This window comes from Pezoporus flaviventris, unplaced genomic scaffold, assembly GCF_033815535.1.
Source record: "Pezoporus flaviventris isolate CSIRO_AGI_PZ_B2104156 unplaced genomic scaffold, CSIRO_AGI_Pfla_v1 ptg000213l, whole genome shotgun sequence".
Taxonomy (NCBI): Eukaryota; Metazoa; Chordata; class Aves; order Psittaciformes; family Psittacidae; genus Pezoporus; species Pezoporus flaviventris.
This window is the reverse complement of record NW_026892761.1, coordinates 2,909,451-3,195,296: the sequence shown is the minus strand read 5'-3', so window position 1 is coordinate 3,195,296 and position 285,846 is coordinate 2,909,451. Positions and strand designations below refer to the sequence as shown.

The window sequence follows — 285,846 nt, the reverse complement described above, 5'->3', positions numbered from 1 at the left end:
AAGAATGAAGAGGGCAAAGTAATACCATCACTGCCCTGTTATAGCCACAGAGTTTCTACCAGACCTACACTGTGTAAAGGAGGATGAAGTCCTGTGTCACCTGTGGTTTGTTTGAGGGGTGATTCATGCTGTTAAAGAATATGAGCAAACAGTCATTGGTATTGAGGAAAAGCCCCAGGGAAGTAAAACAAATGAGCACCCAGAAGGGAGTCCAAGCAGGAAGAGCTGAACCTTATTTATTTGTAGACAAAAACCCAGGCAGTCAATGAGCTGTTTTTTTTTCTGGTGAAGGATTTGTTTGGAAGCTTCCTGGAGATTTTAAAATGACAGCAAATAGAAGCTTTGATTGTGATGCACAGATGGTTTTTTGCAGTGTTTCCTACCCTTTTGCTGTTGCTGTGGCCTCTTTTCTATGTCTGGGTGTGCAGAAGAGCCTCTGTGCTTTCCCATCCCCATAGCTGTACCCCCCAGCTTCCCTCCACAGCAGCCCAGCTGCCTTCTTGTCAGGGGTGGGAACAGGAGCAAGTACTGGTAATTCATGTTTTATACTTTAATATAATTCAGGAAGGGAAAAAAAGGGGACAAAGAAAGGAGCCAAAAAAAAAGGACAAAAAAACATTGTCATCTTTTGATTGCATCAAAAGAAAGACACCCCCTCTTTTTATTTATCGGGGTGACCAAGTTCCTTTTCCTGACCATCACCGTGGGCCAGGATATTGCGGGAGGGAAGGGACCGTGGCCCCGGTGCCACTAGATGGCAATGGAGACAGTAGCAAGGCTGAGCAGGGTTTACTTCAGCATCGATATCCCAGCATCTCTGTGCACTGGTTAAAACCAGGCTCTTGCTGCTTTATGGAGAGGACAAGAGCAGAGCAGCGCACTGAATGCCAGGTTTGACCAGCAAAACAGCAAATACGTTTTATAAGACCCGAATGATGTCCGAGGTGAACTTTTAGCATGTAGAAACAAATCCAGGGAAAATAGATGCAATCTGTCATCAGAAAGCGATGCAGCAAGTGAGATTCACAGACCAAGCTGTATTAGTTTACTAGAGTGGATAAATTCTTATTCAAAGCTTTCCCTTCCCAAGCAGCTCTGAACTGTCACCCAAAAAGCCGTTTTTTCTCTATATATTTCCCCTTTTATACCTTCTTTCCTGTGACTGTCATTAGCCTGAGCCTTTCACCTTATCTGAGCAAGGTGACAATACCCCCAGCTCCACTTCCCAGAACAGCACTGTCCCTTCTCTGCAGTGCCCCCTGGACTCCTCTTTGTGTTTAACCTCTGTTTGGAGGATAACCTGTGCTGATCCCCCTTCGCCTTCGTGCGCAGTGGTTACTGTGGTTGTCACTAAGCTGGAGATGGAATGCAAGCATGGGTTTGGGTGGAAAGGAGAGGTGTGGGGATGCCATCCCCACCTGGGTCAGAGGCTGGAGCTCTGCAGCTCCTTCCCCTTCCCTGGCAAAGCCTTGGGCAGTGGGGCTGCTGGGCTTTTTGGGAAACATGACTTGCAAAGACCTAATAACTGACTGAAGGGGAGTAAAGGCTGTGAGAGTGAAGCTCCCACAGCCTGGCAGAGGGGTACATGGTAGCACCAGGGGCAACCTGAGTGATGTAAGAGGGATTCAAAGCTATTTCCTAGCTGCTTCTCCCCATGGCAAAATCTTCCCTTGGTTAGGCAAGGCCAAGGAGCGTTGTTCTGCCCATGCAGTATTAGACTTTTCAGGTCTGAGTTTCCTCTTGCTTAGGATAGGAATTGCATCGACTGAAGTCGACCAAGCAACACAGAGTGAGGAGCAGAAGTGACAAAATAATTAAACTGCAGGAGACTGAAATCTTTACATCCCCACAGGAGATCTTTGTTTTGCTTTTATTGTGCAGAAAAGCCTACCTGTGGTTCTGAAGGAGGCTTGTTTTGGAGCTCAGCAACAACCCCAGGGTGCTCTGGTCCAGCTGAACTCGGTGAAAAACCTTTTATTAAGCCCAGTGGGCTCTGGGTCAGACTCATAATTAATCAGTTCTCTGTCCCAGCAAACGTGGTGGTGGCCCCCCCACGAGGTATGGAGGGTGGCTGAGGCTCTGCTATGGGAATGGTGCTGGATTTCCATCAGAGGGGATTGAGGGAGCAGAATGTGCTGGTGTTTTCTGTGGCTGAAATAACTTCCTCTGGAACAGAATAAATGCCAAAATGTTCTTGTCTGCCCTCAAGGTCTCATGTTGACCTGCAAGCAGTAATTTTAGAAGATGAAAGCAAGACCATCCTGCTCCTTCTGATGAGGTGCTGTTTCTTCTCCAGCCAGGGACCCTCTATTCAATTACATAGGAACACACAGAAGACTAAATTTCACACCGAAATCTTCAGCTGTTACATCTTGCCTGTTTCATTACCAAGTAACACAGTAAACAGGGACCTGAGAAACCTCTCTGAAGTATGTACAATGGGATGAAGCAACCAAAAACTCGTTACAAACCTACCCTTAGAGTAATGGGGAAGTAGAGCTACTATAAAATTAGTATTGCAGTAGTTCAGTGACACGCTAATGCACTAGTAACTATAGAAACTGTAGCTTTAGACATGAATGCTCAACATACTAATGTGCCCGGTTCAAACTAATATGAAAAATGAGATCTCTTACTCTTCTAGCTGCTTTGAAAGTACAGAATCTGTCCCAAGGGGAGCAACGCTTTGAAAGTTGATGAAATCACAGCTAAAAAACCTTCCACCTCAGCAGAGGGAAAAACTAAAAATCACAAGCTAGCTCTGCCTTTATGGGATTGCAGATACAGTCATCTAAGCAATATCTATGAAAACCATTTTAATAGGAAAAGTAGACTACCAGTCATCTTTGTATGTCTTCATTTCTAAAGGTGGATTGTCCATGGAGTTGGCTTGGGAGATGGAGATACTGATTTGTTTTACTCAAGGGAAGAAAAAGCAATAGGATTGAGCTCAATGCACCAAAAAGGGATGAATTTGTGCTGTCAGCTCTGATACAGAGCCTGAAAATATCTATTAATACTAATTAGCTTCCTTCATGGAGCAATGAGCTCATAGCAGCTCAAGTGCAGGTCATGGCACTTGCTGCGCTGCAGGCACAAGCAAACGCACTGGGTAAATTGTGCTGCTTTGCTGTTGCTGGCTGAGCGCTGGCATTGCATGGGAATACAGAGAGTTGTGCTGGGACATTCGGACTCACAGCAGAAGGTTCTTGGGTACTGTTCAGTTTGTGCTTTTTGACCTCAAGCAGGCTCAATTTTGGGTTGTCCATTTAACTCGCTTTATAAAGACGCGCTGCTCCCTGTGTGGGAGTATGGCTTCTCCTCAGAAACAGCCCAACCTGCTAAAGAAACCTAATGTGAGACTTTCTGCTTGTGGTTAATCAGAGAATCATGGAGTGGTTTGGGTCAGAAGAGACCTTAAAGATCATTTCATTCCAACTCCCTCCCCACAGGCAGGGACACCTTCTACTAGACCAGGTGCTCGAAGCCCCATCCAGCCTGGTCTTGAACACGTATATTAAACAGTATATTAAACAAGTTCCTCTCTTTTTTTTTTACATGCTGATCTGCAATTCCCAACCAGCAAACTGGGAAGATTATTTGGATTTGTACCATTCTTTTAACTGCATTTGGATGTGCTCTAGGGATATTTCCTCATTAAAACATTGCAGCATGTTTCTTTCCTTTCTGTGCGGGGGAGCTGGGCACTAAGCAGTGTGTTATCTGCATAACTCAGATAACCAGGAAGAAAAGTAATAAAGAAGTGGGACAGTTTATCAATGTTTTTCAGGGTTCTTACACTTTACAGGCGAGTATTATTCTGGACTCATGTTTCTGGCATCTTATCTCCTTCTTGTCTTGCTCTGAATCAAATGATGCTCTTCCCTTAGAGATAAGCCTCCTCTCATTTTTCCAAGCCCTGTTACTGTCATTATTGTGAGGATGGCAATAGCCTCAAGTAGGATGGCTCCTGGAATGTCCACTTGGATTTTACATCCCTTGTGAATGCTGGGAAGCTGGAGAGCATACGGTCCTTTCTGAGAATCACCTAAACATCATGCTCTGTAGGTACTGGGGTTTGGGGGGGTCCCTGCTGCATCCCAGAGCAGCCAGCTGAGCTGTTAAACCTCTGCCCTCAGCCTCCATAACATAAAAGCTATGGGGATAACTATAAATCTTCCTGCATCACTCCCTCAATGCTCTTCTACCCATCCCTGGGGTGGACGGGGGGGGTTGTAGGTACAGGCATAACCCAGCTGCTTTCACCCAGGGTGCCTGGGAAATACCTCCCTCTGAGCACCCCAGAGCCAGATGGGTGCTGCTCTGTGGGGGGGGCACAAGTTAGAAGGGAAAAAAAGTGGCTGTGCTCATGTTTTGCTAATCTAATTAGGCAAAAGAACATCATTAATGCGCTATGTGTCTAATTGATTAGCATTCCCACTAAGCACAGGGTTGCACTCATTAGCAGAGTTTTCTAGCTGCGAATGCCCTTTGCCTGAAGTTGCAAATATGTTGTGTATTTAGAAGGTGCATCTTGTTTCTGTCCTTGTAAAATGCTTTGCATTTTTAGATGACTGTTAGCGATGAGGGGAAAGGGAGGAGGTAAAAGGACAGAATGAGCAGGCAGAGAGTCTTGGAATCGGAGGGTTTGGTGGGTTTTGTGCCTCTTTAGCAGGGAAAGGGAGCAAGATGTTATTTTTTCCTATGCTGTAAAAACTATGAAGAGTTTCCACTTTATATGGGGGGGGAAAAAGTGTTAATCTTTGGGACTTCAGTGAGCTGAAACCCTGGAAGTGCACAATTAATTTTCATAATAATTAATCAAAGTTAATTAATATTAACCCTGGAGGGGGACTTTTACAAGGACGTGTTGTGACAGGCCAAGGGGGAATGGCTTTAAGCTGCCAGAGGGGAGACTGAGCTGAGCTCTGAGGCAGAAGCTCTTCCCTGTGAGGGTGCTGAGGCGCTGGCACAGGGTGCCCAGAGAAGCTGTGGCTGCCCCATCCCTGGCAGTGTTCAAGGCCAGGTTGGACACAGGGGCTTGGAGCAAGCTGCTCCAGTGGAAGGGGTCCCTGCCCGAGGCAGGGGTTGGAATGGACAGCACTGTTGTCATCCCATCCCATTTGGAATGTGCAATAAGCTTCCTGAGCACTCCTCGCTGCCTGGCCCAGGGCTGTGTTATCCCAGGAAGCCTTTACCACAGCCCTGCTTCCCCTTGCAGGGCCTGACATAGAATCATAGAATAGATAGGGTTGGAAAGGACCTTAAGATCATCCAGTTCCAACCCCCCTGCCATGGACAGGGATACCTCACACTAAACCATGCCACCCAAAATGCACAGATCAGAGCAATTCCCAGGCTTCAGCCCCTGCTTTTGGTATAGGAATACATTTAGATCATCAAGTTATTCCTATTGCAAGCAACAGAAAGTAAATTCTGTTTGCATTTTCCCTTTTCCTTGCCCTACCAGAGGGATGAAGGAGGTTATAGAAATATTAAGAGCCCCAGACTTTCTTAGTTATAGGTAAGTTCCTAAGCTCATTATGAGATGGGTCTGAACTTGCAGGTGGGCAGTGTGAGAGGCTCTTTTTAATGGCCACTTTGCCATGTTTCCCAGAGGACTTTAACCATATCTTATTTATCTTTATCAGAAAATGATTTACAAGTTACTGCCAATCTGAGCCTAGTCAGGGCAAATAAAAGCCCAGAATGGGGCCAGCAATACAAAACCCGCCCTAATGATGGAGCAGGCATTGCATTCCCTGGCTATGTTTGGTCTCATTCCTGGGAGCAGTGACAAATCCCATGTGAAGCTGGGTCATGCTGGGACACTGACAATTGAGCGGCACAGCCTTGGGTGTGCTTCAGCCTTTGCTGGCAGCCAGCCCCTCTTTGGGTTGTGAGAAAAGGGTTTATTCATCAGGAATGTACCTTAAAATCAAATCACAAAGCAGATGAATGCAACCAAGGGAGGCTCACGCTCACCTCCTACATAATCATTGTTGAGTTTTGTTTCTGTTTCTTTGAGAGAAAGGGGGAAAAAAGTTACTTCCAAGAAGCATTTGCAAGTAATTGTATTTACAGCGTTAGTTTTGCGCTCATGGGCTCTCAAGGGAAGCAGTGGGAAAGGCACCAGCACTGGGTACATTGTGATCTGACTCACAGATAAACTGCTCAATGGATCCACTTCCTCGACTGCTGCTATTTTAGTTCAGCAGTTGTTTATTTTGTCCCCTTTCTTTTAGTACATTTCCTCTTCAACACCCGCCTTCCATGCTTTGCATACCAGCAGGACAGGGAAACCAAAGGCTCAACAGGTTAAAGAAAGATCCTACTGCAAATGCTGACCCATGCCAGGAACGAGCTGCATGCTGTTGGACTTTAGTCTTAACTTTCTTCTGGTCCCTCATTCCCAAAGTGATGGAGCTCTCTGCAGCAAAACTCGGAGCTGGGAAAACAGTTTTCCAACCTGGATGAGGAGTGTCATCAGTGCATTAGGAGATAGGGACAGATGAGTTTCAAGCAGCAGCTTTGGGAGGTGCTTTATTATCCCTCCTTTTCCAAACAGCTGCCCTGGGCATCTCTCCCATCCCTATCCCCTCCTGCCATCTCTCCATAGCCACAAGGCTCAGCCTGCAACGGAATGATTCCCAGTGCTGTATTAAACCAGACAAATTCCCTCTGGAAAAGCACCTATCCCGTACCTGGAGTCACAGTGCTTTTGAAACACATCTCTTATTTTATGTGCTTCATCCTAAACCAGAACTCCTGTGGATCTGGGGAGGTCCTGTCTCTATCTATGCCAGCTTTGGTTTTCAGAGAACTAGCATCTTAGCTTATCTCACCCGGGATCATGCAAATCCTTTATCTCTTGAGAGCTTTAGTTACCAGCTTTCCTGGAATTCTTACACAAATCCTGTCAGTAGATTAAAATTGGTCTGAGCAGCTTATACCCACTGGGGTGTGGGGCCAGTGCCCCTGGTCCTTGGGTGTAGAGCATCCCCCTTGTAACCCAGGCTGGAGGATGACCCTCCTCAGGCATCTGCCCCTCTCACACCACAAAGGAGGCTACTAGCTCTTGCCTTCCCCTTCCTGAAAGCCCAGAAAGAAATCAGACAGACAGGAGGCTTTCATCGTCAGGAATAATTGCCATGACAACGTGATGTTCTGTGTGCTCTATTAAGCCAACCTCTGGGACCATGGGCCCTGTGAGGACTTGGGTGTCCCAAAGGCTTTCTGTCATGTCTTCCAGCCCTTCTGGGGATGTCTCAGACAATGTGGGGGATTCAGAGCACCACACGTTGTATAATCAGGGACCTGAATCCTGCCTCCAATCTCAGCCTCTTTCTGATATTTTACATTGCAAAAAACCACCTTGCTTTCCCTCTGGCATCAGGTTTTTATTTGATATTGTATGTTGCAAGAGCCGAGAGCAGGAATATGTGAACATGTGTCTAGAGGAAGAAAGAAACGTTGTAAATGAAAGATCAAGTTATGAATTAAAGGTAAAATTTAATCGCTAAAAAACAACTGAGAGCATGCAAATGCTTGAAATGGATGAAGGAGGAAGCGCTCACCGAGCGTTGCCGCATTTGTTTCTACAATATCCTGTTTGTAGAGATAAATCTAAACACAATATGTAGCTTTAAAAGAGCAACATTTAACCTCCCCATGCCAAGTGTTTTGATTTAGGCTTCTCTTAGTGTCCCAGATGTAATTAAAACTCCTAAACAGCTGTTAGAAGAGGTGAAAATGCATCCTTTTTTACCTGCAGGCAATCGAAGGGTATAATTGAACACAGGCAATTAATGAGACACCAGGGAGAGATCATGTTACCCTTTTGTGTGTGCACTGCTCTAACAACAGTGATGTTATGGGCTTTCCTTACCTTTCTTTCCTCTGCTGCGTTCTCCATCTCCCTGCCTGAAGCTTTCTCCCTTTGCACACGTGAAGGCATGAGGTTCAGGTGGGTCACTTGTGGGTAACTGGGGGGTTAAATGCATTTGGTGCAGTCTCATCAGAGCCACTGACAATAAGAAGAGCCTTAAACTGCATCTTCTTGCTTTCCTACAGGCTAACTAACCAGGTGTTAAAAACCTGGTTAATAGCATTAAAAGTTACCTTAGAAAAGATCCAAGTGTGATCAAAGCTAAATTTCGACCCAAGGTAACATGAAGACCAGGTAGATTAAGTTAAAGCTCCATATCAGATGCAAGCACTGCCAAACTTAACAGGTTCAGTTTTGAGTTTAGATCAGATAATGCGAAGATTTGTGCATTTGCTCAATTTTAGGAGCCTGAGGTCTGAATTAAAACACAAGGAGGGGTTGATCTTGCATCTCATTGCTCAGTGCCCGGTTGGGCTGAGTTCAAGCCCATCTGCACATATGGGCTCTGTGGTTCTGAGTGCTCAGGTCCATCTCTGACCCTCCTAAATTGCAGCATCTGCACAAATCTCCTGGGAACTGAAAAGTTTTACTTGTCTTTATTAAAGTTAACATGAGGGAGAGAACTTTAACACAAGTCATTCCTCCAGACACATAACAGGTATTTGGAAAATGGGCTTCATTCCACTCACTTGGGTTTTTTTTAGCACTATCTCTGCTGGAGAAGATGCCAGATGCCAGGAAACACATGCTGAAAGTAGTAGCTGAGAGAAAAATGCTCTTGTCTCATTCTTACTTATTCATACCCTTAAGTTCCTATTGATTCATTGTTCATCAGCTGCTTTTCTCCTAATCAATCCCCTTCACCTTCCTCCCATTGTCTTCCCTATGCATGGGCTCTTCAGAGATGCTCTGAGTTCTAAGCTGCTCTTAGATTGTGGTCTACAAAAAAATAACATTTCAGGGGTCTTGTAGCTGCAGGAAACAGAGACATTCCCAAATCCCATGTATTTTATTCTCCTGGCTGTGACAGCACCTTGCCGGTTCTCTGTGGCACTTGTCTCTGCCGTTGTACCTGGTCCCACAAAGGTTTTCTCACGTCTTTCCCTATGGTGTTACGAGCTGTGTTCTCAGCTGCTAATTCAGGTAATTTGATAACTGTAATTAGGAGGGGGAAAAATGCAGAAAGAAAAGAAGCCCTGGGATGTGCAGGGAAAATGGTGAGGCTTGTTTGTGATTTCTCATTGCTTTCTTGATCAGTAGTTGATGTAAATAAACATACATGTACGTAATGGATAGTCTAGCTTTGTCTAAAGCATACTTTCCACACACAGAATATGAAAAACATCATCATTTGATACCGAAGTGGCATAAAGACACTTGACATTTATCATTGTGAGCATCAAGATTGTTTTCTTGCCACTGCAGATCCCTGAGGATACATTTTGCCTGGTTATCTCCTTTCAACACATTTCGCAGGGGCACATGTTATAAGAGCGGTAAGATTGACAAAAATAAGAATTCAGTTGAATGTAGAAGGCAAATCTAGTTCTTGTTTGGCAGGCTCTGGCAACTGATACTTAAACAGCTCCTCATGCATATCAGATACACGCACGCCACTTCAACTGAGAAAATAGCTGCCTTCCCGTCTGGAGGAGCATTACCCGTCTCATCATGGATCATCAGAGCTAAAGTTGCACAAAAGCTGTGTAAGTGCATTAGTCTGGGGAATTCAGAGCTGCCTCTATGAACCTGTTATGCAGTTTGTATTGAAGTGGTTTAAACATCACCCCTGCCCAGGGTGTAAAGGGGAACAAGGTGTGTGGAGTTCCTGCTGACTTAAGCAGGCAAAGCCAATGGATGTTCTGGCACCGCTTCTGGGCAGAGGTTGCTGTCTTCCACCACCAGGCATAGGAGCTGGGATTGCTAAAACCCCAGGGACTCAAAATATTTCTAAATTGCCTTGCCCAGCTTTTCATTCTGGTGGAGATTTGCCTCAAGCAGAAAAGGAAAACCAAGTGAGAGGTGGTTAAGAAGAAATAGCTGGTGGAAAGGGCTGGATGCTCCCAAGGTGGGCTTTCAGTTTTGTATTCTCTCTGGGCATTTCAGCAGTCACCTCATCTCCTGAGCTGGCCACGATGCGAGCACAGGGTGATGGTTTGGGTCTGCTCACCTACAGTTTATGAATGGCAGCTACAAACACTAACTGGCATTTGAATTCACAGACAATGGGCAGCAGCCCTGGCTGACTCCCCCAGGTCTGGTGGGCAGTAATCCCAACGCTTTGCACCAAGTGAATCACAGGAACACAATGTGCTTCATTAGAAGTCCTCCTCATAACTTATTAATTATTATTTAGACTCAGTACCAGACAGCAAAATTAAATCAGCTAGCATTGTGAAATAGCAGTGAGGGAACGGTCTAATGAGCAGCTACAACTTACAAGAGGCATTATGAAACTGTCCCTGTGGCTTTAACTACTCGTATTGCCCTATTCTTTGGCATTTCTGCTCTGCCTGGTTTATTTTTGCTATGATGAGGATGTAAATATCGCTCCTCTCCATCATCCCCTTGTTGCAGCAGGAAAAGCTCCTTGCTAATGCCTCTGGCCAGGACTTTGGGGATGAGAAGTTGTGGTTGGTGGCATGTGGGGAGGAGAAGGGTAGCTGAGACTTTTTGATGGAGGCTGTATGGACTACGTTGTGTTCATCCACAAAGCCAGCTTTGAACATTTTGAAAGAGGGTGACTTTCAAAGCCACCTGCCCAAAACCACAATTACATGGATTATAATTCAAGAGCAACATTCCCAGTCCTTCCTCCTTTTGATGATGCCAGTTCAAACTGGCAGCAGACCCTGACTTCCATGAAGAAGATGTAGCTTTCCTCTCTTCCCCTTCTTTTTGCCTGTTTGTGTTTCAACCCTGCTAACTTGTTCTCGAGGTTTCATTGACTTCACAATAACGTTGTATTAAAATCATCATTCGGAGCTCTTCAGGTTTTTTTGTTTCCCCCACTGCTGCTGTCATGGGTGCACAAGAGACTCCTTTAAAGGGAAATGGTGATAAATTACCATCATTGCTGAAAGATGCTGAACTTCAAGGTCAATGACTTTATGGCTAACTTGTGGGAACAGCAGCAAAGACCACAGGGCTCCTCTCACTTGTGTTTGGAAGGTGACCTTTGAATTAAAGGCACCAAAAGAGGATTGCACCATCTGAAGGGTGAGTGCAGCAGAGAGCACCAAGGAGTCTGCAGGGAAGGAGACACCCAACCTGCCCAGCAAGGCAAAGCTTGGCAGCCGGACATTGCTTGCTGCAATCCTTACTCGAGTAAAACCAGGAGAACTCATGGGATGAACTCAGTTCTGGATCCCCTGAGGAGCTCATGGGGTTGAAACTGCTTGGGAAAAAGTTGTCCTTTCTGAGGTGTTCAACAAGCCCTAAGAACTGTGCTTGAACTTCTCGTGCTATTAGTGCAAATGGAATTCATCACTGGGAGTGCCAGGACCCGTCTGAATCCTCACCAAAAAGGAAAGGGAAGATGTTCTAGTAATTGCTTTTACTGGCTTGTGGCTATTCACAGCATTCTCTGAGGCAAAACAGGGTGTCTAAGAGCTTTGTGGTCCTTTATCTGGGCCCTCTCTTCACTTAAAATTGGGGGTATCCCTGTCTCATTTAGCCGATCTCCTGGGTAGGCAGCAAAGCCAGATACTTTTTAATACCTGTTGGTAATCTTGCTACCAGAAGTTCCAACCCTCCCAGAAATGTTATTTTATGTTATTTTCTTTTGTCTTTTTAAAACATAGGGACACATCAACTACCCCCAGGACTCAGGAGAAGCTTCTTGCACACAGTCTCAGGTTTGGTTCTCGATATCCATGTCAAACCACATTGCATGTCTGCGATATAAGGAAAAGGAGGGGGTGTAAATCCCCCTGAGCTTGAAAGGCTAATGCATTAGCTTATTGCCTCTCCTACCCTCACTAACACCAGAATCTGATGGAATTAGGAGAGATGGCCTAAAAACCAGGAGAGTGGATTTTTTTCCTCCAAAGCCATAGATACCCATGAACTGCTACTGCACATCTCCATCTTTGCTGAGGATCTTGTGTGAGAACTGATGCTACCATACCCAAGCAGATGTATAGGAGAAGAGCCATGTGTTTTAATGGTTTATGGTTGCAGGGGCGGGGGGAGCGGTTACTGCAATCACTGTCCTGTGGACAGCAGCCTTTGTTAGGAAAGATAACACAGAGGCTGAGGCAAAGTGTGTGCCTTGACAGGAGGTGGTTTCACAGTTGTAAGAAAGAAGTGCTTGAGGTCTCTGTGACTGCCTGGAAGAGGTGCCAGGGTTTTCTCGCTGGCTTGGCCCTTCTTGCTTTCTCCTATCAGCACTTGGAGGGGCTCCATCCCGCAGCTTCGGCTGCTTGGCTGCTTTCAGCGAGCGCTCCGCTGTGTTAGTGCTCATTCACAGACAGCCTTCTGCTCTGCTCGCTGCTAATCAAGTAATACAGCTTCTCTGCCAGCCACCTGGTGCCTTTGTTAAAGGAGGAGTAAACCTCAAACCCTTCTCATTTCATTCCTAAGGGTGAAAGCTGACAACTTTTCCCATGTGTAGAGGGATGAATATGTAGGAAATTCAGAGGTCTCATCCGATGCCTGATCCCAACCTTTAAAAAAGACCCCAAAAGAAAGACACATCTGCTCAGAAAACACCTATCCTGGAACTTAAATAGTGTGCAGTTCCTGCCCTCTCTTGTGATTTTACTGTATAAGGTTCTCACTTGAGTTCTCACTAATGAATGAAATCATACCTGTTAATGCAAGCTGGCTAAGGCACCCTGTGCCAAATGGAGGAGAGATTGTGTGAATATTTCATCCCATCCTGGCCGAGATCAATTGAAGGAATGATGAAAAGTCACAGTGTATATAGTGTTTCAAGCAGGAGGTGATGGAAAACAGCGTGAGAAGCTCTGCTGGTGGCTGGATTTGGGTTGCAGTACAGCAGCGCTGCAGCTCTGGATACCACATTGCTTCTGTGATGCAACAGCCCTGAGGGAAAGAAGTGGTGGAGAACAGAGCTGAATCACCCCATCCATCAGGATGCAGAGGCAGTTTATATGTGCCATGAGTCTCTGCATGCTCGAATTTGTATCCCACACATCTTGTATTATTCATGGCTTGCAGCTATAGGTATTTACTCAATGAAAAGACTGTGGATGGACCCTGATTTGGTTCACACCCTACAGAGAGTGGTGTGACTCTGCTGACTTCACTGGGGTAGAAGAAATCTCAATGTGGCCAATGTGTTTTGCATGCTGGAATAACAATATATGCATGCTTATGGAGACTGTCAAAGGACACATAGCGATGGAACTGGGAAATTATAAAGGCACTGGAGAAACATTAGGTGATATCATGTCTATAGGGCCACGAGGCTCTTAAAGCTTTACCCCAGGCCATGACAGTATTGATTGTGCTGTATGATTCATTGGCTTTGAGGAGAAATACTGTGCCTGCAGGACATAAGGACATCCCTGAACCACAAGGACTTTCATTAAAGCACGAAGGGGCTCCAACATTATCACAGCCTTCCTTCTTCTCCATTTCAAGAGCTTCTTCAGAGTCTAAGATGATATTTGTAGGTCTAGTTGACACTTGGAAACAAATGAATAAAGACAAAGAAATCAAAGAAAATGAGCTCTTAACTGCATTACCTACACAGACATAGCCAGGCGAGCCCTTGATGCAAGCCATGTGGAGAAAGCAAGCGTGTGCAGATTAATTAGACTTGATCTTCTGGTTGCCAAAGAAATATAAATTTGCTGTGCCATAAATTTGCCTTTTTTCCTCTCTTAGTTTTCATTTTCATTTGCCTCTAACAGGGTTTTAAATACTGCTTCCAATGTAATATGCTTCCTAAGCAGCATTAGTGCTGAGTCTAAACCAAACATTATCTGATTAAATCTTGACCCAAATGAGTTTGTCTACTTTCAGTGCTTCTAAATACATATTTACCATATGTTGCCTCATATGCTGCTTTTCTTTTTTACTGATGCTTTGGTCCAAATGTTGTAGTGATCATATGTTGCATTTAGTCATGAGTCAAACAAAGTTTCAAGTTTATAACCACTTTTACAAGTCTGAAAATTAAATAGCATCAACATCCTGGTCAATCCTAATGTTTTCACATCTTCCCATCTCCAGAAACGGTGGATAAAGCCCTGGTGGACACACGTCTTTCCCTCCTCTAAGCCTGCCCAAGCACTCAGCACCATGCAGCTGCTCCAGGACCCATTTTAGGGTGCAGTGTCATGTACGGGTTACATTAATCTATTTCTCAAATGAGCAACCCATAGCTCCAAGCAGTCTCTGCTGCCCTGCACCGGGTTTAGCTGAGCTGCTCATCCTTTGGGCAAGACAAGCGTTCATGGACCGGGTCCTTGAGCTGTGTGACAGCGTTGCCACCACGGCCAGAGACACTGAAATCAGAGCACAGAAACTGGCTGTTCCCTCCTTCTCTACGTGCAAGAGGCGATGCTCAGCAGCAAGGACCAGCTTAGACAGCAGTGAAGAGACAGGAAAGCCTGGTGAGATCCTGGAACAGAGCTAGAGAGATCCCAGACACAAAGCTGCAGTAGCTGCATTTCCGCCTGTGCTTGACCCCAGCATTCCCAGCTCCCCTGGCTGCCGTGCAGATGGGACAAAGCATCCCAGGCACTCTGTCAGCCACCAGGAGCTGCAGAGGCAAGAAGATATCTCAGTGCCATATTCCTGGGTGCTGGATCTGGCCCTAGGTGCACATTGGGTCCAGACCGTGGTAGAAACAAGCCCAGGGAGGTGTTTGCAGGTATTTGTCATATGTCAAGTCAACCCCTCTGCTTGCTCAGCCATTCTCTCTGTTCTCCTTAAGGCTGGTTATAAAATCTGTATGCTAGCTTCACATAAGTGTCAGTCATCAGACAGCAACAAAGCAGGAGATTTTGTGAGCCTGGGGGTATTTTTATTCATTTATGAATGGCAAGCAGAGGGACACCATCTGTCATGCAGATATTTCCCCCCTCCCCTTTGTACCAATTGTTTCTGTATCTGCAGCATGGACAGTCCCATGTTTTGTCTTGCTACTGTTCATCAGTTTTATGAGGACTAATAACATTAAAAGCACCTAAGCAGGGCCCTTCAGTGCATTATCTGCATCTTCCTGAGGTGTTAGCAGTAAGTTTCAGTGATGTATGGGTCTGGCCATGGCATGTTTCTTCCCTACTTTGTGGTTACGTATTTGAGATGCACAAAGAGAGAGTTTCTTTCAATAGTTCAATTTACTGGAGAGGCAGCAAGAGTAAATCAATAGGTGCAAGAGCCATGGAGAAGGGGTGATGTTAAAGATCATGTTTCCAAGTTAAAGAAAAGTACTTTGGGTTTCCATCTGTGTTTTAATTTACAGCAAGTCTCTAGCTGTATCCCATTGTAAGTCTTCTTCCTCTTATCTGAAGATTTGCAGGCTGGTTTTTATTCCCAAAGCAAAGCCCCTATCCCACAGGCACATTCCTCACATGGACATGGAGTCGCTCCAGCCTCGGTCAGATGCATCAGTCAGGTCAAATCCTTCCTGAGGTCCCTGGGAACTTCTTTGGTTTAGTTCATATTTCCAAAGCAAATAGAACACCGTCTGAATCACAGTCTGCTGCTGAAAAGCATCTTGCTTTTCAGGTTGGACACAAGGCTTCCTAAGATGCATAACATTCAAACTTGTTTATTGACTTCAATCAAAGTTGGCAGTTCCTGCAAAACCTTTGAGCATCTAAAAAATCTAAGTCTTTTTTAATGTACTTGAGTATTTGCACTGTCAAAGTGAGTAGAAATTCAAGTTTAATATTCATCCCGGTTTGTTCATGGATTTTATTGTCAGGATTCTCCATCTGTGTGAAGGTGACATAAATGTAAGTTAATGGTGATAAATATTCACCCTTAATTCCTCTCTCCCAACCCTCTTTATGCTCACCTAGTTGCTTTTGCTTAAGTTCTTTCTTCTTTCCCCCTGTTTCTTAGCAAACTGCAGTCATAGGTGAAATATTTTCTAGTTCAAGCCAATTCCTGGAATTATTCAGGAATTTGATTTAAAAAGAAGGATGTAATTATAGCAAAGTAGCTCAGAAAATTTTAATCCCTATACCACAATGCTGCCTTGTGGGAATTGATACCCATCACCTCACCCCAGGCTGAACTGGGACCCCGGAACAAACCTCGGAGCTAACATGCTTCAGCTCCAGCTCCACAGTCGTGTTGTAGCTGTGCCAGAGATGGTCCCATGAAACACACCTACGGAAGAGCATCGCAAGGGGGTGGGTTTCTGTCTGAATAGCAGAAGTTACTGTGTTTAATTTAAACATTTTAAATCCTCTCACCCCACGCTCAGAATTGATTATAAATGTAGGGATTTATGTCTTCTTTCTGCAGAATAAAGCCTTCAGTGGGGAAGGAAAGTAAAGGCTACTGTTCCTCTCAGGGACCCAAACTCACACATGTTGCCCATGCCATATTATCTATAGTATTGACATACATTATTCATGCCTTCCATAATTATATGCCTTGTTGCACTGGTGCTGCTGAGCCTGACACCAGTAACAGCAGCTCTGAGCAGTAATAGCAGGTTACCTGCAGGTTTATTGCAGATTAAGCTGCTCTCTCCTTGCCTTATTCCAAAGCAAGAGCATTTCTTTGCATATTATCAAATGAGATTTACTTCACTTGTCTGTGCCAGGGTAGGAATTGCCCTCCAGAATGGGAGTTGCTGTTGGAGCCATGCGAAAGCCATCATAAAAATCACTTAAATCCATTTAAGTCATATAGGTCCAAACATCACTGCCAGGATGTCAGCAAAGCCAAGGCCTGCAGGAACTGTTTCAAGGGAGGTTGCATGTGAGGTGTTTGCTCAAAGCCAAAACCAAGCGTGAGCATTTGCTGCTATTTTCTAGGTTGGCAAAAACCACACAAACACAAGCTGTAATAATTAGCTCAAGATAGCAATCTACATATACACTGAGTAGAGGAAACGGGATGGAATTTGGCCTTTCTATTTCTCCGCTCAGTTTAGGTGGTGGCATGGGAAGGTTGAAACACATGGGTGGTGACATCCAAACCCAGCCTGTTAGTCAGCTCCCAGTTACCTGGGATGCGTGGAAAAGAAAATGTTCCTGATTTCTGGAGCAAGTCTGGGCAGTCCAAGAGGCAGCACAGGATTGACCTGCGGAGCCCCACCACCGATCCCAAATACAGTGGAAACAAGACTGGGGCAAAAGGACAAGGCATTGCAGCAGGCCTGGATCTGCTCCTCCTTTCTCCTCCTGATGAGGCACAATACAGGTGAAACACTGCACATTGATTCTGCATTGTCGTGCATTGATTCTGGTACAGAATGGAGGACAGGGTTGCTGGAGTCACCAGACACTACTGGGTAGTCCTCATTTTGGGGGAATGCCCTCCTGACCCAGCTGGAACTGGCTAAGGCAAGGGGAAAACTTCATCTTCGTAACCCAGAATTACCTGCATGTCTTGGATAGTGGGTCTCCAGGAATTTGGGGGCACATTTCTTTGTTTCCAGTTTTATCAGCTGCTTGGAGCTAGCAGGACTTTCCCCATGGCTTTCTGAGCAGTTGAAGCTCCATCCATGAGGATACCATGAGGATACCCTGGCTGCGCCAATATCTGGCAGAGACATCTCCATCAGCGGCTGCTGTTTGCCATGGAACTGAGCAGAGCAGCTCTCTACCAGATGGGAGAGGCAGAAAAGGATTCTCTCTGTGAAGTAAGTGGTCCCTGGAGGAGTTATAATAGTAGGCTATCATATGGTAGAAGCTGGTGGGCAGAGGCTTGTCAGTGAAGAGTGATTCACTGGATAACTGTTTTGCAGAAGAACTCGCAGCGCTAATCACAACTTCTCAGTTGCTAATGGCTTAGAAGAGTTAAATAAAGAGTGAAAATAGCTTCTTTCCTTCTGAGTCCTCTATAAGTATCGCACTTGGAAGGAAGTCAGCAATCAGGCAAATTAGTAATCTATAGAGAAATCTTCCTTCAACCTCTCTAGCTGACTTTTAGCAGTAGAAGAAACTCAACCCACCAGGAGCTGAACATGAGACTATTGCACCTATCCTGGAGTAGGAGCATCGCTTTCTCCCAAATCCTCTGGGATTAAATTCAGAAGCCAGAACAGGATTAGAATTCATCCCTCCAGTAAATGTACCCACTTGGACTCCTTGTCTTCAGCTCTTTTCTTCTACCACTCTTCAAGGCTGGACAAAGATAAAGCTGTGAGCCACCAGTGAGGAAGCTAAAGCAGAGTTAGGTGCTAAGTGTCCTGGGTCAGTTCAGTGTGGGCAGCAGGAGGGAAGGGACCAGTTGTGAGAGGACCCTGCAGTTGGGTTTTGTGGTGGTCTGATTGGTTGGTGAGGGTGGGATTTGCACACCCACTGTGCCTATCTGCTGTCCAAAATTTGCTCTAAAACAGTTTTGCTTAAATAGGCAAAAATGCCTCATAATATAATCCCTTTTAAATCTTGAAGTAAGCATTCATTTGGTCAGAATGCTTCTTTTCATACTACTTATAGCTCAGGCCGAGATATGTCATTCAGTTAACTCAATACCTACAAATGCCCTTTTATTCCAATAAAAGATGAATAGATAGAGTGGTCTCATGATGCAAAAGGATGTGCATTTTATTTCTCATAAGTCTGCCCTTTTTCAAGCATATTCTTCAATCTGTTTATATAGCAAACTAGCAATTTCTTATTCTATCTGCTATATTAAGCTTGTAATAAAGTGGTTTTACATTCTCATCCAGGAAAGCAGACAGTCTAGCAGAGGGCAGGGGCATATTGCTCCTTGAAGAAGGCATATTAAGCTCCTTGAAGGGGATTCTGGGAAGTGAAGATCTTCATTAACTTACAGACACAAGCAAGTGGGAGCTACATAACTTCCTAATGCATCCAAATGTAAGTCCTCACAAAGATGTGTTTAGGACTTGCTGCTTGCTCAGCTCATTTCCCAATAGTTTCAGAGGCTCTTAAGCACCAAACACTCTTAGTTTGTTATCCTCCTGGCTGTGATCCACCATTGAAATACCTCGGGTGCCTCTGTTTCTCGAGCCAGACACCCACGTGAGACATCCCTTGAGACAAGCTGCGTGGAGACAACGCATGAAGAACTCCTAATAGTCCTTAAAAACAGCTCCTGATATTTATGGTCAGACACATGCATACCATTTTGTTATATGTGTAACATATATATAACACATACAGCATATGCCCCAAACACTGGAGAAACATTTCCAAGTGTTGCCTTTGCTTTACAAGTTAAAGTGTAGAGGTGAAAGAAGACGTTGCATGTGTACTTCTGCCCTCTAAAATGGAATATTAATAATGGAAATTCCTCACTTGTGGAAACAAAATGGAGACAGATTCTGCCAATCTGACTTGAGCACGGCTTTTGGATCTTAGTTCTTGAACTTCATAGGTTTGGTTTTGACTTGTTCCTCACTGGCAGAGGAACATCTATCCTTGCACTGAGGTGAAGCCACTCATCTTGGTGCTGGATCTCTAGGGAAGGCAAGGACTGTGTGTGTCTCACTGCATCATCACCTTAGACAACATCGGTGCCAGGCTGACCAGGGGCTGCAAATCTTCCCGAAGGATTGGCTGAAGAATCCAGGTGAATTTTGGAGAATCAAACCGTTTAAAGGAATCTTTTTTGCTGATTGAACTCTCTTCAGCTGTTCTGACAGCTCACCTCACAGCTCCTTCTGTGGCACTCATTGTCACTATTACTTTTGCGTTTATCACGTAGCACAGTGTGACTTTCTTTGATGGAATTATCACCACCTAGGGAGAAGGATTCCATCTAATTTTTCCTTCCCATTTCACATCCTTGTCATCAGCGGGGCTTTGCTGATGTGTATCAATACCTTCTATGAACGCACCCTTCTACCCAAATGATCTTCTAGACCTTTCCCTCCAGCATTCAGACCTGGACTGCTGTTGCAGAGGCAGCTTTTCCTGTTTCGCTGTAAAGCCATGCACTGCACTAAAAGAGAATTGATTTGGCTTCAACATCCATACATGGGCTTTGTGAGCTGCAGCCTCTGCTCTTGCATAGATACATGAGCTGGGAATATGCCTTGTGTACACATCTGTTGGGTGTTTCAATGTGATGCCCACCCAGGATTTTCTCAGTTATAGCCCTATTGCTCTGCTGTGCTCCAGTTTAAAACCTGTGCCAGTGTGCATGAGCTCTCTGTATTCCCATATGTTTGGGGAAATAGAAACAGAGCAATTAATTAATGTTAATGGAGTACATTTTGAGATGAAACACGTTTATGCATTTCCCTTCCTCCCCAAGTAAGCCTGTGCACTGCACTAAGCCTAATCCACCCCGGTGCTTTTCCCTGGTATTAAACTATGCAAAACCACAGGTTGGATAAGGCTCCTCATGAAGACTCTTTAAATGCTGCGAAGTCTGAGCTAGAACAAGCTGTGATTTAAACCATCCTTTGCACTGGTGAAAGACTATTTCAACACAAGAGGTGGATTGTCTTCTTTAGAAGGTCTTTTAGATTGGTCTAGATCGGTCATTAGAAGGTCTTTAGATAGGTCTAGATTGGTCTAGAAGGTCTTTAGATTGTCTTCTTAGGAGAGCCTGAGAAAGAGCTTGTACCATTTTCTTTGCACCACAGTCCACCCTCATCTCACAGCTCCAACAGCAGATTACCAGTTCCAGCAAGGATACCATAGCATCACCCCTTGCTTTGGTGTTAGGTTTTGAGAAGTTATTCTCAGCTTAGACAGGACAAGAAGCAGAGAGGGGAACTCTCTAAGAGCAAAAAGGAGAACGTGCTGCAAGAGCAGACATTGTTTTCTATGCGAGGCACAAAACTCCCTTATTTTTAGCAATGAAGCAGTTGGAAATAGTTATCCTTGGAGTCAGAACAGTTCGGGGTTTATGATAGAGAGAAAGCCATTGTCCAGGGAGCTTTCCTTCCCAGCAAACATCTTTCTGCTGAATCAACCACAGGTTTATTTCACACAGGCTGGGTTTGTATTTCTTTGGTTGTTTGTTTGAATTCTTCAGCACCTGCAGTTCCCCAGACTGCTCTGATCAGGTTTACCAAACACTCTGATGTACTAAAAGCAACTACAAACAAGCCCCAGTATCATGTGGACCGGCACTGAATGAGCTCCCTCTCTAGCACAGGCTGAACTGAATGGTCCCTGACTGTATTTTATAGGTATGTTTCACGTCCTGCCTCCTTTGGCTGTTTTCTTACAGCATAATTCAGAGTAGTTCCAGGGCTGCTCTACATTAAAGCCTGGGGCTATTACCTGAGCGTGGCAGCTCTTTCCCTTTGGGGTGGCTGCAACCACTACTGAGCCATAACAGAAGAAGGCAAAGAAAATCCTTCTCCAAGGACTCCCTGCTCAGTCTCACAGGGTCAAAGCTATTTTTCTTGTCTGGGTTGAGATGCTTGAACTGAGAAATCATCCAAGTGAGTCTGGTCAAGAAGGGGGAGAAAATCAGTAAAGCCTTAGGTGTGGGATTGCAAATCAGGGATGTGAGGCTGGGCCAGCATGCACAGGGCTGTGAGGCAGTGCCTCTGCAGGTCTGCTAGTGAGTGCCTTGGGACAGAAATATAACCAGGACAGCCCATGGAGAAGAGTTCCCAATAATCCCTGGCCACAGGGGTGCAAATAACCCTTCCTTAGGAAGGAATTTTAGGAGAATTTTAGGAATTTTAGGAGAATTTTAGGCAGAAGCTCTTCCCTGTGAGGGTGCTGAGGCGCTGGCACAGGGTGCCCAGAGAAGCTGTGGCTGCCCCATCCCTGGCAGTGTTCAAGCCTCTCATTTTCCTCCTGGGAATAACCAGGAAGGACCTTCTCATCACTCTCACAGGCTGCAGACCAGCGTTAGCATCCTCTCCTCGCACAGTGAGAGGGATGCCAGCACAGGCTTCGGAGCAGCCCAGGCTCAGGCAAATCCAGTGTGCCAGTGCTGTGGAAAAATGGGAGGATGTGAGCTCTTAAATGGGAAGAATAGCAGGAACAAACCAGGCTGCAGAGTACAAGTTACATGCATTTGCAGCAGGTCATGGTGTGCTTTGGAAGACACAAAGCACCAAGTTTTCAAGTCTGCTGAAGGGGTACAGCGAGACTTGAACCCAGTGTAGGGTGTCCCAGGAAAATTTCCACTGGGAATCTCCCTGGTGCTGCGTCATGAAGCCCTGGTCTCCCTGGTGTGAGGAAAGGGCCTTTATGGGTGTAAGGGATGAAGGCAGAGAGGGGTGTCTGAACAAATGTTATCTTGTTTGGTTCCATACGGCCAAGGAGAAAGCCCTACCAGCCCATGGCATTTCCAGCATTTAATAAAGGAGACTCACCCTAGGAAAGAGCACAAAGCATGCCTGGTGCTTTGTGTATTTCCTGAAATCCAAGGCATTTAACAAGGATTTGGGCGCATTTCAAACGTATGAGAGGGTCACTGGAAAAGGCAGTAAAGGGTGCGTGGCCAGTTTCCTGCGCTGCTTTCCCATTTACATTTTAAAATTGCTCAGAAATTTTGAAAACCAATGGGATTTTGGGGATGGGGAAGTGAGAAAATGAGGATAATCTGTGCCCCTGACACTTCCGGAGGGATGCTGGAGGGGTGTGCGGGGAGAAGCGACGGTGCTGAGCCGGAGCTGGAGCGGTCCCAGCAGGCAGGGCTGTGCTCCGAGCTGGCACCGCTGAGCGGAGCTGTTGGAAGCATCGCTGCTGGAGCTGCTGCAGCTCCGGGGAGCCAGGGCGGCACAAGCGCTGCCCGTCTGCATGAGCACCGAGGGTGCCAGCGCCGTGCTTGGGGTTGCGGGAGAGCATCCCGGCTGCAGCGAGCTCAGGCGCTCCCTTTGGAGTCCTCTGTGCCTGATCTTTCTTTTGTGTTCCTGGAATAAAGCAGGATTTCTGAAGGGAAACCCTGTGCGCAGTGTGAGTATGACTGCCTCTGTGCTGAACACTTGTATTCCTATATGAAGATAAAATGCATTGATTGCCATGAGGAATCTCATTTGGGCTTGTTGCAATAGCTGCTCAGGGGACCCAAAACCTGCTTTATATCTAAACTAAAGTGGGCGATGTCTCCTCTGCGTGTCCACTTAATGCATCAGTCTCTTTGAGACAAATATTAGTGTCTATCACCATTAACTTTAATGGAGTTTTGCTCCACTAAGGACTGACCACGCAGCACACAGAAAATAGGACCTGTAAAAGGTGTCTGCACACCTCATTTCCCACCTGTCCCTTCCCAGAGATCGATCCTTCTTCAGGGTAATTCTCTTACCAATGTCATCAAACACATTGGGGTATGTTCTGCTTTTTAGGTTGCCCATTTTTGCGTTGAAACCTGCCCCAGAGACACAAATGCTGTGGGCTTGTGAACATTGCTCTGCTCTGGGTATGGTCCAGCCCACACACGGATGCGCTCTCCATGCACAATCTCAGCAGGTTCCCCTGCTATGAAAATCAGAGGCAATAAACATGTATCAGCTGGTTTTATTTAAAACACTCTCCTGAAATCAGTTCAGCCAAAGGCAGTAAATAACATGGAGCCATTGGGAATCTTTTATTGCTCATCCAAACTAGCAATACTTCATTCTGCAATATGTTGAGTGGAGGAAGGGATGTACTTCTGTGCCTGTAAGTAATGATAAAGTCGATACTGTCATCAACAAAGCTGATGTATGTCCCTTTTTCTATCATCCCTTTCTCCCTCACATCCTTGTTTTTCAAGCACAGCATCCTCAAAAAAGCCCTATACCCCCCTGGATTTTACCTTCTTAACCCATCTTAGGAACTCCTGACTTTTAGGGAGAGCTTGTCTATAGTGAGTCCACAGGGACCACCTTTTAAAGACATGCAGTGACAGGACAAGGGGTAACAGGTTAAAACTGAAACTGGGGAAGTTTAGATTGGATATAAGGAAGAAATTCTTTACTGTTAGGGTGATGAGGCACTGGAATGGGTTGCCCAGGGAGGTTGTGAATGCTCCATCCCTGGCAGTGTTCAAGGCCAGGTTGGACAGAGCCTTGGGTGAGATGGTTTAGTGTGAGGTGTCCCTGCCCATGACAGAGGGGTTGGAACTGGATGATCTTAAGGTCCTTTCCAACCCTGACTATTCTATGATTCTATGATTTTAAATGCTTGATTCAGCGGGACCCTGTTCTAACAGGTAACTGGGGCTGTGTGTTGGGACTGCAATGGGAAAAGGTTGATGCAGTCTCTTAGCATCTGCTCTTGCAGAGCTTTCTCTCTGCTGCTTTCGATGGCCTTAAGAAAAATCCCACCTGGTGAAATCAGATGGGAACAGGATTAATATGAAAAATTCCTAGTAGTTCCCAACTGCATCTGGAAAAAGCAAAGATGAAAAGCACTTGGGTCAATATACCAGGGAGTGAAGCAACCTGTTGGCCTCGCATCTTGGGCACTGTGGGACCCTCAGCTCAAAGTCCAGGCAGTTTTAATAGACGAGGTCTTTGGGTGACATTTTCCGGCAAGATTTTAAGTAAATGCCTTTTGGTAACATTTGAGATCAGGTATCTCTTGGTTTCCAGGATTCTTTTCCTTTTTAAGCCACAGACACACACATACAAAATACATTAAAACGAGCTCAGCTTAGCTGAAAGGTCGGCTAGTTCAGAAGCAAACAGCGGGGATTTAGGTTGGAGGCTTTGGTGCACAAGAAGAAAGCAATGAATCTCCAGCTCTGTTTTTGCTTGAAGGGGAATATGGATTAAAACCTTCCAAGAAGAAGTAAAAGAAAGAAGAGATCCTTTTGTCATTCATTTCATTATCCCACACCAGGAAAGGGGCTTCACACCCTAGCAGCAGTGGGGTAAAGAGACGCTGGATAGAGGTGCTACGTGGTGAGGCAGGACTGGGGTTGATGTTGTCCTTTGGCAGGATAAACCTCTACCTGCTCTCAAGCCAGAGTTTGCAAGGGGTGGACCAGTGGTAAGTGTCCAGCTCTGTAAATGTGATGTGAGAACAGAAGGTAGAAGCTGCTCTCCAAAAAGAGAGGAGAGGTTGACCCCTTTCCTCATGGAGAGAGACAAGACTTCCTTTTCCTTTCTTCTTTACAAGCAGTGACCCACACTTCTGCATGTGGCTGCATCCTTCTGTGGGGCTGCATCCCAGGTGAACTCTTTGCTCAACTCTGTTCTATGAGGAATAGAACAGAGCAGAGCTATCTGCCTGTGACAGTGAGGATGCTCCACGTGTGGCTGAGACAGGCTTGCCAAGGAATTACTGGAATTCATTAGTTAGCTCCTAGAAACATGCTGCTGAGGCCTTTACAGATGGGAGCACCCAGCCCACTTGCTGGGTGGTGGTACCCTTCCAATGCACTTCTAGGAAAGGAGAGGTTTGGTCGGTACAAACTGCACCAGCCTGTTGAAATGTTGATTGCAAATCAACAGCCACTTTATTTCCAGGTACGTGGTATTTCAGTATGTAATTAGAATTACACTATATCTGTTGATATTCCTTCCAGCACTTGGCATAGAAGGAAAGTGGAGGAGGCAGCACGTGGTGCACTTGGGAAGAGCTGCTGGGACAGAGCAGAGATGAGGAACACTCTCCTTGTTAGCAGCGTGTTTGTGCATTGCCTTCATTGTGCAGAAATAAGAGGCAACAGAATCCAAAACAGAGCATGTCTAGAGACAGCTATTGATATGAATGTGCACATCCACACTGTAAAATTAGACCAGCAGGTGGGTATCTTGCTCGTGGGGATACCAATTGCTTTCTACAAGGCCAAAATTAAGTTCTAGGACCACAAAGGGATGATAACTCTTCATTATAAACAAAGATCCCAAAGGAAATAACTTGCTGTGGGAAAAGTGCTTTAGTCCAGGAGCATGGGCTTGTGCTTGGAACATGTAGCTACCAGCTCCCCCCAGTTTGGAGGTTAGGAATAGGGACACTGGGCTTTGCCTCCCAGCTGAGTACCTCCTTCAGACATCACTTATTTCACCTTCCACTTTCCTTCCTCAGGATAAATATTCTTGATCCATCCCTAGAACCCATCCAAGGACCAGGAACAATGGGTGAGACCAGCTGGGAACACCAACCCTGGTAAACTTCTCTCAGCTAATAGAAAATTCATAACAGAAGCTTTTAAATGAAAGGAACACTGGTGTTAAGGGATTATTAGTCATTCTTGAAACCAGTGTGGGATGAGTACCGGAAAACATTAATCTTCAAACTTGTAAGAATAACATGACAAAATAAATCAGATTTTGGATAGTTTTTCATGGTGATCCTATCGGGTGGATTTAAGAGGAGGAAAGTTTGGGGGAATACTGGCTCTTGGTGGAAAGCTCACTATTTGCACACAGACGTGATTTGATTGACTGCAGGATTAGACATCTTGTATCAAATAGGCAGTCAGCAGGACCGCAGTGAACATAGAGCCTACTGACTACTGGGGACCAGGTAGTCAACATCTGCTGATGAATGGGATAAATTATGGCTGTCTTTGGTTAAATCAGTGATTCTCGGAATGGGATTTTCCTACATCTCCTCTGTGTGTTCGTAAAGATTTTATCAGGAAGATAACTGAGTGGACAAACAGCTCATTGGAACCGCACAGGGTGCTGGCTCCATGCCCCAGGCCTGAAAGGGCAACCTCACCACAAAGGGCTCATCCTTCAAGGGTAGATATTTGTAGGTGTTTTTTTCCCTCCTTTAAATGCATTTCTCCTAGCAGCAGCTGCAGGTGTGAGCGCCTATTTAGGGACTAGGGGGATACACGGATGTCCAAGTGTGATGGAGCATCCCTAGTGCCTCTCCTCTCCCCGGTGGAGGGGGTGTCTGTGCTGGGACCCCCCACCAGCCCCTTCACCAACCCTCACCATGCCCCTGGGTCTGCCTGTGCAAGGGATGGACACCCCGATCCCCAAAGTGGAGAAGGAGCTGGGGCTGCAAAAGCCACCTCGGCGGCGAGGAAGGGGACCGAGCCGAGGGACCCCCGGGGCCGAGGGCTGCCACTGCCCGCGGCGGCAGCAGCGCGGTCAGCAGCGGTGCGGCGACTCCCGGTACGGCTGTGCGAGGCATGGGGAGGGGGATGCGATTGGGTGTGAGTCCGTGTGTGTGTTTCAGGGTGGCAGGGGGAGTGTTTGTGTGTGGGTGTGTGCAGGGAGGCTCCTGCGCTTCCAGGGCACATCAGCGCGCCGGGAGCTGCAGGGAGGATTGAGCCGGAGCTGCTCACATCCGAGGCTGGCTGCAGGCGGGGAAGGGAAGGGGAGGGGAGGGGGCTGTTGGTGGTGGTGGTGGTGCTGCGGGGTGTGTGTCTCGCACACGCACACGCGCGGCAGCCCGGGACCGCAGGCGCCTCCTCCCCGCCGCATTAAAACGAGCCAAGTTTCCACGCCGCGGGCAGCCGCACGTCGGAGAGCGGCGCCGGGTCGGGTCCGGTGCTGCAGCCCCGCTGGGACCGGCCCGGCCCCAGGATGCACCTGAACGCCACGGCTCCTCCGGCCGTGAGCGGCGGCCCCCTCCACCTGCACCCCATCGGTTACGCCAATGCCTCCAACCGCTCCGACCTGCTCCCCAAAGTGCCCGACGAGGAGGACCTGGACGTTAACACCGATATCTACTCCAAAGTGATGGTGACCGTCATCTACTTGGCTCTTTTCCTGGTGGGCACGGTGGGTAACTCCATCACGGCGTACACGCTGGTGCGCAAGAAGTCGCTGCAGAACCTGCAGAGCACCGTGCACTACCACCTGGCCAGCCTCGCCTTCTCCGACCTCCTCATCTTCCTCCTCTGCATGCCCATCGAGCTCTACAACTTCATCTGGGTCCATCACCCCTGGGCTTTTGGGGGGGCCGTCTGCAAGGGCTACTACTTCCTCCGGGACGCCTGCACTTATGCCACGGCGCTCAACATCGCCAGCCTCAGCGTGGAGCGCTACATGGCCATCTGCCACCCTTTCAAAGCCAAGAGCATCATGTCCCGTAGCCGCACCAAGAAGTTCATCAGCTGCATCTGGATCGCTTCTTTTCTCCTCGCCATTCCCATGATCTTTACCATGGGGGAGATCTACGGCAAGGACCAGAATCCCGACTCCCTCATCTGCACCACCATCGTGGACGCCTCCACGCTGAAGACGGTCATCCAGGTGAGGGGCCGGGGTCCCCCTCGAGCAGCGGGGCCGGGCAGTCACCTCCTTCCCTGGCTCGGGTGGCCAAACTTTGTGGAGACGGGCGGGCCAGGAGGGGGAGGCCTGGAAGGGGGAACCGGGTCGGGAATGAGGGTGTCCCGGGCAGCCCCGGTGGGATGGACCGGCGCGGGGTACGGGCAGGCGGGATCTGGGGGAAGAGGGGGGACCATTTCGGCTGCTCCTCCTCCCACATCCCCTCCGGCACCACAGCGCTGAGCTGAGATCCTGCACCGGGGTCAGTCCTGCCCTGAGGTTAATCCGGACCCGGGCCGGTGCAGCCCCACCGGAGCAGCCGGGCCCCTCTCTGCCGCGCGGCCGCTGTTTCGGAGTGGGGATGCTCGGGTCTTCCCCAAACGTGGCAGTTCAGAGCCAGAAAAACCCATAAATCTCCACCCTTTCTCTGCATCTCCTTTCCTTAAGCTGGAAAGTGGCCAGCAGGATCGAGGACAATAAAACCATCTCCCCCCTTATCCCAGTTTCTTGTGTTGAGCCTATTTCCCCTGTCTAGTGGGAGATCCCCACTTCAGAAAGTTTTGGAAGCAAGATGTAGAGTAAGCATCCGAAAAGGAACTGCATCTTCAAAGCCAGAGGCTGGTATTTTTGCTGGTTTAACTCACAGATCCCTCCTGAGTTCAGAAAGGCTTTTCTGGTCTCCACACACTGCTGCACCTAACACACCCATGCATGGGAAGGGTTTCAGCATCAACACTTGCTGTGCTTCAGTGCTCTGAGGGGTTGAGGCATTTGTTCAGTGGAGCATTAGGCTTGAAAAATGCAAGAGACATGGAATGAGAGAGGCAGAAAGAGCAAAGACATCAACATCCACAGTCCCTTTGCTGCCAGGCTGGCATGTGATAGCTTCTCAATCTTTTATCTTGTACATGAATTTCAGCTGGGTTTAAACAGCAGCCAGTTAGAATTTAAAGCTGCAGGTGCACTAAAGCCTTTAAAGTGTTCCCACAGTTTACTAGGTGGTCTTTAAGGTCCCTTCCAACCTTAAGGATTCTATGATTAAAGGGAGGGAACTTAAAAGGAAACTAATCAGAGCAACTTTTCCCACTAAAAAGCAGTTGAGAGCACACATGGTTAGATTTAAGCCCAGAGCCTGGGGATGTTTAGAGACGTCTCTGCAAGTTTCTCCCTGTACTGCTTCCATAACCCAAAATCCAGCCCGTAGAGAAGCCCTGGGTTCCCTCTGTGCCTTGTCTTGATACCAAACTTTCATCTTTACATGCTGGGGGCTACATTTCTCCTGTAGGTGCTTTGTAGATGTTGCCAGTGGCAGCCCAGTATACTTAACCCAAATCATCTGCTCTCTGAGGAGGTATGAGCCATCTGATTTGAGAGCAATGTGGCTGAAATGCATTCTTCCCAGTCATCTTCCCCTCAGTTTAAATTGATGTTCATTGTTACCATGGTAGGGCTAAAACCAGAGGATTATTTCCTAGCCATGTCCTTGGAGATTACATCTTAAGAAATTCTTGACATATTTTACAGTCTGGCTATTATTCAGGCTATACCTTATCCTGTTAGCCAAGTAGGCAGCTATGAATGCACAGTAAGTGAAGCTCACCTGTGGGCTTTTCCTCATCCATTTTACTTCTTGATTATTATTGCTCTTATGAATAAATTCAGAAGTAAAAAGGAAGAGGCAGCTGCTGGGGGAGAAAGCAAGCCAAACCCTTGCATACTGTTCCTTCTCAGGGGATCTGGCTACAGAAGTAGATTTGCTAAGATAGGAAGGTTGTTTAATGGCTTCGCTCCATTCCTCTGCGTGCAGGGAAGCAGCACACAATGCGATGCAGGGCCCTGGGCTGGGGAAAGCTCAGGGTGAATAAGCAAAGCAGCTGCAAGTCAGGTTTGAAGCGCGTTAATGGAAAGCACTGCGCAGCGTGCGAGCGGGCATTCGCACATTGGAAGCTGTGCAGGGGGTTAGAAAAAGGCAAATAATGGAAGATCTGTGAAGGAAAGGGCAGTGGTAGCGTGGAGGGGGCAAGCAGAGGGCTCGCTGGTTGGAAACCTGGAGCCCTGGTCTCTCACAGTGGACTCAAGCTGCTCGAGGTGTCTTTGCATCTCTTCGCGTTCATTTTCTGCCTTTAGATTAAGCAGAGCAATGATGCACTTGCTCGAGCTGGCAAATCACTGGTAATAAATCACTCAACGTATTTCACTCCTCTTCCTGTTTGGCAAACTGTCTAAAGCAAATCGGGGTTGTTTTGTTGTGGTTTTTTTTTTGGAAGCCATTAGTCCTCTAAGAGGTTTTATTTGTTGGCTGATTGAGAGCCAGTCCCAGAACAGAGCAATTGTAACCATTTATAGCCCCAGAGCCCAGTGTGAGCTATGGTTCTGGTGGGATCATCGCAGGAAAGCACTCCTCCCTGGACTGGAACAAGCTTTCTGGGATGAACGTTTGAGTGTATTCATTGAACGTTTCTGATTTTGAAACATTTCCTCTGTATTTGCTTTGAATATTGAAGTTTTAATGGGCATTCCTGAGTGAAACTAGACTGCTGAACAGCCAGCTTTCCCTATGAGAAAATAAGTAACTCTTCAAACAACACTTCATGCTTTGATTCTTGCCCATATTCCTTAACTTGCACCACTTAACCTTCACAACACCTCTAAGAAGTAATTACTGATATTGAAGCAATTGCAGATTGCTCAGAGCAGCACGTAGTGATAAGCAATAGGTGGGATGCTCTGTTGGGTGTCACTGTGTGTCACTGAGGTCGGTACATCCAGGCATGGCACATCTCACCTCATGCCATCAAGCTCTGCGTGACCTCTGATGCTTTAGAGAAGTACCATTTCCCAGCTTTATTGTTATCCTTGAAGCTGCTTAAAGCAGCCTGTGAGTCTGGTTTATTATATATTCCTCATCGCCAACTCGCCTGTTACTTCTGTCAGTCGGGGATGTCTGGTTTGAATATCGGCATCAGCGTGGGATCTGGTAGCAGGAATAAGTCCATTATAGCCACATTATTTAGGTCTAGTTAACACTTTGACTGTCAGGCATTCTCTAGAACACTCTGCAGCCAATTTTAGGTTGGGTTTTTTTTTTCCACACAAATTGAACACCTCTTCAAGCCATCCCCATACAAGTAAATTCATGTTTTCATGCCACTTCAGCTGGAGGAGGTTTTAAAGCTGCTCATTGTGGCAGCAAGAGATAAGAGAGCTCCAAGGCAGCATGAAATGCTTCCTCTGTTCACTTGCAGGTCAGTAGCTGTGGGTTTGGTTACATCCCAGCCTTGCTGTTGGCTATAGGGCCAGGTCCCCTGACCCTGGAGCCTGCCAAGTGTTCCACTCCACCACATGCAGCATCACACACTCAACACCGCTTCCCAAAAGCTCTGCATTTTAATGGCCAGATGGCTCTGCAAGTCAGTTTTCCTTTGTTGCTTCTTTCTTACCTTCATACCCTCTTTTCCGGATTGGTCCTTCGTGGACCTGGGGAAAGAGGGGAAGTTGAAAGAAATACCTGGTGCGCCATCAGTCCCAGGGCAGTCAGGCAACATCTTGACCTAAAATCCCAGGATTTTAGCTGAGCTTGGATTTGGCACATAGATGAGGGGAGCCTGGGTACGGGCAGTTCTCTGGCACCCCATAATTCACAGGACAGAGGGGGATGTCTTTTCCCACTGGCACGCTGCAAAATGTCCCCTACGTTATGGCAAGCGCTTGGGTAGGTAACGCTTCACACATGCTAATGTTTGATTTGCATGGACATCTGGTGTGAACCCATTTATTAAAACACATGGCCCTGAGCCTCCATAAACTGTCACAGCTCCATCATCTCCAAGCTGCTCATTTGCCAGGGAAAATTCTTGGGAAGTGCATTGGGAACTTCTCTATACCTCAAACGGGTTTGGGTGGGCAGCTCTTCTGCTGCAGTTCTGCTCTGCATCAGCCAGCCCATGTGTGGCTGCAGCCTCCCTTATCCCTCCACATATTTAATATGTCTTACGAAGCCTGCTCATAGTTCAGGAGATTTGTAGAGTAAATAACTCTGCACACGAAACAACTGCTTGGCCAAGGAGGTCCTCTGCTTTATTTCTTCCTATGTTCCTTCTTGTGATGCCTTTGAAGGAATGCGCCAAAGAGCCCCAGGAATGAAGGAGAAGAAAGGACCAGGAGTTGGAGCTGGTTCAGCTTGGCCTCTCAGCATCCATTAACTAAGCTTTTTACACTCTTCCAAGGACATATATTCAATTCCCATTTGCCTGAGAGGCCCACAAAGTTATTAATTCCATGCGTGATGTTGCAAATGCTCCCTTACACTGCCCTGCGGTGAGGAGCACCTTGGAAGGGTTGTGATGAGCTTTCTGCCACAATGCACATGGCCGGTGCTGTGGTTGGCAGGGCTCTGCCCACTGGCAGATCTGTGGTGCTGTGTAAATAAACACGACAAGCATCTCTCTGCAGTACATGTAAACAGCAACCCATAAAGCCAAATGGCTGAATTCTCTCCAGGTTTGTTGGCAACTCATATCCAGGATTAGTCAATGGCTTTAGTTCAGGAATCCTGTGTTTATACTGATGTTGACTAGAGGAATTGCTTTCTTTTCCTTAGGTCACAGCCAAATTCCTACTATGGCTTTTAGTGACGGTACTGTTTTAAATCAGTCACTACAGCTCCACGCAGTGATAATCCCACCCATGGCCCTGGCTGATAAAGCTATTTTGGCTACACACACACAGGACCTCTGGAGAGAGACTCCCAGCCCAGTGGGGATGCCCACCTGTGGTGGTGTGAGCATCCCTAAAAAGCTGCCTTTTTCCAATGGACACAGGGAACTCAGGGCTTTAGTTCAGTGCATGCACATCAGCCTAGGCTGTCTAATCCCAGCCCGTTTACACTGTGGTCTGTCTTGCAGCTAGATCTAAATTAAATAAACTCTTGTGTTCATTGCTTTACATAACCACTTGGCCTGCTGTGGTTTGCCAGTTCTTACATAATTTCTTCTCTTCTTTTTATTCCCCCCAATTGATTTCAATTTACTTGATTCCTTTTCCCTCCCCCTTCCCGAGATGTCAGCCAGAGGGATAATAAAGGAATGGGGAAATGTGGCTGATCAATTTAGCTCTTGGGTTTTCCTCTTAACAGCAGTTTGCAAAGGCAGAAGAAACCAAGGTAATCTAGTGGCTCCTCTTAAGAGTAAAACACAACCCACAAAACCTGCAGCTGCCTCTGATCTTCTTCCAGATCATTTAAAACAGCTATTTAATTGTCTTCTCCCCACTTCCCCCCCTCCTTTCCTTTACAGGCTTTTGCTGTCGTCTCTGTGCAGCATCTGCTTGAGACTCACAGATGGCACTTTTCCTTCCTGACGTTTAGAAACGCTTCTGTGTCCTGCCCAAGGCTCATGCGATGGGCAGCATCACACCATGGGACACGTGGGTACCTGGGCAAGGGACAGAGGCTTCCACAGTGTCACCACTGTGTTTTCCCTACTCTGAAGCTATCCGTCGCTGAGGGGCACAGGGCAGTGGGTGAGCAAAGGGATGTGGAGTGTGATGGGGTCCATGGTGGGAAAGTCTGAGCGTTGTGGCCATCTAGCCCTAAAGCAGGTAACATTAGACGATAAAACCAGCAGTCCCAGTGCTGACATCCATCCTTCTCCTTTCGTTAAGCAGATGAAGCTGGGTTATGACATTTCCAATCTGTCTGGTCGCTCTCCGGTTTAAGCCACTTGTGCTGTGTGAAACTGGAGATGCTTCCAATGCCCATCCTTGAGTATCTCCATACCCTATGTTCCTCTCACAGGGGTCAGCACTTTCAGTCTGGCATGGCAGAGAAAAGCAGACTTCAAATTCAGAGCTCTCCCAGCCTTTTCCCTAGTTCTGGAGACACACAAGCACCCTGCAGTCACTTGTGTGGTGTGATGATCTGAGAGCACCCAGTCTCAGCTGCTGGTACCCATCGCCCTCTGTACAGACACATCTGAGCAGGGACCTGGCTTCATGAAGAGCTGCCTTTCTCCAAGTGGTAGATTTTGCTGCCTTTATTATGGAATTTGAATGGATGCTCTTAAATTCCCTTACAAAACACAGCAAAGTGTCCTTGCTAGTCCCAGACTTCTTTGAAATGCAAGCAAGGAGCATTTTGCATCATAATTAATGCTGGTCTGGCACCGTGATAATTGGGGTTCAGCAGTTCCTCTCCCACAGTGGAGGGAGCATGGAGCTGCTCAAGCATGGCTGGGCATCGTTTCCACATCACTTCCCAGGGGGGGAGATAGCACCAAGGGCAGAGGCTGCTCTTCAGCAGTGAATTAAGAGTGGATCCTGCAAGGCTGGATGTGCTTTGGAGGACGAGGGACAGAATCACCACACTGGCATGAGCCCTGCTGAACAGTTCCCTTCTGTAATTTCATGTGAAGGTGTGATCGCATGGAAAGGTTTGGAGTTTTCCTCCCTTAAATACCAGTCTCAGGGGAGAGGGCCAGCTAACTCGTCATGCTCCAGTAACATCAGCCCCCACATTTTGCCTCCCATGGATGACATTTCTTCCATCCAATTTCAGTTTTATATCCCACACCTTAAAGCTGATGATAAATCAGTTGAGCTGATGAGTTATTCAGAAAACAAATGCTTGGGGCTGGTTTAGAAAAGGTGGTGGTGATGGAGTTCTGGGTAGCAGAAATTTCTAAGCTGCTTGTTCATTCCTGGTGTTTTCCCTGCATTCAAACTAGTAACTGTTAAGCTTTCCATGGATAGGAGGGAAACAGCAGTGAGACAATTTTATATCCTGATACCAAAGTGCCTTCCTGGTCCATCTGTCTACGAGGTCCATCCTCCTCCTGCCTCCCTGGGGTACCAGAACCCTGTCATCACCCCTCTCCCGGTGGGGCAGAGGATGCTGTGGGAGAGGGCTGTTCCTTACCAGGAAGTGCTGCTCTTGTCCTCATCCTTTGGAGAAGATATGTCTGGTGGGCAGGAGGAGCTGGTTACCCGCAGGTGGTTCGAGCATGTGAGATTTGCTTTTGGTCTCCTGTGGCTTTTCCATGTCAATAATGCTCAGTGCAGAGAGGGCACTGCCGGGCACGGCTTCACAGGGGCTCTTTTTCTCTCAAGGAACTAAAGATAATAGAACAAACAAGGTCTTTTTAACAGAACTTCTTTTCTTTAAGAGAAAGTTCACTGAGGTTTCTGTGCAGCTTTTAAGTTCTCAGGGACTAGAAACAATCGTCAGTTGAAGACAGATCCAAGAGGTGAGATTTTCCTAGTGGAAACAGGAAAAGAAAATACAAAGGAAAAAAGTAAACTCTCACAAAGTCTTCGCTATGTGAAAGGAGGGAAAAGGGCATCTCCTTTATTCAAATTGCTCACAAAAAAGCTGGGAGTACCTCTAAACTATAAAGCTACACACAGAGCACAAAGCAGATTTAGTATCAGTAAATCAGAGGCGTTGGAGTGACAGCCAAGCTGGAGGACGTGCCCTGGGGTTGGTGCCCGTGGTTGCTGGCTCCATTGGAGCAGCCACTTGCTGTCCTCATGGGCAGTCTCTGTGATTTACACCCAGCCCGTGATGTACATCTCCCCACATGCTGAACCATCTGCAGTAAATCTTTCCTTATAAAACCTTCCAGGTGTCCCTTTGCCAAGTGGATTCCTAAATACACAGAAGAGGAATATACAGCTTAGACAGGACTGGGTATAGAGCCTGATTTCAGTGTTTGCCCTTCCCTTTGAAAATACCTTCCTGCCAAATATTACTCCCTCTACATAATAAAGAATAAATTTAAGGCCACTGCTGCTGCAGCCAACTTGCACTCTTGAAGTGAATGGTTTACCTTGCTTCAAGAGATTTGTTCCTCCTCCAGAGCAAATGAAGGAGATTAGCAAACACTCCCTTAGCATGTGGTATGCCCATCAAGAGACTCTGGGGATCCTGGAAGCTGTCTGAGCATCTTCATTTCAGGGATTCAAGGTCAATCTGGTTTAATCTTTCTATGACTTCCCTTTTGCTGAATGACCCTGGGAGAGGTAATACTTCAGGGCAATGCTTTGGATGTGCCAATAAGCCTTTCCTGCTGCCAGCACCACGTGTTGGGAACTCTCGTACATTAAAGCATCACAAGTTGTCCACACAGTTTCTTTGTGGTCAATGAAAAACTGCTGTCCTTTTGCCTGGATCGCTTGCCTCACTTTTGGAGCCTGCAGGATGGTTTCCATTGCAAGAGAAAGGGCTAACACAAGGCTGTAATCTCTGATAGACACTGGTTTAGAGAGCCAATGCATGCACCTCTATTTTCTGAGGGACTTCAGGAGAATGTTACAGTCTGTTTGCTCAGGTTTCTGCCATGCAGTGGATGTGCTGGTTGTCTTCTTTTCCTGGGCAACTCAGCCCTGCTGATGGATCTTCTCCAGCCCTTGCAGGCACATCCTGATGGATGCTCAGACTTGGCTGCCTTGGCTCTACTGCCCCAGGCTTTTTGGAGTACCTAGAGTAGGAGAAGCAATCTCATCCCTTAACTGACTGATTTTCTTCCTCCTTTAACCCTGTAGAAAGGGGTCTACCAACTTACCAGCTTCACCCAGACCTGAGGAGCAAAGACCTGCTGCGTACCAGATATGAACTCTACGATGCAGCATGGCATTTAGCTCAGCAGACCTCTTTTTTGGATCAGAAATCCAAGGAGCTAATTAATGCAGTCACTGCAATGCCACATCCTATTAATTGTAACATAACCAAGAACAATGCAGGTCTGCAGTGCTGAACCAAATAAATGTGGTCTCGGTACTTGCTAGGACTGTTGTATCTTGTTCTCTCAGACAAGTTGTTTAAGAAGTCAATAACTATTCAAGTATGTTCAATACAAGATTAACCTTCTTTTCCCTCATATTCTGTGGGTTTTTTCAAAACCATCTTATAAATATGCAACTCACGCAGCCACTGGGAAAGTTTAGCTCCTTGCTTGCATCACTATTGATTGCTCCTGCAACAACCTTACGTTTTATCCTCATAGGCACAATTTATACATTTTAATATACTCATTTCATTCAAAAGAGAAACTCACAGGATTGACTTTCTCTCCCCAAAGCCCACATTTCATTTTTCATCCCTGACAGTCATGGGCTTATGACACTGTCATACTCGTTCCTGAACTCCAAGTGTGTGCAGTGTGATAAAGCACTGTAGGAGGGAGGGGAAATACAGGTTCAGACCAGTGCAAAAGAGCTGTGGGATGGAAATATCCTCTGGAAGGGGAAAAAAACATGCAGGAATATGGTCAGAAAGCATATCACAGTGCAACAGCCCAGGGCATGCATCCACCTGGCAGCCCTGCTCCAGCCAGGACCAAGTAATGTCAGGAAGCAAATCCTGTTACACTTTTTCCCTTGCTCCTGTCCTCAGCAGTGCAAGAGATGCAGGCAAAGCCTCAGACCTGCACGGTTGTCGTGGAGAAAATCCTTAAGTAGAGTGTGGCAGGGGGAAAGGAAAGCAAAGGGATGGGGGGTTGTGATTTTGTAGCAGGTAAGAATAAGCTAGCAGGGTCTGAAAGCTGCTAAGGGGTTAGAGAGGGATCAGTGGGCTGGGCAGCACCAGAAGCAGACAGAAATGCCGTGTGATGATTCATTGGTCATGTACCTTCCTCTGAATATCTGTGGTCTAATTTGTGTCCTGGGGTGGAGACATTTCATGTCCATGCTGCCAGAGAACACTGTTCTCTGCCAAGGGTACAACTATTGCTGGTGGCTCTTACTAGGTCTGAAGCAAACCAGAACAACTCCAAGCCCTTCTCTCCTGTGCTTGGCTCAAGACAGTCATTCCCACCTTCTCCTCCTTCAGCTAAGGGTCCAAATCAGGTGATGCCCTCCTGCACCGTGGAGCAAAGGGACCAGCAGCATTAATAGTTTCTCATTTCTCAATAGTTTTCCATTCCCCATTTCTTAACAATTTTCAAACTGTCTGGCTCTATTAAAATAACACTGCTGGCAGCAGTGCCAAAGGGCTTGTGCCGCTGGGGTCATGGTCCTGCTGCTGGAACAACCTGTGTTTATCCCTGGGATGTTAGTTTTCATCATCTAAAGCTTCAGTTCTTTCACTGCTATGCAGTTGGACCCATCTATCACTTCATGTACTCTGGGGCCAGGAGCAGTTTGCTTCACTTATTTGACTAACATATGTGATGAATTCATCTCTGTGAAGTTTAGTGCAAGCTTCTCTTTCCTTCCTGCCAGAAGAGCAAGGCTGACTGTGGTGCTATAATTAAGGTGTTTATATATGAAGTGAAAGAAATGATGCTCTGGAGGTATTTTGCTGAACATCTGCCCAAGCCAAAGTGCCCACAACACAGCCAGCACTACCAGAGGCTGGACTGATGCTACAAACCCTACTCAGGGTGTTAATTGTCCCCCAGATGAGTTTCTTAGGGCACTAATGATGGAACTTGCTGCTACCATTTCCTTCAGCAAGTCAGGCAGCCACCCAAATCTGTACAGTCAACTGTTAACAGCTCTCACACGTGAGCCTGCAGTCAACAGTGGGACAGTGTTGGACTTAAATATGGCCTTTAATTTATTTATGACTCCATATCCAGCACTCGGTATCATATTTAATGCAAGTAACATTCAAGTGAAATCCCCACTGAGAGGCACATTATGAAGATTAACAGCCTGTCTCTTCTATTACTCTGGTTTATATGGTGCTGATTTGTGCTTGGTGCTTTACAGGCAAGTGTTAAGAATATTTGAATCAAGAAATCTGTATCTAAAAATGCTATTTTGTAAGAATCAGTGTCTGAAAGCCTGCTTGTGGCTCCATAGGCAAAGGGAAGAGCTGGAGGCATAAAAACCACTGGGAAATGCTGGCATCCAGGTAGGCAAGAACCTTGGAAGACAATCTCTGCTCATGCAATAGGCCATCTGTTTTATTTCTTCTAATTATGTAGCCCACTTCCCTTTTGAACAAGCATTGAGAAAATTAATCTCACCAAGTTTAAGATGGCACCGAACATATTCCCATGCTCTGCGATTATCTGGAGCTATTTTATTCCCTTTTATCCTCACGTAATGACTTTGTCAGGTGTAATGCTGTGGGCTCAGCACTTCATTATGGACTTTATTGATGGCTTTGTGTCTTATCCTTTGTCTGGGCTCCTCTCTGTCCCACCTACCCTTTAAAGCACTGAACACCCTGCCCAGGTCACCGCCTGAGTTCACCTTTCATGGAGGAGAAATGTGGCCAAACCCAATAGCTGCCAGGGAAGAATCAGTTTTGGTTTGATTCTTACCATGGAGCAGGCTCATACTCCAGCTCTGCACACTGAAAACTGCAAAGGGCTTTTTGCAGGACATTGGCTCTGTGACTTCTGTTGAGATTCGTTTCGCCATCTGCTCTGCAGGCTGCCATAGAGGTGCAGTTCCGAGGTGCATAAGGGAAAGACACAAAACTCAGGGTCTAACCTGCTCCTTGGCTATTGCAGTGAGACAGCCACAGCTGTGTATATCGGGACACGGAGCCCCAGGCCTCATCTTGCATAAAGAACATTAAAGGATGATGCATGGAGGTGTTTAGAAGATGTGTAGATGTGGTGTTTAGTGGTGGACTTGGCAGTGTGAGGTTAATGGTTGGACTCGATGATCTTTAAGGTCTTTTCCAACCTAATTGATTCTATGATTCACTGCATCAAAGAGCTCGGAGTCTAAATCATCACCAGAGTGCTGCCTCTTATTCCCCGTGGCATTGTACAGATACCGGCTCTGTCACTGGAGTACTTGTTGCTCATTAAGAGATTTCCTCTTGTTGCAAAGGGGAAGGGAAACCTCTCCCCCTTTTTCTCTCGAGATAGAGTGATGCAGTGCTAAGACCTCCTAATAAGGGCAGCTACTGCTCGAGAGCAGCGTTGGGCTATCGGCAGGGAACAACCAGCACAGCTTTAATGGGAGACAGGTCAACACAACGGCAGCATAGCCAGAAAGGCTGCCTGATCTGATCTTGTTGTCCAAGAACGTCCTGGAGCCAAGCAGGTATCATTTACTCTTTAGTGTCTAGGGAGGTTTCATTTGAGGACAGAGCACTGGCAGCTACAATAGCTGTTTTTCTGTGAGTCAAAGAAAATGGCAGAAGCCCATTAGACGTTTGAGAACACATTCTGCTTGGGAGCAGCAAAAAGCTCGGAGGATTTCCAACAAGAGCTCCGTTATGGATGCATTTTCCCTCAGTTCGCTACCAAGGCAGAGCTGGGTCTCACTGACATGTCTTGGGGCAGTGAAAACAGCACCACTGTCATGCAAAGAAATGGACTTTTAAAGGTGAAAATGGCAATGAAACACGAAGTGCCTGTGGTTCCCAGCACCCAGCTGCCCAGGCTCAGCTCCCAACCACAAATCCACCCTATCCACCTGCACCTTCCCTGTTCCTCCTAAACCCCATTAGGTCCTATCAGTGCTTCCCACAGTCTTGCCTTGTTTCACCGAGATTTCAGCTTGGTGCAGTCCCTTAGCAGCCTACTCTTTAAATGCCCTGCATTAGGGGAAGGCTGGGGGCTAAAGAAGTTGGAAGCAAGAGGAGTATTTCAGGTTACAAGCACTCATAGGGCTTCAGGATAGAATAGCTGAGCAGTGTCAAAGGGAGCTACTCTGCTCCTTTACCAGATAGAACAGACATCTATCTCACTAGTGATATTAATGCTAGGGGTCCTCTAGGAAAAGAGAAGGAAGATGAAGCATGGCAGGAGCTATCTATTTTGAGAATGAGATGCCAATTGTATTGCTGCTTGCCAGCTCTGTCTCTTCCAGCAAATGAGGTCTCCCACCCCAGTCATTCCCTGCTTAGCCTGAGTTCCTCTAAGAAGTGTTAGAGATGCGATCTGCAGGGAAAGGCTGTATCACACAAGGTGATGCAGAAAGTCTTCCACTTTCATTAATGCTTCTCTTTTCCCTCTTCTCTCCCTTTTATCAATGGAGATGTTCCAGGGAAAACTACCACATATATAGTGATGCTACAGCCAGAAATAAAGCTGGCTTGTGTAGAAACAAGTGTGTTTGGGGAAGGGGAAGATTGCAGGGCATGCTCTAAAGAGGTTTTCTCATATCATGTAGTGCTATGCTAAATTGCATCCTTTAGATACTGCCTAGGCAGAAGTTGCTATTAACATCTCTCAGGGGCTGCCCCCCTCATTGTGAGGTTATGTCCCCTTGCTCTTGCACAAAACAAGTTCAGATAATGTTTCTGTTTTCTGCTCTGAAGATTGCTGATTCCTTCCCTGTGAAATAATGGAAAACTTTGTTAAACTCATCAGCTATTTAGGAAAAAAAAGTCGTTTACTCAGTTTCTATTAAAGCAAAAAACCTAAAGCAATAAAAAACCCCACACTGGCAGCCTGTTATAAGTGGAAGCAGAGAGACAAGGGCAGAAACAGGGCAAGAAATGACAGTTGGCTATACGTCCTGCTGCGCAGTGATAGAAGAGGCCTTTGTGCCTGTGAAACAAAACTGGTTTTCTGTGAAAGCAACTATTGACTCAGGCTCTACAACTGCAGCTGTAGCTCTGCACAGAAGCTGTATGCCTGCAAACAGACCGACTTCCTCGCATCTGCTCAGCCCGTGCTCCTGCCTCTGAGCTGTATGCAGCTCTTTACAGAACAGACAGGGGCTGCTCTCCCTTGGTGGTGTAAATCAGAGCTGTTCCTTCAAATTCAGACAGAAAGAACACAACCATCTCCAGTGATTTTCCAGGAGGAGTCGGTTTGGGTCGTTTGCATGACTTTGCCTATTCCCTGTTTTACTGGGCTGGACCAGTGTGGCTTTTGCAGGAGCTGGGTCCGGCAGGGTGCAATCCCTGATTTCCCATGTGGATTTGTACTATTGCCTTTCCTGAGCCGCCCTCATGACAACAGAGAGTAGCTTGGGTTTAAGGCCATGCGTATCGATCCAGCTGCAGAGATTATTTTGAATGGTGGTCATGATAATTGATATAAACCACTTGATATAAAAGTGAATCACAGATGAAAACCTTCTGGGCATTAATTACTTCTCAGCAATGGGCTTCTTTCTTCTCTGCGATGCTGGTCCACAACCCAGTGCTTACATTAAAGGAAAACCTTAATAGAATCATAGCATAGAATAGAAAGGACCTTAAGATCATCTAGTTTCCCTCCATTTCTACAAGAGGGAATAGTCCTACAAGCCTCACACAATCACATTTGCATAACCTGCTTGTGCTGCATGGAGCCATTGCATTGATCTCCTGGCTGCTCTTCTTCAGACACAACATCCCTTTAGCTGTGATGCTCTTCTGCCAAGAATTAACCTGTGTCTTGGGCCTTTCAGGTCAGTGTCTTGGCAGCAGGGAAACCACTCAGGTGGAGAATGAGTCTTTCTGCTTGGTTGCCTCCACTTATAAACACACACCAGTCCCGAACGCAGGGTTGGTGTTGCAGCAGCGCGAAGCTGGTTTCCTTCCTTGGAGCTGGCTGAGCACAATAATTCCAGCATAAGCCCTGTATCAGCTTGCTAAGCTGCTTTTCTTGTGCACATGTGTTACACCAACATATCTACTGGCATAAATCATGGACATAGACACGGAAATTCCTAGGAATCCCTCAGGGAGGGAGATGGCAAAGACCTCTTCAATGGCGGTGAAGAAGAGTGTCCAGTGTCCCATGAGGCTGATGGGGAGAAAATCACCTGTTGCCTTCTGGTAATGAAGCTGACGAAAATTACTATCAGCAAACACCAATGAAGAAGCCATGAAAAATTACTCTCCAGGCTGGGACAGTGGTTGTTTTGATAGAGGTTTCATCCCTTCATTCAATATTCCATTGAAGCTTTGCTGGAGATAAGAGATCTCATAGAAAACAGGGCTTTTGTGTCCAGTCACAAAGAATGAATTGCAAAGACTGCTGAGGAAAGCAGAGTTATTATCCAGGGAGAGGAGAAATTCAGCTGAAAATAAGCATGGCTTTTTTATTTGGAATTCTAGCAGCAACTTGTCAGAAACCTGACTCCAGGCAAGCAGATTGGGCTGCAAATGGGGGACATCAGCAATTAAATGAGCACTGGTCACCCCTAAGAAACCAGCTTGCTCCAAGACTCATAAAATGCTTCTGGCTTCTCCTTCTGCTCATATTCAGCTGTGTAGCATTCAACAAATATAGGATGGCTTTTAGGAGTATGTGGTTAAGGCAGTAATGTAGATATGGAGCAAGGCTGCTGCCCTGCCATCCTGTCCCAGCTGCTGGGTAAAGTTTTGGGTTTAAATTGGTTTAAGGTAAATGAGACAAGCTTGCCTGGAGCTCCAGCATCTATCCCAGAGCAAACCCAGACAGATTAAATAAACAGAGATTTCCCTGTTATTAGTGCTGTTTAGAGAACTTTGATATGCTTATTATTCAAAGTAAATGAATTACATAACCTTTCCCCCTTTTCTGGCTCAAAAAGGAGTCAGTGAGTTTCCTTTTTCAGAGCAGACCTTTTGTGCTTTTTACCATCATTCAGGATCAGTTTTCACTTCAAAACCGGTAAGCAGATGATTCACTGTGACATATTTTGTGTTGGCAAACAGGCCTCATCTCAAAAGCCTCCATACACCAAGCTGTGCCACTCTAAAAGTTGGGACTGCAGCTGCAGTGACCCTGGGGGAACCAGCTCCAAAGGGATTGATCCCTGGACCACACTAGTAGCAGTATTTCATTACCTTTTGCAGTTAGAGTACATCCTTATACTTGTGAAAAGTTTCATGGGTCACTTCCAGCTTTTCCTTTACTTTTTAAATTTATTTTTAATTTTTTTTAATTTATTTATCATTTTTATTCATTATTTAACCTCATTGCTTAGCCCCCATGTAGTGATGAGGATGATCCTCTCCAAGCTATGGGTACCTGCTGCTGCTTTCTCTCTTCCTCCCCATTCCCTGGCCAAGGACACAAACCACACTGGCAATATGACCCAGCTCTTCTTTTCATCACCGTAGCTCCATCATGGTTTATATGCTGTCCCCCTGTTTATCACTTTGTGGGCATCCTCCAGTTTGGAGCTGCAGGGCTTTTTATCTTTCCTGTTTAATACAAGGCAGGTAATGTGGCAGGAAGGGTTGGGGTGTGAGATGGTTTTGCTCCCTGAAGCATGTCTGTTGAACTTAAGGAAAGTCATTTCCCACCCTGGTTGTCCCTGGTTTCTATCACTTTTAAGTGAGAAGAGACAGAACGGTGCAAAAAGTGTTGTGGAAACTGCTGCTGAACTCTCCCTTTAGTGTGTTAGTGGCAACAATATCATTCTCCAGTAGCTTTTCTATTTCCATCTAATTAAAACATTATTGTTTCAGTTATGTTAGTTTGCATTTTAAACAAGCAGATAGGGACAGAGTAGCTGATTGATAACTTCTTTTCTGCATGGGTAAAGAAAAGCATTAATCACCCCCTTACATAGACATCAGGTTGCAAAAGAAAGGGAGAAAGAGTCTATGTCTTGATGACACTTAATTTGCTTCCTCTGCTGCGTGTCAGGGAGGGATGGGGACAGGTTCTTGCTGACTGCTGCCCACACATGTGCTGCGTTTTGAGGAATGAGGGAACTTTCATCCCAAAATGAAGCTCTCCTTTAGAATTAAACAGGCTTTCATCTCCCGTTGCCTTTCATTTTGATTATGTTTTGTCACTGCCATGTGCCTGCCCCTTTGGTGTGTGAAGGCAGGAGAGGGAAGAGAGCAAGACTGGGTGTGTATGCAAACATCCCTATTAGAAACATTATCTGAAAGGAGGTGATCCTGCCCCTCTACTCTGCTCTCATGAGACCTCACTTGGAGCATTGTGTGCAGTTCTGGTGTCCCCAACATAAAAAGGACATGGAACTGTTGGAACAAGTCCAGAGGAGGCCATGAGGATGATCAGGGGACTGGAGCACCTCCCGTATGAAGACAGGCTGAGAAAGTTGGGGCTGTTCAGGCTGGAGAAGAGAAGGCTGCGTGGAGACCTCAGAGAAGCTTCCAGTATCTGAAGGGGGCCTATAGGGATGCTGGGGAGGGACTCTTCATTAGGGACTGCAGTGACAGGACAAGGGGTAACGGGTTCAAACTTAAACAGGGGAAGTTTAGATTGGATATAAGGAAGAAATTCTTTCCTGTTAGGGTGGTGAGGCACTGGAATGGGTTGCCCAGGGAGGTTGTGAATGCTCCACCCCTGGTGGTGTTCAAGACCAGGTTGGACGAAGCCTTGGGTGAGATGGTTTAGTGTGAGGTGTCCCTGTCCATGGCAGGGGGGTTGGAACTGGATGATGTTAAGGTCCTTTCCAACCCTAACAATTCTATGATTCTATGAAATAGTCTTCACCATAAATAATGTGGTTCAGCAGCCCCTCAAAGCCATGATTTGCTCCCAGAATGGCTGGCTTGCAGCAAGCCCACATCCACACCACCCACAGAGCCTCAGCAGCCTCAGACCCCATCATACAATCATAGAATCACAGCGTACTTCACCCCTCCCTCGGCATGAAGCCGCAGCAGAGATGGTCAATGGAGATCCAGGCGTGTTAAATGGGAGCAGAGGTGCAATACTCAGCACAGCTGGGTTTCGAAGTGGGGAGCTGGAGCCTGATCGTTTAAAAGCTTCCCTGCCCCAAGTGTTTCTGTAGCCCTGAAGCATGTGTGCTTTTGTAGGGTATTTTTAGCAAGCTGCAGTTTACCGAGGGTCACAGGGAAGTAGAGCATCAGCATCTGGAAGAGCTGTCACTCCGCTTCCAGTCTAGCAGGACTAACACATTGACTTATTTATGAGAGCAGCCAGCTCCCTTCTCTCTGTGTGTAACAATCGGCTTTACCTTGCCCAGCAGAGAAATAATTTTATTGTCAACAATTCTGTGTCTTTAATAAAACCTTAAAGCGAGTTAAGCAAGAGGGAAATGGAAATGTTTGCAGATATTTATTTTTTCTCATTCTTTCCAAAATAACCCATCTTTCAACAAACAGTGATCACTGCTATGGCCAAATGGAGGGGGAGGACATCATAAAGCATGAAGACTGCTAGATAAACCCTTTATCCCAGCAATTCCCAGTTGCTGTGTGAGCCTTTGAGTGTTAGCGCCATGCTCACATCTGTTGATTTTCTCCTGTTGGATCTAGCTCCATCTCCTACCTAGGGAGAGGGACTGGCAGCATCTCGCCAACACCAGCAATTCGCAGTTAGTTTTCGTTCCATCACTTCTGAGCTGCACCAAAACCTCTTCCTTGCAGGAGTAAAGGAGCTTTAGTGCACAGCGAACTTCAAGCAATCCATTAAATCTTTCAAGGCAACATCCAAACACTTTGTGCCCAGTAGAAGCTTAAACTGCTGCTGGAAAATGCCCCCATTCAGTGGAGTTAATGTACAGGGCCATGAAGACTTCTAACATTCACCCACAAAGTTCAGTGAGGTTCTGAAGCCTGATAGCAAGGTTTGCTGCCTGAAGTGGGCACCCTATCTGTGTTTATGGGAATGCCAAACTGATTTCCTGGGTTAGATTTTGGTGGTACATCAAACAGTGCTTGCCATAGGAATGAGCAGTCCAGAGCTGGTTAGCCAGGGTACGGTAGTGAGGACTGTCAATCATCAAGATGGGCTTGGCTGAAAAGCCGGAGACTTGAAGATAAGATGTCCTTGTGCTTCATCAATATAATTATTTTCATGAGAAATGCCAGTTCTTATTAAACAATTGCCTGTCATAATTGTCTCCAAGACCATTATTACCAAGGAGTCAGCTGTCACTTGCATAGATGTGCTTCTGGAGAGGTTTCTGCCTAATTCAAATGAAATTGCCCAGCAGAGCATTGCTGTAGAAGACAGAGATAGCCCTGGGGCGCAGAGAAGGGTGATACAGCTCTGCCCTGCCTTTCCCCAGATGCTAGTGTGGTCTCTTCAAGCTGCAGCAGCAGCGGAAGCTGATCCTCCCTACTGTTCTTATTCATTCTTCAGTGCTGGTCATAGGAAAACTGGTGTTGAAGACAGGAGATGCCTCTGCTCATAGCAGGAGCTACACTGCTGCTTCCAGTGCTCGTGGGCTGGAGCCGCTCTTTGTCCTTCATCTTCTCTTTCTACTGGAAATGTTCCTCCTGCGCTTGGGAGAACAATGGGGTTTGTGGTTTTGTAGTGAAATAATTCATTTTCAAAGGAAAAAAGTACGTTTGGGTCAAACCAAGAAGAACGAGTGAAGAAATCTATCAGGGGTCAGATAAACAAAGCCATTGATTTGGGGCTGACCTGCAGCGCTCGGTTTGCAATTGAAACATCTAGTTCGAGCTGAGGTGAATTGCCTTGCTTCATTGTTGGCTTATAAACCATCTTCTTCTTTAGTTTTTAGCTGAGGACAATTGTGAAATAAAACAGAAGTTCAGCAGAGTTTTTTTCTTTAATATTTTGAAACGAAACGTGTTGGTGTTTCCAGAGGGAACACAAGTGTTTAAAAACACGGAAACAGCTCAACATTTGCCCCCTTTTCTTTGTCAATACTGTTTATTGAATTGTAACATGAATCCTCAAGTAGCTTTTGGTGTCCTTCCAAAAATAATTGTTTTCATCAAATTCACCATTCTCAGAAGATGAGCTGTCTCGAGCTGCTGTATGCTTAAGCAAGGGCAGAATCTTGGACCTCCAGGCTTGTAACTCCCCATCCTTTTGCGTCAGCATTCACCTGGGTGACCTATGTGGGTTGCTGAAGCTTGAACCAGCTACTCACAGGTGTAACAGGCTTCAAAGAGCACAAGGCTTGCTCTTTTGCTTAATCATGTTTCGATTATTAGAAACTCCTTATAGGACAAAGGCATTTCTCAGTTGTTATTTTAACTTGTATTCTTGCATCTGCTCAAGCCCCGTACTCTTCTTTAGCTCGCAAGAGCGTGTAATATATCCTTAAGTGCACAAAGCTTTTGAATTCTCCAAACAGATCTTTCTGCTTGTATTTTTCATACAGCTTGCACTCAGATGAGTCAAAACACGAGCCGGGTTTCATCAAACCCCAAGCCAGGTTCCACTTCTTTTAAGCCTTTTATTTGATGCATAACAAATAAATGAAAACTGTTCCTTAAAAGTTAGTTCTTGGCATTCTCTCTTGATTCATTTTGTTTAAAGTATCTGTCCTTTTATTTTAGTTTGCTCTTACTCCTTCAGTGCTAAAGATCAAATGTTTTCCCTTGTCTGTGCCAGGTATATGCCAGGGACATTGTGGAGTAAGAGTATTTCGTAAGGTCCCTAATGGGCTCTAAATATAATCAAATGCCACTCGACTGGTTGGTGCCTCTCCCTCTTTATGTTTGGTTCAGGCTCTTCATTTTTGTTCTCAGGTTGTGAGACTGACTGTATCATTAAAGATCAGACAAATCCCTTTTTTTCATCTATAGGATCCCTGCTTCACCAACAGCTGTGCAGCAGAGCAGAACATCTGAATGCCTTTTTGACAAGCCCCAGACAGGTCATTGCTTGTGAGACATTTTGACACAGTCTAATTGGGTTTGAACTCTACCTTCAGGATTAAAGCTGGTCCTGGTACCACATGCATGCATCTATGCAAAAAAAACATTTCTTCATGCAAAAGGAGAAAAGCTCAGAGAAAGTGGTTTTGCAATTACCTTGACAGAGCTTTTGCAGAGCCAACAGCCTCAGCTGCTTGTACTGACTGCAGCTATAGAGACCTGGATGTACCTGGATGCCCACGGGTTGGGGTGTATGAGGAGAGACCTACACTTCTGAGCTCTCTTGTATAAGCTGTAAACCTGATAAAGTGGTCAAATTTGGGAAAGCCTGTTGTTGTAGCTATGCTTTTCCAAGTGAAGCACTGCTGGAAATAGAAGGTAAAATGAGTATGAGCTGTAAGTAATGGGAAGAGAGGTGTTTTCAAAACCAAGCTGGGTACCCTAAGCGGGGGGATTGCAGTGTGATTTGGGCTGGGAATGGAAAGTTGCTATATGAACAAATTATAGAATCATAGAATAAAATCCCAGACTGGGTTGGGTTGGAAGAGACCTTAAAGCTCATCCAGTTCCAACCCCCTGCCATGGGCAGGGACACCTTCCACTAAAGCAGGTTGCTCCAAACCCCATCCAACTGGGCCTTGAACACTTCCAGGGATGGATATTATGACCCATTGCTTCATGAGAGTGATCATAATTCAGTGCAAAACAAGCACTCATTTTCCTTCTTGACATCCTGCTTTAATATTGCTCCTCCTCCTTCATCACTTCCACTGTCAGTGGAATAACTGAGGACATGGATGTTTTCATTTCCATGATTTGGTTTCAGAGTTAGCAACACATGGAAATTAGAAGAGCCGCTTCTCCAAGAGACACAAATCCCTTTAAACAACCATGGACATCACTACCCAGCCAAATCCCCCCTGCATTGGTGCAAAAAGCATGATTTCTTCCTGAAATCTACGTCTTGCAATATCTGAGTACTCAGTCTGTCAGCCTGGCATTTCAGCTCCCCTGTGGATGTTTTTATTGCCTTTAGTCAAAGCAGTATTACGCAGGAGTGAGACAGAGGTATGGAAAATCAGGCTTCCCAGGGCCTCTTGAAAGCTTCATTTAAAAATAAACCTTGCTGGAAAACAGAGGAAATAATTATGACAATGCTTGTGAAGAAGAGATTTAGATCAGATCTATTCATTTTCTGCCTCAGTTTATTAACCTGTAGAACAGCAATAATAAAAACACTTGTATCCTGAAGGAAGTGGAAAGTTTTACTCGATGAATCTCTTTGTCCATAAAATGCTGGATGAATCCAACGTACTTCTGCCATTTCAGTGCTATGTATGCTATTCTCTCTCCATGAAAATTCATTGCAGTACCCGAATACTGAGAGCTAATGAGAATTCTCTGCACTTAAAGGGCTGAAATTAAAATATCGCAATTACTGAAGTATCTTCCATTAGGTGGAATTATTTATGAGAACTTGTCACTTAAAAAACTCTCAGGTTTTACTGAAGCAGAAATCAAGAAGTTTTAAGATCTTGTCATATTTTTTTTTCCTACCAGAGTGAGTGGCACGGGAGCAGCTCTTCCTACACTGCAATGAGTTCTTTGGGAGAACCGAGCCCAAGGCTTTTTATGTCTCTTCTCTGATCACTGTGGTTCAAGTGGAGTCTCTCAAAACAGTTCAGAGCTGAAGAGCTTCATCTTCAGCAGTTTAGATGCTCATCCTTCTCATGACTGGTCCCTCATGGGAAGTGAATCTGAAAGGAATTCAGTTTATTGTCCTGGCAATATATATATACACACACACACACACACACATATACACATATATAATATATATGTAGTCCTTGGTGTTGACCATAAGGAACCCCACCAAATAATTACATTTTTCAGCTTTTTATGGCAGAGACCGACCTGAGCTTTGCTTCTCAGACCTTTTATGCCCCTCCTCACATCTTCAAAGCTTGGAGCATTCATTTCCTAAGGCCACACTTTCATCCCAACTGAATAGGTCACCCCTCTAACACTTTGAGGCTTTGATCCAAGCAGATTCCTTTCAACTGGAAGAAGTAAATCATGTCAGAAGTGCGTCTGTCATCCATTGTAAGGCATCATTTTGTATCTTTTATTAAAATAATGAACTGAACTGGAAAATAATCAAGGAAACAAAAGATCTTGGTGAGCTCCTGGGCAAGCAGGTCCGTCTTTGATACCAGGCAGGAGCAGACACCTCGGTTAGGTATCAGAAAATCAATTCTCTATTAGTTGAAACATTGGCAGTGGCTCATCTCAGGAGTAGGTGCTTATGCTTAAAATACATGCCTTGGTTTAAGGGTAGGAAGGGTCACTGTGAATCTTGGTGGTTTATTAGCCTTTTTCAAACAGAAAAGTTTTTGAGATGTGAATAGTAACACCGCTGGTTGTCTGTCCCTTCCCTACCTTTGAAGGGAGAAAAAAGACTGGAGAGATTAATTGCATTTGAAAGGGATCAGATATAAAAAAATTGGAGAAGCTCTCAGTCACTGCAAGGAGAAGAATGTCTCATTAGGAAGCCAATTTGCCCTTATTGGACTGATGTGTGCAGGTACTAGCCTGGCTGTATCCATCAGCATTCAGCTGTGAGGCTCTGAGCAGAGCCAGCCCTCTCCAATGTATGGGCTCATCCTGTGCCTCTCCTCCCACCCCCCATCAACCCATGTTCTAGTGAAAGCCTGAGGACAAATGTAGTATCTTTAAAACAGAGATCAGAAATCAGCCACCAGAGAGATCCACACCAGCAAGGGCAGGGGCTGGAGCATCTCATCTCTCCTGCTTCTCACCTGGGTTTCCGCCAGCATCTGAACCTCTGCAGAGGGAAGATGAATGGGGTTTGGTACATCGCCCTTGGGAAGCTGCCAGCCCCCACGTGAAGCAGCTCAGCTTTCTCCTTTGTCACTGAAATGGTGCCAAAGAGGCTGAATGAATGGGGTGGCTGAGAAGAGCTGCAGGAGCACACCTTGCCGTTCCTGCCAGAGGGTACCGGGATGCTTCCTTAGCCTGCAGCCTGCCGGCTTTAACTGGGATGTTTGTGGGCACTGTGCTTAGGCTAACGATGGGAAGGGAAGGGTCTGTACATATGGGAGAGCTCACAAGGTAAAAGCCAGGAAGCACAAAAAAGGTGCTTTTCCACAAATCCAGCAGGCAGCTCACCCAATCCAAGCTGGGGTTTGTGCTCACCGGGAGGCATTCAGGGCAAGCCAAGAACCTGGGTTTTGTATAACTATGAAAGCATAAATGCTCTGCCTACCTGAAAGGAGAGACCAGCCACAGAGATGCTGGCTATGGCACGTGGCAGAGGTTTGTGCCAGCAGCTGCCTGGGGAGTTGCTTTTGTGGTTTGCACTGACCTTTCCTTGTTTCATGCAGTAATGGATACGGCACATGCTAAAACAACGGCAGAGCTGCCCAATAGCTTCTGCATGAGAGTGTCCCCTTGCAAATAGGCATAATCAAAGGATGATTTTGCTGTCCAATTTTGTTCAGCAGCAGCATCAAACAGAAACATAATGTGTCAGTTCGCTGCTGGGGTAGCAAAGCCAGATGTTCCCCGTGCTCCAAATAAAAGGTGCTTCATTTCTCTGTGCTTGTTCTGAAACCAGTTTTGAGTGGTGAATTAGAAATTAAAAAAAATTAAAGACTAAATAGTCAAATCTTGGCTATGAATATTTATGACAATATTGGACTTGCAAATCTAAGGTAATTTAAATGTCAAAACTGGTGTAAAGTCTTTCCTTTGGAGGATAAGTCAGAGAAAATTAATCTTGATTACAAGTCATAACATTGGGAAATTAGCATCTTAGGGCATCAGTGATAAACACTTCTGTACATCCCCTGTTTAAGTCATGTATGTTACAGAGATAAGAATTAATTTTAATAAAAAAATAGCCCCTTAATTAAGCAGTTCGTTAATTAACAGGGAAACCCTGGCTGCATTCATGACACTGTGATTATTTCATCTTGGTAAATCAACCTCCTCTTCTGCAAGGACGCTGCCTCCATAGCTGGTTGGAGAGGAACAGTTTCTACCTGAGCCTGAGCCTTGCGGCCGGGAAGCCTGTCTTAGGAATAAAAGCAGCGCTTGCCTTAGGGATGAAAAGCAGCATTATAAATTCTTGTGCTTAGAAAACTCTTTCAGTTAATGCATAGCAAAGGGCAGTGTAAGCAAGAGCCAGCAGCATCAGCTGCAATGCCCCTGTGAGCAGAGGATGACGCTACCAGCGGCCACACTCAGATCCTTGAACAGGACCATGAGTTCCTGTGTACCTGTAGAGATTTAGCTCCCGATTCTTGCATTGCAGAAGGCAGGGTGCTGGAATCCGGCTCCTGCTCCAGCTTCCAGGTCAATGTTTCCAGCCATTCCTCCACGGACCCTTGTGGGTTTCCAGAAAGGTAAATCTGAAAAGCAGCCCTAGTGTTAACAGGCTGTAAATTGCTATACAGGAGTTCGGATGCCAGGGGGAAATAGAGATTTTTCTAAACTTGTAATAAAAATCTTAATATAAGGAATAGCAATTTCTATCTTTGCAGGCAGCCATGGCTCCATGTGGAATCTGAGAAATTAATTAACCTCGGGCTTGCCTCATCCATCAGATTTTTAGCCAATTTCAAATGCTGGTTGCAGCCGGATGCATTGGGGTAAGGTCCAAAGAAATTTATTACAGAAAAGAAGCCACCCCTCAAATGAAATGCCTTCCTTATAGCAGTCATCTGGTGGTGGATTATGCCTTAAAGCAAAGTAGGTTACATAAATACTGTATTCAGTAATGAACTCCTCAGCAGCTACACCAGAAACAAATCTGACATTTGGCCTACTAGTCTCATTAGCAGCCTTATCCTGCAGCATTAGGTTCCACGTGTTCATTTTGCACTTTAAATAAAACCCAAAGAAAATACATTTTGAGGAACGGAAATGCAATCAGGGCTTGTCTTTGTTATGGTTTGCACGAGAGAGCCATGACCTCTTGATAGGTTTTGCCTTGGAATCATTTTATGGAAGACCATGCAGGTTTGGGGTTACAGTGACCTTCCAGCTGACCAGTTAGGCTTTTGACATGTGGCTCACTTGGACTTCACCTATTCAATGTAGTGAGTTTTAAGTAGCCAACAGAGACATTGTCACCAGGGAGGTGTTGCTCTCATATCTGCTTCTCCCTTTATCTATGCTAGATTTAGGATTTCTCACTCTGCTCATCACTCAAGCCAACGTGTACTTCCATATGGTCCCTACTATATGTGTATTGACCTGTTGATTTACCTTCATGGTTTTGTGCAGCAGCAGGTCAGCAGCCTGAAACCAATGGATCCTGTGAGCTCCTTGGAGGTGCCAGGTCTCTCTGCACCCTCTCTGTTTGTCTCATCCTCCTGGCAAAATGGCTTTTCTCCAAAATCATGTCCCCACGCTCACACCTCCTCAGGCTGACACCTGTAATTCTGCAGTAAGAGCAGCAGAGTGCACAGTATTACTGTAAAAATATTAAATAGGTCTTTTTTAAGTAGTCTGGAAGTCTGCATGAATTATCACTCCGCTTTCTCTTTGGGAGCTCATGGTTTGCGATACAACAGTGGTTAAAGAACCAAGTTGATGTCTCCACAGCAACCATGAATGCCCATCACAGCCCCCATCTCAGCCAGCTTTAGTACCCCTACTTGTGGAAGGTGGTATTGGCTGTGGGTGGAGATGTCCAAGATGACTATATCCACCTCTTGCAGCAGTTGCTGTTTCCCCTGAAAGCCCCACAAGCAGTGTGGCAGCCAAGCCAGTGCTCGCTGATGGTCTCTGATGGCCCGCTGTAGCTCCAGCTCCCAGACGGGCTAACCCTTGTGTCCATCTTGCACTAAGAGTGACCTGTCTCAAAGCTTCAGGCATGGAATTGCTCACTCAAAAGTAAATGCATCATTGTGCCCAGTTTTCAAGCCTCCTTTGGAAAAAGAACCAGCTCTGAGCATCTCTAGCTATGGTGCTTTCGTTGTTGTCCCTTTCCACGTTTACCTGAGTCATTTGTATTTCATCCCTACAACACAGAAAAGGAAAAAGAAGTGGTACCCACATCCACTGAGAGTGAATGGGCTTTTTTTTTTCCACCTTCTGGACAGATCTGTTCCCTTCCCTCCTCCAGCTCTTCACATCCCTACCTCTCCATCTCTCTGATGCTGTAAATATCCTTCACAATGGATGGACTTAGCAAATGTACTAAGGAACATGCAGTGCTGTGGAGTAAACAGCAGCCACACTCAGATCACATAGGCTGGGCTAGGAAAGGCATGAGGAGCAGACCTGGAAAAACAGACTGTAATATAGCAACACAATGATACATCTGGCTATTAAAGCTGCCTGACAAGGGCAGAGCTGATGCACTCCCATTCATTCTGGGAACACAAGAGGACCAAGTCACTCCCAATTCATACTTTACTTTATTCCTATTTTTTTCCCACTGGCATTCAGCTTATGAACTGGGGAACAAAATGTAATTAATGCAGGACACACAGCAAGCGTGTGATAAAGGAAGAAAGACAAATCTGGTTTTGTGTTAGATTTATGTGCTGCCTACAGCGAGAGAGAAAAACCAAAATGATATGGCCAGCATCACCGAGGTGCTCCATGAAATACAAATGCATTTCCCTCCTTTGGAAATAGAAAACTGCAGGGAAGTGACTGAAATTTCTCAGCTTTGGTAAGGTCATAAAGAACCTGAGACCATTGTGAGTAGTCCCATGATGATAAACATGGGATAAACAAGTCTATAAGCAAAAGTGTGGTTGATTTGCCTTGGTCACATTGCTCAGGAGCAGCAGAGGGAGATAACCCTGGTCTCCCTCAAGGCACTACCTAGTCAACGCTTCTTTTTGGTAGCTCATCCAATCACTCTGATTAAATGATGTGTAGTTGGGTCCTTCAGAGCAGCAGGAGAGGGATTCGGGACAGATGAATGCACAATCAGCGCCACTTGACCTTGCTTGTTTTCGAGGGGTCACCTACATTTCCAAACAGAGCATCTCAGAGGAGAGATGGAGATGTCTGGAAATAGGGACCTCAGGAGGGTCTTACGGCATTAACATTAAGCTAAAACCTCACATTGCTTAATGTCACTGCTGTCCCGAGGTTCTCATGTTGATCAGATGTTAGACCAGCGTAGGTGCCGGTTGCTGCCCCTGGCTGTGGGGCACTGCTTTGGGCTGCAATATGTTTGTGTAAACTGGAAAACTATAAAGACAGAAGATCTGCATGGCCACAGCTTAATAATGCAACTCGGGTGGGGAGGAAGCTGAGCATTTTCTCTGTAAATTGAGGAGTGTTCAAAACTTCAGCTTTAAAGTTCAGACCCCCAGAGAGATTGTTAGATTTTAATTGCTACCTTAATCAACGTTTATTAGCGCTAACCAAAGCTCCTCATGGGTTTAAAATTCAACCCAATTGTCAACTACTAATTATTTTAAGCAGACAAGCTGTTATTTTACCAGCTATAATAATGTGACTTCTCAGCATCTGTGAAATAGCTTCAGAAGATTTCATCCTGAAACATAATTCAACAGATAAATCATTCTTTGCCATGATCCCACTTGTCTTTCAGGCACCAATATCACCTCTTACCCTCATCTACCTCCACCTCACCTGCAGAACGTGCAAAACCAGAATGAGATCCAATGTGGGTTTCAATAGAAGAATAATTTGTTCTATTTGTTGCTTTCTTTCTTTTTTAAACTAATTCTCCTCTGAATTTCCCTGTGGTGTGTGTGCCTCATGCATCAGGCTGAAGGTTTAGTGGCTGGGTTGGTTTATAGCGAAGTCTTCACCTTAAATCTCCAGTATCATCCTGGGGGATGGAGCTGGTTTATTAATTACCCTGCACTCTTGTTCCAATGAGTGTGTGCTTTCCTGCCATACATCTCCACAAAGAACAGCAGTAGGGGGGGTCACTGCATCTTTGCACACCAGTGTTCCAGCCCTGCTGTAGGACTGTGACTCCACATGCCTGGACCCAGCTCGGAGCCCAGCACCCAGCTTCTGCTTGGCTGCAGCATTGCATATGCTGGGTGTAAAACTGAAGTTTGATAGGCACCACGTGAAAAGATCAGACTCACATTCCTCTCTGTCAAGATCCATCTACCAGGAGTGTGGGAAGAAAGCAAGCAAACACCACTTGCTTTAACTGTTTGGAGCTCTTTACAGTTAGAAATCTTTGCTTATTATACTCCCATGCTTGTGGCTTTTGCTTCATTTTACTCCTAAACACTGACTAGAAATCCCCACGCTGGCTTGCTCCCTGTAAATGACTTCATACCCATGTAGGCAAAAGCCATCTATTTCAATTAGCAGGGATGAAATGACTCAGAAAAGTTGGGGGATAATTGACTGTCACCATGGTTTGTTTCTTTATTTGACATCATCTGTGCAATAATATCCAAGTAAAAATCTCCTTCATTGCAACAACTATCCCAAGCATCAACAGAAGAAATATGGAATGACAAGAGAAGCAAGGATCCAGGCATCAGCGCACAAAATCAGCTGCTGTGATTTATTTACATGGGGATACACTCCTAAGACACACGTGTACTCCATGCTCACTAAGGCTGTGGTGTCTGCCATCCCTGCGCCCGTCCCAGGCTGCAAAACCTGCACAGCAGGAGCATTGGGTGTGCTGAGCACTTGCACTCACAGCTAACAGCATAGGAAAGAGTATGAGCTTCTTAGTTTTAACAAGGACATCATTACCTACCCTCAACAGAGAGTATCAGCTGCGCCAGGGGAAACACCAGCCATGGAAGCACTTTCTTTGGATTGAGCCCCCATAGCCTGTGTGATGCCCGGTGGGTGGGAAAAAAGGCAAGAGGACAGGCATAAAATCACTGCAAAAGATGGATTAGGATTACTCAAGTGCCAGGAGCATGAGGCACTGTATGAATATTCATTAAACATTTAGAGGGCTGACAAGCAGCTAGAGAAAACTCAATATATTGTGATAGGTGAGGGGGATATCCCTTTGGTGAAAAGAAGGAAGAGCCAAAATACCAACAGACAGTGAGACCTGAAATCCAACTGCACTGGTAAATTATTTAGAGCGTATTTCCAACCTGTCGTTTGAAGATGAAGTATTATTTCCCCTTCAGTAGCATATAGCTGCTGGGGAAAGCGAGGGGGAAGTAGTAACATAGACCTGCATGTTCAAAGGGAAAATTGAGGCCAATATCCACTGAGTTTTTGTTCAACCAAAAATATTGCTCTAAATAGGGCTATGGATAACTAGAGCTGAGGAGCAAAACTGAGGTCAGTGAACTGGCAGTGAACAGATTGACTGTATTCTTGTTTGCAAGCAAAATTGGGTAAATTTAATTAATTTGCCTTGTAGCTCAAGGTACCAAATCACAGGAAACTAAGAAGGAAGGTTTCCTGAAGGAGGAAGAGAGGAAGGTTTGAAGCTTTTGATTTAATGATGATGTGATGGAAGATCATCACTGGTGCTGTCACTTCTTTCTCCTCTCACCAGATACAGAGAGGCAGCAACCATCCTGGGCAAAACCCTTTCCATTTTAGCTTCTGCATATCCCTCTTAAATCAGTAGCAGGATGCTCTAGATTAACTGAAGTGAGATGTACAAGACCCCCAAATCCCGCATCTTCATCAAGCATAATCCTAGCGAGGATAGCTGCTTTACTCTTCATCTTTCTAAATAAACATTCTTTTGTCCTTCAGTTTTATCAAGTGATAAAGCTGAATATCCATCATGTACAACAAGGCATTCAGGAGCACACAGTGGTAAACCTCAAAACCTTCCTTTTTGCCCATTCTCCGGTCCATTATTTCCAGTATTTCCTCAATTTCACAGCTTTTATCTCCCCTTGGAAGCTTGAATCAGAAGAACCATTCAGGTCTGAGACTGGTGTCCGAAGATCAGGAAAGAAAGAAATTTTCTCTCGTAAATAGTTACAATGAAGAAAGTTCTCTGGCATTTAGCAAGGAAGGGAAGAGCCCTGGGGTCCCTAGGGAGTTACTTAGGTATTACCCTTGCGTGCTATTAGCTGTAATAAGCTTTGTATCAAGCACTTATGAATGAATCATACCTTTTTGCTATTACTTATGATAAATCTGAAAACACTTTAGGCCACAGGATTGTAATTATGCATAGAAATGGGGCTAAATGATCTCTTTGGGTATCCAGTCAAGCTCAGGAACGCCACCCTTATCCATCTTTGCCAACCCATCATGAGCAAGAGACCCATTTAAGTTGTTCTGCATCAGATGTTGTTTTTTATGAACAAAAGCTTTCTGCATGGAGGGAGATTTATGAATGGGAAAGCTGGTGGAATGCTTTTGCCATAGAGATATGATGGATTTTTTTTTGTCAGTGTGCAGTTTATTTCCATCTGCTCTGAATCTGATTAACTCCTGCAGAGTATGTGATTAACTTTACTTCTCGAGATCATTAGCTTCTCTGCATTCCCGTTATAGTTCTTCAGTCTGGGACCACACACAGGCTTGAGAATGCTACGTGTTGGCTATTCTTAATATCTCAATCCACGCTAACTGGTTATTCTCTCACGATAGCCATGGATGTAAAGAGAAAAGGCTTGTTACCAGGAGAACATCACTGCTCTGAAGCAAACACAAAATGCTAATGAAAAGAGAGTTTAAGCAGATCCCCTTGATCTCAGTGCTAGAGCTAAATTAAGCCCTTTGGAAGAGCTCATGCCTGGTGTTAGCCAGTTGGAGACAGCACTGGAGGCTTCCAGCCAGCACAGAGAGAGGGAGGACCACTAGAATCTGTGAGTGGTTCCCCTGCATCACCATGTTGTACTGAACAAGTCCCGTTTTGCAGTAGGTTGCAGGTACTTGTACCTTGTAGATCTCAAAGTGCAGCACAGACCACAAACAGTGCTGCCACTGTAAGCCCTGCAGTAACTTGCATTTTCTTCTGATGCATCTACCAATACAAACCCTGAAACATCTAAATAGAAGCAAGAAGCCAGAACTCATGCACAAGCTTTTTTGCATTGTCCCTTCAGTTGTCTTCTGAGGGGTTTTCCTTAAGTGAAAAAGGCCAGCAAATGGATGTGTCAGCAGCAGATGCTCGCCATGCAATTAATAACCAGTCTCATCAATATTAATGGCTGCAGGGCAGGAGTATCATGAGGACAGGACCTCACCTGGTCACTTGGGAGCATCCATCATCTCCGTCTGATCGTTTATCTTCAGACCTGTCTGCTCTATTTCTCCTCATCAGTACCTGCAGTTCCGTACTCCCAGACCCCATCCAAAACAACAGGAAAACTGGGGCTCCTGCAGAGGTCTGAAATGCACAGGTTTGCCCAGCTCAAGCTCTGCGGTCGATTCTGGCTGAGATCAGCAGAACTTGCTGTGTTATTTCATCAGATTGAACAGGATGCGCCTGCCTCTGAGGCTTTTCTTGTCCCTTGAATGGCACGTTTGATGTCCTGCTCATCTCCGTATTTAGATCATGCCCACATCACTGCCCCAGCTCCCAGAGGTTTAGCTGCTTGTGCCTGCCATCCATCCCCCTGTCCCTGTGCAGCTGTGTCCTAGCTTCAAGGTTTGCCTCTGTAATTTGTAGCTGATCAAAACGTTTTGACATCAGATACCTGTGCCTGTGAGGAATGTTTCACATCACAGTAACCTTCACTTGAAACGTCTGGGTTTGGTATTTAACACCTCTGAAAAGGCCTCGCAGGGGCAGAACAAAGGTGCTTCTCAACCTCTCTGCTTAACAGCTCCCAGAGATGAACAGGGGAGCTCTCTGGGGTGAGATTAGAGCAATTCACATGATCTCATTCTGTGAGAGGTGAGATGCTCCAGCCCCTGCTGCTGCTGGAGTGGGTGTCTCTGGTGGCCAATTTGTGTTTCAAAGTGTTTTACAGATACTCCATTGTTCTCCAGGATTTCACACATGGATTGGTGTGGGATGGGAAGAGTCAGGATCAGCCCATACATTGAGGAGAGGGCTGACTGTACAGAGCCTCACAGCTTCTAGCAGCTTCTCCTGTATCTCCCCCACTGTCACACAGACCCAATGCGGTATTTGTTGGGGTTTGGCATCTTATCTTTGATTACCCATTAAGCTAAAGATGAGCTATAATGTCCCACCACCTGGATCTGTGTCAGATATATGCATTCTGTTCCTGGTTTTGAGGCATGGGGAGGGTTATTTCACACAACTGATGAAGGCCTTCTGGGCACGGGCACCTAGTACAACCCATCCACATCACTGCCAGCCTCCATCCGAGGGTGATGGCTGTGTCACATCGTATCACGCTGTCAGGGCTGCTTGAGATAGCAGCCACCAGATATAAAACGTGACAGGCAAACATGCCTGACTTAAAACTGGCAGTGTGCAAAGACCGAGCTCCTGCTCGAGTGTGCTGTTAGAGCTCCGGATTTACACAGGTTTCAGCACTGGACCCTATTCCTATTTATCCAGGATTTGTGCTCCCACAGCAGGCTGCACTTATCCAAGATAAGACTTTCAAATTCCTTAGTTTATTCTCTCACATCCATACTCTTTTAAGCTCCCTCCTTGAATCTTCATTATTTATTATACGAATGACCAGAGAAATGAAACATTGGAAAGATTTTCTACTAAAATCTAGTGCTAATACTCTCTGAAATTAATAAAATTCCTCAAAAATATTCCAGAAGAGCAGAATTCCTTCCCTAGGCTATGGTTTTTAGCTTCCACATTCTTCCCTGTAACAGGCACTGGCTGCAGAAGCAGTTCTTATTTGCTTCCATCACTCACAAATGCAGATCTCTCCTGCCCTGTTGTATCTAAGGAATGGCATTTACCTGATAACTGTAAGATACTTGGCATGGAAATCTGGCAAGCTATGCAGAGACGAGGTTTAATTAGATGGTGATTCATTTACTGAAGGGGATAAAAAAAACCTTTGCATTTTTCACCAGATACATCCTGTGAACATTAAACACGAGTGCCACAACCAAATGCTCCTTTTGGCATGCCAACGCCGTGTGCCTTTCCCCTTCCTGCTTTGTCTTGCGCAGATTGATGTATCCAGGAATGTGGTACTGTGCTTATTAAAGGCTGAAATTATCCACTGGGTGGTTAAAAAACTGCTAATTCTGGCCAATGAGTGAAATAGCTGGTAATTTTGTAAAGTACTCTTAGACAAATAAGAGTTTTTGGCAGCCGAATGTTGATGTAGCAGAATGTGCTTTTCTGATTGACATATGCTAACAATACTGCCTCCACAATCAGGGGGAGGATAATTTACTTTTCATTTCCATTGGAAATGAGGTGAACCAGAACGTGGTAGCTTGTTAAATCCCAGCTATGTGGGATTTGCTCAAAACCACAACTCAAACGATGCTCTGCATCCTCGGTCCTCTCCAGCATCACTTCCAGGAAACCAGCAAAGGCAGATTTCCTCCTGAGATAGTTTTCAGATCCTTTTTGGGTTTCTCAATCATTTCTCAACCATTTCCCAAGGCTTGTGCTCAAGGGGTGGCTGGACCGGAGGAGAGCTCTGCACTGAGAATCCTCCTCAGTGGAAAGCAGAAAGGCTGACAGCCAGTTCATACCATTTCCCAGCCGGAAAGCAGGTGTGCAGCAGGGAAATGAAGTATGAGAGAAGCTTAATCATCCTGGTGAGGTTTTACAGTCTCACCATCATCCACACTTCTCTCCATTTTAGTTGTCCTTCTCACATCCCTGAAGATGAAGGGGTCAAAACTGCTCTGAGCATCCCAGCTCCCTGCTGGAAGGGGCCGTGTCTCCAGAGATGTGGCACTGACAGAGAGCAAGAACTTGGCTCTGCTGTCACCTCATTTATCAGGCAACAAGGGAACATCTCTGGTCTCTGCCACAAAACCACTGTCATAACCCAGGGCTAAAATTAGCCCTAAATATTAGTTGTTCCCCACATCCGCTCCTGCCGGCAGGGGATCCCAGCTGCTGCTTCATGGGATGCTCCACGCCGCGCTGCTGCTGCGACCAGCATTTCACTCTTCATTTGCTTTGTGGGACTTTATTTACTTATTTAGGAAAGAAAAAGCCTGAGGGAGGACACAAGACACATATTCAAGAATATTTTACGCTCTCAGTAATGGAACATTTTCTCAGCAAAACCCTTTCAAAGAAAATATTATGAGTAGCTCTGATTCGCGGCTGTTTGTCGGTATAAATACTTGCAGTGGAAGTGTTTAAGTTGCTGCTGTAACTCCAGGAAAAACCTTTAGCCTAATTTTTTTACTTTCAACCACTCAAGTGCTCCAAGACCTTGTAGACCCTCCTCAAACACTCACTAACAGTTCCATACCCTTTCACAGCCACGTGCTGACGGAGCAAGGGAACAATCAGCTGAAGCAATTGAGTTTTGCTGTAAGTGCCTGTAACTGATGTAGTATTTCTCCTCCTTTCCTTCAGATACATATATAACAAAAGCCTGGGCTTGTAGGAGGGGTGGAAAAAACATCTTCTTGTAGTGGTCTTTAAGTTTCTATTCCTACAGAAGCTGCCTTGGAGCACAAAAGAATAAGCCTTCATAAAACTTCTGGTTTAGAGGACTCATAAACCCTGCCAGGGAATCCCTGAGTGAAGTTATAAGCTCATCTTCTCCATCACCATTATAAGTGGATGTCTGCTTTTAGTGGTAACCCAGGGAAACCACAGCAACCAGATAATTTGAGGGACAACTTGGCAAAAGCAAATCACGTCAACGTGAACGTCAGCGGAGCCAGGGAGCAGTTTTCTATACAAAAGATATAGGAAGAGTCACAAAGCCAAGAGCTGGCTTCTGCTTTTGTATCACTTGATGTTTCTGGTCCACCCCCTCCATGTCTCTCCCATGTTTCTGTTTCAAAGGAAGAGGAGAGTGATTCAGGTCTCTGAGTGTTACTGTTCAGCTGGTGCTGGAAGTTGTTTTGTATGAGACAGAACACTATATGGTCCTGAGGACTAATCCTACCCTACAGATGCTACCAGACTTTAAGGATTGAACTGATTACCGGAGTGACAGCAGCGTGGAAGTGGGTTAGTGTTTCATTCTCTCCTGCCAGTGACAAACATTGCAGTATTGGATTTTCTCTCTTTTTTTTTAGGAGGATTTAGCACAGTTACAGAGTTTGAGGTGCTGGATTTTTTTACACCTGAGAGCAGTCAATGCTAAGCCTTTCCATGCACAGCTTTGTGCTTCTGCACTGTGCTTATTCTGCATGCCACTGTCCATCATGGTGCTGAGCAGAAACCTCAGATCTGGTGGGTTTACACTGATGCAAACACATGAATTTTAATGGCGAGGAGAATCAGACTGAACCATGCTTTGTGAACAGCAGACATCACAGAATCAGACCACTTTTAGTGCATGCAAGCAGCCCTGAGTACAGAATTAGTTTAGATGCAGCACTGCACAAGCTGTCCTTTCCATGATGAGCCAACATAACACCTGAGACTTTCAGAGTCAAAAATGAACCTGGACACGGTCTAAATCCTCCTTCCCAGTGATCTGTAAAGGTATATAAGGACCCAAAGGCTCCCACAGCTGCTCACTGACACTTTAGTCCCATTGATGTCACGAGTGTCAGTACTGGGCTCCAAACTCGCACAACCCAGCAAGCAGCTTCCTAGAAAAAGCACTGAGTATGGAGGGTTTGCAGGAGGGGGATCAGCTTTTCCAGCCTTCCTAGTCCTCAAGAGTTTGTGTTTGCAGATAATTCCTTCCATAAATTAAAACCTTCTGCTTCTGGGGAAAACACTGATTATTTTTTTTTTTAACTATATGAAAGTTTTGGTACAAATCAAGCCATGGGGAAAAAATCTTTCATACAGCAGAAAGCTTTCACTTTTACCATAACGATTCATAAAAAGGAAAGTCAGTGCTATTCTGGACAATTGGCCAAGCTCTTTAGAGATTTCACAATAGAATTATGGAACGAATCAAGGCTTTAAAGAAAGGTCGGAAAAGACTTTTTGAGTTCTGTGTGATTACATTAGGCAAGGCTAATTTATAGCTAGGGCAAAGGTTTTGAATGAAAGCAAAGAAACTCTGAAGCACAAGTGGCAGAGTGAAGCTTTTTGAGACTTGTTTCCTTTTACTGATGTGCAAATATCGTTCTGCTGTAGGAAAGGAGGAAATTCAGGTGCTAAACACAGAAATAGGAATGGGGACCTACAGGGCTCCTTTCTTAGTCTGACCCAGTAAGTCTGAGCAGATCATTCCACCCCAGGGTGCGCCAGCTCAGCCCAGCTACATCTTGAATAGATGAAATAGGTCCTTTACAAGCACAAATTACTTTCTCAGTTAAACCATGTCATTTTGTACCAGCTGAGAACTTGATCCTTACTGCTTAATGATCTTCCTTAGCCTCTCAAGGTGACTCCAAAAGATAACTCCTCTTTATATGGAGGAGGCCTCTGAGATATCTTAAAAGCTTAGAAAACCACTATATATATAACAAAAGAAGCCATTAACAGTGCGTGATGGTGAGGTGTGTCTAGGAACTTTCTCAGTCCAAAGAGGAGCTCTATTATTATCGCCAGCGTAAATGAGAGATGATGTTCTTCTCACGGTGTGGGTTGCGCGAGACGAAACCCAGCTGGTACTTTTGCTAAACACATTGAGTTCTGGGCACAAAACTGTATAGAGACAGCTCACCATCCCACCACAGCAGCTCACCATCCCACCATGGCCGCCTCACCACAGACATACAGGCAAATCCCACACATGCCTCTATTTCCCTGGCCTGCCATTTGTTAAGCTCAGCTCCAGCAGGGTTTCTAGACAGCCCATAAGGCCTGACTCACAAAGTCTTATTTGAAATGAACAGCGACTTGCACTTGATTCAATCACTGCTTAATTTGATCCTCCATTTAATTTTATCAAAACTGTAGTAATCAAATAATTCGTACTAAAACCATTGCAACTTCCACTTGTTTATTCTGGTCAATTTTAATCCTTTAAGGCACAAGGTTTACTGGGTAATTTGGTTATGAGATAACAAAACGCTGTCATTAAGTACACAAGGAAAAGAGAGACCATAAAAAAAAAGGAAGTAAAAAACATCCCAAGGAGTGCTCGTAATAAAGAAAAAATACAGTAACATGCTGTTATTTAGGAGTCACACTAAGCACAATGAATGCTAAGAAGCATCCTGCTGTTCCTGAGATGAAAAGATCAATGGCATGTTTCAGCTGAGACATTTCTGGCAATGAACTGCACTGAAAGAGGGAAGCAACATAAATGAATGTGACTGAATTAGGGGGTTTTGAGTGTTAACCCATGTTAATGAACGTATATCAGTAGCGTATGAGTTTTCTCTCTGTGCAATACATCTTCAAAAGTCAAACCCAACAGAGTAAAAGGAGCGAAAACATTTCCGCTGCAGGCTGTTTCTCTGTTGCTTAGAGAAATAAAACCCAATCTCCTGCTCCATTGATCCTGCTCATGCCTTAACCGTGCCACTTCTCTGCTCTGCAGGTCAACACTTTCATCTCCTTCGTGTTCCCAATGGTCGTCATTTCTGTGCTCAACACCATCATTGCCAACCAGCTCATGGTCATGTTCAAGCAGGCTGCCCAGGAAAACCAGGTCTGCACCATCGGTGGGCAGCAGACGATGCTCAGCATGTCCATGGAGCCCAACCGTGTGCAAGCCTTGAAGCACGGCGTGAGGGTCCTGCGTAAGTACTGTCATATTTTGGCATGGAACTGGCTATAGTGTCGAAGTAAACACAATTTGAAGAGTAATAGATTGAAACTGATAAACACTTCCTTCCTAAACCTATTTTAAATGAAAATTAGCTCTTTTTGGAAATCCAAATTGCCCACAAATGCTTTGATATTTTCAAACACTGTCCTATTCTTGTACCATAGACACAAACTTTGGAAATTTAATTTGTCCCCTTGCTCTCTTTCCTTCTCCATCTTTTTCTTTCTAAGTCACCGAGAGTTTTCTAGGGAATTTTATCCTCTATTTCCCATTATTTTCTTTTCCTCCTAGTGTCACTTTTCTGAGTTCTAACCTCCCTTTAAAGGACTTAAAAAAAATCATAGAGCAAAAGGAAGAGGTCTAAGTATTATTTAGTTGATTGTGCTCAGACAAAAACCCCAACATTTACGTGGATTTCATGTTCTGTGAAACAGAAACAACCTGATAACATCAAGCTTTCCTCTTCCTTCTTCTGTTTCTGGCCAGCTCTACCCTGAACCCTCTGCCTCTTTCAGCTGGTGCTGGATTTAGGCTTTGAGTGTGACCAGGGGACTGATGTTGTTTTAGACCCAAACTCACTTTGTTTGAAGAGTTGCACTTTACCTTCTCCCACCAGCTATTGGGCACCCAGTGTTTTGCAGACTATTTGCAGCCATAATATCTAAAAAGACATATTTTCCCCAAGCCTAATCAGTCTGGCTGTGTTCAAGATTAATCAAAACCCTTATGTATTTATATTAAAAAAAATGCTGCTTCTTATATGATTTTTAACTAAATCTTGCAGCCCTTTGAGGGCTATTGAAACATCTTTCAGCCAAATTCCCAAGCCTTGTTGTGGAAAATAGCTTTACTTCTATTTATTTCACATACAATAGAGAGCTCACATTTGCACATGTGATGTCTCAAACAACATTTATAACTGGGAACATAAGTGGCCATTTGTGACCTGCTTAGGTTGGTATTCATAACTTCACGGAGAAGCTAGACAGAACTGTGAACAGAAAGAGATTCAGTTTAGGGTTTTTTAGTCTTCCAAACAGCCACATTTAAGGTAATCACAAAGAAACTTCTTCTTTTGCCTTTGTCTGGTGATATGTAGAGGTAAAGAACAGACCTGACCACAGAGACTCTCTGAAAAAGCAAAACTAGCCCAGCATTTTAATGATTTAGTCAGCAGCAACTTGAGCCTTGCCTATTACCTCTTCTTTTACTGCAGGGCTTTGGTCCAGACAAAGGTTAAATAAAAGATCCTGCACCGAGGAACTGAGCTGTGCTGCAAAATGCTGGATGGCTTAATTAAATAAGCTGAGGAAAAGACCAAAGTGTCGGGTAGCTTAAACAGACACATAATGCAGCAAAAGTTGTTCAAAAGCAGTACCCAAAAATAACTGACAAACTGTGATTGTTTGTTATTAACAAACTTTAAGCTGTGAGAGTCGCATAAGATGGGGAGGGTTAGCTAGCAGGGAGCTTTTTGGCTGGTGCTTTTCATGGCAAAGGTCTTGGTAGCTGAAGTGCTGTGGCCAAGGCCACACTTCCAGCAAGGAAATAAATCCCTCAAGAAGGCACTAAGAATCTCCACAAGATTTTTCCAGCTGTTTTTCACACAGGATGTGTCCTATGCAGCGCACTATTCCCACATCATGTGCATCACAGCTCCTAATAGCATGCTGGGAAATGCCTACTGAGAAAAAGAAGAAAGAACACCAGAAGACATGGAATTCCCCATAAGTATCTTGTTGGACTGGGATATTTACTGTTTCTGCATCCTTTATCCACAGGGGGATAAAGCGTGAGCCTTGCTTCAGGGCTGAGCCTGCAAGGATGGGGATGTGCATGTCACTTGGTTCCCTGCTTACTTTTTCTGTTTCCTAGCGCTTCCTCCTGCTGCCATTAAGTGAGAAGTTGCCTTTTCTCACTTGTGCTACAAACATCTCACACCTTTCTCTCTCTTTTTAGTATTGTGTACTCTTTAAACATCAAGAAGAGAGAGCTTTTCATGAATAATAAGTGCGAGACCTGAATTTACACCTGCCATTCTCTGGCATTGCTTGGTGGTGGTGGAAGACCATCACTCACCAGCAGGTCCAATAAGTTTAATTTCCTTCTCCTTCCCCAGGCAAACTTTTGCTTATGTACTGCAAAAGCTGAGAAAAGTTAGCAAAAGTGAAGGTTTTCCAGTATGTAGCCTGAAATGGTGCAGAAGTGGGTCAGATGTGGCACCGTGGGGCCTTATGGCAGTGATGCACAGATGTTAAAGCATCACTGTAGTGCCACCCCAGCAACAGGACTGAACTCCCTTCCCTACTGGGAAAGCAATGAAAGAGCGGCTGCTTCCTCCTTCTCTGCACTGAGGAAGACCCAGCAAATAAGAAATTCATCATCAGTTTTGTCTGTGATTCACCACATGATGCAGAGAGGCTTTTTTTATCTACCAAGCGTGAGTGAAATCCTGCTGCATTTCATTTTGCAGATGCACTTGATTACTGGATGTGATTGGCTCACATTTCCTTTTGTCACCTATTCCTTATAACTCCTTTTTCTTTCAATAAATCAGGCCTGTGAGCTGTCTGAAAAGCAGCAAAATACACAAGGACACAAAGGATTTAACCTGGGACCCATGGCAGCCAAAACCACGTACGCAGTCTAGGCTCATATATGGAAGAGGATGGGAATAGAAAAACGGCACTTGTCTACACTAATAGAACTGTTGGCACAAAATCAGAGCTTCACAGGGGTCAAGTTATTTCCCATTTCCAAAAGTGAACTTTGGCTTGAAGTACAAAGAGCTTGATACACTTTTTTAAGGTTGAAATGTTTCAGAACTAGTGCCCAAAAAAGACCTTTTTTTTGCAGTTCACGGTGTGCAGAGCTGTTGGATGAGATCAGAGCAGCAAACACCTTCCTCTTTCCTCCAGGTCTGCTGAGATGATGTATTTATTGACAATGAAGTAGGAGCTAAATCTATCAGGTTAACAGCTTCGTTCAAAACATGCACAGCATCATTTGGTAGCGTTTGAGCATTCCTTGGCTCTGTCTGACTTTGGTCATGTACAAAATAATTACGGAGATTGGGATCAAGGAACGCATCAGCCCAGCTGCCAGGGAGCCACCTTGTTAATTCAGTCACCATGTGATTCCTGATTGTAATTCCCTCTCTGCTGTCAGCATTCACCAGGTGTGAGGATCCAAATTCAGGCAGCTCAATGCACTGGCAGCTTCCCAGCCCTTTAGTGAGGGTAACAGGGAAAGTCTGCATCAGCGCTGCTGCTAAATGCCTCCCACCACCAGATTTTGTGCCTTCCTTCATCCATCCAATATTCCATCTTTCCAATTGCAAACCACGTCCAATCTTTGTTATTACTCCTTGGCTAAACTGCAGTGATGAGAGCTGATTGCTTGGGCGATGTGTGTTGCTTCATGGAAGGGTGAGTGTTCTCTGATTGCCTGATGAGTTGGTAACATCCTAAATGAATCTTAGAGCCGTGCACACACGTACCCTTCAAATAAGCAGCCTTCAGTAGGTAAAACCTCGTGTATGCTGTGCACACTATTGCATGCTGTATCCAGACATAGAAAGACAACATAAATCTTCCCTATCTGTCTTGCATTTCCAAGCAGCACTGAAAAATCAGGTGATATTTGAGCTTGGTTCGGGCTGAAAGCACAGTTTGGGCAAAATGTCTTCTCAAAAAGGGGCAGTTTTGTGACAAGGATTAAATGCCCCATCAATACACCAGCCTGCAGCCCATTTTTCACTGAGCAGCCCTCAATGCCTCCCTCACTGCCTGTCAGATAGGTTCTGGCTGTGGATGGAAGGAAGGAAGGAGGTACTGGGTGGCACAGCTCAGCTCTGAGAACGTTGAGACAAAGTGATGGGCATCAAGAGGAGGCTTTGCATGTCCCTGGGTGGACATTGGCTAAGCCTATTAAAATGCAATCAGTTCCAGGTACCATTTGCTCCATTAGAGAAGCTGCTTAGTGAAAGCAATTCTAAAGGACTTGGAAAGATTTAACCAATTAAAAGAATATCCTTTGGTCTCCCACAGCTGGCTGGGTGATGCCTCCTTAAGGGGTTTCTTAGGAGCCGAAGTCAGACTGCATTCTTTTTACTGAAAATCCAAGAATTTGTAAATTATGATTTTTGGGGTCTGTATTTCTTCAAGTAACACTAGACAAAGGCCAAGCATTAATGAAGCATCCATGCAGCCTGCATTTCATTAACTTGTGCATTAATAGTTCTCTTTCTGCAGGAATGTCTCGAAGAGTTCATTCATTTCTCCTCTCTGATGTTCCAAGTCTGAGCTATCTGTTTCAGGAGAATATTGCTGTGAGATTTAGTGTAATCATCTCACAAACAGGAATTACAAATAGCTAATACTTGGCAGCTGCAATACACAGAAGAGCACCAGTCTGCAAATGTGCTCCTTAGGCAGATATAGTTCGTAATTCCTATATACTAAGGGAATCAGATTTGCCCATGAACCATTTCTTTTGGAAGAAAGGAACTAAATTCATGGCAGTTTGTCTCCCTAATAAAAAGCCTGAGCAGCTCCAAGTGGAGCTCAGCAAAAGCGCTGTGATATTAAGGGTGAGTGGAAGCTGGGTTTAACAGCTCAAGTGTCACACTGAAATCCGGGAGGATAAATTAGCTATAGGACAGTTGTATATATTTCCCTGAGATGTTTGTACGTGTAGGTTTACTTTAGAGCCTGCCAAGTGACATCAAGAAAGCAGTATCAGAGCGCTCTATAAACACCCTCTGAGGAGCAGGAAGGGGTGATGGCTGTACCTCTCAGGACAGGGGTACTCTTTGTTCTCCTCTCCTAAGCCATGTCCTTTCTCTGGCACTGCAGCTCTGGCTGCAGCGGATGCAGCTGGGATTCAGGCTCCCGTGGCTGCATCTCTGAAGACAACTCTAAGGCTTGTCTTGTCCAGCAAGTGGATTTTCCAGGTGTAAAACCCTGTCAATGTGAGCATTTAAAAAGCTGACTGATGTGGTTTTAAATATAAAGTCTGTCCAAGGCCTTAGTCATTGCAGAAGCATGCAGTAAATACAGCTCCAGGGTCCCTCTGGAAAACTTCCTTCTTGGAGGAAAACTTCTTGGAGGACCAAAGGACACTTGAAACCCAGAACTGGAGAGAAAAGGAGAAAGGAGCTGCAGAGGATGCTAATTCAGGTTATACCTGATCTTACCAAATAGAAAGAGCCTTGAAGCTGGTGAGGAGAAGGCAGGAGCACTTATCTATCCTTCAGAGGGGAAATTTTCTTTCTTTCTTCTTCCTTCTCCTCCAAACACCTGGATATCCCCAGGAGAAACGGCAGGAATAAAGTTTAAATGGGATCGAGCAACTTCTTGTTTAATTTCCAAAATAAATAATTGCTTTAGAAGGTAACAGAGGATGAGACCCCAGTTTGCAGTGGGTCAGCAGTGATGCTCTGCTAGTCAGATCCTGTTCCTGAGCTTAGCTTTAACCTTCGTTTTCTGCCTTGCTCCTTATGGATGAAACCAGTGGATGTTCTAATCCCCTGCAGCAGCAGGAATTCACATCCACTTTCAAAGCTGTCAGCTAAAGCCATTGGAAATCAGGGCTGGAGAATATAGTCTAAGTAAAATGTGCTGGTTTTGCATGCCAGAAGGTTTGTCTAGTCACTCTGCTGTCTCACTGCCATTAACAAAGAGTTTAGGGGAGCACGGCTCCTTTCAGGAGAGGCAGCATCTTCTACCTCTTCAACCAAGAAAGAGGCAATCCTCCCGCAATAGGAATAAAAAAGAAGGAAAATGAAACAGAAAGATAAAAAGCAGATCTCCAGCTGCTGGGAATGGAAAATAAGGAGTCAAATCTGATGTTTACACTGCTCGGTAATACATGCAAGAGCAAAGGGGGATTATATCCAGCAAATGCTCTGTGTTTTCAGGGGTGTCTGAAGGAGCCAAGGGTTCCCCAGGCCCATTGTTATTCCATTTCTCCTTCTTTGCTCTCCTGAGTACTACTGGTGTGTAAAGCTCCTCAATCTGGTTATTATTGACTTTTATGGAAATCCTTTCTTCTGCAGCCTTGTGACCCAAATAGCAGCATAAGCAGTTTTAATTTTACTAGGCTCATACCCACCCTTGCAGCTCCCATAATCCCTACTTTGGGGCCCGCTGGAATAAACATTGCCTATGACCTGTCAGGTAGTGCATCATGTTAATATAAACAGCGCCTCGAGGTTTAACTTGGCAGTGCCAGCTACATCTACACTTGGCCCAGCTTTTGCCATCTCTCATATCAAATGGCACAGTGACTCTTGCTCCACTTTGGAAGAGATTCTCTTGTAATAGCATCAACTAAATAAGCATGTTAAACCCAGGAGCTTTGAATACACAAGAACTGCTTCTCCCAAAATCAACATTAATGCAGATCCCTGATATGAACCCCATAACACTGTCATATATGTTAGCAGTACCAGCTGGAGCATGCATTCCTTGGGCAGCATTGGAGACACATGGCTGCTGATGAGCTGAAATGCAGGAAAGGCTGAGAGATGTTGTTCAGATGGGTCTGTATGTACCCAAATGCAGCTCCTGCTTCTGCTCAGAGACTACAACGCGCTGTTCCCCAGCTGCATGTGTTACAGCTGCCCTCGAAATGCACAGAAAAAGAAACAAATTGGCCAAAATAATTTGAATTAAGCTATCAAGGAAGGATAGATCTGAGCTTCTCTGAATGCCCCATCAACAGCTGAGGTGGTTTAAAGAGGGAGCAGCATCTCTCTTCTTCTTCTGCTGGACAGAAAGAAGGAGAGATGGAGGGATGTCCTTGCCAAGGGCCACCCTAAACCATGGGGTTGTGACTCAGCATGACCCTAGAGGGGATAGAAGAGCTAAAGTGAGGAGGAAAACACCAGCCAAGTGCTTTGTACTGCAGCGGATCCCTGGGGTCCTGCATGACTCAGCAGCAGTGGCGCATTACCCATCACTGTCCCGGTGCTTTGAGTCACACCAAGCCTCAGATGGCCCCAGAAGAGGGACCAGGGCTGAAAATCCCTCCCAGGCGTGGCTCCTGTGCTCAGTCAAACCAGCCTCTGAGCACTTAGCATGGTATTTTTACACATGATATATTGCTCTGTGCTCATGTTAACCAAACATGAATTTTCTGAGATGCTGGCCCTGGAGAAGGGCTGTCTGCCAGCTTCAGCTACAGGATACACACAAGGTAAAATGAAATACTCTGTGCAATCTAATACAATTTAACTTCCAGAATTGCTTCCACATCCAGTTTAGTCTGAAAATCAAGACTGGCATGGTTTAAATCTTCTTTTGCACAATGAAAAGGATGTCACACAAAATGTATGTTTCCTTCTGCAGGACTTCCTGAGCAATAAACAAGAGCTCATCCACCGCTGCTCCTCCTTCCCCCTCTCCCCATCTTCCTTGGGATGTGGTTCAAGCGGGCAGAGAATAAGGCCATTATAGGACAAAATAGAAGGCCACAGGATGCAATAATTCAGGTTTTAATACACATTTACAGTAGGAGTTTGATTTAGAAGGGGAACGAAGATACAGCTCATTTTAGACTAAAGCTCACACGTTCCTGTGTTTCATATCCATCCCTGGGGAGGGGAAAAAAAACAGGACAAGATTGCCACCTTAAATCTTCTTGATCTCTTGTATGATAAAATTGAAACATACAGATTAAGGGTGACAAATACAGGTCAGGGTCTCCTAATCTGTGCAGCAGAGGCTGGCAGCACAGAACCGCACAGCGTGCTACCCAGCTGGGATTGCCAAATCAGACTGTAAGTGTCTCTGATGCACTTAGCAATGTGTTTAATAGAGTTTTAATTGCAGAGTGATTGCATGTGATATTACAGAATTACCACAGATTACTTAATTGACTATTTGTTTGCTGAGGTTAAGAAGATATTTCTCCCAGTATGTGTTGTTTCTGCTATAGATCCTTGCCTCCATATTATTTAGCACAGTATTGTCTGAGCCACAGAAGCAGAGATCCTTTACCAGGAGAAAACCACTTTCATTTGATGCCTTGGTAAATTTAACAGGCAGATGTGTGAGACTTAATATTGGCTGTAGAAAGAATCCAAATCCTGCTGCTCCTAAAGAGCTACATGCAGGGGAAGCAGCTGGGAAGTGCTAGTGGATGTAGGTCTCTGCAAAAACTATGATGTGCACAAATGAACCTGTGTTGGGAGCCCGTTGGGAAGCTGCTTTCACAGCCTGAAAACCCAGCTAATCCTGTACAGCTTCTGGGAAAGCAGGTGGACTGGAGCTGTGATGCTGGCTTGTTCCTGTTGGCCTAAGGCTGATGGGTGGAGGGGAAGAGGCTGGACAGCATCACTTCTCCTGTGGCCCCTGGCAGGGTGCTCCTGGGGGGTCATGGGTGGACTGCTCCATCCTGGGCAAACCAAAGGACCATCCAACAAAGAACTTAGTTCCTGGAGATGCTCAAAAGCAGATGATCAGAAACATGGAAGAGCAGGGCAGGCATCCAGCGCTCCCTCTGAGCTTCCCAGTGGACATCCCCACTTCTCCCGCATAATGTGTCATCCAGGGGCTGTCCCCATCAATGTTCCATCAACGTTCCTCAGGGCAGGATCAGATGCAGGTCAACTTCATTCTCCTGACAGCGTCTGAAAAGCTGCAGGCTGTCTAGTGATGAATTGCATCTGTGATCACAGTGACCATATAGCAGCCAGAAATATTCAGATTGAAATAATGAATTCACTTGGAAAAGAGAATAAAACCAGACCCTCTAGCCTTCCTTCCAAAACATGTCTCTTCAGTTGCCTGAAACTTTATTGAATAAATGGCTTTTGCAGCATTCCTGGAAGATGCTCATATATCATGCAGGCTGATACTAAAAGAATATAACCATCTCCTTTGTTAGTTAGGAGAGACAGCACACGGGGTTGAAATGAGGCTGTAAGTACTGAGGAATTACTTAATTTCTGTACAAATTAGGCAGTGGCTCTGTTAGTGATGACACCCACAGAAACAGGGCACAGACCCTTCCCTCCCCACTCCACTACTGAAGCCTCCCCCGTGCCTCTTGTCTGAGTAATGGTGATGGGGAGATGCAACCACAGCCAGACTTGCTCCTCCTGGACTGTGTTTTTAAAGGGAAACACATCTTTCTGCCTGTCTCCTCTATGAGCTGTGGCATAGTCCCTGTGGGATGGCAGTGTCTGGGTCTGAGACACATCCACATAAATATTTTCAATCCCAAGGCAGAAGGAAAAGCAGCCTTTGCCTCCACGTGCCAAACCCGCATTGCACTGGTGATGCGTAGCTCTCAAAGAGAGCTCTGCTGCTTCCTAGCCCCTTACAGGTCACATAAAGGACAAGAGTGATGTGGCCTCTATTCTCCATACAGCAAATTTGGGATGAAGAATTAGCATAATTATTCCATTTAGCCTTCATTCTCTTCTTATCTTTTATTGTGTTACGTTTTAACTGAGATTTCTCGATTTCCTGCTAGGATTCTGCCAGAATCCTGTCATCTCATGCAGAGGTTGAAATGCATATTACAAAAGGAAACAAATCTTTCCCTTGATTGCCTGATCTGTCTGGTCTTTAATCTAGATTGACAAACGCACTCTATCCAACAGCACTTTCATCCTTCAGAGCTGTTGCATTTTATTTTCCATCATTTGATGTCCCTTGGCTAGAACCGGAAAGGAAAAAAACATATCATCTTTCTCTGGTTACCCTTTAATTTATCATTTTTATTATGGCAATGTCTAGAGCCAAACATCTTGTAATCAGTGTCTCAGGAATTGCAAAAACGTGGAACAAAAGGACGAGCCCTGACACCAGAAACCAGCTCCTGAGGCTGTTTAATGATCCCTAGCACCACAGGGACTGAGACCAGTGGCTCCACATAGCAAACTAATGGGATTACAGCGTCCCTGACTCCCTGTCTACCTGGATGAAAAACATACACTAACATCCCTCAAGTAGCTTGGACAAAATACGCAGTGCCACAAGGGCATGAAACACAAGGACAGATGCAAACACAGTTTCATAATCCAAAGTCTGAACTAGGCATCAGCAGTTCTTTACCTTAACTTCTATCATAATGTCATTTCCCCTGTGCTTATTGTTATTTTCTGTTATCTCTGTTATGCTTGTTTTTACAGACATTTGCAAGCTGGCTGTCCCTCAGGGTTATTAATTCTTTGCAGTAGGGGGGGGTTTAGATAAAACAGTTTACAGCAATAAGCACCGCACATACAGGTCTCTTTTTCACCCCGACAGAGAATTGCTAGCAAAAAGTAATGGTTTTTTTTCATACCTTGCAGGTGCTGTGGTGATTGCCTTCGTGGTCTGTTGGCTCCCTTATCACATACGGCGTCTCATGTTTTGCTATGTCCCCTCCAGTCACTGGACAGAGTGAGTAACAACACAGGGGACCAGCTCCCACCATGCTGGGATGTGGTCTGGGGATGGGGCTGCCACGATACCAGCAGACTTGGGGATGGAGATGGGGATTTGAGCATTCTGCATATGAGGGGTTAAAGCCTCAACCTCCTAATTGTGGTTTGGTTTATTCTTTTGGGTTTCTTACCATTTTTACCAGCCAAATTAAGAGTTTTATCGTCTAAATCCCCATATGTGGGTGAAGGAAGCATTAGTTCGAACCAAGATGCATTGTCAGCCCTCCCTTCTTCTGTGGCTGCGACCACAGGCTTGCCACTGTTAACAACAGCAATGGACAGCCACCTCTGACAGGCCTTGATGAAATGACATTTGGAAAGGGGGTTTTAGACATCCAAAGTGAATTGCTATCTCTGTGGCAGAGTTATTGATCATCAGCCCTGAAACGGAGCAGCTCCTGTCAACGCACGATTTAGCTCCATGATGCCACATTTCCTTAGTGACAGGAGAGATTATCACATAGGTGGGGAAATAACTGAGTGTGGGGCATGTTACTCACTGGGTCTTGCAGGGAGTGGATCAAAATTAAATACTAGCAGTTGCACTGATTAGAAAATGTGCAGATTCTCAGAGAATTTAGGGATAAGTGCATGCTTATGCTGAATGCACGTGCACCGGTCACAGATGTGCAAGGGCACACAAGCAGCTCCGTGCAGCCTTTCTGCTGTGTCAGGCCAAGTTCCTCAGCAAAGCAACCATAGAACTGATTATTCACTTTAAATCTGCAATTAAGTGCTAATGCTGTCTGGGGATACATACCCAGGTAGCCTGAGACAGGGTGAGACGCACTGTCCTCCCCTGGTGTTACATCCCTGTTCTCCCTGGGACCAGGTCTGTTTCCTGCAATGAGCAGGGAACAGGAAAAGAAAAGAATCCACAATACCAAAAGGCAGAGGAACTCTGAGACATTAAAATTTCATTAACTGCAAACATAAAAAGGAGTAATTTACAATACAGAAGTCTATTGAATGGAATTGTACATCCATCCGTAGTGAAAACCACAAACCTATCTTCAATCACAGAAACAGAGCTCTAGGCACACACTGGGACAAACTGCTTTTTCTTGGTTGCTTTCCTATAGGAAAAGCACTTAAAGCAGCAATCAATTATGTGATGACTGCCTTTGATTTATGCATTGTGGTTGCACTCCCATATTATTTGTTTCTCCTTTTAAAAGCCATGAGGGATCCTAGGGAAACATTGAATTTACAGGCATATTAGGAATGGTGAAGTATCAGTATGGTACCTAATCAAGAGCTGGCAGCATCTGGATGTGTTCATTTATAAATGCATTCTGCCCATGAAGTTGATAGACTTTTGCTATATTAATTCTTCCTATCTTCATATAAAAACTGCTTGGAAGAACTGGATGGGTCATGCAGTACTTGGCAGTGCTGAAGGGGTGTGGAGGGATTGGTGATATACTCCAGCACACATCTATTTATCTTTTGTTAGGCAGCGCTCAGCTAACAAAAAGGTCTGCAATTTCCACTGAGGTGAATGATCCTGGGCAACATCTTCTTGCAAATGAGACCCATGCTGTTTATAACTGTTTCAGCTCCGAGCTGTTGATCTCAGTTGGCCCAAGGAGAGGTATTTCCAAAAGAAAAGAAAAATAGCGACACATTTTCAACCAATTCTAGTTGAAAACATTATACTGCTATGGTCAGGGTATGTTTCAAGAGCACATTATCATCAGCTTGTCCCCAGAATAGAAAATGCTATCCCAGATTGCATGCAGATCCCAACCCAGGGGCCCATTGAATGAGCTGATGCAGCTCTCACTGCTGGGAGAGACAGCTGCATCTGGATCTTGGCTCTTCTGTAGGCTCTGTACACTAAAACTGCAGCCAGAAAAGTCAAGCTGATGTATATGCATGACACAGAAACAGATTTCCATCCGGCTTCTCAGTTTCCAGAATCTATCTTTGATTTCAAAATGAATGCACAAGGTAAATACCACGTCCAGACCCAGCGCATAAATAAGTTTCTAACTGCTAGTGATTGGGGTAAGACTCCCATAGAGACATTTGACCTACGTTTGGCCAGTCCAAGTGGAAAACATAGATGTTTTCCTGGTGGCTCATGCACCATTGGTAAGTTCATGTCCCCAGCCAAGACGGATTAACTGAAAAAACAGCTCATGCTTTTCTCACCCTTGTGGCTTTGACTTGAGTTCTCCACACTCTACTTAGATTTTTCTCTTTCATCTGTTCTTCCAGCTCCCTTTTCAACTTCTACCACTACTTCTACATGCTGACAAACGTCCTCTTCTACATCAGTTCGGCGATCAACCCCATCCTCTACAACCTGGTGTCTGCAAACTTCCGACAGATCTTCCTGTCTACGCTCACGCTCCTGTGCCTGCCATGGAGGAAGAAGAAGAAACGACTGGCCTTCACCAGGAAATCCAACAGCATCTCCAGCAACCACACATTTTCCAGCCAGGTCACAAGGGAAACTACATACTGAAGCCAAAGGATGAAGGGAAACGCATTTCATCGCGGAGTCAAAACTTGAGAGAGGCCTCTGTGACTTTCATGCATGGTCTCCAAATTCACGTGTAACACAAATGTGTTTAGCAAAGTCATTTTTGTTGGAAGAATAGGCTTCGTTCTGCCAGTAACTTTGAGGTTATTTTAAAGCATTGGCCTTGCCTCTTGTGAGTAATGTCTACACGTTTTGTAACTTCAGTCTGGCATAAATCAAGATGCAGTGTTAACTGGGAAGCCAAAATATGTTATACTTAGGCAAAAATCATACTGCGTTCATCCTTGTCTCAATGCAGAGATGCCATGTTCACATCCAAGGGTTTGAGATCCCGTCTCTTGGTGGCACCGAGCAGAGAGTCTGATGAGGAGAAAGCAGTTTTGAACAGAAAAGGATGTTTTTGGAGAATGGACATGCTGTTCTATGGGATGTTCAATGGATGAGGAGTGAAAACTCAGGGAGCCAGGTGGTTACTTTAGGAATATGTCTACTTTATGAGTAATATGACCTAGGTGCTCAGAAGAGCCAGTCTGGCTCCTTGGAATGAAATAACAACATATGATGCCTTACCTAGGTTGGGGTGGCTGTGGCTTGGGGGAATGAGGGTCACCTTTCACTTTAGGGCATCTATAGTGCCTGGCACAGTGAATCCCCTCTCCTGCTGGTATTGGTACTGCAACATCAACAAATAGCAAAGTCTCTGGCAAAGTCAAGAATGCAGAAACTCTGCCCAGCTGGAGCACTGAGAATGAACAGAAATGGAAAATCTTCCTTTTTCCATATAGCTAAATCCTGTTTTAAACCTGGGAGAACAGTTAGCTGGCCTGCATTAAGAGATGAAAAAGTGTCAAGCTCTGTGGACCTTCAGATTTTTCCCATTCTTATTCCAATTTTACTTGCTTCCTTACCATTTTCACAAACTGATAGCTCAGAGGTCACATCAGTTGTAAGCAGCAGGGCCTCTTGTTCTGCCTATTATTTCTTTTTGCTGCCAGACCTGCTGTCACCCTGATCTGCACAGAAGAATCTTCAGGTATTGCAAATGGAGGACTCAAGAAGGTCTAAACTGGGGAGTCTTAGCTCTAAAATAACTTTCTTTTAACAGGCAAAAGGAACAGAAACAAGACCTGAAAATTCTCCTTGACATTTCTCAGATGGTCAGGATAGGTAGCATGAGCTTTTCCCCCATATGGTTCCACTTCTAACAGCCCGCTGTGCAGTGTACCAACTGCTCCAGAGTCTTTGGCAAAGGAAATCGCACACTTCTGGGACAAGCTAAAGGGCTTTCCCTGCTGTCACATCACCACATGGTGACCTGCATGAACCTGGAACCAATCCATCATCCTCTGCAACCTCTGCTGTGATTTATTGGCGGTGACCTTGCATCCCCTTTCACACCACATTTTGTTAGGAGAGCAGGGCTTGCCCCTTTATGATGACAAATGAGAAGAGTCACTTGGCTCAATTCTGCTTTCTGATCCCATGTCACTCTTCAGCTAACAAGCATCCTTGGTACTTAGCAGAAGTCTCAATGATGGAGATGTGGATCTAGTCCCAGTGATGAACTCACACAGTGATGGAGACGACTTACTGATCCACTGGGTACCGGTGAATTCTCCTGATATAGATGTGCTATCATGGAATATCTCAGGTTGAAAGGGACTTATAAGGATCATTGAGCCTGACTCCCTGGGCTAGTGATTTAAGTCCTATTGGGCTTAGGACATAGAGAAAACAATTGCAGAGCATTTGCTGTGAGTCATTAGAGAAAGCCATCTGCTTCTGAGGAATATATAACCTGAAGTTGTAAAGACTTAACTACCATCATAGACCTGGCGACCATCAGCCATGGCCCCCAGCCACACCAGGGATTGGAGATTATTTTAACCCTTAGTACAGAACCACTCCAAAAGAAAGGGCTCAAAATAGAAGTCAGTGAGGCTTTAGTTTCAGTTTCTTCTGATTCAGCCAAACTGCAAGCTCTCTTCTGTCATGCCTTCTAATTCCTTGCCCTGGTTGTACCAAACAGGGGGCAGAGATTACAGCTGACAAAGCACTTTAGTTGCTCGTGCACAGCTGACTCCTCTTTGGCAAGAAAAACAGGTAATGGCACACACAAGAGAATAAAGAAAGAAAAAAGCAAAAAGGAGACTGGTCTCTTTGGAAGGAAATCTGAGAAATCAGTAAATGTCATCTGTCTGCCTGTTAGAAATAGCTTAGGCAGGCTGGAGAAAGCTCTAGAATACCGATACGTACTGCCCTGTACAATGAGCAAAGGAAGAGGAGTCTTAATGTCACACACTTAACATTGGCACTTCCAGTGTTTCTGGAGAGGATCCGCATATTTTAACTTCACCTCTAAAATGAGCCAGCAGCTGGGAGGTGGTTTTGGAAACCTCCCACAGAAGCTGTAACTGTTGCTTTGACTTCCCTTGGGATTTAACATCCTGCGTGTCTCAGTTGCTTTTGAAAGGTTAAACATTATTAATATACTCCTTCCACACCAACCAACCTGCTGAAATGTGCTGGGTTATCTTAGAAAACACTGTTCAAAACCTTGTTGTTTCACATAAGATGCTTGTATCAGATTTTCATTACTGAGATACATAGGCAGAATACAGAATATTCGATCACAGCTCAGAGAAACTGGTGGGTTTATTTCTGGTTTGACATGAAAATGGGAACAAGCTGGAGTAAAAATGAAGTTATCATAAACTCTTCCCACAGTATTTGTTGGGCCACTCAAGTCCTAAAGGGATGACTATTCAGGGGGATGTATCCAAGCAGTTTGAGGGGTTCTACAGCTCCGTTCCTGCAATTTAACATGGGAGCAGACCTAAATCTATGGCCTTAATCTGAGATTGAGGCTCAAAGCTACCTCTTTCACTGGCCAAATCTGACTACCTTGAGCTGAGAAGTGTAAATTACAGCTGATTTCATCCTCTCCCCCCTCCTCACCTATTTTTGCTATGGTCAATAGAGATATTTAGTGCCCTTGAGCTCAAAGAAGTGAGGATAACTCACTGCAGGACGCCATGGTTTTGTAAAGGAAAGCATGACACCATAGAGAAGGAAATAGTACAAACTGCCCAGTATATGCTAGAAAACTAGCTCTTTCCATGTCTTCTAACAACAGTTGAACTATGAACCCAACAAGGTTTAGCTTTAAACCTAAGTGAGTACAAGTGGCTTTTGCCATTAGACAACATGCATCCTCCCATCCTTTGCATTCCTGTCTTGTCTGGGGCAGAGGTGAGTGTTGGAGCAGCACGATGTTAATCTATGCAAATTTCCTGTAAGTGTTTTGAAATGTTTGTTCCCACTTCATAAAGTATCTGTTGAACCCACAGATGTGAAGTGCTGCCAGATGGATCCCGAGAAATTCCCATCTGAAGAGAGTCTACCAAACGACCTCTTTCAAATGCTATTTTGAGGCTTTGTTTCTCTTCACAGCATCCTTGCTAGGGCCATCCGTTTGGCAGCGTGTGAAATCAGGTTTACAAAGTCATGATGCGATTTGGAAACCTCCCCCAGACAGGACTTTCTCACCAAAGGCCCAGCACACATCAGTGTTTGAGTGCTCTGCTGAGCTCGTCTATTTTGTAAAGTGCATGAGACCTCGCTCCAATGACTGCGCCCCTAAAGGAGAACACTAAATGGAAAAGCCAAAGGAGGGTTAGGAGGACACAGGCTGTAAACATGGTAATAGCAGGACCTTTGCACTTATAGCATCAAACATTCAGTGAAATAAAACCCAAGGTGCGCTCTTGCTGCAGACAGCTTGTGTTGCAGGTTTGAACCCTTCATCGTGGGGCTGCCATCCCTACCGTGCCCCTGGACAGACATCCACATGGCATGAGAGAGCTAGAGCTTACCTGTACAACACCTTGAGTGTCAGTCTGATACCTTCCTGGCTGTGTTGTTTGGTAGCTGTTTAAACTAAGGTGTATCTGCTTGAGCTCAGGCTGGTTCTTAACATTACAGTTCTCCTGTTCTCGGTCTGGATTCGGTTAGTACGACAACAGGAATTGCCAATCCAAAATCTCATGGTGCCCTGTCCTGGCTTTGTGATCAAGAGTCCTTCCCCAGCCGTGCCACCTGATAGTCCTGCACATATTGTATTTAAATGGCGAATACTTTTTGAAGTGCACCTTTTATTTTCTGAGATACAAAACGTTGATGTGCTTTATTTTCTGTGGCCTGTTGTGCAATGGGGAAAAAAGATGAATGTTGCAAGTGAGTCAGCGTCTCCTTTGTAGTATTTTCTGTGACAAAGGGAAGGAAGAGGGTGTAAAATCCTTTTGTGTAGCAATGGGAACCACTCTTTTGATGTAACATGCTGTTATTGATACTGTATTTACTGATCGAACTGCAATGAAATGGTTACTTCTTGATATAGCCTTTGTACTGTATGGTATCTTATTTTATTTTGTCATTTATTGATCCTAAGAAATAAACATCCAAATTTAAGGCTTGGGCTGGAAGTGTTTGAAATGGCAGCTGTGCCTTTAGCATACAGCCTGCTTACCAGTGTGGGCTGTCTGGTTGTGGTCTAAACTGGTGAATTCCCATCAAACTTGAACTGACCTTTGCATCTCCTCTGCAGGAGGGCCCCTGAGTCCTCTCCTACAGTATGTAGGCTGGCTTCAATGCACTGGGAGCTGTAGGTACAGAGCAAAGGAGACGGACCTTATCCCAAAGAATTTGTTGCTTGAAACCAAAGCAGGTTTACTGTTCCCCAGCAGTAAGATTTCCCTTCCTACCTTCCTCTCTTTTCCATGATGCACTTCCTCCCCGGCATCTGTTTTTGTAATAGAGATATAATTTTGTGGGAACAAAATACTTGGGTGTCACCCACTATATTAAAGTGTCCTAACACTTAATGAGCAAAAATCAGACCCCTGCACTCCCCCTGCAGCTCCCAGTTAACATCCTGTTGTGAAATAGCCCAGCTGAACACCAGGAAAATCCACAAAATATTCATAGTTTTTAGGCATTCAACCCTACTGCATTGATTTCTACTAGAGGGAAGTTTGCTCGGGAGGAGCAACAAAATAAACATTAAATATTTGGAATCATTCATGCCTGGAAAATCTTCTGAAAGACAGCTAAAATCACTGCCTCTCCAAAAGCATTTTGGTGCTGCTTCTAGATGAGAAGAGCAGGAGCTTCTATTGTCCTTACACCATCAATCATTAAAGAATCGTACCATTTATTTTATGCATCATTTTATTTGGTCTCCAGCCCTGCTCTGTTAAAGGGTGTATCTTTAGTCTGATGCCTACGTTGCTGCTTTCGTGCCTTCAGCAGTGAAAACCCACAACAAGTGGCAATCATCTCCTTGTTTTCCAGCTGCAGGAGACCTTTGTGCAGGGCACGATGCTCCCAGTGGATCCTCCATGTCTTAAGCAGAAATCCAGACCACATGGAGTGAAATATGCTGCCCTTTGCTTATGACTTCTCTAGCTCAGGGCTGACTCCTTGACAGAGCAAAGCCCTCGGGAACCAGAGATCCTCATTCCTCCCATGCAACCCTCCCACTCAATGTCACGCGATAGAGCATCCCATCACACCGCAGTGACGTGAGGCAAAACAAAATGCTGCAGACAGTCCATTCATTTCTGCCTTTTCCTGTTAGAAAGGCACAAGGACTGTGCCCCAGGCAATGAGGAATGCCCGTATTTCTCATTTCAATTGGAAAAGTAACTTCCATCGTCCACAAGAGGAAAATTTCAGGCGCTTTCTGAAACAATTGTTATGTTTTAGTAAATGGCTTCATGAAATGTAATAAAACATCCACCCAGAAGTTAATTTATTTAAAATGTCTTTAAACCCTCCTCTGCCTTATTGGATTTGTTTGAACTGTAGATCAAGCCAGAGTATATTCATGAGGGTATTTAAGCAATAAGGCAGTGCATCCTGGTTATTATAAGTCTCCTGTGGGCTATGAACTATGAAGCAGAGCATGAAGTGACTTTGGGCACTTAAGTGCAAAGCCCCCTCAGAAGTACACGAGCACAGGCACAGCCCCACGTGCTGTGGGGCGGCCAAACCAAAGTGATGGGGTTGTTTCCCAGGAGTAAATCCAGGGAGGGTGAACACAGAGGACCCAGACCTGCCTCTGCCAGCCCAGCACTGGGCTCACACAGCCAAATGATGGAGGAAAGGGTCATAAATATCACAGCCTGGTTTGGGTCGAAGGGACCTTAAAGCTCATCCAGCTCCAGCCCCTGCCATGGGCAGGGACCCCTTCCACTGGAGCAGCTTGTTCCAACCCCCTGTGTCCAACCTGCCCTTGAACACTGCCAGGGATGGAGCAGCCACAGCTTCTCTGGGCACCCTGTGTCAGCGCCTCAGCACCCTCACAGGGAAGAGCTTCTGCCTAAGAGCTCATCTCAGTCTAAGACAGTTCAACTGACCCACCAGGGACCGTAGCTACCAAAGAGAAAGAAAACACAATGTTTGTTCCTGAAGAAAGTCTTGCTGAAAGCAAAATAAGTGGGAAGAGTCAGAAAAAACTTAAATTAAACTAAAACATCTCAGAGATGGCCAGAATATCATCACAGCGGTGAATATGCAGCCACACACTCACGTGTGCATACACTCACTGTAAGCTGTTGTCCTTCCAGTGGTGAGCTCTTCCTCTTGGCTGGCTTGGCTACTTTGCATCACCAGTGACATGATCTTTCATTACACTTGGCTGCTTCTCTATGAAATACTGAAGAAAGGGGAAACAAAATCCTTCACCCTTTTAACACAAAAATGTACAACCATCTTGTAAAGCAGGAGCAGTCCACTCTGTGCTTTCACACTGCTGCTGTTCCACTGTGCACTGCTGAGTTGTCCGGCTTTGTTGTGAACTGAACTTACATAAAGGAGTGATTATGAACACATGGAAGACCTGCTTCAAGATCTGCAAAGGTACAGAGAGAATAAAGAACTCCTCTCCTGCAGGTAACATGGGTATCTTGGATGGATCATTTCACCTTGATGAAATGCAGCATGAAGATGAAAGGACAGACACAGCATGTTTTGCCATCACATTAGTTTCAGTTGCATTAAGAGCTGACCTAGTTAAATTGAGATTTCTTTGTTCCTTTCTTCTGCTTCTCCATTCTCCTGACACTGGAAGCTGCTCTATAGGTACGTTCAAGACTTCTGCAATACAGCTTTCAGCCTCGGGCACTGCTATAACACATTGTAATTATTCAGCTCTTATTGATCTGTACCTCATCGCTGCTCCAGAACTATGCAATCTCCAATGAAAACATTCACATAGCATTTTCATCAGTGCTGAGCAGGTATCAGCACAGGTCACACAGCCCTGGGGTTCATCTCCCTGCCAAAACCAAGCATGCAAGGGAAGATTCCCAGCACCAGAGCTACAAGGGATGTTTGTAAAACCCTGGTGTTCCCAGAAATGCATGAAGGGAAAGCTGCTTTCCCAGCCAAGCTGGCGCAGATGTAGAAGATACTCTGAATAACTGGAGTGTGGGTTGCACAACGCCATACTCACTCCTCTGAAATCACATTTACTGTAGAATAGCCTCCCCCCGGCTCAGCTGGAGAGCAAACAGCCACTTCTGCATCCTGCATGCTGTACAGTCACTTGGGGACTCGCCAGCACCTCAGCATCTCATGAACATCATTGAGATGTAATAGCCGTCGTTATTCAGATTTAACAGTGTTAGCCCACTGCTAACAACCCAGCAAGCTCTGTACCTTCATTGCTGCAAGGCTGCTTTTGCCTTATGGTACAGATTTCAGGCACAGAGAACTTAAGGGATTGACTCAATGACTGTAATGAAATCCTCTTGTAGACCAGAGAGTCAAACCCCAGCACAGTCAACTCTGATTCATTGTTCCCTTCATTCAGCATAAGCAGGTAGTCTATGAGCTATTTTAAACCTCCGTTCCAAGACATAAATTAGCAAAACATGCCAACATTCAACCATTTGAAAGCAACTTCTCGCTGGCTGTCAGCAACAGCAACCACCTTGGCATAACACTTGGCAGGTCTGAGTGTTCCTGAGGGTGCTGTTATCCGTGCTGTCTTAGTACAGGCTGCAGGAGCAGCTGAAACGCTGTGCTCTGAATTTAAACAATATCCATTGAGTGGGAATGACCTCAGCAGTGCTATGGGGAGCTGTAACAAACTCTGTGACACCTGACATTTTCAACGCCCTAGTTCTTTTGTCCACTTGAAAAGCAGCTACTGCTACCTACAGCATATCCAGTACGGCTCCACACATGGCATGCATTCTTACAGCTTCACATTCCTGCAAGAAATCATTTGTTTGTCTTCCTTCAGGCTGGCAGTTGGGTTAAGATCAATTTCTCTTTACCATCACTGCAAGCATGAAATGACATTTTCTATGACCATCCCAACAAAACACCTCATGTAGCCAGTGGTGTTCCCTGACTCAGAACTTGAGGTTTACCCTTCTCCTTTCTCTGGCCTTCATCTGGATTGAGGAAAGCAAAAGGTACAGGGATTTTAAAGCTGGTCACCAATGAGCCCCAGCAAGGCAGCCAGACTTGCCTAGAGAAGCAAGCATCCTTCCAGAGGAGGCTGATCTAGCAAAACATGTAAGCACAAGCCTATAGGATTTAGAAATGAAACCTTCTGTATCTGCAGACAAACCCAGTTTGTGTTTCAATGACCGAGTCTACCTTTGTTTTAGAGGCTTTTTCTTTCAAACATCATTTAGCAGGGGCAGACTGAAGCAGTTCATTATGCTCACAGCTCCAGAGCCAATCTTAGATGCCAGAGGCACTGATCAGATTAAAACAGAAATCACAGTTTGTAGCTTGTGTCTTGAAGGAACAAAGACTCCCTTCCTGATTTTAACTGAATACAGAATGATATCTCTTGCTTATTGTATATATTACGACTGCAAGGAGGGAAAGCATTTGTCACAGCACGCCTCAGTGCTTCTTAATATACTGTTTATCATATGGAACTCACTGACATTCACAAAACACCCTTGCAGATTTCACTTTGTATCTTAATAAGTTTCATAGACTTTGGGAGATGATGGAGAAAAAGAGGTGCTCCCATGCTGCCAGCCTCACTCCATTCACACACCATTAAAACCAGCTCCTCATCGAAGAGCGCTGTGCTTGGCTTAGTACAGCTCACTGGTAGAAATCCCTCTCCCCCTTGCCCTAGGGATATGATCTTTGTGAGATCAGCCACTTTGTTATAGCCTGATTCCTGGGGAAGAAGGGCTGTCCTCTTCAGTAAACTGAGGAAGAATGCATGTGTGAATGGCAGCTTTATACCTGTGGTGAACAGGAAAGCTAAAGCTACCCATAGATGAACACAAAGACTGAATGTGTGGAGGGCTATTTCTGCCCAACTGATCAGTCCAGAAGGCAAATGCAAAATTAATGAAGCTTTGTACAGGGAGATAGAGGCAAGAAAGGTTTCTGCAGGAGAAGGCCTCACTTTATTTGGCCCCCTGCTGAAATGCACGCCAACCCAAATGCTACTGACTTTTCAGTGCCCAGCTTTGAGACAGATTGGGCCGTATCAGCTTAATAGGTAGGAAAAATGGTACAAAGGCCTCCAGATGTCTTCAGAAAACGTGGGTGAAATAAGTGCACAATAATTCTCTTTGCTTTCTGTGTTTCTATGTACATCATGTCATCAAAACGATTTGCAGACTTTTTCCAACTGAAGACAGTTGTGTTAGCAACACCAGCATGCAACAAAAATACATGGAAAATGGAAAAGGAGAGGGGGGGGGGAAGAAAACATTCTGCTCCTGTCTGATTTTCACATCTTCACAAATCAGTCAAAGCTTTTTTCTTCAACCAAAATCTCACTTCCACTTGTTTACGACAATTCATCCCCCTGTGCTATTCGTTTTCCTTGCAGATTGCCTCCAGGGTTCAGGGTCTGCCTATTTTTTATCTCCATCTCTCCAGGAGGCACCATAGGGTTTGAAGACCCGTTGTCTTAATCAACACAAAAGGGCTGGTTTATGTCAGAAGGGGCTGCGAGTCACAGCAAGACTTTGATGAGCCCAATAGACTTCCTTAGTGGTTGGCACCAGAGTACTGGAGATTTAGGAGGTGTAGGGCTGAAATGAAATACTGAATCAGATGATAGGATGGGAAAGATGTTTTGCTGGGGAGACAATTGATAAAGCTGAGGATATTGCATTTTTATTTGAAATGGAGCCTACTTAATTGAGGCACAAAATGGAGCTTCTCAGGAAACTGCTCAATTGTACACAGAAAGAGAAATACAGAATAGGACCATAATCAAAATGAGCTAGAGGGGAGAGAGGGTTGCTCAGACAATGCACCCAATGCAGTGGAATGGAGGAAGCGCATGCGGACAACCCCAATAACCTGCTCAGTAAAGCATCCCTTCACCGGGCACCAGCATAAAGCAGAGAAGCCAAGAGTTAAGTTTGTTCATATCTCCCAGCAAATGCTGTTCCTACAATTTCTCTCTTTTTTTTTGGCCAGAGTTCTGTATTTTTTAACTGTTCTCGACTCGCTCTCAGAGCGATTATTGCAAAGTGCAGCTGAGGACATTTTCCCTTCTGCTCAGATGCAATTCGTTTCTATTCAGTTTGGTAGCAGCTCCTTGGACCACCTTACAGCATCTCCTTTCTTTGGTTTCTAATCTGCACGTACCAAGCTATAGGGAGAGCTGCCAAGACACTTGGAAAGTCAGTGGGAGAAGTGAAAGGGAGAAAGAGGATCTGAGCTGATGCTACGGAGGCTGAGGAATGGGACACTCACCTGGCTCACAGGAGAAAGAGAGAAGTGGGATAGCAAGGAAGGAGCTAATCATTCGAACCTGGGGAGGTCTGCAGAATTATCTGCTGTCAAATACAGCCCCAGAGCATGTCAAGCTGCATCTTTACCAGCATCCATCTTTTCATCACAGCTTTTTTTTCCAGTCATCCTTATTCTCCAAATGTTAAATGTGGGAAAAAATGGTCAGACCCAGACCTTTACAATAAGTGCGTGTTTGGTTTGATTCATTTCATCTCCATAGCAAATATGTTTCATATCTTTCCAACCAGCTCTTTTTATTTAGGATTAACAAGCAGAAGTTTCACTCGAGCAGCTGTGGTTACAGCCCATGAATGTTTAAATTGAGGATAATTTCTGTTTCTGTTCATATCAAAACATCTACTCTATAAAATGGCTTAAGTCAATTCTACATTTTGACTGTTTGTGAGCAGAAATACTTCTGGCTTATGGGCACTGCGGACAGATTTATTCCTCGCTTTGTTTTCTTTAATAAGGCTGAAACTTTAGCAAGATTTAAATACTGAGATTTACAGGATTCAGATTTCAGATAAATTGTGCCTGGTCAAGCACAAAAGAGAAAATACGTCAATTAAATTGACTGCTGCCTTCTAACTACTATTCTACCAACAATAATGAGTTGCAATCTAAAACACAGTTCAACTGGAGCCATAAATATTCATAGATAAAAGTCCTCATTTTCCCTTAAACTGTTCAGGGCTACTAGAAAATATAATGTTTCAAAAGTCAAGCACCGAGGCCTCATCATAACCAGATGTACCCAGAAAATCTGTGATGCAGAAAAGTGGATTTCATCTCAAATAAATCACAAACTGTGGTGGGAGCAATGCTACATACTGAGTTAATGCATGAAATTTGCATAGATACATAGAAAGTAAATCTGAGACAGGCAAATCTGGGATTACACAGCCAGGATTAGGTGAAGATACTGAGGTATCACAGACAGATGTTCTAGCCCCATCACAGGGATTGTGAGTGGTCATGTATGGCTGTATCTCACTTTTTGCAGCTCACCTGAGGGACAGCACTGCTGTAAGCAGAGATCAGCTTCTTTTTAAGCATTCTTCTGAAAGAGCAGCTCACTTTCCAGGTGAAGAAGTTGCCTTTTCTAACATCTCCAACAGCTTCTAATTGTGGTTTCCCATCCAAGAGCTGACTCTGTTGGACCTCGCTTAGTTTCACAAGAGTCACAACCCCTTTTATTTATAAGGGACTGTAACAGAGAACATACCAGCCAGGGAAAGCAGAGAAAATGCACCAGAGATTTCTTATAAGCAAAAAAAAGAATTGGAAAGTTAATGTTTTTTGCAGAAAAAGGGATCAAGCTGAAACGGCCAGGTTTTCACCCCAAAAAAAACTCCTCTGCCACTGGAAACCATGAGCTGTTAGTGCCTGTGTTGAACACCTGTGGCCAAGGGCACAAGCTCACATTCCCTGTGGCATCCTGGAGCCATCCCTGCTTGCTCACTTAGTGTTGCCTGATGGTTGGAGGTGTAGTGCCAAGCAGGAGTGCCAACCCTGTCTGGGTGCAGCCCAAGTGATGGAAAAATAACTAGGAAAGGCCAAACCTAACTCTGCATCTCAGTGCTGTCAAACTTCAAGAGGTGTTGCGGGATCCTGGTGCATGAATCCCATGTTTTCCCTACACTGCTCCCATCCCCTTGGCTGGCAGCTCCCCATCCCTTTTAAACCACACCAGGAGTTTGTAGTTTAACACTCCCTGGAAGCAGGTAGGGGACCAGATCATTTTGGTCCAATGGTCCCATCCTTGGATGCAGACACTGAGGCACATCAAACTATTTGCTGTATGGGGAGGGGGGGAAAGAAAGAAAGGGTGTCTTGTAAACCCTATGACAAATGGGAACTCAAAGGTAATTCAGTTACTCTGCACAATGATGTTACCAAAAAGGATGAAGAACTTAAGTAGATAATTGTTTGTCCTTTGTTTCCATTGTTGATTCAAAACTAATACAATTATTTGTGCAGGTGATGTCTCAGTCCTGATTCACGTGGGGGAACAGTACCTCTTGTGTGTGCCCATGAACTGTTAATTCAACATGACAGGTTTGACCTGAGAATACTAACAAGGTTGTCATCTCAGTTGTCTGTTGGCACAAAGCTGGACTGATACATTCTGTCTCAGGAATTGAGGTAATCTGGTGGAAGCAGAGATCTCTTGGGTGACAACTGTGTACAAGGGGGATTTCTTTCCACTTTCCTTTTCATTAAATAAAATAATTTTCCCTATAACTGAAAGTTTTGGTCCTTTTTTTCCTTTGGTTTCACCACCTAAGTTTTTCCTATATTAAAGCTCCATTAAGGGAAGACATATAAGCAGGGAAGTCATCTGCAGGGTGGACTTTGGAGTACAGACAGCATGGCTGTGGGTGGGTTGCTCACTCCTCTGTCTCCTACTGCCAGCAGAAGAGAATTGTTTCCTTTCTCCTTTAATTATCCCTGAAACTCAAATGGCAAAATCCTCACTCACACAATTTTCCTTTCTTAAATACATATTCCTTTAAATGAAGGAAAAGAGGCGAGGAAGAGAGAATCCTCTTTACTTGCAGCCTTCTGTCTTGAAAGCTTTGCTTGGTGATGCTGCTCACCAGTAGAGATGAGCATACACTTGCTTCTGGAGTAGTGAGGAGAGGAAAAAAGCTCTGTGTGCACACAGAGCTACAGCTGTTGCTTCATGATCTTCCCTGCTGGAAACAGCTTCGGTTATTACATCAGAGTTCCCCTTTCCCCTCATTGGCCCTAGCTGAAGTCATTATTGTGTCACTGGATGAAATGGATGAAAAGCAAAGAATGTACCTGCACACCGTGGGTATTCGTTACAGTTTCTCCTTCCTAGCTGATTACTGCCCCTCACAGACCAATATTGTGGTACCTGGGACATTCTGAAGATGGACAGCTCATCCCCATCATCTCACCCCACCTGCACAGACCTGCAAAGCTGTTGTTAAAGCACCAGCGCATCTCAGAAGCTGCTCGAGCCTAAATGGCAGGGCGTGAATCACAAGAGGTTCCCGACACCATCCAAAGGAAATGATTCCCAAACACAGATCAGACACAAAATATCCGCTAGGAACCAGAGCCGTGGGATGCCTCTTTGCACAAACTCCTCCACTCCTGCTGACAGCAGATGCTGAAATAAACTTGCTCAGATGTCACATTGGAGCCTGGAGACAGGCCGGTGGGAAGGGAGGAGGGCTGGGGGTGGATGAGGGGGAAGGATGTTTTCCTCTTTGCAAACATCCATTTTCAGCACTGACAAGTCTGACAGGTGGAAAGCAGTTAATGAAAACCCTACCCACTGATGCTCGCTTCCATGGAGAAGTTCCTCAGCTCTCCCCACTCCCTTGTAATAACTTCTGGCTGGTCGCAGGGCAAGTGAGATAATGCAGCCTTGAGCCCCCGGTTTCACAGCCCCCTTGCTTAAACAGGGATTGTGCTGAGGTTTTTGTCATTGTCAGCTAATGGGGTAACATGACCACAGTGCCTCCATTTGCACACTTTGTGGGATGACACAGCAACCCCTCTGCTGCCCACACTGCTCGGAGCAACACTGCAGAAAGGTTGATTGCTCCCATTTTCCCAGGAGATGCTAACAAAGTGTCTCTGAAAGACATAAGCTATTTCAGCGTGACGCTTGGCAAAGCAAGGACAAGGACAAGCCTATTAAGATGGGTCAATTGGCTTCGAAATTTAATATTCGAGAAAATTTAATATCCACATATTAGAAAGGATCTAAGTGGAAATGTCCATGTCAGAAAGTCAGGTCCTGTCAATTCATTATCAGACAGGCCTGACACAAGAGCAGAAGATGGGTTCTTCCCCTCCGAGGGTCACGTTTGAATTGAAACGCATGTATTCTTGGGAATCCACAACAAAGATCCTAAAGAGCTCATAACAGAAAGGGCAAGATGGGGAAACAATGGTGTTATTGAGCTGCGTGTACAAAACCCCCATGCAAAACAAATGTGCACTAAATTACTGCTGCGGCTTCTATGAATCACAGGCACCTTCATGCTTTCAAATGGCCTTGGGTGGTATGGTTTAGGGTGAGGTGTCCCTGCCCATGGCAGGGGGGTTGGAACTGGATGATCTTAAGGTCCTTTCCAACCTGAACTATTCTATGATTCTATGAGCTTTGCTCTGCTAGAATCCAAGCAAGTTTCCCCCTGTCCCCTGAAGTCAGTAAAGGTAAAGAGCTGCCAGCGCTTCGTAGGATGAAGTTTTCCTGAGAGACAAAAGCATTTCCAGAAACACAATTTGGTTTTTGTCACTTGCACGTCAGACAAAAGCCCTGTGAGATGTGGACCCTGCAGACCCAAGGGGAAGCAGTCCGGGTTTAGTGCTCCATGTACAGATGGGACACATATCATCGCTGGCTCTCTGGTTGTGGTGCATTTCCAAGCTGCTCCCAAGACAGGCTGCACACTGAAATACAACAACGGTTCACTCCTTTCCCTTTGAGTCTTCTCACAGACAAGGTGGAGCTTGATAACAAACAGGAGGGTAACATCAGCAAACATAGAATCATGGAATGGGGTGGAAGGGACCCTAAAGGTCACCTAATCCCAACCCCCCCGCCATGGGCAGGGACATGGTCAACTGGCCACAGTAGTGCCAAAGGGTTTGGTTTCTCAGTGCAGTTTATAAGATGGCTAAAAAAGCAATCATAGAATCATAGACCTCAGTACCTAAAATGATGGACTCAAATCCTTTGCTGTCAGGAGAAATCAAGTCACCATTTTAATTGCTATTAATGTTAGGACAGGAAGGATGATAGCACTTACGGCTGTGACAGCAGCCACAGCACTGTGAGTTGCTTCTCCTTAGGGAAGTGTTCATATCAGCTGTGGAGACCCTGCTAATCCCAACCACAGGAAGAAGTCACCAGCTTCAGCAAAGCAATATCAACTCAAGCAAAGGAAGCCCTTTCTCTCCCTCCAACGGCCTTGTCAGAAGCTCTATTTTATTTAGTGTTTGATCAGGGATCCCCACCTCTAAGGATGCCGTTCGCATGTGAATCCATGAGAGACCTCCTGTTGTGAGGCATTTCCCCCTTAATGAGAGCCACTTCCTGCAAGGAGCCACCGTGGTGACCAGTCAACATCCATCATCAGACACAGCTCCATAGCGGTTATAACCCAACTCGCTGCAGTGCAAAGCTCAGCATCGCAACCTGCATTCATCACTGGTCACCACACGTGGGGCAAATCACGCAGCACGATCCCCTAATCCCAGTTTACTCATTCCTTCCCTAAAAAACAGGATCTGCAGAGTAATGACTGACAGAAGGTCTTATTCGCCAGTGTCTCTGAGTCTGCACTCATGAATTTTCACCCTGATTCCTTCCTCATAGGACCTTCAGAAAGCCAAGCTGATTTTATTGAATGTGACAGGAGATAACAGTGCCTTGTAATAATTGTGCTTTTTTTCCATCAGGAAAGCTATGTAACATAGCAACCTCCAGCTCTTTGATGAGCAAAGGGATACCTTCCTATGTCACAAGCTATAATGTAAGCAGCTAGAGCTCTGCTTAACCTCATTACACCCCATGTAGAGAGGATGACCCAGGAGGTTAGCTCTGACATCCAACGCATCTTATGAGTCCCCTTATGGACAAGAAAGAAGAAATTAGGATAGGAGAAGAAGCACACTGAAATGCACCTCCCTTCCGAGGGACATCTTGCTAACATGGAGAATGAACAGAACGGCTTGCTCTGCCTGGTTGTCCTGATTTATCCTTGGAACAGGCAGTTAATTATTGGATAATGCCAACAAAGGAATCTCCTCCTATGGCCAAGAAAAAGCCTGCCTTCGTTTGTGAGACTCAGAGGAATCAGTTGCTGAGAAGGTAGCCAAAGCCAAAGGTAGCCAAAGCCAAACTTCTGCCAACAATATCTGCCTCTCTGAGACGGACATCACTCACCATGTATCAAAAGGACAGGAGATGGAGCAGTTTGGAACATGGAAGGCTTGAGAACAGAGCTGTTGGATCCACATATGCTTGACTTGCGTGTCCAGTTGCATGTGTTGATCAGGCACTTGGCTGCACAGCAGCTCCCAGGAGTGTTTGCAGTGCATGCTATAAGCACAGAAAACAACGGCTGTACATATTGTTAGAAGAAACTCGGGCAGTTTGGTGAAGACCAGAGCAAGAGCAGGAAGCAACATTGCTCCCAAGCTCTGGTTTTTATACAAAACCACTGGTGTGGAGATATCAGTACCCTAAAAGAATGCTCTCATACCTCATTTCTCCCTTTCAGCCCCATCATTCTGCAGTGATTCTCAGTTTACGTTACTCCTAACATCTTTCCCCCAACAATAATGAATTTTCTTCTATTTTCATTACCCTTCAGTTTGCTGCACATACAAAACAGCACTCCTGGCAACTCATGTAGGGTGTGTGCTGCTGTCATTTGAAGGCAAGAAATGATTAAGGGGTCTACAGCCAGCCCTCACATCTACTCCTTGGCTTAGCACAGCCAAAAGGTGACAATGGAAGGATTACATCTGGAAAAGGGAACAGAATCACTTCCACAACCTATAGCATTAAGTTCCAAATGGACCATGGCTGATTCTAGGTGCGTTCATCCAGCAAAACATTTTCTGATGCTGCATGCGAAGGACACTGTGTGAAACTAATTCTACTACATTTAATTAGGTCTGTCATTTTTTCAGAGCTGCTACACGCATGTTTCCTTTCTTCCTGTTCAATTACTCTACGTTACTCTTTCAACTCCTTTTCTCATTTGCACTGTAGCTAGTCCCGTAGCTGGTTTTTTACTTAGGAAAGTGGAACTGAAGCAATTTGTATGGGATAAAAAAAAACCCTTCTGTGCTACAATATGCATTTCTAGCAGCACTCACCAGACACAGACTCTTTCTCCCTCCTTCGAAGCTCAGGGTAGCTAAAATCACCCCTGGCTGTACTGTACGAAGCAGGGCTGCAGCCTAGCTTAGCTCTATGCAATCCTGTCTCCTTGGCAGTGTTTTAGGAGGAGCCAGTGTCGGTGGCCTTCTATCAAAGCAAAAGAAGTACATCTATTCATCTTTGGCTAGAGAATATGTGCAATTAATTTTCAGCTAAATACCATTCACAGTGGAGCTGTGTTAATCTGACTGTTTGGACACTGGGACCTTGTTTGGATCAGCAGAAATTCATATTCCTGTGCTGGAGTGATTCTCAATACTCATTTTTCAGCTGCAACGTGTCTTTCACCAGGCAGAAAGTTCCCTTGGCAGGAGCAGCGATAGCATTAGCACAAATACACCACATTCACAGACTGATGCAGGAACTATTGGCAGCAGAAAGACCAGAGGAGGAACAATCCTATGAGCATTCACTAATTGAAGGGTTTGGATGAGCAAGCTCCATGAAGGTGGTTGATGAGATGATGTGTGCTATGTAATCAAGCACAATAATACATTACCTTCTACAATCATGAGCAAATACTGGTTAGCAAGCATAACCCAGTGTCTATTATTATACCCCTAGAAGCATCCCAACCTGCAACCATCACTGTTGGATGACATTGCCTCATGAGCCAATGACAAGAAAACCTGTGCAGCTTTGTTTTGCACCCACAGTGAAACAGCTCCGCTGTCTTCCCAGCTCTCACTCTTTGAAAACATAACTTTGATGGGACCAAACTCATTCCTCCCTTCTCTCAGTTTTGTTCGAATTTCCTGGAGATGTAGATATTGCCACAACAACCAGCTAGAGTGACGCTCAGTGAGCTCAGATGTAAATCCAGCATTCCAAAACATGAATTTACGTAGAAAAGAAACAGCATTTTGAGTTACTTTTGCTGGAATCTTAGGTTTGAGGTGCACAAATGTATTTGTTGGTGAAGAAGAAAAGTGAGAGAGGGTAGCAGTAGATGAAATAGCACTAATGCTCTCTTTTCTTTGCCAGTAAGAATTAAAGCTCCAGGGCAAAAGGTCTATTCTTCACCTGATTGTATTATGTGGCTTGGATTTAATTGTGAGCATCCTTTATCAGCTCTGTTCATTCTCTTCATCAGACTCCAGATGCACTAAGAACACACATTAGCCTCCCCCCACTATTTCAGCTGTCTCTGAAACGCTGAAGCATCAGTTTTCAGGGCAGCTCCTGGGATGCCAGAGGGCATCTTAAATGAAGCTGGACCAAACATCTAGCCAGTTAAAAAACTGCCACCTTATAGCCACGTTAAATCAACATGGATATGGTTGGAAGAAGAGCATTTCCTAACATCAGGGTGTAGTCCAGTGAGGATTTAAAAACACGAGGAAAGGATCTGTTACTGAAAAGCCAGTCTGGGGAAATGATCACCTATTTTATTTACCCAGTTTTGTAACAAATCTGCTTTTTCTCTGCTTATTTCTCAGCTCCGTTACGTACTTCCTTGATGCTTACACACAATCCAATCGGTTTGGGCTTCTCTCTGAAGTCCCCATCACAGGCTGGGATGAAATGATAGCGACAACATGATTTTGTAGCACCAAATTTCACGAGCTCCTTTTCCTGCACTGCTCCAAGCATATTAATTTAGAAGTGGAAGCCTCAAAATAGCACCATTGCCACAAGTTCATACTGAAAACTGAGGCCAAATACACAAGGAGTATTTATTTATGAGCTCCAGTAAGTGTTAGTAAGCACAGCCTAAACTTCAAATCCAGAATGTAAGGAGAGCATTTGTAATACATAAATACTCTTGGTCAGTGACACTGAATGTGGTATAAATGTACTGTAAGAGACCAGCTTGTCATTTTGGGTCAGAGCCAGCTGAATTCAAAGGATGATTTCTTATCATCTCTGATAGCCTTTGGGACCAGGCCCAATTTGCTTTAAATCAGGCATCTGGCACTTAAATAAACTAAAAGGTTTCTTCGTTTGTGGGTTTCCAGCCAGGCTAGCAGCAATATGTTCTGCAAAGAGAAAGCTCTCATGTAATACTCCTTCCTGGCTATAGTTTTGTCCCAAGATGACAAATGTTTTCACATAGATTCACATGATATAATTCTATTACAGATGCTCTGTGCATGTTTCATGATGGGTCTTTCCACTTCTTTAAACTCCTTCAGAAATCATATTTTCCATTAAGTGTATTGATTTATGTATGTCGAAATCCGTGCGTTTAAAGGAAAAGGATGAAATAATGTCAGTTATTTTTTGTTGCTTAAAAAAGGAAAAAGAAGCAGGATATAACAGAAAATGGCATCATTTGTAGCATGATAGAACAATTAACTGCTGCAGGAAGAGACAAGACCTGTTCCAAAGCAAGCTCGGGTAGATGGGAACAGATCATCCCATCATGAAATTAGCCCTTGTTTCGTTTGCAGAAGTGCCCTGTCAGGGATTTGTTTGTTCAGTTGAAACCTGGTTTCTGCTCAGCCCTTGGAAAACTGACCAAGCATTTGCACAACCTGATTGGCACAGATGACATCTTCATCTTGCCCATGCAAGAGAAGGTTGTCAGCTGTGCTCCAATATATACGGCCTTGCCTGACTTGATAATTAAAGACTCCTACACATTGAGAGGATCTTGACAAGACCCTCCTGACACTGCTCTTCCATCATGTCCTGCCAACTTCAGGGGGTGGTTATTTCAGTTCTACACATTGGGCATTCAAAGAGTTCCTCAGCTGCTGCTGTTTTATTGGGAACAAAACGGCACAGCTTTGGTACAGGATCAAGCCCATGACTGCCAAGAGGCTCTCGTCTTCATTTGTGTACCACTAATCTGCACTTACCCTTTTTCATGCTGGGATGATCACACACAGGAATAAATGCATGTATAAAACCCTTGGCACTCAAATACCTAAAGGATCTGGTTTTGGCCAAGAATATTGTGCAAGGAATTTCATTTGTTAAATTCTCTGGATCCTAATTAGAAAAGTCAATCCCTAATATATATCTTTGGTTTTCACAGTCTCTTCATTCCCAGTGAACCAAATACTTTCTGTCATGTCTCGCTGATAATGTGGCTGTGATAAAAACCTCTCTTAGTGTTATTAATCTCTTATGTGGAACCACGTGAGTAGAGCCTTACCAAAGCCTGTTTCAAGCACTTTGAAAGCAATTCTCTTGCTGCATCTGTCCCATAGGTCGGGCTTCAAATATGAGAGCAAAATGTCAAGTTATGTTAATATGCATAAGGCTGCTACTGAAAATTATATACACTAAGGTTAGCTATGTGATTACCAACTATCATTATATCAAAGGCACTCATAATTACTTCAGCTTTAATTACATTGATTAAGCAACACAGGCACAAAGCAAAAGGAGTTGAGTGTTCAAGGCCAGGTTGGATGGAGTCTTGGGTGGCATGGTTTAGTGTGAGGTGTCCCTGCCCATGGGGGAGGTTGGAACTGGATGATCTTAAGGTCCTTTCCAACCCTGACTAGTCTAAGAGTCTATGATTCCTGAGCTCAGTGAAAAACTCCTCCTTCATCTCAAGAAGATCCCTGAGAAGATGCAGGTTAACCCACAGTGCCCAGACAGTGTTAGGGCAATGGGCTGCCTTTTGCAGTGTCTATCATCCGTCAGGTTTGTCTTCTCTTGTTCTTGCCTCTACCAGATTTGTGGTGACAACCGCAGCAGGAGCTGCTGAACCTTTGAGCTTTCTGCCAGTCACTTGCTTCTTCCGATGTGAATTGGGTAGGGAAGAACTTGGAAATCAGCAATCACCTGCTGCAAGGATAAAACCATCTCATCTCAAGCAGCTGTGTGTGGGTAGTTAGAAGGAGTGGTTTCTTGGATGAGGATTCTTATTGTGCTCTAGAAAGGGGTACTGAATTGGGATTTATCTGTTGGGGTTTTTTGTTCTTCTTTTTCTTCAGCTTCTCTTTTCAACAATGACCGGATATAAGATGTATGGTGAGGGCAGAAGTTGGGACGGAGGTCAACCCAAAGCATTCTTTGGAAGGAAATGAAATCTCTCTGAGTTATATGTTTTTTCAGTGTCTTCTTTTGCTTGAGGATGTAAAGAGAAGAAATTGCTTTCTTCACCTTTTGGCTAAATGGCCAGGTCTCCTGGTGCTGCTGCTTCTTCACTGCTCCTGGACAGGGAACTTCTTCTGGTAGTGGGCTGTCTTCTGGGGTTTGTATTGGCTCTGCTCAGTGTAAAACTGGTGTCTGCCTTTGGGGTGGAAGCATTACATTTGCCTTTGGGAAGCAGGGCTATGAAATGTGTATTAGCCATGGGAATATGGTGTCTCCATCTTAGCACAGCTGGTTAATAAGAAAAGCTGGAAAGTTGTTGATGCTAAGGATGTCAACCTGCTGGTAGAAGCTATTCCTCACAAGGGTTATTCGGGTTATTCAGTTTATTCAGTTATTCAGTTTATTCAGTTATTCAGACACCAGCAAAGCCAGGGTGTCTTCGGTTTTCTGTTGCTTTAACTGGGCCAGTCCCTTGCCTACATTTAGTTTAAGTTGCCTTTAAGATCTAGAGGTCCAGGAGCATCAGATCAAAAGTTCTATTTTCGGCTCATCACTGTGACAGGAAGGGGAGGTTTTTTCCTTCGATGGTTTGAAGATGACATTTTCTGTCTCGAGTATCAGCATAACTTTTATTGAGTCTTCACAATAAAGGTTCTATTGTTTAGTCAGTGTTATTGTTTCCGGAACAAGAATGACTGTCAGTGCTGCTGCGGACTGGTATTTTCTCTGGATTGGAATTGAATGAGAAGTCTAAATTAACAGTCTGCTATAAAAATGAAGAGATGGCAGCAGCTGTCATAAATCTGTCTCTCTGCGGAAAGAAAAGGGGAGCTTGCCGCTGATTTGCAGATGGTAGATCTGGGGCTCAGACCAATGTACAGTATGCTACATGGAGTTACACTGAGGTCCAATGAATTAAACAGCTGTAACTGCATTGGTGAGAGGATGCAAACTCTCTATTTTATTCACTATTTCATAATAATAAAATACTTTATTATAATAATAAAATAACCAGCCAAATTATTTCCACCTTACTGTTTGTTCTGGCTCATGGTATGGCCTTAATTCTTAGGAGAAATAATACCATGGAAGATAGCAGTCTGCATGACTCTAGAAACGATTGGATCAGTTTCCCAGACATGGTGTATCATTTTGCATTGATTTCTCTCTTAGCAGAACCAATGGGAAATTCTCTCATTATAGGGGCATGTAATGGTGCCTCAAGTAATGACTTGCAATGACCTGTAAGATAGGGAGTAGAAAGTTGCCAGAATCTAAGGATCTTTGGCTGCGAGCACCCTGGGGAGGTGGGGGTTAATGCGGAGTCTGTCCCAGAGAGAGATGTGCTGTGGGGTCTGTGCACTGATGAGCAATGCACACTCTGTGTTCTAAATTCAGGGGGACGTGGGGTGGATGACAGGGGCAGAGGCAAGGCACTCAAATTTTCCACACAGAGTTGTCTCTCCACAGAAACTTTAGAGAGAAAAAGGGGAATATGGGATTGAAAGAGCTATTGACAGAGCTTGGGACCCAGAAGAGTCATGGGATGTGTCAGTGGTTTTTACCACAACATAACAGCTTCATCTTCCTCTCCTTGCCTGCAGTGTGAGTTTGTTGTGCCCACTGCTGAGGAAAGAAAAACACCCCAGACAGATAGAAATCCTGCTCTGCTGTTGTAGCCCATCTTAGAAAACATCACATCTGATGTGATAGCTGGGAGCAAAAGTGAGTCACTCTGCCACAGCAAGTGACTTTAATTCAAACTTCTTGCCAGGATCCCTGAAGGCGCTGTCTTCACACCTCTCATTTGATCTTTTTTGGGATGGCTGCATATGGCTACAGGGTCTTCCTTCCTCCCCATCCTTTGCTGGCATCCTCCATGCCCCCTACTCCCTCTACCCAACCCATTTTCATATAACAGCTGTGAAGGGTAAAGCTTACTGAGCTCACTGGCAGTGGTTTAGCTTGGTGGCATCCTGAGGATTCCTCTCTGACAGCCCTTCTTCCCTTCTTAAGGGTGGTCAAGAGAGGACAGGGTGGCAGAGAAACAAGCAGCCATCCATCTGATACCAGCAGGTGCCTGTATCAGCCCTGCAGGAATAGACAGCTTCTTTACATTGACAGGAGATGCTGGTGGAGAAAGAGAGCTTTTAAGTAAGGCCTTAGCAATTTTTGCAAGATAATGCATCCTGGTAGACAATAGCGAGTCGTGTCATGGTGCATCTGACATCACATTGCATTAGCCAAAGCTCAGCAGCAGGACAGTGTATTACACAGCATCCTGGTGTATTAACCTGAATCTGCACTCAGTGTATGTGCATCATATGGTAATGGTTTGCTGTCAGCAAAGGTTGTTGGGAAAAGGAAGGCTATTACTACAGACATAATGAAAACAGAGAGAGTGGGAATAATTACATTTCCTAGCTCTTGTTAGAGGCCTGCTGGAGCTCTGGGAGGAGAAGGCACAACCTAAACGGGGCAAGAAAGGAGCAATCAAGGGAATTCAGAATGTGGGATAAATGGAAGTGTTGTCACTGAAGTTGAGACCAGATGGACAACTCTTCTTTTTCAATTAGAAAGGATCTTACTTCTTCTACAGCTACATACCACCAAGTAAGTAACTACTCATGGAGATGCTCTTTGGAAGTAGGCTTATTTAGAAGCTGTCCCTGGTAACAGACAAGCATTTATCGGGTTTGTAGGAAGAACAAGGTGTTTCTTGGGTAAGATCTAAAGTTTCAGCCATGTTATTTCTGTCTTCAAGGGTTCTCATCAAAGGAATGAAACTCGATTTAGCACCGAATCACTGTCTATGTAATTCACCTGTAATTCAGCCATCATTGATTCAGAGAGACATCAAGAATAAGTGGACATGGAGTAAAAGCCAATGTGCAATTGATATTTTTCCATCAACGATAAAAAATTACAATACTGAAAACAGGACACGGCTGATTTTAAAGTGATCTCACTCTTGCAGAAGCAGTAAAAAGCTTTTTAAACGGTATCTCCTGCAGATATATCTTCAACATGTAGCTATTCAGAAAAACCGAGAGGAACACATTAAATAGATCAGGTTTTTAGGATGCCACCTGACAAGTGAATCTTGTGGTCAAGACACAAGACTGCAAGCTGGAAGAATATGCTTTAGTTCCTGCTTCTGCAAGGAATGCTCCCTGTCACCTTTAACATCTCATTTATTCTCCTGCTGTCTCCAAAATAAATAACATACAAATCTGAATATCATTGCCCAACCTCCAAAGGGCACTACAGGGATAAATACATTCATGCCTTTAAGGCATCCAAGTATTGCCATGGCTACAGCCTTATTACAGTCAAGACAGATGCTTCGTGCTTTGGCCCATCAATCACCTATGGGTCACCAAGTCAATCCCTTGGCTATAAATGGCAGTGACAGTCACACAACAAATTACAGGGCTGTGGGAGAAATGGATCTGTCGTGTGCTTCTGACCCCGTCACCTGCCCTCTGCCCACAGATGCATTGATTCCATCCTTCCCATCTTTGCAATCTCCAACCTGATGGCATTTGACAACTGAATCTTAGCTATAATGAGGAATAGTCAGGGAACTGCTTTGTGAGAGCTGCAAGATGAGCACTCCTCTACTTTAACAGTGCTCAGATATCAGTGTAGCAGGGTGGGAATCATGTCCCACCTTCTCCTTACCAATAAATTATTGCTTTGCATTTAAAGAACATACAAATGAAAACCCTGCAATCACCAACAACCAATTTCATTTCCAGTGCCATGGAATAAGTTACCACACATTATCAATAAGTAGAGGGAGGATGTAATAATTCTAGTGAGAAATGTTGTTTGGAAGGAACTCAAGCGGACTCGAATGGAATAATACAGCACAAAAAGTTCACTGCCTCTACCCTCATCACCAGCTATTTGTAGCAAGCATAGCACCAGCCCATATTACCCCAAGGCATTCCTGTCAGGATCAATGACACCTTTAATTAATCCAGCCAACATAAAAACAAAGGAAAAATCTCTGCATTCAATATTTTCTTTGTGCTTTTTATATTCCATAGAAGTGAACTTTGGGGAGAACAGTGCAATGAGGCGTTTTGGTACCCAGACATCCGTCAGCACTCCCTGCGCTTCTCTTCTAACGGCCTTTTAGGTGCTAAGTCTTTTAAAAGCTGGTTTAATCACAAAGATTTTACCAACCCTTTGATAAGGGCTGACCTCCATCACTTTTGGGGCTCATCCCTTTCTTATGAGGATATTTGCTTGTGTGCATTCGGTATCCTGCCTCTGCTTCAGTTTCTCTGAAGCAATCTAATGAAATCCATTCATCTCCCAATCTCTAGCCGTTGGCTTTTCTCTTTAATTATCTCCTTTGCTTTGCACATGGAAGGTTTGAGAAGTGAAGCCACCAGAGGCCAAGATTTAATTTGGGCGGATCACACACCTAAGCAGACCTGATAAACCAGGCTATTGGCAACACTACCGGCCCCAAGACGATGCTGCGGATTGCTGCATGAGCTCAGGTAGACCAGGTTGTTATTAAACATGATCTCATTGCAGCCAGCGCTTTAGAAACTAGAAGTTTACTAAGCTCTATATTGACATTCCAATGTCCAGCAGCTGACAGAGCAAGCACAAATTCATCTTCTGGCTGACTGGGCAACCCTCTGCTCCTCTCATGTTGACAAGAGCTCAGCTGAAGCACATTTTCAGTTTTCTTGGCAGATAAGTCAGGGAATTTTGCCATCTGAGCTGTCTCAGGCCAAATGAATTCGCTGCCAGACACACGCCTGCCCAGCTCAGGACACTGGGCACACTATCTTGGTGCCAGGAAGCATGTGTTAACTGATGGGTGAAGGAAGCTCAAAACCCAGGTGACCCTATCCTACACCTCCCAAGTTGAAGTGTGATTCCAGTCCTGCCCAGCTGTGGGCACTGAGAAATCAAAGTGTTTCATTCAGTTTTGTTTATGCACATACATACGTCTGTAAATTTACACTCAAACACACACATGCACGTGTGCAGAGGTTTGTGTTGGAGTACACCCATACAAACAACCTAAGTAGAAAAGAAAGCACTCCACTGAAGTTGGTTTGATTATAAGGAAATACTGTACCGTACATATATCTGAAAGATAAAAGCAGCAATAGAAAGCATTTTCCCAACTGATCCAGCTTCCCCAAATGCCATTCCCTTTACTCAATGGAGTATTATTTTATATTATATTTTATATATTATATTTGGATTCCTTGATGATTTCTAATGATTATCTGCAAGACCATGAAGACTTCGGATGGACCATGGGGCTTCATTAATGGCACAATCAAAACGTCTCAGATGGCTACAGGTAATAAACTGATTAACTAGGGCATAAGGCTATTCAGAGCATCTGAGGGGCTTAAGGAGTTTCTCTGCTTTTAAACATGATGATGTTTTGCCAGAAGAGCACCTTGTGCTTGTTATAAAGCACAGCCTAACAAAGCGTACCTCAAATAACCTCTTGCCGCCATCACTTCACACCTTGTTTTACATTGTACAGGGTCACTGTATGAAGCCGGGCTCTCTCTGACACCTTGGGTTTGTGTGATTTCTCAGGAGCAGGCAGAAAGGCAGATCTCACCAGGAGGGCACACACAGGAGGTCCAGACAAGGATTCTTCTCATCAAGGGAACTGCTTGCTCTGTGTCTGTGCTGTTTGCCGGAGATTTGTGGATATCTGTCATAAATTAATGTCAAAGAAGATGCAAGTCAGACATCAACCACTTCTCATCCTAACGGAAAGAGCTCTAAAAAGCTGTGAATATTGGTTAATCACACAAGTGAAAAGGGCAGCAACTCAATTAGCCAGCCCATTAATTATTAACCCAGTATTTGCTTCTTTGCTTTCCTGAGGAAACATGGAAAAACACTACCATAAAAATCAAAACGCATGGTAAAGGCAATCTCTCAGGGTGTATTTATTGAGCTCAGTTTTTAATTTGCATAGGGCTGCCACCTATAAGGAATAAAGTCCTTGTTTGAATCCCATTTCAATAAAACCCACATGATGTGGGATGCCCATCCCACTGAACGTGGGTGTCCGGCAGCCACTTAAGCCGGTTCCACTTTCAAACACATGCTGGTAATGGCAACAGCTTCATCTGCAGGATTCCTGTCTGTCTGCTCACCTGAGCTTTTATAACTTATCACCCCTGTGAGGTGAGGATGGTGAGGCTCCAAGACTCGATTGTCCATGCTTCTCACAGCACAAATCCATGCAGCTCACTCAATCCGCATCTTTCCTGCGTTCCCTGTGTGAGTCCCATAGTAACAGTCACTGAACAAACTTCTGCTTGAGAGGCAGGACCAATGTGTGGAAACACATTGCAAACCAAAAGGAGATGGCAGCTGAGAAGAGTGTCTTCGTTTTGCGAGTGCTCAACTGTGGTATTCCTCACAACAACAGGGTCTACAATCTCACCCAAGTTCCAGAATTAAGCTTAAGGCTAACTCGTTTCTTGACTTCCAGCCCAGCATCTTACCTAAACCCCATTTTCTGAGCTGTGGTTGTGAAGGGATAATTGAAAAACTACCCTTTAGTTAACTTTAGTTAACATTTTGGATCCCATTCTGCTCCCTTTCCCCAGATGGGACAACATTTAGCTCCACAATTCATCTCACTTAAAGCCCGAGAAAGAGCAAGTCACTAATCAACTTGAGAGCAGACAGAATCTGGCCTTTAGAAAGGGATGCAATGAAAATGAGGAAGCAGATGATCTCTAGGGGATTTAAAGTGTCTGTCAAGCACACACCAAAGCTCCAGTTAAGTGGGCTGTGGAAAGTTTAATCGGATGGCATTATCCCAAACAGAATTCATTTGCTAGTGTACAATGTTAATGAACGTCGGCTGCTCTCGCTGAAAATAGAGTATGAATGTGCATTATTTTGAGTGCATGCATTAGCCACCACTAGTTCCTTAATTAGTTTTTCAAAGACCATGTCTGAATGGAAAGGTTATGGAATAAGAAGTCATAATGGACTCTTATTTGGTGCTCTTTCTTCTTTTATATGACACTAAAAGAATGGTAAAGAGAAATCATTTCTTTTCATCAAAGGTATCCACGTTGTGGGCAAAACGGAGCATGTATGTTTCCTACAAATGATCTGAAACTCTCAGGCCCAGACAAGCGCAGCTTTGATAGAACTTCCTTTTCAAGGGACAATCTGCCTGCCAAAAAAGGAGTGGATTTTTCATAAAGCCTTTGGGACCTGCCAGCTTCCCTGTAATCCACTTGAGAGATGCTCCACTTCTCTTTAAAGAGCAGATCTGCGTCTAAAGGGCTTCAGACACAAAGACAAAGGAAACAGTGAAAGTCCAGGAACTGAAAGCCATCAAGGCACTGGCACATGCATTGACATCCATGAAAAGAAATGGATCTGGAGCTACAGGGCAGGCTTTTGGAGAAAGAGGCCTGATTGATGGAAACACAAAAAAGGCCAGGATCTTGGAGGAAGACAGTGTCAGATTTCCTGTAGAAAATAGGAACAGTTCCTGAAAGAGGTTTTTTTACTAGCAAAGACCTTTGCATATTTGCAAACCAGATTATGTAGCAGTGATCACAAAAGCAGAGACAATGACCTACCTGAAACAGGAGACCCAAAGTCTTACCACAGAGCAATCTCCTGACAAAAGGACGGAAAAGGCGCCTGAATCCTAATAGGAATCACTACTCGACAAGAGTTCAGAATACAGATGCCCATTCACTGTCTTTAATCTCTCTTATAGCGGTTTTTGCTCTCCCCAGAAAATTAGAGGCACAAACTACACCCACAGAAAGGCTTCTATGGACGTCCATGTGTGCTCCCCACTTTCACTGAGCCACCTTTAAATCACACACAGCTTCGCACATCAGTCAGGAATTAATCAGATCCTGGTGTTCTTCCATGCATGTGGCATGGGAGGATGCGCTTAAAACTCTGCCGAGGAATCATCCATCCCCTGGGCTCCCTCTTTGAGGATCTTGCACAGTGAGGTTGTCTCCATTGGATTGCCCTGATCGAACAACACAAGGATCATCAGCTTACACCGACATGGCATATGGCTTGATAACAAATGACTTAATAAAATTGTAGTAGCCATTTCTATTTGCATGAACCTCTGCTCTGCACGAGAGATCCTTGAGGACATCCTCATGCTAGCAATATTTGCAATTCAGTCCCATACCCTCACATCCATTTCCTTCACCTCGTATATAACCTCTTTTACCTTCACGCCTTTTGCTGTCACTTCCTTATTATGAACAGTTTAGTGATGAAGCAAACTGTGTTTTGACTGAAAACATACAAAAAAGAATGAAACGTCTCTATTTATTCCATGTAACTGTGCCTCAGCTTAATTGTGTAAGGCTTGAGGCTGCGTGAAGGGGCCCATTTGCACACAAAGGCTCCCTATGCCTGAGCTATTTTCCTTTGCTTTATGGCTCAGAATAAAATGCAAGCCCCACAGTGCCTGCGTGGTTGTGCATTTCATTGTATCTCATTTCCATACTGCAGGCTTGCTAGCGAGTCACACACTGTGATTTACAGCAACAGGAAAATACGAGACTAGTCTGTCAGCCCTGTCATTGAAAACCTGACACATTATAATGTCTCCAGAATTGCCCCTAATCAAACAATTAGTTAAATTGCAGTGTATTTCGTTATTGGTAAACTTTCCAGATACTGCAGCACACAGAGCAGTCAAAACCCCTTCCGAAATCATTTTCCTTTGGAAAGCTGCTTTCTTTTGTCAGGATAATTTTTGCCATGTTCAAACTTCTCACCCCACACTAGCAGAGCCTTTAATGTAGACAAGGATTACTGTATGATTTGCAAACTTATTAGCCCAATACTGATGCCATGATGAATGGAAGCAGTATGTTCCTGAAAGCCTGGGGTATAAATTAAACCCTGAGGGAGGTTAATATCAGCCCAGGCTGCTCTGAAGATCATGAAGGGACAGTGAGGCTTACTTAGATGCTCTTTCATTTCAACCAGAAATTTAATTTTACAGGATACTTAGCACCAATCTCTGACAAAAGCTTTACACAGACTGGTTTTTAATGCTCCTGTGAAGGAATTCTTTCCAAAGAACCCACTTTTTCCACCAAAAGTGCCTCTCAACAGCTCCTCTTCACAGTCGTGTCCCAAACATAAAAGAAGGGAGGAGATGCACAGTACCATCCACAAGAGGCAGAACCATCCGCAGCCAGATGCACTGCACCCTGATATGCCTTGGCTGTTCCAGAGCTTAAAGATGAATCACAGCCACCTGGAACTGGCAAACAGGGAGAGTGAAATGACCAGATTTAAGCCTGGAGAGCTGCAGGCTCACAGGCTTGCTCTCATGGTTAGAAAAGAAGCCTTATCAGCTGGCAGAAGGCATCCTTATTAGGCCAGACAGAAACTCATGGGCCTTTCACTTCTAATACAGGACTTTAATAGAAGAGAGGAGAAGGAAGGTTGGAAACAGAGGATAAAATGAAAATACCTTCTTAAATCCAAGTGACTCATGGATAACATTTTATTCAGGTTTTTCCTGCTTCCACCTGCCAAGTAAAATGACAGTGGGTGCTATCAGATGCTTTCTCCCGGAGTGTAAGGGCTGAGAACTGGGAGACACACATACAAACCCAGCTACAGAAACTCATGTGCAGCACTGATTTTGTCTTATTTTGCCACAAAATAGGGAATTACTGCAGAGGAAGAATGGAATTGCCCCAAACCCTCTTTGAGGGTGACTATGGTAGGGCAAGTCGGCTATCTCTGATACCTTATGTATACTTGGTTCTGAGTTGCTGTCCCAGAGGCGCAACAAGACTTAACAGCTACAAGTTGAAGCCAGACACTGCAGTAAAGTCAATAAGATTTTGCTAGCTTCAGATTAATATTGGGTACCTTCTGAGCCAGTTATCAGTCAAACAAAACCAGGTCAAAAGCAAGGTAAACGGGTGAATTTTCATCCTCTCAAAAGTGCTGCACCTTTTTGGTGTTGTAACTCTGAAAAGGGAGGAAACATCTGGAAATTTCATTTAACCAACTTAAAAACTAGGCCTGTTTTTTGGGGGGCTGCATGCTCTCCCTGGAACACCTCCAGCTCCTTACTCAAGGCTCTTTTTGTCTCCTCAGGGGAAACGTTATAGCGGTGCTGATGTCCTGATGGATTAGACAATTTCTTAATAATTAATGGCAGTTTCCCTGTGCAGCTTGGTCAGCATCCCACTAAACAGCACAAAACAAATGAGGTAACGACAAAACAGTTAACCAGGAGGGAATGCATGGCAAGAGCTCTGACTCTTCTTTGATTTTCCCATGCACCTTCCAATTCCTAGTGTGGGAAGCCTGTTGAGGGTTGTACTCTTTAAACAGGGTAATAAAGACCATCAGGAAAATGAGTTCAATAATATCCCCTGAAATACTGTAATTTATGTCCTTTGGTGCTGCATGCTCTCACACCTCTGTAGAGACTTCAGTGCAGTGTTCTTCCCATCCAGAAGACCTGCTGATGGGGTAGGGCTGACTGCCTGCAGAGGAAGAGCTAAGCTGACAAGTCAGAGAAACCTAACCTAAGCTCCCCTATGGATAAACTTCTCAATTTCCCTCAGCTGAGCATTTTCTTATTATTTCTATTCTTACTATTTCCATTTCTTATTCTTCTTATACGCACCTTTTGCTGTGTGATCATTAGAGCAGAAGCTTTGGCTACCCTTTACTAGTATCTCACAGCAGGGGGGGGGACAACTTCCAATGAGGAGAGCTGCCTTTTTTGCCACTAAAGAGGTTTCTTAAACTCTCTTGCATCACAGGTGCCTCCATTGCCATCTCATGAATAAATAAATCTGATCACTGATTAGACACTAATAAGAATCTCATGCAGTTTTCAGGCAAAAACTGGAGCCACCATCTTTCTGGAAGCATCGGGATATTGCAAACCTGGTGGGAGTTTGATTAAACTGGAAGTGCTGAGCACCACCACCAAAAATCTCCACGCAGCTGTAGCCCCAAGTAGCACTCAGTCACCTGCAGTCATTCTAATTAATAGCAATCACAAAATTCCTCAATCAGAATCAGAATTCCTTGTTCCCTAAGCAATATTCTGACTGGCAGGCTTCAAATATTGGAGACAGAGAAGAGGTAGATTGCTCTGCAGATGGATGGATGGATGGATGGATGGATGGATGGATGGATGGATGGATGGATGGATGGATGGATGGATGAAGCTGAGCTGTTGCATTTACCACTGGATAGGTCCCATATGCAGCTGCAGCTCTAAATAGCCTTGAGCTGGCTTGAAACCACTCAAGTACCCTGAGCACTACAGAACTTCATGGGGGCTGGGAAACTCCCTGGGGAAATTAAGTACATATTACAGCTGTCAAGTAAATTATATATTGGGGCAATGCCTCCAATTACTCCTGATTCAGCTACTTACAAAGCAATCTGGATAGAACTGTGTGACCTGACAGTTTTCATGGTATAAATATAATCAGGCATAATTAAGGAAAGATGCTAGCTGGTAGGTTTGATTTAAACACAGGTATTGGTTAAACCCATTCTGTATAAGAAGAGGGCAGTTCATGTCAATTGGTTCTTCAATCTCCCCTTCACGCTTGCTGTTTGCTCTCTGCCATGCATTCCTCTCTGCAGTGAGCTGGAATTTCATAGTCCACTTCACCCAGCATTTACCTTTCAGCTCTTGCCAGTTCTACTGCAAATTCACGGGTTCCAGAGGATGTCCTTAGTGTATTCCTGTTCTGGAGATGAATCCTTGTTGTTAAGTGCTATCACAGGATAGAAAAGGAGATGAAGCACTGAACTACACAGCATTGCCCCAACCTCTGTCATGTGCTGTAGCTGTGCACTGTCATTGGAGAGTTGCCAGCACCGCTTTGTGAGTGCCTTTGCCTTGATTGATGGCTCTTGTGCTGTGCTCTCTGCCACAGGAGATTCAGGGAGAGGTGCCCAGCACTGGCTGAAGGGGTTAATTCACATCATTTAACAGCCATCCCTTTGGCTGACTCAGGAGTGATGCTCCCCTGAGAGCATCATGAGAGAGACGTTCCTAATATGTCTCTGTTCAGCTATCCTGAGCCTGAATGACGCCGCTTCTGGGGAAAGGTTTGAAACCAAGGTCATGGATTATGGCTGAGGGAACGTCCCCAGGTTAGGGAGCCCTGCAACAGATCCTGGAGAAGCAGGGAGAAAAGGAAAGCTCCTTTTGATGCTCACCAGGCAGAATAATCACAGCCAGCAAGATGCAGGTGACAAAGATGCGCCCTGTTCCCATGTTCAGTAAGATACCTGCTTCATAATTAAAGACTTTCACAGCAGGCAGCAGTGCACAGTGGGTTTTACAGCAGTCCATGAAGAAGCAGAAGGGCACTCTTTGCCTTCCAAGGTCAGCTTGGAAGCTTAGAAAACTTGTCTAACTGTGCCTGCTTTTTGCTTCCACCATCTCATGTGTCTGCCCTGAGGAGCTCACGTGCCAAATCAAAGCACTTATGGGATAACAGAAGAAAACCTGGATGCTCCCAGGATATTCACAGGCATGTTGTTCTGCGAGCAATGAAGCCTGGTAGCCTACAAACCGGTGTTGCATGGCTGGACTCTCTAGTATTTATTAAGGCATACTATTTTGTCTGAAGTTGTCCCCCAAAGACTTCAATATTCATACTGAGTCCTTCTTGTGTGTCTTCTCTGACGTCTCCTTAGGGCTGTGGTTGTACTGCAACCGTTCCCCAGTGAGAACGCTAACAAAGTCCATTCCCTTTACCAGGCTGCCTTCTGCAAAGAGATCTGTCAGACATGTATTTCTTCAGGGACTCTTCCTATCATGTGAAATGAAATGAAATAAGACCAAACCTGACCATTTGGGACACAAACTCAGGGTTTTGTTTACATAATTCCTATGGGAAATGAGTTAAAAGCTGAAAGATGTGAAATATTCCTGATCCACCCAAAGTCAGCCCTTCTTACTTTTCAGGACCCCTAAGGATTTCAAGTCTAATAGCGCAGCCTTGGCTTGCTTTGATACCTGGCTTTATCCACCCTTTTTCTTTCAGTAGTTACAGGCTACAGGCACATGGGAAAGAGTCTGTTTTACTAAGACATATCTACAAATGCCTGTGCAAAGGGATTCCCACTGGATTTTCTGGCTACTAGAATGGTCAGATCAAGAAGGAAAACACTTGGACATTGAACAAAAATCCATGGCTTTTCAGTCCCAGGATAAGGCAAAACCTCATTTGGAGTGAAGCTGGGGGAAATCAGAATTAGCACCTATGACCTTTTCATTTTTCATAGTAATAAACACTTTCTTTGCTATTCCTCCCCCCATTTAAAAATAAAGCAACTTAAAGATTCTTGAAAGATCCTCTTTTTCTGGTTGTTTGACAATTGCCTCAGGTTAACAATAATCAGAATAGAGCATTCTGCAAATGAGCTCAGGAAACTTTTCCCAGGACATCTCTCAATCCATCTTCTGCAGCCCCGAATCAGCTTGCCTGTCTGTGGCTCTGCATTAACAAGATTTATGTGGGTTTCACTCACCTTGGGCAGGGGAACCTCCTTGGTTCATCCATCACTGCTTTTCACTGAGTAACGTGAGCAGCAGCAGCGTGTATCCTTGTGTTGGAAGAAATAATGCAGTTGCCAGTCCTTCATGGTGTTAATTCACCAGATAAACTCAATGAATTCCCATAGGGACTCAAGGGTAGTCAGCAGGAGCTTGGGAAAAGGACTACAGTACTGAAAAGGACATTCCTTGTCTTGAGTCCATGGCTGCGTTGTGTAGATAACGTGAGTGTTATTTAGCTGTCACCAGTAACGAAGATTTCCTTCTTGGCAAGCCAGTATCAGTGTTAGCACATCACTGCAGTGATTCTGGTGTGCATTTCTTGCTGGTTCGGGGTGGTTTGGAGGTTTGTTGTTGATTGGGTTTCTTTGTTGGCTTGGGTTTTGTGGGCAGGGAGAGTAAGCACCTGCAGAAGCCAATACAGAATGGAGTGTGAGACAAGCAAAGGGAAGGACAAAGGAAAATCCATCCTAAGGACACTTCTGCTCCCGTTTTCATTGGTAACATGACAACTTTGGGCTCAGACACACACGCAATAGAGTTGCTGACTACCCATTCTGGTATTCAGTTTGCGGAAATTGGATAATAATATGAGTTAGGTAGAACAAATGCATTCAATTGTATCTAAAAACTACTACATAATGAGAGTAATACATCATTAATTCAGGGAGCAGCTTAAGAACTGTTTTGATTTCAGAAGAGCTGCTCTTGACACACACCACTGAAAGCCACATGTGGTGTTTAAACAGTCGCAGGTGTCGTTTTCAAGCTCCTGGAGGAATCCCTTGTGTTTTGTAACATAAAAATTACACCTCAAGTGAACCTCTGCAATGCCTGACAGAACCAAAAGCCCTTATTTGCCTTTCATTTTTACTAGCAGAATTACTCACAGTAAATAAGCCAAGGTTGTGCTCTAACACTCTCCAAAGACTCATTGATCACAGAATGGTTTGGATGGGAAGGGACCTTAAAGCTCATCCAGTTCCATGGGCAGGGCACCTTCCACTGCAGCAGCTTGCTCCAAGCCCCTGTGTCCAACCTGGCCTTGAGCACTGCCAGGGATGGGGCAGCCACAGCTTCTCTGGGCCCTCACAGGGAAGAGCTTGTACCTAAGAGCTCATCTCGGTCTCCCCTCTGGCAGGTTAAAGCCATTCCCCTTGGCCTGCCATTACATTCCCCTGTAAGAAGTCATCATGCGAATTGTGGGGCCTGATTCCACTCTCACCTTCCTGCCCTTCACCAGGGGCAGCAGCTTGTTTTATGAGCCAAAAGCCAACGTTAAGATAAGTCCTAAGGAAAAGCACAGGATAACCGAAATGCAGCCCAGCGGTATTTTTAATGCTACCACCCTTCAGTGTGCTCCCCATGCACATGCAAGAACTGTAATGTCCGTGAAGCACTCAGTGGGACTGTTTTTCCTCTGATATGTTTCCCACAGGAAGCCGAATTACATTCCTTCATCCAACCCCGAGGAGTGAAATCTGCATTGGCAATACCAACTGAGTATACCAATTGCAATACCAATTGAGTGACTGCAACATGCACTTGAGTACCAATTTCATGGTGGTTTTTGGCTCCTCAGACATTTCTTCAGGTCTGTCACGTTTCCATCCCACACACAAGTTCCCCACCCAGGGTTGTGGCTGTTTCCTTGCCACAGCCTTGTGCACACAGGCCTGTTACTCACCTAATGGAGAAATAGCATCCCTATTATAAATCCTATGCATGCAAACCTGGCATGTAAATATGAATGTTAGTCTGAAATGCAGGACCTGTGTACCTTTAATTTTAATGCGTGACCTACTTGAGTGCATCAGCTCATCCCTGATATTGATGATTCTTCCAGGCTTTTGTTTCTGCTCCAGCTAGAGTTTAATCTTCATTACACAGGTGTGACTATGCATCTATTTAATTGACTTCACCAGCCATCGCATTGATCCCGATGAGAAGATTTGGACTGCGCGGACTTGCCCAATGTGTCATAGTGGTTTTGTGACAGGGAGGGAAAGTAAATCCACGCGTCCTGATGCATTCCCTGCTGTTCTCCTTACACAACACTTTGTTACATAAAACTTTTGCTGGAAAAAAAGAAGAAAAGGGGGAGGGAGATGGAAAAAAAATAACATCTTTTTGGTTGCAAGCCAGTTTTCTGTATCAACATGGCAGCAGCGTGTGAAGTGAAGCAAGATTTCCTTATAGCACCATGTGACAAGGCTAATCAAAATAAACATCTAAAAAATAAAGGAATTAAGGATGAGGTAGCAGACTGTGGGGAGAGCAGATGGTTATTTAAAATAACAGCAAATTTTCCATGCTGACTGAAACGCTAGCTCTTGTCACAAACCATAGCTGTTAATGGCAAAAGAGAAGGCAGGAACATCAGCAGACTATTTTGTGGGGTTGGTGGAAGCAGGAGAATGAAAAATATATGGGGAAGAGCGTATTTTCAGCTTTCCACATTATCTGCCCCAAATATCAACGGCAGTGGAGCAGAGGCAGGGGAGACTGAAATGTAATAGGTGGAAAGAATTGATCGTATTGATCAAATCTGTCACACAATAGAAAAGGTCTCTCACAAGCCCAGGGATCAGACACTGAACTAAAGGAGAATCTTTTGTCTCCCCAGGAAAAGAAAACCACAAAATCTGTAGTTCAGAATAGTCTCAAACACAGAAAAGAGGGTCCAGACTCTGAGAAAGGAGCAGGGAAAGCAGGGTTGCACTGACAGCTTAGCTCAAGCCATGGTTCAACTGCAGCCACCAGCACAGTTTCCATCCCTGTGCCCAAATCTACAACTTGTGGGGGTCTTAATGTGCTTTCCAACCCAACCCGTTCTATGATTCTCTGCCTATTGCTGGGCTGCAAAGCACACGAAATACAAACTCTGTAGTCCCTATATTTGCATCCTATAGTCAGATGGCTCCTTGCTGATCAGGAGCAAAACACTCACTCAAAGAGGCTACCACCACCTCGGATGGGCTCCCAGCCATCTGAACATCCTCTATTCATCTTGCAGATGCCATTCCTTGGGCTGGCTCCCTGAAAATTACACTTGAAATGTGCCTGGTTGAAGAAAAAAAAAGAGCCAGCGCTCTCCTCCTGGCATGCCTGTTGTGACAAATCAGGCTGCAGGAACAAAAACTCCTCTCCATACAAACCAGCCATTTGACAAGTGTGTGGGAAGGTGGGCAGGAGCAGGAGGGGAAGGAGGCTCAAAGCAGCCCCAGGAAATCCATCTTTCTACTCTCCAGCCTGCAGCAGCTGCTGTGGGAAGAGCTCTGGAATAGCAACCTCCCTCTGCGCATCCCAGTGATGCTACAGCACCAATCCATCTGCCCATGGAGACCTGGTCTTACAATGTTCTGCAGTCCAGAGGAGCTCCAGGTCTGAATAACAAGGCAATGAAGAGTTTATCTATGTGGTCATCTCTGGTGCATGGTTCACCTCAAATCAGGAAGGAAAAAACGCTTCACTGAAGTCCATATCCAGATAACTCCATCCTGCCTAGAGCCATGCTTCCTATAGCTAAGCCTCCCACACTGATCTCTCAATCTTTCCTAGTGAAGTGCAAAATAACGTCTTTGTCCATTGAAAAATGGGCAGGTACCGATCTGAAATAAACCCCTCTGTTTTAAACTCCACTTGTTTCATGCTGAGTGGCCACTGCCAGGTGCCTTCTCCCATGCAGGCAGCACCATTTCAAGGGCAGTTTATCCACCAGCATTTTCTTTCTTATGAATTCAAATTCAAAGGTGGTGCTGGAATCTCAGGTAAAAACAGGGAGATGCAGCTTCCTAGAGGATGCTGCCAACAAGCTGCCAAGCAGCACCTTGGATGTCTCAGATTCAACAGAGGGGACCTGGGAGCCTCTGCCTGCAATTTCTCTGTGCTGCTTGCAATATGTCTGGTTTTATCTGTGAATTCATTGCTGACCCTCTGGCAAGGAACAACAGCAGATTGCTGTTGTCCCACCACCCTATCCCCTGGGACCAGCTGTCCAAGTGGAGGTCAGCCAGCAATGATACGAACTCAACAAAAGACATACAAGCTCACAGAAAATACCTGTTTCCTCCTGAGCCACTTTTTACCCTGAATCCCCCTTTAAAGCTGAATAATGAAAAGAAAAATCAGAAATTGCAGGCAAATTTCTCCCTCTCTACAGTTAAAACTTTCAAAAGTGAGCTGTCAGCACACTGGAAGAATGGAAAGCAGCCGACGCTGCTCTGTGCTATTAAGTGTTTTTAGCACACCAGACACTTTAGGATCCTGGCACAGTGAGTGATAAATGCAAAAGAAGCATCTTTTCTGTCTCCTTCAGAGGAGGGGAAAGTAGAGGCACGCAGTCTAAAGCCTCAAAAGCTGGAGATGACAGTGACATAGAGGATGCAGCTGTATGCTTTTCCTTTTCCCAAGGATGAAGGGTTTCCAGGGAGTTCACACCACACATCATCTGCTGTTCCACTGGTCATGTGTGGTATTTTCCTACCCTTCTAGCTGGTTTTCTGCCCTAACATAAATGTTTGTTTCCCATGACTGTGAGACAGCTTTTCTGGGAGTTATTTCATTCCTTCATATATATAAAAAAAAAGGATTCCTGAGTTTTCCATTGAATGGCAGCTTCAGATCTGTTGCATCAGCTCCTCCGAACTCAGACAGATCTCAGCTCTTGTCTCACACAACTTCCTAGTTAAAAATACATCTAGCAGCTATCTCAGCAACAGAAAAGGACAAAGGCAAAGGCTTATTGCCTGCCCAGAAACACAGAAATGTTAATCTCTCTATCTTGATAAACTACTGCAGCTGAATAGCAAATGACATTAAAGCATTTGCCCAATTCTCTTCCTCCTAAGTGATCACCCTTGCAAAAATGAGCGGTGTGGATACTTGCAGTGTTTAAGATCATGGTAGGATCAAAGGTGCTTTCTGAAGAGAGAGGGAAGTTTTGCTGGGTCTCAATTCCTGGTGACTGGACTTTATACAAGATCCTTCTGCAGTGTTACGTAGGTAAATTATAACCCTTTGCTTTAAACCCCTAATACTATACAACCAATTTATATCACCCCTCGGCAGCTGAGATTTAACTCAGTAAAACAAAGAGTGAATGTAAACTGCAGTTTATTCTCTGTATTTCTTGCACATCAGGATAAAAATTCAGCTTTGATGTCGGTTTTATTTTCCTTCAGATGTTATTATTTCTTCTTCACTTAATATTGCTTGATTAAAAGGGATGAATTGAATGGAACTGTTGTTTCCTAAAGCTGATTGTGTTTACTGGGACTCAGGGCAGGACAAATCTCATCACTAGCAGACAGAACAAGGATATTTCCAGGGTTATGATACACAGGTGGGAAAAAAAGATGCTGCTAATCCAGAGCAGAATCCCACAACCACACCTTGTAAGGCAGCTGAGCACAGTTACAATGACCCAAAAAAGGCCAAAAAGCAATAAGGAAAGCTGACAGGGGCAGTGTTAAATCCACTCAGGGAGCATCGTCTCCTGTGTGTCAGAGGCAGATGTCGTGAGTCATCACCCTGCTCCTGGGGAAGCGGAGCTGTCACACGTATATATGTATGCTAATACCCAATTTTCTAGTTCCTGCCAGAGCATTTGACTGGAGCTTTTTAGTCTGTTTAATTCAGTTTTGCAAATATATCCGACCTCAATGGTCTAATGAAACAAAAGATGATTCCTTTCCCCATTGCCAAAGGCTTTGAAATTCAGCACGGCAACTTCATTACAGAATCAATCAATCAGATTACATTAGAGTCCTTCAGATCCCGAACATGGACACCTGGTGAGCTGCTGCATTGCATTTCCAAAATTTAGCAGCCTTTTTCAATCAGTTCCATTGCAAATTAATTGGCAGCGTGATTAAATCCTTACTCAGAACCGTACACAGTGATTCACGCGCCCATGTGAATATGCAATGGAACATAAGATTAAGACTCACTATAGGAGCAGAACAGGAACAATGACTGGCGAGTTTTGCTTGCGTTTTTTCTTTGGAGATGAAAGTTCTTGCCGAGTTTCGCTACCCCAAAAAAATTACGCATTGATGCCTCTGACACCTGAGTAAATCACTGCTTTGCGGAACACCCACTCGAAGGATAAAGAATGAAATGCAACCCCAGTAGATTTAATGGAGGCTGCTGCCGTGGTTTGAGACAAGGAGGCACAAAAGTACAAAATGTAATCAGTTCTAAGTAATGTTAAGTTTGATGGCTTTGTAATGGAAAATAACTGCGGTGCTTGAAGGTAGTTGACGTAGTTTCAGGCCCTCAGGACCTCAGTACAAAAGGTGTGAGGAAAGCAGAACAGAAGGACAGGACCTGGGGATGGGGAGTATCTGGGACTAGCAGATGTCCAGGGTGGGCACAGATAAACTAACTGATAAGTAATTAAGGACAGGATGATTGCTATGTTTGGGGTGTTAATAAACCCATTAAGCTGGTGTAAGCATCTACTAGGGAGTATCCCGGACTAGCGGATGCCCAGGATGAGAGCAGTTAAACTAACTGGTAAGTAGGAGGCCAGGATGATTGCTATGTCTGTAATGTTAATTACGCTTGTTGGGAAAAGTAAACGAGCCTTAAAGACCACCACAATTTTGTCTGCGTGCCGGAAACTTTTTGGAAAAGGATGTAATAGGCTCAGTGACCATGTAAGGATGACCTGGGGACACACGTTAGGAGGAGCTCTCCCCCGGCGCCGCGATAAAGAATACCTGCTTGTCAACTTGGAACTCTGTTGGCGAGTTTGTTCCTGGAGTTTTCTCCGAATCAGTTTAGACTTCAGTTTTCTTAGGAAAATTAGGTCTTCCCATCTAATATTTCCTGTCTGCAGACCCCTGTTGTGCTTAGTCAAGTACAAGCCAGGTAACAGGTAACCTTCAGTTTATTCTCAAACCACCTGGGCTCAGGGGCCCCATGTACTTAAAATACCCACAAAACATTGTTCGTCCCTCTACTTATAGGGCCTGAAAAATAGAAGGAAATGACCAAGAATCCCCTGCCCGTTGTCTAGATTTGTCTGGGTTGCTCCTGCTCAGTGCCAGGTCTCCCAGCCTTCACAGGAGCCAGCAGGAGCAGAACCAGTGGGATTTTCTGAAGGGAAGCACCCAAGTAATTCATGGCGCAGAGAAGAGGCCATTCCAAGCTCAAATCCCCCTTCTCCTTTTGCTTTGCCACTAAGAAACCCTCCCTTGTTATTTGTGGTTTCTCTGGTGATGGTTAACAGGGATTATTCCATGTCTGCTTAAAGAGAGATATGTAAAAATGCCCAATGCCTTCTGGCTGGAACTGAAGTCACCTAATCTGCAGACAGCTCCTTTGTAAATAGCTGATCAACAGGCCACAAGCATCTATGGAAAAGCCTCCAGCTATTTCACTAAATCCCAAACTTGGATGTGGCTCCTCTGGGACTTGTATCCAAGGCAGCTGTCTTAATGTCACAAAGCATCACCGGTGATAGCAGTGTAAATGCAGGTAACAGACAGCAGTCTCAGACTATACAAGAAACACAAGTGATGGTAACTGCCCATTAAGCCTGATAAACGGTACTTATCTTCCCAATTAAGAGAATAATAAAGGAGATGTGGATTTGTTGTTGCTGTCAGAGCTCAGGTGCCAGGCCCCAGTAAAGCCTTCTCCTTGGTTTAATCTCCAGGCACCTAAACTAGAATCATTTTCCCCTGCTTGCTGCCCACCGGGATCACAACCACATTGGAGGCACCACGGAGCTGCTGTCACTGATGCCATCCATCCATCCATCCATCCATCCATCCATCCATCCATCCATCCATCCATCCATCCATCCCAGCCAGCCAGCCAGCCAGCCAGCCGTGGTAAGACAAACACAGAACTGCTATTGACATGCCAGGGCTTTGGATTTGCCTGGTGAGCTGATTCCAGTGCAAAGCTGCTGTCATTAAAGCCTGTTATTTTCACAACACAGCCACACAAGGCACTTTGTAATTTCCCTGTGTATACTAAACTGTTGTTATCTCCCTGCTATGTGTCTGAATCACATGAATGCTGGGGTGTAGTTTGTTATGGAAACAGAATGCAAAATCAGTGTCTAGGAGTGCTTTATAACTGAAAAGTAAAGACTATGTCCTGGGCAGAGGGAAAGAAGTAAGAATTAAAATGGAGCTGTGGGAATACCTGAATCCTGCCCCACTTAGATATTTAGTGTGGTATCAGATAAAGGCAGTTACGGGTTTTCTTCTGTTCATTCATTTGTGAAGGACTCATCTGTAAAGACTCTGAAGCACATCTTGTCTAGTGGAAGGCGTCCTTGCCCATGGCACGGGTTTGGAACTAGATGAGCTTTATGGTCTCTTCCAACCCAAACCAGTCTGGGATTCTGTGATTAATCTGTTATTATGAACTTTTAATTATTACAAATCATTTGAAGGTCCTGTGAGGAAGCTTTGCTCTCTACAACTTGCTTTAGAGCAGGCTTCCTAGCAGGAACGGTCCAGCAGAAGCAGATTGCCATGGGATAATTTATAGTAACAACTGAGAACCCAGACCCTCGCTCTTCCCAGCAGGACTGCTCCTAAAACAAGTCTCCTCCAAGCGAGTTTTTCACCTCTTGTGGACATTCATTTGGAAAACCCTTGTAGCAATCAGATAAATCACTTAGAGAAACTCTGATGCCCCTTATAAGAAGGTATCATGTAGCAAAGGCTGGAACACATCAGCCAGGGCAAGCCATGAGGAACAGTCCAGAGGCAGGGGACACTGAGAACTGCACACAGCCTGCTGCTCCAGAAACAAAAGCACCTCTGGGGCTCTTTCCAAATGGCTGCTAATGCAACCAAGGGGACTGAAAATAAGTGGTTTGCTTTAAAACAGCACTCAGAGGCAGTTCCACTTAAATACTGTGAAACCAAGTATTTTCCACTTACGATTACAGCCCATAATGGCATTTCCTAAGGGATCTTACCGTGCTGCAGACACAGACAGTCAGCATGACACAGAAATGCATAGGATAGCCCCAGTAAAGCTGATGTCCAGTGGGTTGCTGGAAATTATTTATAGTGTAAAGCCCGTTCTGCAGACATTAGGCAGGAGCCCAATTTCAATGTGTCTTGGCTTCTTCTCTCCGTCTTGCTGTGCCCCTCCACGTGCAGCTCACAGAAACACAACGGTAGTCAGACAATGAAATTCCTACTCACAGACTTCCACGTAAGGATGTGTGGGATTAATTGCATAGGAAAAGCTACACCTCGGGAGTCAGAGGCCAGGCATGCTGTGGTGAGAGGAAAATCATAGCAAATTAGAACACTGGTTTTCATTAGGGGAAGCAGAGCATGTAATCATCGTTCTTACTGCGCTCCATCAGTGCCAGGAAGGTTGACACTAGCACCTCTCTTGCAGCTTCTGCTTTAAGATGTAACCCTGCAGGTATCATAGGGCTGTTGGACAAATTCACCCCTGCCACTTCCACCAACACAGCACCACCGCTGCTGCAGCCTCTAAACCTTCAACACAATGGCTTCTTTTCTGCCAAAGCTGCTCTTTTGCTTTATGAGTTTAAGAAAACTCTGTGCAGACACTAAAATCCCAACCCAAGCTCCTTTTGGAACTGTTTATTTCTATAGGTGAGGTATTTTTAACATATTGTTTGTTACTTAAAACAGTTTTACTCCAAACTATGTTTACTCCACACATTTCCAGCTATATAAGTGTTATCTCTGTGCCAGTATTTCTTGCGAGAGGTGGATTTAAGCAGGAGGACTAACCTCAGATCTTTCCTGATGTCAGAGATACTGGAGTCCAAAGCCAAACTGCCTGGCTAAAATCTATCCCAGCAAGAACACAAATCAGATTACAACTCCAGATTACAAACCAGTGAACTGGGCATTTGGATTTGTAGCTCAGATTCCCTTCTGCACTCCAGCCTCATCCCTTAAAGTCAGTGAACACCCCTTAAAGTCAGTTTTCCAGCCACCTGTATCATCAGCAGGATTGCACTGAACTGCTTGACCATTCTAACCAGAAAACAACCTCTGCATTACAAAGTTTAATAACTTGCAAAGTTACGCTCCATTTTGAAAGGCAGAAACCCTCAAGAACCCAAGTAATTAGCTCACATTCATTTTCGGTTGCCCCCACTCCCTAAGGTGACTGTGAGTTATATGAGCTCTGTAATCTCTGTAACCACTGGGTCAAGCCATGAGGATTGCAGAGAGTTTTCATTTTGAGGCTGAATGCAAATGTACAGAAACCTACTGATGATTCTGAGGAACATTCAGGTTTCCAGTTGTTGATATCAGCAGAGCTCATAAAGCAGCAAAAAGACAGCTGCTGCCACCAAACAACACCACTTTGAGATCGGATGCTTGATCCCACTTACCTTAATTATAACCTTTCACTAACCATCTAAAGAGAAAAACAGTTTTAATATAGTAGCTCTTGGCTGAAGACTCAATTGAACAGCAAACTGAGGAAAAAAATCAGACTCTCTTTGCAGTTAATAGTCCTAATGAAAAGCTTTTTCCCTCAGCTGCCCTCTCTTTAGAATAGGTCACAAAGGTTTTAAATTACATTATCTTCAATGATAGGTTATTTTTTGCAATGTAAATAGCAACTGTTGTTCCAAATAGAAAATTAAAATGTAGGGCTTGGAGACAGAAGTTTCTTGCATTAGGACAACATTACAGATACAGCTATTACCTCTCAACAGGGCTTTAACAATCTTTATTGTCTTGCCTTAGACATTTGAGGAGTAGGGCAATTTAAACCTCTTGGACAGCCCCTGCCCTGTAGTGAATCCATCAGAATGAAACTGCTCTCATCGTTGTCCACTTACGACTCATGCACACGGAAGGATGTTTACCAGCCCTTTATCTGGAGCTGGACTTGAACATGAACTGCGCAAAAGAGCAAATATCAAGGTCTGAGGGGTTGAATTAGATCCACCAATAATGTATAAATAGAGGATAAACAAAACAGCAATGTGTAAAACAAGTAGCTACATGATAGGAATGGTACTGCCACCCAGACGGACACAGCATCTCCTGTTTGTACCACTGGGAATCAGTAGTTCCAATGACTGAACTTAGTAGGTTCAGTCCAGTGTCACAAACCACACGATCATCACCATGTTCAATTGCCTGCTGTCTAAAGCACTGTTTGTAACTAAAGAGTAAAGGGAGCAGCACACATTGTGCATTCATTGTTCCAGCCAGTTTGTGATTTTCATTTTCTAGAAAGACATTTGTCAGCAACTTCCTATGGTGAACCTGAATAATGCCTGTATTAGAGCTTCACAAAGCTGCTGTCAGAATTCATTTTAGAAATGGGTCTGGAAGACAAGTATAAGACACCTAATCTGCAGTCCCATCTAATAAAACTGATTAGAAGAGCACAGTTTGCATGAGCCCACCTTGATCACAGTGAGAGCAAATAGAAACCGTGCTGAATTTGAAGAGATTAGAAGCAACCCCGTCAGGGCACAGAGACAAGGTAATATAAGGAGATGAATTGCAGCAATAAAAGATAAACTGGAAAATGAGGTGAGATTACTTTTCTTAACAACTCAACTAAGCTGATCCAAGAAGAATAACCCAAAATATTCAAAGTGGTAAATACAGCTTATTATGTTCTTGGGTTCCTCTGCCAGAATAGACTATAGATATAGAGGAGAATTCATCAGCTCCCCCTAACTTCCCCACCTGTATTGAAGATAAATTACACTTCTGCACTTGCATACCTAAACAGCTACACACTTTATACATGAAGCTGCTTTCTAAGGATGGAAAGGTTCCTGTTTCATCTCACCTTTGATCATGGAAAATGTTCAGACTCCAAAGGAGAGAAATGAAATGAACGTAGTAAGTCATGCAAGACTCTTTTAAAACAGCTTCAGAAACTGCTATACGCAAAATGGGGAGAAACTGCCACTGTCCTTGCTGTTCCCCGTATGAAAGCCACCACAGATCACCACATCTGGACACTTAGAAAGGCAATGGCAGATTAAATGTTGTCCTGTGCAAGAGCAGAGCTTCTGAAATGAGAATACCATCAAAATCAGCTCTGAGGGTGAAAGGCTGGCAGCTGTATATAAGGACAGCAGTCACATTAGACCCAGGGCTAAATCTGTATCTATGTTTCCATCAATTCACTGATTAAAATCCTTCCCATTCAAACCAAATATAAAAACATGAGACTAGTTTAAAGGGGATCATTTAACAAAGGCAGGGAATGAGCCAGCATTTTCAATTTACCACAAACACCATTTTTTCCATCTGTCATTTTAGGTCTTTCTCCATTTCAACTATTGAACATTTACTCTTCAGGCTAAGAAATAAAAGGCAGGACAGCAGAAACAGATACAGGCAAAACGCAGCAGCATGAGAAAGGCCAGTGTAAAAGGGAAGTTCTGAGAATCCCAGCTGAGAAGCAGATGTGGTGGGCAGTTCTTCTACTCAACAGAGGTGGATGATTCTGTCCCCTGACCATGCCAGGTGGTTCTTCTAAAGACACACATCTTCCCTTAAAAGCATCCAAACCTTGTATCTGAAGGGGGCCTATAGGGATGCTGGGGAGGGACTCTTCATTAGGGACTGTAGTGAGAGGACAAGGGGTAACGGGTTCAAACTGAAACAGGGGAAGTTTAGATTGGATCTAAGGAGGAAATTCTTTCCTGTGAGGGTGGTGAGGCACTGGAATGGGTTGCTCAGGGGGGGTGTGAATGCTCCATCCCTGGCAGTGTTCAAGGCAAGGCTGAACAGAGCCTTGGGTAACAGGGTTTAGTGTGAGGTGCCCCTGCCCATGACAACGGGGTTGGAACTGGATGATCTTAAGGTCCTTAACCCTAACTATTCAATGGTTCAATGATTGGTAGATACAAGTTCTCTTCCAAAGTGACCACAATTGTAAATGTTTTCTAGCGTAGACTTAGTCATTCAAATGAAAAAATGAGGATGATTATGTTTCACAGCACCGAAAGCTGAGAGCACTTCAGGTAATAGCTTACAGGGAAGGGAAATAAAACACTGGGAATAAAGCCATCCTCTTAAACACGTAAGTATTTATTATCGCATAAGCACAGAGTTCTGGTGTGCAATGTTAATACGACACATAATAGTTCACCTGAGCCCCAAATTTCCTCCTGTTCAGGCAAAACTGATTTTTTTTTCTTTTATTCTTATTGTTTTCTTAAAGTCCGTTGTATGGCAAGGTGTGGGTGGATTCCAAATGAACTCTCGTCTGCTTTCAAGGCTGAGTAGAAAAAGAAAATCTTCTGAAATCAGAAATGCAATGTGATTGAATACTTCCTGCCTCAGGGCTGCTGCTGAACCCTGGGCCTAATTTAGTGTTTCTGGAGTTGCTGCAGAAAGAATCTTCTCTTTGTTTTCTAAAGGTTTTGATGTCTCATAGCAGCAAAGAGAGCTGGGGAAAGAGCTGTGTTCCGAAACACCTGGAGTTAGCTCTGAGGTATAGTAAGTTGGGCAAATATAAAGTAAAGAAATCAAATTTCCTTTCACATATATATGGTCTCTAAAATACAAAGCGCACAGGTAGCTGATTTGAGGCATGTGAGTTAACAAATCACCCCTCAACCAGGATGAAGTTGGTACTTAACAAATGCATTGATTTTGTGGGAAAGAAGGGTCAGCTTTGCCTCCGCCCCATCCAGCCAGGTCATAGAATCATAGAATAGTTAGGGTTGGAAAGGACCTTGGATCATTTAGTTCTAACCCCTTGAGATACCTTGGTAAATATGAACACTAGTCAGGGAAAGAAGATGAGAAAAAAGGAGGATTTTTCTCTTTGCTGATCCTTTAGACCATGTAATAGCATCTCTGGTGTGCTAAAGGACCTCGGAGGGCTAAGATTGACAGGTATAAAGTGTTTGGGGAATCACAGAGCTCTGACATTCCCCAGGATATTCTTAAATTACTTCTCCAACTCTAAGAGGACAATCTGTAGCAAATGCTGCTTCTCAACCCCCACTGCTAATGGCTTTCTAAGGGGTGAATTTAAGATCAGGACAAAGACCCCCACAGACATCAGTACCTTCTGTATCAGCATTTCCTTCGCACAGTGGAGGTCCCTTTCTAATGGGAATGGAAGTGTGAGTAATTCAGATCAGCAGAGACAGTTTTAAGAATGGGATAAGAGCAAGAGACACTTGATTACTCTTACATGGGCTGGAGGATGTGACTCAATAGCACTGGGATGTGTAGGTGGGATCCAAAGCCAGCCAAAGCATTATACGCACCTGAGCATCAGCCTCTCATGCCTCACCTTCCTGTGTCAGCCTATAAAGAAAGAGTTAGCAAGCTTTTAAAAGTATGTTCCCCAGCACACACGATAAAATCAAACAGCTATTTTCTCTGTAAGTTTCTAACATATTTATCTATTGTGAAAGAAACAGGGGCCTTCCTACCATTTAGAAAATCACTCACATTTCATAGAATCATAGAGCAGTTGAGGTTGGAAAGACCTTTAAGATCATCAAGCCCAAATGGGATACTTTTCCCTGAAATTGTCTCAAGGAGCATAAAACCAGCATGAATGGCTGAGGCCATTGGGAAATCCTGAATAGGAAAAGCTCTGTGTCTTTCTAAAAAGCTTATTGCTGCAGCTTGATGGGACAAGCTGTGAAATCTGCTAACGGGCTTTGTCACTAACATGATTATGCAAAGCAGATGATAGCAATAGCACTGCCCTGCCATCACTTACGATGGCATCTGCTCTCTTTCAATTTTCTGTAATTTTACTTGAATTTAGGTCCATCAGGTTGCCCTGCCATAGGATTCATGTGAAAATGAAACCCTGCTTCTAAGCAGCTGATGCAGTCGAAGAAATGGGAAGTGTTAAAGGCTGCTATCCATTATGCGAAGGGAGGAAGATTACTCAAAAAATGCAGAGATAAAATCTATTTCAATGTGCAAGTTTTCAGTTTCTTCTATTTCAGAAAAAAAAAATGAGGCTATTCTAAGGGAGAGGTCTGTGTATCGCAGCTGGCCTGAGAATACTCTAACATATGTGTTCAGATGGGAATTATAATACATATGTAAAATTGCTTACAGGCCTGACCAAGCAAGGAATGCTTTCTGATAGGATCTGAGCTGGAGTTTGGAGTGAATGCTCACTTCTGCTAGATTGGGGTAGCAACTTTGGGGTAGAAGCTTCTGAGTGAAATAACTAAGGGATAAAGCAGGACCATAGTGGCCTGTACCAATCCATTATAACTTCCTCCAACACAAGAGTCCAGTTATGAGGTGCTCCTAGTAGGAAACAGTGCAGAAGGCAGTGATCAGAAGTTCGTAGTGTAGTATAGAACTGCTTATCCAGAGGGCAGGGTTGTGCAGTGAAGTCTGTTGTGAAGGTAACACACAGCAATAGCCCATTGGCATCATTGACTTTTACATCACTTGTGTCACCTCTGCACGGTTTATAAAATCACTGAGTTATGGTGCACAAAGAGCAATGCACTGAAATAAGGATCTGCCTGATGAATCAGGAAACAAAGAGTGGCTCAGTGTATCAGTCTGTCACAAAAAGAACTGCACACATTACCTTGGTAATATCATAAGCTGTATCTGTTCCTTTGTTCCTTTTTGCAGGAACAGACTTTATGTGTGTATGTATATGTTTATATTCTTAAACAGTGATGTCAGTCATGCCAGTGTTGTCTGCAGCTTTTCTTTAAACCTGTTTATTTATTTGAGGGGTTTTTCTTCCCCCTTAGACGCCCTAGGCATGCACATGGTGAAAACTGACATTTTGTTGGCTATGAAGATGCAAACATTTCCATGCTTCAGATCTAATCCAAATACTTTAAATTAACAATATAGTTGCTCCGGTATTTTTGCGCTGGTTTAGAGGGAATAACTGGCTTTGAAATACGTGCTGTAAGTTAAAGAAAAAAAAATAAGAGTCACAGGCCTGAAATATAGCAACCAACTGTCTCCTGTCTCCTCTTCCAGGTGTCTCATAAACTGTCAAACAGAAACAAGAATGTAGTCTATAGGAAATAATCAATGGTATTTTCCCCCTTTGATTAACACTTAAGCATACAACAACTGTTTTTTCTAGTTTCTTTCCTTAGTGGTTCTATTTTAGGATTAATGAGGTGGATTCATTGAAAATGGTGAAGGACAAAACTCAGAGACTTTTGGCAACACCAAGGCTCCTCCTGATCCAGGTCAGCAGCATCTGTCTGGTTGAAAACCTGACCCGTGTTAAGAGCATCTTCTACCGATAGAACCACTGCAAATACACTGGTGATTTCTGAGAATCTAATTTGTTCTCTTTGTGATAGACCTCGCACGCAGCGAGGAATTTGGCTCAAAAATAAAGCTCCATCATAAAATGGTTTATTAAGCATCCCCTACTGAGAGTAATTATACTCTTTGCACATAAGGATAAACCTGAAATTACAGAGCTCTGATTTGGTTCTGTAAATCAAATGGAGGCTTGAAAACATGGAATCAGAACAGAAGTGCTTGTAAAACAAAACAAGAGACAGGACAGGTCTCTTTTCCATGAGGAATGGTGAAAAAAAACAGACTGTTATTAGCACTTCATGGACTCTTGTTTCAGAGACATGCTGAATCTAGAAATGTGTTTCTATACATCAGACAAGTTGAGACATTCTTTACAAGTTACTTAGGCCTGGGTGATGCTATTGACTTATCATCATTGCAAACAAAATCTCAAACTAACCTGTTGGTTTCATAGCTTTCTGTAACAGTAGCTTTGCCCAGCTGCAGTTTGTTCCTAACTCATCATCTATTGCCAATGCATAGAGCTCATCATAGAATCATAGAATTATAGAATGGTTTGGCTTGCAAAGGCCCTTAAGTTCATCTCATTCCAGCCCTGCCATGGGAAGGGACACTTTCCACTAGACCGGGTTGCCAAAGCCCCAGGAGTAGGAATCAATCCTTAATGTCACCTAAGTGTTGGAGCCTAAAGGATGATGATGCTGAAGGCTACTTGTGAATACCCCCAGGTAGTCAGAGCTGAAATGCAAAACCAGGGCGCTAACAGACTCTCCCAAACCCCTGCCTTGCATAGTTTTGTCAACGTTTGTGTGTGCTTAAAGGAGCGCATGTACTTCATGAAAATCTGCTGCCACCCTCCGCCACAGTGAGAGGCTGAGCGTGGTTGTCGTTTTCATGTCAGCTCAGCAGGCTTAGTGCTCCTCTGCTTTCCCTCTGAAGATCCTTTCTGTTTCATTTTATTACATATTATTTATTATAAAAAGCAGTATTTTTGTTTCAAAAATGATGATCTGAGCAATCCCGATCACAACACTGGAACTGTCAAGGAAAGGAATCTCTTCCTGATTTTCCAGCCAGCTGGGCTAGCACTATAGTTTGGCAGGCACGTTAGCCGCTCGCAATAAGAACCACCTTCAGTAAAGCGTGCTGTGGTCTTCTGATGTTGGCCAGGGATCCCTGAACCAGTTCTTGAACGGATTCATTCTAAATCCACTGGTGCTTTATACTTCTCTCTAAGCCTGGGATATAATGGACTTATTAAACTGCAAAATCAGTAAGATGGCTTTTCCTTCTCCAATCCCCACTCTGCACTGGGATATGTTAAAGTGCACAGCAGAGGTAATGAACAGCCTCTGTGCGTGCTTAGAGATGATTATTTGCACTGTTTTCAATCTATTTTTCTAAGGCTTGCCATCTGATGCCCATCTAGTATGTAGCCTCTCCCCGCTGGGAAAAAGCCCAACGGATCACAAGGGAAAAGTTCAGCTCAAGAACATATGTCTTAGCAAACAGAACATAACTGCTGGCTGACAGCTGCTTCCCTCCTCTTTGCTGCTTTACATCCCCCCCCCGCTTTGAATTAAATTCTCTATTTTTGCCCTTTCAAGAAGCCACACAGGCCAGATCTGAGGGCGAACCCCTCTGTTCAATGTTCTTGTTTAAAATAATCCAACACTCTGTTCTGCTAAGAATGAAGGTAACTGGAGGCAAGCAAGGAAGTATCTCCTTGCCAACCCCTGGAAGAGGCAATGCTGCTCTAAAGGGCTGTGTGATAAGACTCTAACGACAAATAGATCTTTCTTTCTGATTCTTCCTCCTTGGCAGGTTTAACAGGGAGAAAAGCATGTCTCTATAAAGCTGGGAATGCAATCTGGGGGTCTCAGGAGTCTTTATTTGCCTATGAAAGCAAAATTCTGTTAGATTCTATGTCAAATATGCCCTACCCCCCCCCCCCCCAGCCAAGTTTAAGTGATTGGTTTGAATGTGAAAGTATGCAGATGATATTCTTTTACAACCGTTCATGTGGCATACCAGAAATTATCCAGGATTTGGAATGAAGCTTTTACTTTAAGGGCACTAACACATGGTGTTCTAAAATAATGACAGAAATAGTCGGAGTCATATTGCTCATCCCAGAAATCCAACGCTTCTAAGGGAGGATGCCAAGTGCTAGGCGCTGTTTCTCAGTTGTTGCAATGTCTGATGGAATCTCAGATTGTCTCTCCGAGGGACACGACCCGATCTAGCAAAGGACTGAGCACCCTTAGCTGAGCTAAGAGGCAGGTGTGCTTCTAGGGCTGAAAGCAGCCTGAAGAGCGGGAAGGAAAAGTGAGGAACCGAATTGTGTGTGTCTGACACAGCCAAAGTCTGCTTAAAACCAAAAGGAAGAGTTAAGCTTGAACCAGAGGAGGGTAAATTTTCAGGATCTGAAAAATCTCTTCTGTGAGGATGAAAAAACCCTCTGGAGTTTAAAGAGAGAAAAAATTAACGCTGGTCTGACTCCAGGCAGAGGCTGTATGTGGCACTTTTACAGGCTTCCATATGTTTCCTAGAGGCATCGAACGAGACAAGGAAATTCAGACACGGGGAAATGTAATTATTTGTGATTGAAACAAATAGCAGCCAGTTTATGCATGTACTCTTCCTGTTGAATTAACCTTATTCCACTGAATTGCCTTTTTTTCATGTTCTATTGTGCTTTCAGAGGTAGCCATATGTTTTTTGCGTTCTGTTTCACATTCTGCTTCTTTTAGTCATCAGAACTTAATGACACAAAAATTGCTATCGGAGTTGACACGGTTGTTCCCTCTTGATGGTAGTCTTTAAGTAGAAGCCTAATGTGACAGGTGAGAGCGCTGAGGCTCAGTGTTTCGCACAGACTTCAAGATAATAATACATAAAACCCACTCCTGCAGAACTTGGAAAACTATTCTAGAGGGGAACAGATTTTCTCCTCTGTCATTTACTTGCTTCGTGTTTCTACGCCTAGAAACGTGTATGAAAACAGGAATTTAGTTGTTCAGGAGCTCATTTACTCCCGCTGTGCAGGCATCACAGGAAATCACAACCTTCTCTTTTGGGAGCAGCTGAAGACTAGGTAAGAGTATAGATCAAATGAACCCTGGGAGATTAAAGAGGGCTGAGATCCACACTGGATTTAGGGCTGGGTTTAACTGGAAAAGGATGGATGCTTGCATTTGATATTGGCAGAATCTTGTTGATAGCTAATTTTGGCTCAAAATGAGGGAAGTCGTGTGAGGCCTGAGCTGTGTAAGGGCAGGTTCAGAGCAACCGGGACATAGGTATGGAGGTGGCAGCAGGCAGAGGAAATGCTCCTGGAGATTACTTTAGTGCAGTAAAGTCATTCCAGCGAGGTCTCCATCACTCTGAATGGAGCTCTCACAGAAACAGTTATTCCTGGGGAATTTCAACAGTGCCTAAACCAGAGCGGAGTGAAAGAGTCTCTTCCATTCAGGAGGGTAGCCTGAACCCCGCTGGAAATGAGGGTTTGCATCCAGGCATCCATCTCCAGGATGTGCACTGCCAGACTTCACAAGGTTTCACACGTGAGGTTTGGGGCTCACGTGGGAATTTCAGTTCAATTTGAAATGAGTTAACTCACTTTAGATTAATCTGTTTTGGGTAAAAGCATTACATCAAGCCCCAAAGAATGATACGAGTCAAGTTAATTCTTTGGGTATCAAAGGTACAGAAAGTTTTCCATTTCAGAAAATTGCATCTTTCCTTTCCTGCTTTTCATTATTTGCATAATTTGCATGAAAATAACATCTCTGCTTATGAGCTTTTGCCCCCACTGCTTTATTATTCACTCAGAACAGTTGTTCTTTGCATATGATATCATTGTTATTTGCTATTGAAATGCTTTCAATGTCACAAAAAGGATTAAGATTTCAAATGAGGAGTGAGCAATAGGAAAACCTGATCACCTCAGCAACAGAAGTCCTGTTTCATGCCTGTGTCTAATTATACCTAACGAGGCAAAAAAACCCTGTCAACGAGGGAGAGATTCATTCTCCTTCCTTAACAAAGTGTTTTTCTACATGGTAGGCAAAGCTGGTGGTTATTTAAACACGCCAGGCGAAGTTATTTGTTAGGCTTCAATGTCAGGTTGATCTAAAGGATGCTGTTGTGACAACGACCAGAAGTTTGGGGGATTTGAGGTGCTCGGACCCTTCCCCATCACAACCTTCCATTACAGAATCAGCCTGGTTTGGGCTCTAAAGGACCTTAAAGCTCATCCAGCTCTTACCACGGGCAGGGACACCTTCCACCAGAGCAGCTTGCTCCAAGCCCCATCCAACCCGGCCTTGAGCACTCCTAGGGATGGGGCAGCCACAACTTGAGCCGGGAGGGTGAGTGCTGGGGTAGCCATGGCTCTGCCCTCCCAGTGCCACCTTCCCAACCCTCCATTCATCCCAGCAGCAGCAGAAGGGCCCCCCGGGGGGGTGGCATTAGCGATGCCGCATCGCGCTGCCCCATGCCTGGCTCAGGAAACCCTTACGCCTGGCAGCGGTGGGTACCAATTCCCCCCGCAGGGACCCCGCGGCCTTCCCCGTCCCTCAGGGGATGCGCTCCGCGCTCAGCTCCCGCCCCCCCCCGCGCTACGAGCGCGGTGCGGCCCAAACCCGAGGTAAACTCCCCCCGGGAACCTCCCCTCGCTGCAGGGAAGGCGCCGGAACGGCCCCGTCCCGCCCCGCCACCCCCTCCTCCGGGCCGGCAGGAGCCGCTGCGGGCGGCGCGGCCATGGGCGAGGCGGAGGGAGGCTCGGCGGGCGCAGTGGAGAAGCCGCCGCTGTCCGCGGCCGGGCCTGGAGCCGCCGCGGCGGTCGCTGCCGCCGTTGCAGCCGCCGCCGCGGCAGCGGCCGCCGCTCCGGAGCCCGGCGTGCCCGCGGAGGAGGCGGTGGTGGTGTGGAGCCCTGAAGTGGAGGTTTGCCTCTTCCACGCCATGCTGGGCCACAAGCCCGTAGGTGAGAGCAGGCCGCGGCCTCGAGTAGCGGCGCTAGCGGGGGAGGAGAACCAGGCGCTTGGGCAAGGGGCGGTGCTTTGGGCCCGGATCCGCTGCGGCTGCCGGCCGGGGGCCCCGGGGCTTTTACCGGGCGCAGCGGGGCTTGTGGGGAAGGCGGTACCGCGGCACGGAGCCAGCCCGCCTCGCTCCCTCCGCCATCGCCTTTCGTGGCTCGCCGCCTTACTGACCTCGGCTGTCGGGCACACAGCCCCCCTAAAAGCCCTGCGGCTGTGTCAGCGGTGCCCCTGGGGCACCCTCAGCCCCTCTCCAGAGCAGCGCCTGGAATGCAGGGTGAAATGCCGGCCCCCAGAGCTCCCCGTGTTGCCACGCGTTTCTTCGATAATGTATGACCTTGTAACAATAGGATGGGGGGGGTTTATGATTCTGTGAAAGAAAGTCGCGTTAATTGCATGGAGTTCTTTCCCCAGGTGTGAATCGCCATTTCCACATGATTTGTATCCGGGATAAATTCAGTCAGAATATTGGACGGCAGATTTCATCCAAAGTGATTTGGGATCATCTGAGCACCATGTATGACATGCAAGCTCTTGTGAGTATCAAGGGTGGATGCAGCCACGTTCTTACTCCTTACAGTTTTGAGAGTTTCAGTAGGCCAAAATCACTGGGCCTGGCACACCTACTAAGAATTACGTGGTATTCAGTGAATTGATGGGGTTTTCCCCTGTTTAAAAGTACATTAGGTGGGAGACAATAAAACCAGCCCTGATCCGTGTTTTGTTCTGTTGTCCATACTGTGTTGTGACTTAGTTTATTAAAGTTGCCTACGTGCTGACCCAGCAAACGTTTGCATGGGTAACTTAAGTATCAAATAAGGAGGTTATAGTGTGTTTGCATAAGAATTTGCCCTGTTTGGTGTCCAGAAATTATCTCAAGTATCTTAACCTTAATAATCATTTTGACACCAAGAGCCTCCTGATCTCTAATGTCTGAAGTGTCCTGCTAGGAATTATTTAGCTACTAGTTGCATGTGAAATAGGACTTGAGGTTGCACTTCTAAATCCAAGTTAAATTTGTTACCAAAGTCATTCACAGAGACCTTCCTTTCCTTTCTCAGCACGAATCTGAGATTCTTCCATTCCCTAATATAGAGAAGAATTTTGCTCTTCCTGACGAAATGATTCAAGAAGTGAGAGAAGGTAAGATGTCATAGGAGTCTCTTATTCTTGGTTGCTTGGACCGGAAAGGATCGCAGTGCTTGTGCCATTCATATTCTCAGCTTCTGTGAATGGCCACTGTAGCAGACAGGCTACAGACCTTTGGATAGATGCCACACAGTATTTCTGTGTTCTTAAGTGTAATGTAGATGGGATGCTAATGTATCACAAACATGTTCTATTTATACCATTTACATTTAGCTTCTCCTGGGTATACACAAAAGGTGCTTCACTGATGTTCATTTGCAGAGTGAAAGGCAAAATGTAATTCATTGCACTGTGAAATCATCTCTCAGTAGTGTTACCTTCTTGGGATTCAACTACCTCGCTCTTCCAGATCTCTCTCACTCATGATAGGCCTGTCTGTATTGCCTAATGTAATGTGCAGCAGTTTGACAGAAGTCTTAGGCTGAGCAGTGAGAGCTGGATTTTCAAAGTTTAGCAATACGTGTGTTGCTTGGTACTGTTACCCAAGGTAGGAGCTACAAAGTTCAAGCATCACCAAAGGAGTCTGAGGGATATTTTAGACTACAGCTTCTCGATTACTAGGTTACACTAAACTCTACACTAAAAATTCAGCATAAAAATCACAGTGTAGCTAAGACACTGCAGTATGTTTTGTCTTCAGCATTTTGCTAGCTTCTTAATTTCAATGGAACTTCTTGACATGAGACACTATCTTGTTTAGTGCTTCAGTATGCCTGGGCTATATTTAATATATTTGTTAGCTGTGTTTTTCTGGCACAGTGCTGAGGAACCTTTCTAAATTACTGCGGAATGTTGCACTGAGTTAACACCATGTACATATGCTGAGGCTACTAATCCTGAAAGAGCTACGTGGTTCTTTAAGAGTCTAACCATTGCTAACAGTCCTTTCTATAGGAAAAGTAATGATAGAAGAAGAAGTAAAAGAGGAAATAAAAGAAGAGATGGAAACACATGCAGGTCCAGAAGAAGGTAAATTTGTAACTCTCTACTGTGTAATACGAGATTAAAAACCAACTGTAACTCTTGAGAAATTAATGTCAAAATGTAAATCCCAAATCCAATGTACTTTGTGATTTGTATTCAGACTTAGCATATGCTTGTGCCAAGAACTAGAGTAACTCCAGAATGCACAGAATAAGCAGTTGCCCGCATCTGATACTTTGCAAGATTTCTCCTTTGCTCCTAATTTGTGTGTGCAAAGTTGTATAGCTTTGGTTTTAATATGTACTTAACAAAACCCTGGGAGCCTGAAGTAATCGAAGGATCTCTGAAAGTGGAGACTGAAATACTCTGTGTTAGGATCTTTGTAGCCATGGGGAAAAACATGGGCCTATAAATCAAAAAAGATGCTTAAATGGGAGGGTGGGGAGAGTGGGGTTTTATCTTCTTTGCATTATCTTGCTTCTTACAAATCTAAGGCTTATTTTCCTAACACTTTGCTGTAGAACAAAGTCAAATGTGAACAAGTAGAGATCCTGCTATTTCCCTTAACAGGCCAAGCTGTTAACTATATAACTTTATAATATTTATATCACAGAATAAGTGGTGTTTTAAGATTGAGTGTAATAAAAGATTTAAGAATGTATTTTAAAAAAATATATTAAATTTCATATTCTGGGTGTTCAGCTTTAAAATCTGTAATACCAAATGTATTGACTTCTGCTGATGATAAATCTCATAGATCGGTCCTCTGTTCTGTAAGTGTTCCTCTTAAGTATTTCAAGTGCTGTTTAATTCCACTTACTGAATTTCATTTTTTGCCTGTCTTTAAAGCAAATAATAAAAGCAAAATGTGCCTTTCTTACAGATTTTTCCTTGAAATATTAAAGTCATATTTAAACGGTGGTTAATTATGCTGAGAATGGCTTGGTTTGGAAAGTTTGATGTAATATAAAGAAGTTTGATGTCACTTCTTGTTTGCCTATGTGTATGACTCTGATCTGGAATCATTACTTTGATCCTATTTCAGTTTTTGCACCCTCTGGAAGTTTAGGAAAAACAACTGAAAAACCAAGCAGCAAAGAGAAAGAGAAAACTTCATCAGATCCTGGGTCCAAAGAAGGATCTGATAAGAGGAAGCGCAACAGAGTCACTGAAAAGGTCTTAAACGCGAACAGTAATCCTTCCAGCCCCAGTGCTGCAAAGCGGCGCAGAACATGAAGCAAGCTGTGAAAGAGAGAAGTCAAAACTGGAACATGAGGAGGGAACAGTAAAAAACGAGTAGCAGGATACTCGCTACATAAACTTTTGGAGGAGGGGGAAAAAAAAAGCCAGGTATTTGAAGAGTCTGCACATTGGCTTTATAATCAGAAGACTCTGGTGTTCCTGATGTGTTCTCTGCTCAGCAGTGAGTGGCTGAGTGACAGCTACCTTCTCAGGGCACTGGGAGTGAAAGCTGGCAGTGTCCAGAGATCATGAATATGTAACAGTTCCTGTGGCTGCGTTTCAAACGGGTAACACACCCTGTATCAGCATGGTTCCTCCAGCAAGTGCTCAGTGAAACACGGAGCCTTGGTTCCTGAAAAGCAAAGGTTGTTTCTGTAAATCTGGGGTAGTTTTTCCTGCCTTTGCTTTGTTGCGCTCTTTGAATCTTACAGACCCTCTGAGGGTAACATTTGGCCATTTTACTTAATGCTAACATAGTGTTTGCATCAAATGCTTGACTTTGTTGGTTCAGTGAAACCAAAATCCTAAATCCACATAACCACTGAGTTATTCTCACTGTATTCTCTCATTCCATTTGCTGGAGGAACCTTTACTTCTTTCACCCTTAGAGATGTAACGTTTTTCAATCTTTGTAAGTTTATATTCCGAAGTGAAGTGAAAATAATGCCCCCAGATAGAATAATAACTGTCCTAAATAAAATACCCCAATGTCACCTGTAGGGGAACTGCTGAACCTGGAGGTGTTGCTTCATCCATTTATAACAGTAGAATGTAACAGAGAGGTTTGTACTTAATTATTTATTGTTTTTTTTTTAAAGCAGTTTTAGTAGATGGTAATGGAATTGGTATTCCAAAATGTTACTTTTGTTGTAAAACTTCAGAATCTTCCTGACGTTGTAATGCTTCTCTTTTATATGCTAGAATATTCAGATATGATGAAGTTCTTATTTTTGTGTTGTGCAAAGATGGACCACAGTCAACAAACGTGTTAAATGGTGAACAAAGTAGACTGACAAGTTACTGTATTTGTTTCACCATGTTAACTACCAGTTACTGAAAAGAAGAATTACTTCTTGATCCATCAGTATTGCCTTCAAAGTGAGAAACTGGGAATCTGCTAGTTTTTGCTTTGTATTCTAGGTACGTAGCCAAGTTCTGGTCTGCCTTTTTTGCTTCACTTGTTTTATATCAAGAATAAATTTGACTTGTTTTTATTTTACTAAATGGGAATTGTTGTGCAACTTGATTAAAACTTGGTCCAACTTACTTTGGAAGTTATTCAGACACCTTGTGCCTTTAGTGAAATTGGTTTTACTAACTTTACCTGGACTTACGGACTACTACCTTGTTATTTCTAGAAGAGACTTGATAATCCTTGCCTGCTGACCCTGAGAGTCAGGTCGCTCTGAGCTTCCAAACTGGAGGATGTTCTCTGTTCTGACTAGCAAGAAGCAGTTACGAAGTATGGTGTTAGGAGGTCAGAACTCTTATCAGGATGCCCAGTGTAACTGCTTACACCCTGATGCAAGCTCACTGGTTTAGGGTCTGAAGTAGTGGGGCATAAAGTTGTTCGTGTCACCAAATGAATGAAGTGCTGTGAATTCAGTGCTACACTTGGATAATACCTGCAAAATGTCCTGGGTTTAATTTTGATGTTTAAAATGAATGTATTCGGTCTGGGCAGGTTTCTAGAGGTTGTCACTTCTCCATCTACCATCAGAGTGAGTGCTGGAAGCTGAATGGTGCTGTTAAATTTTGCTGCTTCCAACGTGCTGGTTACTTTGTCCTGATCTACACAGGTATTGGCCAAAAAGTGCAGATTTTGTAGCTTACAAATCTCACAGCCTTGGGGGTAAATCCTTTGCATCCATCTAGTCGATTTATATATATATATATACACACTAATGAATCGTTTTCATAGCTAGATTTGAGCCAACATTAACATGTACTGATGCAATCCCAGAAGCACACTTGGAATTTCACGGTCAGTCCAGTGGCACAGGTATTTTAGGAATTGCTTGGTTGAGAGGTTAGGTATTGGGCAACTGCAAGTGCTTTGAGTGACCTGGGTGTTGCTGCTCGCTCCTTCCCTTCCCTGGCATCAACTCCTGGCTTCTTAGGAAGGTTGTTCTTGTATTCATTCCCCTGTGAGAGGAATATTGCCATGGAAGGAGTCAGTTTTTAATGTGTGAAGAACACCCGAGACTTGCTAAACTCCAAGGGGAAGAGGAAGCTCCAGTGTTTTGTTTCCATCAGCAATCACCCCGGGACACGCACACATAGAGCCTATTCGGGACCCCTTAGAGCTGCCCATCGCCTGGTTGTGATACAGAGGGTTGACCATTGTACAGGGGGGGTTGTACAAGGGGGTTAGAGGAATTTGTTTAAACAAAAGGACTATCTGTTGTAAATGCCTGCTAAGCAGAACAGAGACCTCCGGTCCTGTTAATAAGCAGACGCCTGAATCTAGGGGAGAAGCAGAGGATTTACGGCTGGGACACTGATCAAACTACTGATAAAGGGGAGAAGTAGAGGATTTACGGCTGGGACACTGACCAAACTCTAAGGCCACACATAAAGACTAAAAAGGTGAAAAGTGCAAGAAGAGGAAGACTCATTTACTTCATCTTGAAGACCCCTACCCAGAGGAGGAAGACTCATTTACTTCATCTTGAGACCCCTGCCCATGACCAGAGGGGGCACTGCGCAGGCGCAGAGGACCTTCTGGCTCATTATAGTACGAAGCGGGGATAGGACATGAATATGTATAGGCGTATTGTGCAACCTTATGAATATATATAACTTTAGAGAATAAATGTACAGGGAAACAACACTGAGGTACGCATGACTTTGAGGAATTATCCCCGTGCGTCTCAGCGCTGAATAAAAAGCATACCTACTTTACGACTTTAACGAGTTGTGGAGTCAATCCGCGCATCAGTTGGATGGCAAAGAGCAGGAATCCGTTTCCTGCCGGTTTTCCCTCGGGTGGACCCACGAAGGGGCTGGATCCACCACGGGCGTGAATGGAGCGGTGGCGGGCGGGCGCAGGGACCGCGCGGCGAGCCGGGAGGTGGCCAATGGGGCGCGGCGGCGCAGGAAGGAGGCGTGGCCTTCCCGCGCTTCCTTCCCTCCTGTCCCGCCCCACGTGCTCGCGCTTTGTGCCGCGCAGCTCTTTCGCTTTCCCTTTCCCGTCGCTCTTCCCTTTCCCTTTCCCTTTCCTCTTCCCGTCGCTCGGGCCGGGCTCCCATGGCGGCCAGGCACGGCTTCGGGGCGCTGGAGGACGAGGCGTGCCTCTGGGAGTACGACTCCACCTGGGAGGAGGAGGAGGAGGGCGAAGGAGAAGAGGAGGAGGAGGAGGATGGCGGCGGCGAAGGCGAGCTGGAGGCAGCAGCCGAGGAGGATCCGCAGGATGAAGGCGAGCAGTCGGCGCTGAGCTGGGCGCAGAGCTGCTGGCAGGCCCAGGTGGGTCCGGGGTCCCCGCGGTGAGGAAGCCCCTTCTGTCCGCTCCGCGGCTGTCCCGGTCCCGCTCGCTGCAGCTTTCCTCCCCTTAGTGCGCAGCAGAGGGGTCGGCACCGTCAGGGTTACAGCGACCCTCGGGATCAGCCCAGATACTCGCGTGTGCGAGTGATGCGCGCCCTGGATCCTCCCCGGCCACCCCCTCCTCTGCTGTCAGTGCATGTGGGCTACTTCTCTGCAGTTCCTAATTTGCTGTCAGGAACTGGAGCAGCTTAAATTGCTTCCAAAAAGTAAAACATTTTTTGCCCTGGCAGTGATTTATAGCGTATAATTTTGTCCTCATCTCCATGAAGCAAAGGCGACGTGACCTGAGGCCCGTTCAGAAACGAGCTCTGGGTGGTGAAGGCAGAGGTGTGATGCGACTTTATGACCCCTTAAGTTCCATTAGACCACCATGAGTTGGGTTTTAATATTTCTTTCCCCACCATTCCCTGTGATCTGGATACATTATTGCATAAATACAAGTTCTGCCCCACACCTGCCTGTTCATCGTATCCTCATGGCCTCTGGATTTGATGTTATAACATTGATGTTCTTCAGGTACTGCTTGGTGTGCAGTTCTTTGTTGGTATCTTCATCTCTGAATGGTGGCCTTTTCTATGCTCTTTGATGCCATCCATAAGAAGCCATCACATAACATGTTTTTTTTCCCTCGGGAGCATATTTAGAGCAACTCTAAAACCAAAATACCCATCAGTGTTTTAAAACCTGCAGGTATATGTGCAGCAGTTACAGTAAGTGAGGTGGTGCTGCATAATATGAACAGTTGTGGCTGAAAACAATCTTGATTTGAAATAAGAACTTGTTAGTCTTACCTGAAGTTCCTGTATTTAGCATCAGTGTGTTTGATGTGGAGTGTCAGTGATTTCTTCTACAGCATCGCTTTGGCAAATGCAAAACTTGTGTCTCTGTTCTTCAGTATTCCTTGGGTCAGTCAAAACACACTGAGTTTAGTCCTTTAACTCCTCCCCTTACGGAGAAAGGGAAACTGATCATTCACTTGAGTTTCCTTTTGGTGGCTCATCCCTATTCTTTGACTATAAGTAGGTAGATAAAGCTTTGTAAGTAATACACTTGTAAAGGAGCTTAATGTTAAGCTTTAAATTGTTTTTAATAAGCATTAAGATGTTAAAATAACCTCCCTTTAAAAAAAGTAATTCTGTGCAACACAGTATTCCAAACGCTCATGATTCCTACAAAAATACACACTCTATTCTTTGCTTTTCAACTTTGATTTTATTTGCAGCAGATGGAGATGCCCATGCGTGTCTCTGCATCTTCATGGAGCTTCCTGCAGGGAATGTAGTGAGGCCTTGGCTGTGCACCTGGGGCTGTGCAAGGTCACAGGTGTTTCAGGTGGAATAGTTGTAAAACTTACAGAAGGAGGCAGAGATTGCCTTTAAAGTGTTCTGCATTGTTTGAGGGCACACTGGCAACTTCCTTCTGTACTCTGGTGTTGTCCACGCCTGTTAATGCCTCCACAACATTCTCCTTTTTAAATGAGTTTCTTCTTCAGGTGTTTTTGTTTTCTTAGAGCTGCTTCTGGATTGTGGCCACTCTAAAAGCAAGGACCAGTTTTTCACTCCAGTGAGTGGACTCCTCAAACTTTGCCTCACAAAGGAGGATCCTTGTCCCTGAGACTTGCAGCCCTTGGAGTACTCTTCTGCATCTTTAAAGAGTTCTTCCATCAGCAATGAACACGTATTCACCTCTGTCTGACAGCGCCTGAAACATTTTTAAGGGCAGTGAGAGTGGATGCAGAAAGAAACAATAAATTCTGTGTTGTCCATTAATGCCTTTGCAACCTGCCAAAGGCTTGAATCCGTTTCCAGAAGTAGTTCCTACTTCTGCTTATATTGCACTAATTCTCGTTCTTCTCCCCTCAGCTTTCATGGTGCACTCTGTTGCTGAAGCTGCTAATGTTTTCATTCAATCCTGAGGTTAGAGGGTTTTATTGTTCTTCTTTTCACTGCGTGCTTTCAAAACCAACCCGAAGTTCTGCTTTTATCTTTGCATATCACTCGTGTTTCTCCAAATCCGCTGTGTTAGTGGACTGAAATTCCTGCAGGGGTGTCTTTTCAATTCTCTTGCGTTTTGGGGCTTTTAGTGTCTTAGGAGTGAGCATTGAGAAGCTTGGGGTTTGTGTTCATTTTATAAAGGTCTTTCTAACTTGGAAAGGGAAGGTTATGTTTCTGTGTGGCTTAAATAGGAGTTTATAGAGACCCAGAAACAGCACCTGCTTAGAGGGGGGGCTGAGCTTTGCTTTCTTTGCTTCCCCATCTTGTTCTCTTCCATGCTGAATTTCAGGCAGAATGCCTTTCCCCTGGGTCTAGCCTCTTTCCAGATAACCCATACAGCACTTTGCATCTGTCTCAGTATCTGCGCTTGCTCTGCAGCAACTCAGTTGTGTTAGCCTCTCCCACCTGACTCTGTTAGTGGATGTTATTTTAGAACATGAGGTGTAAAGAATATCTGGAAGTTTTTGCTTTTATAGCTGGGAACAAAATGTTCATGAATTCCATGTGTATCAGGATTTCATCCTTGGGGTTCAGAAGTCAACAGCATCGATGAATTTGAGTGCTGAAGCCCAGCCTCTGCTTACACTGTGAACAAAAGAATGGTATTGATCTGTTCTGGCTGAACACATTTCTTAGTCTTGTGTTGGCAGCCACTTGCTTTTTTAGCTGGGTAGCAAAGCTTTTTATAGGTGGGTGCATTCCTGCAGTCTGGGTGGGTTCTGGGGATGGACACCAGCGCTTGGATTGGGCCATGCGCCTGTGGGAAGTTCTGCCACCTATTTTGGTCTGTGTTGTCATGGATAAAGTAGAAATGGGTTGCAATACAGACAGGCAGTATTTTAGGTCATCACAAGTTACTACATTTAAAAACCAACTTGAGCTTTGTTTAATTCCTGTCCAAAAATATGGGGGAATCATAGTGTGTCTATGATTAGTAAATGTATGTTGAAAACTCTCCATTGATGGCTTCCCTCTGTGGATAAAGGTTTGATCTGCCAAATGGTGTGCGTGCTTCATGAATTAAATATTAACAACCAACAGGGCAGCAGAATGGATGACTTTATTATAAGGCATTACAAAATCTAATCCAGTTCCTGCCTTAATAATTAATGAACCAGTGATCAGTGTACACTAGAAAGCGGTTTTAAGAAGTATCTCATTAAATTAAAGAGTAACTTGCTGCTTCTTTCTTCTAAGTTTCTTAAAATGCTTGTTTTGCAAGAGCCTGCCCATCTTATTCCATTTCACAAAGACCCTGCTCTTGCTGTGAGCTGGGGTTGAACGCTCTAACTGCACTGTGCTTGGTGTTGGGAGCATTCCTGAGCAGTCTGGTTCATTGTGATGGTTCTACCTTGACAGGACACTTTAAAGCACTTTAACAGTTTGGGACAAGATGCTCCAGCACTCAGCAACATTAAACCTGTCTGTGCAGCTTGTGAAGTGTAACAAAATCTCTTATCATTGAACTGATGCACTGTAAAAATGCATTTGAAATGAAGTCATACTTGCAGCTTCTATTTCCATGGAGTTCAGAGGAAGAAATGAAGCTGTTCTTTGTGATTTCTGTCTAAATGCTACCTTCGAGATGAGCCTGGCACACATGTAGTGAGGAAGCTGACACCTAATTATCAGGTGGACGTGGCCCCACAGCTTTTTCTCTATGGCAATTTGAATTATGAATAGAATCAAGTGACTTCAGCTGTAACTAGGTAAATCTGTCACTTGGCAACTGGTAGGGACCATGTGAGTCACTGCTGTGGGTATTCTTATTTCCTTGTTTTATTAGTCAAGTTTGGTTTCGGGATGCTTCAACTAAATGCCTTTTATTTGTAGGAGCCAAAATCAAATTCGTCACCGTTGTTTCGGAGGAGTTTTCAGGTAGGCTTCACATAAAGGTTGGTTACTTGGAGACATGAGCGATGATGAAGATGATAATTGGAACAGCATTCCAGTAAAATAAATATCTCAATGTGACCATATGGCTCTGTTATTGTGCACTGTTTGGATCAGCATGATGTTGAATCAGCAAGGCTGCTCTTGACTATAGAGCAACGATGAAGAAAACTTTATTTCAACCATGTCTGCAGGGAACGAGAATCTTGAGTTTAGGGAATATTTGTACATCCTAAATTCAACAGTTTTAAAGTCTGATCTCTGTCTTGCTCAGACAGACAGACAAGCAAGACATAGTTTGTCTTGTTTTAAAACCATGGAGTTAAGGAAGAAAATGACATGTAAAATGTTGGGGATATCCAGCGAGTTCTGAGCATTTCTGTGGGAAAGCCCAACTGGGATAAAAGATGCACATAAAACATGAAGACCTTGACTAGTAAGACTAGAAAGAAAAGGAAATGTTTTGGCTAAAGGAGATAATGGGAACTTCTTGTAGTGCAAAGTTGTCTTCAGGGATGTAGAGAAAGGACTGCAGTAACAAACTGGCTGGTTTGGAGGAGTGGAAATTGATAGGCAGGGGAACATGTGCACGAGATGCCAGATTCAGGCAGTGGATTTTGTTTCTTTGGGTTTCCTTTAGAAGACAGCTTTATTCTGGATCTGTCTCTTTCTTCCAGTTCTCAGGGAGGCGCAACTGGAATGCAGCAGAAGACTTGCAGAGATACAGACATCAGTACCCGGTATGGACTAAACGATGCTCGGACTCCCTGTGGCTCTTCCTCACTGCATGTTGCCTTTAGGAACACGTTCTAGATTTTAGGGCACCTTTTAGTCTTTACGCTGACAGGCTGAGAGCCTTTAAAGGATTCATTTGTGAGGGGGAAGGGATGATGTGTATGTGGGTGCATCTGAAACAAGCTGTTACTTCCCCAAACACATTTCAAGGATTCAGCTTGAAATGTTTAGGAAGCGAGAGGGAGTGCAAGGAGGAGCACTGAGTAGGGCGGTGAATAGGGGCAGTGAATGCTGCCTTTTAAAAGTGTGCTGCTTCTTGATTTCTTGTTCTCATTGCCAGGATTTGATGGAGTCAGAAAATGAGGAGGAAGAAGAGATGCTGAACTTAAGGTTTTATAAAAACAAGACTCGCTTTTTGCCCCAGGGTGAGTGCCTTGTGTGATAACTGATGCAACCTGCTGCAGTTGGTTGAATTGATGACGGCGTAGCTTGATCCAGGTGGGACACATGCTAAAAAACCCAAACCAAACAAAGCACCACCAAAGAATCCCCCACCGGAACCAATGCACCACCAAGAATTTCCCTTTGAAAAACGTCCTTGTTCCTGCTCTGTGTTCCTTAATGTTCTGTTTGGTGGTAGAAAAGGAAGGTGTTTTTCTGGGCTTGCCTGGTTGTCTCATTGGAGAAGCCAATACCTGTATGCAAACACCTTGGATGAGTGGCTAATTGTAATTCTTATTTGGCATCATTTCGTCCTGCCTGACTTTTTCCTTTTCTGTCCAGGTTTGTTTATTGAAAATCTGCTTGAATCTTGGTGGGACAACTATGAAGTTCTGGAAGAAAACCATTCTTACATACAATGGTAAACTATCTGCATGAATATAGTGTCTGTCTTTAGCTGTGCCTCTGAAGAGTCACTTGTATCTCTATTGCTGGATTCAGCTTCCCAAAAGACCCAGAATTGCTCTTCAGTGAAACCTGAGTCCACTTTGTTTCAATTGAGTTATATTCTTCTGCAAACAATGCAGTGGAAAGCCTGAAGACACAGGTTTGCAGCGTAGCTGTGCCAGTAGATCTTGGTCATCCTTGGTTTTACAGCATGCTGCAGAACAAGAGAGATGCAGATAAGCAAAGAGCATTATCACTGGTGTAGACGATGCTTTTATGAGAGAGATTTGTCTTGCAGTGAACTATTTCTGTATCCATAAGGATGTGAGTTCTCCAAGAGATGTCTGTGATATCACAGATTCTGGAATCTTTTTAGTTTAAACAAATGGGTGCCCTGGTTGGATGTCATCTTTGCCCGTCTGCCCTGAATATTCCTTTCCCTTTAGGCTATTCCCTTTACGTGAACCTGGGATGAACTGGTATGCCAAACCACTCACCTGTCGAGAAATCCAGGTACTTAAAGCTTTTGTCTTTTGAGATCTGAAAGATAATGGGATTTTGCCTATATTTGAAGTCTATAGAGTCTTTTAAATTGCTTCCTTGGGCTGTAGTGAGAAGGGAGCTCACTTGAGCACTGTTAAGCATTCCTCTGTCTTGTGTCTGCCAGTAGCTACCCAAGCAAATTAAACACTTAGTGATATAGTAATAAAATAAGCCTTGTTTATGATTCAGGCGCAGCCTGAACTGGTGCAGGTCATCAGGGAGTTGCACCTTGTACTCATCGCCCGGTCTTGTTTTCAGGCCTTCAGGAAGTCCAAGGAAGTCATGCAAAGATTTATCCGTGCTTATCAGCTCATGCTGGGATTTTATGGAATCGCTCTGATTAACGAGGAAACCGGAGAGCTCAAGAGAGCAGAGAACTGGGCTGAACGGTTTCAGAACCTGAACCGGTGAGTGTCTGTCTATGCTGCTGCTCATTACTGCAGGCAGGCTCTTGGAGGAGAAAAAGGAAGTGGAGAAAACCCTCAGCCTTTGAGGAATGGAGGCTTTTACTGATAGGAAAGTTAGCCAGTTAAAGTCTTTTTAACTTGGCTCAGCCTCTGCAGGTCATCATGCTCTCGGTGACTTTAAGTGACAAGTATAATAAGTAAACCAGCTGAGCCTGGTGTGTTCTTTTCCATCCGGTGCAGCTGTTAACAGCAGGCATCCTTCATGCTGCTCTGGCTGAAATACAAAGTACAGACTTGGAGATGTTAACATTTGCTCTAGCAGAGCTTATGTTTTAAACCATATTTTAAGCAGGAATCAATGAGACATTGTCACAGGTAGGCAAATTGCCTTTGTTAGCATTTGGTTAAACTACAAAATGGGAGTGTTTCCATCTGCTTCCCTGCTTGCTTATAAAGATGCCTTAATGTGTGGAAGATGCTTGGAGTCCTCGGTTGAAAAGTGCTCTTTGACTTGATGGCAATGGTTTTATATGCTTGCAGGTCTCATCATAGACATAGCAGTGACCTCCATATTCTAGTGCCTCTCGTGATATTAAAAAGGGCTAAAAGGGCTGGGCATGCTCACAGAATTAAAACCAATTGCCTGCAGAGTCACTGTCAGGGACAGGATTGGGCTGCATGGACCTGTGTGTATCTGACCAATATGGTAGCTGTCATCTACTGATGCAGAAAGCCAGAACTGACTGCTGAGGTTGATCACCTCAACTACATGGAAAGAAGGTGCTGCTGAAGGCAGACAGCAGCAGTAGGTGCTTTAAAAGTAAACCCACCTGTGCTCCCATCTGCATTGTCAAATAGGCTGTAATAGAGGATGGTCAGTAATGCCCTGAATGTTTTGCAGATAGCCTCAAGGTTCATACTGACTTGTAAGGCTTTCTCTTAACAGCTTTGCTTCTCCGTTTCGTTCAGGTTCAGCCACAACAATTTGCGGATTACTCGCATCCTGAAGTGCCTGGGGGAGATGGGATATGAACATTATCAAGTGCACTTGGTAAAGTTTTTCCTAACAGAAACTCTTGTTAAGGAGACGTTACCAAATGTCAAGAGAAGTGCCTTGGATTACTTCCTGTTCACCATCCGGAGCAAACAGAAGAGGAGAGAACTGGTCCACTACGCTTGGCAACACTTCAGACCTCGAGACAGCTTCGTGTGGGGGCCACACCACAAACTCTTGAAGTACAGACCCCGCTCTGCCAAGTCACAACTGCAGCAAAAGGCTGAAGATAAACAGGAAACTCCTGGTAGAAAATGTGATGGTTCTGTGGATCATCAGAGCCAGTCTTCAGAGGAAGAGCAGGAGGCTGGAGATGCTGCAAGGTTGGAGGCTGGAGATGCTGCAAGCTTGCATCCGGAAGTGAATGATAAAGATGTAAAAAAGAAGAAAAGTGAATGTCCTTTGAAAGGAGGAGGTGATGAGGAGGCGAAAGAAGCTTCATTTACCCAGCAGGAGGAGGAGGATTTAAACAGTGAGGCTGAAGAAGTGCAGGGTGCAGCAGAGAATGATTGCACAAAGGAGAGCAAGAAGAGAAAACTGGATGCAAATAGGGTAGATGCTAACAGTGGACCATTGAAAAGCCCCACTGATATTGAAAACATTTCCCATAACCTGGGAGAATGCGCAATTGATGCAGAAATCCCCTCCTCAGCTCCACTCATAGAAGCAGAAGAGGACAAGGAAACACTGAAGGAAGAGAATGCAAGCACCAAAGACCCAGCAGCACCAGAGAGCACTGATGCTGCTGTGAAACGGAGGAAAGTAGATAAAAGAACAATGAGAAACAGACCATGCAACTTGGCCATAAACCTGAACATGGGGATCAAGTCAAATCCATCAGTTGCAAACGCTGAGGCTGAAAATGACAGTGAGAAAATTGCAGCTGTGGATGTGGTGAGTGAGAGGAGCGGTGGTGATGCAAATAGTGGGGCCGTGGGACCCCCAGTCGATTTCAGGCTGCCCAAGTCTGGCTGGACTTCTCCAATAAGTGATGGCTTGGAGGCGAGTGGAGACCGAGTCAGAGCAAGGAGTGATGAGCATCACTGCAACAGCACATTCCTGCAAGGGGAAAGTGAGGTATATGGGGTAGAACAGCATCAGAAGGCAGAAAATGCGAGTGAAAAAGAGCAAGCAGAAGTCACAGGCAAGAAACATCCTCCAGAGAGTCTTAAGCAGAGCATTGCATCCCCTTGTCCTGAAGAAGACAGTACTGAGGTTGCAACACACGAACGGGAAAGCTCTGAGTGTGCAGCAGAACCCGCTGAGGAGCTGGTAGCAGCAAGTGACACCAGCATGGGAAGCACTTGAGCAAGCAAAGATGGCACTGCCCTAACTGCTAGGAGCCAGCTTGTGGTTTGGATAGCAGAAGTAGACAGAAGAATAAACTTCCTTTGGCTGATCCAGGCTAGACCCTGTCTGACTTGCACTCTTCAACTCTTTTTTAATCATCTGTAGTGATTTCACTGAGATCCAGTCCTTGGCTGCCCTAGAGAGGAAAACTGATTTAGTCACTCCCTGACCAGCTGTGTGCTGTTCCTGGTTTTTGTCTGATTTTCAGGACTATCTTGGAGCAACAGGGATTTTTGCACTTTGATTCTGGTACGCCCCCTCTTAAAGAGGCAGGGAGAACTGCTCTGTTCCCTTGTTTGAACTGGTCAAGTTCTTCTTAAATACACGGTGTTCAGTGTAAGACAGCATGACCTAACTTGCCAAAACTTTCTATTACCCTGTAATTTCTATTTGTTATTTTGGACGGCTGTACCTTCCCAGGGGGTTTATTCCTGGCAAAGGTGCAGTTTCCCCCAAAGAGAAGGGTAGATATATATATATATATATATATATGCATTTCACATCATGTAAGAGTACTGTTGCCTCTTCTCTGATAAAGAAAGTGGGTTTGACTTTAGGCTGGGATAAAATGCATAGGCAAAACTGCTCTCTGACCAGTATGAAACCTCAAAGAGGTACTGTTCTCTAGGGTGCAAAGTTCCCTTTACCACCGCTGAAGTGGCTTTGTAGTGCTTGTTGGAGTCAAGTATGGATTGTCTACTGGCTTCTAAGAGGAGAACCTTCAGACTTTGCATAGAGCTTTCTATTTATGTCCAGTGTTGGTTCAAAGCTCTTTCTTCTCCAGCTGCCAAAACAGAACACAATATTTGTCACTGCATTTTTCAGACTTTGCTGTTAAGTTGCAGTGGTCTGTTGGGGATTTATCTCTTCTCTGCATGCTGTCAGATGTGTTGGATTTAACCCGGTTCCTGGGAAGGGCAGGATTGTTTTACCATTAGTGATCAGTGGGGCATGTTGGAGTGCAACGTGTCTGCAAACCACTGGGCTTTGTGGGGCAGATAATCGAAGCTTTAATTGCAGGGGGGGGTGCTTGTCTGCTTCATTTATTTACAGCCCTCAAGGCTTTACCCTCAGACCTTGCCAGCTATTTGCCTGCCTTAATGTTCCTGACCTCCCTGTTAGCTGCTCTGCCTGACTTACACAGCCCTCAGCTGAGTCTGAAGGAGCACTAAACTATTTAGCACTTTTGCTCCTAGAGGTTTACAACAGGGGACCTGTTTCGTGAAGCAGAGGAAGCCATTCCCAACAGCCAAAAGGTCTGGACTTGTTTGCTCGGATGGTTTGGTTTAGTTCTGGGGGTTTTAGGTGCTGTTTGTTTTGTGCAGGAGGTGGCTAAAGGTTTGCCTGCATTTGCAGGGGGAAGATGCAGTAGTCTGTGCAATGCTGATGTTTTCCCTCTCTGCTACAGCTCTTAAGAAGCTTCCTCTTTGAAAGAGCTTGATCTGTGACTTGTCTTCCCAGATTAGTGGGTACTGATCCAGCATGCCATGTGCAAGTCTGCAAGCCTAAGATCTAATGTTCATGGTCACACACATGCTGGAAAAAGGCTTTAATGTTTTTAAAGTACTACTTCTTATGAACAGGTGGAGTTACAAGGCCAGTGAGAATACACTGAACTACAGATACAGATACTTGAAGGTGTTGAGTGAGAAGTCGTTCATAAAAGATTCATGACAAAATTGTTAATTGTGGCTTTTGTACAGATTTATAGTCATTTTCTTATTTAATGAAGTTTTCATTGTGAATACGTGCTCAGTTGGGGCATAGATCATAACTCTTATTAGGGTGATGTGTGGTTTGTCTTTGTGTTTAATGGGATTTCACTGTGAGCCCAGGTCTGAAGTGCTCAAACCAAACCATTCCTGATTGTGATCAGGTTTGATTTTGCCTGTAGGTTTACAGTGAGTTCACAGGATGTTTCCAGCACTCAGAGCTGTATCACAGAGTCTGTTATGTTAATGTCACCTATTAAAGCATGACTTCGATGCGTACCAGTTTCTGCTTGTTTCATCTTTGAGGGTAGGACATGACCACATCCATTTGCCCCACCACAGGACACAAGCGCAGTGGTGTCTTTGTGATGATGCTTTCTGAAGTCACTGTGTCCCTTCAGCTGTGCCCTCTCTGCCTGGGTACATGGAAGGAGAAGAGGACCAGTCCTTTTGTCGGGTGGGCTTTGTGATGAATCCTCCCAGGGCGCTTCCATTGCTGGTCATAAGCAGGCTCCTCTCACAGCAGCCCTCATCCCTGCCTTGCTATGAAAAACGTGTGGCTGAGGAACTTGAGCATTCTTTGCCTTCTCTCTTGCCATCAGTTGGCCTCGGTGTGAAGGAGATGCAAGCTCTGTGCAAAGCCGCTGTAGTGACTGCGCTGCTCGTCCTCTGTGGGGTTTGTGGTGTCTTATGAAACATTCAGTTCCCTTTGAAGACAGGCACACACACACTCCCTTTGTGTCCCCAGCTGCCACAAAATCTTGTGGGAGCTTAGTGAATCTTGGAGCCCTTTATCCCTCTGTCATGGTTAATATTGGCTGCTGTGGAGCTGGACAGGCACACACTGTGTGCTCATGTAAACCTCCTGGTGCAAGGATGCAAACTGAGACCTGGTTTTTCATCCAAGCTTTGCTTTTCCGCTAATGCTCTCCTCTTGCTAACCAAGTGGGCTGTGTCATTTAGTCCTGATGAATCTTGCCGCTGTTCCTGTCTGCTTCCCAGCCCTGCTTTGGATTAAATTGTCTTTCATCAATAAAGGGAAGCATGAAGCTATGGGCGGAAGATGCATCTTCATGAATATATTGCCATTTGGAATGGGAACTCTCATCCTGTTCCTTCCATGCAGATACTTCCAAGGCAAATTCTTCCTTAAATTATTTTGTGGCTCTGAGAATGTTTCTCCTTTTTTCTCCCTCCTTGTATCCATCTGCAGTCATCTGTTCTCTGCTCAGAATTCATCACTTCCTCAGGCTGGCGTCCTTCAGATCTCCCTGCAGAAAAGAGCAAACCCAAATCAGATGTGAATACACCTCCAGAGCTAATAAACCCTCTCACAAAGCAGTAAGCGCATGTCTCTGTAGTGCATCTTGTGCTTGTTACAGGCATAGTGATTTCTCCAGTGAAGTTGGGTGGCCTCAGGCACTGAATAACTCACTTTGTGTTGCTTTAGCATCTGCCCAGCGCAGAGGTGGTGATGGGCTTTGAGAAATGGTCCGTGTGAGACCTAAGGAGCGTCTGCATCTCCTGCAGCATCCCTATGTCCGGCCAATCTGTAGGCTCCCTCGCTGCTCTAGGCTGGGGCTGCTCAGCAGGGCATGAATGAGCTGCTCTTCCTGACTGCCTGCTGCTGCTCCTCCTGCTCCCACCTCCTTCCTAAACCTCCTCTTTCCCTCCTCCAAGCTCAGCCCCTCTTGCCTGTGCTCCTGAGCTCTGCCCCTCGGGCTTTAGCCGCAGGTTTATCTGGAGGAGAGGAGTCTCTGTGTGTAAGCTGAGACCTGGGAGGAGGGATCTGCTGGACCCTGGAGGAGAAAGGGTTTAGCTGCCCAGGAGGAAGGAAGGGAGGCAGAGCCTGGGCACCATGGCTGGATTCTCCGCTTTTGGGCTTCTCTTCCTCTGTCAGCTCTTAGCCACAGCAGCAGCTCAGGTAAGAAGCCTCGTTGATGTGTTACGCTCCAGGAAAAGGTCTATAAGGGTAAAAGATAACGTGATGTGTGTATGTTGTACCTGCAGGGGGAAATGTGGCAGTTTGCAGGTGATTAGAGTCTGAAGTCCATTAAAAATGTGTGTTGCTTGTGCTGTTAAGCAGTGCCTGGCAAGCACATCTGGGTTTGTGCCTGCGTAGTTAAGGCTTTCAGATCGTATCCTCCTGTAGAAAGTGCTGCTTTATACTTTCTGTGTAGGTATTGTCTTCCCATTCAGGACTTCGGTTACAAGAGAGAAAGACTTGGGAAAGGGGAGACCTGTTGATGTAAGAGGAGCAGTCTTCTTTTACAGTGAAGTATAGGTTGCCAGTGAGACTGATCTGATCTGAGCTGGGTCTTCGTCTGAATCAGAACTCTTTACTCCTTCCCTCAATTAACTTCCAAATTTTACACGTATAAAATGGCATATCTAACCCTTTGCTCACTGCAGATTTATATTGAACTCCCCTGCACGTTATTGATGGCATTGCCTGGGGTAGTAAGTCCTCAGTGAGGGTTTTCATTGTGTTAGTGAGGAATTTTTGCAGTCTGGCTTGGGAATTCAGAGCTGCTTCTACAATGAAACCTTTGTTCACTGAAGCTACAGCAAGTTGCTCTCTGGAGCCCTCTCCATATAGAAGTCAATGATTGGAGCTTTCTTTCCTTCCCCCCTCCTCAGACCTCCTCCAGAATCCCAGATTTTCAAATGGCATCATGCTCAGAGAGGTGAATTTCCCTTTCTCCTGTTTCCAGCAGTGTCTGCCCGGCTCTTCCATCACCCCACAAGGCTGAGACTAGTACTTAATTTCTAGTGCCATTCACTTGCACCTATTTTCCATGGGCTTTGCATTTCCTCCTCTGCCCCAATTGAACCGTGCTTGTAGGCAGTGAGGATTTCCTATACAACCAAACCCATTTGTCACCCAGCAACCAGCTTTGATTCCCATTATAAGCCACCTGTTAAAGAAGCTGGGAGCCCTAAGGATGCCCTCAGTCAAAGGGGTTTTCCAAAGAGCCTTGCATTAGTCCTGAGCTCCTCTGAGTCCCCCCTGTTTGTGGGGGAGCGCTGAGGGATGCAGGGTTAGGGTTCAGCTGTAGGGTTTAGCCCATTTCTGATGTGAATATAAACTCTTCTCCCTCTCTCCCCCCAGTCCTTTCAGAGAGTAGGACCACAAGGCCCTCCTGGACCACGAGGACCCCCTGGACCATCTGGGAAGGATGGCATAGACGTGAGTGACGTATGGCAGAGGGAGGGAAGGGGTGGAGCAGGGGCAGAGCCAGCTGAGCAGAGAAGCTGTTCTTGTTCTCCAGAGCCCCAGCCTTTGGCTTATCCCACAGAGGTGAATGGACCTGGAGAAGCAGCTTGCTTGCCAGAGCCAGCACAGCTGGTGGAGGTGCTGAGTGGCATCAGGTTCTTTTCAGGATCAATCCCCTATCTCAAGAGCAACTTCAGGGCAAAGCTAATGTATGTGCAGGGATTTGTGACCCTGCTTGTAAAGTGGGATATTTCTCTATTGGTATCTAGGAGGAAGGGGAGCGTAGTAGGTAAGGTTGAGTGCGTGGGTATGATGTTTGTTAGAGTCATTGCCTGTTGTGTAGCTCAGGGAGAGGTTTATGTGACACTTCAGAGCATCCACGTTTCTAAGAGGCTCCAAGAAACTCCAGTTTGCAGCGCTGGACACTGCTCTTACTAATAGTTGGTTTATTTCAGCATTGTCAGTACGGTTATCCCTGGTTTACATTGGCATGTGTGAGAGCATGGCTCCTGTGTTGCTAGATGTGAGCGGCCTGTAGTGGCACCAAAGGCAGCTGAAATGGGCAACCTTTATTTCAGCAGCAGTTCCTTATTCATCCACCTCCTGCAGAGGTAGAAGGCTGCAAACCACAGCGTTTGCCGGTGGAGAAAAGCTTCTCCTATTACATTTAATTGTTGTTTCCATAGAAATGAAGGGTTTTTCTCCTGTGCATCTGTTGGATAAGGACTGAATTGTGTCCTGGAGCTGGCAGTGGATAAAAAGTGCATCTGATGGACCTTCAACAAGACCACAGTAAGGCCAGATTCCTGCTTCCATACTCAGTTTGAGTAGTGCTTGTGTCTCTAAGCTGCCTATGGAATAAGGCAGGGTTTTTTAAAGCTCGTCTGAAGGGAGTTTATTGGAATTGGGCCTTTAAGCAGCCTTGAAAAAAATCTGTTCATTCCATGCAGGTCATTTTCTTTTGGATGAGAAAGTAAAGAAAGATGTATGAGTTCCCTGGCATACTGTGAACAAGGAGCTTTTCTGTCTGCAGCCGGGGAGCTTTCACAGTGGCTCTGTGAGCAGGGCTGAAGAGAGAACCTCATTGACTGCAGCTGGTCCCTGTGAAGTGTCCTTTTGGCTAACAGGCTCTTCTACTGAAAATCTCACTCTGGTTTTGTAGCATGGGAAGTGCAGAGCTGGTCCTCGATGGTTTCTCTGCGCTGTTTTTCATGGTGTGATAAAAGGCTTAAGGGACACCCGGGAAGAGGGCAGAGGATGCGTGTTCACGTTGGGAACAGTGAGTCTCTGGAATCAGCATGGCCAACGGGCTCTGGGCAAGGCTGGCTGTGGTTCTGTACAGAGTGAAAAAGAAGGATTTAGGAGGGATCAAGCCTTTCAGATATCAGTTCATAACCAACTTCTGCGTATAGGCAATGGGAAAGAAACAGATCCCTGTCATTGTGTTGTTCTGTTCCTGCTGTCTACAGGATCTTTTACACCTTAATTCTGGAACAGCACCAGCATCACTCCTGATTGCTTTTGGAAACAGGATCCTGGAGAGATGTTAGCCATGTGAACCTGCTCCCTTTTATCCTCTGCCAAAAGCTTTGGAAGCTCCCTATGGGACATGACCAGATAGCAACATCTAATTAACATGGAGATCTTTGGTCCTAATACATCGAATGGCTGAGTAAAGTACTTAAGGTGCAGAGTCTTTGCAATCCCAGCTGGAGCTTGGAGTGTTGGCTGTGCAGGAACAGTGTCTCATTTGAACAGCCCTGATCTACATCCCTCCTATGGATGTAGGTGCTCAGGCGCCCTGTTCATGTGAGCATCATGTGTTCATCTCAGCTGGTCAGGGACAGGCTCTGGGATGGGTCCTGCTACTCAATGGGATACTGAGTTGTTTAAGGAACTGTGTAGAAGAAGAGATACAGGGCTGTGGCTGGTGTTGAGCGTAGTCATATACATTCACAACACCCTCCAAAATGATGGCATAGAAAATCCAGCACTGCTCTGCACTGTCATAGTGCTGCATGGAGAGGATCATGTGGAGCCCGAGTGGGAGCATCAATTCCACCAGTGCAAAGAATGAAACCCATTATTACTTCAATGGTGAGGCTTTTTCTGAAGCACAACCAGAACTTTTCTGGGCTGTATCTATGCAAGTTCCCTGAACTCTCTGAGCCACCAGCTGGATCATCTCCACAGATGGCTTTGGATGAATGCTGTGTGGGAAGAGCTGCTGAATGGTCTCCGAGTTGGATGAGCATTGCTGAGGTGTTCAACAGTCCCTTACCATCGGCTGCAAGCAGTGAGCAGTGCATAACACACAGCTGAATTATTCAGGCTCTCTCTAAACAAACCCTGGATGAACCCCATCAGCGCAATTTCTAGAAGCTCCTGCTTTTATCCTTGCCTTTCTGCAGACACAAAAGTGGAGTCTGCAACGTGAAGTCCCTCTGAAATACTTTATAATTACAGCCTTTAACACGCTTCACGTTTCGTCCTCGCTAACGAGCAGCATCTCTCCTTCCCAAGAATAGAAGCAGAGTGTAGTGAGCGAAAGAATTGGCTGCGGGTCCCTGTGAATTATTTCTGGGGATGTAATTCCCCAAATTGCTAATGAGCAATTGTCGCTTTGCAAAAATCAAGTTGTGGTTTTAATCCCCCCCTTCCCCGTCTCCTGCTTTGACTTGCTAAGAAAGAGTAACCCTCCTTCCCTCTCGCCTAGCACCAGGAGAGCATTTCCTCTTGCTGACAGCCTTTGCCTCTAATTCCCAGTGATCTGGCATTAGGGATATGAACACTGATTAGGCTTTTGATTCAGCTGGCTGAAGTTCTGGTGCTCCCACAGAGTCCCACAGGGGTCCACGATGGCTGGGTCAAGGTTTAAGATGATCCCAAACAGCCTTTGCTGATGCTGTGACCTTGCTGCTTAGATTGCCATCACATAGGCAAGAAAACATGCGAGGGGCTGGCAATCAGGTGATGGAGGAGGGAGTAAATCACCTCTGCTGCCATTTCTAGCTGCCTTCCTTGCAAAAGAACTGCTCCTTTCATTTCCCTGGCAGGGGACCTTCTCCACCTATGATAATGATAACTATTTATGGAACAATCTGTGGGCAAAGGAGTTGCTTCAGCAAGACAGAGCATAAAGAGCCCTCTGTTCAGTGACCCTCTGGTCTGTGTTGATCAGTCCCCAGTGCAGCCCATAAATCCTCGCCTGAGCAAATCAAAGCAGCCAGTCTTGAGAGATTTGCCCACAGACTTCTCAGTTGCTGACACAGTAAATATAGAAACACTCTATAAATGCCACAGCTTTGCAGACTGCCTTCTGACTCCTAATTATCAGCCCCAAGGTGGGGAGGGTGTTATTTCTGGTAATAAACCCTTTTTCCGTGTAGATTTTCTTCTTCCAGGATATCCACGTGCCTCTTCCCCTCTTCTCACCCCCAGTACCTGAGCCTCTTGCAATATTTAGTGCACTTCTCCTGAAGCCAACAGGGAAAGGAACCATCCAGACACTGGGAACTGGGACTGAAGGATGAGATGGGAAACCAAGCTTCTTCACTTTCTGATAGTCGCGAACTCCTGGTAGTGCCACAGTTTCATGCTGTGTCCTGGATACCTGGAGCTTATCATTATATCCCCCTGTTTCACCAGGAAGATGTTTGAAAGCCTTGCTGGGTACCCAGCTTCCTCTCTGCCCCGCTTGCAGACAATCCCAAGTGCAAATAGCTAGGAAAAGTCGGAGGTGCTGGGCATCATTTGGAAGCACTGGTTCTTTCTGGGAGGCTGAGGGTGTGGGTTTCACCAGATCTACTACCATGGATGTGGAACGTTCATAGAATCATAGTATGGTTTGGGTTGGAAGGGGCCTTCGAGATCATCTAGTTTCAACCACTAAAGTTCATCCTGCTTTAGGGGGTGGCAGGATCTAGAGCATCAGCTTCGTACGACTGAGCATGGTGAATCTTGGAGTGGGCATGAAGGGGGACTTGGGTGCTGTGACAGTTGGAAACACCATTGTGGCAAAGAGTCAACAGAAGGAGGTTCAGCACTAACACTGATGTCTTTCCTCTTTCATTTAGGGAGAGCCGGGCCCTCCTGGCTTGCCAGGCCCACCAGTAAGTATTCTGTGGCTGACACTGATTTGCTTATCCTTTGGAAAGGCACACAGTGCAAGAGCTAAGACTGGCTCATCTTCCTCTTGACCTGCAGCAGAATTTCCTGAAGGGATACACAGGAGTGGAGATGCTCAGCACTGCTCCTGGGGTCAAACACATCCTCCTGCTTCTTTGCTAGCAGAGGATATCCACGAAATAAAGCTCATCTGTCAGGGGCACAACAAAACTGGCACTGAGCCGCATATGTGCGGTTGGTTTTGGCATTGGTCTGAGTCTGCTTCAGCTCCTCAGTTTGCCAAGGGCTGCTCAGCGTTGCACTGTGTGGCACAGCTCTTTGCATTGAGCCACTTGCCCCATCCCTTTCTACCCTTTACTAGGAGCAGCTTCTGAGCGTGTGGAACTGAGCCAAAGCACCAAATCCAAATTAAGAGTTTGGATTCATGGCAAGTTTCATCTCTGTGAAGGAGTTCTTCCATCTTGCATGGCTTGGGATGAACATCAACAAATGAGCTTCCATGTTGTAGCCTGTCTCAACACACACCACATTCCTCTTGTTACTGCGTTACAAATAATCTTCATAATCACGTCTGCATCTGATTTAGGGGCCAAAAGGTGCACCAGGGAAGCCTGGAGCAGCTGGTGAAGCCGGATTGCCTGGCCTTCCTGGGGTGGATGTGAGTATTCTGTCATCTTCCCTTAAATACCTCATATGAGCATGGGTGTTTTCCCAAAGTGCCTCATCAACTTTCTTTATGCTGTTTCAGGGTTTAACGGGAAATGATGGCCCACCTGGCCCAAATGGGCCTCCAGGAGACCGTGTGAGTACCACATTAGAGCCTAAATCCCTTTAAATGAACGTTATCACTGATTGCGCTGATGATTTCTCATCCTTTTGTAAATCGGTGACATTCAGGTGTTGATTACAAGGCTTTATTTATCCATAAATCCTTGCAGAATACTTGGGCCCTTGAAATGAAGCCCCAGATGGCTTTTCATTAGGTGGGACATGAAATCCATCTTTCTTTAATGTGGCTTTGAACAGGGCTGGGCAGCCTCAGTGGTGGGAGTCCCAGTGCAGAACAGCTCTGGTGGTATTTTGAGCATCTAAAAAGTTCCTTGAAGCAGTCATTAGGCTTAATGATGAAGTTTATCAAAGTGAAGCTATTTTGGCCTTTATTTGCAGCCTGAATGTGTGGCTCTGTTATGTTTGTAATTATTGCTACTGTGTATTAACTGTTTAAACTTTTCCCTTTTGCTAATTCTGGGGCTGTCCATATGGTTGACATTATTAGTTGCTTTGGCATAAACTTCCCCAGCCAGCATAGTAAGACATGAGAGGTTTTTTTCTTGCTTCCTGCATATTACAGCTCTGCTAAGGGGCACCACAGGGATAGAGAAATGACTGCCTGAGATGTTACAGATGTCCTTCAGATCATCATGGGGCTGTAAAGGCCTCCTTGTGACGTTAAGAACTAAACATTAATGAGCCATTCAGCACAGATTCTTAGCCAGCATAGCCATTTTCCTGCCTCCTGATGTGGGAAGATAAGGCTTGTATCCACAGCTGGTTCAGTGGTCTCTTGAGCTGGAGGCTGCAGTGATGGGATGAACAGGCATCACAGCATGCAGAGGTTAAAAACTGGACTTCCTAACATGTTCAGTATATCTCAAATAATCCATTTGTTGCTCCAAGGAGTTACCCAAAGCTCAAAACCCTGTGAGTTGTCTCATTTAGTTAAAGGAATGAGTGATAAAGCCAGGTATCTTTGTTATGTTCTTGTACCCTTCTCATGTGCAAAGCGAAGCTTGCTTGGCCATGGGGAAAGCTCAGTGGCAGGACCCAGCATCTTGGTCACAGCTCCAAGCCTCCATCCACCGGCACTGCGCTAAACCCCTTCTCCTTTACTTTTCCTTGTGCCCATCTTTCTCCCTAAAGATCCAGGGCTGCAGAATCCTGATGGCTCTGACAGCCTGTGGCAGGAATCTGGCACCTCCTGGGAGCTGATCCCTGATCTCTAAAGCAGAAAAGCTCAGGACCACACGCAGAAGGCTGTGAGCAGTTTTGTGCCTCTGCTTTATGTTCAGCAGTAGTGTTTGCCCATGCCCACTTTAGCACAAAAGCTCCTAGTTTGCAGGGTAACCGAGCAGATCATTTCTGGGCACAAGAACTTCCTCTTCAGCTGTCCAGTAGCAGCACACAAGCAGGGATACCTTAACTACATGCTCCGATTTGACATGCTTTCCTGTGTCTCCTAACTCAATTCGCCAGCATGGGGCAAACATGGGACCTGTTGTCGTTTATGGGAGCTTTTCAAGGTCAGTGATCCATCTGGAAAATTGTTTTAATTGGTCTAGCAGAAGCCTGGAGACAAGGAAAAACCTCTAAAAGCTTTAGCATTCTGAAGGGACACCGTTGTTATCCCAACTTTCCTTCTTCTCCCCAACTTTCAGAACGTATTTCTGTCTCCCAGGGATCACTGAAATAAGCTGGTGCCTACCTACTGTTGTGGGAATGATTTCATGCTTAACACTATGAATTCCTTCTAAATAAGTGTATTTATCCAGAGCGTCTGGGAGCGAAGGTGTTCAGCATATGGAAGTGGGCTCATGGAAGACAGGTTTTAGCTATATTATTGCTAAACATTTCCTCTATATGCTATGCTTCATCGGTCTAACAGTGATTCATGTGTGACTAGGGACAGAGTGCTGGAAGGCAGCATAAAAAAATGGGTTTTATCTTCTATATCTCCTCCTGCTACCATCATCCATTGGCTTTTCTCATGGTTCTGCTTCCAGAGTGATTAGATTGAGCCTACTTGTTTTTCGGATTGGAAATATCCTTTATGCTTAGCCAGGAGCAAGTTGAGTTCTGACCTCAGTGCTACTGAGTGCCCTTCATTACAAACAACGAGGAAAACATCATTATTCACATCTCTTTATGACTGTCAGATTAATCAAGTATTTCCTGTGCTCCACAGTTGTGTGTTCATAGAGTGCATTACTTTAAAGTGAGAAATTAAGGTGAGATTGTTTTCTAATCAGACAAGAAAGAACATTGTTAGCAGGAGAATGGGTTGAGTCAGGCGATGTTATTAAGATCAAGGTGTAAATCAGAGTCTCTCCTTTGAACTTAATGGAATCGCATCAGCTTGCTCAGGGACTTGATGATCTTTCACCATGCCAGAAGCATTCACTGCTGCACCTTAGACACGCAAAGAGAGCAAACTTAAGGAGACTAAAGTGCTGGCACTTGGCACTTTGGGTACTCTGCCGACCCTTTGGCATGTTGGCCAAAGCAGAAAGGGGCCATGCAGGTGGCTTCAGGGCGGGCAGGATTAGGTGTAAGTCAGTAGGGGTCAGGAATTCAATGTTTGCTGTGCAAGAGGAAACCCCAGCTTGTCCCTTACAACCATCAGGAGTTGTAAGGAGTTGAGCCTAAAGATGAAAGGGAGTGGAAGCAAAGCAGAGCAACCTGCAGCAAGAGGGATGAAGGAGCTGACACTTGCAGCTGAGTTGATTTTATTGGATCACAGCTTTCTCCTCACAAGACTGCTCTTAATGAGGCCTTGGGTCCTCTGTATCTTTCTCCTTTAGCATAACGAGGGGAAATGTTTCTAATCCAATTTGGTACGCAGAACATGAGGAAAGGGCCGGCGTCTTCCCTGGGCTCACAGCCAGCAGCGCTGGTTTGGGATGTTCTCCAGCTCCATCAGGAAGGACAGGGTCATTACCCATAGATTTCTGTCCTGTTTGTGAATTCAGCTGAGCATCGCCAGTTGTGGGCTCTTTCTGTAAGACACTCCTGGAGTTCCCAAGCAAAGATTGGTGTCAAGGGGGGCAGGCCCTCATGTCCACCCATACTGAGGTCTCTGGTTTATCCCTGCTAGTTTTCACTCTGTTTTATTCCTGTAGGGTGCATTGGGACCTTCTGGGCCACCTGGACCTGCTGTAAGTAACTCCTACAACTGCCTATGTAAAATGGTGTGTAATGTTATGCCAAACCCATCACCAGGGGCAGATAAGCAGCTTTGTATCCCAAACAAAGGGATCAAAGCCTGAATGAGTGAAAACATTGTTTGAAGTGTTTAAATATGAATGTAGGACCTGTTCTGGTAACACAGGACCTGGGTTTAGTCTCTGAGATGTTATAAAGCGAGCGAGCCATGGACTAAAGGCTAGCATATCAAATGCTATCAAAATTATTAGACATTAAATAATATCTATTAAAAATGCGAAGAAAGAAAGGAAAAGTAGATGAACTGTAATGTTGTTTTCTTAACTTTGTCCCACTATCACATCATCGTATCTGGCTTTCTTTCGAGATGTCTCATAGGTAACAGTGATGTAAAGGGAATAGAAATTACTAGAGGCAACAAAAGGATTCATCAAGACTCCAGCTTTGCTCTGATTGCAAATTACAATAATTGGGGATGGGGGAGTGCTAAGGAAACTTAAAAGAATTAAGCAGCATTTTCTGGTGTTTGCTTTTCTGTATGTTCAGTTTCCAAGTGATCTTTTACTGGTTTAATTGTTACTTCCAGGGCAAAGGACTACCAGGACCTCCAGTAAGTAATGAGGATAAAGAGTTTTAAATTAGTATACTATCTTTATGGGGTACCCTGGGTGCTATAAACCCATTCCAGGCCTTGTGTCCCTCTCTTGTGCCGGGCAGAGGGATGTGGAGTCCTACAGGTTGGCAGCCTGATGGGGTTTTTGTGCTTATCCTAACCCCAAGGAGGCTGACACTGATGCGAATTCAAGACACAGCAGCTTTGTAATCACTGAAAGCACCCAGTTCTGGGGCAGCTTTTGTTTAGTGGGCTCCTGGGGCATCTCAGACCTGCCCTGTGTTAGAGGGGATGCAGATGCTGGCAGCATCCAATGATGATAACAGTATGCTCTGTGGGAATGTGGTGCAAAGATGGGCACTGGTAAACTGATTGTCTGGGTGCAGGATTGAGCTCCTCAGGGGGGATTAGACAGGGAGTACAGCCAGGATGTTTGGTTGCTCCTAGGCTTTGGCAGCTATGCGAGGTCTCCATGGGTGTAAAAGCTCTTCTTTCTGTTCTACAGGGGCCTCCAGGACCCAGTGGGCTCCCAGGTGGAAATGGATTTCGGGGTCCTCCTGTGAGTTTCTCCTACCATTTGATCCCCATTTACTGAACATGCCACAGCCATAGCATCATAGAACAGTTAGGGCTGGAAAGGACCTTAAGATCATCAAATTCCAACCCCCCATTTCTGGTCTTTTACCCCATTGTGGAAGTGTGATGCACAAGAAGCTGTAAGCTCTACTAATGCCCACAGGCAACACTGTTCCTTATATCAGGTTGTGTAGGGTCACTCCCATCAACCAGTGCAGTGCCAGAGATGTGCAACCGCTTGCAGCCACATCTTCCTTTGCCAACTATGAATAGAGACAAAAGAGCAGCCATTGTCACTACAACAGAGATTAATTACCAGCTGACCTGTACTTTCAGCATCCTCAAAAGCAGCTACTGCACAGAATGGGTCTGATCTAGGGGAGCCTGTTATGCAGAAGCATAGCATCATTTTTGGGTGCCCACAGCTCCACTGGAGTGGTACAGAGCCAGTGGAAATAGGAATGTAGGCACAGGGCTGTGTTCTTCTGTCCTAATCGCTACACTTCCATATGCATCTGCTGTTCTCTTTCCAATCATAGGCCCCTCTGCAGAAAGAAAGGTGCAGTTTAGACCCATTAGGGATACCTTGTCCCACATTCACAAGTCTGCAGTGGTATTTGGTAGCTGCCCTTCCTCTCCCTTTGTGGTTTTATTGGGATGGTTAAAAAGGGGGATTCTGACACTTTTCACTCTTTCTAGGGACCTTTTGGTCTGCCGGGATTCCCAGGGCCTCCCGGACCACCTGGACCTCCCGTAAGTAAATAAATGTGGGAAAATCCCTAGGGAGCATCCATCATTTTCCTCTTGCTGCCAGAACAGGCACTTTCTATTTGCTGTCATTGCCATGAGCTCTCCCTTTCCCGACTAAGCTTCAGCAGGCCATAAACACTGTACCCCAAGGAGAGCAGTGACTTTTCACTGGCCAGACTTTGGTGTGTGGATGATCTCCTGGTTATTATTTGGGTGGTGGAACCCAATGACACCCAGGCTTCGTGGCATAAAGGGATTGCAGGGTGGGCTTCCTGTTCTCTCTACTAAGGTTTATGTGGTTGTTTGGATCATGACGCGTTCTTGTAGGGCCAGAAAGTGGGGCTTGAAACCAGCAAGTCTCTGGTTTGGGTTTGCTGTGGTGTCTCTGGAGGGTTGAGTAGTGGGATCGGGAGGTCTTTCCCAAGGAGTTTTCCCCAGGTCAGGAGGAGGCTGTGCACAGATGCTCTTCTCGAGTTGCTGCCTTCATCACATAAAGCTCAAAGCTCTTCCCGAAGCTCAGCTGTGCCTCTCCAGAGGGTGATTACACCCCTGACATGTCTGTTGTGAGGACTGCTCTGGGTTCAGGGCCTGCATTTTAAGCCGTGGGGCTGGGTGTCTGCCTTGTGCTCATCCAATGGAGCTGTGTCTGTGAAGCGTGTTTCCTACAGATTGTATTTCCTCCCGGTGTTTGTCTTGATGTATTTAAAAGACCACATTGCTTGACTGCAGGGTCTTCCAGGCGCAATTCCCGATGGCGGTGGGGACCTTCAGGTAGGTTTTCTTTATGGAAATACGCTTTTGGTTTAATCATAGAACAGTTTGGGTTGGAAAGGACCTTAAGATCATCCAGTTCCAACCCCCCTGCATGGGCAGGGACACCTCACACTAAACCATGCCACCCAAGGCTCTGTTCAGCCTTGCCTTGAACACTGCCAGGGATGGAGCATTCATAACCCCCCTGAGCAACCCATTCCAGTGCCTCAGCACCCTCACAGTAAAGAACTTCCTTCTTATATCCAATCTAAATCCTTGCTGTGACTTTTCATTAGCATACGTGGGTGACCATTTAACGTGCACCATCCAGGTGTGGGTCTGAACTGCCTCATTGCAGAATGCATAATCCTTGTGTGTGCGTTTCCGAGGCCGAGATGTTCTTTTGAGGAGGTAGACGCCCCGGGTTTGATTTTTCCCTTATCTTTGCTTTCCAGTTTGTTTTCCAACACGCAGGCTTTGCACACATCCTTCACTTGGAAAACAACCTTAGCATGTGGTAAATGACAACAGCTTTTCATGCCTCTGCCTCTAATCCTGCTTTACAAGAGAAAAGGCTGTGCATGCAGCTCTGCTTATTTCCATGGATGCTGGCTCCGGGCTCCTCTGGGCATACGCTCTGTTTAGACATCCTTCCTTATAACAGAGCCCTGATCCCTGTCTTTCGGGGGAATCAGAGGCCTGTAAAGTCCATGCACGAAGGAAGTGACATTTCCACATTTCACAGCTGCTGTTATGACAGCATCTTTGGGTTTCTAATTGCTGTGCCCCAAAAAAGCTCAGTTTAGGCTGCCTGATGGCAAGTCACGTGGAATGTAATAGAAAATGATGCTGTTTCTACAGGTTTCATTTAAGTTACCCTGTGGAATATACTAGAAAATTAAATTTCTGCTGCAGAGGTGTTGCCTGAGATTTATTAAAAGAAAGAAAAATAAATGAAAGAAAAGCTGCAGGAGAAAATCTCACTCCCTTTTGATAACGTTTTTAGAATATGGCTTTTGAGCCCCATTAAATTCCCAAGTCAAACTTGAGTTCCCAACCACCCTTAGACATCTGCAGGTACCAGCTTATAGGTATTGGGGTCATTTTTTTATAGGTCCCCTTCCAATATGCTCTAATGCTTGCTCTTGTTTCAGTGAGGCGAGTAGTGCAAAGGAAATCCATAGGGGTGAATTAACACCCAGGATGAAACGTTCCTAATGATGTACAAGATACCGATTCACTTCACTGGGGAGCTTGGATTCTTCAGCATTTTGGCCTGTGAACAACTGTCAGCCTTCAGGATTTCTCACAGTCCGTGCCACAGTGAAGCAAACCCTTCAGAAATCACTATTTTATGGGTTACTGGGGGCCTAAGGACCTGTTTAGGACCCTTTGCCACAGGGAAATGCCTGTGATCAATGCATGATGCTATGAATCCCTAAGCTTTAGTGGGTTTACAGCCAAAACCCACATGACTTTCCACCTCTCCCTTGCAATGAAACCAGCTTCCCTGGCCGTGCTGTTTGTGTTTGATAAACCAGGGCGTTTCTGTTCCTTGCAGTGCCCAGCTCTGTGCCCACCGGGTCCTCCAGGTCCCCCAGGAATGCCAGGGTTCAAGGTAAGGAAAACACCACCGTGAACCCATGGGGTTAAACTGTTTTATGCACCATGTATAGCTCCACACCTCCAAACCAGCCGTGCATTTACGCTGTTGAAACAGGAAGTCCCTAAAGCAGCCAAATATGAGGCAAGAGGAGGATGAAGGATGCGATCCTGCCCCCTTTGCATGCTGTTCCCACCCTTGTAGCAATAGCTGAAATCAATCCTACGAAGTGTAAGTGCTCTCCCTTCACCTTCAGCAAGAGGCTTTACATCCTTTGAGTACCTGTACTTGCAGGCACGTTGTTTTGTGGCTCCATCCCTTGCAGCCTTTGTTAGATGGAGGGTTTAACTACGGCTGCTTATTCCTACAAATGAAATTCAACCCTTTGCACAGGGCAAGCAAAGCCAAGCAAGACCTAGCTTACATGATTAAATACAATTTAACTGTCATTTTACAGCACCAGCCAATTCCTGATTGTGTTGTTTCATTCTGGTACCTAAATCCTAAATTGCGGCCATCAGGAAACCTCACTCGGCAGTCAAACATCTCCCTCTTTATCCCCACTATGATTCACATGAATTGTGTGCAGGTCTGTTTGGTCTCTGAGCTGAGTCATAAATGTTGTTCAAAATACACAATGTTTAGGGTAGAACCGTTCACAATTCATAGCTTAGGGAATGGGAAGAACCTGTGAGGGTTTCCAGTTATGATGCAAATGATGCCCAGGACCTTTTGCATGGTGAGGAATAACATCTGCCGTGGTTGAGATTGGTCTGAGTCTCTCCCACAGTTGTAGGAAGGGAGCCAAGAAGCAAATTGAGTCTATGGCGAAGGTTTCAGTGGGATATGGATTTCTTTGCAAGCTTGATGCTGCAGACATTAAAGGCGATTTAAAGGGAAAGGGAGGTTAAAGATGCAGAATGGGGTTTTCAGAAGCGTTTTGACCCCGTTTTCAGAAGTGATGGGAGCCAAGTTCTGGTCCCTGACCTGCCATTGAAATCCAGAGACCTGTAGCCACAAGTTAATCTTGAAAACCAAATCTGGGCATCTCCTGAAACTGGACCAATTCTGAGACAGTGATACCAAGCACAGGGCTGGTGCATGGCCAACTAGCCCCAGAGCTGACCTCCATCCACATGGTTACAGCACAGGTATAGGTTCTTTTCCCAGTAGGTTGTTTGTGTGGGTTTAGGTCTCACAGCTACCTTTACACTTTGAAACAATCCTGTACTGGAATGTGAATAACCAGAGCTCTCGTTTCTAGGGACACACTGGTCACAAAGGAGAACCTGGTGAAATAGGAAAAGAAGGAGAGAAGGTAAACTTCAACTGAAAGGGTACAGGGAGGGGGTTCTCTTTAAAAGCATCGGGAGTGATTCCTTCCAGACTGGGAGAAATGAGGTAATTGGCTGAAGAACAAGGAGTTACTGTGAGTGAAGAGCACTGGCTTCCATCGCTCTGCATGAGTGACCCTGTGCTAGTACTTCAAGGAAAACTATCTTCCCAATAATCACAATGCTCAGCTCACTTTGAGGAGTCAACACCTATTGTTTCACATGCAGGGGTGTCAGCTCAGGAAAAAGCCCTGCATTAATCACTCAGGTAAATTCCTGACTGATGGAGAGGAAATTGCCTGTAATAGAGATGTAGATTCCAAAGCACAAATCTGGATGGGAGGGAGCTCAAGGAGAAAGGAGGTGGGATGCTCCCTGGCTTTGTGCTGTCAGGTTCATGCTGGCTCACCCCTTGTCTGACTGATCTTTCTCCCCTAGGGCAGCCCTGGCCCTCCAGGTCCTCCTGGCATCCCCGGCAGCGTTGGCCTGCAGGTAACAACTGCTCTTCAGACCACTTCCATTGGCTTTCCTACTGTGAAACTCAGTGGTGCCATCAATCACCTTGTGTTACCCAAACAGCTTTGCCTCCATAGAACAGTGCTGGTGATAAAACAAATGATGCTGCTTTCGCCAAGCTTTCATTCAGGTCTTGCTTTTGGTTCCACACCTTGGCTGAGACATCCAAGTGATGACTGATACAAAGCTGGGCACCTTTTGGGTGGATCTGAAAGCTGAGCTCTGTGCTGGCTTGACCGGCCAGGAGGCCTGTATCAGAATACATCTCTGCACTGGGGGGGTCAGCACCGTGTTGCTTGCTCAGAGTTGTCACCATAGAGGAACATGCCTGTGCATCAGAAGGCTGAGCTTTCTGCTCCTTCTTGCTATTCCTTAATGCTTTCCGTCTTGATGAGTCGTTACCTCGATGCTGTTCTGCTGCTTTACGCTTAACAGTGATGGGGTTTTAACTGATTTGTTTCCTTAATTAGGGCCCAAGAGGACTAAGAGGCCTCCCTGGTCCAATGGGTCCGGCTGGCGACAGAGTAAGCAAAACACCTTCTGATTTGATTTGATTCCCTCCTTCTGCCACCAGTTAGTCTCATGCGAGGGCCAGGTTCTATTTGTCTTTACCACTGGGGAGCTTGTAAAGTGCTGGCTCTTTCCTGCACCCCCACTACAACCTCCTTCATACTTGAGGGGCTGACAGGATCAGACCCAGGCTGATTTAAGCATCCTGACCAGCAGGACAAAGCGCTGTTCCCCTGAGACTGACAGTGCTGAAGAACCTTGTAGGAACCTGAGGAGCGTTCTGTGAACGTTTTGCTTTCTGTTCTGTCTCCCTAGGAGAGAAAAGCAAAGAATCACTGATGGGCAAAGGTTTTTGGACATGAAAAGGCTCCTCAGTGAGAACAGGGTCACTCTTTAGCTCATTGTGGCTTTGGACTTTTGGCAGGGTCCCTTGACCATCAGTCTATAATGGCTTTGAATTGGATAAAGTCATGTATTTATTTAGGAACAAGTGTGTTATCAAGATAACAAGGCCATGAATTGCATCAGCGTGTCACAGAGATCCAGAGGGAAAACCTGCTGGTTCAGATGGGGATCACTTGCAGGAATGGGATGTCTTTCCAGGGCTTTTGTGTTTTCTTAGCTTGCAGTATGAGGTAGGGGTACCGTCACTGCCCCCTCTGCCTTCCACAGCATTACAGTGATGTATTATCCTTTGCAGGGTGACATTGGTTTCCGAGGGCCACCTGGAATCCCAGGACCTCCAGGGAAAGCCGTATGTATCTACATCATTATGACACTGCTTTCCACAGCCTAAGCCTCAAGTTTCTTCCTCCTGCACTAAACTCTTTGCTGCCAATGAACAGGAGTGCTCTCATCTCCATCAGATCATTCCCTTTGCCTTTTCCCTCCAGTTAGAGCAATGTTATTCCACCTGGCCCAGATCTGATGATGTCTCTCCCTCAGTTGTGCCCCGTTCCAGAACAAGTTCACCACGTTTCCGTTGCTCTCTGTTCCTTACTGCTCTTCCCTGAGCATCAGCAGCTTGAGAAGGGCATCTGTGTTGTGCTTGGGAAGGAGAGTTTTGAGGAGGAAGCAGTAAGCGCTATCCTGAGCTTGCATCCTTTGAGCCTGGTCTATTCCCAAGTGTCTACAGCTACAAGCAGAAATAATTGTGTATTAAAGATGCACCACATCCCCTCTGGGGACCCCTTCTAGGTCTCTGCAGTTATAGAAGGTATTAATCTGAACTAAAATAACATGAGGTGCTCGCTGTCCAGCCAATGTTCCATTACACCAGGCAGGACTCAGACAGAAAACATTACAGCTTTTCTCCCCCTCTGCTTCTGGTTAAAGAAATCGCTTCATTAAATGATGGTCTCTGCCCTGAGGGATTGTTGGCAAAGTCCCTGCTGCGATTCATCTGTGTCAGGAGTTACAGAGTGTAACTGAGGAAGCACAGCCGAGCTCCTAAGGGAATGTGAATGCTCCCTCCTCTGCTAACACCAGCAAACAGCACAAAACCCTTCATCATTTACACCCTTGAAACGTTAGTCCTTGTCACTGTGTGGTGAAGGTGCTTTTAATGGCTTTTCCTCCTCTGTCACAGGGAGAGCAAGGAAACAAAGGACCTCAAGGATTCAGGGGGCCCAAAGGAGACACTGTAAGTGCAGCAAAACACCCGACTGCTCAGATTTGGGATGTGACATTCAAAGTGTCCGTTTCAGGGATTTATTATGGCTTGTCCCCACCTTGATGTGAAAGGGATGAAAGTATTCCTCTCAAAAATGAGATGCCTGAGTCTTATTAAAGATGCCCAAGTGCCGCTTCCAGCCTAGGGCACAGGGGTCAGATCTTACATCTCCATCTCTTGAAATGATCAAGAGTTACAGCCAGCATTGGGCCAGTTTTCTGCTGTACCTGAACAGGACAGGAGCCACTGAAATGTCCCTACAGAGCCTGAGTATTATCTTTGTGGACGGATTGTTCTGAAGGGTTGTGTCCTGGATAACGCAGGATTTGTTGTTGATTTCTAGGGTAGACCTGGACCAAAAGGAAGCCCAGGGGCTCGTGGACTCATAGGAGAGCCTGTAAGTCAATTAAACAGGTTGCAAGTCTCGCTAAGGTCCTGCTGGCTATGATGAAATAAAACACGATAGCTAAGAACTTGCATCTTAATCTCTGCTATCAAACTTCTGCTCTCTGGGTCTCTGTAACCTTCAGTGTAACCCCAGTTGTACTGCTGTTAATGTAAAGTCTCCCAGTACAACTGGAGCTGGACCCGCTACCAAAAGGTTCTTTGATACGAATGTATTTCACAAGCCACAATCTCCTTATAACCTTAAGCTGTGCTGTGTGTGCTTGCAGGGCATGCCTGGCAAGGATGGACGGGATGGGGCTCCCGGACTCGATGGTGAGAAGGTTTGTAAAGTCCGACTTAACCACTGCACGGCACGTTTCCATCCCATGCGTGTTGCAAAGCTCCTGGTGCTGTCAAGAACGTGGCTGGAAAGCTGTGGCTTCTACAGGGTTTACCATTAGTGTAACTAGTGAAGAAGAGAGAAGTTGCTTCTCTTAATTAATCCCAAGGATATTCTCTAAAGAGAGAAGATGCGCATCTGGGCCATGCAGGGATGATCTAAGCTCAGCCGTGCCCCTGTACGTAGTGGTTCCTACTGGCTGAATTTAGGCCTTCAGAGATGCCTTTTCAGAGCTGTTGGTGGAGGCATCTGTTTATTTTAATTGCCTGTAGACAAAGTGCTGTCAGATGCAGCACTGGATTTTGAACAGTGATCCCATGGGAACATGGACCATGTGCTGCACCCTGTGTCCGATTGGGTGCTCACCTCCTGTAGACACGATGTGCTCTTGGTCCTGCACATATAGGGAGGGATAAGACTGTTTGGGAATGTGTCTCCTACCTGCATCAGACCATTTTCTGGTACCAGGTGTCCCTTTAACGTCCCTATATCCACAGGGTGATGCAGCTCGCATGGGTGCTCCTGGAGAGAAGGGGCCAAATGGACTTCCTGTGAGTATGGCAGCAGGACCCATCCCCTCTGGGGCCTTTGGCTGCTCTGGTTCTCTCTAAACTCAAATTTGAGAGGGGTTTTCTCTTTCCCATCCCAGTGACTGCATTCTTTATGCAGGGAGGTAAGATCTGGGACACAATATCCTCAGCTCTGTCCCTGGCTTTTGCTTGTTCATTGGCAAAACGTTTTCTCTCTTCAGACTTCCACCTATCCTATTAAAGGTAAATGATCCCTTTCTCCTTTTCTTCCTGTCTCAGAGAACATTCCGAACACCCCTGGAGAGAGGTTTCTGCTCTGCAAAACGTTGCTGCTCTTCCTCTATTTGTATATTCCTCCTCTTTGCCCTGTCAAGGATTAGTGTATGTCGAGCTGTTAAGGATTAGTGCACACAGAGCTATGAGGGCAGTGAACAAGAGAGAAATTAAAGCCATTATTTTCACGGTGAAAGCCAAGGAAGAGTAAATCCTCCCTTGCTTCAAGCAAATGCTGCTCCTTGTGCGTCAGATCAGAGCAGAATAACAAATTTAATAACTCGTGCTTCTACTGACATTGATTTTTCTCCCCCTTTCAGGGACTGCCTGGAAGAGCAGGTATTAAAGGCTCCAAGGGTGAACCAGTAAGTGAATCCCTAATGATGGGTTCTGGTGGGGAAGCTACTACACTTGTCACTGTGAGGCTTTTCAGCTTTGGGGGATTGGTGCTCACAGGTAGACCCTGAGAGGACTTACCCCGAAGTGATGGTGGGCTGAGCTGCCCTGACAGTGAGGAGCAGGCATTAGGTAATATGATGTCCGTGCTCTTGCTGAGACAGCACCTGGATCAGCAAAGACATAGCAGGTACACAGGGAAGTCATCAGTGGTTTAGTAACCCTCAGAAGGATGCGTTCATCCTTTTGTCAAGGCTTCAACTTTGGGACTCAGAAGGCTGAGTGTGTGCAAGCAGGAGCAGGAATATCTCATCTTGCCTCTTGGAGACTTCCCCCCTACCTCAGGAGAAAGGCTTCCACAGAGCTTTAGATTGGTACCTACCTGTGAGATAAAAGGAAGTCTCAGACCAAAGCACTCCAGCACAAAGCTGTTCTGGAAAGTGTCTTTTTTTAATGCCCCCCTGCCCCTTGTTCTCTGAATTTCTCCATCTACATCATTATTCTTTCTAATCCTCATCCCTGTGAGTGCACTGAAAGGAGGTGTTTCTCCTTGCATAAAGGAATGAATGAAGTGGGGTATCCTGAGCATGCCTCCCAAAGAGCATCCCTGTATCATTGGTCCACTCCAGTCTGAATGAGCCCTCCCCAGGCCCTGGCCACAGGACAGGATGCTCAGTTCTTTGAATGTCTTGCTGAGATTTTGTCATCTTGGTTTTTAAACTGTAAAAGCTTAAAGCTGTTTTTATTCCCCAATGCAGGTTTTAACTCCCTCCATTTGTTGCTCTGCGTTAGGATTAGAAATAACTCTCTGAACTTATGGCCTAACTGAGTATTTGCTTCCTACACTGCAGGGCAGTCCTGGAGAGATGGGAGAGGCAGGTCCCTCTGGAGAGCCAGGCATCCCTGTACGTATCCCCATCTTTCACACTTACCACAAGCAAAGCAAACTGCAAAGCTGGAGCTCGTGTGCTGCTTCCCTGCACAGATAAAGCTTTCAGTAATGGAATAGGTGCTGTGCTGCCTGCAACACATGCAAACCATGGTGGTGATGCTCATGCCTATGTGGAGCCACCCAGGGATGCAAGTCGGATGGGTGGACCCCTCCATGCACAGATACGGTGCTGCAGCAAAGCCCACCAGGGCAGGCAGTGTGACCTAGTGGATGGGCCAGCAGGGCAGGAAGGATGCAGTTGAAGCAACCTGGGATGTGGGAATGCATTCTGGCTCTGCAGTGGGTTGGGAAGGCGGATTCATGGCTCCTAAATGGCACAGCTGACTTTGGTGTTATTGCCAGGGCGATGTTGGTATTCCTGGTGAGAGAGGTCTGCCGGGCCCCCGAGGAGCAACTGTAAGTACAGCACTGCTTGTAGAGCAGATAGATACCAAAAGAGAGATGAGCGCATGGGGATGACTCTCTGGCTAAAGAAAAAGACCCCATTCTCTCTTAGTATTGTGCCTAGGGAGGTTTGGCAGCAGGGGAATTACTCCTCCAAAAGAGGATCAGATCCTGCTCTCACTGACAGCTCTGTGCAGATGCAAGGTGATTCCTCCCCTTTAGTTTGTCAATAGAAGCTGCTGTTGTCCAGGAGGTTTGTTGGAGCTGCAATGGGCAGAAAGGAGAGACTGGACCATCAGCAATTCCCTCTTTAGACAGTAATAACATTCAGCTTCTGCTGAATGTGAGTCATTAATGAAGCGAAACTCCTGGTGTGCCATTGCAACGCACATTGCTCCAGCACATGGAGCATGAAATCCTTCCCCTTCCTGTATCGCTTCCCTTGGAGTAGCAGAGGTTCACTGCGAAACCCAAAGCTGTACAAGCAACAGGACTGGAAAGCCTGCACGTCATCCCGGTGAATGACAGGGCTTGAGAAGTGTATCTGGTTGATAGGAAACACACCCCATACACAGCGCTGGTACTTCTCACTTTTGCTCTAAAATGATGGCTTTTTGAAGCTTCTGGGTTAGAAACCATTGAGGTTTTCAGTGGAACATCTTGTTCCTGCTCTCACTGTGTTCCCTACGTCACCTCAGAGCCTGAGAAATAAACTGGAGTTGCGATGCAAACCTGAAAGTAACTGCATGGCTACCTGTTGTGTCCCTGCTCAATAGCAGAGATGCCAGTAAATGATACCAGGATGATAACAGCCTGATTCTACTGCTCAAAATGCCAGGGTACCTTTTATTTTGTCCCCCCCCCATCTAGTGCTGCTGTTGTGGTTGGACCTGACCTCCCCGTGGGTTTGTTGGCCTTTTTTCTTTGCTTTTTTTCTCCCTTTTAATCTCATTTTGAAACCCAGAAGCCCGCCGATGTGATTTCTGGTACGTGCCGCTTGGACCAAACTGAACTGTGTGGGGATCTATTGCTTGGGAGCAGCTGCTCTTTAAACTTCCAAGGAGAGGGAAATCAGAAATCAACTAAATTATTGATGTTTGCCTTTATGTCTGCGAGTTCTCAGCAAAATAGCTGACCCTGTGAAAGGTATCACCGTCTTATGGCCAGAAATCAAATGCAGTCCAGCTAATTGCATCGGGGTGGACTTCTGATGTGGGTGCAATCGCAGCTGAACCCGTGTTTGCTTCTAACCTGGGTTTCTACCCTCTGATTTGCATTATTAGAGCCCTAATTTATATGAACTACAGTTAAGCCTGGGCTGTTCCGAGGGTCGCAGGGTTTGTCCCGTGCTAAGGCTGTTTGGCTCGGAACAGTTTGCCTTTATTTAGCATGGAGCACCGGGGGGGTTCTTCCCATTCAGAGGCTGTTGGTTCTTTCAGGTCCCACCACTTGTAAAGGCACCACAGAGTCAGTTTTGCTGCAGTTCAGTGTCATTTCCCCTACCTGTATTTCTAACTCTCACAAGTTCTTCACTGAATTACAGGCAGAAAACAGAAGTGGAACCAGAACAAAAATACCTGAGCAGCTCTGTGGCCTTTTGAAGACGATGCTGCTTTGTTTCAGCAGATCGGCTCCTTCCATCACATATCACACAAGGGTTTCCTCTTTGTGATGACCAGGAAAACTTAGGTTCAGATACCAGGGAGAGTTTGTAGGGCCTAACAGTGAGGGAAAATATACTTAAGGGTTTCTTGGGTATGTGGGACAGTCCCTGCTGACTGATCCTCTGCCTGGAAGGGCCCGTTTGAGGTTCATTTGCGTCCATTAACACTACACTCAGCAGATGTGGATGTGAAAGGAGACGAAGCTGAAGTCCCACCTTGTGGCAGATGCTTGCCAAAGGCACCTATTTCTAGAAGCCACTTTGCAAATGGGATTTAGATGTCTAAATTAGGGTTTTTTTTCACCCAAGATCTTAAATGGGTATGTGATTTTTTTCTGTAGAGAGCAATAGAGACTCCTAATGGTAACATTCATGTTCTGGCTGGTGAGCAGCGCTCTTAAAAGCACTGCGCTGACAGCGTAATATATTGCCTGTTTCTGTACTGCTGCTACCAAGTGTGTGTAAGCAAGTGGATGCAATTGCCATTTTTCATTTCCAAGTGCCTGTAGCTCATGTTTTACAGTAGTTTCTTGCAGAACTGGATTAATTAAGAGCATAATATTGGGACAGCAGATCCCTTTCGATGCACATCGTCTGTGCTCTGTCACGTTACCACTTTCTGCTGTCATTGATCTGTATTACTCATGAGTGTGGCATGTTCTTGAGCATTAATATAGAAGCATTCCTGTTAATATTAACAGAGCTCAGTCAACACCAGGTATCCTTTACAGTGGCTCATCAGGTTCATCAGCAATGGCACTGGGCAAAGTCTGCTGCAATTCAAGAGCAGTTCTCTGTTAGAACTCATATAATTACCCAAGTGACTTACCTGACCCTATAGTATTTCCTTACCAAAACTTATCTCTCTCTTTCCAGGGACCACTTGGTCTGCAGGGCCCGGTGGGAGCCCCCGGTGTCAGAGGTTTCCAGGTCAGTCGCTCTCAAGGGTAATTGAATGTGCATTGGGTTTGACAGGCCATTTCTCTGCGCACCTCTGGCAGGACAATTGCATGATGGCAACAAGCGATAGGAAGAAACCTTCTCCTGTTTGCCAGAGCCAGTGTGACACCTCTATTAACACAGCGCAACAGGAAGAGCACAAGGCCAGATAAGCTGCCTGCTGGAGCTATTTATATGTAGTAGCTGTTGGCAAAAGGTTTGAAGTTTGACCTTTGGAAAGACAATTTAATTCATCCTCAACTGGGATGCTTCCAGCCTATATGTCCTCAGTGAACTCCTCCTCCCTTCTGCCGCACTGGAGACTCCCATATTCCTGCCTCCCATCTCTGAGGGAGTGTTCACAACCATTCCCTAATGAAACTGGCTGAAAACCAGTGTGTGGTGCTGAGAGCATCCCTTGGTCGGGAGTCACAGATGGGGCTTTACCAGTGAAGAGACCTAGGGCAGGCAAAGCCTGGAGCACTTTGCCAGGGTGGTTCACCTCGGTGATGAGCAGAAGGTGGAATGGGCTGTACCAACCAACACAAGTGGTACCAGCAGCCAGCAAGGGGTGCCCAGGTGGAATGGATGGATGGGGGAATACAAGAGAAGAGATCTAAGACAAGTGACCTTGAACACGTTGTGGGCACTGGTGAGCTTTGGGGGTTTCCTGGCACTCTTAAGCTGTAGCTTGGTTTTTGTTTTCCTAACAGGGTCCCAAAGGTGCCAGCGGTGAACCTGGCCTGCCCGGTCCGACTGGAGTTCGTGGAGAGTTAGGTGACAGGGTAAGGAGAGGACACCTGTAATTCCTGCTTGGGAGAGATGAAATCAGAGCATTAATGGGGCTCCAAACACAGTGTAGCTGGTGGCACCCCAGCAAACACAAGCAGGCTTGATAGAAGGTGGGTCCATCGGGTGTCCCGGTCTATCCTCTGTGGCTGCTACAGACTCTACAGCCGGCAGCAGGATGTGTGCATCCTGTCTCCTCTTCCTTGTTTCTGTTTCAGTACAGGAGCTCCCGCTATTTTTAGACAGGATGGCTTGTTTACAAGAGGCTTTGGGATCCTCTCCTAGCCAGAATAGGCGATAGCTGTTGGTGTTTGCCCTGCTCTGTACACTGATCTTCCCAAAGCCTCGCTCCCCATGAGCACGGGAGAGCTGATTGATGCATTTGCATTGCTCAGATCCTCAATCAGGCTTTCTGCATCTTAAAATAGCACTTTGTTCAGTGGCTTTCTTTCTCAACAGCAGCACACCTGAGCCCCACACCCCAGTAAATGTGGCTATTGAAATGAATTCATCCTCATTTAAAAGAAGCCAGCAGGGCAAAGCGAACCCTGTGTGCTGGGGGCTTGCAGGGGGACAGGAGCCCTGTGTTCGCCCTTCCTCGACTCCAGCTTTAAGGTGAAGTTTCTATGTAAGCAATCGCAGCCGCGGGGCTTTCACAATGGCCCTTCTGTGGCAGCTCCAGGCAGGTTTACAAAGGCCTCTTGGAAGGGAGTGTGAGCCTGGAAGTGTGAGACAGGAGGCTTATTGTGGAGCTGAGGGCTTCTGGCTGCAGGCAGGGCTTTGCTGCGGTCAGAAATGTATGTTCAGAGGGGAAGAGGCCCCTGCATAGAGCAGCCCAGCATCCAGAGAGCAGCCCAGCATCCAGAGAGCAGCTCAGCATCCAGAGAGCAGCTCAGCATCCAGAGAGCAGCTCAGCATCCAGAGAGCAGCCCAGCATCCAGAGAGCAGCTCAGCATCCAGAGAGCAGCTCAGCATCCAGAGAGCAGCTCAGCATCCAGAGAGCAGCTCAGCATCCAGAGAGCAGCCCAGCATCCAGAGAGCAGCTCGGCATCCAGAGAGCAGCCCGGCATCCAGAGAGCAGCTCGGCATCCAGAGAGCAGCTCGGCATCCAGAGAGCAGCCCGGCATCCAGAGAGCAGCCGGGCATCCAGAGAGCAGCCGGGCATCCAGAGAGCAGCCGGGCATCCAGAGAGCAGCCGGGCATCCAGAGAGCAGCTCAGCATCCAGAGAGCAGCCGAGCATCCAGAGAGCAGCCGAGCATCCAGAGAGCAGCTCAGCATCCAGAGAGCAGCTCAGCATCCAGAGAGCAGCCGAGCATCCAGAGAGCAGCCCAGCATCCAGAGAGCAGCCCAGCATCCAGAGAGCAGCCCGGCATCCAGAGAGCAGCCCGGCATCCAGAGAGCAGCTCAGCATCCAGAGAGCAGCTCAGCATCCAGAGAGCAGCCGAGCATCCAGAGAGCAGCCCGGCATCCAGAGAGCAGCTCAGCATCCAGAGAGCAGCTGGGCATCCAGAGAGCAGCCCGGCATCCAGAGAGCAGCCCAGCATCCAGAGAGCAGCTCGGCATCCAGAGAGCAGCTCAGCATCCAGAGAGCAGCCGAGCATCCAGAGAGCAGCCCGGCATCCAGAGAGCAGCTCGGCATCCAGAGAGCAGCTCAGCATCCAGAGAGCAGCCGAGCATCCAGAGAGCAGCCCGGCATCCAGAGAGCAGCTCAGCATCCAGAGAGCAGCTCAGCATCCAGAGAGCAGCTCAGCATCCAGAGAGCAGCTCAGCATCCAGAGAGCAGCCCAGCATCCAGAGAGCAGCCCGGCATCCAGAGAGCAGCCCGGCATCCAGAGAGCAGCTCGGCATCCAGAGAGCAGCTCAGCATCCAGAGAGCAGCCGAGCATCCAGAGAGCAGCCCGGCATCCAGAGAGCAGCTCAGCATCCAGAGAGCAGCTCAGCATCCAGAGAGCAGCTCAGCATCCAGAGAGCAGCTCAGCATCCAGAGAGCAGCCGAGCATCCAGAGAGCAGCCCGGCATCCAGAGAGCAGCTCAGCATCCAGAGAGCAGCTCAGCATCCAGAGAGCAGCCGGGCATCCAGAGAGCAGCTCAGCATCCAGAGAGCAGCTCAGCATCCAGAGAGCAGCCGAGCATCCAGAGAGCAGCCCGGCATCCAGAGAGCAGCTCGGCATCCAGAGAGCAGCTCAGCATCCAGAGAGCAGCCGGGCATCCAGAGAGCAGCTCAGCATCCAGAGAGCAGCTCAGCATCCAGAGAGCAGCCGGGCATCCAGAGAGCAGCCCAGCATCCAGAGAGCAGCTGGGCATCCAGAGAGCAGCTGGGCATCCAGAGAGCAGCCCGGCATCCAGAGAGCAGCCCAGCATCTAGAGAGCAGCTCGGCATCCAGAGAGCAGCTCGGCATCCAGAGAGCAGCCGAGCATCCAGAGAGTAGCCCAGCATCCAGAGAGCAGCTCCGAGAGCGAAGGAAAATGTTATGCTTAAAGGAAAATATAATCAAAAGTGCATGTTTTATATAGGAGCAGCTCCGCTCTGGAGCCAGGCTGAGAGAGCTGGGCTGGGTCAGCCTGGAGAAGAGAAGGCTCCTGAAGGGGAGACCTGAGAGCAGCTCCAGTGCCTGAAGGGGCTGCAGGAAAGCTGGAGAGGGGCTTGGGCCAAGGGCCTGTAGGGACAGGCCAAGGGGAATGGCTTGAACCTGCCAGAGGGGAGACTGAGATGAGCTCTTAGGCAGAAGCTCTTCCCTGTGAGGGTGCTGAGGCGCTGGCACAGGGTGCCCAGAGAAGCTGTGGCTGCCCCATCCCTGGCAGTGTTCAAGGCCAGGTTGGACACAGGGGCTTGGAGCAAGCTGCTCCAGTGGCAGGGGTTGGAGCTGGATGAGCTTTAAGGTCCCTTCCCATCCAAACCATTCTATGATTTCTGGCTCTGAAGTCAAGTTTAGTTACTCTAAGATGTAATTGTTGATTGTTTCTTAACACCCCAGAAAAACCCCAGGAAAGCAGGTTGTAGCAGGAGACTTTCCCCCTCTGCATACACAACTGGTACTTGGAACAACATCCATCTGCCCACCCCATCCTGCTGGTGTTAGTGACAGCCATGTGTGACCACAGTCCTCCTCCATGCAGGCAGTGCCAGCACCATGGACTTTCACATATGGGCACAAGATTTGGGCTGGGAAAGACCCTAAAGCCTCAGCCTGTGTCTTTATACCTTAAGCAATGTGTTTGCTGCTGGGGGTGGACAGAAAGCACAGCATGTGCTGCCCTGGGTTTGCTTTACAGGCACCCCAACCCCTCTGGTCCTGGTGTGTATATAGAGAGCTGCCAACACAGCATCGATACAGTCAATCAGAGCAGCCCACCCTGAGATCAATTGTGCCTTTTTTATCTAGGAGGAAAAGCTATTCCTGCAGGCCTGAGTGAACAGGTTCTGATCTGATTTTCACAGTCCTTGGACTGACTGTGGCCAGGAATATAACCTGCTTCATCAGTAAATGTGTTTGCTGGCATGAAAAACACAAGAGGTTTAGTGCATTAAGGTATAAACCGGCATTGAGATGATGGAGTGGATATTGGAGTGGGATATTGGGCAGGGGTTTGGTGGTTGTTGCTCACTGAGGTAGCAATAAGCAAATGTTTTTCCTAAGGTTTTTTATTATGATCAGATTCCTGAGGGTTCTGGATGCTGGCAGCCATTGGGACAGTGCCTCAGCTCCATCATGGCATCGTGAGATGCTTGGCCAAGCATGTTGGTTGTGTTTAACTGATGGGGTGCTACCAGTGTGAGGGCAGCCAGTGGTCCTAAAATCCTGTCATGTATTCCTGCTGTTAGGAATCACTGTATAGTTTGAATCTGAGCTTTTCTTGAAGGGAGCTCCTTGCAGGACATAGCCTTTGGTGACTGAGCTGTGTTTGATTGCCATCAACTTCCGTGGAGCCTTGAGACTCTGTGAAGGCGGAGGTACAAATCCAGATGCTAATGTTCAGAAAGGAATCTATCTCCTTTGCCATCAGCAAACATAAAATGGGGCTTATAAATAGCTGTGGTCATTTGTGCATTTCCACATTCCATTGTCTGCTTGGCTGAGGATTATTTTTTTCTTTAATAGAAATGCCCCTTTTTAACTTATTTAGCTTGACTTGAGCAAAACGACATGCCCTGGTTATGAATGTTTCTCTTCCTTGAAGCTTTTGTTCCGCTGAGCCATCTCCAGATCTAGTTATTAAAAAAGACCATTTTGCAGATGCCACGTTGATGAATGTGCCATAGAAATCCTGTTAGAATGGTAAAAGGATTGAATATCCCATTTGTTTGCAGTGGAGATAAAACCCTGAACTCCTTGTTGGCCTCTAGGGACCCAAAGTTAGGAGTCGGGTTGAAAAGGCCTCATGTCCTCTCTGTGAACGCCAGGGAGGTAAAGGTGGAAGGATTGCATCTCCTTCTCCCATCTTCAGGAGTGAAAGGCAGAGATCAGTCCCTGCCAGTCCCATCCTGGACCTCATCCTTTAATTTGGGCATTTGTAAAATTGCTGTTTCAGTCATGGTAGTGACTATAATGAAAAGCAGAGGGGAAAGCAGAGTTCTTGCCCCTGGGATGGATGTGAGATATGGCTTTTGTAAACCAGGTTTTAAAGACTAGGATTAAAAGCACGGAATTCCTTGTTGTTTGATACAGGGAATTGAGGAGGCTGGTGTGAAATGGGCCAGTGTAGATAACCTGTGCCAGGCAGGCGGGGAGCAATGCATTGCTGAGCCGTGGCAAGAAGGTATCACTGGTCTGGATGATGAGGATTTGATGAGCAGAGGACCACTGGGGCTAAGCTGAGAGCTCTGCTCTGGGAAGCTGCCCTATAACACAAACTGGTGACTGCAGAGTGCTATGGAGCTAGCAGGGATGCTTAAAATCTCTTCTTATTTCCAAGAAGTGTGAATGAGATTCGAATGAGATTCAAATGAGATTCAGACTGTTCTACTTGGCAGCTGGAAGACTAATTCCCAGCCCCTTGCTGAGTGAGTGAATGTCTGACCACACCAGGAATTCACAGTTTGAGCTCACTGGCTTGCTTTCTTTCACTTATTCTCAGGGTCCTATTGGTGTTCCTGGTCCCAAAGGCAACCAGGTAAGTGACAACTTTCCTGTTGGAGTCAGCAGGGGTATTTAAAGTATACCATAGGTGCATCCTGTGACAGCACAAACTGCTTTTCCTCCCTCAAGTGAAAAGATTCTGGAGCAGGCACCAACTAAACCCTCCTTGGTCCCATTTCTCCTGTGTTGGTGAAAAAGGTGTAGTCTGTTCTAAGGGAGACACATGAAAATGGTGCCATAAAAGTGCTGGTCTCTTGCTGTGTATTTCATAACCCTGAGGATGCTCTACTTGAGCTCCTCACCTCATACTGCTGAGTTCAGTTTGCACAGCTCTTCACTGAACTTCATGTGCCTCATGGAGAGGATTCGTTGGAGCCTCAAAGCTTGGCACACTAGTAGGCTGTATTAAATAGAACTTAACCTTTTCCTTTCACTGGCTTACTCTCATCAGTGAGCTTTTGAGCCTGTTTTCATCAAATATCTGACTTTTGTTAATGCCTGACTGTGTCTGTGCAGAAAACAAAGAGCTTTTCCAGCAAGTTGCTTGTTTTGTTCACCAGTGTCAGTGCCTGTGTGAGCCCTGTGTTGTTGCTAAGGGAAAGATAAACCTGCTCACTGCTTGTCTTGATACAACTTCCCCTCTAAAGCCACAGAAGCACCAGAGCAATGTTCATTTTCTGCCCTGATTACTGTGTAATAAGCTCTGCTGCAGTGTTGGGGTGGGATTGCTGCTGCCCTCAGTGATGCTCAAGTGTCACACGCTGCTGTTGGCTCCATGGAGGGGAGCAGTAAAGGGATGCTCCTTGTCACAGCTGGTAAAGAGAATGTCAGCAGAGCTTTAGCCACTCTTAGGTTACGCTCCCCAACCAGAGCAGAGAGGGATGGTCCTCACTAGGTGATGGATGCTCCTGTTTAAGGGTGGGATGAAGATGTTCTGCAGCTGACTCTGTTGAGGAAGCCCATTTACACAGGACACTGAACATTCAGCTGTCATTGCAAACCCACATTTTCTGTGAGACCTGAAGTTTGCATTCAGTGTATAAGGAATGCCAGTGCCAGCCTGTGAATGTCTTTCTCTCCATCAGGGCTCTCGTCTGTATGAATTAAGCCTTTCATCCAAGTGCCAGCTTGGGATGCAGCCAGGGAACTGTAGAGCTCAGCTTTGGGAAAAGAGAACTTGCTTTTGCTGGAGCATTGGATAAGCTGCCACGTGCCCCCATCTCCCTTAGGAGCTGGGGTTATCCAAGTCTCAGCCTTATTGTCTATAATCCTTGTGCACCACTAACTGTGGTATCTGACTTTCAGGGCATTGCTGGAGCAGACGGCCTCCCAGGGGACAAAGGAGAGCTGGTAGGTGTCCTGAAATGCAGTAGAATTGATCCCTCAAGTAACAGATGGGTGTAGAGAACCATGTATTAAGGATTAACATGGTCAGTTAGAATTAACCATCCATGCATTTTGTCCATCCCAAAAAGCAGCCAGGTTGCCTGGACCTGTGCTCACCATTGGTACCCAGGGCAGGTCTCGTCATTGGAGTCCTCTCGCTGTTGAGCCAGGGCTCAGTCCTGGCCTCTTTGCCAGAAAAGCCCATGAGGTGCCACGTGTGTGTGACCGTGGCTTCCTGTAGCTTGGGAGATTTTACTTCAGGTGTGTGGTTGCTGAATGATCATTCTTCTTTATTTCCCTTCTCTTTCTAACAGGGTCCCTTTGGTCCCCCCGGCCAAAAAGGAGAGGTATGTGTCAGACCTTGCAGGCTCATGCGCTGAAGCTTTGCATCTTTAGATGATGTATCTCCATAAACTATGTCCTGGCATCATATCCCAGAAGCATGTTTTCTTCCTGGGCATGCTATAAGATCTATGGCAAGGATGACTTTTGGTGGCATTCAAAACACTCAGATGTGTTTTGCTGCAGGAAGGAGCCCTGTTATCATGAGCTTTTTATGTAAAACCACTCATACATTGCAGGAAGGGTACATGCCAGATCAGTTAGGGAAACCTGGAGAAAGGCTCAGCTAATCCCCATAGGAAATTAATGGGCCATGTGTTCTGTTTGAAGTGTTAGTGGGTTTTAATCTCATCTCCTTCTTCATTACAGCCAGGAAAAAGAGGAGAACTTGGTCCAAAAGGCGCCCAAGGACCTAATGGGACAGCTGGAGTACCGGGGATCCCAGGACATCCAGGGCCCATGGGCCGTCAGGGAGAGCAAGGCGTCCCCGGCATCACAGGAAAACCTGGGCCTCCAGTACGTATTACCTGCTTCTGGGCACAGTCAGGGAGCCTCCCAAGTGGATAAATCATGGGGTTTGGATGCATATTCAAAGAATAAGGTCCTGTATTTAAGCAGACAAATGTGGGTAACTGCTTGCAAGAGAACAGTCTTGTACTGGGAGTTTAGCAGTGCAAAAGGATTAACACTTTGCAAGCTTCAGAATTAAAGTCTCTGCAGAATTAACCTTGTCTCACAGTCATCCGTGAGCAGATTATCTGTGTCCATTGGCACAGGCTGCAAGTCCCTGTTCTCATTACAAAAGTGAGGTAGAAGCTGGTAATCCAAAATACAGCTTCTGTTCACCACTTCTGTCTTGGTCCAGAGCTCCTGTTTCATCATTGAGGAAAGGTCAAATAAACCCCAGATTAATTTTAACATCAGGCTAGATATTCAATCTATGCCATTAGTATGAATAGAGCTTCTGAATTGAAGCAATCATCTTTCAAAGAGGGAAGAAAAACCCACTCCTCTTCATGCAGGATCCAGTGCTTCCTACTGAGCTGCTAGCAAGGAGTTTTGTGCCCTGAAGCTTCTGTCAGGGATGATTATGGACAACATGGTTTGTAGGAGGTGTCCTCATTCTTCTGTTAATTGCAGGGCAAAGAGGCCAGTGAACAACATATAAGAGAGCTCTGTGGGGAAATGATAAGTGGTGAGTATTACTGAGAGCAAAGGGGCTTTAATTACCACGCTTAGCTGAAGATGGGTAGATCCTGAACAAAAGACGGCTCCTGTGGGTTGCTATTTTTGTGTCTTGGTAAGAAGAAATAAGCTGACCTTTAATGTAAGAGCTTATTCAGAGGTCAGTTGTTGTCTGGCATGAAATTCATTTTTCTAAGATTAGTATTTTTAAGTGGTTCATCACAGCAACAAGCAGCATGTGCTTAGAGCAGCTTTGACACCAGTACCCCACACACATACCACAAGCACTGGCTACGAGGGTTTGCCCTAACCTGTGCTGTTGTGAACTTCAGCACATCCCATCACCTTGGTCAGGCCAAGGAGGGGGCTTCTTCCTCAAAAGTCCTTCATTTAGAGGTTATATTTGATCGCTGGGATGAAGTTAATTCTGAAAGCTTGTTTCAGAAAACTTGTTTGAATCATTGGATATTATTTTCTAGAATACTTGATATTTTTTCAAGTGGTTTAGGAAAAAGGAAATATTGATAGCTTAAAAACCTGCAGGTTTCTCACCAAAATCAAAGCATGTAGGAGTGCAGGGAGCAAGCTCTGCCCAAGTACACAGCTCTGCTTTAATGCCAGGCACTAGGTTTTCAGCTCTCACTCGATTAAGCACACTGGGTGGCAGACAACAGCCAAGCAAAGAGTGAAGATGGTGGATGTGGAGTTTTCAGTTGTTCTGGTTTAATTGCTCTTTTCAGATCAAATTGCACAGTTAGCTGCTAACCTGAGGAAGCCCTTGTCTCCTGGAATGACGGGTCGGCCTGGCCCAGCTGGTCCCCCGGGTCCACCTGGAGTTGTGGGAAGCGTTGGACATCCTGGTCCTCGTGGTCCCCCGGGATACAGAGGGCCAACGGGAGAGCTGGGTGATCCTGGTCCCAGAGGTAAGAAGGACTAAACCAACCTGCTTCTCTTTTATGCCCACATAAATAAAGTGCAAACGTGCACTCATTTCAGCAGTGGAGGAGAGGCAAAGTCAAGCCTTGGGGTTGTAGAGGGCAGTTTTGCCTCTTTAGGGGTGCAGTGTAAGCAAAGATCTCAGCAATGTCCTGAGGATTTTGAGCTTCTCCTGTTCTTTGCTCTTCCTGACCTTGGATCCAGCTGCAATTCACAAGCCATTGTTGAAATCCTCTTGGTTTTGATTAAAGGTGACCCTGGCGAGAAGGGAGACAAGGGTCCTGTTGGCCAAGGTATTGATGGGCCTGATGGTGATCAAGGACTTCAAGGTAAGTCTGTGCAAATGACTTCAATCATGGTTTAAGAGACAGCCCTGCATAGTGTCCGTGGTGCATTACAACCACGTTGTCCCTGTAACTGTTATAGTGGGGTTGTTTTCCTGGAGTTAGAGTCGGTGGGGAGAGTTGGAACAGCAGAACTTCATTAATTCATGTCATGTTTCTGGACATACTTAATTTTACCAGAAGCAAACACACCTTCCCAGTGCAGTGATTCTGAGAGACAGCAGTGCTATTGCTCCGTACCTGGCTCTAATCCCAGCTCCTGAAGTCACAAATCCTTTCTCAAAAGATTCAAAGATTAATTTATGCAAATTAATGAGTCTCTATTAGAAACTTGCAAGAACAGTCTTTATTTTGCTCACCTATTAAAGCAGCTTTCTAATTGTGATTACATCTGTACAATGAATAAGCTACAGGTTCTGCACCCATATGATTTCATAGAAGTGGAATATTTATACCCCCTTGTCTTAGATCCTTCCATAAAATTGTTGCATTAATCCATAAATGTTTTCTTTTCCAAAGCGTGTAGAAAGAGGCTGTTTCACATATTAGATACTGAGAGCATTTGTTCTACTCAGGAAATGTAAGATCAACAGGAGATGCAGCTCATCACTTCCATGGCTAAAAAGAATCAGGCACCATCTCTCTACCATAATTGAGACAGAAAATCAGGTTTATAGCTGATAGAAGTGTCCCTCAGGGAGACAGAATCCTATTTTAGGAAGCCTCAGTAGCCTGCTGTTAGGGCAGTTTGTGGTTTGTGAATCATTTTTGGCATCTGAAGGAAAAAAAAGCAACAGCTTGAGTCACCCGAAGCAGAAACTGGTTTTGTCAATAAACAAGCCATGTATTTCATTGCGAGCGCAGTTTTGAAAGCAGACGCAGGTAGAAAGGAAACTCCTGATCTGTAATGGCAGGGAGATGTTCTCTATCATCATTCTCTCCACTCTCCTTTCCTCACTCAGAATTTGAGTTACAACTAGACTAAAGGAGGTGCAATGAACTAAAACAAGTGAAGGCCACGGCCTCCCACTAAGGAGGAAGCTGGTGGTTGGGAAGGAGGGACAGTTGTGAGCGCTCCTGTTGTCACAATAGTAAGGACATCCCTTGAGCAAACTATTCAGGGATGGTGTAAAATAATCCTGGTTAGTAATTACTTGGTACTACTATGACTGAGGCAGTACTGAGGTGGAATCCAGTTCCACACTGGTCAGCAAAAGGCAAATCGAACACACTCAATACTAAACATCCACCATCAACCCAAAGGCAGTCTAAAAAATCCAATGCATATACTCCAGAGTCAGGCTAAATTTATTCAACACCTTGTACTCAACAAGTCGCATGTACAGACACTTCAAAGGATTATAAGAATTCTTAAAGTAACACATATATTTACACATACATTAAAGAAAAGGGGAAAAAAAAAGGAAATAAGGCAATAATTCATGTAACCTCTTTCCCTTTCTTTTTTAGGACCACCTGGTGTACCTGGAGTCACTAAAAATGGTCGTGATGGTGCTCAGGGTGAACCTGGTCTTCCAGGGGATCCTGGTACTCCTGGTGCTATTGGGGCTCAGGGAACTCCAGGAATATGTGACACATCGGCTTGCATGGGAGCTGTCGGAGTATCAACTTCCAAAAAATCATAAAATAACAGTACAAGAAGTGGAGAAGTGACTGACTATTTAAATAAACAGTGCATTGTAAGAAAACAGACAGAATCCTCCTAGTGCTAAAGGGACAGATGTGCCTTCTATTGTATTGAGTGGAGACTTTGACACAGTTCTATGAGAAAGAAAGCATCAGATGAAAACTTTTCATTCAAAGATGCTTTATGAGTATTTTCTCTCCCCCCCCCCCATTACTGTCCAGAATTTTTACTGTTTAACAACCTCACCTTCTCTTTTTCCCTTTGTTCAAGAGACCTGTGAGAGGAAGCAGTGTTCCTTCTTACTGTGTGCTAAAGATCACGACCTCTCTGTATCACTCTTTGAGCCTTGTCACTTGAATCCCTTGGTGCTGCTCCCACTGACTTTGGTTATTGCAGGTTTGTGCACTAAGACAGATGCTATTAAGGTGTTCAGGCACCAAATTGCTCCTTCCATCAGTGGAAATTAGGCATTTAAGTATCTTGTATTTCAATATCTTAAGATTCTAGCCCAAGTAAAGCCCTTAGCTTAGGTCTGTGCTGTCAGTTATCAATTTTCAGATTGCACCTCAACTATTTGCCAAGACCAGTAACTAGTAATCCTCTTGCAGTCAAATTCTGCCAAAGTGAAATGTATATATTTTAATTTACAGGGAAGAATTTCTGTATATTTCCATACGATAATAAAGGAAATGAAGTAACAGCATTTTCATGACCTCTACTTCAGCTATTTGCACAGTAATTGTGAATGAACCCCCCAATAAGAAAGGATGCTCATCTCAAGTCCAGCCAAAAAGCCCTGTATGAACTGTTGTAAAAATAAAAGGAGTTGTTTTTTTAACCTTTGTGATGTTGTAAGTGTCGTTATACGCAAACTAATGCAGCTGAATTCTGCTTCCCAGAACTGGTTTTACTAGGGTTGTTTGGGAATAAACTGGTGCAAAATTGTCCATGTCCGTGATTTAAAACAGTATTTCTTTCAGGAGACCATTTTTGTCCTTTAAAACCTACTATAATATCATCTATTTTAAAAAATCAGTAAAACCATTCTCAGCTCCCACTATTCTGTTTCTGCCCTATATGCTAAAGCCTATGAGCAAAGGAGTCATATTTAGCTTTACATATGAAAATAGCTTGTGCTTTTAAATAATCTGCTGTTTATAATATGCCACTCTTGGACTAAAGTAACAACACAAGAACTTCTTGGACAGCTGTGGGATAGACATTAAAAATAGCACTGTATCTACAGAAGAATGCTAACACCATTGTATTACTCTTTGGGCCCAAGCACGTTAAAATGTGTATGGCAAATGTACACTTCATTATAGCAGCACAGTTTAGGAACCATGCATTTATGCCATTAAACAATCTGATTTCTTTAATGGAAAAATAATGGGCATTCTAATATAGTAACTTCAATTTCTTTTTACACTTGAAGAGTACGTTTGCATCTAGTCATTAAAATAACAGGACAGATGAATGTTCTATAGCTATACCTAACTCTACTGGCTCATCTCTTACATAAAACAAATAAACTAAAAACCCCAAAATGCCCCAAAGTAGAATGACAAACAGAAAAAGAACATATTTTTTATAACTAAAGGGGAAAAATACGTAGCTGTCATGACTTTTTCTTGTAGGTCCCAAAGCCCCTTTAACAGAGCACTGATTTCTGTTGCTAGCACTTCACTGTCATTTCCATTTTGAATAAAGATTGTTTTCTGTAAAGCTCTATTTATATATTTTACAAGTTACATTTTGTAATTCACATTCAGCATGTAAATGGGGAAAATAAAACAACGTGGGCCATTGTTAGCCATACAACTCAAGGTGGTCAGAGGTCAGGCTACTTGGTCTTCATAGCCATATGTATTTTCCTGCGCAGGACACGTTACAAATGCGTCTGACCTTGGGATTTTCAGTCTCCTGCCTGTTTTACCACAGAACATAGTCTCAAATTCCTACAAATGAAAATATAAGAAATAGCAATTATGCTTAATGTAGATATTTTCTTCAGATGTGTAGTTTTTGTTTCACTAGTGTCTTTGGGGGAAAAAAGACCCTTTAGCAGGAAGTGCTGAGGGGCCATCCCGCTATTTAGACAAGCAGGTTTTCCTATACAGACTCCACCAACTCCCTTAAGATACTGAATAGAGTGAAAATTGCAGCTACTGGTGTGGTTATATGGGAGCTGCTCATACAACACATAGTCCTTTAATATTCTCACCCACTTTGAGGTGGGAATTCATAGAAAATTAAGGGGGTTAGAATGAAGGAAGGGAGCCTCAGTTCTACATTGTTGTCCAGATAATATCATGCTCAGGGCTTAATATCTGACTTGAAAACCCTTGCCTGAGGACATCCTATGACTTTACACTGCTGAACCAAACCAGCTTAAAAAAGAAAATAAAAATAAAGGAAGGCTCAAGGATACAGCAGTCCTTCTAAAACAGCATCACACAGAAGCATTCCACATACTTCAAGCTGTGTTGTGACATCTTTAAGCCATTTCATGTTTTTATCAAGAACAAGAATGAAGTTAGAGGTCAAACCTGTTTCAGAGAATCCCCGTGCCGTTCCTGAATGTACTTCAGAAACGCAGTTGTCCACTGTAAAGTTGTTGCCTTATCGGTATCAACAGTACAGAATGGAACCAGAAGATTCAGCTCGTCACAGCAAACCCGGATCCTGCGCCTGCAGGCAAATACAAAAGGTTAGCAACCATGGGAGAGAGGAAGGGAAAAATAGAAGGAGGACACTACTTACATGCACTACAAGCTGTGGGCTTTGGGGACTTCCTTTTGTTTGCTACAAGCTTTGCCTTTGTGTATCAGTCATGTTTACACAAGTTACTTTGTCTTTATAGGACTGGATAAGTGTTTGGAAAGCTCTCTTTTTGTTTGTTTATAGAGTAAAAACCAACAATCACAACAACATACATCATTCTTGCCTGCAACAAACACCCAGTCCCCACCACTTGCACCACTTGTCCTTGTAGGTAAAGCAGGACGTGTCCAATATACATTTGACTCTGGAGAATGGCAGGAAAATTGCAGTATCAGCTTCAAAACCTTTGTTCTACCACTCCTCACAGAAATTACCTCCTGTCTCTCTCCATGCGGTTATGCCTTTCTCTTCGCTGAGCCATTCCATCCTGAATACCACTTTGCATCTGCAGGCTTGAACTGGACTGTGCTGCCTGCCAGGGGCCCTGGGCACTCTGGCTACCATCACATGTGTTCTGAATTTCACTGAGAGGTTTGCGATCTATGTCTGGATCCAATGGGCTTATTTTGCTGCAACTTCTTCTGTTTAGCGCTTGCTTGCACAAGCTCTCTTCTTGGAAAAAACAAAGAGGAAAAGAAGAACCTATTTATGACCCTCCCATTGATCATGGGATTTTTTCTTTGTTGCTTTATTTATGTGGAATAATCGTTGAAGTTTTATTGCCAACCAAGATAGGCTCACAGCTTCCTTCAGAAGCCCTAAAGCACCACTTGCTGTTTCAAAATCCACCTAGCTTCTGTTTTCTGAGCAAACCCACTGAGCTCATGCCTGCCTTTGATGAGCACTTGAAGTAGTCCTTTACATGCTCCTCAGTTTGATACTGACTGGACCTGCTGTATCAACTTTGGGGGACAAAAAAGTGTAGAAAGAAACCAGTTGCTTACTCGAGGCCCAGATTTTCAAAGGCACTTTGCAACCTCCTGGTTTTCTCATTTCCAGGTAGGAGTCCTAAATGATTTTGAAAGTAGAGCTAAACTCACAAGTACCTGGAGAAATCCAGTCCCATATTACCTATAGCATATCTCAGACATACCCCCCCCCCCCAATATGATTCACTAAAATCGTATTCATTCTAGAAAACACACAAATTCAGAACAATAGATCTGAAAGCCAAAAGAAAGCAAAGTGAAAAGAAGTGGTTTACCTCCAACTTTAATCCAAACTTCTTCAGGCAAAGCTTTATTCATAGCCCCTGCTGCCTGTTTCATGGAGTCAATTTCCTGATAGCAGAAAGAGTATGCCTTGGATATCCCAAGGTCTTGATGTTTGGCAGCTTCCAAAATAGCACAAGATGCACTAGAGGTCTGTGAAAACCAAAAAGGGAATACTTAGAGGACTATATACATAAAAAAGGGACTGTTTTGGTATCTTCATGTTAACTTTTTAAGTTTTAGACCTGTGATTCAATTGTGATTCAGTTTATTTTATCAGAATAAATCCCCACTACTTCTGCTCACAACCCTGGGATTTTGACAGACACAAGATTTATTTGGGGATACCTCTGACCCTTCTCAGTGCCACACTATCACTCTTGATTTTGGAGGGGGGAATCTATCTTCCATCAGAACTGATTAGAAAGAAAGGTACCACGGAAAACGGTATCAAGTGTCTCCTTGTCTTGCACAGATGAAGCTGATGATGCACTGATGAACTCAAGAATACAACCTTTCTAGTAATAAATCTAACAGCCTACTGATCATTACCTAGATGCAGGTTGTTACAAATGCCACACCATTGATTTGAGCAAGGTTTTTTGGATGGCCTTAAAGATTAATGTAAGAATTAATAAATTACAGCTCATTCTGACCATCCTTATTCAAACCAAGTCACACTTCAACATAAACCTCTAGAATTATATTGCACCTAAGAGGTTAACACTATTAGCTTTTGAAATCAGCAGAGCACAACTAGAGGTGACTACGTTACCTACCTGTGCCTGTGAAGGGTTGGCACCTCCAGCAGCAGAACATGCATTCATAGTCAATACTGGGTATGGGAACTGTGAGGAAGGAGAGGCAGGGGATATCTTATTTTTCCCTAGTGCCGCACACTTGTTTTCTTGCTGATAGAGAGGAGCACCGATCAGTTCCGAGGGCTGTCGAATCAATGTTACTAAACTTAAAAAGAAACACACACACAAAGAAACGACACAGGAAACATACCATACTGACTACCTGAAAATGAGCGCAGAAAGAGGTACAGCTACATGCACTTCTAGTCACTCCCACCAAGAAATTACTTCCATTTACTGTAAAGAGAAATCATTCTTATTGCCATACTGCCTGCTTCAGGGACAATGAGCTGAGAAGGTATTTCATTCTGTGCAGTAACACAGGCTTGATGCCTCAATGAGATGTTTCATCAGCACACTAACACAGTTACAGGGCCAGGGGTGAAACAGTATCTTTGCTCAAGGTGTTCCCCACAGTGGCCACTATGTTGTAACACTAATCAACAGCCCTTAACATTTTATTATGATAAAATAATCTCCTTTGCTTTTAGCAAGCTGATGTTAAATGATCTTCTCTCACCTCTATTTATATTGCATGTTGTTATCAAGAATAAAGTTGTAAACTACTTCAGTTTGGAACTACATGCTGCACCATTCATGCAATGTACAGAGGGCCCTAATCTGAGTCAGCGGAGTTGCAGCCACCTTTTAGAAAGCCCAACTCATCATTCTCACGTATTAAATCGAAGTACAGCTCTTAAGCTTCATTTAGAAAACCAGCTTTGAACTCTACGATGGTACACAGTCTAACAACATAAACTAAAAGTAATTGCAACACACTTGTTAAGGGTTACTCCAGATTCTTGGGGTTCTTGACATCTGGGGTTCTCTGTCTGGATGCTGTTGAATCTGTCTTCCAACCGAACTCTGACTGCAGGTTTAGATTTAGGCTCGGGTGCCGAATTTTCAACAAGTATGTTTCCTTTATTGCTCCCGAAACCATTCTCACCGTGTTTAACTTTTACTAAGCTCTGTCCCGGGACTGCTACCGAGCTACTGTGAGGCATTTTATCTGCATGGCTCAAAGGGAGGTTAGACTCGCTAAGTAGCATCATTCTGAGCTCCGGCAGGTCACCATAGCCCAGCCGTGGGTTTGAGCTGCTGTCAGCGGGTAACCCTGACCGGCAGCTAACCCGGTACCCTGGGTTCCCAGTGCTGCTTGCTAAACCCCCTTCCTGCCTGCTGCGCGGTGAGGGCTGCAGAGGGGGGGCTGCAGGGTTACCAGGCGAGGAGGAGGAGAAAGCTCTGAGCCTGGCTTGCGCTTCACCTTCGCTGGCTTGCGCCTCGGCGTGTGGGTAAAGCATGTGCTGCAGCTGGGTGTACTCGGTTTCCATCATCTCCACCAGGCTGACGTCTGGCGCGGTGAAGCTAAGGTTTTGCTCACCAAAGGAAACGTCCCTTGAGCCTCCAAGTCCGACAGCAACCGGAGCGGGATCGGCAACACTGGGTGTGCTCTGAGGGATGGAGGTCTGAGGCTCCTCCGGGGCCGATCCTGACATGACTACAGTGAACCTAACCGGTTACCAACGCTCTCTTTCAACGGTAAACCAGCAAACCCTGACAGAATTAGCAGTGCTACCCATTTAAAAAGGAAAACAGAAGGGAAAGAAGAGGAAAAAAACCCCACGCGCTTCCAACACCGCCGGCTCACAACCACCACAGGCGGCCTCACCGCCCTCCCTCCCGCTCAACAGACACGGATCTGCCCTGCCGCAGGAAGCGGGGGCTCCAGGTACCTACGACTCCCTCACAGCAGCGCCCACGGGCCTGAGGGGCCCCGGCGGCAGCGGTGTCCCCGCAGCGCAGGGACGCGGCGGGCCCGGTGTGGGGAGCGGGAGCCGCCGCCCCTCAAGCCCGCCCCAACGCCTCCCCCCCTCCGCGCGCCGCCGCCGCCAACAGCCGCCCTCGTGACCGCCTGCGCCCCGCCCCGCTTTGCCCCGCCCCATAGGCGGTGGTTGAAGCACCCGGTGGGCGGAGCCGTGGATCCATCGCGTTATCGATCGCGATATCGATCCCGATATCGATCGCGATAGTGGGTGGGGATCCGGCCCTGAGGGGCTGGGGCTTTGTCCAAGTCGGGCCGGGAAACTGACAAGAGCAGGGAGACACCCGGTGACCTGAATGCGGCTGCATAGCAATGACAATCACAGCCTGGCTTGGGTTGGAAGGGACCTTAAAGCTCATCCAGCTCCAACCCCTTCCACTGGAGCAGCTTGCTCCAAGCTCCTGTGTCCAACCTGGCCTTGAACACTGCCAGGGATGGGGCAGCCACAGCTTCTCTGGGCACCCTGTGCCAGCGCCTCAGCACCCTCCCAGGGAAGAGCTTCTGCCTAAGAGCTCATCTCAGTCTCCCCTCTGGCAGGTTAAAGCCATTCCCCTTGGCCTGTCCCTACAGGCCCTTGTCCCAAGCCCCTCTCCAGCTTTCCTGCAGCCCCTTTAGGCACTGGAGCTGCTCTAAGCTCTCCCCAAAGAGCACAGGAACCTGGCTGCAAAATCCAGGTCCAGGTCAGTATAAACTCTAAAGCTGTGCTTTAATAAAGCTGTGCTTTAATAAAGTCGTTAATGCCTGACTCCATGCTGTTGATTTTTTGGCCATTAAATGCCAGGATGCATTTACTGTTCTGAAGTCAGAAGAGATTCCCCAAACCGATCTATGATGCAGGAGTGTTAGATGAAAAGCTATACATCTATTTCATATAAAGTCAAGGATTCATACATGTTGTGAATGAGCTTTTCTTAAGCTCAAAGCTGACCTGAATATAATTTTTCTTTAGCCATTTTTTTTTTGCTGTTAAACCTACAAATCACAAACTTCCTAATTCAAACAAACAAAAAACCCTTCAGAATAAACCAGAGCATGTTTTAGAACTCAAACTCAGAAGCACAGATTTTCATAGGCTTTTTAGACCGCCTACAACCAAGCCTCACTTGGTAGCAATGCATCTTCTATTCATTAAACAATGAGGAAAGGAACCCTTGTGGCATCAGACTCCTGTGGTTCACTGAGAAGCAGCAACATTTAGACAGTAACATTCACATAGAGATTTAAGAAGGGGACAACAGTTCTCTGTAGAGGTTTATTCTACTTTACAGTAACAAAAACCTGCCAAGTCCCGTATTTTCATGTACAGTGATATAATTTGCCATATAAAATACAATTTACAGAGATTTCTATCAAGTAAACCTAAACAAGCACACTCCTTGCATACGTTTATGGGTGTCTTTAAATTAGAAACATCTCATTAAGAAAAGAAATCTTACACCATAGGAAATGGTTGCATTTCATACCAGCTCTGCATTGTAATGCTGTGCCTACAGGTTCAGGATACAGATGATCATTTCCACCGGCAAATCCTCCACGTAGCAGGGCTTCAAAGATGCACTGATGTGAACTGTGCCACACGGCTTACACGCTACTCGCAGTCTCCAAGATGTAAATTTTTCTGAGGAATCTTGTTTTATATCTCCAAAACTATCTTATAAAAATATCAAAATATTTACCCAACTGTCCATTTACACGGTCAAATAAATTAGAGGGGGTTATTTCACACTTCAGAATGAGGACCACATGAAAAGGAGCCGTGCGATGGATTTCACAGCGAAAAGTCCCGCTTGAATCCCACCAAGAAGTCCAGCTGCTCTTCTTTCCAAGCTCAATGCAGTTGTACCTTTTTCAGTGGACAGGTTTATAGACACCACCAGGCTAAGCAGGCTCCAACAGAAAAAAAAGCCCCAGGGAATTTCTTAAGTGTATGGGAAAGTTCTGGAAAATCGAAGCAAACCACAGAAACGCTCCACTAAATCAGTTCAATCAAAGGAACAGATTCAGCTGCCTATTTAACCAACTACTCCCCTTTGGTAAGCCAATTCATTTGAGTCTTAGCCTTGTTCAGAGAACTGAGGCTTTCTTAAGTTTTGCTGCTTGTAAAGGTGCCATGTTTTATGTTCTTTAATCACAGATCTGTAAAAATGTGACAATGAAAACCCCTCACCCTCATGAAAAACCCCCAAGGACGACTGGTTTCTTTGCTGTACACTTAACAGATGGATTCCAAACCACAAAATACCTGTATATAAAAAGGAAGACAGTGCACTTTAAGCTCATAACACTCCATTTTCAAATCCTCATCAGCCACAAGTAGTTATTAACACTGCTCTTCTGCAGCCTTTGCCTAAATAGACATGACCCTTCTGTTGTCAAATAAGCAAGACAGCAACATTGGACTCCTTTTTATTAAAGCATGTGCTGTAGGATCACCTTTTGACACCAAAATATCACGTAAATGAGATGTAAAAGTATGGCTCCTAAGGTCTGGATTAAATTCTCTTATAAAATTACAATTCAAGTTACTGGAAAACATAACTTTATAATCTTAAAAAGCAATATGCTCTTCTTAGACTTTTTCCATTTCTGTACTGTAAATGGAAACTTTAAGATAAAGATGCAAGTAGAAAAACCAAAATCTCAGTACAGGTAACGCTGTGAATTCGGATAAGAAAAACATTATGCACAAAATGCAGCAAGTGACAGTCCGGTGTGTTCTTGCCTTTTACCCATTCGAGTAGTTGCATTCACAGTTGTTCCAAAATTGCTTATTATTTGTCAGGACATCGTGTAAGGCTAGTTTTACAAAGGGATTCCTGTAAAGGTGAGAATATACAGTATATACAAGATGTTGCTTCAGTCCTTGCTGTGTTCTAAAAGTTTATTAATTACGGGAAATATCAGTCTTAGTTCTATGCTTGATTAGTGGAAGATGAAGCTTCTGTTTCTGATGGTTTCTGAGTTTCCTTCGGTGTTTCAGGCTTCACCTCTTTACCGGTTTCCCTACTTTTGCTCCGATCTTTGCGATCTTTTCCTCTGTCTCTGTCACGATCTCGATCTCTCTCTCGATCTCTGTCTTTTTCCCTGCTCCGATCCCGGTCCCGGTCTTTGTCTCTGTCGCGATCTCTGTCTCTGCTTCTCGATCGATCTCTGTCACGTCTTCTGTAGGAGTCTCTCTCTCTGGTTCTGGTTCTGTCTCGGTCTCTGCTTCTTTCCCAGTCCTTACCTCGGTCCGAATCCTTCTCTCTATCTTTGTTTGGGTTTCTGTCTCTATTTTTGTCCCAGTCCTTGTCTCTGTGTCTCTCCCAGTCCCGGTCTCTATTCCAGTTTCTGCCACGGTCTCTTTCCCAAGGTCTGCTGTGTTCTCGATCCCTTCGTCTTTCCTCAAAGGGTCTGCCTTGTCTATTATCTGCTTGCTGAGACTCTGGCTGATCCAAGCCCTTGTCTTTATTTCCTCCCTCATATCTGTCTCTCTGTCTCCCTTCAAATGCCTGGCCTCTGAACTCAGGATTTTTGCCTTCTCGGAAGTCAGATGCTGACCACTGTCCCTCCGAGTCAGGTCCTTGTCCAGGAATACTGGAACCAGATGCAGATGGTCCAGCTTCATCCCACATCTCTTTTCTGTGGGACGGGTGGCTTGGAAGGTCCAGGAGTGGTCTTGGGCTTGGCTTCATGCCTTGTGACTGACCTTGGAAATGAAACCTAGAAGAGGGAGGTTCATTTTCTTCTGGAAACATTGCAGGTGTGGATCCTCTTGGTCCTCCAAACTGAACTGGTGCTGGACCTCTCTGGTTGGCAAATCTGGGTGGTGAATTCCCTCTCCGCTCTTCAAACGGCTGTGGCAAAAGTCCTCTTGGACCAGGCACATGATTTGGAGCTGGTCCTCTCTGCCCTTCAAATTGATTTGGGTGAGGCCCTCTTGGTCCCCCAAAATGACTTGGGGCTGGGCCTCTTGGCCCTCCAAACTGAGGGCCTCCTCTCTGTCCTTTAAACTGAGCTGGTGGGGGTCGTCTCTGACCTCCAAAAGGGAAAGGCGAAGGTCCTCTGTTTCCCATAAACTGAGGTTGATCCGGTCCTTCAAACTGCCCTGGAGGCCTAATCATTTCATTATACTGGGAATCTGAGTATTCCCTTTGTTCCATGTGAGGTTCCCTGGGATCTTCAAACTGAGATGGTGACATTCCTCTTGGAACACCGTGATAAGGAGGGGCAGGGCCCCTGTTATCACCAAAAAGAGAGGATGGTCCATGCTGTGCAGAAAATAAGGAAGGAATGGGACCCTTTTGACCTCCAAATCTTCCGGATGGAGGCCCCCTTTGCCCATCATTGTTTGGAAAACCATGCTCTTCAGGGAACTGTGGGGCCGGCCCTCTAAAATTAGGTCCATGAGGTCCTCCAGGTTGCATGAGTGGTTGTGGAGGTCCTCCTTTCTGCCCCGACAAAGCAAACTGAGGTCCAGCTCGGTTTTCTTCAAAGTGCTGTTGAGAAGGTCCACCCTCACCCTGAATTGATGGAGATTCAGTTTGTTCGACAAATTGATGAGACTGATTTCTTTGCTCATCATATTGCATTGCTGAAAGACCCCTCTCTGGTTCAAAGTGACCAGCTGCCTGTTCCTGAGAAGTGAACATTGGATTTGAGAAAGAATCTCTTCCCATCATTTCCTTTGACTCATCTGGCCATGACACTTTATGCATATCATGCAAACACTGACTGTCAGTTGATGTGGGGAAATTAGGCTGGAAAGATGTACTTGGAGGTGTTGGAAGCAGCACCTTACGTAAAGGTTTGGCTGAAGGTTCTCCAGGAGTCGTTTGTTTCACGTTTTCCAAAGTGATTTGGAGAGTGTTTTCAAATTTGCTATTAGATGACTCTTTCTGGGACACTGTAGAAGCCGTGATGGTTTCACTTGAAACCCAATTATCGCTAGTAAAACCAGGCTGAGCAGCTTTATCCTCCTTACCAAGTGACGTCTGCAAAGCGTTTGGAAAACCGGCTGGAGCCATTTCTCTTGTGGCCATCTCATTCTGTACCACCGGGGGCTTTAGCCGAGCATCAGCACTGTCATTAGTCTCTGTTGCCATCCTCCGAGCCTGGCGAGGATCTCTGCTCTGCCGTGGGTCACAACCCTGGTTTGCAAGTTGTGCTTGCTGATTTAAAGAGGAAGGTAAGTCTACTTTTTGTGTACCCTGCTGGTCCTGGTGGAATACTTCAGGTTTTAGTAGGGAAGATTTTGGTGGTGGTGACATTAAAGCATCAGACACTGAAAAATGAGCCATGGAAACACCAACAGCTGCTCTTTGTTGTCTGAGGGCTTCTTCTTGCTCCTCTAGTTGTCTTTTCTGTTCTTCTATCTGTTTGTTTAATTCCTCCAACATCTTTTGCTGTTCTACCAAGGATGAGGACGCAGATAAATCGGGGACGTATGAAGCAGATGTTTCTGAAGAATTGCTTTTAGAATCTGTATACATTTTGTTAGGTAAATCATCAACAGTCACTTTTGCTTCTTCCAAGATAGTTTCGTCTTCTGGATCATAGGCCTCATCCTCTAGTTCTGCTGCACTTGACGGCTTTTCCGCATTATATCGTTTTTCACTGTCACCAGTCTGCATTTCAAAAGCTTTCTCTGGACCATATTCTTCTTCAGGATCATAGGGTCTATCATCCTCCTCCTCTTCTATAGCTTTGTCTTTTGACATCTGGCCAAACTGCTGCACAATGGGATCTAACAAAGGAACGGCTGCAATTCCCCCATCAGCAGCAGCCTGACCTTCCTGATTCGAGGCCTGGACGCTTTCAGGATCCTTAGCAACGGGCTCAAAAGTTTTCTTTTTGCCAAAAAGCGTCTGCAGGATGTGCTCGAGCGGCGTGGCCGTTTTGGTGGATGAGGAATGGGTAGCAGCAGTGCTGGCAGAAGCAGCAGTTGAAGCTGGTGGTGCTGCAGTAGTTGTGGTTCCACTTTTGATTGAGGACAGTATTTTTAACACGGAAGGTGTGACTGATGAGGTGTCTGGAGCGGGAGGTGGAGGTGGTGGCGGTGGAGGTGGGGGAGATCCCGGTGGTGTTGTACTCATGGCAGGGTCTCCTGAGTAATGGGTGTACTTTGGAGCTTTCTTCTCCTGAGAAGCTGCTAGCGTCCCGCTTTCCTCATGTGCTTGAATTCGGCTTCGCTTTTCCTCTGGCTTTTCTGTTTCCATGCCAGTGGCGGGACGTTTCCCCTTCTGACAGATAACCAACCCAAGGATTAAATTCGGCCGAGATGACTCAAGACCTGAAAGGAAACACAAAGATTGTAGATGTAAAAACCTAGGTTTTAATTATGCTTTCAGTAGAAACTTAGTATTTTATATAGTGGCAGCTACAAAAGACATAACAATAAGAGGGTTTTCTAAATTCCATTATATGTCTTACTGGCAATTTTCATTAGCATATGCATCTGTATTTCTTTACTTTTTACATATATTTGTATACAATAAGTAATGTTTTAATCCCTTCCTTGATATTTTAAATAAAAGATTACAGTGATAGGTTTGAAATCATGATTTAAATAGTTGCCAAACGTTGTACACACAGAGACACCGAAAAGTGACAAAACCTAGGCTAAACTTTGTAACTATTTCTGTTACAATCTGTGCTAAACCACTAACATTGACACCAGTCTATAAACATTTTGTCCATCTCCAAGTTAAAACAAATACCAGCAATCACTGCGAAGATGACCTCAAACAAACTGCGCTTGGAAACAGTATCAAGGCTTGGAACTCATTCCCCCTTTGGGTTTTTTCCAGCTAGACTTCAGAAGCGGGGAAACTGCTTAACTACTGAGCAAGCAAAGGAGAGGTTAAGTAGGAAGGCGTTAAATGTGTGGCTGGATTCGCTTTCCCTGGTGACTTTAAACCCTCTGCTGCAGGGTTCAGTTTGATGCCGTCGGCCTTTCTATAAGTGAAATATAGAATTACACCTGAGTGAAAGCTTCATTCAGGCTTGAATCCTTGGAGAAGTATATCCTAAACTGATGGGAACATAAAGAGGAAAAACCAAAAGGGCTGTAGGTCTCTTACTGTCTTTCTTCCTTTTACATGGACAGCTCCCACTTGCACTCAAGGAAGACAACATGTCCAGAAAGAAGTTCTGTGCTTAGGAGGGTACTGGATGTGCTGCTTTAGGAAGCTTTCATTTTGTAGTACATATCATTTCCTGTTTGTATACCTAAAATTTAGTGCCCAAAAGTTTTGGTTTTTTTTCCTCCAGGCACAAGATTTGTGATTAAAAAAAAGGTGAAAAGTGTTGCAAATTTTCACCTTCATTCATATTTAGAAAAAAACATTAAAATTTATGAAAGCATGAAGAAAATTAACCACTTATATTACCAGGACTAAGATTTGCTAATAATTCAGTACATGCATAAATCTGCCCTCTAAGAGAGGGAAGGATGCTGAGATGGACAATGAAAGCAGACAGGACAGGAACTAAACAAAGTATTATCTGAGTACCTAAACAACGTGAATCTAAGGCTATTCAAAAAGGATCACAAATACTTGACTTATCCAACTACTCATTTGCACCTGCAGCCTAAAAGCAGTTATAGCAGTTCTGTTCACAATAACTTACTACCTTAAATGAAATTATATTAGTATAGAAGATCAAGACATAGTTCAAAAGACCCCCACATTCACAATTCACAGTCAGAAGAGACTCATTAGCTAGAAATGGTTCACTGTGTGTGAATTTGCTTTGTATCTTTTCTTTATCAGGATAGGAATAACAACTCCACGTCTGGTCGGTGCTGACCACTCCAGAGTATCCCTCACACTGGTGTTCATCCAACTCCCCCTAGTAGGCACTTGCTGTTCTGTTGTTAACATTTTGGTTCTCGACCTCTATGCAGAGACCTGTGATTTATGCAGTTAGTCACAATGAATCTCAGTGAGTAACTGGCATCAACAGGCTTCAAAACTCCACCAAACAGGGTATCTAATAAACAGCAATTACTGAAAAATCAGGTTTGAATCTCTGTAAGAAACAGAGATCGAGGCACTAATTAAAACAGGGTAAAGTTTTAATACACTTTCAAGACAATAAATTCCAGTAGTAAATTAATAGCATTAGCTGTAATTTAATCTCCTTAGTTATCATAGAAGAAACTCCAGTATCATCTTATGTTTTGCTACTGTAATTTTACACCAATACTTTTGCCTAACCTGGCTTTACATTCACTTAGTTTGAAGTGACCAAATACTAAATGCTTCTTTGAAATGGGAGCACACAGCCAGTGCAGCATTTCAAGTCAGTCCCATTCTATCTCAACATCCATAAATAGGTTAAGTGCCTAATTTTAGGTACTAAGGAAAATGGTGGCTACAATCTCCAACTACTGCTCAATGACTTGTCTTTCACGAGCATTTCAGAAGTGCTGCAAGCCATGTCAGCAGAGTTAGCAGCTTTCAGCACTATATTATTTACAGTTATTAGCCTATTAATTACTTGAAGTCCAGACACTGGTTTTATTGAGGTACATCCTGTAACTAAAGCTACTAAAGCAGGATGTACTAAGTATCAGCACTGGACAAGGATTTGTTTTTTTTTTATCCTTAAATATACTAATTACATCAGTTTTACCATATGTATGCATATAATGGCCACATCTTTCCCTATCATCACCAGCAGGTTAAGGAACTACCTGTTAAGAGACCTGTGCCTAACTTCTGTACATCAATGGACACAGCCAAGGGAATGGACTAAGCATGCCCATGGTGCACAGCTTTAAACTGCAGAGAGACTGATGCAAGATAGTCTTTAAATATTATCAACCCCATTTCAGTATTTGTTCCAGTTAACCATGAGAACAACTGACTGGCATCGTCAGGTTTAGAGGTACAGATCACTGCCTGCATGGCAACGCTGCTGCCTAGGGAGGTACACAATGAATTTCATGCCACCTCCTTCTACAACTGCTGCTTTTCCTAATGATTTCTGCTGAGATAAAGACACCCAACTCCATTGAAAATACAGGTAAATCTGGTTCAATTTGTTGCAATTTTTAAGAGCATTCTAAACAGCATGAGATTTCATGCCTTCATACTTTATCCTACTGTAAACTACCAGAAGAGATCAACATTTGTAGAATCCTTTGCTGATAACAGGGCTGTTTCATTAATCAAACTACATAAGAATGTTGTTACATTGCCAACGTTGCCACTAAATCCCTCAATAAATCCCTTTCTATTGGTAACCAAGTCTGATTACGCTATTTTTACAAAGTGCCTTGAGATCTACAGATGAAAGTGCTAAATAATCTTAAGTGTGTATGTGAAACAGAGAAGTAAATTCACATACAGTAAACCACTGCAAAAAGACAATGTAGAAGAACCCACTGATACATGAAATCTGGTAATAACTGAGGTAAATTAAGTGTAAGTATGGATAACCTTCAATTTTCTTCTGGTTTTAAATCACCCAAGTTACAGTTTTTTGTAGATCTTCTAGGTACTAGCGCAGTTCAGAAGTCCTCAGTTGTGTTCCCAATCCAGTCCACCAGAAATCAGGAGAAATCCATAATCCATATGTGCCCGATAGAACTGGGTAATACAGCTGGAATATCTCCTAACTAGGATTTCTGGAGTGGCAGGGGTGTATTGCCCTCTCCCTCTTCCCCCCGTCCAGTCATCTGAAGATGATCTGATATCTAAAGCATAATGCTTTTAGAGTCCTTGCTCAACTCTATTTGAAGGTACATGATTAAATTTAAGGAGACAATGACCACTTTCCATAAAATATTTTTATTGATTATGAAAGCAAAAGCAGTGAATTCCATCCGATGTCATTAAAAAGTGTGGATTACACATCTTTTATACCATGGGTTTAACACATATACAAAACCAGAAAAACACCTTACCTGAACACAACTTAGCGCAAGTGTGAAGTAAAGCTGTTACAGGGGTTTCCAACAAGTGTGAACTGATGGCCAAAGTCTAAGTCAAAGAAACTGGTACATCTTCTGGCCTTTGGAACCTTGTTTCTATTGCTATCCTTTAATCCATTTCACTTACAAATAGGTATTTCAGTCTAAAACTCAAAATTTGCCTCCATGAACAACACCTGTAAATCGTACCTGTATTTCTTTTAAGAGTTTCATTTTAAGTGAAAACTATAAAGGAAAAATAAAAGGAAGTAAAAAGGAAAGCTGGTCCTTCCATTGGAATGCAGGGAGGTGACAAGTAGGGAAGTGCCTCCCTAAAGCAGGTTATTTACCAGGCCAGCATTTACAGCTGATTCAATGACCAGCCCCTTCCCGGTGTTACCAGCCCAGAAAGGAGGGTGGTGCTTTTATTCTGGCTGGAAAAACTAGTCCATGAGTTAAGACCCTTGGCCTATATCCCTGTGCCAAGTGTTCTGTGCTTAGCGTATTCACATCTTGGCTAGGAAATGGAATAATAGCTTCTACACACCTTTCAAGAATTCAGGAAGTTAAAGACTATGAGGCACTGAGATTCAGCAATTATAGCTATATTGTTATAATTCAAATAGAAATAATCCTGCCTTTTTAGCTATAACCTAAAAACAATGACTTCCACTGTGCACTGTTCCAGGATGGGTAAGACAGACTTGGAGTGTATGAGAAAAAACTTATTGGAGGATTCAGAGCAAGTGCCCTTTGCAATCTCATGGAGGGAGATGTATCATTTGCTGTTGTTGCTGAAGTCATACACCATCAACACATGAAAACCTGTCCCAGACACTGTTGCTCCTGCAATCAAGCTCTGAGAAGGCTTTATTGAGTTTAGTCCTAGATGTGTATTTGAGGAGGAGATGACAGTCAGCTTCTCAGAAAGGTCAGCTCCTTGCATATCTGCTGTTTCATACCTACCGTTTAATAGCCTGCAAACCATTGCTAGGACAATGAAGTAGGACCTTCACTGTAACCTGCAGCTCTTCAGCTTCTCAATCTGTTACTGTGTATAAAATCCCAGATACTTATTTGGAAACTATGCACAGGCAACTCCTCCAACCTCAGATGAAGATGACTTCAAGTTTTTGAATGGGTGTTTCATGGGTGAGTTCATTCTCAGTTCTTCTGTCACCATGTTGAACACACAAGCATAGAGCAAACTCAAACGAAACATTACTAATGGTATTTTTATCTAGAACCAGAAGCTTGTACTATAACCTGCCTATACCAACTACTACCTGCCACCTACCAACCCTATGGAATATGAATCCCTTTTCCCCTAACAAATCAATTTTGAGAAGTCGGTGATTTGGCCAGAATTTGCTTCAACTAGAATAAAATGTTACAAACCTCTTGTGCACCATATTGCACATACAGATCAATAATCAGCATAAGATAGCAACAGAGTAGTGAAACCACTACAGATACTACCTTTGTCTTCAATGATTTCTTGACTCCTCTGTGGCTTACACTTCCTGGTTGGTTTAAGTAACACTGAATGGCTTGTAAGGGCCTTGTTTTTGTGGATTTATGGGTTGATGAAGATAGGGTGTTTGGGGGTGCTACTTTGGTTATTTTTCCAGTAATGCGGCTGGGTTTAGCTGATTTTATAGGTAAACTCATCCTCTTATTAGTATACAAGCATCTTGTTGGAAAAGCTATGGAATTTTCAGATAATTTTATCTCAACCAGCGTTGGATTTCCAATTTTTCCCTATTTAGAGACTTTAAAATTGGTTTTATATAGAAAAAAATTTAGTAACACTTAAATTAAACATTCAACAATTTGTCTTTGATTGACTTTTGTGAGGTGATTTTACCTAGCATTTAACCTCCCCTGGTTTGTGCTTACCTGGTCCCTCAAAGGGCAACAGTTTGGAAGGAATTGGGTCCTTAGTACTCAGGGGGATCAGGTAGAGATCCTTGATATGTCTGTTGTTATTAGCTACAACACCAAAACGACCACGACTGCTAAAATAGGAGTAGAGAGAGATATAGGCAACCTCCTCTTCTTCTGTTGCAGGATGGAAACGAATCAAACACAATTCCTGTAATACAAAAGCAAAGTGGAAAAATTCAAGCTGCAATATACCAGCAAATAAAATGGTAAAGGACAAATTCCAGGGGGGTAAAAAATAACTCTTCATTTATCACTTCAACAAGGCAATACTCTGGCTTTAAGAGAGAACTCTTGTTCAATTTGTAATACTAAAACAGAATCAGGCTTCCCATTTTCAGAAATACAAGTTACTTGTGTATCTTACATCAAACTAACCTTCTTGAGGCTCAAGTTAATACAAATGAAAGGGAAAATTCTTAGTTTCATTATTATATTTGTATCTAGGGCCTCATTTTTTTCATTTCTGAAGTATTTCTAATAGTAAAACCCATTAAAGTTCTTTAAAATTTGGGGTTTAATCTTCAACACTGAATAATTAATATTCAATCATTAAAAATTAATAAACAATATGTAGATTTTAACTAATATGCAGGAGAGAGAGATCAAGAGGATCTGCAGCTCTATACTAGTATTTCTTCAATAAATCAAAAGTGTCAGAGGAGTAAGTGGTGTGGGTAGTTTTCCAGGTGTGATCTATGTCAGTATTTACTGTTTACTCATTATAAAAAGTTCTTATTTCATATTGCTGTATTTTTCTTCCAGGTTTTGCGAAGGATTGTAAGTGAATACCTTAGACAGCGAAGATTTGAGTTTGCCAACATAATCCCAGACCGTCTTCGGTGAGATCCTCCCACCAATATGAATTGTATCTGGTAAATCCTAAACGAGAAGTATTACATGATAGCATGAGAAAGACCAAACGAGACTGATGTTTAAAAGCAGTGCAGGTTGCCCCATCCCAGCAGCCCAGTGGATAATGCACTATTATATTGTGGGAAACTTTCATACATACATTTCTAACTTCAGACAGGCTATTTCTAATATCAAGGTGTTTAATTACCAAGAGGCTAATGGTATACATAGAAAAGGCACTCCCAAACAAGGACAGCAGCAAAAATGCAAACTAGCTCTGCATGCCCATTACTGGCTTTGTTTTTATAGGGAAGCTGCCATCTGAAATAGAGCTTTCCTCCACTGTTTCGGTTTCTCAGGAAATGCTGCACTTGTGACTACAAGTCACATGAATTCTAGTGAGCTTCCTGTCATAGGGACTGTGAAACTCAGTTTAGCAAAAGCAGTATCAAAGAGAACCACCCACCCTGTTAATAAAAGTCCTAAACCACCCATTTGTGTTTGAAACTTCCTAACGGTCACATAAAATAAGCTTCAGAGGGAAGGGAAAGAAAAGCTTATTCATTTTAGCTCATCTTTATACAGTCTCATTACTTCAATGTACACTCTCCCCAGAGTAAGAGCATCCAACTGGGTTCAGTTGAAAGGTATTAAAAAGCACGGTATTTTTCATAAATGGCCAAGCAAACTTCTGTAACAGATCACATCAGTGACCCCTCTACCTTGAGCCACCTATTACTAAAGGGATGCCATTTACCACTGCTACAGTTCTAATATAACACCTATGTAGTGACCCCAGCCCTTCCAGCAACAGGAGCTGCAGTAGATTTATTCTAAACACATAAACACATCAGTGCTAACCTCACTAAGATAATCAAAGCACCCGGAGACAGGATATGCTTTAGTGACAAATTTGGCCACACTTTGCATATTAATAAATCCTTTCCAAATGGTGTTGAGACGAGAGAGAAAGAGGGAAGTGTCGCTGTCCTGAGGTGAGCGTGGCTCTGCAACACTGAAAAACAAATTCAGAACAGACAGGTTATAGAACGCAAATGAGAATGCATCTTTTTTCCTTTCCTCCCTCCTACTTTATTTTAAAGAAATAACAGATTTATTACTAAATGCTTTAATGTTTTCCATTAATTTGCTATTAGTGAAAAAAGCAAGGAGTAACAGTAAATGAACTTGCAGCTCCAGACAGGAAAAAAGATGCCAAAACACGTTACTTTATAAAATCATGTTAGCACTGTAACTATTGTGATCCTGACTCTATAACAAACTAGTATGAATTGTATATTCCCCACTAATTGGGTTAATAATATACACCTGAGGTTCTCACGTAAAAGAATTGGCTACGAACAAAAATCTTTTAACTGCAGCTGCATAAGAATATAGTTAATATTTATGTTGACTATTGTATATACCCAGAATATGGAAGTAATCCACCTCCTTTCAAGCTGGTCAATTGGTTAATTCATAAATTCAGATGTAGAAGTATTTTAATATAGGATGAATAATCTAGGACTGATTTTATACTCTCACATACACTAACTTTCTCTACATTAACGTACATGCAGACTTCAAGAGTGCATAATACCTTGTTTTATTTATCTGCTGATGGTCTGAAAACTTTACCAACTAGAGACGGTAAATTATGAGATGCTAAATCAAAAACCTGAATCAGACTACCTGAACTTTAACATTGACCATGCCTTTTAACAGGGAGGAGGGGAATGGGACATGGGACACACGGGATGTTGAAGATAACCACGTTAAAGACTGGGTAGCTTGGGTTACTATAAGATATACGCACTTGACATTGGGTGAGTGGTGAACTGCTAAGTATCTTGGATCTGGTGAGGATGATGGCTTTGTCAATATTGATTTGGGGACAGTCATAATTGGTTTTGAAGTTTCCTGTTTTGTTTCCACTGTTGAAACTTTGTCAGAGGCAGGAGCAGAACGCAGGGCTGGGGTCACAATACCAGAGGAGTTGCTCATTGCTGTCCTGGGGTCTCTGCCCGAAACTGTTACCGTCGTGACAACTACGCCAGCACAAGTGGCAGGAAAAGCAGAGATCTCTTCAGGAACAGAGGAATCTGCATTGGTAGGGGCCTGGGTTGTAGGAATGTGAGTTGCTCTTTCTGCGCTTGACTGAGGAACTGTTTCTGCTACTGGTTCATCTTCAGTTTCCATTGCAGTTTCAGAGCTGGCCTCTGTGGCAAGCTCTGCTGTTGAGGCTGGTGCAGAACTTTCATACTTTGGCTGAGCTTCTGGCTTTGATTTTGACTCCACCTTTTTAACAGAAGCCACTGACTTTTTCTTAGGTGGCCCTTCATCTTCAGATGCTGAAATCTGACCTATAAATTGATTTCAAAAGCTTTTGATTACTATTTAACAATGAAATAGCTTAGAGGAAAACAAACACACTACTCTTAACCATTCTTTTACTTTGCACAAAGACAGCACTGTAGGTACCTGTACAGATTTTGCAGTTCAGGTCAAAAAGATGGGCTCGATGTTGGCTTGTTGTATCCTTCAGCATACTGCTAAACACATCTAGAGAAGCAGCACTGTTTGAATTTGATGCAGTTCGAGTTGACTCTTGCTGCTCCTAAAAGTGAATAAACACAAAAGATATTCCAGTTGATCATTAATTCCTGCTATTGAAAAAATACTTTGGAAACCATTAACTAATTTCAATCCTTTTAAAAGAAAGATTAGAGGTCTCAGTTAAAGCATATCATGCCTGGTAGAGCTCTCAAATAGTATCTGTCTTCATTTCATTCCACATGTTGTGGAGTAGATAGCTAATATTCAGAAATAAAGGACTGCTCTGTAAGTTGACAGCGGGGCTGAAAAATACACAGCATTTTAGAACTGCATTCAAATATGCCTATCATTTGTTGTACTCTTTCAACCTAAAAGGAAACATGCTCATGGCACAACTACTAGGCAAGAATATCCTTACAGCTCAACTGAAACAATCTGCACTTCTGATGAGAGACTGGAGGCCCTGATTTATCTCCCTCAATGTCTTCATGCTGAAGCAATAGCCAATACTTACATCAGAATCAGACACTGGTGGAGAATCTTCCATATTTACGGGTGGCACATGTTCCCGTTTTACAGCTGTTTTCTTGACTTCATGAGATTTGCTCCTTGACTCTGGAGTCTGACAAAAATAAAACCAGTTTGTTATTTTATAATTTTAGACTTTTATTTTGTACTTGGTTGTCAGTTACCTCGTGGTGGAGAAAAAGTGTATTGAAACTGAATGTTATTAATATTTCATCAGGGAGAAAATGGTGCATCAATGTAATATGGGTGATAAGGGTTAGGGAACTGACTCTTAATTTGCATATACTAAAGATACAAGGGGACATTCTGTTACTTACTGGTTTAGTTGGTTTCTCTTTCCACACAGACAGCTCTTTAGATAAAAGTTCCTCTGGTTTCATTCTCACCAGTTTTGACAGTGAGATTTCCTCACGAAGGACACGATGAAAGAGTCCCTGAAAAGAGAACGGACTTTGTTCCTATGCTGAAGAAAACCTGCTTAAGGTAACTAACAAGATTTGCAGTGCTTAACAGGCAAAAGCTGTTCCAGTTTCTCAATTTTCTATTACAGATACTGGCTACTTACAAGCAAATTTGGAAAGGTGCAGTAACCAGAACATAAGGATGAAATATACACAAAGTATGAATTTTCCTCATTATTATCAATAACAATCAATGTAACTGAATAGGAGTGTCAGAATTTGCCACTTCTTGTTTCATATCCATTGTAGAAATTTAAAAAACATAATAAATTTCAAGTGTTCTCTAGTGAATATTTTCACCTGTGCCAGCATCAGCTTTTTTCTTTTAAAGCATAAAGATGATCGTGTATATGGACAGTATCTAACAGGCAGCAGAGAATGCCACAAGAGGAGAAACTAATAATGTCTGTATTTAAAGAAAGCCATTCTGTAATAAGTATTTCACACCAAATGTCCACACTTAATAAATACACACGACCAACTGATGTAGACTTTGAACTTCTACTTGGCTAAAACAGTTTTTTCTAATATTTGAATGGCTCTATAATAATGCTTTATAGTGTAATTCATAAGTCTCTGCCTTGAAACTCTTAAATGTTCAAGGCAATGTTGAAGGCAGAGTTTGAAATACTAAAAAACAAATATATATTTCAATATATATATTTACTGCTTAAGGAAATTCCAAACCTGGTTTTTGGGATCCTTGAGATTGAACATGATGCTACGGTATTTACTCTTGTATCTGTTGTCCGTAACTTGGAACAAGTTAAACATTTCCTTTTCAATATTGAGTGCTACTTTTCCTACTTCACTCTCTGTCATGACCAGATCATCGCTATCATTGACTCTGTTAAAAACAGAAAGGGTACGTGCATTTATGTTAGGCATGAATCTTCAGGTAGCATTATTAAAAGCTGACTTAGGCTTATCCTCCCTCAGTGAGGTTCAAGTGCTTGAGTCTTAGTCCTAGATTCTCCACTGTGAACAGCATTTCCATTTCAGAGACAGAGCAGTGCTCTGTAATAAGACTCAACAGCTGGCATTAGCTTTAATAATCCTTGTGGGAATGTTTGCTTTTTGTTTTTTCCTTTCCTAAGGGATAGCTGTCCACTGACCTGGCTTTGTTGCTGTGGTTTTTTACGTTGGGAGGGAATCTCTACTTCAGCAAGCATCTAACCTTTCACTGGGATGTTTCCTGTACTATGTTCCCTATAACCTCTACATCCCCAATACTACCAACACCTGATTTTAAAGCTTCAGAGCACCTGCATTATAAAATGCCCCTATGCTGTAATTTAATTCAACTGTAATTGCTTCACTATAAATGGATTAGCGAGGATCTTTTTTTATTCCTAAAGGCTTTTTCACATTTATTTAATAAAGATCATTATTAATGTACACCTGAAATACCAATTACACTTGCAGTAACTTGCAGTATAAATTCAATCCCTCAATACCCCTTTATTAAGATGTAAGCAAAACTCTTCAGGCTAAACATTCACTTCTACTTGTAGATTCCTACATAAGATAAGCACTTTGAATTCCCACCTCTTCCATAAAATTTCTTTTAGGGATCGTCGAATATTTTGCCGAATCTGAGAGTTGGGCTGTGACTGGATAGGGCCGGGTGATGCCTTTCCTTGACTGCTTCCAGATGCAGGAGAAATGGAAGACTGTGAAGGCTTTTTGAGCCCTCCACCCAAACTGGAAGACGTAGCTGGTTTTTTGGAAACTGATGAGCCATGAGAAAGAGATGAATGCTTTGAAGGAACACTGCCTGCTGGAGAAACACTGCCTGCTGGAAGCCAAGGCTTCTTGGGAATGACACCTTTGAAACTCGCAGCAGAAGGTTTAAGTGGTTGTTTAGTTACTGCTGCGTTAGAGAAGGAGGAGGACTTCTTCGAAGGAAGATTTCTAGAGAGAGAAGATGTCTGTTTCTCCATTACAGATGCAACAGCTTTCTTCGATGTCAGTGCAGCCTCTGCTCTATCTTCATTCCTTTTCTCTTCCCTGTGAGCTGTTAGAACAAAGAAGGTAATATAATATTAAAGGCTTAACTTTATAACCTCCTATTCATGTAGAGCAAGTACCAATCTATAACGAAGTCTGTGAAATAACATCTCCAGAGTTTAACTGTCAAGTAGGCAATTCAAGCTATTTACTTCCACTGGCATTTTAAAAGTACTTTCAAAACCCATGCAGAGATTCATATAGTTCCTTTTGAAGAAGTTTGTCTTTGATCCTTCAGATACCGTGTCTCCAAGGCCAAATGAAGAATTTAAGAGAGTTCCACTTTGGCTCTACAGGTTAAATTTTTATTTATAACCTATGCAAGAAAACTGGAAGGAAAGTAAGGCACCACCTTCAAAGATTCCTGAGTGGGATTTCATGGGGAAGCTTCCAAAACACCCCAAACTTCCACAAATTTAAGAAAAAGGCACAATACAACCCACATTTTAACAGAAAAATCCTTAAGGTGCCTCACAGAACCACTTCATTACAGAGGCTGACCTGAGGAGAGTCCATGAATCTGAAACTGCATTAATACTACCTTAAGTTTAGCATCACGGAAGTTTAAGAAACCCTTTCACCCATATTTCTTACTTTAATGAGCAAGAAAACACAGAGAGAGTCCAGCGCAGGGCAACGAAGATGATTAGGGGAGTGGAACATCTCCCTTATGAGGAAAGACTGAGGGAGCTGGGTCTCTATAGTTTGGAGAAGAGGAGACTGAGGGGTGACCTTATAAGTGTCTATAAATATATAAAGGGGGAGTGTCACGAGGACGGAGCCAGGCTCTACTCAGTGGCAAACAATGATAGGACAAGGGGTAATGGGTACAAACTGGAACACAAGAGGTTCCACTTAAACTTGAGAAGAAAATTCTTCTCAGTGAGGGTGACGGAACACTGGAACAGGCTGCCCAGGGAGGTTGTGGAGTCTCCTTCCCTGGAGACATTCAAAACCCGCCTGGACACATTCCTGTGTAACATTATCTAGGTGTTCCTGCTCCAGCAGGGGGATTGGACTAGATGATCTTTCGAGGTCCCTTCCAATCTCTAACATACTGTGATACTGTGAAGTTACTTAGAAAATCTGCACACATAGTCCACTTGGTGGATAGTATCCATGTCACATTAATGACATTGCCATAAACCATTATTAGATCCTCCTATTCAGTTCCTAGCTAAATTCTAGATCTACAGAGTAATCAAACATTGATATTGCTGCTCAGACTGTGGTGATCTAATTCCCACCATTCATTCAGATCACTCCATTCACAACATACTGATTTTCTGTTTAAATGTTAATAGTTGATACACATCAGATACTAAGAGATTTAGAAGTATAAGCAAAGGCTCCAGTTTTCACACGTGCTGCAGTTACACTTGCCCAGGACGTGAGAAGTAAGCATTTCTTCAAGCCTCGTTTCATCTGTCCACCTTGTGGCACTGACAGGAACAAGTCAACAGAGCAAAAATAGCCAAAACTACCACACACACACAGAGCAAATGAAACATCATTTACAACACACCAATGTTACAACAGGAGAACACCAGCACATTTACCCTCAAGGTAATGTGCTCAAAGGACGAAGGGTTCTGAGGAAACTACCAAAACCCAACTCCTGAAATACAACTGTTCCAATTGGAAAAGCCAAGTTTTCTCCCCCAAAAAGCCCTTCTCACAAATCCATAGATAACCACTGACCAGTAAACAGGTTCATTTTCCATCTGATGGTTTTAGCTAGTGAGGGTTTGTTGATGAAACAGCCCCAAAGCCCTAGTTGCAAATCACAGGACACTCCCTGGGAAAGGTCCAGGAATTTAACTATCAGTAACTTCACCAAGGACCAAACGGTCCCTTTTCACCTTCCAGATCTCCTATAACAAGAGCAGAAATTATTGGGCTGGGTCTGCATTGTCCAACCTCTGTTCCAAGATGGACCGAGACGGGAGAAAGCACTCCTGTGAAGTCCGGTTCATGCAACCCCACAGATCAGCACAAGGCTCCAATGGAAACACCCCTCAAATTGGGGAAGACTTGGAATGCTCATGAGTCGTAACGGGAAACTCACTTCAGGAGGAAAGGGCCTTGTAACCTTCCTCCATACTTAAAGTTTGGGTGCCCCCAAAATACTTGCATATGCTTCCAGCAGAATGATTCTTCACCCCAGTTTGTTTAAATGGGCTCTTGCTGCTGGTGGCTTCACCGCACACACCAAAACCTGCGGTGAAGATGAACTTTTGCATGGCTAAGTACAAGGGTGTGTGCTGGACTTCTGCTGGAACACAAGGAGAAGCAGCCACAAGACCCATAACCACTACATACTCATCCTGATTTTCTTGTCTAGAAGCATTTTACAAGTGGAAGCCTTGAGAATTTCTGAGTGAGATTTAAGTATCTGAAGTGCAAAATGGAAACAGTTGCCGTAACGCATTAAATCAAAGGATGTGAAGATTTATAAACTATTTCTATATAAACCTCCACATAAGATCTACACTTTAAAGTAGATTAAAATTATCACTCTCACACTATTCCCATGGATTTCCCTGGAGACCCATCCTGGTCACGGCAGAGACCCACCTAGAGAGACCTTCCGTGACCCACATTGTCTCTCCTTGTGCTCCCACTCTCCCCTGCCACACCACCACCATTCTAGTTGTTGGGAGGGCTTTGGCAATCCCATGGGAAGGAAGGGGATTAGGAACTATTCCTATGATTCTATTTTAATAGTCTTGAATGGAGAGGAGGCGAATATCCAATATGTGTGCAGTGAGAACGCTGCAGGAATTACTTTACTTCCACCCTCTTTTTCCTGGTTTATTGCATGATCCTTGCAGCCTGCACCTTTCCAGGCAGGTTGGACAGGAGCACATTCCTGTGACTCATCAGGGAAAAGCAGGACAGCACGGCTCGGGTTTCAGAATGATGACAGCAAAATTCCGGCCGCTGTGCCTTGGTCCTTTTGGTTTACACGAGTACAAAACGTGACATTCTAAATCTCTGTCTCATCTTCTATGTGCTGTTTTTTAATGGTCAGTTCAAATTCATTACCAAGAACTACACTGATAAAACTAAGAATAGCACAATCTGGATGTTTTGGGTCAATCACATGACGTATGTGCGAGAACTATATCCACACCACGAATCTGTCACAACCAATGTCATAGTAAGAAGTACTTGTAAAATAGATACAAGGTACTAGCACAAAGGTAGATCAAAGTTCCCAGGGCAGCAGAATCAGCAAGCGTCCATGAAGAAAGATGCAGAAGCATCTTTTATTCTGCAAGTTGACACTGTGGCTGTTTAGAAAGGTTTCCAAAGGAAGGGATGCAATTCTGTGCTGCTTTAGCCAACAGAAAATACGCAGACATTCGCTAAGCTTCATGAAAGTGTAACAGTTTCAAACTACAACACTCGTTTATACCAATTAAAACTGTCTACCGAACAGTACTTGATTAGAGGAATCGCTGGTAGAGGCTTTGTATGGACTAGTTCAGTCATGTGTAGGACATTCAGCGCTTCACAACACCTACCAACTACATGTTCAGGTTTGGAGGATGCGTTGCTGTTTGAAGGACACTATCAAATAGTGGGCACACTTTGATGAAGAATCAAGACTACTTAATCCCTACATATGCAAATAACCTGTGAGGGCTGCAGACGAACCTAACCCAAAAAACTACTTCTCCTATTTTATGAGGAACCAGAGTTTTTCTCCTACGAAGTTCTGAGGTTTAGTGACAACATTAATGTGCTGCCATGTAATTCAGCTGAACCAACTCGCTGTGTTGTTACACAGGGTGGGATCCAAGGCACAGGAGCTCCCAGCTGAGCGTGAGGAAGGAGCAGGACTGCCTCTTCCACTGGCAGTTCACTCTTCCATTCACTACTCTTCCGTTCACTTAGCGTGGCATAAGCACAGCCCAAAGCTCAGCCTTCCTTCTGATAGCTATGGAAGCATGGAAGTGTATGTTTGGAAGAGTTAACAGAAACATGGACTCTTCTCAGAGGGCAGTATAGCATTGTATGTGGAATTTAACTTCTGAACAGGTACCACAGCTCAGCAAACTGGTGGGATATGAAATGAAGCAGGTATTCTCTCTCAGACACCGGGTTTCAAATTGCTTGGCCTTGGAGTCCACAAACAACTTGAAGACGCAGTCAATGCCTAGCACACACACTGAGCACTGTATTTTACACAGTGGTGGTTCCAGTCCTTCTCATCAGTAGCTCCAGCATACCTACAATAAATGCTCCTCAACAAATTGAAAACAAAAGGAAAGAGGACTACTGAACATCAGCCTATCCAAGGCTCAACAAGGAGTTTCAACGCAGACAGATTAATGCCAGAGTGAGGCATTCAGTGGCTCTTCCATTCTCCACTTCAGAACATACAAGTGTACCTCCTTGGCTTGATGTTAGAAACGTCACTTAAAACAAAACATGAATTCCTGTTTTCCCCATTCTGGCCTGTGAGCAGCAGGATTCCTGCTGACTGAAGAGGCTGAAAGACTGAGAGGTTCTGATGGAGCTAATGAAACAGCTCACCGAATCCTCTGGCAGGGAATGAAAGCGCATTCCTTACAAGGCTTAAGAAACAGTGCTACTATGGTATGTTTACTACAGACATAACTATAATCTCTCCCACTAGATGTCAAGAGATACAGAACCCCCCAAGGACATTCCCCATGAAGCTAAGCTAAATATTACAATACACAGCTAAGAATGAAACTCCTGTAAGGGGTAGATGACACAACTGCCACATTATCTGCTGTGTTACAGACGAGCCTGTTGAAAGCCTGATGGTCACATGTATTTCACTTCTGTACACCACAACAGTGATGTTTCAGCACCATAATGTGGCTGTTGAAGCTTGATTTAAAAGTGATTTCCAGTATAGCAATGCTGTGTGAAGGATCCACGGGATTCACTCACCATAATCCCTCTGCTACACCAGGAGGTTGCTTTACACCCCCAGAACAGAAATTACTCAAAGGAAACGTTGCTCCTCTGATCTCATAACAGTATTTTTGTATAGCATTCTAACCTATTCTGGTTCTTCCCCCTCCCCTCCTCACCCAATCTTCCTTTGGAATGGCTTTGGAAAAGCCACCTCAAAAACGCACCACCACCTGCTCTAGTTTCTATTTAAGTTACCTCATTTGTGACATGTTATTTTGCTGGAGATACTATCTGCTTCTTCCAATTATTAAATACTGAAGAAATGTGCCATTACTTTTGCGTACCTTTATCACAGCTCTTTAAAGATCTTTCATTTCTTGCTCGATTCAATGCTAGAAGTTTTAAACGATGTGTAGAGAACTACAGGCAGTTACAGCCGAGGAGCCTGTTTTGTAACGAGCCCGTAAGGCTCAGGTTTTCTTTTACAATCTCTTTTAATAGCAAAAGGCATCACAACTACTACTGCACGGCACTAAAAGGATACTTGTGAAAAACATCTTGCAGCCATGAAGGCTGATGGTGACATTACTGATTATGAGAAGTTTCCCTATGGAATTAAAAATCTAGCATAAAGTTGCTTATACCCCAGAATTATTGCCTCTGCTGTCTTAATAATCCCAGCCTGGTTTGTGTTGGTAGGGACCTTAAAGCTCATCCAGCTCCAGCCCCTGCGACGGTCAGGGACCCCTTCCACTGGAGCAGCTTGCTCCAAGCCCCTGTGTCCAACCTGGCCTTGAACACTGCCAGGGATGGGGCAGCCACAGCTTCTCTGGGCAGCCTCACAGGGAAGAGCTTCTGCCTAAGAGCTCATCTCAGTCTAAATACTGTCTTAACAGTTCCATGTTCTCCTCCATCTACACTAACTATTCCCCCTCTCCCCTGGACAGAACTCCTCACTGCATCATGCAGGCAGCGCAGGCCAACAGCTGCATCGTCTTGTCCAGCTTGAGCAGAACTGGTCAAGTGGGGCCCAAGGGAGCAGGATGTTGGCAGCCCCATGCTTTAGAAGATGCTGCCTTGCACACCGGTGAGTCTTCAGCATGGGGCTGCTGAAGCATGTGTGGGTCCCGCAGCTACCGTTCACGCTCTTCTGACACTAAAATAGAGTGGTTTAGGGGAAAAACAACACAAAAAAAAACCCAAACCCACCAAAACCAAGCACCCAAAATACTAAACCAAAACTACGTTTCAAACTCATGCACAGCAGTTTGTGTGGCACCAACAGTGAGAAAGCTGGTAGTTAACATTTTTCTGTTAAAAAATATAAAATTCTGTAAAATGCCACAATAAAACGAGTACAGCTACCTGTGATCTGCCTCAAAGTGGATCATTTACTACACTTTAAAAGGATTTCTGTGACTTAAATAGTAATAAAAGTCAAATTAGAAGGAAAATTCCCACCAGTGCAGCTTTGCAGTTGTTATAAAAGCGAGCCCACCCGTTAGCAGATCTCTTTTCAACAGCCCATGTAAAGGCTGCACCAAAGAGTAGTTCTGTGTTTTGAGAAGAACGTCTCTTAAGACAGGCACCAGCACTGGCCTCTACAATAGCTCAAACATGCAACAGGAATGCAGGTTGGAAATAACAGCCAGAACAATGACCTATTTAGGAATTCCCCCAAAGCCCAGCCAGCAGTCTGAGTGTCTCTCAACAACGGGCCTGTGCAGCGGCACTGCGAAGTCCTGCACCCGTTGGTGCTCAAGATGCAGGTGCCTGCCCCATCCATCTCCCCGTGCCGTTGCTCCAGCATGCCACAGCTGTCCAGTCAGAATAGCAGGAGAGGGCAGCCTGTGTTGGCACACATCACAGTGGAGGACAGGCTCTTGGCTCAGGGAAGATGATCTTGTCCCTATTTGCCAGTATCTGACAGCTGCATTTTTCCCTTTGTGAAGCTGTTAGGATGGGCAGGATTTTTCAATTAAAACCAGTGGTGCTCCCACAGCTTCCCTCTGCCTATGTCCTACATGGATTGTCCGATGCATTTGCAGTACGATCTCGTTCGGCACCACTTGTGATACGGATAATCACAACAGAGCAGAGTTTACTCCAACCTCTCCACCCCAATGCAATGGCCGATACCGAACTTTAATCCATGAGTTCTTCTGAAGTGAAACTTTCTGATGCATTATCCAGGTTAAAAAACTGAACAGAACACATGGGTGAGCTGGTGCTTTACAGGTCAGCTATAAAGCACTCTACAATGGCAGGTTACTTACCCGTTAGGAGACGTTCCTCAAGAGCAGCCTTTCACAGTCACCCATGGGATGCATGCCTGACATCTCAGCCTCAGACACTGTCGGAGTCAGTCCTGATCCCGTCAGGTGCCACTGAAGCACCCTCTTGTGGCACTGAGCGCTCAGTGCCCAGGGCTGTGGAGGTGAGGTGTAGTTTGTAACCGCTCCGCTTCCACGGCCTGCTCTCTTCAAACTCTGCCACATTTTTTGTCATATCCCTCAAAGACACCTTAGCGTTAGTCCTAAATAATTCACGAGGGTCGCACTATCCTAGTGTTAGTTTTCACTGTTACCTGCCTACAAGAACCACGTGTCTGCTGCTTTCAACACCAAACCAGACTTTTATTACCTGGTGTTTCAGGTGTGCCTCCTGCCCTGCTGCTTTTCTTCTAAAGCCCCCATCAGCGCTCATCTGCACCACAATGAGAAGGTGGCAATGAAGCTGCCTGTGTGCCGAGCCTTTACATTCAGACACACAAGGAAGTAAACCTCTCTTTAAAGCTAATCCATTCAGGAAACTCCAAAGCAAGGACCTTTTTACGTGGTGATTTGTCTGCATTCAAGCTAAGCTGTAGCTATGCTCATGCAGATCTGCAGCTTAGATATGCAAAGCTGTCTGGTCTATAGGAAATGACTGTGATTTATCTGATCCGCATCTTCACAACTACACCACTCTGGAGTGAGACAGGGGCACTATCTGCTGCGAAAAAACAAAGGGCTCCTTAGTTTCCAGATGGATGGTATCATCACTCCTTGCAGGGCCAGGCCATCTTCAGGTTCCAATTCAGTACAGCTCAGACACAGCGAACCATCAGCACCAAGATCAGCTACAAAACTTGACTCCAAAGTGCCAGTGATCACCTTAAAAAAACCCTTTTGTTTGGGACTAGCAGAGAAAGCTTTTCACTGGCTATAGTCAAGTGAGCAAGTTCAAAGAACTAAATATTAGTAAAAGAAAGCAAAACAGCAATAGAGGGTGGTGAGGTTCTTTTAATCAAACTTTCATCACTTTCAGTGTTGATGACAAGAGATAAACCACCCTAATATTTATAGTGCACCCATAAGTTGTACCAGGTTTCTGCCCCCCAGCCCTTCCCCTCAGCAGTGGCTCCTTAACACTGAAGCCAAGCACCCATTAAGGCAAGAGGGCTGGCTTTCTGTTGTCCAAGGCCCTGGGGGTACTAGAGGCAAACAAACAGGCCACATGCCAGCAGCAGGGACCATCTTTCCTAACTTAAGAGACACGGCAGGGATCTTCATACGGCTGCCAGCCACAGGGCAGATGTGACATACCTTGTAGAGCAGAGAAGGGGAGCTCCAGGAGTTCATAGGCAGGAGATGACAATCACTCCCCAAGGATCCCACTGCTCCTTTTAACTGGCTGGCTCCCAGGGGATGCTGGCAGGCCAGCGGTGGCTGCTGGAGCCTCACTCCACAGCCAGGGTTTGATCCTGTGCCAGCCTCCGTGCCAGCACAGCGCTACGTGCTCTCATGACACAAGCTGAGCACCGGAGCTGCAGCCACTCACGTACTATGGTCTTTCCAAAGCCAGAAGATCTCCAGCATGGATTCCTTGGAAGTTCTGGCAGACTCATCTTAGGTGGATCATTATCTGGTCTGTCAGCAGCCTTCCAGAAAAATCCTCAAGTTACAAAGCATTAAGGTTAAACCTGCATCTACAGCTGCCACGTGGCCTGGAAAATGGCCAGGAACATAAAGAAAGTAATTATTTTCCTTCCCCTGATATTCATCAATACTCACTGTCTCTTAGTATGGGTCTATGTTGCAGAATCTAGCATTGAGCAAAGACAACTTGGCTTTCAAGGAGTTAATTCAGATGTCAGAAGTAGTTGAGGTGTAACAGCACGGCTTGGCACCTGCTAGTTTTTCCTACAGGGAAGCACTCATACCAAAACAATAGCACTGAGTTTTAAGTACAATCAGTCCTTGCAGACAAACATTCACGACTTCAGAACAGCTCCACAGTTTAACATAGAATACTTATTTAATAGTTAAGCTAAACCAACAGCAGTATATACACACTGCGCTCCATTGAAGAATCACAACTCAAGCTGGTACAATCTTGCCTGAAGAGGAACATTAAATCTGCACCAGCCTGTGTGCAGACAAGGTATTTATTGGTTCCTGCATCAATTTTCCCTTCTAACTCTTCTGTCTTGAGTGTGCTACATTTCCCACCTGCCCTCTATGGCAATCTATGTTTCTTTCCTGTCTTCGTGCTATTATTATGGAAAGAAAATAATACCTATATTATGTATGCTATAATCCTAGGATTTTGATATGCACATCACAATTTCAGATGATGGGCTCCCAGTATCACTATTCCCTTTACGAAGTCTCCACATTTTGTTAGAGGTGTGTATGAACAAAGCAGTCCAAATGCCCTCTGTATCCGGGATCAAGCAAGCACTATTCACTTTATGAATAGCTCTTGGGAGTAGAAATGTTTAGCTGCAGAAGAAATGAAGACGACTGAAAGGGGATAATAAAAGGGAATTTGTATCACAGAGCCAGGGCTCCTCAAACCTGGGCTCCCACTTCCAGGAGGTGGCAGCATTGTCTCTGTAATTCGCTACTGGGAAACACGATCAGGTACCACGACCATTGGGCAGAGTAGTACCAAGTAAGATGTTAACAGTAGGTAACTCACACTATGTATCTGACTACAGCTAAGCAAACAGAATTCTTTTCTTCTGACAAAGAAATGCTTTTTACTCGGAAGTTATACTACAAACCCAACACATTTACTGTTTAGTTTTTATCTAGAAACCCTCTTCGCTCTCCTGCGCACTTTACTGTTACCAACAGATGCAGTTAAGATGCTTCAGGAGCTTTAGCACCTGAGTAAATTATCAGTTGGTGTATTTCTTCTATGCCTAACAAGTCAGCTGAACTTCAAAGACTTGAAGCACTGACCACTATTTAGCATACTTATCTGTAGTTTAAAAATGGGGATCCTGCAAATGCCTATCTTCCCCCCTTTTGGATTAGTTTTCAATTTTAAAACTGCTGACACCTTTGCCACTGGCTTCTGTTTGACAGATAAATATACAGAAGAAAGTCCCTTCCAAGTGTTTCTCTACCAAACACAAAGTCTTGAGTTCAGGTGCTTCAGACACTGATACTGCTGACAAACATTTGCATCAGCAAACTTCATGTCTGAAGTGTTCCTTTATCCTCTTTTTACAGGGCAGCAATGACTACAATGGACGAATCCTGTTACAAATACAGTATGTGATATTAAATAGTGTAAAACTTTATACTTAAAGTTCCCAGCAGAGTCAAACAGGCAGTGATGCAAACTGCTTCTGCACTTCCTTCTGGAAAAAAACAGGCTTATATTATGTTGTTTAAAGCCTGTCCACCTAATTAAAAATCAGGCTTCCTATTACCATGCAATGTATGTTTGCCTGCTAATAAAACTGAAAACGTTCATGAATCATTTTGGATGGTGCTTCCCCACAAACACCTACATGATCTTACCAGATAAACTGAAGTCTGTTTTGCTGTGTTCTGAATTCTGCATCTCCTTTGAAATGACCCGAATATGATAACACTAGCTCACATCACAAATTCAGCATTTCTATCACAACTTGAATCCTAAATCTCAACAATCCATATATATATATCAATTTGGAAGCTAGGATGACTTTTGAAATTCAATATAAAAGTTGAGCACTGCATATTGAATACATACCCATTTTCCTAATGAACTTAGAAGCGACACCTCTGAAAGGGAATGTAACACCTGATTTCCTCATATAAGTGTAGTTCAAATACTGCCTGCTACTTTAGAAGTACTTGTACTTAATGTTCACTATTACTTCTACTTAATATTCACTAAGTTCAAAGTATTTTCCACTCCAGTTACTGAATAAATAGGATTATTTTCACTGCGAACATCAAGTGTCATTAAACAGCCTCCAGATTTTGGTGTACAAAGTCACTTCCAGGTACAGCCCTAACTCATTCCCCAGAACAGGCTGGAGAAGGGGGCTTGGTGGCAAGGTTTAGATGCAAATATACTATATGCCCCTGTTGTCCAGTACATCTGTAATAACAGCTTGTTTTCTTCTTGCTACCACTCAGTAAAACTACTGTCATACGTAACAATAACAAAGTCTTGTATCTGACAAGTCCAGAGTAAATGTATAAAGCAAATCCACGTCCAAAAGATGATGACCAGCAGAAAAAGTATTAGAGAGACGAGTTCTACTAATCATGTTAAGTTTCCTCAATTCCCAAGTCACAAATCAGGATCTGAAGGACTTAGCTTGAAGCTACTGGGAGAACATGGGAGGTATTTGCAATATTGTGTATGGCAGAATCCCATCCTCAGCCTCCTCTAGGTGGCCCCTTAAGTCCAAACATTAGACACCCAGATGTTTGAACCAGTAACCTTACACTTCTTTCATAAGCGATGTACACAAATGCACGTTTCTAAGCAGTGAGTCACTTTGTTTTAAGATTAGTGTCTAAAATAGATTATATGTTTTGTGAAGTGAGATGACTCTCACGAATTTCTGTAACGCCATAATCTCTCAGCTTTGAGCAGCATTTAGAGCTGTTAAATAAACAGTCTTGTAGAATACTCCTAAAGACGATGCAATGGCAGCTTCTCAGGAAGACAACAGCTCAAACCCATCCATCAAAAAGCAGGACAGTTTTCTTCATAAAGACAAAAATGATTTACCTGGGAATTCACTAATGGCACAGAGTCCCCGTATTAGTACAACTTACCTTGTAACAGCAAGCTGAAGTTCTTTCTTGCACTTGATATGAGAGCTCTTCATCGCACAAACTAGGTTGTGTTCTAGTCACAACTTAAGTCTAACATGGTTTTGAACCAATTAAACAATGTAGCTACAGCAATCTAATTTTCTACTGGAATTGGTTAAATCTGTAAAACCTTCAGTGTGGTGAAACTTAAGAGCAACCCCCTTTAAACACAACTGAACTCTCTACCTCAAAACCTGTATATTCCTGTCTCCTACAAAAACAGACGACAGCAAGAAGGACATTTTAAGTGATATGGTTATATGGACACTTGTAATTATACTGAGATCAAGTGTCATAAGTATTTGACGTGTAAAATCAGCCCTTACAGTTTCTTTTCTGTTTTTCTCACCTACTTTTAGTTAGGTTTTAAATATTACTATTTCTGCTAAAAAAGCTACAGTTCCTCTAGAGTAAGCTTAAAAAAAAATGCAAGTTTATGAAAATATATCTCAAGAGTTCACTATAAAAAAGGCACACAGCCCAAGTAACAAAACACAATGAACATTTGCAGGGAAAAACTATAACCATTAAAACACCTGATGTGGGCAAATACAATTTAAATATACCTAGAGTATCTACCATGTGCTATAAAAATAAACAGCAATTTAGGGTAGCGGGTGTTCTCTCAGTGTTTAAAGTTGCATCTAAAAAAACCTCATCTTCAAGGTAACTTATAAATTTATCAGTTACTTTCCATACAGTGTTTCCATACAGTGTTTGACAACCAGATTTCTGAAAATAAAATGTAAATGGGCTAATTTATGGTAAAAGCTGTGAGAATTGAACTTCTGAATTCATTAGTCTTCACATGAGTAAACATCAGACACTTGGACATGTGTTTTGTAACTGTGAAATGTAAGATTCCATCTGAAGTTCCACCACTGCACTATAAAACTACTTAACTGGAGTCAATGAAAAAATGTCATTAGCAGAAAGACTTGTTGAGGCTACAAAGTAGGAGTTACTTACCTTTGTGTGAGCTACAAAGATGCTATTCAAAACCTGCAAAAATATGCAAGGCAGCATCTCTGCCTAATATCCACTCAAGATGTGTTCTTGCGTGTGTGGATAATGTGTGAGGTATGAACATATAAATACAAAAGGGAAAAATAAAAGGAGAAAAAATACAGTACTGTCTCCCCCCGAATTTCAAAGTAAAAATGGTCCTTAAATCATTTCATGTAAGGAAGAAAAGCAGCAGGAAGAACTTGGATAAAACTTCACAGTTAAAAGCTGTTTGCAGAAGTGTAAAGTACCGTTGGATACCATGATGAAGATTTCATTCTTGGCATCAGCACTGAAAATGCAAGACCTGAGAGACCTGAGATGCCCAAATAATTACAAAAATACAATTCAAACTAGTACACTCAACTGCTGATTCACGGTGCACACTGTGCAGCCCTTCTGTCAAACACAGAGCAAATGTATCAATACTTACCTCTTCTACATTAGAAAGAGTTATTATCTTTATGGGAAAAAAATAAAGCTTAATCATGTAGTTTTCCTCCAGGAATCAGCTGGGTAGATTGACAGGCTCTTAATCATACAATTGGCATATGATACAAATGAAACCTCTAAAAGTGTTTCCCACTCATGTGTATCTCTGGGTGCGGAATCTTTGAAGGTGGAGAAAAGTAGAGTTTGGTGCCATACATTAAGAAAAAAAAACAACCCCAAATCCTAAACTTCCTAGTCTTGCAGAGCCAAGAATGGATGGGCATTCAAAGAAAATGTAAATGATTACTCAGGAATATCCCTATGCGATACATACATTTGAACAACAGTGAAGATGAAATGGCAGCAGTCCTTTCAGGCTTTACAGCATTGTAATTATGATCGCTTGCCCAGGACGGTGTGCTGTTTTCTACTGCTGGCTCTTTAGCAACAGGTTGAGTGTTTGCCTCAGTCTTGGTGGTTGTCAAAACAGTCTTCTTCATATTCACCTCTTTCTTCTCAGGAAATGGTCTCTTTTGGTTTGAAAGAGGTTTAATACCTGCCTGTATGATTGAGTGAGGCTTGGTTAGTAATAATCGTCAGGTGCATTTTACAAACAAGCAGAGATTTAGTTACATACATGTACATAGATTTCTTTTATAGTGAACTCCTGTAAATACACTTGAAATATACACTAACTACAGGAAAAGGCAATAGTAAGACACCACCTCAAAAGAAGAGTACTATCAGTATGGTGGGGGTGAGGTGGTGGTATCTGTTTGCAAAAATACTGCCCATTCTATAGCATTTTCAAAAGTGAAAAGAGAAGGCTTTTATCTTTTTCCTTCCCAAAGCACATATACAATGTAGTCATGTTAGCTCAGAATTGACAATAATTTTGAATTAACTAAAATTCTTCAAAAGAACCCCAAACCTGTGCTGCCATCTAGAAGACCCATGCAAGAAACACAGATCATGAACAAGAAGCTTACCTGCAGCTGAGATTTTGGCATGCCAGGTTTGTCGGGTTTCGGTTTGATCTTCTCTTTAGGTTTTGGTTTGGCATCTTTGCCAGAACTTAAAAACTTCATGGTGGCTGCAGCATGTTTGAGAATGCAGTCATTGCTGCAATACACAGAATCAGGCTGAGCCAAATTAAAACAGCCAGGACCAATGCACTTGGAGGCACCAGGAGCGTCAATTACCTATGGATTGAAATGGAGTGAGTTCAAACTTCAAAGAGGAAGTGACAGAAACATACCTTTGTAGCATTAAGAAATGCTTACATGGCGTACGTGCAGACCACAGCTACGACAGTGACTTGCACAACTGCCAGTGTGAAAGCAACTTTCATTCATGGTGTAACAGAAACAACACATACAAATGTAAGAATTTCCCTCCCATAACACACTGTTTTCAAGTGGCTGGTCTGCCAGCAGTGACCCAAGGGAGGCTGATTTCCTACATTTTCAGATGCCATAAGCACACACATTCTTTTTTTCTGATCCTCTGTATCATGTGAGAAATCTCTTTAATAATGCAGAGCTGCTTTCTCAAGAGCAAGGTTTCTAAAACACATTTTACTTGCATAACACCATCAGCCACTGCCCTCAACCATGCACACTTGCAAAAGGAAGGACTCAGCTATTCAGGTGTACAAATAATTCTCGCTCTGGAGGTTTTCGATTTACCAGTTTTCATTTCAGAAGTCCCCAACTTACACAAATACAACCATTCTCCCAGTTTGCCATAGCCTAAACTTCTTGCACATGGAAAAGTTTGCATATGCAATCTGTATTCCCTTCTGCTTCACAACTACTCTCCATTTATACTGATGTGTTACATACTAAACACTTTCTCTTCAGATGTTAAATGTAGAAAATAGCACTTTCCTTGAAAACAAGAGTACATTAGGTCAAAGTATAGAAATATTTGATAGCTCTTTAGGCTCCACTATATACTCCAGGTATTATGCCTGTAGTCTCACTCTTCTAGATTACTCCTAAAAATGTTATACAACTGACCTAACACTCAGCACTACTGTAGTTCTAACACAGCCCCTCCCCATCAATAGACTGCAATGTGTAATTACCAAAAGGAAGGTTTTCAGGAATATTTCCAATGAAAATTTATATAATTTGATAGCTTTTCTCCTATCAAAAGTTATTAAAACAGCATTATCTGCTGCAGCCTGATAAAACCTCAGTTTAGGAGTTTTCTAAAAATTAATATGCTTTAGAGCACTCTTCCATCATGTACACACTGAACTGTGAAGTACAAGAAGTAGCAACTCATGTTACCTAAAAAGCACCTCAAACTTCAGGTTAACTGAGCTGTCATTTCTAATTCAGGGCATTTTCTCAGATGATGACAAGATCTGCAGTGCTGATGTCTGTACTCATACAATTTCTAGTTTTAATCACAACCCAGACCTCTGCAGTTATAGGTGCTCACGCACAGCACCAAAAAGAAGTCCTTCTCAAAGTGCTTAGAACAGTGGTGCAAGAAAACAGGTAAAGTGAATAATGAGACTGTTCAGTCACTGGTCATGATTTCAACACATTAACATATGAAATGAGCTTTTTGCCTAGAATGGGAGGAATTCTCCAGAGGGAGAGCAGTGCTTGTTTATCCAAGCCATGGAGGGATCTTAACTGAGGTATGAGGGATAACACTGGCCAAAAAAAGAACAGATCTGACTGTTCCGTTCCCTCAAGACATGGTACCCCCTGGCAAACACCAGTACAGCAGTTCCATTCCATTTCCACATGCCAAAAGAACACCTAAAATATAAGCAGTTATTCCAAAAGAGGCAATAAGTTGATAATTATTATGGTTTTTCTTTCACTAAATGAGAGATGCTTAACGCATTCAAGTAACTTGTTAGCATGCTAACACCAGAGAGTAACTAGTGATACCCAGAAGCTGAAATTAATACTAAGACCGCCAGTGAAATGTAGTCCAAAACAAGAGAACTGGACTTCCAAAAATGTTTTTGTGTGCAAAGTAGTCCAAATGTATCTGAAAACATTTGAGAGAAAAATACTGTTTTCTGCACACAGTAAAATAGTGAACACATACATTAAGCTCAAACTTCTCATGTATACATTATCCTCACTACACTAATACAGACAGCTCTGCTATTTAAATTGACTAAAAGTGTTCCATAAACATTTTGTAGAAAATGTACTAAAACAAAAAGATTCCTCCGGAGACGCTTACTCACACTTGTCATTCTAGGGATGATTTCAACGTTTAAAGAACATGTGTGAAAGAATAAATTCATAAAGAATAAATATATAGATAGCTGTAGCATTCTAACAGCAATGACATTAAACATGCTCTTACAGGCACAGTGAGAAAAGGAGAATGTTCAAGACCTGGCATTACTACAGTAGTTTAGGCACTACCAAGATGACCACCATAGCATGACGTTTTTACGTCTGCGTCCATTGAGCTGAAGAAGCTCAATGAAGTATTCTTTGCCTGGATTTTGAACTGGGCATGGAAGAAGATTTTGTATTTCTATTTAATGCCACAATTTGCAATAATTCAAAATACACAAATTCATGTTAAAAACGCTGTATAGAACAATTTTCTATGTACTAATAACTTGGGAGAAGCAGCACCAAGACAGAAGTCAGAACTTCAGAGACTAACTGGGTGTATAGAGAAAGTACAGCTGGAATTAACTCCAACAGACACCTGTCAGTGTTAAGTAAAAAGTTTCACTGTCATTGAAAATGTCCAAAATTGGTTATTTTAAATATAAAGTATATATATGTAGTATAACTCAGTCCAGAATTCTAGTATTTTTCTTAGAAGGTCACCTTATTATTTTACTTCCAAAACAGTATTTAGGAAAGGTAGAATTGCACAAAGCACTTCCTTATGCCTACATTAAACTTTCAAATCCCCCAAATCAAAATAACACTTAGTTTTAGTTCCTGACCTGACAGAACTATGGATAACCAGTAACATTTAGTGAGCTGTTCAGCTTCATATTTAGCTGTTTAAAAAACCCAAGCCAGATTTACAGCCATACAAGTAAGCTGTTGTCTCAATGTACTAAGTGAGGCATGGAAAGTAAGAAACTACTAAAATACTTACAGGTTGAAAGATCTTTAGTTTTTTCTTCCCACTTGGATTTGCAGCTTTTTCAATCCTACCCTTGATTCCTTGGTCCTCAACAGATTTTTGTTCAATTGTTCCTATGCTTGTGAATTCTGTGCCATCCACATTTACTTGCCCAGTGTTAGCTTCCTGCTGGTCCATTTCTGAAGCAGGCTCATCCTGTCCCTGTAGAATGGTGCAGTTTGGACAGATATAGTCCTCCCCATTCCTTTCCAACAACCGCCCTCGAGCCTCAGAAATACCCACGCAGTCACCATGAAACCATTCCTCACATCTATCACAACAAATCATAAACCTGGAAATAAAACAAATAAGAAAGAGTAAAACATTATGAAAAGACAATTAAAGCCCAACAGGTATTTCCTGTAGTAGATCCTAAGTACTCCATAAAGTACCAGTATACTGCTCTGCCTCACTTCCATATTCATTTATCCCCTCTTAAAAATACTAAATAAACTACCCCCCAAACTTCAAACAAACCCAAAAGCTCATTTACTTACACTCAGAAAGTGAGCATTTGGTTTCATTTTTCATCACAGAAAAATTCCAACTACTTGCTCTGTGGTCTTACTTGAAACCTTTGCCTACCTGTTGTTGTGAGGCTGACGACAAATACAATACAGTGCATTCGGGTCATAAATCTCAGACTCAGGTTTGCTTTTGGGCAGTTCCTCGGGTTCTTCATCTGTATTCCCTTTTGCAGCAACGGCAGGCTTTGCCTCCTTCTGCAGCTCAAGATCTTCAGTGTCTTCTTCGGACACCACCACCTGACTTGCAATTTCAGTGCTGTCTACAGTCTCAGGCTCTTCTTTGACAGGCAACTCAGGCTCAACTTCTTTTTCAGGCTGGACATCACCAGTTTCTGTAGGATTCTGTTCAGCGTTTCTTTTCCCAAAGCGCTTCTGTATATCCTTTATTGTCAGCTGCACAGGTTTCTGTTCAACACGTTTATTTCTTAGTCGATTCTGTAGTTCCTTTAGTGTTAAACCATCGCTATCACTATCAGAAGTACCATCTTCCTCTTCTTCCTCCTCCTCCTCCTCCTCTTCTTCTTCTTCTTTTGTACGTCTCGTTTTAGAGTCTTTCTGATCCTTACTGCTCCTAAGGCCAAGCCTCCGAGTTAAAGGTTTTGCGTCTGGAGTGCTCTCTACACTATCTTCTGAAGCAGTTTCAGCATCTGTAGCTGGACAGGATGCTGCTTCACTTGAATCCTCTAGAGTAGTAGGGATACTCCTCCTTCCTCGGCGTCGTACTGTGGTAAGAAATTCTTCCACTCTTTCTGTTCTCTTTGGTTGTCGTCCACTTCTCCTGAGGTTTAAGCCTTGCTGTTGCTGGGGCTGTTGCTCACTAGAGTCCATATCCGTATCTCCTACACCTTCTCGCTTAGCAATTGTGGTCCTTCGAAACCCCCAGGTTTTCCTGAACTCTTTACTTGTAGGCTTGATAGATTTTTGTTCTTCTTCATTGCTTTGCTCACCTTTTTCATCCACAACTGACGCTAAACACAAATGAACAGGTATTAAACTGGTGGTGAAGAAAGATGTTATTTCTTAAGGAGTTTTTTCAACATAGTATGTTTTCTTTGTGATAATGTATCTTTTAATCTCATTCTATGTCCCTGAAAACAGATAAAATGCTTTACAGTCAATGTAATACAACAGCAGCAATTAAGTACCTCACTGAATACTGTGCCAACATAACCCAGCTGTTACAAATGCTTCTGTTACTTAAAAATACATGTATATTCATATATATATATATACACACACACAAAATAGACAAATAATCACATTTTCTGCTCAATCTAAAAGGAATAAATCTTACCAGGAGAACTATTTTCCATGTTGTCAGTATTAGATTCAGATTCTAATGACACTGGCTGTGAACTTACAGCTTGTTCCATAGTATGGCCACCACTGTCCACACCCTGAAATGCTGAAGAAAAACATAAGGTTCAAAACTCAGATTCAAAAATACTCATAGCTTAAGTAACTATTACATATTCTGATGTAATCTACATATTGTTATTGTAACAAATAGTTACCTCGAATTTCAAGCCACTAATAGTCACTGAATAGCAACAAAAAGTTGACTGAATCCCTTCAAAGTACTTAGCTGAATATATGGGTCTGGACACTATACTGACATACTTTATTAAATAGCCTTAGGACTTGTGATATCTCTGATATTTTCTAATACTTCTCAATGGTATGAAATGCTTCCCTGGAGTTTGGGGAAAAACCTCCAGCAGTTCCACTCCTTACATGGACACAGGAACCACGTAAGCAGTAGTGGGAAAGAGCAAAGAACAGAACAAGAAGTCATCCAAACAGACAGTACAGGCAGAGTTACTGCTTTAAAGGTGAGGATGGCATTTGATACCAGTAATATTTTCTGCTGATAACTTACAGGAGGTAAGAAACAAGGTAGAAACACCCATCAGTTTAAAGGAACTGCTGTTTAGGGAACGCAGAGTTAGCCAAAGAGTAAGTGAGGTTTTGGATTTTAAACAAAATGTAAAAACCAGAGAAATCCTCCAGTCTTCCTTGGTAAAATAAACCAAGTCTGTATCCTGACTAACAGCTTAGCTGCTATTTTTCAGTTGTTTCAGAAACACTGGTGGGTATTCACGATAAGGCAACATGCTTTCCCTTCGTTATTTCTCTAGCAAGGTTTATTTGGATAGAAAAAAATATAGAGACAAGAACAACTTATTCTCAAACATAAAAGCTTGTGTAGAATGAAATCTGAGAAAGGCTGCTCCTTGCATGGTTATTTACAAAAAGGTTTTCAGCCTGCATGATCTACAGGAATGACCAATGAGCCATACAGGAAAAAGAAAGCAACTGTGCTGACAATCAGAACCCTTTTTTTCTCTGAAGTCTTTCCCAGTGTACCAGGAGACTCTCTTATTTGAGAGCAGCAAATAACAGGAAGAAATATAAGATCTGAGGCTGCATTCTGAGTAATTCAGGAATAACATGACCATGGATTGAAGTTGGTATTACATCATGGTGCACTGCTTTAAAAGAGTTGCATGCCATACAAATACTCTCCTCAGTGAGTGCACAAACTGTATTTTGCAGTCATTGCAATTACATTGCTCATATGAAACTATACTATGCAGTAGTAAGTACACCCTGAACTGGGTAAACAGAAACAGCACTTTAAAAACAACAAGAAACATCCCCCAGCTCTCCCCCAAGAGTGTTTTTGGAGTAGTTACATGAATATTCCTGGCTCAAGAACTGCACAGGATAGCCAAAAGGCAACATTAACAACTGCACATACTACACCTACAGGTTTTCACAGACATCCTTTAGTGAGCTTTTCCCAGTCTTGCAGTGTGCACTGGTGATAAATGCCTCTTTATTGCACATACTGCAACAGTTGCTTTACTGTTTTGCCTTATCCAAAACCATCTCTCTATAGTGCAATTCCTCTGCTTTCTAGCACTATATTTAACAACGCTACAATAGAAATGTTAACTTGTTGGTGTTACAGAAACATCAACATTCATGGAAATAGGTTAAAAAAATTAACACTTAAGTTGTAACTTAAAAGTCATTTCAGTGAGATACTATAAATGTTGCTGTACAAGCAGCAGACTCCAGAACATCCATTTAATAGTAACTTACTACTTTAAGCATAACATCCAGAATTAAAAGTTAATTTTAAGCCTCTAGGACACAGGTCAAAAGCTGAAACTGCTTCAATCCAGTGGGAAGTTTCATTAAGTTCCCCTGTAAAACACATCACTAAGTACAGTTTTTTGATAGACACGACTAAAATTATATTCATATCAGAAAAAGGCTGCAACAGAAGTAAGGGAATAAGCCAAAACAGTTCAAGATTACCTCTTTGTTTACCTTGAAAGATGAAGAAATGTTAAAAGCTACAGGAAGAGGTATCCAAATCCTGAGATTTAAATTCCAGATAAAAAGTAAAGAATTAAGAAGTCTCTTCAAAGTCCTCTATATGCTTTACCTGACACAGCATTAGAGGTTTGAATGGTTTCTCCCTGCAGAGCTGAACGACAAGGAGAGCCAGAGGAGGGCAGCAAAGGATCAGAATCATTCAGCATTATCCCTCCAGCACATGCTGAATTCCCCGATTCTGAGGTGCCAGACGGAGTCTCTGAGCTGTCAGCAGGACCAAATCCTAGAAATTCTCTTTTTCCTGCTGCCTCCTGGAGGGGGAGGGGGGGAGAAAGGAAACAAAATCAGTCACTGATGTATTTATGAACTGATCTTGCTATTTTCTGCATAAATTTGGAATTGTTTTGCCTCTATCACTCGTTCTATCACCTTCTTGAGAGTTTTCTACTTTCCAAAAGACACAGAAGCTGGAAGGAAAAGTCCAAGTAAACCAATACCACCTCCACCAGCTGAGACCTCTGAAATAAATACCAAATACGACTGTACTCTCATCAATTTGATTAGATCCCATTAGGCTTCCAGAACAGCAACAAACTGTAATCAACACGTCTATCCATTTACAAAGTTTAAAAGCATTCCAAGAGTGAAATTTAGTAGTGTGCAATGAAACTGCAGAAATGCTTTTAAACCCTATCAGCATGCTCAAGGTTACAGTAGGCAAGATTTACCAGTTTGTACTAAAGACATCTGCAGACGACACCTGCAGCTTTGAGGATTTAAATCCAAGTGACTACTTGGTGATTTTGTAATAAAAGTACTAAAAATTTATAGTTGAGCTTCAGAATTAAGAAGAATATTCCTTATTACTGTTCTTTTCACAGGTAAGGTTTGCAATATAGAACATTTCAGAAGCTTTATTTCAAGGACAGCAGATTCTATCAGTAACAATAAAGCTTCCCAAAAAGCAGCCCTTGGGAACCATCTCAAAATCACAAGGAATTCCTTTAAAGCACCTGAACCAGAGCAAATGGATAGTCCAGGGGTCCCAACTGATGGGCAGAATGGCAACAGAACATCAACACTGACTGCCTGCTTCCAAGCAGGTGAGCTTGGATAATGAGTAGGATTTAACCCAAGGTAGTCTACCAAACTACAAGAACACTGGAAAAGAATCTGGGAGGAAAAGGAGGACCAGATGGACAGGATAGAAAATGTCGCTTTTGAACTGGCCTGTAAAATACTAGTGAGAACATAAGAGCAATACTGGACAGAGTCTGCATGTTGTGTTCTGCCATTAAAAGATGCAGTACTGCCACAGAAGGTGCAGGGAATGACTAAAACATTAGTAACTCTCAAAGGAGTAAAAACTGGGAGAGTTTAAGAACAGGTTAGATAATCCTTCACAGACATGCCAATACACATGGTCTTTTCTTTTTAAAGGACACTTTTTTTCCCTCCAAATCTCCCAAGCCCCCAGCTCTTAAAGCATCTTTGCTGTTTAGGAATACTTTTTATTTCCTAAGGAATGATTGTCTCTAGGTGCTCACCAATGCCATGTCACTGTTCCAGAAATAAAGAGAGGGGAAAAGACAAATCCCTCCCAAATCTAATTTCCATCAGTGGATCACTTTACTATTTTATGAACAGTAAATCTCAGAATTTGCATGACTGTGGCAAAGAAGAATTAAGAAAAACATCATGGGTCTGTAGCTAGATCCACATCAGGACTTCCTTCCCGTGGACCTTCTCTACAGGGGATTATGTACATTATCAACATTCTTTCCCTCAGCCAACTGTTCCCACTCCAGAGAGAGAAGGAAATGAGCAACAAAAAAAGGCAACAGAATAAACTACTTTTAAAGACCCTGGTGCTGTTGTTTCATGGCATTGAATACCTGCTCTAATAAATATTTTGCTTCATTGTCTGGATCAGTGATTATATCCTGGGAATCAGTCACTGATGGCTGAAGACAGTCTGAGTTTAAAGTGTCTTCTTCCACGCTGCTGTTCTGCAATAACCTCTCAATCTCCCTGTTCAGAATCTCCAACTGATCACACATCACGCAATTTTAAGTGATAGGCCTATGGGAAGAGGGAAAGTCAGCTGAAAACTTCTTGTTCAGCTCTAATATTAAGCTACGAAACAAACTCTAAAACAGGCAAAACAAAGTGCATCCTATGAGTAACTTATCCAGTAACATTTGAAAGGAAGAATTGTCCAAAGGATTGCCTTCACAGCGCACAATTATGTATTGGTGCATTCAAGGTCTTGTCTTCAATGCACTCTTTACAATCACATTTGAGCTGCAGGGCTGATACCACTAAGGAATTCCTAATGCGGAATTGGGATCCTCCTCTTCTCAGGAGACGTTCTGGCTCGTTGAACGGAATCCTTTATACAACGGTACTCATACCCCACCCAGTGGCAAAGCTGCACAGTGCAGTGTACAGTTCTGATTTAACATGAAATAGCATTTTTAACACAAGTAATAACTGAAACCCAAGAGATTCTATGCAATATTCTATGCATGCTGGTTTGCATTAGCAGATGTTATCTCATCATTATTACCTATAGAAAAAACTTTAACAGAACTGCAATTTGAAAATAATCAAATTTGAGAGGTATAAAAATCCAGTACACTTAAAACACTGCAATTACAGTCCCCTACATTTGCTGTAACACTCTTAGTTGTTCCTTATTATCATTCAGTGTCTCCATTTTTTCCTCCCCCATTTGGTCCAAATTATTTTTCTTCATTAAAAACAGAGGAAGATTCAAGCTTATTTTACATAAATCTGCTTTTATAAAACTGCATTTTAATATACTTAAATGACTAGAAGCAGCTGAAAAATCAAATATCATCAACATATGAAAGTACAAAGCCTTAACTCAATTATAACTTGCACTTCAAATGTTCTAAGTGCCTACAAAAATATTTACTGCAACATAAGGCAACTTTGGAAGTCTTCAAATATCTGCTTCTCTTCCAAACTCAGTACGATTTTTTGCTCATTTTGCTCTCAAGTTCACTATTCAACTGCAGTTGAGATTCTGATAGAAACCTAAGCTGAAGCAGCAAACTGTGGTTATCTTGTTTTAAAGGAGCTGAAGATCCTTTGTGATGAAATTAACCTTATACCTCCTAATGCAGTAATCACATTTCTGAAACTGCAAGTTCAGAAACTGAAAACCCTTACAGTTCCCCTAATGGCCGATTACCATCAGCATCACCCTGCCTTTCTGCCATATCTCTTTTAGAAAGGATACTATATACCTCTGAAAAACGATGCAAGGATCTCTATAAATGACAGTATAGAAAGGCAAAATAATATCAAACATACATACTGTTGCTTACCAAAAAGCTCAGGGTTTGCTTTGTTTAACAACCTCTGTGGTAAGCAATTACCACAGTGAAAATGCATAAGCTCTTAAGAGCAACTATTAAGGAAGTCAGAAACATAAATCAAGAGTTTCTTACATGAAAATTCCCTTCTCCCCTTAGAGATGAAGCAAGCTTTGCCAATACAAACCTTAGCTTGATTTAAATGGTTACACAAGATAGGCAGCAGGTCCCCTTATGAAATCCATGTTTATGAACAACAAAGAACAAAATACAGTCCTGACACTACTTGGGCTGCTACTGTCCCGCTCCCTTCTCCTGTGCTCAGTTACATGGTCTATGCCACATCTGTCACACACAGCTCCGACAGTCACCAGGCTTCTTAGCAAACACTCAGCAGAAAATGAGCCCACCAAAGAGTGAGCCAAAGGATAAAAATAATGATCATTAGAACCAGCATAAAGACATTCAAGAACAGGGATGGAGAACACAATCCCCTCAAGCAGGATGAGCTGGTGTAGCACCATGCTGCCATCTCACTCAACACGTGCACACCATCATCCACGTAGCATGTGTCCATCAGATCTCAGCCAACAGGACTTTAACTGCCCCCTCAAGTCAAGGTTCTGTTTTAATCTTACGAACCGTAATAACAGGAGCATTCAAGTGAAACAGAACAGTCACTTATCAGAAGTGGAGCATAACGCTGCTGCACAGTATCTTCAGATAGAATATTCAGCCAAGAGAAGAACATTCCAGGTTTCCCTCCCTCCCCAATGTTTTGCAGATAAAATGTTCCAGTTTTCTCAGAACAAGTTCAGCACTTGAATTCATTCTGGACCTACAGTACAGAAGCAGCTGAAAAATCAAAGTATCCTACTCAGGAAAAAACTATCACAAGCTTTTAAGTCCAACACAACTATTCTCAAGCAATGACAAACCCAAAACCCCTGGGCTGCCCACTCTCTAAGATGACAGGGGCCATCACCCACACCAAATACCCCTGTAAACCCATGTGGTGTTAAGTAAATACACCTTGAAGAAATTCCAGAGGAGCTCTCAGCAGTTAATTTAACATGAGACAGAAAAGATACTCCCAAATTCCAAATCCTGCTACTGCAATGCCACTTGCTCACAATCACACGTTAAAAATCTATCCTTAGTTAAACATTAACAACAGAAAGCTTGTACTCTCACTCCATTTTTCTTTATCCCTCTCCCATTCAGGCAAAACCTCAAAAAAAGCATACTTCTATCTAGGGCCGTCTCTGTAAGCCAACAGCTCATACAAATCTCAGGCAAAAGAGCGATTATCCATGCCAGTAACACACGGCTGAGAGGTGTTAACTGCAGGACATGCAGCTTAGAGACACCTGGATCTGCTGATGCTGACTTCATTAAGTCCTTTTTAAGACACCTCAATATAACATCTTAAGCTGATGATGACAGAGAAAAGCTTTTAAAGAACATAAATATTTCCTGCTCTTCTTGTGCTTATATTTTTAGACAAAGGCCAATTCAACAAGTTACCAACAAATATACATTCAGGCAGTGTCTCCACTGTTATTTTTTCTCTCATTTTCCTTATCAGGTAATAAAACATTCAGTGGCTCCACTGACTGCAGAAAGATTTAGTCTTTTCTAGAACTTACTATTTTAACTGCATTAAGAATTCCTGCCTCAGTTAACTGGGAAGACTTCACTCTAAAAAAGGATCTTGAAAGACAGCTTAGTAATAAAACCTTTTAACATGAACTAAAAAAAAACAAACTCAAAAGAAATAATTTCACCTTTATCTGAGGACTGAGCTAAAAATAATCTGTCAGAATTGAGGGTAAATGTCTCCATTTCTGCTTAACCAGCAGTTATATTTAGCTTTCTGAGGATCCTATATGAAAGACCAATGATCTTTATCCTGTCATGAATGTTAATTCTCATTGTCAACAGCTACATGATGAAACACGCTGCACCTCATTCCATGTTCTTGGATGTCAGCACTCTTCAATACTCAGTTTGCTGCAATCTGCACAAGTGCTGGTATCTCATTATTCAGAGGTTACACAAGCACCTTGCAGGAATACTTAAATTCTCTTATCCCCTACTCATTCTAAGAACTCTACACAAGAATGTCTTACTGAAGCTCAAGTTAATGTTTTAGGTACATTTTGGAAATTCAGTGGCCACTGCCCAACAAGAAGACAGAAATCAAGACCACTGTGGCCAACATAAAGTTCTGCCAACAAGGTTTATAATGAGAGAACCAAACACAGTTTGCACTTGAAAAGAAATTCAAAGTGTAAGTCTTACACCTTCTGTCTTTCAAAAGCAGGTCTCATACATCAGTTACCAGTTTCATCTCCATGTCCTGACACAGCCAATGTCAGTACTGAATATACTAGCTTCAGTTTGAATTACTTGTAACTGGCCTCTAGGTATAACTCCTTTGAGTTTCTTCAGAATTAAAAGACTTGACATGCAACATATTTGGCTAGAGCTAAATTATCCAGGACAGGTTTCTTAAATATCAAAGAAACTGCAGGATGTTATAAACAGGAGAGAAAGCATCCTTTCCAGAACATTGTAACAGTGATTCCAATCACAACCGACACTGTCTGCACGTTTTATTCCCTATGGAAGATGAACTGGACTTGGCCAGTGTTAAAAAATTCCTAATAAGCAAGTATGTTAATATCACATGGAAAAAAAATACTGACTTAAAACTCATACAAGGACATAATTCCTGATGCAAATAAAGAAATGTTGGTATGGCTTAGCTGATGCTATTCCCACTCAGAAGACTGATCCCATTGAAAATTACTTTGCACCCCTGTTTATCAAAGATGACATCTGGGAAACCTGCACTTTTGACAGAGCAGCGGCAAAACTAATCCCTTGCATCAGCAAGCATTACAAAAGCAGCCCAAATGAAACCAGCAGGGCAAAACCTACTTTATACATAAATGAGCAGCTCCATTCAGACATGGACAAAAGGTGCAACCCACTGGCCCCCAAGGACAGCAGGAAGCAGGTTCTGCACTAGAACTGGAGAAGCCCTGTACAGCCGAGGCTGCAGCGCAGCTCCTCCATCTGTTCATCTTTGAGAGATGCAAGAGCTATTGACTTACATGAGAAGGGAGAGAAAAATCAGATGACCAGGTACAACTAGCATACAGTCTTTTATTTTCATATATAATATATCTACTGTTTACTGATTCAAGTATCTTCCTTCTGAAAGGAGGAAAACACCCTTCAGAAAGTTATGAAATGGGAATGCTGTGACAAGAGAGAGTGAGAGAAAACACAGTTGTATGGCTCAAGTATAGATAAGGGGAGATGGAAAAAAATCATTGGGATCCTGAACTCCTCCTCTGCACCCCAAATAATTTACTCTCTCACTACTAGACTGCTATAGGCAAGGCACAGTTCAAAGTCAGGAGTCCAAGCATCCCTGGTAAATGCAAAGATTTTATATCAGAAGCTGCTTACATTTGAAAGATCGTGTTAAAAACAGAATCTGCATAAAATCAAAGTATTTCAATGCTTACAGTTAGAGCTACAACAGAAAAATGCTACAAGAACTGTACTACTGGTATGTAACTGCTCTGACAACCATTAAATACACTACATTAGTTCCAAGATTATAAACAAATCCACCATCTCATATACCCACAACACTAATAACTTACAAGTGGCAGTTAATTCCTTCCTATTCAGAGTCAGTACATGATTGCCATTTAAAAACTTCACACATTAAAAAGCCTTGAAATTTGCATGAAGTAGATTCAGTAATACATAATTCAGTAATACCGCCACATTCCTCAGAAATGAGCCATCCCAATTTAAGGAATGTGCACTCTTCTTAAATACTGCATGAAGCAGTTATAATTTCAGGCAAATATTAACAGTGCTACAGAGCCAAATTAGGACAAAGCATCACCAGGATCTAGTTTTAAGGTAGCTTTTAATATCAGAATAGCATTTCACCCCCAGATGCACATGATATTAATCTGTCAGGGATATCACCACTGACATCTCCAGTAGAATCTCACATTCCATCCTTTCACTCAGACCTGCTGCTTCCCTCACCTTCCCACGTCTCTTTACAAAGACAGGTTCTAGCACTTGTAAAGCCTCATTTTTCTGCGTTCAGTGGTACCCCATCTAAGCTCCTACCAAAAGTAATGGAAAAAAACTGACTGAAGTGGCATGGGAGATAAGGCTCCCTCTGGATAGATATGGCTGCACCAGACAACAGAAAATCGGCATCCTCTGAAGATGGTAGAGATAAATGTCTGATGGTACCCATATTGCAGGATTCTCCAATGCAAGGGAAAAGCTCTCCAGGGACACCTTAGCACACAAACACGACTAGATCTCCCAGCGGAATGCTGGGGGCATTAATTCAGAGGCTTCTGCACCTCTTTTGAGCCCCCCCTCCCCCCCCAATCTCCCTGGCATTTTACCAAGAAATCTTTGAAGGTACCGTAAGACCCTGTGGTGTTGTGATGTGGTTTCACAAGGAACTCAGTAATGTCTGTCACTACCACCCTTCTACCAACAGACACCCCTGGAAACTCAGATTGACCATTTCAATGATGTTTTGTGGTATGCAGGCTTTCTGACTTTAAATGCAGGTGCTTTTTTATTTGGCATTGAAAACTTACTTCAAATGTCCAGTAAATGGTGCAAAACACTTGTCTTGGTATTGGAGAACCTATTAAGTGCACACTTACAATACCAAGTACCACCAATTCGCAGTGCTGACGCCAATCAGCTACTGAGATTTAAAATGCAAACATCAATCACTCTTTTTTATTTCCAGAGATGCAGAAACAAGTGTTCAATTCTCTTCCAGATTTCTCTCTCACGAAAAATAAGACAAAATACATTTATGATTTCACAAGACCACTTTCTTCCGCTTGAGAATGGTACTGAAGAAACAGTCTTAACAAAAAATGCACTTGACAGCTTACTTCTTAGAATCATTAAGGAAATAATTAAAGAACCTAAAGAGCTTCCCTTAGAAACAATAAATACAATCACTTGGTCTCTGTACTTTAAATAATAAAGATATTAATCCTTAAAAATTAAAATGCATTTGGTAGCCCATTACTATAAACCCTCTCTACTGTATGTCTGAAACGAATACATACTCCCTTCTCCACGGTTTCTGTCAGGCTACCCACTTACCTTATGTGGGCCTCATAAGAAGGCCACTGCCTCACATAGTGGAAAACTGCACATACAGGACAGGACAGCAACCCTGCATGCTTGCAGTGAATGAGGGACCTCCTGAAATTGTGGAATTAAATATGTGTGATAGAGCCACACTACCACGCACATACAGACAACTAGTGCACAGCAGCAGTCACAAAAGACGGTGAACAGCTACACAGAATGTAACGACTCCAAGCAAAAATGCATGAAGTAGCTCTCTGATTTATAGAGAATACACACATACTGGAGTTTATTTTTGTGTCTTTCAGACTAGAAAATCATCTTCTCAAGCAAAAAATCCTTAAAAATTCTTATCTCAGATTGCATCACAGAGGATCAGAAGAGTCAGAAGTAAGACCTCAAGGAAAGAAGGGATGACCACTCAGCAGAAAGTGCAGCAGAATGAGGACAGCACCAAGTATTACACGTGTATTTTATTCTGGATAAGGAGCAAAAAGTGCTTCTTTGAACCAGAGTGAAGTTCCCACAAGTGAATAGTGATTTCTCATAGAAACATTTCAGGTGCTTTAGCAGCAGGTCCACCAGAAATTTGGCAAACACGAAAATTTTATTTAATGATATACAGGACTATGATCATACCCTACACTACAGATCTTCACTGTCACGACTGCTCCAGTTGAAGGGATACAATGTCTAATCAACAGAGCTGTGCTGGTCCAAGTGCCTTGTATCAGTGTGATTACCCCTGCAAACCTGCACTTTCACCTCAGTCATTCTGTTTGCAGGGTGGGGTATCAGGTGTACACCATCCTGGTGCAATGGTGGTTTATCAGTGCAGCTGCACATATAAGAAGAAAGTTCCAGCAACACACTAGTACAGGCCCTTCCAAGGAGGGCAGCAGTTTCTCTCAGGAGGAAGAGAGACTTTGAAAGTTCATTCAAATTCCTTGAATGAAAAAGGTTACATTAGCAAACAGGTTGCAAAATATCTGCATACATATTAGAGCTTTTGCCAACACAGCTCTGTGAGTAACCGGGAAAAGAACTATAACTGACAACTGTACTAACATAGCTTCAGTAACAGCACTTAAGACTATGCATATCCTCCAACCCAAAGGCCCATAATTGTGTTCAATGAACAAAATTCACATTCAATTTACTGTTTTCTGCATTTGAGGAAATACTAACTAATTTTAAGGGGAAAGAAAAGTATTATACACATGCCATTGATATTTTCTAGTCCAGAGCTTCTTGGGTGCTTAAAACACTATGCACATACACTCTATTGGCTTACTAACAGATTGACAGCTGGCCGTTTTACTACTCCTGTAATACTTTCTGAAGCCTTTATTCACATTCTTCCAAGTAAACTAATCCCATATCTGCCCTAACAATGAAAATTTACCCAAAGACAGCAAAATAAAATTGATTTACTTTTGGTCAGGTTTACTTCTGCTCTCGCAGTCTGAACAGTATGAGCAAAAATGAGATAGCAAACAGACTTTGCTCATTAGGAAAAGTTGTGAGCAGAATCACGAGCAGTGTAGATAGCTCTGATTTTTCTTTCCCCCCTTTATATAGATTAAGAAGAAAGAAGGCAGCTGCCTCTGGTCACAAGCTTAGATTAAAAGAAACAAACATAAGCATCTCTGTAACAAACCTTTTAAAGGCCCCAGCACAGGCCAGTTTTTCATGCCACGGGTCTAAGTTTAGGGAACAGAAATGTCAATTACAAACTCTGACTGTTATTGGATAAACTCAAGATACAGTATCTTTACCATTCCTTTACTGTCACCTTGACTGAAAATATTTTACACGTACATATTACTTATTTGACTAATGTTCAGTGTCTGCTACTGAATCCAACTTCTTCAGCAGCACTGAAAACACATTTTCAGCAACTGCACAGGAAAAAAAAAAATGCACTTTGGAAAGGTGATTCACACAATCTGGCATTCATCCTCTTAAGTACCAAAGAAATGAGCTCTTCATGGTGACTGCTAGGAACACTGCTGTTAACTGAACAGCAACAGTTCAGCAGCTGTTAACTGGTAATGGAATATTCAGAACACTCGGGCTAAATCAGAGAACCTCACAGTTTAACTCTTCAGCAGCTCATAAGCTTGTTTATATTTAAACATGAAAGATGACAATCCTACAACTGTCAGATTTTAGCTTGAATACTTAAACTGTACTTAAAACTCCCCCTTTTCAAACAGTTTTACACCAACTAGTAAAGCTGTACAGGATTTTTATCAAGTTGGCATTATAGCTGTACATAAACTAGCTATACAGCCTAAACTGTTGTACTTAGTTTCTAATTAAACAATCTGTATCCTCTGGCATGTCTAATTCTTGCTGTCAGTCAAAACTGTGTATACAGAAATGGACTCAAAACAACTGCAGGATTATGATTTGACTCCATCAGCACAGCTGTTGAAGAAAAATAAAAATCTTGTGGTTTTATACTTTTTCCCTTATTTCAGTTGTAAAAAGTAAGCCAAAACACAACCAGTTACCCTTTTCATTCTTATTCTAACAAAAAGGCTTCATTAAATAAAGTAAAACGAATAAATTTATCTACAAAATTTAGTGAAGCACAGTAACTACAGCACACCCCCATGCTATTAACAGTGCAATAAACAGTTCAGTTCCCAATTTTGGTTGGCGTTTACTGTGAGAACACACATAACGCACATTTAATCTTTGTTTCTTACTCCCTAACTGGAAATCTAACATTTTTCTTAACCTCAAAGTCTATGAATGCTAGAGACATCTACCGCCATTAGTACCTGTGAAGTTTTCACTGATTTCAGAAGCTGTATTAGATAATAACCTAACAGTAGTACAACCCTTGTAACTCACAGTTGTTGAAGATTCTCCTAGTCAGGAGACAGGCCTGACAGCACACAAAAAGCACAACCAGCTCTTACATAAACTAGCTAAATCTTATGTATATTAAATATCCTTATCTCCTTAAATCTCCTACCACTGTCCTACTATTTGCAGTACTATGACACTAGGCAGAGAAAGTGCACCAGAGAATAATACTAGTTTAGATAGGCACTACCACAACCACCTAATCTTACTCTTACCTAGTACAGGCCCTTCTTCCATCTTTATCGGTTAAATCTGATAAAGTCTCAGCCTAACCCCTGTAATCCTTGCCCTTGCTCTCCCCACTTACTATTTGTAGCTGAAGTTTCAGGCTGTATAGAATTAAAATCCTACAGTTTTAAGTTACAACTCTGAAGACAATTACTATTTTAAGTAGGAAACAACATAACCTACTACCAAAAAAATCTTAGTGGTGAAGCAGGATTAAGTAGAATAAACTGTCTTTTGATGAGTCTCCTAGACACTGAAAAACTCCTATTTACTACTATGGACTCAGACAATTCTATTAACATTGCTTTTGGGAGTTTCAGGGTTGGTTGGTTTGGGTTTTGTTAAACTCAAAAGACACATAGTGTGCGAATTACATGTATCATTTTATATTTGAACAGTTTTAAGATCTATATTTTGTCATGTACATGCATTTGCAAGCTTCATTTGCACACCAACAGAAATCAACTAAAATATAAATACCTTCAGAAAACCAAATACCACAGAAACGTTGTAAAAAAAACCCCATTATTTAAATGCTTTATATTATATTAAATATATATAATATATATATTAAAAAATATATTAAATAAATGCATTATTTAAATCAACAGTTACTCGATTTGCAAATCACCAGGGTCATGTGGTCTCCAAGCAGGCTGAAGGTTAACATGAGCCTTTACTCTTCCACCAAAATGCATTAAACCACATTTTGGAGCAATGTTTCTGCAGCCATCAAGGGAAAAATAAATTTAAGGCCCAAGTGAAGAGCTATTTTGAGTGTATGTCTATATTTATTCCTATAGAAAGTTCCAAATGTCAAAGAACAGTAACAAGCAGCTGGCATACATAAAAGTGGAGCACAACCCAAAATATCTATTACAATTAACACAGTATGTGCTACACTTGTGCAGTAACTACACATTATCATTTGTCATTGACCAGCAATTAAAGTGCTTGAACAACTTGTATATTTTGTTTGTAGAAGTAGCAACGACACAGTCGAAGCTAAACCAATTCAAATTGCCACTTACAAGAAAACTGGATAAAACAGAAAGACAAAAAAAGCAAATTCTCATCAAATAAAGGAAAATATAGCTGAGTAGCAGCTGCCAAAGAATTTACTTAAACAAGGCTGTGCTGATTCAGTATTCAAAAGAGCTATTTCTGCAAAAAAATCTTAAATAGCTCGAGGGGGAATAACCAGGGAAATCAGGAATACTATATACATCCTTTGAGTTAAATAAAAGAAATCAGCATTTTTTTGTCTCCCTGAAGTTCCTAGAAGGAAAACATGAAAGCACATGAAAGAAAAAACTGCATGTTACACTGATTTGCATTACTGACCATACAAAGAGCAAGGAGACTAACACACATGCGTTTTGTAACACGTTAAAAAGATTTAAGGTTCCTTCCAAGTTAAAAATGACATGCTAAAACGGTAAGATCTTCTTAACCCACTACTAAAATATAGGTATCGCTTGGAGGTATATACTGAAAACTACTTAATTGTATGAAACAATATTTGGTCAGCATCAAAGAACGGCTTTCGCAAGCCAAATGAGCAGCTCCGAACTACCATCACCTCCAAGACACAGTGGTTCAGTACATTAGCACAAGGGATGGGGAACAGTTATTGACAGGGTATTGGTATTTAAAGCCAGCCAACAATCCCTACTGTCTAAAAATCCAACCCCTCCTCTTTTCCCCCACAGGAGTATGATAAAGTTCCACTTTTCCTGTTTAACTCACCAATAAGGAGATCGCCTTCACCGCCCAAAGGTAACAGCCATCACCTCGGGGCAGGTGAGTTCTAAGCCCACCCTCCGAGGGCCCCCAGCCCCAACACTGAGTTCCGGGGTTGCCAGCGGCGTGCGCTACCCCCGCCCCAACAACCCCGCAACCGGTACTAGGGCAACGGAGGAACAGAACGGGAAAGGCGGTTAGAGTCGGTCCTGACGTTACGGAGAAGCTCGCCGGTGTCAGCTTGATTATGGCGTCGATCGCCTCAGAGCACACCCGTCCTCTCTCCTTTTTTCCCCCCCAACATGGAGGATCCCGCCTTCCAGCCCGCTCCGCCCGGGGAGGGCGTCCTCTCCGCTCCGGCCCAACCACGTTATGAGCTTACGGGGCGGCGGCTCTCAGCGTCCTCCGGGGCCCCCGCATTGAGTCGCCGACCTCCTCTGGAACCGGGCCAGGCCTCCGGCGTGCCCGCGCCCTGCAGCCGCACCGACGGTCCCCCTGAAAACAGGCCGCGTCGCCCGCCGCTGGGGTCCCTGGGGCCGCCCTGACCCGCACCACCCGCCCGCCTCCATTTTATAGTCCGAGCCCAAAGGCGTCCAGGCCGCAGGAGGCGGCCGCCCCTTTGCCGCGACCTCTCCGCCGCAGCGGCGAGCCCCGCTCCCCTTTCTCCTCCCGTCCCGGTGCGTTCTCCGGCTGCTTGCCGCCCTCCTTTCCTCACTCACCGCGCGGAGGGGGTGCGGGGATCTCGCTGCCGCCGCGGGTCTCAGCCGAGCAGAGCCGCCATTTCCTCTTCGCAGCCGCGCCAGAGCGCTGGGCGGGGGCGCTCCTCCCCCGCTACCATAGAGACCGAGAGGGCGACCGACGGCTTGCCTAGAGCGCTTCGCTTTGCGCACGGCTCCCGGAGGACTTCGGTTGGAGGCGGGCCCGCGCGCCCCCTGGCGACCGGGCGGATGGGACGCAGCCCCGCCCGCGCTTCCCGCCGGCCGCGCCCGTGCTCCCCGCACGGGAGGCGGGAAGCTCCGGTCACCTCAGGGCTTCCTCCGCAGACCGGTTCTATGGCATCCACAACGCCTGCTGCCGATTCCCATACCTAAAATACGGGGTGATCTTACCTCGCAGAACCCCGGCTGTATTCCTGAGCGAAACTGCACATTAACAGCGCTAAACACCGTTTTGTTCGCAGTGACCTCTCGGAGGAGAAGCACAGCTTCGTGACAGGATTAACATGGCAGAGGAGCCCCTCTCCTGCTTGCAACGAGCTCCTCCGTGCTGCCCACCTGTGCGTGCTCCCTTGGGGTTTGGTTTATTCCTATTTTACCTGTTTTAAAGAATCAAACAGCACTTGCTGCAGTAGTGCTTTCCTCTGCGTCCAGGTTATGGAAGTTCAGTGATCAGCTCATCCACCTCATGGAGGTTTTTTTGCTTTTAAAAGGGTCAGGCTACCCAAAAACCTCCAGGATCCAAGCTGCTATACATATCTATAAACAGTTAATTCCCATTTACATGTTTTATTTCTATTGCCATCATTTGTGATATTAACGACCTGCAGTTTACAGTCAGGGGTTTACGGCAGCACCTATGAGGCCTGACTTGGACACCTGAAGAGCCTTTCAGGCAGCTGGAAGTGAGGGGTTTGGCTTTTTGACTGACCCTTATACTCCACATTTTCCCTCATGGGTTGATAACATTGATTTCAGCTGGCTCCCAGACAGGTACAGTGTTTGCTAAAACGGATTTAAGGAATGAAAACATGAGGAAACACACACACTTTGCATGAATTCTGTGGAATTACAGGATTCCATCAAATAATTTGCGTCTTTTAGAAGCCTACATTCTATACAGGTGACTTCTGGTGCTAAAAGCTCAGGATAAGGTTGGAAAAGGTACTATTAGCACAGTCAGCCTCTTTCTCCATCTGTAAAACTGGGCAGTATAAATACTTACTTTACATAGGAGCACCAAGAAGTAATCTCCCCGCCAATGGATTGCTGTGCAAAAGTACAAGACACAAGCAGAGTTTGATTTTCATTCTGCAGGTACAATAAATGAAAAGCACATGGAAGGGAAATACCTTATGTTTTGGTAGATCAAGCTGCACTGTGATTTATGCCCTGGCAAAAGCTAAAACATGTTGTTAATGGACAAATTTAACATGTAGGGAGTGCTCAAACCCAGGAATTACACACCAAGGGAAAGGGAGCATGCAAAACATGGAATTGCACACCACAAGTGAAAAGGGGATGCCCGCGATAAGGGGATCCAGCAGTGAAACAGGTATTACATTCCCCTTACATATATTTGGTAAGAGGCTTACACCATCTTAACATAATACTGATTCACTTTGCACACCCAGTGAATACCATCCAAACCACATTACAATTTCAAGACCAAGTCAGAGTTATCTACCTTTGCTGACTAAACACCTGCTAAGGGTACCATCAGCACCTCAAGTTTTTTCCCTTCCCAATATTTTTTCCTGTAAAAGCCTCATTTCCCTTAATTTAGGACGTTTACTCCTGGGTTACTGCCCTGAATCTGCACTGTCCTGGCAGCAAAGCAGAAGTAGCTTTTATTTTGTTTTAGGCCTCCTCACATATAACATGATGATAGTCTAACTGGTTTGAACTGAAAACACTGCTGGGAAATCTTAACAGAGATTAATGACTATCAATCAGCTTCTAAAAAAGTCTAGTAAGCACCTTGTCCGCCTTTCCTTAAACACAGCAAAAGCTTATGCTGAGGCATCAATAAATCCCTCGGCACTAACTTTCCTTGAAAGAGACGGTCCCCTTAGATCTGGGTTGTCATTTCTGCTCTCACACTCACCTTTCCCTTCACCAAGAAAGCAACCGTCTCCAGTTTTTGAAGATGCAAAGCGCTTCAACATAATACTTACTTTAACACTCACCCCTTCTCTCAATTCTTCCTCACTGAATGTTCTGGTGAGCAAATTTCAGCAGCCAGGTAAAAACTAGAGACAGAGGTAGCCCATGAAAAGAGCAGAAGAGGGAAACAAATGAGCAAGTTCTCTTCTCTCCACCTCTGGTATTTTTAACAGATACTTGATCATTTTAGGTCAGAAGAGACCAATTTCTGTTGGTTGTACCTCAGTTCTACCTCTTTCTTTATGGAAAAAGGCCTCCGTCCCTGGAGTTCAGCACAGCACTCAAAACAGATATGTCAGATGTCAAAGTAGTGTACCTTCTGGGTCCTTGATTTTCCAAGGCTCCTGATATTTCATTTGTTGCAAAGACTGAATGAACACAGAGAAACACCTTACTGAGGGTTAATATTATTCACAGAAATAAAGCAATGCCCTATCATCAGACAGAAACTTGCAGATATTTTTTACCTCCAGTTCCAGGTAAACTCCACCCCCTCCCCCCCCCCGTGCCTTTTTCTGCAGAGATTTTTGTGAGTGCTCCAGGAATTACTGATCTTGGGTTGGAATTCACTCAACTCCAAATACCAGTCATCAAAATGGCATTCTGAGATTAGGGTTTGTCAAACCCTAACTCATGTAAAAAATCTAGAAATTGTGCTGAATTACAGTAGTTACGTTTCTTTTCATCTCGATTTTGTAGTCTTTCATCTCGATTTTGTAGTCTTACCCAAAAATTCCACTTTTCATGTTATACCTGCCCTCATTACCGTACGATTTTTATAAGATTGTGGCATACTGAAACCATAGGATAATTTCCTGAGAACAAAGTAGTTTATTTCCAGACATTTTAATCCAACTTTGTACTCGGAAGCATCCTGCAAGGTTTTCCCCAAGTAATAAAAGACAGATTTGGTTCCAAATCTGGGGAGAATGTGAGGAGTTTTTAACAGAATCAGGTGCTAATGCTAGGAAAAGAGGAAATAATGTAGGAATTGCTGCACAGCTTTGTATCTTCCTACTCCCTTCTTAATTTTGTAAATCTTAACAAAGAAAAGCCATGCAAGATTGGTATTTCCAAATCCTTAAGTATTCCAAGTTATGAAGCAGAGGGAATAAAAGCATTCATCTACATTAAAGAGAGCCATGGGTATTATACATGGAATGATCAAACATTTATTCAGTGAGATACAAGTTAAAGAGGGAAATACAGAAGGTCACAAGGCAGCTTTCTATCAGGGGTTGTGTAAATGTGTCATTTATTACTCAAGAATACTGCTCAGTCCCCCAAACATGCAGAGATTTCATTACACCCAGAGCATTAGCAGAGAAACAAAAGGCCTGTATCAAGATAAAGGCATAACAGTTCCATAAGGTTTTTTAATGTACTTAGGATTTTATCACATTGGGCTAATGATGCCATCAAAAGAAGGTGTCACTACCAGTAGTACTATTTAGTAGTGTTTAACTGCATAAAAACAATTCATGCATTAGAAAGTCACTTTGTTTTCAGACTCAGTAAGAAAACGCTACTATAGTAACACGGAATGTGGTTGTTGCAACTGAAGTTGTTTTAACTCCTTTTCTCTCAAATGAAAGGCCACTTTCCAAGATTTGATGTTAACAGAAACATCAAAAAACTAGGGACAGCATATTAAAGGAAGAGAATGCATCTGGCCACCATATTCTGCTCAGAAACACTGCAAACTTCTTTTTGTTAACATTATGGTCAGAAGAAATGCCAACTCCTACAAAAATAAGGAAAATCCCAAACAACAAACTATACTTCATGACAAGCAAACCCACAACTCAGGAGCTGCTTTCAGCCCATTCTTACTCTTCGTTAGCTCAGGAATAACAAAGGAGGAAAAGGAAACCTCTGTTGCAGTTGGTTGGACTTCTCAGCTTCTGGGAAACCATGTACCAGCACCTCACAGTCAAGCATGAAACCAAACAGCAGCTCACACATTTTTACCTTACTTATTCATTACATTACTCTACTTACTAGAAAACAATGATACCTATTCGTTACCTGTAAACAGCAATTGTGGCTATGAACTACGCTCTGTTGCCTCCTCTCTTGTTAGGGGTATGTCTCCCTCTATTGACAAGTCACGAACCCCTCCTGGAGAAGGGCACCTTTACCCTCTCTCCCTCTTTATGGAAGTCTCGTGAGAAACTCCACCTTTTAGGGAGGAGCTAACAAGAACCAAACTAAGCCAAAGCAAGCTTTACAAGCCCACTGGTTTAAAAATAGGGCCTGGACATTTGTATTTCCCAACAAAAATTAATTGAGATTAGCTTTTAGGGTAAAGCCTGAGGAAGAGCCCTCTCCAATCAACAGGGATACTTGCCAGCTGTAGTGCGCTTTGTCACAGCTAATAGCATCTGTTACTAAATATTTGAAGTCCTTTGACCAACATTCTGTGTTGTTTATAAACTTGGTGCTTTGCTTGGGGAGGTAAGTTAAAATAATAAAGTCATTTCATTGCGGATTTTCTTGGTTTCAATCTAAGAACAACTGTAATCAAAGTGAGTTTGACTGGCTTTTTTTGGTTGTGCTTTATTGGGCAGTTACAAAAACAAGAGTGGAAAATGAGTGAAAAGGGCAAAGCTGAAGCATAGCCAATAGAAATGAGTTTCTGATTTAAAATTATCTGTGTAAGTGAAATTACATTTTTATGAGCAGTTTCATTTGCAAAATAAAAGTTGTACGTCTTCTGCCCACTGTCCATGTTAACACACAAACCGAGCATTCTTGTTTGCTGTGGAATGCTTTGAGTCACAAACCCCACTGGGTTTAACCATAGTCAGTTTATTAACTCTCCTCGGCAGCCAAGACAAATTCTGTCAGAGATCACAAACCACAGCCCTCAGTTCGTATCGATGTGGAAACCGGTGGAACTTTACTAGCTGTGACTTGCAGCAGACTCTCCTCCGTTCCCACTATCGTTACAGGGCCAACTCTGTCACAGCAGCCCCAGCTCAAATGGCCAGCCCTTGCCAAGGAAGGCTCTAGAACAACTGTTTTGGTCCCGAGGACCCTGCTGTGTCCGTGTAGGTGCTCACACACGCTGCCGGTGCACCGAAGCAGGGACCAAACCAACGAAAGCATCAATTTCTGCCTCGGTTGTTACTGCCGGTTGTCGTCCCCCTCCCACCGAGGGCCATTATTAACGTGCCAGGCAGGGACGTGATCCGCCGAGCAGCCGTGGGAGCTCCTGCTGAACGTGGTCGTGACCGCAAGTGGAAGCAGCACAGGCCCGGCCCCGCCGCCTGCCCTGCGGCCGCGAGGGGTGGTGGGTAAGGAACGAGACCTGGCCCTCTGCCCGCTGTGCGTATCGGCCTCCAGTGACCGCCATCCCGCGGGCTAGCGCTGCCGCACGGCTGCGCCTAAGCGGCACAGCACCCATCCTGCTGCCATCCTGCTGCAGGACCGGACACATCCCACCCCGGCCTCCGCGGCTCTGACGCGCCGCCACCGCTGCGCCGTCTCTATGGTACCCCCGGCGGGGTGGCTCCACACGGACGGGTGTACAATCCCTCCCGCGGGCCGCCTCTATGGTTACATCTTCTTGCTGATTGGCCGAGAGGACGGCTCTCGCGAGATCCGCGCCAGCGGCCTGGCGGAGGTGGTGGAGGCCCCGTGTTTGTGCGTCGGAGCCGGCACCGCGGCGCGCTCGGTAAGATGGCGCCGGGCGGTCCGCGCCTGCCCTCGGGGGGACGGGGGCTGCCGGGGCCCTTCCCGTGGCCCCGCGGTTCAAACCGCTGCCGCCTGCTGCGGGTGGTGGGGAAGCGCTGGGCCTGTGGCGAGCGCGGCCGAGCGCTTCGGTGTCACGGGCCCCGTGGAGGGCCAGCGGCTCGGCGGGCCGGGGGTTGCGAGGCGGCGGAGGAAGGTCGGGGTCCCCCAGCGGGTGAACGTCCCTTGTGTTTCGGGTCGCCACAGCCCGTTGTGGCGGGAGCCCAGTTCCCCGCCGCGTGGGTTGGGTTGGGAGCGGTGTGAATGCGGAGCCGGGGCCCGATCGGCTCCTCGGCCGGCCCCGGGTTGATGGGGCCTCCAGCCGGCCGGTTCCCCTGCGCGCGGTGGGGGTTTGGCGGTAGTTGAGAGAAGGAAGAACCTGTTGGAAGCGGCTGGTGGTGGGAAAGCGCGCTGCCGCTCGTGTTTGCCTGCGAGGGGTGGCGGTGCCTGTTGCTGTTGTTGTTGCCGCCTCTCCTCCCCTTTCGCTGCCCCGTGATCGTGACTTGGCGGTAGCAATGGTTAAATGCCGGGTTTAGCAAAGCGCTTTGCTTACCAATCGGGAAATAAATGTCTAGAGAAATACTATGAGATAACATTTTAATAGTACCATTGACAGGAGCACTTTTGGGGACAGCAAAGCTAAGCGTAAGTCTTTAGTTGTACATTGGGTAATGTAGTGTGTAGTTTTGTAGCTGTACAAAGTATGGAGCTGCCCTGACTAAGTTTTGGGGAACACTTTAAAGCAAATCCTGCATACATAGGCTTTGCTTTAGAAGTTTGCTACGCTTTTTTTCTGGCTAGCTGTCAAACCCTTTGATTAACTTTTTCACACAGTGGTGTGTGTCCTGTATGAATTCCAACCAAGGTTTATTTGAAGTAAAAGAAGATGGTATTTGAATGTTTTATTCTGATGACTGATGAAAGCAGCTTTAGAGACTGGCTGGTAGATGTGAAGGTGTGCAGGAACGAGGAGGAGGAACATATAAAATTGTGGTTTGAGATAAAAGGCTCTCATTTGGTTTATTAGTTTAGAAGATCTCATTAAAAAGATACAAAGATGGTAGTAACACGGTGCTTACACACATTAAACTCACTACTGCTTAAATTCTGTTAAATGAGATGCTTTTCTTTTCTTGTAGTAAGAGTCCAGGATGAGTTATACAGAAAAACCTGATGAAATCACAAAAGATGAATGGATGGAAAAACTTAATAACTTGCATATCCAGAGAGCAGACATGAACCGCCTTATCATGAACTACCTTGTTACAGGTAACAGTAGTGATGCTTAGGAGGCTCTTGAACAAATGTCACTTACTTTCTCAAGGCAGTTTTGGCTGTAATGTACCACTCAATTGAGTGAAATTAAGAGCTTTGAGGACTTGGTTATTACTGTTGGCTGCTCTTAGAAATGTACAACTGCTCTTGTGTAAACTGACCAAGATTTAGGTTCTGAGCGGTTACCATGTAATAGAAGTAACATTCATAAACCTTAACTCCTCTGCTAAAAGATACAGAAAAGAGTGTTTTCTGGAATGCTGTAAAGAAACACAACCTGGTTTTGTACGATGTCCTTTTTTTGTGCCTTCAAACAGACTTCAAGGTTTGTTGCATTTGTTAAATAACACTCTGAAAGCTGTACAGAGCTATCAGAAACAAGTTTTAACTGGCTGGGAAGATAAACTCTTAAAAGGGCACTGTTGACAAAACAGCTTGAGACCAGAAATATTAACCCCTACAGCACATTGCCTAGCTTTATACTTAGAACAATCAAAACTCCTCAGAAATTGTCCTTAGCAATTATGATACATACCAGGAGACTAAGCTGTTGCCTGGGCGGAGGCATTTGTGTCCCATCTACACCCTGTTTACACTGGTGTGTAGGTAAAGCCTCTGGTTTGAAGGAAGAGCATCTCAGTGGGTGGTATAAATCATTTTTGTGTATATGAAAACATGACTTTGCATGTGAAATAGCTGTTCTAACTTTTAAAAAGTACAGTTACAGTACTTGTATAGTACTTTATAGTATAAGAAAGCAGTGTTCTGCTGTTAATACTGCTAGGGCTGTAGAAACAGATTTGGGGGCTGGAGGGTGAAGCAGAAGGGCCCAAATCTTGGAAATCCCACTTTGGAATAAGCACATTGCTGTAAGTATAAAGCAGACTTTCAAGTTAAGAGCTGTGGGATTACAAGTTGCATGCATCTTTAGAGAAGGCACATGAATTAAGAATGAATTATGTCCTGTTAGATGTCTGTTGGATGAATGCTTATTTAAATAGAGAAGAATTTAGTAGCAGTTTGGATTTAATCTTTAAAAACCCCAAATGAACAAGCAGTACTCAAGTCTCTTCATTTAAACTGATACTTAAGTGTTGAAGGAAATGTGTTTTATAGGTAAAATGTTTCTATTTCAGAGGGCTTTAAAGAAGCAGCAGAGAAATTTCGAATGGAGTCGGGAATTGAACCCAGTGTTGATTTAGAAACTCTGGATGAAAGAATAAAGATTCGAGAAATGATATTGAAGGGACAGATCCAAGAAGCCATTGCATTAATAAACAGCCTCCATCCAGAATTGCTAGATACAAACAGATATCTTTACTTTCATTTGCAGGTAAGGACAAGTGGCAAACTTTGTCTTTGTTTTAGAGTTTGTTGAGAGCAGTGCAGACTTTAGCAGCGTGTTGGGAGGTTTGTGTGACAGAACATAGATGCAGTTTCAAGTGTTTGTTCTTGGCATGGTTCTGTAGCGATAGGAGACTTTGTGGCATGGTGCAAGAACTATTATATACAATTAGCAACATGAAAACTTACAACAGTAGCTATGGTCTGTGGCTTAACCAACTTCAGTTACTGTTAGCTTGAATTTTAGTAGCTCTACTTTGCAACAACTGAAAAAGCAGTGTGTTATCAATATTATTCTCAGACTAAAACCAAAACACAGCCCTGTACGAGCTGCTAAAATGAAAATTAACTCTATTCCAACTGAAATCAGGGCATTTGAGTAATGCTTCTTTTCAAAACATGTTATTCAGAAGCATCAGGTTGCCTTTTTGAGTAGATTTTTGAGAGATGTCTGCTGCTTTTCTCGCACATTAAGAACAACTGACCTCAAACTGTTAAAGTATGGATTAGTGTTTGTCTCCAGTTTCGCACTAGTGTCTGAATATTACAGCCTTGACATAATGAAGATTAATTTCTTTAGCTAATATTGCTGTATCTTCCTTATGTAGCAGCAGCATTTGATTGAGCTGATTCGGCAGCGTGAGACAGAAGCAGCTCTGGAATTTGCTCAGACCCAATTAGCAGAGCAAGGGGAGGAGAGCAGGGAATGCCTGACAGAAATGGAGCGCACGCTGGCTTTGCTTGCCTTTGATAATCCTGAAGAATCACCATTTGGAGACTTGCTTAACATGATGCAGCGACAGAAGGTAGTCCTTTTGCAAAAGGAAATCAATGTCTTTTATTAACGTGTGATGAAAATAATGTCCAGATATTGTTGATATGTTTAGAAAAATAATGTATCTAATGGTTACAAAAGAACAGAAGTATTTCTTAAGCAAGATTCAAAAAACATGAAGTGTTCAACTACTTGGCTCTCTTGTTTTCTCCACGCTCATAGTCTGAGGAGCTTTGTCCTGAGGAATTAGCACACTAGGTGTGATCTTTGCAATGTCTTTGTGACATTAGCAGTGTTAATCATACAAAGGCTGTTACTGAACTCCAGTATTTCTTTTCCAGGTATGGAGTGAGGTTAATCAAGCTGTTCTAGACTATGAAAATCGTGAATCAACACCCAAGTTGGCAAAATTGCTGAAACTACTACTGTGGGCTCAGAATGAGCTGGACCAGAAGAAAGTGAAATACCCCAAAATGACAGACCTCAGCAAGGGGACGATTGAAGAACCCAAGTAAAACGTGTGCAGATGGACATCAAACAATCCTAGTACTGCACAGTATACATTTATATCAGTCTGTGACTGAAATATTTTTACTACAGTACAGCACTCAATTCAGATTTTTCAATGAACATCGAATTTGAAGGGAGAAAAGTCCCTTTTAAATGCTGCAAAAACTGCATTGAAAGGCGCTGTATCTCTTTGAAAGTCTGACTTAGGCTATGCACTATAATACCTTTTTAAAAACCAAGTGAACAGGACAGGAACAAGAGCATTTTTAGAAGTACAGAACTCAAAACTTTCTAATTGGCTACTGATGCCTAGTTTAGTGGCCAGCGAGTTAACACGGTGTTATATTGGCAACTATTCAGTTCAGTTTAACTGTTTCCTGTTTGAAATGTGTATATAGAACAGTGAATATTTTCTACCTTTAAGTTATAGACAGATATACATTCCCCTTCAAAGTAACTGGTCAAGTTTTCATCTATAAACTTTGCAGTAAGGTCAATGTTTTGCTTAGGAAATAGTGTACAAACTTGTAAATCATAATTTAAGGAATTCTTTTGTTTTTGTTTTCCTTGTTTCTGACTTTTCTGGTGCTTTATATGGTGAGAGCTGTATTCATAATGGATCAGTGACCCATCTTTTCAGGAGGAGTATTGTTGGAAAGAAGTTTCTTTTCCTTCATTTTCACTAATGACCAAAATGGCCCCCAGAGGCATTAGTGGGTTTTTCTTAACAGGGCCCTTTCCCCACTACATTCACTTTGCAGCTGTGGACACTGCACTGATGCCAGCAGGCTACAAAAGCTTTGAAGGCTGCTGGATGTTTGTAAGCTGAAAGACATCTTGTGTTAGGAAATCCGGTGGAGGGGAGAGGTGCTTGTTGAAGCCTCTGATGCATCATCTTGTGCAGGATCTGCCTTTGTGCTTGCTGAGTAAGAATCGTAGTTTTAGAGCTACTTGGGCTGGTTTTGCCTTGAGCTGAGCAGAGCCGGGCTGTCTAAAACCAGAAATTTCCTTGTTTCTTTTTCAATTCTTCCATACCTTTCTGAAGAGATGCAGTTCATCTTCACCTGTATTTGTTTAATGACTGTCCTCACTCCACTTAGGATTATAGTTTTAATGTTTTACATGTGAAGTCCAGACTTTCAAGTCAACAAATTGTAATCTTCTGGGTATGGGATGCTCTGGTCGACTTAGTTTTGCAGCACTGGGGTATGTCCAGTGGTAGTAAGCACTAATCTTGCCAAATCAATCTCTAGGTTTTTAGGTCTGTATATCAAGTTATTACAGATTTAGTTAAACAAAGACTAAGCTGATGGGTGAAATAGCTTAACATCATGAAACGCAGGCAGTTGTCACACCGGTCCCATACTGTACATAATCTAGTCTTGTATGGTAGATATTACCCTGTAGAAATGAAACTTAGTTTTCACTTAATTTTACTGGAATACTTACGCATTAAACTGTATAAAGCTTTGCAGATACACCTGATTTAACGGGATCTAACAAAACCTGTTACTGATTGCATTACTGTGAACACTGTTTACTTGTGGAGCTATTTTCTGGGTGGGGGGGGAAGCCGTTGTTTGTTAAGCAGCTATTAGAGTTTTGGAGCGCCAAGGTTAAGCTAGATGGTGGATATAACAAAATTACTTGTTCCCGTTTCTTACTGATCATTCTGTTCTCCACTTTGAGGCATTTGTGGTATGGAGATCTTCAAGTTTATACAGAAGAAGCTGACAGTAGCCCCCCAGCTACAACAGCCTTCACCCAGGCTGGTTATTCTAACACCAGACTTTTAACAGTTGTGGGTTTGTTTTGTTTGTTGGGTTTTTTATTTTTTCCCTCCTTTTTTTAATTTTACTTTATTTTCTTAAGTTTATTTTCTTCTTTTTTCCTTTTTTCAAGTCGGTTGATGTCTGAAAACCATGTGTGACTTTTAGTTTGTGAGAAACTGTATGGTTTAATATAACTTTGTTTAATAACAAACCGCAGAAACAAAACTGGAATAGCTCTTAATTTCTTTGTATAGAACTGATCAGCTTTTCCTCTGTTCCGACACGGGTGGTGATGGTAAATGTCATCTAAAGCTTGTCCTGGTTGAAGTGAAAAGTGGAGCATTTTTGTGGCATTTTTCTCCATGAGAAATGCAGTATTTGAGTCCTGGTTGAGAAGTTCACTGTACTTCTAGAACGCTGCATTAATTTCTTATAGTCTTTGGACACAGATTGAGCATAGATTACTTGAATTCTCACTAGCTTGTGGTGTTGGTTTTGGGTTTGGGTTTTTTTCCCATTATAAAAGGCACCTGTTTTTTAAGGGGTTTACTATCAAATTAGCATAGAACTATTTCCCTTTGTTTTTATGAACATGCCACATTGATAAGCAGCTTTAATCTGTAAAGTTTTTGGTAACTGCAAGAAAATATTCGAAAGCTATGCATTTTAGAGAAAGCATAAAGGTAGTGATATTGGTACTTCTAAGGATCTTTATATTAGTGTATATAAAATAGTTTGCATATACAAATATAATATATAATCTGTTTGAAATATTCTTGAATGGTAGGGGCTGTGAAACATATTATAATTTATGGAAATATTGTACACAGTAAACAGACGTCTCAGTACACGAATGAACTTTTGTCATATGCATGAGAAGTGTCTTCTTTGGTGACTACTAATGAATGGGATTTTGCTAACCCATTTTTGTTAGATAACCACTTTAACAAATACTATTAAACACCACTTGGATCCGTTTGCTTTAGTGTAAAAAAAGTACATCTTTTGTTCCACTTAATTTAGATCAACATGAGAATAACTTTTATAAGAGGGTTTGTTCCAGACTCAACAGTGGCAAACCTGGTAATGAAACATTGTACACTACAGTCATTCCTCCCCCTCCTCAACCTTTCTCTTGTTGAAAACAAATATGATTTCTTTCATTAAGACACAAAAGCAGTTGGGTTGTAAAATACCCTGTCTTAAATGCCACTGTAGAAAGGCTCTGTGTCCAGTGTGGTTTAGGCTCCAAATCTCTGTTTGCAAAACCTATCACCTCCTTAATAACGGTCATCTTTGCTGTTGCTATGTCTTGTTCTGCCTGTCAAATCTAAGCTAAACCGTGGCTGCTCCTGTTGTACAATGGAGTCATTAGTGAAGGGGGGGATATAATAGGTTTCCATGAAGGTTGGTCATACTTTCTGAGAAGTACTTACCAAACTGTTTAATTTTATATAGCTGGAAAACAGAGGCTGCTGCACAGAAGCTATCAGCATTTTAAGTAAAGCATTTCTTCTCAAGACTTTTGAAGAGGCAAACATATACTGCTTGAAACCAGGTGAAGTACCGCTCTCTCTGTAAGGTGATTTCATTGAATCACTTTCAGCTTCTTCCACCCGCACTAAAAGAAAAATTGAAATGAATGTGGAGAGCACTTATGTAGCATTTAAGATGTGTGAAATTACCTGGAAAGAATTCTGTCTCCTTTCCTCTCCTTGTACATATAGGGGAAGCCATTACATTATTCTAGGATGGTTTTACTGGTTTTAATTTGTAAACTTTGCTTTGTATGCTTGAGTATAAGCTTAAAAGCATTACTTCAAAAGAATCCTTGACTAGTAGATGAGTGTTGCTCAACTTACTTCAAACCACTTTCTGTCCAAGTTTGTTAAGAAGCTTATTAAATTGAGTTGGAGTGTGATCCTGTGTGTGTTATCTTCACGGGTAACAGGGCCTCCTGCTGTCAGCCACAGCTGAAAGCATCCTGGAGGTGCTTACCTCAAAAAATAGAGAAGGATATGGAGTCGTATGTTGCCATAAATCTACCTTTAGCAAGTTGAGTCGGGCTCTGGCCTGCTCTGCAGGTGTCTCTTCCATCCGGAAGTGCTGTAACTGGTCAGTATCTGCTCGTACTGTCATGTTCTTGAAGAAAAGGGACAAGTTGGGTCTGTGGCTGTTGTGTGAGCAACGGTGTCCCCAGCCGTGCTCGATGTTCCTAGTCCAGTTATCAGCTCACTGCTTCGAGTGCTCAGCTGAGCAGGGACAAAACACAAAAGCTGATGAACAGCACCCTCCAAAGGATTTGTGCTTCTCAATGGACGTGTTGAGGTGCTAGAAGTGATTTTTATTCATTTCCTATCCCTTCCTGCCTTCATATGATAAAATTGAGGGTGAGATCACCCAAACTACCTCTTCTGGGGGGCACATTGATGTATTCATCAAATGGGGATTCCAACAATATGCTGCTACTTCTCACCCACTTGGGGGAACTCCTGCGTGGGAGCTGCTGTTTATTTAAAAGCAGTCTCCATTTGTGAACCTCTGATCATTTGCTTGTTTTCAGCATATAGTTGTCTGCAGTGATTTTGCAAGGTTGTGTTATTTAGTACTAGAAACCACACTTGTTTTCTTCAGACTGGACAAGTCACATTGAAACTGCTCTTGGTTAGCAGGAGGCTTTCAGGCTGCACTTGGACTGGCCTTTCAGGAGACAGTTGACTCTTCGGGAACCTGTGAGCCTCTTTCTCCTTTCACACTCCTTCAGGATTTGGTCTTGAGGTGTGCTTCATAAAATCTTCAACTACAACTATTATGTAAATAAGCTCCAGTGATAATTCAGCTCATATATTAACCCAATAATCTTTTTGTGTGGTTGAATCTTCATACAGATTAAGTTGAACGCAGGGAAAATGGTAGGAGATGGTGCTCTTGCACCTGTCTTCTGAACTAATTCCATTTCCCATTTAATTGGCTCAGTGGGAGGTTTGCTTCCAGAAAATGATGCAATCTGTGGTTTTATTTCTTATTTATGTGCATGCAAGAGATGCTACACTCAAATGCTTTTTTTAGCTGCAGCTATTTTGGACAGTAAAACTTGCTGCTGATGTGAAATGCAAATTAGTTAAAGCAGCTGTTAACTGGGGAGGTGATACTGAATGGTACAGGGAGAGGAACTGAAGAGTTACAATACCTAAAGAAAGCTGCACTGTGCTTGATTTCTAAACTGCATCCTTATTTTGGTAAGTTAGCAGCTGCTGTTGTGTCTTGCATCCCACAGCAGTGAGACTTAGCGTAGCAGTAACTCATGCAGGGGTTCAAGTTAGTAAGTTGTCTGTAGATGTGATTACTGTCCCATGCCCAAGACTTCTTTAGTTCGTTTCTGAGCTTATGACATGCATTTCACTTGTGTAGTTACATCAGCACTCGGGTCCCCTCCTGCCTTGAATTAACTCCAAGCATACACACTGTTTAAAACCCCCCACGTTGAACAATGGCTTTGATTTTTGGCTGCGTTTTCCCATGCCTTGGCTCCCTCTTCTGGAAACGGACACAGTAGCAGAGTGAATAAAAATACTTTATAGTTTCCAGTTTCCTGTCCAAATAAAGGGCGGAAAGCTTACTACTGGATGGAGGTTAAGCCCTGTGGTTACTACACATGGTTCCTCTCAGTTTCCACTTGTAGCAAAGCTTGTATTGCTTTTCTCAGCTGGCAGCAGGTCTGTGTGACTGTGTCAAGGGCATTTTGGGGTACATATCTCTGAGGAAGAAATGCTGAAGCAAAGGGCAAAGTATGATTCTTGCTTTGGTCAGCCCTGGCAGCCTTCTTCTGGAGTTCTCTATGGGCATAAGGAACCTCTTTGCTATTTGACTCCCTGAAGTTCAACTCGGTAATGCAGTTACCCCTCTTGATTTAAGTAGCTGACTGCTAGGGACCTGCAAGGTATTCATGTTAGAAGAAGAATGGGTGAGTTAGGTAAACATCAGTCTGCTAAAGGCTTGATTTCAGTGGGCATTTACAGGAGCAGAGGGGAGATGCCTGCCCTGCACCTGCATCCTGTACCTGGTGCAGTTTGGTACCCAGACGCTGGCGCCTTCCCCAGGGTTGTGTATGACCTTGGTGAGCCTGGGCAGAAGCTCCTCGGTCCTTTGCTGACCTCAGGTTTTGTTGTGTCTGCATCCATGCTGCTGCCAGCCACAGAATCACCTGGATGATTTTGTAATGCTCTTCTGCTGGCTCCCTTGATATTCCTGAAATGAGTCATGAGTCCTCTTATTTTGACTGAAATAACCACCGTTTTAATGATCTATTTTGAGTTTCTTGCACACTTGTCTCGTGGAAGATGTGGATCGGTTGGAATTAGATGATTTAAGGTCCCTTGCAACCCACACCAGTCTGTGATTCTATTTCTATAACTGACTCTGGTCCTTTCTTTCAGTTACATCATGACCTCAGCCCTATGCAACAGAGTTAAATCAAGCTGTAACAACACCGATTCCTCTTTATTCATTAAATTCTTTAGATAGGAATATAATGTTCAATTCTAATCCTGAGAAAGCAGAGCGAGACTCTTCTGCTCGCAAACCCATGGAAGCTGGAGGCGCAGGGGGCTCCGCAAGTGTTGCGGTCTGGTATCAGGTGAGGAGGGACACGGTTCAGCCCCTCTCGTAACCCCGTTTGGTTTTGCCGATGGGGGGGGTCAGTATTTACCGAAGGAAAAGGGGAAAGAGCTAAAACCCCGCAGTTCTGTGGGTGCCGGATGGAGACCACGACCCCGCCGGGGGCCGCGGGTTCGACACCGCCCCGGGACCGGCACCGGGGACAGGGACCGGGACCCGCCCGCTGCGGGACTTCCCGGAACGGGGCGGCGGGAGGCGCTGACACGTGGCCGCGGCCCGGCAGGGGGAGGGAGCCGGCGGCCGCCGCGATGTGAGCGGAGCCGAGGCGGAAGGCGCTGCCCGCATGGCCGCGGGTGGCGGCGGCAGGAAGGTGCCGGTGAGCAGCGCCGAGCACGGCGGCGTGAGGAGGGATGGCGGCGGGGACCCGCACTGGTCCAGGTAAGGCTGGACCCTGCTTCCCCGCTCGCAGCGCTCTCCCGGGACACCCCCCACAGCATCCCTCGGTCCCTCGCCGCCGCCTGATGCAGCTCCAGGGAAAGATGCAGCTTCGGGATGGAGGGGGTCGGGCAGCCTGAGGGGGGGTCGGGAGCGCCCGGTGTTCCGCGTCGGGACCTCGGCCGGGATGCGGCCGGTCCAAGCCCGCATCGCCCCGGTGCTGCCTCCCCCCCCCGCGGGTGCAGGAGGATGGGACCGGGGTACGCGGCCTCACCACCCCGGGCAGTCCCCGCTGCTTCGCTTTGCCGGCTCCAACGGAGATGGTAGAGGAAAAGGGGAAGGTCTGGGATTAGTGTGAAACAAGAGGGGGAAAAAGCCTTTTGAGCTTATTTCTGGCCTGCAGTCATAGTGCTGAGACCACTGAGAGATTCTTATCGAAGTGTTGCAGCAGGGATGCTTGTGCTGGTGATGATAATTACTTAAGGTAAAGTCTGGAATAGTTGCTGGGCAGCAGCACGAACCGTTCTTGAAGTTAAGTAATTAAAACACTTAAAACATTATTAAGCCCAAACTGAGCACTTTTAACAGTCGGGGGATAAGCAAACGGGCCAGGTTGGATGGGGCTTTGAGCAACATGGTCCAGTGGAAGGTGGAACACCAAGGGGAGGGATTGCCCTTTCCAACAACAACAGGCAGCCACTGGATAAATCGAGGTTTATCATCAGTCACTTCCTGCAGGGGCAGCAGGATGATGGCTGCTTTAAACTTCCATCCCCAAGGGGATTTTTCCAGCAGTCAAAGCCCGAAATTCCAATCAAACCCATGCTTATCTCACCTAAAAGGTCTCAAAAGCAGACTTTTGGTGCTGGGGTTGCTTAAAATTGGAAAATTTTAGCACTTAGGAATATTCCTTTCTCTCTGTCTCCCCCTTTCTAACTTTTCCCTCTGTGAAACAGGAGGGGTGGGAGAGGAAGAACCTCGCACCAAGTTTCCATGAAGCGAATTTCCATTTAGATGTTCTTCCTCTAGTACAAAATCAACACATTTGGCCAGAATGAACCCTCCTGTTTCCCCAAATCTCTTTGAAACCCCTCGATAACACTTTCCCAAATGAAAGTGGATGTAGATGAAGACAGTCTGTGGCTCGAGACAGACGTATTTTGCAGTGATTCTGATCATCTTAAGTGCTGCTAGTAATAGAAAGAACCTGGTTACGGGGAAGGAGCAGCAGGATAACCATTACTCCCATCAGATCCTTATCTCTATTGCTGTCATTTACAGAAGCTGAGCTCCTTTGCCTGTTGTTTGGTGTAGACACACACATGTGGTCACAGCCCATGATCGACTAGGCTTTATGGGCAGGCAGAGGGTGGGAAGGGCAAAGGAAGAGCAGAAAGGAGGAGTGAGCAGCCACATCACGGTGCAGGTTGGTTGAGTTGGATAAAATCCCTCATTGGGTGGTTTAAAGTCAATCTGGTGGCCAGTTTTCAAACAGCATATGCAAATAAAGAGCTCTCCCCATTTCCCAGTGTGAGTTCTTGCCAGGAAGGCAAGGTCTTATCAAGTGGGGGAAGTGACATGGGTTCTCCTTTCGTGCTCCTACAAAAGACATACCAGGCAGCCTTCCAAGATCTGTCTGCGCCGTCAGTGCAAGGAGGGATCAGCAGTTATCTTGGCAGGTTTATTTTGCCATCTTTGTTCATGCTGCTTCTTCTTTTGTCCTCCCCTTTCTCAGATGGCTTTTCCTTCCTCTTCCATGTTCTTGCCCTGTGTTTCATCCTGCCTTTCCAGCTGCCTTTCCCAAACGTTTGTGCAGGTTTCCAATGGCTCCGTTATTGCGTGTCTCCTCTTCCTCTTCCAAGAGCAGCACTTTATGTAGCGCATCTGGACATTTAGATAGCACTTTTAAATGGAGATCTTAACGTGCCAAGGCAGGACCGGGGCATGTAGATGTGTTTAAGCATCTCTGGTTTAACCGGGGGAGGACCGAAGCAGTAAGAAGATAACTCAGTTGCCAAAGGCTGCACACAAAGTGGGTCCAGCAGCAGATATGGGGCTGGCATTTGGGGTGGTGCCTCCAGCAGATAAACACAACATGGAAAAGTCAGTGTGTCCTGGGAAAGAGATGACTCCCGAAACCACTCTGCCTCTCCCAGCCTCTGGCTACACCCGAAGACAAGGGATTTTCTATCCGTTTCTTTAAGCTCCAGAGATAACAGGAGTCACAGCACTGGCCTCAGGCTGGTCTCCAGTCTCCTGACTGCGCTCCTGACCGTGCCTGGAGCCAGCGGTCCCGTTGTGTTTCTGAGTCCTGCCAACACGATGTTGCAGCTTTAGTTGCATTTGTTGGTGGTGGGGTTATTTTATTGTACCCATTCCTCACCCTGGTTTTAATCATGACCTTGCTGAGGACTTTATCCCCTTGGAAAACATAAGGAAGACACAGTTCAGGCTGGCTGCCCCATGAATGCCCTTAGATCAGCGTGCAAAGCATGCGAGTGCTGTAGCATTATGTTTTCCCACCACCTCCACTTAACAACCCTTTCCAGCTCATATGAGCTGCTGAAATCTTATTTCACCCCTGCTTTTGCCAAAAGCAAGAAATGAAGAGAGGGAATAAACCCAGAGCCGTGCTCGCTGAGCACCACTTTGTTGCCATCTGCGGCTCTGCACAGGGAGCTTGTGCACAGGAGGCGGGCAGGAAACCAGCAACTTTCCCAGCTAAAAAAGCCCAGTGTCCTCTGTGCTGCTCTTGTTGGCTGTCAGCGGGTGCATGGGGAGAGAAAAAACCCCTCCTCTAAACCCCAAAGCTCCTTTTGACAGCGACAAATCATTAGCTTGGAGCCAGTCTGCAGCGTGACAGAATCAGCTCGAGGAGGGGAGGAATTCACCTCTCTCTTGACAAGCGTGATGGATTTCCAAGGGAGGGAGGAATTCTTGTTGAGGGAGCAGTGAGAGGACGGTCAAAGTGCCTTAGAAATAACTACCTGGGTATTACCTGCCTGCACAGGAGTGTGGGCATGGCTGCCGTGTTTATGCCACATCAGTCAGGCTGCAGTTGTGGTGGTGATTACAGTAAATTAAAGCCATAGGCAAGTAAGGTGGAAAAGAGGTTTTAGAAGGGGGATGCTCCAATGGGGTTGGGAATGGGTGACAAGGAGGGAAGCATCCCATGTTGAGGCAAGTGACCAGGCAGAGGGGGACCGCAGGCATGTGCTGGGGATGTTCCCCTGGGAGGTGGTCCCATGCTTGGGCTGCAGGGTGCCCTTGGTCTGGAGCTGTTGGCCCTTCAGTGTGGCTGGGAGCTGGGGACCAGCATGTGGGCTCATCCCCATCCTGCTCTGGGGTTCTGGCAGGGATGAGCGAGTGTCCACTGCTGGTGGTGGGGATGAGCAAGCAGGCTGGGGGCAGTGGAGGTGGCTCCTGAGGATGTATCCTCCGTGCATCTCCCACAGAGCTATTTCAGTCTGTTTATAGAGAAGGGAACTGAGGTGAAGATGCCCTAAGGGTAGGCGGTGTGCCCTGCTGCCGGTGCTTGTGCCCACATTGGCCATGGCACTGCTCCAGCGCAGATCAGGAGCTACAGCTCCCAAATCTTCTCCCACTTCCAGTTATGGAAAACACCCACAAACCTCAGAGACAGCTTCTGGCCAAGAGCTGTTGCTGGGGCAGGCTGTTTGTAGCATTGCTAACACAGCTCTTTTACCACCTGAAAATACCCAACGGCCCAAACCCGTGCCTTGAAGGGGGTACTAAACTGTGATCTGATTGATAGCCTCAACTCCAGCAAGTCCATTTTAACAGTGCCCTGCAGTGTCTGCCAACAGACAGAGCAGGGGGAAAGGAGGGAGCAAGTCAAGAGAAATAAAGTTAAATAAATATTTGCTCTGTGGCATCTACTGGAGAAATTCCTCCAGCAGGAAAACACACTGCAAATAAAGATACCCTGTGCTGCTGGCTCCCCTTCCACCGCAGGACAGCTCAGCTTGGGTTTGCCTCTTTAGGGCTCTCGGGCATCCTTGGAAATCAATCCTAACCACTGCGCCCTGGGCAGGGGACCTGTTTGGTTGGTGGGAGCTGGGTCCCAAGGGCATCGCTGGGTGCTGAAAAGCAAAGCTGTGACCCCCCCCCCCCCCCCCAAGCACCCAGGGCTGTGTTTAGAGGAGGACCAAGGGACATCAAGCAGAGCTGCTCAAATGTAGGGCTGCTGCAATACAAAAGCCACCCAGGAAGAGTCATTAGGGCTTGAACTAATTATAGTCTGTCTGGGTGGTGGTTGGCGGTTATGAAATAGGAAGTGTTTTCTAGCTTCATGACTGCTGCACTCAGTAAAGAGGGTTTTGGTGCCATGCAGAGGGGATGCACCTGCAGTGCCTGGAAGCAGAGAGGCAGGACAGGTCAGGAGAGCACAGACTGGGCACCAGCGAGTCACTGCCATCATGGGCATCCAATTCAGTCAATTAGGTGTCTCCAGACAAGCTCTGGTTGTTCACCTGCCAATAGTTTGGGGGTGGCTGCCTGTTCTCATGGAGGTTTCTGCCCCACATAGCTGGGGCTTAGCCAGTACCATTGTGGGGAGATGCTCAGTCTGTCCTCTTGGCTGGTGGGATGGGCATGGTGGCACCAATGACACCGATGGCTGCGACCTCCTTAAGTTTAGGTAGGTTTTATTCTGACTCAGTTTGGTTGTCTCCAGCACAGATTATCTCTACCTCCCTCCTCAGTTAATCCATTAGACTAAATTCATTAATCCTGATAAAGCTCCACTTCTCAGACGGCTGCTTTTACCCCCAAAACTAGTGTTTGAGTTGTCATTATTCCTTACTTTTTGAAGGAGAGCTCTATTTTCCCCCCTCTGTGCTAGTGGAGGTTTCTCCTGTAACCTTTGCTGTTGTTGTTTTTCACTGAGCAGAGCATTGACTCATCGGCAGCCTCTGTGATAACTACAATTAGGAGAAAATGCATTTAAGAGCTCTTTCCTCTGATGCAAGCACATCATTGTCCTTGCAGAGGAATAATTCTTGCTATGTTCTCAAGTGGGTGTGGGCACCCAGTGATTACATTTGTCACTCGTATTGTTTGAGTGGATTGTCCTACCTGGATATGCTACCTGTGGAGCAAGTGGTAGTCTGAAGCCGTCTTTATCACCTCCACTTGTTTTGAGCACAAGTCTCTACTGATGCATTTAAACATATGGGAGGAGAATATGAATGTATAGAGTGGAGTAATCAAAGCATTGGCACTGCATCATGTACCTAGGGGCTTATATAGTGCTCCTGAAAAAGCATATAAGTCAAGAGAATAAATTCACTGGATTTCTATCCAAACATCACCTGGGGATGAGGATTGTCAGGAGAGCATCCCTGCATGGGAATCCCTTCCCACTGCTGTATCTGAGCTGTGCTTTGAATGGTGTTCGTCCCTCCACACCCCTAAATCCCCCTGAGTGCCCCAACACAGGGGCTGGGGGCTTGGGTGGCTCTGCCCTCCTTATTGGAGTGACAAAGAAGCTTGGGATCTCACAGCATCCCCTCCTGCCTCTCTGCCCTGAAGCCAGAGCTGCCTGGCAGCCTGCTCATTGCCATGTGGGGTTCAATCCATTAGCACCAACCTGTGCCTGCACCTTCCTTGGGCACGGTCATTGCTGCGTTTCCCAGTTGCTAACGTGGAACAGACCATGGCAATATTACAAAGAGAAGCAGAGTAAAGGCTGGTTGAGCTGCACAAGTCTTTTTCTCTCCATGTCACACCTAGCAGAGCCAGACAAGGTTTAGGGCCAAGGAAGAAATGTCGTTCTAATATCCCATTAAATGCTGCTGTGTTCATCAGAATAACTGCTGGGAGAAGAGGCAGAGCTCATCCAGTGAGAAAACTCATAAAGCTCTCCCTTTGCTCCAGGGGGAAAAGCACAATGTAGAAAACTACCTTGGCAGCTAAATAATAGGAGATACCTACGCACATCGCAGGCTGCTGCCTTTGACTTTGTCACCTCAATAGCTGCAGGTTCAATAGCTCAAAATAATCACTGGAGATAACAGGGGAGATTATGGAGCTGCTCTGGCAACAGCCCATTTTGATGGGTGCAGAAGGTTGGTCGCTTATACCTGCGAGCATCCCGTCTTGGATTGTCTCAGACTCCCCTCCATAACGTTTTCCATTGCCAGTTGCTCCCCATCTGCCCTCTGATGGGAGATTTATACCCAAGCCCTGCCCACGTTGTCCTGCTGGGCTTGGTCTGACCAGGCCACGTGGCATCCAGGAGCCTTTGGCTTCATTGTGCTTTCCCATGGGAAGGTGAAGTTGGTGGATCTGCTGATCCCAGAGCTGATTAAAACCCAAATCATACCAACTTCAGGTACGATTGCTGCATCCCTTCCTCTTGCTGCGGGACCAGGAGGGACTCTGAGAGCGTTTATCAGTTCAAATGGGGCAGTTCAACCCGTGCTTACCCATTCCCCCAGCAAAGATACGTGAGGTTTTCTGGTTCCTGTGTTATTTCCTACGTGTCCACAGTAACAACAGTTCCAACCTCCAAATCACCAACTGAAACCCTTCCAGTGCCTCCTGCCAGAGGTTGGCACTGAGCTGCTTATCTGCCCTGCCAGCAAACAGCAATAAATCCACCTCCGATGGGTCCAAGTGCCCGGCGTGTTCTCCTTTTCATTGTTCCTTTGCCTCCCGCCGTGAGGGGCCGTTTGACACGTTTATAAATGGGTTTGTGCTGTGTGGGATTAACCTGCATTTATCATCGTTCCAGGACAGAGGGATAAGTGCTCACTTTGACACACGAAGTGACCCAGGTTGGTTCCCGCGCGGGAGGTGGGTATGTTTAGTGGGGTGGAAAGCACAGAGGTTAATGCCCCGGTACGGTGAATTCCGCAGTCATCTCTGGAGCAGAGCGAGTCTGTTTGCCCAGTGCTTTTGTGCTCTGGGCATAGAAATAACCAAATACAAATGGTGGGGTTCATACTAAGCCTTCAACTCTGTGATTCGCAGCAAAGGGGGATCCAGGCTGATGTTAGTGGGACTGAGGGGAGGCAGAAGAGTTCAGGTATCGCAGCTTGAAGTTTACAGGAGGATGTGGGTCTCTGCTCCAGAATAACACTGCTGACTTGGAGCAGGAGAAAACTGCTTTCCCACTTATTTCCAGCCTGTATCTTCTGAAGGGGGGTGCACTTTTCTTGAGGCTGGGTACTTATGTACCAGAAAATGTATTCTGTTAATGTATTATTGCTCATATTATCTTAGGCTTCTTATCAGGCCAGCCTGGATTATCTTGCTCCTCTCTTTGGGCTATTTAGCCCCATCATATCTTGTCTCTTACTAAAGAAAACCTCCATCTCTCTCCTGTTTAGGAGGAGTACCACACAGCCACCCTCCCTGGGGAATGGGTAGGAATGCCAAATAGCAAATGTTTGCTACCAAGACGGTGTGTCTTATGCAAATACCTCCAACCTCATGCACTGACCTTTCCTTTGTTACCCTTATCTTTTGAAGAACAGTTTCTAAAGCTTTTGTTTGGGGAAAAAAATGCAAACCGGTTCCCCCTCCTTTCCCTCTATCCACAGCAATGCAGGAGCTGCCCATTCCACCTTGCAGCCTCTGGACAGGCGTTATTTTACTGCTGGGGTCAAATAGTGTTTGGGTTGAAAGTTAGCATCATTCATAAAGTCACCAGCTGTGTCAGAACCACTGTGCCACAGGGGATTGCATTGACCTTTCTGAAGACAGACTCAGCTTGCAAGCGAAGACTGACCCGTGAGCCCTCGCTGTGCATGGATCTACCCCACAGACCGTTCCCCATCTTCCTCTCCCTCCTTGCAGACCCGAGGCCCGTGTCTGGACGGTGATGTTGCTGCTGGGGACGTGCCTGCTGTACTGCGCCCGTGTCACCGTGCCCATCTGCGCCGTCGCCCTGAGCACCTACTTCGACTGGGACAAGAAGCAGTCCGGGATAGTGCTCAGCAGCTTCTTCTGGGGCTACTGCTTGACACAGATTATCGGGGGACACATCAGTGACCAGTACTGGAAACTGTTCTCATGTTGGCCTCTGCTCGGGCTTTATTTAATGACACAGATTGGTTTTGACCAACCCCAGTTCTAGTCTTGGCAGTGCCAAGTTTCACCTTGGGACAGTGATGGGGTGAAGGGTATCCATGGGGAGATGCTTTATGGGGCACTGCAGATTGCTCTGAGAGCTGTTGAGGTCTCTCCACCAGCCTCACTCAGGGTCTATAGCTCTGACTCAAAGGGGATGTGTAGTTTTGTCTGATTAGATTCCTTTGCCTTGAAATTGCTGCACTGCTTACAGGGCAGTGTGCACTGATGGACTTTGCATAGCCAAAATGCCCAGCAAACACAGGGGGTATCCACACAACCATTATGGCCTCAAGAGCTCCTACAGAGCAACTGCCAGGAGAGATCTACAGTCACATTAATGGACACTTCAGACCAACATAGGGGTTTTGTCACCTGGAAACAGTGAAGAGCACTTCTATACCAGCGTAATTCCTCTGATGGAGGTTGTTTTTAGCACTGCTTCTGTAATTGGAGTGAAAAAAGCAAACCCACAGGCTTATATGAAAGAAATAGTGGGTGTGAAGCAGGATTTATTTTAGGGAAGTGATAAATGCTGATGCTCTTCATGAACTGGGGTTCATGGCTGCTGCTCATTGTCCATTTACAAACAGTTTGACCCCAGCAGTGCTGGACAGGAAGGGTTTATAGCTGAAGTCACTAATCACAAGAAGAAAACATTTCCTTTTGCAAGCCCTACAGCTTCGATTTGATCTGCACAGCCCGCCTTCATTTTCAGTTCAGCACCTCCAGTTTTTCCACCCTCTGTTCTCATGCACAAGCAAACCCCCATCACAGTTTCCATCATGTTTGGGGAAAACAAGTGTCTCCATTTTATCACATCAATTAAAAACCAACTTCCCCAGCTAACTGTAAGGAAAGATCTGAGTAATCACCTGCTCGGGTTCCTTACCCCAGCCACCCCATTCTTATGAGGCTTTTCCTGTGAAATCCTTTGTGAGGAACACATGCCTGGAAGAGGCACCTTATCCATGCAGTGCACTATGCTGTTTCATTGTGTTCCTCAGTAGTTTGCAAGCAAAAACTCACATCTGAACAGGCAGATCTGGTGCAAAGGAGCAGATGGAAGAGAAAACACCATCACTGAATAAGAGAAGCAGGATGGCGATGCCAGCTTGAGCTTCCCCTCTGTTAGAGCCTTGAGCACATCAATGTGGTGCTGCCTCTAGGGTTGGTGTGTGCTGGAGCTGTGTGGGCAGCACTGGTGGCCAGTGTCCTGGTGGGAGCAATCCCAACTCACTGCCTGCTCCAGGAGAGGCTGAGGTGGGAAGGGACAGGAGGTCACAGCTGCTCCTGAGGGGCTAAAGACGTTTGTGAGGGAAGAACAGGTTTGTCTGAAAGGTGGCTCTTAAAAACAGGCTGAAATGGGAAAAGCCCTTGGGTCCTGGCTGGGGGGCTTTGCCCTTTCGCCCTCCCCTTGGTTTTGATAACGTGGTTTCTGTGTTCCAGAATAGGAGGTGAGAAAGTCCTCCTCCTGTCGGCATCGGCCTGGGGGTTCCTCACGGTGCTCACCCCGCTGCTCACCCACATCACTTCTGCACATCTCGCTTTCATGGCCTCCTCCAGGTTCCTCATGGGGTTGCTGCAAGGTGAGACCCATGTCCTGAGCCCGTGCCTGTGTCCGTCTGCCCATGGGCTTCCTTGCACGGGGGCTCTTGTGCAGTGAATTCAGATGCAAGCCATGTGCTTTGGGCTGCATGGACCCTTCTCCTGCATGTTTGAGCCATCCTCTCTGCCTCAAAACTGTCTCCACATCCAGGACTTCCACTGGAAAAGAAGGTGACATCTCTAGAGAAAGGCACTGACAAATCATTCCCCTGTAGAAATCTCTGTGCCGGGCAAGGGCTGCTGCTTCTGAAACCACCCCTGTTCCTGCTTGGTTTTCCACGTCTTAAAACCCCTTCAAAGCACTTGGCTAAAGTCAGTCCTTGCTAAAACTTTTGGCTCATTTGGGATGATTTCCCTTCCCTCCTGCCAAGCTGCAGCGCTTGGGAGCTGCTGGGATAAGTGCATTGGCACCGATGGATTTACAGCAGCCAGGGTAATGATGAAACCAGGGGTTATGGAGAAGGCCACAAACAAAACTTCCATGGTGATGGATTCACTTTCCTTGTTTTATACCCCTGTTTTGTATTCACCAGAGGTTTTGGTGCTTTCTCTCGGTGTTTATCTCCTGCTGGGTTCTTTCCATTTGCTGTTGGTTTGCTCTCAAGGGCACAGGAGCCTGACTGCTCCCTGCCCTCCTCCCGTTGCTTATAGGGGTGTATTTCCCATCTCTGGCCAGCCTGCTATCCCAGAAGGTCCGTGAGAGCGAGCGAGCCTTCACCTACAGCACAGTGGGGACCGGCTCGCAGTTTGGGTAAGTCCAGAAGGCTTTGAGCAGCGAGCAGCAGTCTCTGGACATCCTACGTGGTGAAATGCCATTGAAGACTTGGAGGCAAAACCCACAGCCCAAACTGCACGTGGCTTCCCGGGCCCTTGAGGACACCGGCTGCAGCTGAGGAAGCCTCAGGCAGTTGCTGTGGGGCATGTCAAGGGTTTATGTATGGTTTTAGCTTTCTTTTCAAGCCAGACTTTGAAGGGGGTTTGCAACATTCGAATTACTATGGGAAACAGGCTGATTCGGTAGGAAGAGCAAGGGCTGGCCTGAAACTGCTCACCTGTCCTCTTTGATAGATGGGGTAATGTAACGTCTCATGTTAATGGCCACGAGAATATTCTTTCTAAATGGAAGGGTTGCTTAAAAGCCAAATGGAAACATTCCTGTGTTTAATCACTTGGCTTTCCAGTGTTACACATTCTCTGAGATGCTTCCTGTGCCCCAGTAACCCCATGTTCTTTACTGGTATGTGTGTTCGAGGGGCTGGTGAGATCCTTTCATGGTTTCTCCTGCCCGAGCGAGGATCTGGCCCAAGATGCCATGCAGGGAGTAGGGCAGGTTCCAAAGACACAGTGTGATAGGGCTGATGTGCAGCAGCTCTTTTAAGTGCATTTAGTGATGTGTGGCATCCACCCTGGGGAGCATCTCCCACTGATGCATCCAGTCCCAATGCTCTTGACCAAACCTGTAATCCAAGGGTGTTTTTCCTTGCAGGACACTGGTGATTGGTGGTGCTGGATCTCTCCTCCTGGATTGGTATGGATGGGAAAGCGTTTTCTACTTCTCTGGTTTGCTCACTTTGCTCTGGGTTTACTGCACCTGCAAGTACCTCCTGAGTGAGAAAGGTAAATCCAGTCACCTGTATCCCTTGTGCTGGCAGTTTTGAGCTCTGGCATTGCTGATTTCCTATTCCAAGTCCCACACTGGATTATATTGCTGCCAAGAGCCTGATCTGACTCCTCGGTCCCCTTAAGTACCAGTGAAAACATCACACAGAGCATGATCTTCAAAGTGGATTAAGCTAAAGCAGGGCAAGATTCTTATTCCAAACAAAGAGCATTTACACACAGAGCTTTTAAAAACCAGTTAATCTGGAATGTCTCTTCCGAGGTAACTGTCTGGGAGTAATTCCACACATGGGGAAAGCCTTACATCTGGCTACAGCATTATTAGTACAGTGTGACGTGTGGGAGCCCAGCTCATCAGGAGCCTGGCGTGTGGCTGATGCTGCACAAAATGCAATCCTGGTCCCTGCCCAAGGGATTTTTCATTCATTATAACAGGAAATATAACAAATGGGTGAAGGTGGCTGGATGGGAAAAGTATGTGGATACAGTGGGAAAACGTTGGTCCATATGAAAAGGTCTTTTCAGGAGCATTCAATAGCTGTATAGCCAAAAAACAAGGGTGAGGAGGAGATTGAAGGTAGCTGTACAGCGGCCTCCCAAAGCTCCCTCCCAGCTGCACAGAAAATCACTGATCAAAGCTTCCCTTTGTACGTTTTCTTCCCTGCAGAGCTCATCATCCCCATAGACTGTTTAATGAGAGGCCTCTCCATATCCAAGCAGACCAAAGTTCCTTGGAAGCAGCTGTTCAGGAAGGCACCGATATGGTAGGCAGCTCCGGTGGCCTTGAGCATTGGCAGGGCTGGGGAGCAGCCTCCTCCCAAGGGCTTTTCCTCCCCTCTGTGCTTATTTCTTCTGCATATGTGTGTTTTGTCCACTTATTTATGTCTTTGGGCAACACGACCAGCTTTTCCAACCCCTTCTGTATAAATAAAGAACTAAAAAGGTAAGCTTGACAAAAGGGTTTATGTCCTATCCAGAGGAATGTCAGGCTTCAATGTTACTGGCAAATCCTTTTCCTTCACAGGCTGTTTCCTGGATGTTGTGTGCCCCTCTGGAGTAATATTCTCCACCAGTCTGGTTGGAAATGCTGCTTGTAATGGGCTCCTAAGAAGTGCTGCTCGGGGGTGTTCTCACTGGTGGCAAAACATCTTTTTAATAGCTCTTTTTCCTTCGGGATGATGCATTCGGTACTGAAGCTCATCCAAGCATGCTCCCAAGTGCTGCATTAAGACAGGGAGGAGGGGTGGTGGGGCTGCAGGGCAGCAAGCCCATTCCTGCCTTGAATAACCATGGAGCATCTGCTGATAACAAATCCCTAGGAAGCCCTAAACACCTCTCGGAGCAGGCCAGCTCTCAGCACTTGGAAATGCACTCACACAATTGCTGCTGCAGTTAACCTTACCTGATGCAGGCACTGAGTGATGATGAGGAGGAGGAACCAGCAGTGCTGGGAATGGCGAGCCAAAAGGAGTCATTACCTATGGAAACAGCAGGAAGCAATTGTAGCCCTGCGAGGGATCCCTTTATAGAGCAGGAGCTGAGAGATTTGGTTGCTCGAGTGCCTGTTTCCAAAGTGACTTGTCCCTCCTGATGATTTCCTCTCTGCTGCGTGTTTCCAGGGCTGTCATCATCGCTCAGCTCTCCACGGCCAGCACGTTTTTCACTCTCCTCTCCTGGCTGCCAACTTTCTTTAAGGAAACTTTCCCCGAGTCAAAAGTAAGTTGGCTCCGAGGCGTTGCAGGTCTCTGCGCACATGAGGTCGTGCTGGGTACCAGCTGAAATGGGTTGTTAGGGAGGGATACGATGGCAGAGGGAGTTGGTAAGAGCAGGCTGGGAAGCAGGAGGAGGCGGGAGGTTTCTCTGTGGGGTTAGGAGCTGTTGTTCCCCTGCACATACATTTGGAGGTGCATCCTCCCTTCAGGTAGGCAGAGGCTGGTTTCTAGTTGCTTCTTTAGGGATGCTGAAGTGAGGTGGAGCTGGAGCCACTTCATGACAGGGAAGAGAGGGTTATATTTGGCTTTTAGACTGCTTTTCTTCTGAGGTCTCCAAATGGCACAGAGCTCATGATGCTATGCAGTTGCAAATGACCACCATTCACATTTGGGTTTTCACCTGTACTGGAATTGTATATCTCAGGCCTGAGAAAATCATAATTACCTTTAATAGCACATACAAAATTACTACAACAGCTTCCCTCTCCTCAGCACCAACGATGCTCCCATTCATCAGAAGCCTAGGCAATGCTCATCTGGGCTGAGAGCTGCTATTTAGATCTGGTTCTCAGAAACTCAAGACAATCTTTAGGCTCTGTTAGGTTTTTATACTTTCCAGAGCTGCTTACAAATGCCTTTTCCTATTACATGAGCAAAGTGCTTTATGGCAGACTTGATATTCATATTAAAATCATGTATTAAAACGAGCAAACATATTGTAGTGACAAGATCTGTGCACCTCAAGTAATGTGCTTGTGCAGCAGTAATTTCCCATCTGTTCAGCATTATATCATGGTGCCTTTATGTAAGATGCTCTATGAGCGTTCCTGCATCTGGTAATCGCTTCATATGTTTTAATATAAAGGGGCTTGAGGATGCTTGATTTTAAAGGATGGATGATAATCCTTAACGTGGGAAGCCTGTGTCGCCTACTGGTCAATGTCCCTTTCTGCAGGTGGGCTGCCCTTACCGCTGCTGGCAGCCCATCAGGATGGAGGTGATGGAGGGGTTTGGCTCCAGGTGATGGGCTGTGGGGATGGGCAGTTCAGAGTGCTGGGATTGACTTGCTGAGCCACCCCAGTCTGTGTTAACAGACACCCAACCACAAGCCCTATAGGGTAGCACTTCCAAAAGTGATCAAGACCCAAAGTTCTGAGGCGCTGAAAGCTGGAAATGGACCCTAATGTGATATCCAGGAACAGGATTGTTCAAATCCAAGATCACCCAAGAGCTGGCATCCTAAAACCAGGCAAAGAAGGGAGGGATGCCCCCATGGGTGACAGGGATACCCTGGGGATGATGGATGGTTCAACCAGCTGAGATGAAGCTCAGCCCAACCCGCACTGATTTCAGCTCCTCGTGGGATCTGGGCACCAAAACGCCTCTGATCTGCTCTAATCCTGATGTCCGGTAATCATCTGTGATTACAACTGCAGCAAGCTCGCTTAATTGAAAATAGGCCAAAATATGTTGCTGCCCATAACGCTTCCTAATCCTGACGTTAGAAAATCCAGCTCTGTTCCCTCAGCTTCACAGGGATGCTGCTAATGAGGCTGAAGCTAATGGCGGAATCCTGCTGGCAGCTTTACTGATGACCCACAGGGCAGAGTAAAGTCTGTACTTGCTTTGCAGGGCTCTATGGCTCTGCCACATCACCTTTAGGAGCAGTAAACTTTAATCCCTCTTTCCCAGAGCTTTCTGCCTCTGCAGGGTCACCAGGGCAAAAGGAAAGACAAGAAACCCACAGATGCTACAGCCCCGTGATGCTCCTGATGCCTTAAATACTTTGGGGTCATGCAGGGTGTAGCAGGGAGCTTGCTGTATAAAGGGGGTAGAGAGCATGCAAGCAGTCCTGATCACTCCATTTGTTTTCCTTTCTACAGATAACACAGACTATCACATAAAGTGTTTGCAAAGAAACTCGGCTCTGACAGCAAACCTCTGTTGACTTTTGCTCCCTTTCAGGATTGGGTGTTTAATGTAGTCCCCTGGCTGGTTGCGATTCCAACAAGCTTGTTCAGTGGATTTCTGTCTGATCATTTAATCAGCCAAGGTAAGAGCTCTTTTGGCTTTTTCTCAGCTCTTATTTTATGTGATGTGGGAAGAGGACCTGGCTGGGAGGAGGTGGGCTTGTTGGTAGGGTGAAGACCCAGCAAATAGACGTGAGGTTCTGATTTGAAAGCAGAATAAATACTTCAGGGTTCAAAGCCCATCCATGTGCTTGAGGCTCCCTTTGATCTCACTTGCAATATCCACCTGGAGATGAAATCTGGCCGTATGAAATCCACTGACCTTGTGGTCTTCTGGCTGGAGAGCAAAGAGACCTGGTGAGCTGTGCTTAACTCCAGTTCTCCCTTTCTCTTCCAGGCTACAAAACCATCACCATTCGTAAGTTCATGCAGGTAAGAGCTGAAGCCACAAGAGACACACCTGAGTACCTGTGGGGCTCTGCTTACATGGCAAGATTAGACTTCTTATGGAGCTGGGCTGGTGGTTATAGGTGGAAAGAGGGAAAGGGTGCAGAGTGATTGGTGATCAGTATGTACGGGAAATGAAATACAGCGCAAACCCCTGACTGAGGAACAGAGCGTGGACCAAAAGTGATGCTGAGCACAGAGATGTGTGAGTGCTCCAGAGAGGTTTTCCTTCACAGGCAGAGGCCAACTGCACTCTGTCGCTCCAAATGACCCCTTAGATACTGAGGAAATAGCAATGCAAGGATGGACACAAATAGAAATGCTGGTTGAGAGCACAGCGTATCCTTCCCACCCCGCAGCATCCCATCCCTCTGGACAGACACATAAAGGCAGGACACCAAGGAAAAAAAGGCTTGAGAAGCACCTGGTGCATACGAGCTCTTGCCATTGTAGAAGGGAACAGTTTGTCCATGAAAGGACTCACTTTATTCCCTACAGAGACTGTGCTGTGGTGTTTGATTTTCCCTTTCTTCCAGGTCATTGGCTCCGGTGTCTCGAGCATTTTTGCTTTGTGCCTGGGCCAGACCTCCAGCTTCTGCAAAGCAATAGTGTTTGCCTCCGCCTCTGTTGGCCTCCAGACCTTTAACCACAGGTAACCAGCTACAGCAGCAGGAGCTGTGGCCCTTAGCTCTTACCCTACACTTGGCATTTCAGGGTCCGGAAGGAAGCTGCCTCCCTTATTACTGTCAGAGCAAGAAGTGGTGCTTGCCTGAGCATCCTGTGTTGGTCCTTGTGAGGGTGGTGGGGTTCAGTGGGTTGGAAATAATGCAGCAAACTTCTAGTGTGGGGAAGGGCTGGGACCAGCAGGGATTAGGGATTGAAGCAGGGAGGGAATTGCATTTTTGTCCCTCTAAACGCTTGAAGTTGAATCCTTTTCCTCCTGGTACTCTCTGGTGCTGCTTCACTCTCAGCCTCTTTCCTCCTTTCTCCCCCCCAGTGCCATTTATTGCCTTGGTCCCTTCCTTTTGTTTGACAGCTGAACTCGGGGTGAATGATGAAAAAGGAGCCGTGCTCCATTAAAAGAACCATTTTTCCTCTGTGTTTCTCACTAGTGGCATTTCAGTGAACGTGCAGGATCTGGCCCCCTCGTGTGCTGGCTTGTTGTTCGGTAAGGATTCCTGTGGGAAGGGCTGTTTGTGCAGGGGGGAATGCTGTCATCAGCAGGAAGGTTTGAGCTCTGTGCAATGTCTATTCCATACGTGCAGCCTCAGCTTCCTCCTGTGATATAGCTGCTTTCCTTTACAGGTGTTGGGAATACAGGTGGAGCCCTCCTAGGTAAAGTACCTTCCTCAATCTCAGCTGCTCCTGGGCAGTCCTATCCTTGCAGGAAAACAGGACCTGGATCTGGAGCCTTTGCATTCCTTTCTCTTCTCTCCCATCCCAGGTGTCATTTGCGTGTACCTGGCTGGTTACCTGATTGAAACGACCGGCTCCTGGATCTCTGTTTTCAACCTGGTGGCTGCTGTTAACAGCATTGGCCTCTGTGCATTCCTCCTGTTCGGGGAGGCCCAGAGGGTGGACACAGACTCTGCATATATGGACCTCTAGAGATGAGTCCAGCAGGCAGCCCAAGGGCAGGAGAATGTCACATCTTTGTGTCTTCATCGCACAAGTGCCAAAGAACATACTTTTTTAGGTGTTTAATAGGAAAACATATATTGGGACCAAATACGTTGTGGGTCTGGATGGAACCCATGAGAGGAAAGAAATACAGAGTTTACCGTGTGCTCAGGGCATAGCTGATGGCCTGCAGAGCCATTCCAGCTCAGCATCTCCAGTGAGCTTACAGCCAGCGTGACCAATGTGCCCCAGTCTGTGTGTAGTGGACAAACACCATGTGGCTGAAGCAGCTCATGCGGTGTGTCTCCAAAGGCTGCTGTGGTTTGGGACCACAGGGAGGGCGGATGGTGACACATGTCCTCTGAACTAAATGAAAGGAATAATCCAAATGGATGTACCTCTGCCCTTACCCCTCTCTTGCGTGCCTTCGTTTGCAGCCTGCTTGATAGGTACAAGCCAGGTTGAGATGAATTCCAGGCTTTTCTGGCTGGATGTCTACTGTGGACCCAGGGGCACGAGGTTGCATTGATGCTGAGCTGGGATGCGGCAAAGCAAATCTCTCGCATCAGCTGAGCCCATCTTTGCTCAAGGGATCCCATCTCTCCTGCTTGGCTTTACTCCATCCCTGAGCTAATGTAGAGCACCTCCAATGTGAGAGCCAAGCTAAGGTGCAGTTGCCCAAGATCAGGCATAACTGGGTTGACCTCATGGTGTAGGTGCAGCCAAGAAATCCCCTGGGAGCTGTTTTGCCATATGCTGTGAATGTATTGGAAGAGCAGGTCACGTCCTGTACGATGGATCTATTCTCCCACATGCTTTTTGCTTGGTTAGACACATCCTCCATGCGCTCCCAAAGGGACACAGGAGTCTTTCCAAAGAGCCTGCAAGGGGCAGGTTTTGTTTCTGTGTTAAGCATAGAGCAAATTTCTGCACTGGGGATCCGTAGCACTGGACGTGGATCCCTGCGGTTCCCTGTGTCAGAGGGGACCACTCGGCTGTACACGCCTCTGAGCCTGAATGTCTTAAGTTATTTATAAATATTTTTAAATCCAAGTGCCAAATTCTATATTTTATGGACTTGAGGCCCGACTCTGCTTATTTTGAGTGGTTTCCCCACAGTATCTCTAGAAGGGAAGGGTTTACCAGCCTCCGGTGTCTGGTTTTGGAGGTTCTGTTTTAAATGTGACTGACGTTTCGTATTAAAGCAATTCACAGCTTTCCCTCCCACCCCCTGCTTACAGCCTGAAAGGATCCCTTTGATAGCTCCAGGAACCTTCAGCTGAGCCTTGGGAGCAGATTCCC

The 285,846-nt window shown here is 44.6% G+C and overlaps 8 protein-coding genes across 18 annotated transcripts; 6 read left to right on the top strand and 2 right to left on the bottom strand.

Annotated features, from left to right (window-relative positions):
* The first annotated feature begins 27,226 nt into the window (after window positions 1-27,226).
* On the top strand, window positions 27,227-83,620 carry NTSR1 (neurotensin receptor 1). Its single transcript, XM_061441413.1, has 4 exons — window positions 27,227-28,082; window positions 65,988-66,189; window positions 76,525-76,615; window positions 78,883-83,620. Exons 1-4 carry the CDS (start codon window positions 27,411-27,413, stop codon window positions 79,130-79,132), a joined length of 1,215 nt encoding a protein of 404 aa, XP_061297397.1. The 5' UTR covers window positions 27,227-27,410; the 3' UTR covers window positions 79,133-83,620.
* A 51,853-nt stretch (window positions 83,621-135,473) lies between these two features.
* MRGBP (MRG domain binding protein) lies at window positions 135,474-140,344 on the top strand. Of its 2 annotated transcripts, XM_061441324.1 has the most exons (6): window positions 135,551-135,569; window positions 135,621-135,711; window positions 136,178-136,299; window positions 136,825-136,906; window positions 137,807-137,881; window positions 138,882-140,344. In XM_061441324.1, exons 2-6 carry the CDS (start codon window positions 135,690-135,692, stop codon window positions 139,070-139,072), a joined length of 492 nt encoding a protein of 163 aa, XP_061297308.1. In that variant the 5' UTR covers window positions 135,551-135,569; window positions 135,621-135,689; the 3' UTR covers window positions 139,073-140,344. The 2 variants fall into 2 exon arrangements, with proteins under 2 accessions (XP_061297307.1, XP_061297308.1); XM_061441323.1 differs by having other exon boundaries at window positions 135,474-135,711.
* Window positions 140,345-142,203: 1,859 nt separating this feature from the next.
* On the top strand, window positions 142,204-151,825 carry OGFR (opioid growth factor receptor). Of its 4 annotated transcripts, none has more exons than XM_061441687.1 (9): window positions 142,204-142,543; window positions 144,484-144,537; window positions 146,449-146,493; window positions 147,186-147,248; window positions 147,584-147,668; window positions 148,027-148,105; window positions 148,578-148,644; window positions 148,933-149,081; window positions 150,051-151,825. In XM_061441687.1, the coding sequence occupies exons 1-9, from the start codon at window positions 142,328-142,330 to the stop codon at window positions 151,441-151,443; spliced, it is 2,151 nt and encodes a 716-aa protein (XP_061297671.1). In that variant the 5' UTR covers window positions 142,204-142,327; the 3' UTR covers window positions 151,444-151,825. The 4 variants fall into 4 exon arrangements, with proteins under 4 accessions (XP_061297671.1, XP_061297672.1, XP_061297673.1 ...); XM_061441690.1 differs by having other exon boundaries at window positions 142,429-142,543; window positions 144,134-144,537; XM_061441688.1 differs by lacking the exon at window positions 144,484-144,537 and having other exon boundaries at window positions 142,205-142,543.
* Window positions 151,826-154,365: 2,540 nt separating this feature from the next.
* COL9A3 (collagen type IX alpha 3 chain) lies at window positions 154,366-191,279 on the top strand. 2 transcript variants are annotated; one of them, XM_061441692.1, is made up of 32 exons: window positions 154,366-155,121; window positions 156,310-156,387; window positions 160,491-160,526; window positions 161,129-161,200; window positions 161,291-161,344; window positions 164,439-164,474; window positions 165,068-165,091; window positions 165,600-165,653; window positions 166,370-166,423; window positions 167,150-167,191; window positions 168,735-168,791; window positions 170,041-170,094; window positions 170,549-170,602; window positions 171,097-171,150; window positions 171,837-171,890; window positions 172,725-172,778; window positions 173,152-173,205; window positions 173,483-173,536; window positions 174,093-174,146; window positions 174,719-174,763; window positions 175,646-175,699; window positions 176,089-176,142; window positions 178,670-178,723; window positions 179,446-179,517; window positions 184,599-184,634; window positions 185,906-185,950; window positions 186,301-186,333; window positions 186,698-186,844; window positions 187,469-187,523; window positions 188,254-188,436; window positions 188,701-188,778; window positions 190,264-191,279. In XM_061441692.1, the coding sequence occupies exons 1-32, from the start codon at window positions 155,056-155,058 to the stop codon at window positions 190,437-190,439; spliced, it is 2,037 nt and encodes a 678-aa protein (XP_061297676.1). In that variant the 5' UTR covers window positions 154,366-155,055; the 3' UTR covers window positions 190,440-191,279. The 2 variants fall into 2 exon arrangements, with proteins under 2 accessions (XP_061297676.1, XP_061297677.1); XM_061441693.1 differs by lacking the exons at window positions 154,366-155,121; window positions 156,310-156,387 and having other exon boundaries at window positions 160,487-160,526; window positions 161,291-161,342.
* A 78-nt stretch (window positions 191,280-191,357) lies between these two features.
* On the bottom strand, window positions 191,358-197,008 carry TCFL5 (transcription factor like 5). Of its 2 annotated transcripts, XM_061441698.1 has the most exons (7): window positions 196,973-197,008; window positions 196,017-196,737; window positions 195,156-195,342; window positions 194,370-194,529; window positions 193,540-193,777; window positions 192,991-193,132; window positions 191,358-192,399 (listed from the first exon to the last, which is right to left on the bottom strand). In XM_061441698.1, the coding sequence occupies exons 2-7, from the start codon at window positions 196,733-196,735 to the stop codon at window positions 192,280-192,282; spliced, it is 1,566 nt and encodes a 521-aa protein (XP_061297682.1). In that variant the 5' UTR covers window positions 196,736-196,737; window positions 196,973-197,008; the 3' UTR covers window positions 191,358-192,279. The 2 variants fall into 2 exon arrangements, with proteins under 2 accessions (XP_061297682.1, XP_061297683.1); XM_061441699.1 differs by lacking the exon at window positions 196,973-197,008 and having other exon boundaries at window positions 193,540-193,774; window positions 196,017-196,816.
* Window positions 197,009-198,286: 1,278 nt separating this feature from the next.
* Window positions 198,287-251,069, bottom strand: DIDO1 (death inducer-obliterator 1). 5 transcript variants are annotated; one of them, XM_061441683.1, is made up of 17 exons: window positions 250,841-251,069; window positions 236,865-237,063; window positions 234,702-234,812; window positions 233,466-234,375; window positions 232,854-233,172; window positions 229,736-229,948; window positions 229,081-229,306; window positions 214,855-215,323; window positions 213,994-214,153; window positions 213,163-213,279; window positions 212,832-212,939; window positions 212,243-212,378; window positions 211,578-212,124; window positions 210,623-210,776; window positions 209,699-209,788; window positions 208,862-209,057; window positions 198,287-203,332 (listed from the first exon to the last, which is right to left on the bottom strand). In XM_061441683.1, the coding sequence occupies exons 2-17, from the start codon at window positions 236,959-236,961 to the stop codon at window positions 199,974-199,976; spliced, it is 7,212 nt and encodes a 2,403-aa protein (XP_061297667.1). In that variant the 5' UTR covers window positions 236,962-237,063; window positions 250,841-251,069; the 3' UTR covers window positions 198,287-199,973. The 5 variants fall into 5 exon arrangements, with proteins under 5 accessions (XP_061297667.1, XP_061297668.1, XP_061297669.1 ...); XM_061441684.1 differs by having other exon boundaries at window positions 236,865-237,066; window positions 250,845-251,069; XM_061441685.1 differs by lacking the exon at window positions 250,841-251,069 and adding an exon at window positions 250,132-250,246 and having other exon boundaries at window positions 236,865-237,066.
* A 5,492-nt stretch (window positions 251,070-256,561) lies between these two features.
* GID8 (GID complex subunit 8 homolog) lies at window positions 256,562-264,339 on the top strand. The gene is made up of 5 exons (XM_061441973.1): window positions 256,562-256,686; window positions 257,882-258,011; window positions 259,154-259,350; window positions 259,970-260,167; window positions 260,478-264,339. Exons 2-5 carry the CDS (start codon window positions 257,894-257,896, stop codon window positions 260,649-260,651), a joined length of 687 nt encoding a protein of 228 aa, XP_061297957.1. The 5' UTR covers window positions 256,562-256,686; window positions 257,882-257,893; the 3' UTR covers window positions 260,652-264,339.
* A 2,978-nt stretch (window positions 264,340-267,317) lies between these two features.
* Window positions 267,318-285,019, top strand: SLC17A9 (solute carrier family 17 member 9). The gene is made up of 13 exons (XM_061441478.1): window positions 267,318-267,473; window positions 275,295-275,492; window positions 277,017-277,156; window positions 277,827-277,926; window positions 278,662-278,792; window positions 279,463-279,559; window positions 280,415-280,511; window positions 282,473-282,560; window positions 282,875-282,909; window positions 283,461-283,576; window positions 284,037-284,092; window positions 284,230-284,259; window positions 284,369-285,019. The coding sequence occupies exons 1-13, from the start codon at window positions 267,379-267,381 to the stop codon at window positions 284,530-284,532; spliced, it is 1,347 nt and encodes a 448-aa protein (XP_061297462.1). The 5' UTR covers window positions 267,318-267,378; the 3' UTR covers window positions 284,533-285,019.
* The last annotated feature ends 827 nt before the right edge of the window (window positions 285,020-285,846 follow it).

Coding starts and splice junctions, on each gene's coding strand:
- NTSR1 (XM_061441413.1), top strand. CDS start 27,411: ATGCACCTGAACGCCACGGCTCCTCCGGCCGTGAGCGGCGGCCCCCTC. Junction 28,083..65,987: donor CGCTGAAGACGGTCATCCAG/GTGAGGGGCCGG, acceptor TCTGCTCTGCAG/GTCAACACTTTCATCTCCTT. Junction 76,616..78,882: donor CCCTCCAGTCACTGGACAGA/GTGAGTAACAAC, acceptor CTGTTCTTCCAG/CTCCCTTTTCAACTTCTACC.
- MRGBP (XM_061441323.1), top strand. CDS start 135,489: ATGGGCGAGGCGGAGGGAGGCTCGGCGGGCGCAGTGGAGAAGCCGCCG. Junction 136,300..136,824: donor TGTATGACATGCAAGCTCTT/GTGAGTATCAAG, acceptor TTCCTTTCTCAG/CACGAATCTGAGATTCTTCC. Junction 136,907..137,806: donor GATTCAAGAAGTGAGAGAAG/GTAAGATGTCAT, acceptor TCCTTTCTATAG/GAAAAGTAATGATAGAAGAA.
- OGFR (XM_061441687.1), top strand. CDS start 142,328: ATGGCGGCCAGGCACGGCTTCGGGGCGCTGGAGGACGAGGCGTGCCTC. Junction 144,538..146,448: donor TGTTTTCATTCAATCCTGAG/GTTAGAGGGTTT, acceptor TTTTATTTGTAG/GAGCCAAAATCAAATTCGTC. Junction 147,249..147,583: donor GATACAGACATCAGTACCCG/GTATGGACTAAA, acceptor TCTCATTGCCAG/GATTTGATGGAGTCAGAAAA.
- COL9A3 (XM_061441692.1), top strand. CDS start 155,056: ATGGCTGGATTCTCCGCTTTTGGGCTTCTCTTCCTCTGTCAGCTCTTA. Junction 161,201..161,290: donor CTGGCCTTCCTGGGGTGGAT/GTGAGTATTCTG, acceptor ATGCTGTTTCAG/GGTTTAACGGGAAATGATGG. Junction 176,143..178,669: donor CGGGCCCCCGAGGAGCAACT/GTAAGTACAGCA, acceptor CTCTCTTTCCAG/GGACCACTTGGTCTGCAGGG.
- TCFL5 (XM_061441698.1), bottom strand. CDS start 196,735: ATGTCAGGATCGGCCCCGGAGGAGCCTCAGACCTCCATCCCTCAGAGC. Junction 195,343..196,016: donor TCTGGAGTAACCCTTAACAA/GTGTGTTGCAAT, acceptor TTTCTTTTTAAG/TTTAGTAACATTGATTCGAC. Junction 193,133..193,539: donor CGCATGGAGAGAGACAGGAG/GTAATTTCTGTG, acceptor ATTTGCCTGCAG/GCGCAGGATCCGGGTTTGCT.
- DIDO1 (XM_061441682.1), bottom strand. CDS start 238,815: ATGTGTGATCAGTTGGAGATTCTGAACAGGGAGATTGAGAGGTTATTG. Junction 229,949..232,853: donor AACTAAAGATCTTTCAACCT/GTAAGTATTTTA, acceptor TTCAATCCATAG/GTAATTGACGCTCCTGGTGC. Junction 203,333..208,861: donor GTTGCCCTTTGAGGGACCAG/GTAAGCACAAAC, acceptor GTTTCCTTTCAG/GTCTTGAGTCATCTCGGCCG.
- GID8 (XM_061441973.1), top strand. CDS start 257,894: ATGAGTTATACAGAAAAACCTGATGAAATCACAAAAGATGAATGGATG. Junction 258,012..259,153: donor CATGAACTACCTTGTTACAG/GTAACAGTAGTG, acceptor TTTCTATTTCAG/AGGGCTTTAAAGAAGCAGCA. Junction 260,168..260,477: donor ACATGATGCAGCGACAGAAG/GTAGTCCTTTTG, acceptor TTTCTTTTCCAG/GTATGGAGTGAGGTTAATCA.
- SLC17A9 (XM_061441478.1), top strand. CDS start 267,379: ATGGCCGCGGGTGGCGGCGGCAGGAAGGTGCCGGTGAGCAGCGCCGAG. Junction 282,561..282,874: donor TGATCATTTAATCAGCCAAG/GTAAGAGCTCTT, acceptor TTTCTCTTCCAG/GCTACAAAACCATCACCATT. Junction 284,093..284,229: donor GTGTGCTGGCTTGTTGTTCG/GTAAGGATTCCT, acceptor TTTCCTTTACAG/GTGTTGGGAATACAGGTGGA.